At 55.4% G+C, this 237,349-nt stretch overlaps 9 protein-coding genes and 3 non-coding genes across 40 annotated transcripts; 4 read left to right on the top strand and 8 right to left on the bottom strand.

The window, feature by feature from the left end:
• On the bottom strand, window positions 5,848–27,664 carry ZNF775 (zinc finger protein 775). Of its 4 annotated transcripts, none has more exons than XM_021078787.1 (3): window positions 26,142–27,664; window positions 16,429–16,505; window positions 5,848–7,951 (listed from the first exon to the last, which is right to left on the bottom strand). In XM_021078787.1, the coding sequence occupies exons 2-3, from the start codon at window positions 16,457–16,459 to the stop codon at window positions 6,390–6,392; spliced, it is 1,593 nt and encodes a 530-aa protein (XP_020934446.1). In that variant the 5' UTR covers window positions 16,460–16,505; window positions 26,142–27,664; the 3' UTR covers window positions 5,848–6,389. The 4 variants fall into 4 exon arrangements, with proteins under 4 accessions (XP_020934446.1, XP_020934442.1, XP_020934445.1 ...); XM_021078783.1 differs by lacking the exon at window positions 26,142–27,664 and adding an exon at window positions 25,317–25,406; XM_021078786.1 differs by lacking the exon at window positions 26,142–27,664 and adding an exon at window positions 25,025–25,268.
• On the bottom strand, window positions 29,303–34,472 carry REPIN1 (replication initiator 1). 7 transcript variants are annotated; one of them, XM_021078720.1, is made up of 3 exons: window positions 33,752–34,306; window positions 33,442–33,627; window positions 29,303–32,091 (listed from the first exon to the last, which is right to left on the bottom strand). In XM_021078720.1, the coding sequence occupies exons 2-3, from the start codon at window positions 33,584–33,586 to the stop codon at window positions 30,365–30,367; spliced, it is 1,872 nt and encodes a 623-aa protein (XP_020934379.1). In that variant the 5' UTR covers window positions 33,587–33,627; window positions 33,752–34,306; the 3' UTR covers window positions 29,303–30,364. The 7 variants fall into 7 exon arrangements, with proteins under 7 accessions (XP_020934379.1, XP_020934383.1, XP_020934381.1 ...); XM_021078719.1 differs by lacking the exon at window positions 33,752–34,306 and adding an exon at window positions 34,313–34,466 and having other exon boundaries at window positions 29,304–32,091; XM_021078724.1 differs by lacking the exon at window positions 33,442–33,627 and having other exon boundaries at window positions 29,303–32,088; window positions 33,628–33,752.
• On the top strand, window positions 53,025–56,308 carry RARRES2 (retinoic acid receptor responder 2). Of its 4 annotated transcripts, none has more exons than XM_021078437.1 (6): window positions 53,025–53,200; window positions 54,135–54,332; window positions 54,562–54,666; window positions 55,550–55,645; window positions 55,874–56,000; window positions 56,165–56,308. In XM_021078437.1, exons 2-5 carry the CDS (start codon window positions 54,159–54,161, stop codon window positions 55,988–55,990), a joined length of 492 nt encoding a protein of 163 aa, XP_020934096.1. In that variant the 5' UTR covers window positions 53,025–53,200; window positions 54,135–54,158; the 3' UTR covers window positions 55,991–56,000; window positions 56,165–56,308. The 4 variants fall into 4 exon arrangements, with proteins under 4 accessions (XP_020934096.1, XP_020934095.1, XP_020934097.1 ...); XM_021078436.1 differs by having other exon boundaries at window positions 53,035–53,200; window positions 56,183–56,308; XM_021078438.1 differs by lacking the exon at window positions 53,025–53,200 and adding an exon at window positions 53,315–53,428 and having other exon boundaries at window positions 56,183–56,308.
• On the bottom strand, window positions 56,580–70,343 carry LRRC61 (leucine rich repeat containing 61). The gene is made up of 4 exons (XM_021079112.1): window positions 70,163–70,343; window positions 67,885–68,054; window positions 67,337–67,471; window positions 56,580–58,110 (listed from the first exon to the last, which is right to left on the bottom strand). The coding sequence occupies exons 3-4, from the start codon at window positions 67,382–67,384 to the stop codon at window positions 57,175–57,177; spliced, it is 984 nt and encodes a 327-aa protein (XP_020934771.1). The 5' UTR covers window positions 67,385–67,471; window positions 67,885–68,054; window positions 70,163–70,343; the 3' UTR covers window positions 56,580–57,174.
• ZBED6CL (ZBED6 C-terminal like) lies at window positions 61,122–70,341 on the bottom strand. 3 transcript variants are annotated; one of them, XM_021079108.1, is made up of 4 exons: window positions 70,163–70,341; window positions 67,885–68,054; window positions 67,337–67,471; window positions 61,122–65,584 (listed from the first exon to the last, which is right to left on the bottom strand). In XM_021079108.1, exon 4 carries the CDS (start codon window positions 65,545–65,547, stop codon window positions 62,329–62,331), a length of 3,219 nt encoding a protein of 1,072 aa, XP_020934767.1. In that variant the 5' UTR covers window positions 65,548–65,584; window positions 67,337–67,471; window positions 67,885–68,054; window positions 70,163–70,341; the 3' UTR covers window positions 61,122–62,328. The 3 variants fall into 3 exon arrangements, with proteins under 3 accessions (XP_020934767.1, XP_020934770.1, XP_020934769.1); XM_021079111.1 differs by lacking the exon at window positions 70,163–70,341 and adding an exon at window positions 70,049–70,123; XM_021079110.1 differs by lacking the exon at window positions 70,163–70,341 and adding an exon at window positions 68,155–68,333.
• On the bottom strand, window positions 76,525–117,031 carry ZNF862 (zinc finger protein 862). Of its 9 annotated transcripts, XM_021079106.1 has the most exons (12): window positions 116,752–117,030; window positions 110,522–110,633; window positions 109,675–109,805; window positions 108,681–108,785; window positions 106,349–107,046; window positions 104,208–104,364; window positions 90,522–90,626; window positions 87,425–89,539; window positions 82,102–85,995; window positions 80,624–80,671; window positions 79,515–79,632; window positions 76,525–78,428 (listed from the first exon to the last, which is right to left on the bottom strand). In XM_021079106.1, the coding sequence occupies exons 5-9, from the start codon at window positions 107,033–107,035 to the stop codon at window positions 85,844–85,846; spliced, it is 3,216 nt and encodes a 1,071-aa protein (XP_020934765.1). In that variant the 5' UTR covers window positions 107,036–107,046; window positions 108,681–108,785; window positions 109,675–109,805; window positions 110,522–110,633; window positions 116,752–117,030; the 3' UTR covers window positions 76,525–78,428; window positions 79,515–79,632; window positions 80,624–80,671; window positions 82,102–85,843. The 9 variants fall into 9 exon arrangements, with proteins under 9 accessions (XP_020934765.1, XP_020934761.1, XP_020934763.1 ...); XM_021079102.1 differs by having other exon boundaries at window positions 108,681–109,805; window positions 116,752–117,031; XM_021079104.1 differs by having other exon boundaries at window positions 82,102–89,539; window positions 116,752–117,031.
• Window positions 120,834–176,342, bottom strand: SSPO (SCO-spondin). Its single transcript, XM_021078747.1, has 101 exons — window positions 175,439–176,342; window positions 173,860–174,018; window positions 173,396–173,478; window positions 173,105–173,284; window positions 172,590–172,834; window positions 172,398–172,497; window positions 171,641–171,799; window positions 171,472–171,551; window positions 170,879–171,031; window positions 170,408–170,579; window positions 169,981–170,221; window positions 169,511–169,655; window positions 168,571–168,688; window positions 167,749–167,924; window positions 167,435–167,665; window positions 167,082–167,247; window positions 166,613–166,847; window positions 165,463–165,652; window positions 165,183–165,277; window positions 164,738–164,994; window positions 164,275–164,409; window positions 163,215–163,411; window positions 162,977–163,104; window positions 162,304–162,893; window positions 162,094–162,187; window positions 161,838–162,007; window positions 161,422–161,655; window positions 160,984–161,205; window positions 160,303–160,539; window positions 159,429–159,520; window positions 159,111–159,342; window positions 158,812–158,964; window positions 158,559–158,699; window positions 158,289–158,471; window positions 158,049–158,199; window positions 157,309–157,462; window positions 157,134–157,188; window positions 155,697–155,801; window positions 155,196–155,387; window positions 154,987–155,096; window positions 153,952–154,117; window positions 153,718–153,856; window positions 153,134–153,206; window positions 152,357–152,414; window positions 150,695–150,862; window positions 150,247–150,390; window positions 148,883–149,125; window positions 148,637–148,801; window positions 147,844–148,023; window positions 147,630–147,752; window positions 147,351–147,480; window positions 147,128–147,253; window positions 146,847–146,941; window positions 145,882–146,055; window positions 145,385–145,549; window positions 144,842–145,094; window positions 143,790–143,836; window positions 143,437–143,607; window positions 143,008–143,139; window positions 142,621–142,766; window positions 141,305–141,399; window positions 140,606–140,658; window positions 140,219–140,410; window positions 139,742–140,115; window positions 139,151–139,320; window positions 138,542–138,588; window positions 138,232–138,423; window positions 137,968–138,138; window positions 137,506–137,706; window positions 137,105–137,201; window positions 136,801–137,000; window positions 136,277–136,443; window positions 135,593–135,753; window positions 135,154–135,377; window positions 134,511–134,552; window positions 134,200–134,355; window positions 133,490–133,699; window positions 133,194–133,361; window positions 132,264–132,395; window positions 131,906–132,152; window positions 131,488–131,640; window positions 131,355–131,401; window positions 130,811–131,155; window positions 130,024–130,191; window positions 129,293–129,423; window positions 128,953–129,077; window positions 128,658–128,704; window positions 127,313–127,591; window positions 126,991–127,149; window positions 126,719–126,835; window positions 126,195–126,333; window positions 125,839–126,041; window positions 125,600–125,727; window positions 125,365–125,507; window positions 125,210–125,256; window positions 124,138–124,355; window positions 123,739–123,834; window positions 123,537–123,597; window positions 123,129–123,259; window positions 121,584–121,734; window positions 120,834–120,994 (listed from the first exon to the last, which is right to left on the bottom strand). Exons 1-101 carry the CDS (start codon window positions 175,480–175,482, stop codon window positions 120,972–120,974), a joined length of 15,912 nt encoding a protein of 5,303 aa, XP_020934406.1. The 5' UTR covers window positions 175,483–176,342; the 3' UTR covers window positions 120,834–120,971.
• ZNF467 (zinc finger protein 467) lies at window positions 176,439–185,126 on the top strand. Its single transcript, XM_021078766.1, is given in 6 exon segments — window positions 176,439–176,946; window positions 178,841–178,915; window positions 179,301–179,417; window positions 180,237–180,350; window positions 183,249–183,974; window positions 183,977–185,126. Coding segments are annotated over 5 exon segments (1,752 nt in total). The 5' UTR covers window positions 176,439–176,946; window positions 178,841–178,881; the 3' UTR covers window positions 184,738–185,126.
• Window positions 197,014–221,862, bottom strand: KRBA1 (KRAB-A domain containing 1). 7 transcript variants are annotated; one of them, XM_021078711.1, is made up of 18 exons: window positions 221,604–221,862; window positions 214,734–214,860; window positions 214,269–214,376; window positions 213,448–213,582; window positions 212,667–212,813; window positions 211,911–211,961; window positions 211,522–211,701; window positions 210,611–210,766; window positions 209,277–209,495; window positions 208,675–208,848; window positions 208,163–208,333; window positions 206,347–206,499; window positions 205,705–205,887; window positions 204,300–204,488; window positions 204,088–204,219; window positions 202,757–202,861; window positions 201,876–202,037; window positions 197,014–200,458 (listed from the first exon to the last, which is right to left on the bottom strand). In XM_021078711.1, the coding sequence occupies exons 1-18, from the start codon at window positions 221,613–221,615 to the stop codon at window positions 199,671–199,673; spliced, it is 3,192 nt and encodes a 1,063-aa protein (XP_020934370.1). In that variant the 5' UTR covers window positions 221,616–221,862; the 3' UTR covers window positions 197,014–199,670. The 7 variants fall into 7 exon arrangements, with proteins under 7 accessions (XP_020934370.1, XP_020934371.1, XP_020934372.1 ...); XM_021078712.1 differs by having other exon boundaries at window positions 197,014–200,455; XM_021078713.1 differs by having other exon boundaries at window positions 202,757–202,858.
• TRNAC-GCA lies at window positions 228,351–228,422 on the bottom strand. Its single transcript has one exon. It is a non-coding gene; the product is annotated as a tRNA-Cys (tRNA).
• On the top strand, window positions 231,735–231,806 carry TRNAC-GCA. Its single transcript has one exon. It is a non-coding gene; the product is annotated as a tRNA-Cys (tRNA).
• TRNAC-GCA lies at window positions 235,858–235,929 on the top strand. Its single transcript has one exon. It is a non-coding gene; the product is annotated as a tRNA-Cys (tRNA).

Raw genomic sequence — 237,349 nt, 5'->3', positions numbered from 1 at the left:
TCCCTCTCGGCTTCTTAAGGACCCCCCCCACCCCTACCCCCATCTGTGCTGCTCCCGTAGCACCTCATCCAGGTACATGGAGCTTTGTGAGTGAGACATCCCAAGCAGACTGGTATTTCAAATAGAGGGGGGCATTCTGGGAAGCCCGAAGAAATGAATCCACCTGGACAGATGTTTACCCCAAGGGCCGAGTGTAGAGCTCCTGTGGCTTTGACAGACCACACCCACACTCCACCCAGGCCCCTGGAGATCTGTTCATGGAGCAGCCACACCTCTTAGCTCTCCAGCTTCTGTTGCCAAAATTCTCCCCTGCCAGAGCCACCAGCTTTCATCTCTCCTGCAGGCCACACAGGAGAAATGGGGACACTTAATTAATGAGCAAATTTTTCAAAAGGGAAATCAACATCATACCTGAGGATGTCACCCATATTTTTAGCAGCATTTTCTAGGTAAACTGTGCCAAGGCAGAAAGGAGAGGAACACAGCTGGAGGTGGGGGGGGGAGGCAGACAGCACCCACTACCTAGTGGGAATGCCAAGGGCTCTGGGAGGCCTCCCTTCTCTGTTCTGCCTCTGTGTGTGATTTCTGCTGAGTCACTTGTTTCTCTGGTTTCATAAGCACCCCCCCATCTCCCCCTGCCGTTTTCATGTGCTTTGGTAAGCACAACAGAATGGCAGTGGGGAAATATTCTGCAAGCGCAGCTGTGCTTCTTCCTACAGGCAGGGCCAAAGGCTGGCATGGCATCCCCAGCACTCTGCAAGGCTCATGTGACAGCCTGACTCTGGACCCTGCTCACAGCCAAGACTCCCAGAGAACAGCTGGCCTGTGGCTTCCCTCTGGGTAGAGGATGGTCTGGCTCAGCCAGAGTCCTGCTCAGAGCCCCGGGTTTCTTCCCATCGTGGGCGCACTAGCTGGACAAACATACTCCCCTGGACCCAGGTGCTCCTTCACGGGGACCAGCCTGGTCATCCTCCAGCTCCTCCTGTCTGCCCAGATTGGATGGTGGTCTTAACATCCCTCCCCAAAGCACCTGTGCTGCCTTCAAACCAGGATTTACTTACCCTTTGTTTTCCCACCAGCTTGTGAGTTTCAAAGTGTTTTCAGCATCTCTGTATCCACAGGGCCCAGCCTAGGGTGTCAGTCAACACCCGCTGGGTGAATGAATATGCATCTGTATATTACACCTGAGAGTGGTGGATGGAAAAGGTGGCCCCATGGCCAGCCTCTGTGCTGACATTATGTAAGGGACCAGGGGCTGCAGGCAAGTTAGAGTCCCAATCCCAGCTTAGGGCTGGGAGGCACTGCAGAGACCCGGATGGAGATGAGTTCTCATTGGCTCCAAAGTTCTTTCTCCTTGAATTTAAAACCCAGCAGGTGACCCAGGACATCCATTCAGCTCCTAAACTTGCAGCATGCCTGACACCAGTTAATTTCTTATGGTGATTGAGTTCTGGGGAAAACCCTTTCTTTCTCTTTCCATAGTACAGCTATTCCTTTTTTTTTTTTTTTTTTTTTTTTTTTTTTTTTGTGCCATTTCTAGGGCTGCTCCTGTGGCATATGGAGGTTCCCAGGCTAGGGGTCCAATCAGAACTGTAGCCACTAGCCTACGCCAGAGCCACAGCAACGCGGGATCCGAGCCTCAGCTCACCACAGCTCACGGCAATGCCAGATCCTTAACCCACTGAGCAAAGCCAGGGACCAAACCCGCAACCTCATGGTTCCTAGTCCGATTTGTTAACCACTGCGCCACAACGGAAACTCCCAGTACAGCTATTTCTACAAATGGCATGCAAGTAGCCACGCATGGGGTTTATTAAAATAACGACCGTAGCTATCATTTATTAAGTGCTTGCTGTTTGCCAGGGACTATACTACATGCTTTACACAGATTACTTGCCCGGGGTCCCACAGCTTACATGGCAAAGCCAGAGTCGAGCCGTAGAGCTGGCTCTGTCCATTAATTCCCAACAACAACAACAACAAAAGCTTTTTCTAGATTGGGGTGATGGGCAGGGGTGAGAGATAACTTTACTGCTTCTTCTCAATAGGGGCCTTATCCGTAGGGCTATGCTGTCCAATAGCCACATTCGGCTCTTTACATCTAATGAATTAAAATCAAACACCATTTAAAATTCAGGTCCTCAGCCTTACAAGCCACAGTCAAGTGCTCCATAGCAACACATGGCTGGTGGCCATGGTATTGAACAGCATAGATGTAGAACATATCATCATCACAAAAAGTTCTCCCGACACTGCTGGTCTAGGGCACCTCCCTCTCTTGATCTGAGTAACCTGGGAGACACGGAGCTCTTTTTATCCTGAAGAACAATCTCCAGGGTACCATTTATTTCCGTCTCTCCTGGGATCCAGTAAGAGCAGTGATATGTAAGAACATACTATTTTCAGCCCCAACACTCCTCTTGCCAAAGGTTGAGGATACCTCTTTACCAAACCCAAATTTCTTTAACAAGGAAAAGAAAATGAAAAGCCTCAGCTTCAGCCCCCACCCCCACCAGGCACTCTCCCTGCTGCTCAGGGCATCGTTCCCTGGGGCTGGGCGGTGGGGAACCACATACTCCCAAGGAAGCTGCCATTGCGCCAACTCACGTTGCTTGCCAAAGGATGCGCACTTTCCTAGTACCTAAGTCATTTGTCTTAGTTCCCGGGCTGCAGCTAACAAAGGACACAAGAATGATGCAGGCAGTTCCAGGACCTGCAGCTCTGCCAAGGTCATCTGGCCTCCAGGACCTGCAACTCCACCAAGCTCATCTGGCCTGGGGGCAGCTTGGCCCTGCGTCCCTACTGCAGACCTGCACTTACCTGGCTGTGGACAGGATATAAATGAAGTCTTTTAAGACTCTGATTTATTTATTCATAGTTGTTTTCTGTTCCCCTATGCAACCCTTTAATCTCAGCACACTCCAGAACATTTTGAACTGTAAACCACCAGGAGAAGTCTGACCTCCTCGTCTTTGATTTCATGACGTGCCTCTTCCTAAATTTTCTCTGGCCTAGTTTTATTATTTTTAAATGAAAGGGAATTAACATTGACGTTGACAATGCCGGGCCTCGCACAGAAGCCTATGATTGTGATGGCGGAAGAGGTTTAGGCTAACAGGAGGCCTGGGACCTGCTCTCCACTTGCAACATGACCTGGCATGGACTAGTGCCACCGTCCCCATCCCCTTCTCCTAGATCACTGCCCTGCCCAGGTCACCCACTCATGGAAATGAAATGAGATGGCAAATAAGAAAGCCTTGCTGGGAACAATCTGTTGAAGAGTTGACCTGACCGTACAGATTGTTCCAGGCTGTGAATCAAGATGAGTCTCCGTAAAGGACTGCAAGCTCCTCAAGGGAAGGGTCTGTGATCGCTGCGGACGGAGCTGTGTCCCCCACATTCAGACATTGAAGCCCTGCCCCCAGTGTGGTGGTATCTGGTGATAGAGCCTCTGGGGAGCAGTTAGAAATTAGGTTTGGATGAAGTTGGAAGAGTGAAGTCCTGAGGAGTTCCCATTGTGGCTCAGTGGTAACAAACCCGACTAGGATCCATGAGGATGTGGGTTCGATACCTGGCCTCACTCAGTGGGTTAAGGACCTGGCGTTGCCGGTGAGCTGTGGTGTAGGTCACAGACATGGCTCGGACCTGGCACTGCTGTGGCTGTGGCGCAGGCAGGCAGCTACAGCTCCGATTCGACCCCTAGCCTGGGAACTTCCATATGCCGCAGGTGTAGCTCTAAGAAGAATTAAAAAAAAAAAAGTGAGGTCCTGGTGAGATTGGTGTTTTTCTAAGAAACAGACCAGGTTTTCTCTCCCCCCCTCCCCCTTTCTCCGCCCCCCACTCCAACCCCCGTGAGGATATGGAGGTGCTCATCTGCAAGCCAGGAAGCTGGCTTCATCGGGAAAAGAATCTGCCAGCACTCTGATCTTGGACTTGCCAGCCTCTGGACTGTGGTCTAAGCGCCCAGCCTGCGGTGGTGTGATGTCAGCCCGAGCCCACTGAGACGGTGGCTTACTCAGCCCTGAAGTCTGACACAGTGCCTGGCACACAGCACGCTTGTTTAGTCCATCAGTGCTGAGCCATCCCCTGACCTGGTCAAAGGGGCGTACACCTCAGTAATTCTTCACCCTGATGGACTTGGCCCTGATCCCCTTGTGACCCAGAGCACCCATTTGTGAGAGGGTCTGTTGCCCGGGGTCAGCGAACAGGCTTTTTATGACTTGGGGGGATGTCCTACCAACACAGCTGTTTGATTGATCTGATCCTTAAACAGGCCATTTGTGAACAATAGCACGTTCTAGTGGACAGAAACTCCCGCCAGCTCATCTCTTCAGCATCTGCCCACACTGCCCTCAGGAACCTGATTGGACAGGGCTCTCTGTGCAGGCATGGTACCTCTGGGATGCTTCCCAGAGGAAGAGGGCTTGCTCAGGGTCTGAGGAAGCAAATAACCCTTGAGCCTCCCCCATCATTAAAGTGTTTTTTGATAAGACCCAAGACACCTGGCTTCCCAGAGTGTACCCTGAAGGGCACAGCTCACCCACTTGGGAGGTTTCACACAGCATGGTTGGTGATCAAAGGCCTGGACCTCAAGTCAGCAGCCCTGGCTGAACATTAACCATTACCAGCACTTGATACCCAAGTTAGCTGGATCACCGCCATGTTATTTTACTTATTTTTTTTGTGATGCTACAATGAAAACTCCTGCCAGATGAAAGGGATTAAACAAAACCTGAAAAGCGGGGTCACCAGAAGCCAGGGTGACTGCACAGCTCCTCTGAGTTCAAGGGAAAACTCGGCAGGCCTCTGGGAAGCAGGCAGGCACGGTTCCTCCTCCTACAGAGTCACCCTAGCTTCCCCCCTTCCCCCCTTTCCTTCCCACCCCCTCAGCTATCCAACCTTGGTACCCCAACACCCACCCACCCCCCATAACCCCCTCCCCTCCTGTGGGAAGACACCATCCAAGGCTCCAGCCAGGCTGGAGCTCTAGGTCCTTCTGTCAGCACAGGGCCCCAGCTTTCCAAAGAGCATGAGGGCTGACCTCTGAGGGGCTAGAGGTCAAGAGGGGTATGTGGGAAGTGACAAAGCTGTCTTGGAGAGGGAAAAGGGGAGAGGAGACAGCCTTCCACCACCAGCAAGAACTGGCCATGGGGAGTGGCTATGCTCATGGCCAAAGCTCCCTGCCCTGGTCCTGGGGCAAATGGATCCCTCTGCACACACACGCACCCGGGATTCAGGAAAGGTGGCTTAGAAAGGACTGCAAGGGAGTTGCCGCTGTGGTCCAGCAAGTTAAGAATCTGACTAGTATCCATGAGGATGGAGGTTCCATCCTCAGCCTCACTCAGTGTGTTAAGGACCCGGCAGTGCCATGAGCTGTGGTGTAGGTCACAGACGCAGCTCAGATCTGGCATTGCTGTGGCTGTGGTGCAGGCCAGCAGCTGCAGCTCTGATTTGACCCTTAGCCTGGGAAGCTCCATATGCCACGGGTATGTCCTTTAAAAAAAAAAAAAAACTAAAAGATGGAAAGACCATGTGAGACAGTCAATCCTTCATTTCTCTCTGCAACACCAACATCTACAAGAACCCCAGGCAGTGCCCTCGGGGTCCCAGGGACACAGTCAGCACTCTCCTGCAGCAGGTCCCTCCCCACCCTAGTTCCAGCCTTACCTTCTCTCTCTCTCTCTCTCTCTCTCTCTCTCTCTCTCTCTCTCTCTCTCTCTCTCTCACACACACACACACACACACACACACACACACACACACACACACACCAGTCCTAGGGTCAGTCAGGCCATAACAGCACCCTGGACAGTGGGGCACTCGGTGTTGAGAAGGACCATGGAACCATTCACTCCTTCCAAAAACATGTATTGAGGGGCCATCAAGTGCTGGACGCTGGCCTTGGCGCTGGGGATGTGCTTGCCCTTCCTAGCCACAGCTTCCAGTTCCCATCTTGCCATCAGGCTGTTGAGACTCCCCCACCAGGACAGTCCCTGGGCCATTCCGCAGCTGAGCGCGACAGGCCGGTGCCACAGCTGCACAGTCCAGATCAGGGCCATTTCAGGGAGCCTCTCCCAGGGCGCCCCGTCCCTCGGTGTCTGAGGGTTGGGGTCCCACCTCTGAGGAAGGACGAGCCTCAACCATCACGGACACATCCAGGCTCCAGAGTGAAGATGTCCAGTCTTATTTCTTCCCTCTGCCTTTCCTGGGACTTTGCCTGGTCCCTCTTTGGGGAGGCTTCTGGAATTCTGTTCTCAGGTCTCAGAGCCTTGAAGAAACCTCACCCTTGGGGTTCTAAAAGCCACCCTTCCTGGCCATTACCCACACGCACCCGGCAAGCGTTCCTTTCCCCGCCCCCCCCCCCACAGGTCGGCTTGGGTCCAGGCGCCCTAAAGCGCCTCGCCCTTGGCGCTGGGGGTAGGCACCAGGGACCCCCGGTGAACGCGCTGGTGCTTGAGCAGGTGTTGCTTCTGGCTGAAGCCGCGACCGCAGGCGGCGCACAAGTAGGGCCTTTCTCCCGTGTGGTTGCGCCGATGGCGTGTCAGGTTGGGCTTCTGGCTGAAGCAGCGCCCGCACTCGGGGCACGGGTAGGGCCGCTCGCCCGTGTGAATGCGCTGGTGGATGGTGAGCGCCGACCACCACGAGAAGCTCTTGCCGCACTCGTTGCAGATGAACTGGCGCGGCTCGCCAGGCCCACCCGCCCGCGCTCGGCCCCACAGCATGTCCCCGGGCGCCCCGGCCGGCGCGGGGGCGCGTGGCGGCGGCGACAGGCCGGGGGCGCCCAGGGCGGGAGGTGCGGGGGGCGGTGGCGGCGCGGGGGCGGCGGGGGCGAGGTGCGCGCGCGGGTGGGCCCACAGAGCGGCGCGGCCGGGGCAGCTCTGGGCGCAGCCGGGGCGGCGCGCGGCCGGGGCGCCGGGCAGGTGCGTGCGCTGGTGCTTGAGCAGGTGCTGCTTCTGGCGGAAGCTGCGGCCGCAGTGCGAGCAGGGGTGCGGGCGCTCGCCGGTGTGGTTGCGTAGGTGGCGCGTCAGGTTGGGCTTCTGGCTGAAGCGGCGCCCGCACTCGGGGCACGGGTAGGGCCGCTCGCCCGTGTGGATGCGCTGGTGGATGTTCAGCGACGACCACCACGTGAAGCTCTTGCCGCACTCGTTGCAGATGAACTGGCGCGGCTCCGAGGGGGCGGAGGTCCGGGGCCCCGGCTGGCGCCACCAGCCCTGGCAGAGCCCCAGCCAGGCCCACTCGGGGCGCCCCCGCTGGGGCCCCGGTCGCAGGCGACAGCCCCGGCGGGACGCGGCGTCCCGGAGCAGCGCCTGCAGCCCGGAGCGGGCGCCCTGGCGGTCCCGGGCGTGCGCTCGCTGGTGGATGCGGAGGCCCACCTGGTGGCGGAAGCAGCGCTCGCACTCGGGGCACGGGTGGGCGGTGGGCCGAGAATGGATCTTCTGGTGCTTGAGCAGGTGCTGCTTCTGGCTGAAGCGTCTGGCGCACTCGGGGCAGCAGAAGGGCCGCTCGCCTGTGTGGTGCCGCTGGTGGCGCGCCAGGTTGGGCTTCTGGCTGAAGCTCTTGCCGCACTTGCCGCACAGGTATGGCTTCTCGCCTGTGTGCGTGCGCTGGTGGATCTTCAGGGACGACCACCAGCTGAACCTCTTCCCGCAGTCCAGGCACACGAAGTGACCCTCGCCGGCAGAAAGGGCGGGGCTCAGGGGGCCGGGGGCCGCCCCAGGAGCCCGACCTGCGGGGCCCTCATCCTGCTCCGCGGGAGGGGCCCACCTTGGACCCCCAGTCTCCTCCTGTCCCCCCAGGGCTCGAGGCTTCCCCGTGGTCTGGCAGGGCGGGAGGCCCCGATGCTGCTGGAAAATGTTCTCCTTATCCTTCTGGGAAAGCGCAGCCTGTGGCACTAGCGCCTGCGGGAGCCACTCGGACTTCTCTTGCTTGATCTTCATCACCAGCCCATCCCCTGCGGGAAGCAGAGGGAAAGAGGATGAAGAGAGTCAAGGCGGGTTGGAGAGAAAGGGCGGGAGAGAAGGAAGTGTCAGGAGAGCAGAGCTTAGCAGAAAATAGGGCGAGAGAAAAGAATGCAGAGGGAAATGCTTACAGAGGAGGAAATGGACAAAGGAGAAAGAGGCAGAGTAGGAAGGACAAAGGCAGGTTGGAGCGTGCAGGAGGGCAAGAAGACATACAGGAAGGAAACAATAAGTGACTGCTGCTGTGCCAAGGCCACACCACTGCCCGCCTTCTCTTCCCCAAGGTCCAGGAGATGCAGAGACGGTTAAAGACGGCAAAATCCAGGTCAGCCTTCCCATCCAAAGAGTAAGCACAAAGTGGCCAAATTTCAAAACATCTCGTTCTCTTCCTAAGAGCTCTGGCTGGGCCAGTGCATGCCCAGGCCCATGTCACCGCCAGGCCTGCTCCAGGGCAGCAGCTGTGGTGGGGTGCCTCACCTGCTTGGCAACCTGGTGGTTCTTCAACAAAACCCAGAACAAGGGGAGTTCCCATCATGGCTCAGCGGAAATGAATCTGACTAACATCCATGAGGACACAGGTTTGATCACTTGCCTCGCTCAGTGGGTTAAGGATCCAGTGTTGCTGTGAGCTGTGATGTAGGTCAAAGACACAGCTCGGATTCAGTGTTGCTGTAGCTGTGGTGTAGGCTGGCAGCTGTAGCTCCAATTTGACCCCTAGCCTAGGGACCTCCATATGCTGTGGGTGTGGCCCTAAAAAGACAAAAAAAAAAAGAACAAGAAAATAGGCCAGAAAGGTCTTGGCACCCAGAACAGGTGTTGCCTTGTCCTTATACTAAACTGAGTCCACACACCAACAGCTGCTAAGCTGCAGCGCCCTGCTTCTGGCTCATGGACATAAGCCATGATGGAAAGGTCTGCTCCAGACACTAAATACAGCCTGTCTGATTCCACTTCTACACTGGCAACCGAATTGATGAGTTAGAAGTCAGGATAATGACCAAGGGCACTGTGGTTGGAAGGGGGCCTGGCCCACTCCTGGGGCTCTGACAGTGTTCTCCTGGATCTGGGCACTGGCTACAGAGGTGCATTCACTTTACGATCAGGTACAGAGCTTGCGACCTAGGTACTTCTCTGGCTGTTACACTTCAATATAAAGTTTATGTTCAATAAAAAATGTATGAAACATTTGTGAACAAAGGAAAAGAACCTCTAAACAACAGGTGCCAACATTCAAAAGACAACAATGTTAACCCAAGGGAAATAAGAGGAAGTAATTAATAAAGACAAAAGCAGAGACTATAGGATACAAGGAACATAAAGATATAAAAAGGATTCTGGTAAACCCCCAAATACTATGTTGAGATGTTATGTCAATTTGAAAAATCTGTGTAAAAGGGATGATTTTGTGAGAAAATAAATTAACCAAACTGACTCAAGAGTAGGTAGAAACCATGTCTATAATATAAATAATTAGAAGAGACTGAAAAGAAAGCTAAAGTTCTTCCTCGAGAATGGGTAACAAGCCACTTACAAATAGGTTCTACTAAAACTTCAAGGGCAGGACTATTCCCAACTGACATAAACTATGACCTTGACTAGGGCAGGGGCAGGGGCAGGGGGTGGGTGGGTGTGGTGCCCACATGTTAACATGATCCAGTGGCAAAACAAGACAGGTATGGGGTGGGCAGGAAATTACAGGTTTATCATTCTTTGAAAGTAGCTGCAAAAAGCAAACAAGCAAAAACATTGCAAAGCAAATTCAGTGGTGTTCAAAGAACAGTCCATGGCTTTGCTGGATCTTTCCCAGGAAAGCAAAGATGGTGTAATACTGTCCATGACATTAACTTTGCAAACATGCAAAACCTTATACCATCTCGATAGGCATGGAAAAGTCCTATGATAAGTCCATCACTTCTGGAGGGAGAGAAGGAAGTGGGAAAGGAGAAGGGGAGGGGAGGGGGCTGAAGAAAAAAGGGAGCTCTTAGCAAACTAGGAACATAAAGAACTTTCTTAGGTCGACAAAGGAGCTCGACTAGAAAATATGCAGCAAATGTTATAACTGAGGGCGAAAGTTTAGAAGCCTATTCAAGTTAGGAACAAAGGGAGAAAAGATATATATATATACAGATAGAAATGAAAATTGTAATTTGCTGATAATTATTAACCTAGAATGTGCATGAGAATCCACTGACCTATTATTAGAAATAAAATTTCAGGGAGTTCCCGTCGTGGTGCAGTGGTTAACGAATTCGACTAGGAACCATGAGGTTGTGGGTTTGACCCCTGGCCTTGCTCAGTGGGTTAAGGATTCAGCGTTGCCATGAGCTGTGGTGTGGGTTGCAGACACGGCTCGGATCCCGAGTTGCTGTGGCTCTGGTGTAGGCCGGAAGCTACAGCTCCGATCGGACCCCCAGACTGGGAACCTCAATATGCCGGGGGAAGCAGCCCTAAAAAGACACATACAAAAAAAAAAAAGAAAAGAAAAAAGAAATAAAATTTCAGCAAAATTGCCAGATTAAAAAAACATTAAAACTCATAACTTTTTAAAAATGGCAGTACAAGCTATAAAATAACTGGAAGCATTACCTAATATACGTGCAAAACATATAAAGCAAACTATTAGACTTTATTGAAGGGCTAAAGAAAATGTAAATAAAAGAACAAGTACATTACATGCCTAGACAAGAAGCTCTTCACTCCCAAACAATGTTTAAATTCAGTGTAATGCTAATTAAGTAAATTATACAATTTGCAAGGTGTATATATCACCCAGAAATTCTAAAAACGAGCAAGGAAGAATTTGGCTTATGCAACATTAAAAGCTAAAATACTATCACCACACACCTCTTAGAATGGCTAAAATCCAAAACACTGACACCACCAAATGCTGACAAGGATGTGGGGCAACAGGAACTCTCATTCGTTGCTGGTGGGGATGTAACGTGGTACAGCCACTTTAGGAGACAGTTTCTCAGTTTCTTATGAAACTAAATATTCTTGTACCATATGAGCCAGCAAATCATTCTCCTATGTATTTACCCAAAGGAGCTGAAAACTTGGGTGCACACAAAGCCCTGTAGAGATGTTTACAGCAGCTTTATTCATAATAGGCAAAACCTAGACACAAACAAGAGATGTCCTTCAATGGGGGGATGGATAAACTACGGTATGCCAGACAATGGAGTATTATGCAGCAATAAAAAGAAATGAGCTACCGAGCCTTGAAGAGCCATGAAGAGCCACGGAGGAAATGTAAGTGCATACGACTAAGCGAACAAAGACAGTCTGAAAAGGCTACATACTGTATGATTCCCACTATATGAGATTCTAGGAAAGGCAAAGCCATGGGGACAGTAAAAAGATCTGTGGCTGCCAGGGGCTGAAGGGTTGGGGGAAAGAAATGAATAGGCAGAGCACAGAGGACTTTAGGGCAGTGAAACTGCTCTGTATGTAATGGTGGACAGGACATTGAGCATTTGTGCTCAGAACATACAACACAAAGAGGGAACCCTGATGTAAACTATAGGCTTTATTTAATAAAAATGTATTAATAAGGTTCATCAATTGTAATAAATATACCACCCTAATATGAAATGTTAATAACAGGAAAAACAGGAGAGTGGGACTATAAGGCATTCTGTATTTTCTACACTTTTTTCTGTAAATCTAAGACTGCGTTAAAAAATAAAATCCATTTTTAAAAAAGTCTAGATTGCTGCTGCTGTTTTTTTTTTATTTTATTTTTTTTATTTTTTAGGGCTGTAGCTATCAGCCTACACCACAGCCATAGCATTACCAGATCAGAGCCACATCTGCGACCTACACCACAGCTTTTGGCAAGGCCAGGTCTTTAAACCACTGAAGGCGGTCGGGGATCCAACTCGAATCCTCATGGATACTAATCAGGTTCTTAACCCACTGAGCCACAACCGGAACTCCGTGCTTCAGCTGTTATTGATGTAAGCCAGGTGAGGTGAGGCTGCAAGTGAGTTCCCTCCCACACACACACACAAAAAGGCTAAAAACAATCATTAAAAGTGTAGAATACACACAAAAGTCAGATACATCAATAGAAAAGAATCATTTGCTATGTAATACAAGGTAGAATTCCAAGTCAACAGTGAAAGGCTGGCCTCGTCATCAATTTAGGACCAACTAACTCTCTATTTAGGAAAAATATTTAAGTTAGATTTCCAGTTCATACCATTTATAAAAATCAGTTCCAGGTGGATTTAAGTGCTGGTTTAGAAGAAGAAAATACAAGTATTAGAAGAACCAGGAGAATGTATTTAGAGTCTAGAGGTAATTGGAAGTCTTCTTAAACAAGATACAAAACCTAAAAACTAAATTTAAAATGCCACATATGGAGTTCCCACCGTGACGCAGTGGTTAACGAATCTGACTGGGAACCTTGAGGTTGCGGGTTCCATCCCTGGCCTTGCTGGGTGGGTTAAGGATCCGGGGTTGCCGTGAGCTGTGGTGTAGGTCGCAGATGTGGCTCGGATCCCACATTGCTGTGGCTGTGGTGTAGACTGGCGGCTACAGCTCTGATTAGACCCTTAGCCTGGGAATCTCCATATGCCGCAGGTGCAGCCCTAAAAAGAAGGAAAAAAAAAAAAAAAACCACCACATACGAGTAAAATAGAAACAATATCTCAGGGCAGCATTTCCCAACAGAACTGTCAATGAGAGTGAAAGATGTTTTATATCCGAACTGTCCCATAACCATGGCCTCTAGCCACGTGTGGTTACAGAGCATTTGAGATGTGGCCAGTACATTGGAAACTGAATTTCCTTCTTTCTCCCTTTCTCTCTTTCTTTCTTTTTTTTTTTTCTTCCTTCCTTCCCTCCTTCCTTTCTTTCTTTTTTTTTTTTTTAATTTTAGGGCTGAACTGCAGCACATGGAAGTTCCCAGGCTAGGATCTAATCGGAGCTACAGCTGCCGGCCTACGCCACAGCCACAGCAATGCCAGATCCAAGCTGCATCTGTGACGTACACTGTAGCTCATGGCAATGCTGGATCCTTAACCCACTGAGCAAGGACAGCGATCCAACCTGTATCCTCATGGTTATTAGTCAGGTTTGTTACCACTGAGCCATAATGGGAACTCTTATTTTCTTTTAAGTTAATTAAATCCATATAACCATTGGAGCTATTGGCCGCACTTGAAATGTGTCCAGTCCATGAGGAAACTGATTTTATTTTCTTTCATTTAAATTAATTTAAATCCAAATAACCATTGGGGCCGCATACTGGACAGCGCATGTCTAGGAGAATATATGTGCAGATATATAATGGACCAAGGATTAAGCACAGAGTATAAAGGACTCCTGTAGCTATGATGAGAAGAGATTCAACCTCACTGGTAATCAGCAAAGTGCAAAATAAGAGTGTAACATCTTTCACCCATCTCACCAGCAAGTACTGTAGCAACTGAGATCATCCCTACTTTGCAATACACATGGAAAGTACAAAGTCAGATTCTTTGAGGACAACTTGAGAGTGCTTATTTAATTGGAAATGTGTAGACTCTTCCAGCCCTTATAACCAGCAATTTCACTCTAGGTGTTTATCCTAAGACACATTTTTTTTTTTCTTTTTACAGCCACATCTGCGGCACATGGAGGTCCCCAAGCTAGGGGTCAAATCAGAGCTACAGCCGCCAGCCTATACCACAGCAACTCGGGATCCAAGCAGCGTCTGCAACCTACACCACGGTTCAAGGCAATGGCGAATCCTTAACCCACTGAGTGAGGTCAGGGATCAAACCCACATCCTCATGGCACTATTTCAGGTTCTTAACCCACTATGCCAAAACTGGAACTCCCTTAAGATATACTTACATATGAGTCCAAATAGGTACGTCCAAGTATATTCACTGAAGTGCTATTTGTAATTATTAAAAAAGGAGAAAACAATCTAATTACCCATTAATAGTAGTCTAACAAAATGTTTACCTTCCTTATAATATGGAATATTATGCAGCAACTGAAAAGAGGCTACATATGTCAATGTGAAAAGAGTTCCAAAACAATTTAAGAGGGAAAAAAAAAAGGCTGGAAAAAAGTATCAGTTGTCTGATCCAATCCACACACAAAACACCATACCTCTCTGTGTATACAGACATCCCACTCTGGGACCAATCACACTAAACTGAAATTGGTGGTCACCCTGCAGGTGACATGGACCACGGGAGGACTAGATGGAGAGGTCAAAGTGGGCCTTCACTTAATACATGTTATTTGAATAGTCTTATAAAAATTCAAAAATCATAATTTTTAAATCTTTAAAATAGCTTACAAAGTAAACAGAAACCCCCTCTACTCTGGCGGCCTTTACTTCTGGGGCCAAAGAGCTCTACTCTACTCTACAGCCTCACTGGCCACCATGAGGGCACGGAAACTGATGTGGTGACCCTGGGGACAGGGCTCGGAGGGTAGGGATTGTCACAGAAAGCGCCTGTCGGGGGCCAGTTCTCCTTCTGGCAAAACAACGCTGTGAGGCCTCCCCAGCCGCTTGGTTGTGGGAAATCATTTTATCAGGAGTAATAACTTGAAAATGAAAGGAGTGGTTTAAATTGTGTACTGGCAGGAATTGAAAATGCCAAGTGGAATGAGTTTACTGACTATGTTTCCTTAGCTGCACTGAAATGCTGTCCGGTGGAAGTATTTAACAGGGCTGGGTGTCTAACGGATGGTCAGGCAGTGAATCCAAATATACTTGAGTCAGAGGGGTGCCACTGTCCTCAGGCGACAGGGCCCCATTCATGCCCCAGAGCCCCATGAAGCTGCTGCCTTGCCTTGATGAACTTGGCCGAGACATCTACCATGCTGCGCCAGGGCCCAGGTGGGAATATGTGGCCAGACATGTGAGGAGGCCCTGAGGCCTAGGGGTGGCATGTGGGGACATGTGACAGGCTTGTGCTGGGACTTCAATCACCATAGGCACCTTCCTGTAGGGATCGTGCGCCGATCCAGAGGAAACCAGGCCTCTGCCTGCCTGGTCCAGAGGTATGAACAGCTCCTTAGGATCACTTTTTAAAATTCTTAACGGTCCAGATGAAATAAAAGGGCACTAAATAGAGAGCTCTTCCTCCTTAACGGGTAGTTTCTGAGGTTACGGAAAAACTTGGGAAACAGCTGATGGTGATGGCAGTATAATGACATGAATATACATCATGCCACCAACGCAGACACATAAAAATGGTAAAAAAAAACGGTTGTTTCATGTTATTTACATTTCACCACAATTAAAAAAAAAAACCCTCACATAAAAAAAATTTAAAAAAATTAAAAGGTACTTAAAAGAGGTAAGCTCTGAATTATCTGAAAACTTTGGTCATGTAGAAGAGTTATGTCCTGAGCCTGGCCGGTAGGCATGGAAAGCTGTGGGGCTGCAGACCACCGTGGCGCCCAGTCCCCCAGTGTCTCCAGGGTCCAGGCCGGTGTTTTGCCATCTCTTCCTGAAGCTGCTACAGGGGGAGCAAAGGCCCTGGTGGAGTCTGTCTCTCACGTCTGAATCCGGACCTCACCTAGGAGTTTACGTGGGCAAAAGGGTCCTTCTGCTAAAACGGTTGGAACCCAAGGTTTTCCTGCAAAGACTAATGTCACATCACACACACGCACACACACCCCTCAGGTGCTCTCAGTGTTCAAAGTGTCAGGAGCCTGGGAAGTGGGGTGGCCATGCTCACTGCCATCTGTCAGGACCCAGCCCCAGGACAGCCTGGTGTCCAGACCTCCTCCTGCCCCGCTCTGAGCTGCTGCTTCTTTTGTCTGATTTTTGTCTCCTGTTAGGTCCACTGCGGTGATCATCCAGGAGGGCAGGGGCTGTGGGGGCAGCTGCCCTGGAGGGATGGGAGGGGAAGAGCCAAGTCAGTGTGTGCAGCAGCGAGGGGCAGGGCTCCCGGGGCTGGGCCATCACCTCTGCGCAGCCTGGCGACACCCACACCCGGGCCGCCGCAGATGCTGCAAGAGCGGGTCTCAACCCTGGGACTGCTCCGTCTGGAAGTGGGTGCTGGGGCTAAGGGCTGTGTTTCTCCCCACTGGCTCTAAGCTCGGCCGACACAGACCATGAATTGAGTGACCTCAGGAAGCGGTAATGGGCAGAACTGGAGACGCTCGCTCTCCTGCCCGACAAACAGCAGGGCTTGTCCCGTCGAACGTGGCTTTCAGGGCGTGATGGGCATGATCACCACGCACTCCCTGACCCAGCACTTGACAAACACCTGACTTCCCCTGGCAGATTTCTGTGCAGTGTGTGTGTGTGTGTGTGTGTCCCCGCCTGGCAAGCAAGGGCTGGGCTTGGTCAGTTCTCCGTCCCCTGGTCTGTGCTGGCGCCATTCTTTGATGTGGCCTCAGTGTCCCAGTCCCAGACTGTGGTTCTACAGGCCACAGGTAATTCCTGCTCAGCTACGCAGGGAGGGGAGGGGGCTGGGGAGGAGGAAGCCGTGGGCATCTTCTCTCTTACCTGGGCTGCCGCCAGCCAGGCCACTCTCCATGCCCGGGGCCCCTCAGCATCAGCACGGCGGCTCCCTGCCCAGCCGTCTGTGGGTGAGAGGGGAGCAAAGGAAAAGAGTTGGCCTTGGGATGAGGATGAAAGCCGTTCATAGGAGGCAGTCCCTCTTTTTCAAGAGCTCTTCTACCTGCAGGATTTTTTTTTCTTTCAAAGCACATATACCTGCTGGGCAGGTAAAATGCATATAAGTTCCATTTTATGAAGAAGAAACTGAGGCCAGAGAGGGCCATCGACAAGCCCCAAGTCAGAGGGGGGCTGAAGGGCATGGCTGGGCAAGATCCCGCAACTTCTAAAGCCCAGACCCGAGCCCCACACCCACGCACCCAACAACTACGCAGCAGCGGTGGGGGGTGGGGGGGTGAAGGATGTGAACCAGGAAACTCAGGTTAGTTTATAGACACTGCTCCCTGCCACCCCTCCCCCGCCCTCCCACCTTGTCACCAAGATACCCAGATGGGCAGAACTGTCCCTCCAAAATCATCAGCCCCTCTTTCAAAGTCCCCATTCATGTTCCAGTGCCAACATTTCCTGGGCCTCCCTGCCATCCTTTGGGACAGAACACATGGCCAGCCTGGGTCCTCGTTAACTCATGCCTGTTCACCAATCTGGGGCTCAACTTCTTGTTAAATCTCTTGAATACTTTTTTCTTTTTAGGGCCACAGCCATGGCACATGGAGGTTCCCAAGCTAGGGGTCTAATCAGAACTACAGCTGTGGTCTACACCACAACCACAGCAACTCGAGTTCCAAGCCGCATCTGTGACCTGCACCTCAGCTCACCACAACACCAGATCCTCAACTCACTGAGCAAGGCCAGGGCTTGAACCCGCATCCTCATGGATGCTAGTCGGGCTCATAACCCCTGAGCCACAACAGGAACTCCAAGTCTCAGTCCTTTGAACACTGCCTGACTGGTTCACTTGGTGCCTGGGGTGTGACCGGGGACGGTCCTGGTGCTCTGACACCTCTGCGTGGCCCCTGCCCCTTCCAGGTCTCAGCCTAAATGTCACATCCTCAGAATAGCCTTCTCAGGCCACCCTGTGAAAAGCCACCTCCCACTCTTCCCCGACACCTTTTCCCACATGACAGGATATTTACTTGTCTGTTTATTCCCCGACACCCTGAAGACATGCTCACCGCCGAGTGCCAGGGTCTGGGATAGGGCTGCCACACAGAGGGCACCAAACAGCCGTGTGTGGCACCGACCTGCTGCCCACCACTCATGCTCAGAGGTGTGGCTGCTGCACCTGGTGCCACGGGCAGCCCCTCCTGGGGACGGGGATCTCGCCACTCCCCCTTGGCCCCCAAACTCCCCACAGGTCCCAGCCTCTGCCCCAAAAGGTCGGGCTTACGCTGCAGGACCGGGTACCTCGGCTCAGCCCCGTGTAGGCACAGGGGACCTAGCCTCCCCCTCGTCTGCAATTCAGACCCCAGCAAGCCTCCCAGGGATGCCAGCCTACGCTTCCTCCCCCAGGTCCCCTTTCAGCAGGGACCTGGGGGGAGTCTAGACTCCCCCAGAGAGGTGGGGGCAGTGAATCTGAGAAATAGAAAAGCCACCATCTCCAGTGCCAAAAGGGAAGGATTCCCCTCCCTTTTCTGGTAGAGCGTTGTCTTTGGAAAGCTTCTGGTCAGAGTGCTCTGGCTGCCGTGGGAGATGGAAGGAAATCTTCGAAAGCTCAGTAAGCCTCTTGCCAGCTTTCCAGCCCAGGACTGTCTTTCTCAAGGACCTCAGAGTCATCAGGTGCCAAAGTTGAGGGAAAAGCAGCCCTGTCGCAGTCCCGTTGGAGGTGGCACCTGGCTCGTGGGACAAATGGGCTCCTGAGGACGGGGCAAGCTTTCCCACATGCGCAGTGGGATCGCATCTGCTGGGCATGTAACAGGTGAGGTTTCCGTCTGTCTTAGCACACCGCCTGTGAGGCGCACTGCATTCCACTCTCGTGCTTATTCAACTCAAAAACTTTTGTGGGGAGATTTTCTGAGTCGGCAGGAGATTTTATTTTTAATTCTATTTCCCAGGCAGGGGTCTGTCACGCACTCCCACTATGGGTTCTTATGGACACTGAAACCTGCCTGTGGCACAGAGAAAAGGGGGATGCAAAGGAGGGCGGGAGAAGGCCCCTCCTCAGGGCCCCCGATGGATGCCAGTGCTCCTGCCTCAGCACCACCTCTTCCCTCCGACTTACTCTGAGCCCCCGCCGTGGGGCAGCCTCTCACCAGCTAGAGAGAGATTCAATGTCTCAGGAGACTTTGAGGACTGGCAAACAGAAGGGGGCTCCCTCAAGGTGGGGAATCTCAGACGGGGAGCCAAGACCCAGGCCACAATTCAGGGTGAGGACAGTGGGCGGGACTCAGCCTCATTCGCAAACCCCTGCACAACTTAACTGAGGCCTCTTAAGCCAAATCAAATCAGTTCCACTTGATCCATTCTGTCTTCCAGGAGGTATTAGGAACTCAAAGTCACCTCAGGTGGCAAAAGGGCTTCACTTGGTGACCAACTCACAGGGAGTCACGGAGCTACATCATGGCTCAGGAAAGCAGGGCTCATGGTCCAAGCAAGCACAGGAGAGGAAGGACTCCCCTGGTGACCTAGCAGTTAAGCATTCGGTGTTGTTACTGCTACGGCTTGAGTTCAGTCCCTGGTCTGGGAACTTCTGCATGCTGTGAGTGCAGCCAAAAAAAAAAAAAAAAAAAAAGAAGAGGAAATGGAAGGGACCCTCATGGGTCCAAAGGGAAGAAGTAAGAAAGGGGAGGGCAGGGGACAGGAGGAGAGGCAACAGGGGACAGGAACAGGGGCAGGGGTCATGTCTCAGGGGCCTCCACCTGTGTGCTCAGGTGGGATGTACCTGAAAAACAGCAGGTGTCCAGCAGACAGACCCTGAGACAGCAGCGTCTTTCCAGGTCGGCCAGGCCACCACACACCCTGCCCTGCTCCGCCACACTGCATGCCCCTTCTCGCCCCACCACCCACCCGCCTGCCCGCCTGCCCCACTAGACACACCACTCGGCTGACCGGAGAGAGAGAGGCCCAAGAACTCGGCGAGCAGGCCACCCAGCAGAACCCCAGCCAGAAAGCAGGAGGCAGCCGGGGCTGATCCCACCCCAGCAGGGACACTGGGTCCCTAATGGCTGCTTGGTCCACCACGTGGCGCTCTGGCCCCCATCTCCCTCAGGACCCTGTCCCCTTCCCCTCCCCAGCCCCTGGCTCTGGGTCAGGCCACAGCTGGGATGAGTCCCTCCATGGGAAGGCCTCTCGGGGCAGCTGCCATGACAACTGCCAGGTCACACAAAGCGGGCCTGCGGCCTGTGGCAGGTGCTGAGGGCTGGGGCAGGAAAGGTAACAAAGGAGCTTCAGTCTTAGCAGGAACCTGAGGGTGGGGAGGGGCTGGGCAGCAGCTGGGCTGGGGAGAAAAGCCACCACCAGCAGGGGCAGTGCAGGGACAAGTCCAGGTCACCCCACATCCTCCTGATCTCAGGGTCCTAGACCTTTGCCGCCAGCCGAGCACATCTCTCCTCACAGACCAGGCCCCAGATCGGGAAGAAGTAGATGGTGCCTCTGTCACCAGTGGAGTGGGGACAGGCCGCCTGCCCTCCACCAGGCTTCGAAGGGTGGCATCTCCCAAACTCTGGCCAAAGACCCAGATGCCAGGTCCTGCTCAGCTAGGAGCCCCCACAAAAGGCCACACCATCTGCCACTGCTCCCCTATGCCCACCACCTGCTCCCACCAGAAACCACAGACGGGGGGCAGCCTTCCCAAGGTCCCCCTCTCCATCCAGCTGACCCCCCACCCCAACCCCTCACACCATCAGGTCAGACCCCCAAGGGAGCAACTCAGGCCATGGTTTGGAAGGGAACAGGGGATGGGCGAGGGCTTGCAGGCCCCGCCGGCCTCCAACCTGAGGAGTGCTCCCGAGGAGCGGGAACTCTGTGCATCCTTCCCTCATTCACTGCCAGGTTCTCAGAGGCAGAAAGTGCCCAGCTTATGCTGAATGAATGAATGAATGAAATAAACAAACGGGGGACAGAAGTGGGGGCTCCTCTGGCCTCTGGCCTTCATCACCATCAACAAACACTTCAGGACCAGGTAACAATGTCCTCTGCCTGGAAAACAGATTTCACTTAATATCAGCAGGTGTTTAAAAGACACAGTCATGGGAGTTCCTGTCATGGCACAGCAGGAACGAATCTGACTAGTATCCATGAGGATGCGGGTTCAATCCCTGGCCTTGCTCGGTGGGTCGGGGATCTGGCGTTGCCATGAGCTGTGGTGTAGGTCGCAGCAACAGCTCTGACTCAACCCCTAGCATGGAAACCTCCATATGCCATGGCCCTAAAAAAAAAAAAAAAAAAAAAAAAAACCCACAGTCATAGGCTTATGAGAAAAAAACTGATCTAAACACTAAACATATCCACAGACAATCGTCTCTAACATCTGATGTACACAAAAGTTCAAAGATGCAAAATTATAAAGATGCTCGTATATACCTGCAAAACTGCATGTGCAAAGTACAGGGACACTGAGACACTAAAAACCCCACAAAAATGCCAGCTGATCCAGAGATACAAGTGTCCAGGGAGAACTGCGCAAGCACAGATCACTACCGATCACTGGTAGAAAAACAGAAACACTGACACGAGTGTGCTCACCACTTCACGATCGTCCCCCTGGGCCACTGCTCCAGGAAACAGAACTCCTTTCTGGAACAACGCAGCCACAGGGTGCCAGGAAGCCATGGCAGGGGTGGGAGGGAGTGTGATGGGGAACTGTCACCTGTTGGGTCACCTGTGGCGTTAGCTGAGGGGAGGGGCAGCATGAGGCAGCAAGGGCTGGCCGGGAAAAGGGTGGAGGGGCACAGAGAGCCCAGAAAGAGAATGAGGCTCTGCCCAGCAGGCCAGTGCAGCCTGGGACCCACAGCCAGGCCTGCAGGCATCCCCCCAGGGGGCGGCGACAGGCCCTTCCCCTCTCCCCTGGGAACCAGAGCCTCCCAGGGCTGGCTCCTCAGCCAAGTCAGCCCCTTGAAGTCCACTCCTGAAGGCTGCACCAGGAATCAGGCGCCCTGAGTTCAAGCCCAGCTGCCCGTGGCAAGTGACCTCACCCCTAGGCCTGGGTCCCCAGTGCTGAAGGTGACGGAGAAACCTGCTTCAAGGTTTGCTGGGAGCAACAGCTGAGGACACACTAGACTTTTTGAAGCCTATAAACCATCTTTCCCCCTCATCATGCAGCCTGAGAACAGTCCACACCTGCATGTTCTGCACCCTCTCTGCAAACACCCCTGCTGCTGGCTCACTCTTCCTAAACCGCCACTCTTCAAGCTGCTTCAGAAGCTCTGGAGCGCCACCCCACCCCGTGCCATACAGAAACCCCAAACTCCGCTCAGCAACGGGCCCGGGCTTTGCAGGGGAAGAGGGCATGGACAGCTTTCACGGTCAAGGCCACCTGCAGAGCCCTGCTGGGCAGAGCCGCTCCAGGTACTGCATCTCCCCAGAGAGGAGGCTGGGCAGGGAGCAGGGCCTCCTCTGGGCAAGGCTGGGTGGCAGTGGCAAAAAGCAGGTCCGGGGGCCCCAAGCACCAGGCAGGGGGCTAGACTGAAGGGCCTTGGATTCTCCTGCCAGCTCAGCTCAGGGGAGCCCCACAGCCTCACACCCTGTCCTTGCTTGGGGGAGGCAGCCAGTGTAGCCTCTCTCCCAGGACTGGTTCCACAGCCACCAGGCCCTCTCCCAAAGCTGGTCCTGCACAGGCCACCCCTGCAAGAGGCCTCAACTGGCCTCTGTTTGGGCCCCACCTCTGAGCATCAGTCCCCCATCCTCAGATCCATCAGATCTCACACCCTATTCTCCAGAGTATATGGCCAAGGAGGACCTGCAAACCAATCGCCAAGAAATAGCTTTCAAACATTATCAGAGTCAAGACAACTTTGGCTTCCCACCTTCTTAAGCCTGTGCCACCAGACAAGCAGGCCAAGGTCCTAGCCCAGACCAGGAAGGCCCCCTCCACCCAGCTCCCAGAGGCCCGCCTCCAGCCCACACCCCGGCACAAGCACACCCAGCATCCTTCCGAAACCCCCACAACAGCTGAGCCCCTCTAGGTCCCCACCCATCTCACCCTCCCACCCCCACCTGCTCCTCCTGCCTCTCCATCAAGGGGCAGGGGCACCCCCACTGTTACCTTCTCCCAAGCCCAGCCCCTTCCCCCTCTCCTACTCCAGCATCTCCAGACCTCAGCCTCCCAAACACTGAGGCCCTCAGTCCCAGGAGAGGGGACAGAGGTGGGGCCACTGTCCTGCAGAAAGAAGACTATGCCGTAGCTGAAAGAGCCCAGGAATGGAGGCCTGAGACCTGGGGACCAGGTTTCCTTCTAGTTAGACCATGACCCCTCATCTAGGCCTCAGTTTCCCCATCTGCAAATGGACACAGCACTCGGTGCTGGGTATAGAAATGGTGTATCAAGGAGCAGGAAAAACACTGGCAAAGGACTCTGGGAAGGGTCCGTAAGGTGCAAAATGAATCCTTTTTAGTTCACTGCATTGCCATCACCCCTCCCACCTCCCCTTGTCAGAACTGGATCTTGGGGTTGCCCTGAGAGGAACAGCCCAGTTCAGGGACCCCTGTGGCTTTTGCCAGCACTCCCTGGGAACCAGGTCCATGGCCAGCCAGGACAGCCGCCTTATCCTGTCATGTCCGCCCCTCTCCCAGAGGCCCTGGTTCAAGTCCATGCCAGTCCCTGAGATGTGTCCTTCCAGGACTCCTGCCTCCACCTGCCCAGCATGCACACCTTTGCCAGGCCTGTCCCACCCCACCTCCCTGCCCCCAGGCCTGTCCCATATCTATGGCGTCCCCGTCCCCAGTCTTTGCTCAGCCACCTCCCTTTAGAGGACAGAGCAGCACCCACATTCCTCAAATCCAAGACTCAGGAGCCTGCCAGGGCCTGGGGACCCTGTTACCTGATGGAAGGCAGGGGATGAAACCCACTGCTAACAACACTTTGACCAGTTATCGCATCTTAACTTATAAACACTTTTCCACCTCTCACTGCATTCAAAAGACCTTGGCAAGGATAGGGAGTGTCTTCCCCTTTTTGAAAGAGGAAAGCAATGCCCAGAGGTGACATTCCCTGCCTCAAAGATTCTGGTCTCACACCCTGCAGGCCACTCCCACCCTAGGAAACCTTGGATTCCTCAGCTTAATCCTCACCAGGGACCAGGTGCATGGACCAGACCCCTCTACACAGCTCTGCACTCTGCCCTGGGTATCCTCACCATGTACCACCTTGCACAGCCACAGAGCGCAGCCCTCACCATCCACGGGTCCCTGCATAATCCCAGTGCTGTTCTAACAGCTGCACGACCTCTCACTGGCACTGCCTTCGTTCAGGCCTCAGCACTGCTCACCTGAAGACCGCAAGGGGGTCAGGGCTCATCTCTCTCCTCCAGGTCTTCCATCGCCCAGACTCAAAGCCATTTTCCTAAAATTACCATTTAAACAGGCGACTACTTTGCCTAAAATACTTTGGTGGCTTCCCCAGTACTTTCAGGTTCAGCTAAACATTTCTGGGCAGGGCCATTTCAAATCTAGCCTCCGCTCACCTCTCCTCACTGCACCATCAACCTACCCACCCGCCTTATCCCAAAATGTGGCTCCCTGACCTTGCCGCATCTTGGGACACCTATGAAAGATCTCGGAATACCCTTGCCCAACTCTTCTCTTTCCAGGTCAGATTGGGCATCACTTTCACCAGGAAGCCTTTGTGAACACACCAGGCTCAGTGGGGGGCCCTTCTCTGTTGAACCTGTGCACCCACCCAACCCAATATCACCTATGAGGTATCATGTCTCCACAACAAGACTGTAAACATCTTAACACAGGGAGTGTTTCTCACTCCCCAACACCTAGCACAAGTTCCAGCTTGCTGTAAACCATTAACACAAATTTTAACAAGGGAACATTTAAATAAAAGAAAGTTAAGCACAGAATCATGGAACCTTAGAGTTGAAAGAAGACTAGTACCCTCTAGTCTCTTCGTTTTCCAAATGAACACCGGGACCCAAAAGGGACATCTAACAGGGGAGCCTGGACAGCACCAGACTGGCTTAGGGCTTAGACCACACCCAACTCCAGGTCTGGTTGACCAAGACACACTCCAGGCTCCATCCTGCCCAAAGGGCTGGAGGAGGCAGTGTGTCTATATCCTTCACCTTCACCAGGGAAGAAAGCCCCAGCGCTACCCGTATCCCCACTGAGATCTTGGCTCCTGTGCCCGTTTTCCTGGAATGGAGGTTTGGGGGACACCCCCCCACACACACACACACACACATATCCATACACCTCCAGTTCGTGTAGTCTTAGCTCTCATTGTTCTCACCCTCAATCATTACGCCCGCCCATTTAATCATTTATTAAGCACCTACTATGTGTCACTGCGGCAAGCACTGGGTTCCCGCCCTCCAGGAATTCGGTCTTTCGGGGAGACTGACACCGCTCCCGAACATCGGGTCAGGCTCTGGTAGAGCGCGCCCCCGGAGGGGAAGGGGAAGGGGGCAGTCTCCGCGCTCACCTCCCGGTCTCCCCAGCTCTCACGCCCCCTTCCTTCTCGGCCCCGACCTGCAGCCCCTCCCCACGCACGATCCGGGCCCCTTTCCCCGTGAGCTGTGTGGGGGTGGGAAAGTTCGGGGCTGAGAGCGCGGGGCCCTCGGGGGACCCCGAGGCCGCCTCCAGCCGGAGGCTGGGTGGAGACGGCTCAGGAGGAGCCAGGACGGGGACTGGCCCCGGAGCACGGTCCGTCCCTGCGCACGCCCCTCCCCGCCCGCATTCAGAGGGACTCGGAGGGAGGGGACGAGAATAAATACCTTTGACTTTGTGGCTAAGGTTAACGGGAACAGCCACCCCGGGGCGACTTGGGCACTCGCTCCCCGCCCCGCCAGTCCCGGGGCAGGCGGGGCGGGCACGCGCCTCTGATTGGCTGGCAGGCCTGGCCATCCCCCGGGCCCCCCCGCCATCTGATTGGCTGTACCTCTCAGATGACCAGCTCAGCCCTATCCGAGAAGCCTGCGGGGCGGCCCCTTTGTTCTCTGGAGCCAATGGCCGGGGTGGGCGGGCTGACCTCGCCTCCAGCGGGGCCAGTCCCGCGCCCGAGAGACGTTGAAACGTTGGCAGAGGGTCGCTGGGCAGGGTCTCCCAGGAGGGAAAGAGAGGCGGGGGCGAGGCCGGGTTACTGGTGACAACCACGGAGCTCTCCCTCCCCGTCCCGGCCCCGCAGACGCGCCCTCCGAAATCAATCCAGTCACTGGACACCTCTCCGTCCGACGCCTGCGACGCGCCAGCTACCGCCCTTGTTGCCAAGATCCGGGGGAAAGAGAACCCCGCTACGACGCTCACATTGTGCATGTGACACGGTGGTGGCACTTGGCACTACAGCACACCAGGTGTTAGAGTGAGATGTGCAGGTCTCGTGCGGCTGGAGAGAAATCGCCCTCTGCACCCGTGCGGTCCTAGGCACGTTGCGTGATAAATGATGCCCGGGTCTCTAGGAGAGACTCAGCATCATTAAATCCAACCTCTCGCGCTCTCTCGTTCCTAGGCCCAGGGCTACTACTGACTTAGAGACAGGGTCCAGATGGCCGCGGAGGGTCTTCGGTTCCCAGAAACCTGCAGGAAAGAATTTTCTCATTTACCCACACTGATCAGAAGGAAATGGTCCTTTATGCCGATAGAATTCCTCACGCCGCTGCCTCCGAGGGGGCTGGCCACCTCCCACTGGCAGATTCTCTCTGCTGCTGCTTAGAAACCGCCTTTGGGACATGAGGTTGGTACAAAGAGAAGCTGGCCTCGCTCTGAGACTTCCTACAAACCTCACTGCTAAGCTGAAGGACCTTATTCTAATTCATCAGTCAGTAGCACCTTCCTAAGCATTTGCCAGGGGCTGTTTAGCTTCATAACACAATAGAAACAGGGGGACTAAGAGTCTATCAGTTTTGCTGCAATCTTCATGTACAGTTTATACAAAAGATTCTTTCTGTCCCTGGACTTTGACTTATTCGTCTGTAGAAGAGTTAATGATTTTCTAGTTACAGTCAGCCTTCCTTATCCACAGGTTCCACATCTGTGAATTCGACTAAAATATTCAGGGGAAAAATACTCCGGAAAGTTCCAAAAAGCAAAATTTGATTTTCCCTGGCACAGGCAACTATTTATATAGCATTTACATTGTACTGAGTGTAAGTAATCTAGAAATGATTTAAAGTATATAGGGCATGTGTGTAGGTTGTAAAATATGATGCCATTTTATACAAGGGACTTCACATCTGAGGATTTTGTTGTCCCTGGGGGTTCTGGAACCAATCCCCAGAACAACTGGATTTTTGCAGGACACTAATTAGTTCCATCTACCGCAGAAGTAAAGCATAAAACCCTACCCACAGGCCAGACACCACGAGGCCATCGACTTTCTTAAATCGTTTCATTCATCGTATTTTCTAGAGTACCTAGCCAAAGCTCAGCCAAGGCTTGAAGAATTCCAGTATTGTAATTCCACATCTGCCACCGGCTATGGGTGGGAAAGCCATCTGCACTCTGGGCCTGTTTTCTCCTACAGAGTGAAAGACTTCCTCCTGGTTGACATTTCATGACCAAGGGTACTTCAAGGGCAGAAACAATGAAGCACATCTGGGATCCTATTTCCATTAAGCGGAAAAAGGGGAGAAGCTGCCTGTGTGCAAATGCACAGGAAAATGTGTGGAAGGCCACCCTCAAACTCTTTATGGTGCAAAGAGAAAAGCCATGGGGGGCGGGGAATAAAGGAGAATTTTCACATTTAAAATAAATCTAAATACATCTACATTGTTTAATTTTGACAAGATAATTGAATATGTTTGTAATTGTGGGGGCGGTGGAACCCCGGACTCTTAAACAGAAGGGCCGCTCCTATCAGCAGAGGGCTGACCCTTCCAATGGGACAGGCCCACCTTCAAGGACAAGGGACCCTCTAGGGCCCCTGAGGGACTCCGGAAGGAACCATGGGCAGGTTTGAGCTACCCCTGCTTTCCCAGCCCCTCAAGGCCACTTCCATTTGGTTCTCCCTCACCATCTTGGCCCCAAAGCATCGGGCAGTACAGCAATAGATGAGCCAATGCCCGCCATCCCCACATGCCAGGCCATTTCCTTTCCAAGCGATTTTTCAGAAAGTCAGGACCCTTGATCAGATTCCCTCTCCTTCATCCTTTTCCCCACCCCACCCCCAATCTTAATAACCTGCCCCCATCCCCTGCCCATCCTCCCCAGCCATCTAGCTACTTTCCTGGTCACCTGGCAAAAAGCACTGCTCCCTTCCCAAGCCCTTCAAGCCCTGAGCTCTTCTAAAAAAAAGACATATTTATTTGCTGTTTTTTTTGCTTTTTAGGGCCGCACCTGCAGCATATGGAAGTTCCCAGGTTAGGGGTTGAATCGGAGCTGCAGCTGCCAACCTACACCACAGCCACAGCAACGCAGGATCCAAGCCTCATCTGCGACCTACATCACAGCTCATGGCAACACAGGATCCTTAACCCACTGAGCGAGGCCAGGGATCGAACCCACAACCTCATGGTTCCTAGTTGGGTTCCTTTCCACTCTGCCATGACAGGAACTCCTAAAGAGACATGTTTGAATTGTCTTTCTTGAGACAATGTTCCCAGGTTCTGAGAGATAATTTGCCATCAACTACACAGGTTTGGAAGTGGCCCCCTAACCCAGTATAACGCTTTGATGCTGTCTGCACGCATCATCCTACACACCTGGAACCCCACCACCCCTCAGCCACCTCTCAACTCTACTCATGATTTGTATATGGTGTAACTCCTCCCAGACTTAGGCCTCTCAAGGCTAAGATTGGGCCTAATTTTTGTAAATCCCCAGTGTCTATCACATCAAGCACACACAGCCATTTAACACTGACCTTCACCCAAAGCAGCAGCACTGCATTCCCCCAATAAACACACAGCAGTGGTCAAGAGCACAGGTTCTAGTCAAAGAGACCCGAGTTTGAATCACCTCTGGTGATTACCAGTTATATGGCTTTGTGCGAATGTTTTCCTCTGAAAAGAATAAGACTACCTAATGAACTCCAATTGTGAGATAATTTAGGTAAACTTCTTTGCATGGCTTCACTCACATGGTTGCGCTAGACTCTGTTAGATGCTAGAGATCTATGCAGAAATTACTGAGACAGGAAAAGGGCCCATTGATACCTGTCAAATATAGGTACTCAAGGAGTTCCCACTGTAGCACAGGGGGTTAGGTATCTGGTGTTGTGTCTGTGGTGGCTCAGGTTGCTGCTGAGGTGCAGGTTCAATCCGATCCCTGGCCTGGCACAGTGGGTCAAAGACCCAGCATTGCTGCAGCTATGGCACAGGTCAAAGCTGCAGCAGATTCAATCCCTGGCCCAGGAACTTCCATACGACGTGGGCACAGACAAAAAAAAAAAAAAAAAAAGAAAAGAAAAAAGAAACTCTCAAATGTGTATAAAAAAAAACAGCAGAGGGAAGCGCATGCAGTAACAGATGTGGGAACCGCAGGCCAGCCAGAGAGGCACTGCAGGACAGAGTCTAACAGCCCTTTTCCCTGGACACCTGGCACCCAGCAAAGCTCACCTGATCCCACAGAAGGCTGGACCCCTGGAGAGGTTACCCCACTTGCCGAGTGTCCGGCCCCACCCTGGGGAAGAAGTGCAGGAAGGTGCAGGGACGCCTGACAAGTTGCACCACTCAGCCTGTCACCCAACCCCACCCTGTCGGGGCAGAGCTACTTCTGCTCCCTCTGACCCCACAGCTCCCCAGGACAAAGGAACAGTTTTTAGCCACTGGTTCTAAAACCAGATCTTTATTCTCTAGTTCGAAAAGGAGGGTAAGTGGTTGTGTTTAGTTCCAGAGAACAAACAAGGCCCAACAGTAGAAATTACAAGGAAGCAGACTTCATTCATTATAAGGAAGAATTTCTAACAATTAGAATTACCCTACAGTAGAACCAGGGCCTCAGGAGGTAGGGGGGCTCCCTGTCACCTAAGTGTTCAAGCAGAGGCTGGGCATCCGCACACTAGAAAGGGCAAAGGGGAAACTCACCCTGGGTTCCTATCAGCTGACCCTCCCTTATCAGTGGGGCAGTTCTGCCCACGTGGTGAGTTCTGAAAGGAGGGAAGGAGGGTTGGGGGTGTTCGAACAAAAGCCCTGACACAGGGCAGCTGACGGCCAGGGGATGTTCTAAGCGCTGGGAGGGTGCTGGATAAAGCAAGTCAGACCAGTAGGGAGAGGCCCCGGGGATTGATGTCGAGGGAGGAAGGGGACAAAGCACTAACAGTAGATGGGTCTCTCCAAATCCAGGTGCCTGTGCAGGGGCAGGAGGGAGGGGATGGGGCGAGACAGGCTGGAGCAGCTCTGCTTTGCCGCCCAGTACTTGAAAAGGCCCAGGTGCTGCCTAACAAGGCCGGCAGGTTCTCCCAGGTGTATCCAGCTGGTCCTCTTTTCCTCCTGGGTGCTCATTCACTAACGACTGTACCACACCTACTTCCAAAAAACAAGCTGAAGGAACTCATAGTTAAAGACAGGGACATTAAGGCGTTAACATCAGAAAAGGGTCCTCCTGTCCACTGGTGGCCCCTCCGGCGGGGAGGGCTCTAAGGGGTGGGTGGAGCTGCTATTGCTACTTTTCCAGGGCACAGGACAGTCAGGACTGAAATTGAGCAAACCTGCTGGAGGCCGGGGTCCCTGCTCTGCAAGTGGGCTCCCTGATTGTGGAGTGGGGTAGGGGGAAGAACATCCCTCTCTGGTGGGGGGGGCAGCCCACCCACCCCCACAGCAGCAGCACAGGGCACAGTGTGAATGCCGCCCAGGGCCCCCCTCCCTCGGCCTCCGCAGGTCCTGCCCTCTCAGACATCATGCTTCTTCTGATGGGCCAGGAGCTTCTCCTCGTCGTCAAAGGTCTGGCCGCAGATGGCACAGCAGAAGGCGCCGTCCCGGATGTGGCTCTTGCGGTGGGTGATGAGGTTGGACTTCTGGCTGAAGCTGCGGTCGCAGTCGGGGCAGGCATAGGGGCGCTCTCCGGTGTGGATGCGCCGGTGGGACACCAGGTTAGACTTCTGGCTGAAGGCTTTGCCGCAGTCGGGACAGACGTAGGGCTTCTCGCCTGTGTGGATGCGCCGGTGGGCCGCCAGGTAGGGTTTGTGGCGGAAGGCCTTCCCGCAGTCCGGGCAGACGAAGGGCCGCTCCGGGGCGTGGTCGCGCCGGTGCGCCGCCAGGTGGCTGCCCTGGGAGAAGCGGCGCCCGCACTCCTCGCAGGCAAAGGGCCGCTCGCCCGAGTGGACCCGGGAGTGGGCCACCAGGTGGGTCTTCTTGCCGAAGTTCTTGCCACACTCGGCGCAGGTGAAGGGCCGCTCGCCCGTGTGCTGCCGCTGGTGGGCCCGCAGGAAGCGCTCCAGCCGGAAGCTCCGGCCACAGTCCTCGCAGCCATAGAGAGAGGCGGCGGCCTCGGCCTGGTCCCGGGGCGGCTCCTCCGCGGGCCCCAGAGGCTTCTGAGCGGGCTCCCGGGCGGGCTTCCGCGGGGCTTCCGCGGAGGGCTCGGCCAAGGGCTCCGGGGGGCCGGCGGGAGGCTGTGGGCTCCCGGAGCCGGGGGCAGCCTGCGCGGCCCCTTCGGAGCGCTTGTGGATCTTGCTGTGCGACAGCAGGTTGGGTTTGTGGCGGAAGCGGCGGCCGCACTCGGTGCACGGGTAGGGCTTCTCGCCCGTGTGGATGCGCCGGTGCGAGGTCAGGTAGGGCTTATTGGTGAAGCGCTTCCCGCACTCGGGGCACTGGTGGGGCCGCTCGCCCGTGTGCACGCGGCGGTGCGCAATCAGGTTGGGCTTGTGGCGGAAGCGCTTGCCGCAGCAGGCACACTGGAAGGGGCGGTCGACGGCGTCTCCACCCGGCCGGGGCGCGGTCACGGCCGGGCGGCCCCGGGGCCGAGGCCCGAGGGCCTTGGCCGCTGCCTCCTCCAGGGCCTCGGCCACATGAACCCGCTTGTGAGCAACCAGCTGGTCCCACTGAGCGAAGCTGCGGCCGCAGTTGCCGCAGATGAAGGGCCGGGCCTCGGGGGCCGGCGGGTGGCAGCGCCGCCGATGGGCCCGCAGCTGCTTTCTTCGCCAGAAGCGTCTCTCGCAGTCGGGACAGGCGATGGGCCGCTTCGCAACCGAGTGGGCCCGCAGGTGCAGAATCAGGGCCACCCAGCCTCGGAAGCTCTGCCCGCAGAGGTGGCAGGCAAAGCCCAGGTCTGGGGTGGCGGCGGCATGGACCTGGCAGTGCAGCGCCAAGAAGGGGGCGTGGCGGAAGCGCCGGCCACATTCGGGACAGGGTAGGGGCAGCCGGGCCTGGCAGTGCCGGGCATGAAGCCAGAGGGCCACCCAGCCCGGGAAGTGCCTTCGGCAGTGGGCACAACGATGGGCCCGCTGGAGGGCCTTGCTGCCCGACTGGGTCATGGCCATGCCTTGTGACCTCAGCCCTTGGGGCTCCTGCTCCAGGGTCTGGGGTGACTCCTGGGAGGGTCCAGAAAGGAGTTGGGGCTGGGCAGGGCCCATGGCCACGGGGCCCTTGCAGCGACGTTCCAGCATCGGTTCTTCCTCTGCTGAGGGGGAAAGGCACAGTCACTCTCCGGAGCCACACATCCTGCCCCAGCTGCTCCCCTGGAGACCCCAGGCCCCAGAGGCCCTCTGAACTCCAGCCTTGGAATCCAGACTACTCTTCCCTATGCTTGCATATTCTATATTATTTCAACCCTGGGCTTCTAGATTGAGCTATATGTGTCGCTAAGTCTCTACTGACCCTGGAAACTACCAGAAGGAAGAACTCTGACACCTCTTGGAATCTCCCTCAGCCCGTGTCTGGCATGGAGTAAACACTCCAGGGTTGGCTGTGCGAACATTTCTGCCTCGGGACTCACCAGAAAGCGAGGTCACCTCTCCCCACAGCGTGCCACGCTCTCCCAGGTGTTCTGCTCCCCTCCCCTGATTTCCACTATTTCCTGTTGTCATATCTGAGCTCCACAGCAACTCTGGAAGGCTGGGCGAGAGACATCAAGCTCCCTGCCCTGACAGATGAAGCAACGGTGATGGGACTTGCCCGAGGGCACAGAGTAATCCGATGGCAGAAGCAGGACTGGGAACAAGTCTAAACTCCCAGGCCAGTGTCCTTCCTCTACAGTAGCTGGGTGTGTAAAGATCTCCCACAAGGAAATTCCTGTCGGCCCTCATTCTGATCATCCGCTCTGAGCTCTTATTTACTCCAGTCTCGGGGGAGGCACTGCGACCTTAACCGCAGCCTCTCACCGAGGCTGGAGAGCCAGTGAGAACGGCCCTCCTCAGCAATGGGAGGGGAGCACTGGATGCCAATTCCCGCCCAGCACGATGCCAGGCCACTGCCTGTCCAAACTGTGCCCACGTTCTGCCCGCTTGCCCTCGTCCACCCCCACGCTCGATTAGGACATGGCAGGAAGGCAAGCTCTCCAGAATCCAAAGAACACCCACGGCCTGCTGCCCTCGGGGGTGATCCTGCCTCTGCCTCCCTTGGGTGCTAGGGGTTACTGCGGCAGGAAAAGGGGAGGAAGGAAGAGATGGTAATCTCTGTCCCCTGGCCCCCAACGCCGCCGCCGCCTGCCCCACATTCAGTGCCTCCAAAGCTGGGGAGCTGGGATTCCTGCAGGAGAACCTCCTCCACCCGCTGCAGGGTGAGGTGGCCCTTTAGACTCGGAAGGGACCTTCAGTGCCTGCCCACAAGTTCCAGACACATCTTCCTAAATTCCCCAGAGCCTATCCTCCTCCCCAGGAGCACAGACATGACTCATTCCAACGGCCAGACTGAGCCCAGGGGAGACTCCCAGGACAGGAGAACCGGCCCCTCCCCCCCAGCAGGATGGAGCAGCCTGAGCACCCGGGCCATGGAATGGTTTGAGAACCCCCAAAAGAAGCCCACACTCTACCCTGGCGGCTGTGGAGCTGGAGATGAGGCTTTTTCCAGCTCCTCCTGGGGATACTTCTGCGGCTGGAGCGCCTGCTTCGGCCCACACAGTGGTAGCCCCCAGATGTCAGAGAAAACTGCAGCAGTAAAGACACCCCTACCCCCATGGCAGAGCTCAGACCTCCGAAGGCAGAGAGGCCAGCCTTACCTGTGGGGAGGGGAGAGAAAACGTGCGTGAGGCTCTGAGCTCCCCTGGGGTAGGCATCTTTGTGTCCTCGCCGGCCACAACCTCCTCCCCCACCCCTGCCCCACACCCGGCCTGGCAGAGTGACCTTAATGGATACTGGATTAATAAATAAACGTGCCCCCTTCGCCAAGGAAGCACAGGGCTGCGTTTGGGGGTCACTTCCTCCACAAGTAAGGTCACAGCGTGAATTCTCCATGCTGATGGCCAAAGGCCGGCCAATGGCAGGAACTCTGGAAGCTCTGCTGGCTCCCCTTCCCCCACCCTCCTCCCCACAGGAATTCCAGGCCGGTTTCCCAGGGGGCTGCGCAGGCGGACTCGAGCGACCAGGACTTGGTCAGAATCCCCTGGCGCGTCCCAAATGGGCAAGGGCCGTTTAGACCCCACACCCCCCCTTTTGTATTCGCGCGTGTTCCCCCCCCCCCCGTGCACGTTCGCGGACACACGGCTCGCGCTCCCGGAGGGGGCCCTTTCGGGTCCCCACGCACAGCGCAGCTCGCCGAGCCTGTGCGCAGGTGCGCGGGGCTCGCCCCCCCCATTCGGTCCAGCGGGATCCCCCCCCACAGCGCGCACACGGTCACGCGCCCGGCAGGTTAGGGCCGCCCCGCCACGAGCCCGCGTGGAACCCCGCGCCCTGCCCGGGACGAACCTCTCCGGCGGGGAGCGCGGAGGCGCGTGGCGCGTCCATGAGGCCGGAAAGCCGGCGCCGGCTGCCGCGCTCCCCACCTCGCCGCGGCGACAGCAGCAGGTTCGAGTTCACCACTGCCAGGCCCGTGCCCAGCCCCCCCGCCGGTTCCCAGCGCCACGTGACTACAGGAGCTGCCGAGGGTCAGTTGCGGGCTCGGGCCGGCGGCCGGCGGCCGCGGCCGGAGGGCGGGGCGGGCAGCCGGGCCGGCCGCGCGGGGCTTCTCCCGCGTCCCCAGCGCCCCCTCGCGGGCCCGGCCTCGGCCGGGGGCGGCCGCCGCGGGCCCGACTCCGTTGCCATGGCGACGCAGCCCGGATTTTCCCGGCCCGGCTCAAGTTTCCCGACCCTTTGTCCCTTCGGAGGGCGTGCGTCCCTGGGCGACCGCGTGGCCAGACTGCGGTCACTCGACTAGACCCGGCCTCAATGGCTTAAACTCTCCTAACTGGCCCGAACCTTCGAGAGGGCGCTCCCTGCCCCGGGTCGTCCCCTGCTCTACTCCCGCCACCTCGACCTCTGGTGGCGCTAGGGAATCTGAAAGCCGCGGGGCCTGAGCGGCGCCGGACTCCACCTGGCCCGGGGCGCGGTTGACCCCAAAGTCGGCCTTCTGGGTTGTAAAAAGGTGGAGAAAGGAGAAGCTCGATCGGGTCAACTTTGAAAAAGGAATGCCCTCGCTTCCAGAAATTAGCGGAGTGCAGGCATTCCCGGCTCCGGCGGCCGCGGGGCGGTCTTCGCACCCGGGGGCGTTTCGCTTGGAAACGGACTGCAGCGGGTAGGCGTGTGCAGAGGCAGGTGTAAGCCTGCGTTCGTTCGTGACTCACCGGCTAGCAGGTGGCCTTGGCGTTTTCCAGGCTTGTACAATTTCATGTAGTGTTATGCTTTTCAACACAGGCAACTTTCTAATTGTCTAATTATTTGTAAAGCATAATAAAATCTGTTGCATAAGCAGGAAATAAAATACAAAAAGTTTCTAATACTTTTGCCTCCTAGAATTAGTTACATTCAGCGTTTTGGCATGTATCATCGGGTATTCTTTTCTACGCTTATCTATGCATGTTTGACATCATTGGGATAATGCCTTGCAAAGATATGTTCTGCCTTTTTCACCTAACAATATTATGAATTTTCTGCCGTTTTATTGGACATTCTTTAATAACATGATTTTTTTTCTTTTTTTTTTTTTTTCTGCTTTTTAGGGCCACCACACCCGTGGCATAGGGGTCCAATCGGAGCCACAGCTGCTGGCCTAGGCCACAGCAACAGCAGATCTGTGCCCCATCTGCGACTTATTCCTGAGCAGGGCCAGGGATGGAACCCACATCCTCATGGATATTAGTCAGGTTGTTACCACTGAGACACAACAGGAGCTCCCATTAACATGAATTTTCATCTCAGCATAAATGCACATAAATTTTTCTACTTTTCTCTATCATTATGGACTCATATTTTATTGCATATGCCTGACTTAAAAATTCTAGAAATGAGGACTGATGGATTAAAGGCAAAGTATATTTTTCAAATGTTTTCTAAACTGTCTTTGAGGAAACTTTATTAGTTTTCTTTTGAGAAATGCCCCCTTTTCCATATCCCTGACAACCCAGACTATATTTTCAAATTTAAAGTTGTTCTTTCTCACTGTTTTGAATTTCACTTCTTAAATCACTACTTAGCTGGTTTGTTTTTCCACATAGTTATTGATTGTTTGTAATTTTTTGGTGAATTTGCTTGTGTCCCTTTGCCCACTTTCCTATATGTCCATTTAAGAAAGTTGGGAAATTGACTCCTGGGTATATATCCAAAGAAAACAAAAACACTAATTCAGAAAGTCACATGCACCCCAATGTTCATAGCAGCACTATTTACAGTAGCCAAGATAGGGACGCATCCTGAGTGTCCATCAGCAGGTGAATGGGTAAAGAAGCAGTACAAACCTGTGCAATAGAATACTACTCAGCCATAAAAGAATGAAATTCTGGAGTTCCCGTCGTGGCTCAATGGTTAATGAACCCAACTAGCATCCATGAGGATGGGGGTGGCCTTGCTCAGTGGGTTAAGGGTCCAGTGTAGCCATGAACTGCGGTGTAGGTAGCAGATGTGGCTCGAGTCCACATTGCTGTGGCTGTGGCATAGGCTGGTAGCTACAGTTCTGACTGGACCCCTAGCCTGTGAACCTCCATATGCTGTGGGTGCGGCCTTAGAAAGACAAGAAAAAAAAAATGAAATTCTGCCATTTTGGACACCATGGACAGACCTGGAGGATATTGTGCGTAGTGAAATAAGTCAAACAGAGACAAATGCAAAGAACAAACTAGTGGTTACTGGTGGGGCGGCAAAAGAGGGGCAGGGGGTTAAGAGGTACAAATGACCTTGTATAAAATAAATAAGCTACCAGGGTTTATTGTATAGCACAGGGAATAGAGCCAATGTTTTATTATAACAACGTCAATTTTGAATCACTGTGCTGTGCATCTGGAACTAATGCAACATTGTAAATCAACTATACCTCAATTTTTTAAACATTGGGAAATTGGTTTTATTTGGCCAGAGCAGGGGAGGCAGGAGTGGGGGAGGCACACCTTAGAAACTAAAAGCCTTTTATGGTTTCTGCCTTTGATACTATGTTGAGAGGCCACCACACCCCATGCCAAATGAAATTTCATGTGTGTCTGTATACACACACACACACACACACACACACACACATATATTTGCTTTTTAGGGCACACCTATGGCATATGGAAGTTCCCAGGCTAGGGGTCCAATCAGAGCTGTAGCCATCAGCCTACACCACAGCCACAGCAACACCAGATCCAAGCCACATCTTCCACCTACACCACAGCTCACAGCAACGCTGGATCCTTAACCCACTGAATGAGGCCAGGGATCGAACCCGATCTTCATGGATACTAGTAGGGTTCGTTTTTGCTGCACCACAATGGGAACTCCCGATGTTTATATTTTTACTGCAGAAAATAAGGTTTAATATCTAGGAGTGGAAGTTCTCCCCTTTCTACATAGATTCCTTTTGTTTCCCCAAAAAATGTCCTTGACTAGAATCACTCATTTATTCTTCTAAATAAATTTTGGAATTTCTTGGCAATATTTTTCAATTTTTCTTGTCACTGTTTAAAAAATCCACTTGACAAGATTTAAGATTCATGTCCCTCTATTTGTTCAGGTTTTATTTTACCTCTCACAGTCATGATTTTTTGTTTGTAGGTTAAATATATAACTTTTATACTTTCCCTATGATAAAACTTACCAACATGAAAAAAACACTTTTGTGAGATCATATAGTTTTGAGGCTCAGAAAATATGATAGATAGTATATTGTAGCATGTAGGTCAAGTTTGGTGATTACAGAAGAATGAATTTTTCAGAGTGCAATCAGAAGATACTCTAGTTTTCACCTAAATACTTAGTAATAGTTAACATTTAGGAAGTCCTTATGTCAGTTAAGGATAAACTCTTCACCTATGTATTGCATTTAATCCTCTTAACAACCTTAGGAAACATACTCTCCCAGTCCTCATTTTACAAATGAAACAACTGAGGTCAGAGATGTTAAGGAATTTACCCAATGCCACACAGCTGGGTGGTGGCTGATGGGAACCTGGCTCCACTCTTCACCGCTAACACCGTGTGCCTGGGAAAAAGTGCTGAAGTTGAGTAACTGCAATACCTGTTAATTCATAAGTAAACAAGGCACATCTAAAGCTGTTTCAATACCACATTCCCGCAAGAAACCTCCAGGGAGAATTCCTTCCCAGACTCACAAACTGTCACTAGTCTCTTAAAAGAAAGGCTCTCAGAGTCAACCAGGCCCCAGATACTCTCTCAGTCCCCAGCCCCATCTAGAAATGTCCTCTGGCCCAGTCAGGAGCTGACCAGCCACCGCAGAGGAAGATGCAAAGGAGTGGTGGGGGTTCCCGGGCCTCAATGCCCCTGAAATCCTGGGCCTCACAGAAGGAACTAGGGAGGGATGGTGCCGCCACCAACAAAGGGCCAAATGGCCTAGTGTCTCAGCTTTGCCACACTTGTGAGAAAATGATAGGCCCTGCAGGGTCAGGGGCCCACTGGACCCCCAGACTTGAGTGGGGCCTGGGAGGATCCCTCTTCCCCTCCAGCAGAGCAGCCTGCACCCTGCCACTGGAGTCGATGGCAAAGCTGGTGGGCTTGCCAGGGGATGAGGCAAGCGCTGTATCCAGAAACATTCTGTGAAGGCTCTTACTGAACCAAACTGGGGTCCCCTCACCCGAGTGCGCAGAAAGCCCATATACCAGTGCCAGGTGGGTGTGGGGGGCAGGAAAGTGCGGCGAGTACTGTAGGCATCAGACAAGGAGCCTGGGGCAGCTACTGGTTAAACCTCATGGGTTTCAGAGAGGCATTTTAGAGGCAGGTGAGAGAGGCGGTCGCAGGGTGTGCGATCAGCTCAGTTCTCCGATTGGCTGATGGTGGTGCAACAGGCAGTGTCACAGAGGTTGACGCGGTCAATCCTCAGCCCCATTGTGCTTGTGGTCGGTCATCAGATAGTTAACTTCTTCCATTTGGTGGGGGTTTTAGCATCTGTAATAGCAGCATTTTTAGAAACATGGATGGACCTAGAAATTATCATGCTAAGTGAAGTCAGCCATACAATGAGACACCAACATCAACTGCTTTCATTGACATGTGGAATCTGAAAAGAGGACAGAATGAACTTCTTTGCAGAACAGATGCGGACTCACAGACATTGAAAAACTTACGGTCTCCAGAGGAGACAGTTGGGGGGGTGGGGGGATGTGCTTGGGTTATGGGATAGAAATCCTGTGAAATTGGATTGTTATGATCATTATACAACTACAGATGTGATAAATTCATTTGAGTAATAAAAAAAAAACTTTGAAAAATATGCATCAGACACTGTTATCTAGGTGCTTCAGGAAGGAACTAAAGCAGAGCACTGGGGGTTGGGGGATTCCATCCCAGGAAGGCCCCATGGGGTTCTGCTCCCTTACAAAGATACCCAAGTATCATTCAGCAGCAGCCCTGTATCTACAAGAGGGAAAACTGCATCCATCCAGGCCTCCCCGCAGGACTCGCTCACACACTCAACAAACATTTAATTGGTGCCTGCCATCTGCCACTGGGCCTGACCTCCAGCCCAACAGAAATGGTCCCTGGGAGTTCCCGTCGTGGCGCAGTGGTTAACGAATCCGACTAGGAACCATGAGGTCGCGGGTTCGATCCCTGGCCTTGCTCAGTGGGTTAACGATCCGGCGTTGCCGTGAGCTGTGCTGTAGGTTGCAGACATGGCTTGGATCCCACGTTGCTGTGGCTCTGGCGTAGGCTGGTGGCTACAGCTCCGATTCAGCCCCTAGCCTGGGAACCTCCATATGCCGTGGGAGAGGCCCAAGAAATAGCAAAAAGACCAAAAGAAAAAAGAAAAAGAAAAAGAAATGGTCCCTGCTGTTTCCCCTCAGCGTGAAATGATGTTGAGAGGATGTCAGTTTAGCGATGGTGGTAGCTCTTGGCTTAGGGATTCCTATGAAATAAAACCCAGTGCTTGTTGGAAATTTCTGAACGGATGGCTGCTGAAAAGCTGGAGGAGGTCGTCTCTGCAGTGGGACCCACTGTGCACGGTGGCTTCAGAGGACATCCAGGAGGGGGGGGTTGCAAACTCACAGAGCTCATTCGGAGTATGGACAGTGTGGGCAGGAGCAGGACACGCATTGACGCTGACCTTGGTGGAGGCCACACCTGCTGGGAGGGCCTTGCAGGGGCACAGTCGCTACTCACACAGCCCTCTGCCCCCTCTCCCCGGGGGTCCTCCCAGCCTCCCACCTGCAGGGGAAGCCACCCAAACTGGGAGGGCCCGACTGTCCAAGGCTGGCATCTTGAGTGAAAGGAGTTTTGTAAGATCCTGCAGAAAGTCTTCTGCAAAAGATCAAAGTGCTCCTTCTGTTGCAGTTCCCCAAATATCCTTAAATGCAGGAACATGGCCTGCAGGGCACACGGCCAGGGCAGTAAAGGAGCCCAGATCAGGATCAAATGTCATCCCCACAACTCTGCTGCACAAGGCACCTCTGCAGTGTATCTAGCTACAGGAATCAGTTTTTCTAAAAGAAAAAGAATGTAATTGGGCAAAAGGAAGCCAGGTTTCCTGCAGCAGGAGCACCAGTGCCAGGCACTCACCTCTCCTCCCACTGCTCCGCCTGGCCCTGCTCTCCCTGCCTCCCCAACTATTTGATCCTTTGAAAGAGATCAGGTTGCTCCCTCCGCATTTTGACCACATTGCAAAGGGCTGTCAGGGCCTCTGAGGTTCCGCCTGGTCTGACTGTGGCAGCTCCATGCAGCCACAAAAGCCCAGTCCCACTGTGGGGCCCCTGGAGATGCCTTTCTTCTGCCTGGGATGCTCTTTCTTCAGATCTTCAAAGGCTCCCCGCCTCCACTTTATTCCCACTGGGGCTCAAGTGCCCAGAACGCGCTCCCCAGTGACCCTCTCTTCCCCCAAAACTTCCCACCTGTGTGAGGCCCCTGTGGCCACTGTGACAAATTCCCACAAGCCTGGTGGCTTAAAATAGTGCAGTTCTGAACGTCAGAGGTCCAAAATCAGGTTCGCTGGCTGGAAATCAAAGTGTCAGCAAGGCCTTGTTCCCAGCAGAGACTCTAAAGGAGAAGCTGCTGGCTTTTGCCCTTTCCAGCTTCCAGAGCTGCGTTCTGCGTGTTCTGTGGTTCAAGGCCACTCTTCCCCTGCAAAGCCAGCAGTGTGGCATCTGGCTTCAGTTCCCACAGCTGTCTCTGCTGTGGTCGGATCACCCTCTGCCTCTCTCTCATGAGGACCCTTGTGATGACATTAGGGCACCCAGCTAATCCAGGGTCATTGTCAGGGAAGATACACATGAAAACTATGAAAAACCTGGTGCAAAAAGGGAAACCCTCCCACCTTCGCCCCCTTCCAAAAGAGCTTTTTTTTTTTTGTCTTTGTGTTTTTAGGGCCACACCAGCGGCCTATGGAGGTTCCCATGGCTAGGGCTTGAATCAGAGCTGTGCCAGCCTACGCCACAGCCACAGCAACACCAGATCTTTAACCCACTGAATGAGGCCAGGGATCGAACCCAAACCCTCATGGATCCTAGTTGGGTTCATTAACCACTGAGCCATGAAGGAACTCCCATAAATCTTTTAAAAATCTCATCAAGCTTCTTGCCAGGTTTCCCATCCAGGACTGTTTTTCTCAAGGACCTGGGAGCCATCCCTTCGAAATCAAATGTCAAGGGCACAGCAGCCAGTGTCTCCGTCCCCTTGGGAAGTGGGGGGGCGCCTGGCTCAGCTGCGCAGGTCTCTGCGTAGCAAAATCCACCCGAAATATATTTTCCCTTCACATAAAGGCAAGTAGCAACCATGTGCGGCCACCCAATTGCAGGAGAATTTAGGATGAACCCTTTGCCATCAGCCCTCCCACCCGAGGACTGGGTTATGTTTTCCCTTGAGAACACGTGTGTACTGGGGTGGCCTCTGCTACAAAATAGGGTGAAATTCCTTTCTGCCTTTGCCGTCTCTTAGTACATTGCCTGTGCATCTCTTCCTGGCTTAATGGCTTATTCAATAATAAAACTGTTTTTTTTCCTCTCCCGCCTTTGTGCAGAGCTTTTCTGGGTAGGCAGGAGATTTGTTTTTAATTTTATTTCCCCAACATAATCTCCCCATCTCAAAATGCTTAGCTTAATCACATCTGTAGTCCCTTTTGCCATATAAAGTATCATTCACAGGTTCTAGGGATTAGGGCCTGGACAGGGATTAAAGCCATTATTCAGCCCACTACCGACCCCTACCCCATCACCTTCTAACCCCCCTACTCAGCTTCATTGCTCTTCATAGCTCTTATTACCTCCCTGAAATTGTTTGGATGTGTATTCCCTATGGTGGCTTTTGTCTAGCTGCCCATCATAATATAAGCCACATGAAGGCAAGGGTTTGCCTGCCTCCTTTTTTTTTTTCGTCCCACAGCATGTGGAGTTCCCGAGCCAGTGATCAGTTACAAGCTGCAATTTCAACCTGGGGTGCAGCTGCAGCAATGCTGGATCCTTAACCCACTGTTCTGGAGCCAGGGATCGAACCTGCATCCCAGCACCCCAGAGACACTGCCAATCTTGTTGTGCTACAGCAGGAACTCCTGGCCTGTCTTTTTTAACCACCATGTAGCCACACCATAGAAAGGTGCCAGCCCCCGGCAGGAACACCACAAGTGTTTGTGGACCAACAAAAGACGAGATGTGAGCTCTTGATGCCCTGAAGAAGCGAGTTTGATTAGACCCCGAGGGGAACCTGAAACAGCAGCCTGAGCCGGATGTCCACCCATGACCTTCCAACCTCCTCCCTTGGCTGCTGCTTAGGATGGAGTTAGACAGAACTTTGCAGGGTTTTTGTGTGTGTACGTGTGTCATTTTAGGGCCACTCCCAAGGCACATGGAGGTTCCCAGGCTCGGGGTCGAATCGGAGCTACAGCTTCCAGCCTACACCACAGCCACAGCAACATGGGATCCCCGCCATGTCTGCGACCTACACCACAGCTCATGGTAATGCCTGATCCTTAACCCACCGAGCAAGGCCAGCGATTGAACTTGCATCCTCATGGATGCTAGTCAGATTGGTTTCCACTGAGCCACAATGTGAACTCCCCGGACAGAGCTTTTAGTGAGAGAAAAAAACACTTTTTCATGCAGAAAAATTCTGATCAGGCAGAACCTCCTCGCCTGCCTGCTTGCATCTTTCGCAAGTGTCCTATCTTAATAAATCTATTTCTTGCCTTAAAAAGAAAAAGAAAAATTCTGATCAGTACGTGAGGCAAAGCCCAAGGCAGCCGGGAGGAAACTTTAGTCAGCAGCTCTCCTGCTGCAAGGGCTCTGATGTGGGAAGCAGTGCCTGAAGCCTCTTCTTTAACCTGGAGCACCAGTCGAGAATAACTGGAGGACAGGACTCCTTAGGGAACCTCTGGTTCTGAAGGGACTGACGTGGCCAGAATCACATATGGGGGGGAGGTGCTCCATGTCCTGGCACCACATTAACCACCCCTTAGTGCTTTGGCCTTGGGACCAGACATTGCTAGGAGAAGCTGCAACAACTCATCTTGGTGTCTCAGCCAAGAGAGAAAGTACTTGACTTTCCTTAGAAATCTACAATTTTTTTTAACCCTTTCGAGGTCAAATCTCATCTGTGTCTGTTTCTACTCCTAACTGGCATCTGGCTATATTTTCTTCAACTAAATTCAAAAGATGGACATCAAGGCCAGCGTGTATCCATTCTTGGTTTAAAAACTACTAAAAGCGGGAGTTCCCATCATGGCTCAGTGGTTAACGAATCCGACTAGGAACCATGAGGTTGCAGGTTCGATCCCTGGCCTTGCTCAGTGGGTTAAGGATCCGGCGTTGCCATGAGCTGTGGTGTAGGTCGCAGACGCGGCTTGGATCCTGCATTGCTGTGGCTGTGGTATAGGCCGGTGGTTACAGCTCCAATTCAACCCCTAGCCTGGGAACCTCCATATGCCACAGAAGCGGCCCAAGAAATGGCAAAAAGACAAAAAGACAAAAAAAAAAAAAAAAAAAAAAAAAAAAAAAAAAAAAAAAAAAAAAACCAACAACAAAAACTACTAAAAGCCAAGTTTGATTTGGAAACACAGGACACTTCTAAACAGAATCTCTGTGAAGCCTGTGATTTAGCAGAAGCAGGTGTATTTTTGAGTGTTTTGTTTCCTGGGAGTGGTATGTACCATGGCTTGTGAACGCCATCTGTATTTGTTTACCAAACAACAAGAATGCTGTCTCTAACCTTAGCTCATTCCTCCTCAGGCTCCTCTTGAATACAACCACTTGGGGAGGTGGAAGAATCAGAGTGTAAACCTAACCTCAACTTGGGGCCTTCTGATCAGCTTCAAGACCAAATCTGAGTCACAGTTAAATGTGGTGCCTTGGGAGTTGGCCAGTGAAGTCCCCGAGGTTCTCAGAACTGTTTGCCTTTACTGTCTTAAAACAGGAGAAGAAAGTTTCCTCTTAATAGGATTTAAGGAGGTTTGTTTGGGGAGGGTGTTACTAGAAATTAAAACAATGTAACGTTAAACTACTACATAGTAACATCTATTAAAGTGGTACATTTAACAAATAATATATCAGATAAAATTAATTCTAAAAAAGAACACTTGAAAAGTACCTGATTACTATAGCGGCCAAACTACCCTAAGCGACTTCCGCTGGCAGAGATGCTGCTCAGTCTCTCTGCTCTGGGCCGGTGCACAGTTGTAGCAAACGGACATGCATATGATATACAAAACCACTGCAACGCATTGGCATGACTTAAGGGTCAGATTGAGCTAAGAGAAGGTCTTAAGTTTAAACCAGGAATCCCAAAGTGATGATAGGCTATGGCACGTATGTAAGAAACATAGTTCCACAGCGTTATTTGAACAGGGAACTCAAGGGCAAAGACAGATCTAGTGCTCACCATCGCCATCTAGCGGTAGATCTCGGAATGGGGTTTAAGGAGCTCACTGGGATCTGTTGGACATTCAGCTTGGTATTTGCCTTCTGAACGCTTTGATTTACGAAGATATTTTGCACTCATGAAATGCTGATATTTTGCACTGACCTTTTTTTCTTTTTACGGCCATTCCCGCGGCATATGGCAGTTCCCAGACTAGGGGTCGAATCGGAGCTGTAGCTGCCGGCCTACGCCACAGCCACAGCAGCACAGGATCTGAGCCGCATCTGTGACCGACACCACAGCTCACCGCAACGTGGGATCCTTAACCCACTGAGCAAGGCCAGGGATCGAATTCGGTTTCGTTACCCCTGAGCCACAACAGAAACTCCCAAAACTGACTTTTAGTTAATTCATTAATTGATTGATTTTGTGAAACTGAGTTTTTAAGTATACCTAATGAAGCTGCATGTTCCTTTTATCAGCCTTCTGAATTTCTTTGAGTCATCATGACGGTATGTTATGTTACATTAATGGTAAGGTTCGTCCACTGATTGAAATCCAAGTTTCATTTCCTGCCACGTTAAAACATTAAAAAATGGCATTCTGATTTTTTGGAGATAAAGTATAAGACTCATACATTTATTCTCAAAAAGGCAATTTTTTTTTCAGCTTAGCATTAGGCATTCTAGCCTTGACCTTTGCTCACAAAGTACCTGATTATTGTGTCACAAAAACTTGACTTTTCAAATAATCAGGTTAAGTGCATAACACCAAGTCTTAGGAAAAGCTTACCTGTGTGTGTGTGTGTGTGTGTGTGTGTGTGTGTAAGTTTGCTAGGGCTGCCAGAGTACAAAGCACCACACGCTGGGTGGCTTCACAACAGAGATTTCTTTTTCTCTCCCAGTTCTGGAGGCCAGAAGTCCAAGATGAAGGGGTTGGCAGAGGTGGCGCCTCTGAGGCCTTCATCCTTGGTTTGTCAATGGCCAACTTCTTCCCGCGACTTTGCATGCTCTTTTCCTATGTCCTCATTACTTCTTATAAGGATACTAGTCTTACTGGACTAAGGCCCACTCACACGACTTCATTTTACCATAATTACTTTTTCAATGCCATATCTCCAAGTACAGTCACATTCTAAGATATTGAGATATTAGGATTTCATCATAAGAACACACACACACACCCATATAGTGATTTTTTTCTCCTCAATAACTCATAGACTGATTAAACATGGTGGATTACACACGTGTGTTTGCCCATACTCCCTCCTAAAACTTCCTTCAAATAACAGTAAAGGAATAAAAAGGTGTGAATTCACAAGTACTGAGAAGATGGGAGAGGAGAGAACAATGGATAGGATACATGACATGTTTTACAAGCTGCAGGGGAGGGAATAGTGGTAGCTGACTGAGTTCCTGTGGGGAGGGAGGGTGTGATCTACAGGGAGCAAGTGACTCCATCCATGGAGAAGGCTCCAGATGGGAAGGCACCAGCTGCAAGGGAGATAGCGATGAGGCTAGGGACAGCAGAGAAACATCCCCAGGCTCTGCTCTGTGACGATGGTATCCGGTGAGGGCAACAGCCCAAATGAAGGACGGAGGGCAAAGTCAAAGTCCCCACACTAATGATGGCTCCTATCCTCCCGACCCCACTTGGTATCCAGAATACAGCTAGTCCCGCAATACTCACAAGCAAGAACTCAGAGAACTCTTCTTTGAAAAACTAGGATGGATACGAAGAAAAGACCAAAGGATAATACCAAATTGGGGATCATTCAAACAACAGTAGAAAATCAGCCTTGCTACCTGATCACCTCCAGTGCAGCCCACCCATTGACAAGGCCCCAAACTGCCCACAAAGCTTTCAGTCAAGCATTTGAGGAGCCTTTCCAACAGGAAAGGCCAAAGCTACAAACCACAATAAGGAGAAAATGGAACTTTGAAAACGGAAATCCTACGGGAGTTCCCATTTTGGCTCACTGGCAACCAACCCGCCCAGCAACCATGAGGATGCGGGATTTGATCCCTGGCCTTGCTCACTGCATTAAGGATCTGGCGTTGCTGTGAGCTGTGGTGTAGGTCACAGATGCAGCTCAGATCTAGCGTTGATGTGGCTGTGATGTAGGCTGGTGGCTACAGCTCCAGTTCGACCCCAGCCCGGACACTTCCATACACCACAGGTGCGGCCCTGTAAAGACCAAGCTAGGGGTCGAATCAGACCTACAGCTGCTGGCCTACACCACAGCCACACAATGCCAGATCTGAGCTGAGTATGCAACCTACACCACAGCGCACGGCAACGCAGGATCCTTTACCCACTGAGTGAGGCCAGGGATCGTTTCCACTGCGCCACAACGGAAACGAACTCCCAGGGTGGCGTTTTCAAATAGGAAAGAGTTTTTGATGCTAAAAAATTGAAATTTTAAAAGTTTAATAAAAAGTATGAAAGATGAGGTCAAGAATAACTCACATTACTGAAGTCAAAAATGAAAGTGGAGATTTTACTACTGATTCTATAGAAAAAAAATTATTACGAGCATATTATGAAAAATTGTATGCCAACAAATTGAATAGACTAGATAAAATGGACAAATTTCTAGAAACACAAAACCTACTAAGACTAAATCACAAAAAGACAGGAAATCTGTAGACCTACAACAAGCAAAAAGATTGAATCGGTCATCAAAAACATCCCAACAAAGAAAAGCCCAGGAGGAGATGATTTCACTGGTGAATTTTATCAAAAATTTAAAGAAGAACTAAAATAAATCCTTCTCACCACAGGTGCGTCCCTAGAAAAGAAAAAATAAATAAAGAATAAAAATTAATTAATTAATTAAAATAAAATGAATCCTTCTCAAACTTTTCCAAAATACTGAAGAGGTGGGAAACTTCCTAACTCACTATATGAGGCCAGTATTTCCCTGATACCAAAGCCAAAAAAAGAAACTACAAGAAAACTACAGACCAATATCCCTTATGAAGATTGATGCAAAAGAAAAAAAACCTCAACAAAATATTACCAAACAAATTCAGCAGCATATTAAAAAATTACACACTATAACCAAGTGAGACTTATTCTTGAAATTCAAAAGAAGCTCAGCAAATAAAAATCCATCGGTGTAATAAATGACATTAATAGAATGAAGGGGAAAAAAAATCACATGATTATCTCAACTGAAGCAGAAAAGGCATCTGACAAAATTCAAGACCCTTTCATGATAAAACTGCTCAACAAACTAGGAATAGAAGGGAACTATCTCCAGTTAATAAAAACCATATGTGAGGAACCCCGAGTAAACATCGTACTCAAGGGCAAATAACAGAAAGTATCTCCTCTAAGATCAGCAACAAGCCAAGGATGTCTGCCTCTACTACTTCCATTCAACAAAGTACTGGAAGTTCTCTCCAGGGCAATTGGGCAAGAAAAATAAATTACAGGCATCCAAATTGGAAAGGTAGACGTGAACTCATCTCTGCAGATAATGATCTAACACATAGAAAACCCTCACGATGCCACACACACAAAAAAAACCTATCAAAACTAAATGATTCAGCAAAGTAGCAGGATACAAAGTCAACACATAAAACTCAGTTGCATTTCTATACACCAACAAGGAATAATCTCCAAAGAAATTATTGTGAGGAAAAGAAAATTCCATTATTCTAAATGGAATTTACAATATCATCAAGAATAAAATACATAGAAATTAACTTAACCAAGACCATGAGAGACCTGTACAATGAAAACCATAAAACACTGCTGAAGGAAATTATGGAAGACGCAAGTAAATGGAAACATATCCCATGTTCACGGATTGGAATACTTGATGTTGTTAAGATATCAATACCACCCAAAGTGATCTACAGATTTAATGCGATCCCTATCAAAATCCCAATGACATTTTTTTGCAGAAATAGAAATTAATAGAAATCCCTAGAGACTCCAAATAGCCAAAACAATCCTGAAATAAAAGAACAAAGCTGGAGGACTCACACTTCCTAATTTCAAAACTCACTACAAACTCAGCAAGCAAAACAGCGTGGTACTGGAGTTCCCCTGTGATGCAGTGGGTTAAGGAGCTAGTGTTGTCACTGCAGGGGCTCAGGTCACGGCCATGGTGGGGGTTCAATCCCTGGCTCAGGAACCTCCACATGCTGTACACATGGCTAAGACTTTTTTTTTTAGCCACCCCTGCGGTATATGGAGTTCCAGGGCCAGGAATCAGATCAGCTGCAACCCAGGGCAACGTGGGATCCTTTAACCCACTGTGCAGGGCCAGGAATCGAACCTGCTCCTGCCCTGCAGAGACTCTGCCGATCCCACTGCTCCACAGTGAGGACTCCTATCACCAACCCTTTTTGGGGCTAGGCATTCCTGTCTTCTCTCTGCTTTAATCTGCTTCTCTCCATCTTCCCTGACCCTGCTTCTATCACATTCACCAATAGCCACAACTGTCTCCTACTGAGGGCGCCCCACACCTAGACACGTCCCCTCTCATCCACTCTCCATACACTTGCCAACAGTAAGCTTTCAAAAATGCTACTTGTTTAGTGATTTTTAAAGTTTAGAAAATTATTTTTAGAAGTTCCCTGGTAGTACAGCAGTTTAAGGATCTGACTTTATCACTGCTGTCGCTGCTGTGGCTCAGGTTGGATCAATCCTTGGCCCAGGGATTTTTGTAAGCCCTGAGCACAGCCTTGCAAAATTTATCTTTATATTCCTTTTTTTTTAAATTTATTTTTTGCTTTTTAGGGCTGCACCCACAGCATATAGAGGTTCCCAGGCTAGGGGTCCAATTGGAGCTACAGCTGTCGGCCTATAGCACAGCCACAGCAACACAGGATCTGAGCCGCATCTGTGATCTACACCACAATTCATGGCAACACCGGATCCTTGGCCCTCTGAGCAAGGCCAGGGATGGAACCTTCGACTTCATGGTTCCTAGCTGGATTCGTTTCTGCCGTGCCATGACGGGAACCCCCTATTTTACACTCTAATGTACAAGTCACCCAGAGGGTAAGAGATTGTAAAAGTACAACGTGAACGTGCAGTTTTTCTCCCTCCTTTTTGCCTTTCCAGACAGTTCCTCTCCTCAGAAGCAATCAATGCTACAAGCTTCTTGTTTTCCCTTCTAGAAATGTTCCATGCGTTCATGAACATAGACAGACACACGTCGTTCATAATGAGAACTTGACACGTGGCCAGCCTGACTGAGGTCTTGGAATCTTAAAGCAAGAGACCAACGTTTCCCACATTGCTTCATTCCACTGAATGATGCCTATTGAAAATACCTGTGGGAGTTTCTGCTTTGGCGCAGTAGGTTAAGAATCAGACTGCAGCCACTCGGGTTGCAGCTGCAGCTCGGATTCAATCCCTCCGGAACTTCCATATGCTGCCAAGGCAGCCATTAAAAAAAAAAAAAAAGATAAAAGAAAAAAGAAGAAAAAAAAGTACTTGTGCTCCCTTTTCTGAATGGACTCTATGCAAGCGTCACGGGCAGAGCTGTTAAAATCGTTTAGTATTTAAGTGCAAATTCTTTGAAACATGGCCAGTTTGGGAGACTAGTGAAAGAAACCGATGACGATGAATTTAATAGTCTTTTCTTTGCCAGCACTCATTGGTTGAGTCACCGAAGGGTTTTGCTAAGACTTACTGTATTGTTAACACCAAGAATTTCTTGAAACCAAAGAATGTTAACCAAATATTCAATAAAGATAAAAAATATAGGAGTTTCCGCTGTGGCGCAGCAGAAACAAATCCAACTAGGAACCATGAGGTTGCAGGTTCGATCCCTGGCCTTGCTCAGTGGGTTAAGGATCCGGCGTTGCTGTGGCTGTGGTGTAGGCCTGTGGCTACAGTTCCGATTAGACCCCTAGCCTGGGAACCTCCATATGCCACGGGTTCGGCCCTCAAAAGACGAAAGACAAAAAAAATATATATATATGAAATAGAAAGTTCTCACACCAATATAACACTACCTATGACCAAAGGAAATTTAAAGCTCTAAAGAAAGGAAAAGCTCATTTGTGACCTAACCAAACAAATATGAGAATTTTAAATTAAATCTTTTACTAATAGTGAACAATTATGACTTTGCATACTTTTCTCACATAAATCAATATGTAAAGACTTTTAACTGTAGAGGACACCGTTATGTAAATTGGCTGCAAAAATTACAAGAAAACTTTGAAGACTACTTTGCTGATATTAATATTTATAGTTGCTTTTGAACTTATGCGATATTATTTTAATGTGTGTGAGTTATACTGAGTTGATACAAGAGTTAGTGAATTTACTGAACTTGGACAGGTGTATTTTGAAATTGATATACTTTTGCTTCAAATTCAAAATGGTTCTTTTATTTAAAATTTTTTTTAAATTTTGTCTTTTTAGGGATGCACCCATGGCATATGGAGGTTCCCAGGCTAGGGGTCAGACTGGAGCTACAGCTGCCAGCCTACACCACAGCCACAGCACAGCAACACCAGATCTGAACCACATCTTCGACCTACACTGCAGCTCATGGCAACACCAGACCCTTAACCCACTGAGTGAGGCCAGGTATCAAACCCTCGTCCTCCTGGATATTAGTCAGGTTTGTTACCACTGAACCACAATGGGAACTCCCACATCGGTTCTTTTCAGAAAACATGTGCTGGAGTTCCCTGGTGGCTCAGCTGGTTAAGGATCCAGTGTTGTCACTGCTGTAGCTCGAGTTACTGATGTGGCATGGGTTCCATCCCTGGCCCCAGAACTTCCCCATGCCATGAGCGCAGCCAAAAAGCAAAAACTAAAACCATACAGTAGTTTGTCCCTGTGGTTGCAAGTATGACAGGAGAATGTTTGGGTTCTCAGTTCACTTATTGGAATCTTTGCCCAGAGTGTCTTGGATGCATGAATCTCCGCTTTCATCTGTGAGGCCAGGGATGATCCCGAACCACTAAATAGCTAAGTGCTGTTACCTGCCCTTGGGTTGAGACATGCCACTGCCACTGAGCTCCTGAATATGCCCTAAGTATCCTCTCCCTGTCCCCACCTGTGACATTCTGCAGGGCGGTGGCCCAACTGTCACGTTCCTTTCACCCAAAAGGAATTCTGTCTGGTCACGTGACCTACACTGTACATGCATCCAGCGCCCAGTCTCCTTCCTTGTCTGCCGCCACCGCCCTGCTCCCAGCCTCCCTGGCTCACCCAGGCCTGATGCGGCCCTCACTGAAGCCAGGACACCTTCCAGGCTTTCCTCAGCCCCAGTCCGCACCTTGTCTGGGAGGTTTTCTCTGATCCTCCAGCTTGCAGCCCTGGGCTGGGAAATGCCTTCTGCCTGTTTTCCCTCTAGACTCACCGGAAGCTCCTGGAGAACAGAGATCCCAGCTCCCGTCTCTGCTTAAAGATCGTGGACAACTCACAGTAGGTTCAAAGTGTCACTGGTGGAATTTTAGCCACCAGAAAGGGCTAATTGAAGCCAAGCATCTTTATGGCACCCCCAGGGCACACTGCAAAGGCAACTCTTGGCTCCACGAGGAGAGTCCTGGCAGGGGCGCATGGGGAATGGGAGAAAACCTTGTGCCAAACACGGGGTCATCTGCCACTTTCCGTGTATCTCCTCATTTAATTCTCAAACCAGCGCCTAGGGTGGGGCGTCTACCCCCGCCTGGCAGGGAAGGGCTCTGGGCCTTAAATGAGGTCCTTTCTGGGGGAGATGAGCAGCCCTGGTCACCCGGTCCCGGTGACTGACACTCTATGAAATCCCAGAGCTTGCTCCTATTTGCACAAGCCAGCAGCAGGAGTCAAACCCCCACTTTCCCTGACTCCCAGCAGCCTGAGGAATCCCACCACGCCTTCGCCCACACGAGACCCCGGAATCTGTCACCGTCACAGATGGGACATGCAGGATCAGGACGTGTTGGCTGTGTTAGAGGTTGTCAGCCTCCTCTCTAAAGGAGACCGCTCCCTTCCCAGCGCGGCTTTAGGCCAAGGGAGGCAGCCAGGCAGATCAAAGGACCTCGAGGAGGTCCCATATGATTTGAGGTAGTCTGTGTTTCTGGAAGACTCTCCCGAAACGCGGGTCTGGGGGACGCTGGGGACTGGCCGCCCAGGAAGGGCCTGGGGGCAGGGCAGTCCGCAGCCCTCCAAGGAGAGGCTGGGCCGAGGGCCTGGCCTGGGGAGCGCAGTCCCAGGAGGGCCGGCCCAGCGCGGGGCGGGGGTGGGGTGGGGGGAGGAGCCTCCGCTGCGCTGGGAGCTGGAGGGGGCCCAGGAGGTGGGAGGGGGAGGAGATGGGGGCCGAGCCGTGGGAGGGAGCAGGGGGTACCGGGAAGAGGCTGACAGCCCGGCCAAGAGTCGGCCTGGGGAGGTCGGGAAGCGGCAGTGTAGGAGCGACCCCGAGGCCCGGGAACGGAGGTGAGCGGGGAGCGGCAGTGGCTGGACGGCAGGACGGGCGGGCAAAGGGCGCTGCTCCAAAGGGCGATATCTGTCAACTTGTCTGGAGCCCTGTCTTTCAGGCAACGCCCCGGGGAGCTTTTCACTGCGGGGGCCTCAGTTTCCACCCCTTTGGCTTTCTGGTCCTAAGACCACTCTCCCCCGCAGCGTCGTCGGGACCGTCCAGTCCTGAGGCGACCCCAGTCACAGGTTGGGGGGGCTGGGAGCGGGATGGGGGGAAGGCCCCAGAAAAAAAGGACTGGGGAGGGAGGGTCTGCCCGAAGAAGAAGAAGAAAGCCAAGGGTGGGACCAAGGCGAGCCCCCCATTTCCGGGGGTGGGGGCAGGTAGGGCTGATGGCAAGGGGCACTTTTAGCCCAGGAAGGGTTAAGTGTCCTCCTGTTCCCACCCGCTCTAGACCCCTCCCACGTGTTTACGTCCTCCCAAAAATATTCAGCCTCCTCCCAAAAATATTCAGCCTCCCTGGCCTCTCTTTGGTGCTTGCCCCTGCCCCCCCTCCACCCCCAGTTGGGGTGCGAGAGGGTGAGGGTCAGGGCCCCGGGCCCCTTGGAGCCAGTAGTTTGGGGACAGCCAGCAGGAGAGGGGCATCAGAGAGGATGGGAGAGAAAATGGGCCCCCAAAGCGGGGCAAGCTGGAGTGGGCAGCAGCGCAGCTTCTCAAGCTCTTGCCTGAGGCCGAAGGCCAACTCAGCCCCGACCCAGGACTGCGCCAGACCCGGGCTGAGCTGGACCTGGAGAGTGGGGGAGGGTGGGAGGAGCAGGGGAATCCCAGGGGAATGGGAGAGGGACACTCCCTGCCCTCCGCCTCTGCCAGACGTGGCCCCTGAGCCGCAGGGCCAGGGAGCTGCCCCACCCCGACCCCCCAAGCTGGCTGAACCCTAACCCTAACCCTTTGCAGGATCAGGGTGATCAAGGTGAAGCCATGTGGCAGCTGCTGCTCCCGCTGGCCCTGTGGCTGGGCACCATGGGCTTGGGCAGGGCTGAGCTCACAGCGGCCCAGCTCCGTGGCCTGCAGGTGGCCCTGGAGGAGTTCCACAAGCACCCACCCGTGCAGTGGGCCTTCCGGGAGACTGGTGTGAACAGTGCCATGGACACGGTGAGCGGCACCCCAGGGAGGGGAGGGGGACGGGACCACTGCACGGGAGTCCAGCATGTTCCCCAGGAGCAAATGCAAAAGTGCTTGGGCCCTGTGAGCACCCAGCTCTCCGGAGAAAGGCCACGGCCTCAGCCACCCCCTGGGATGTGCTGTTTCAAGGTGGGACAGGTCACATCCAGGAAGTGCTCTGCTGGCTCAGCTGGCTGCTGGCCTTCCTGTCTGTCGGCAGCCCTTCCCGGCCGGGACCTTTGTGAGGCTGGAATTTAAGCTCCAGCAGACCAGCTGCCGGAAGAGGGACTGGAAGAAAGCTGAGTGCAAGGTCAAGCCCAACGGGGTGAGTGAGGGCCAGCGTGTGTGACAGGGTGTGCGCTCCGTGAGAGTATGCAATTGGGGGTGGGTAGGAGATGCATCGAGAATGAGGTTGAAGACCTCAGAGGGGGTGGCCTGGGTCTGAGCCCAGGGTCGTGATGGTTTCGGGTGGGCTGCGGGCCTGGACAGACCAGAGGAGGACGGTTGGGCTTCTCTCTGAGGACGCACGTTCTTCAGACTGATCCTCCCTCCATCCAAGTTCCTCTCTCAGGCTTCAGGTCACGGGTGGAAGAAGCCCTGGTGAATTCCTCCCTTCCTGTGAGTTTTCAAGTAGAGATGGTCCAGCCTGGGCTGCTTCATACCAGGGCTTGATTCATCAGCCACGTTGGGAGCAAAATCACTGCCACAGGCCGACCCCTGGGCTGGGAGCACAGCCATCTGGGTCCTTGTCCCAGCTCTGCCGCACCCGCCCTGGGGCTCTGCAGGTTCTTTGGAGGCCTCAGTCCCCTCTATCTGTTAAGGGGGGTCTGGGTTACACTAGTGGTTTCCAGACCTTTATACCAGGACCCTTGTGTTCAAATCAAATCTTACAAGAAAATGCAAACAGATGACAGCAGAGTGGCTCGGGTGGAAGTCCAGTGTGGAGAACCCACCTGGGACGGACACACACACACACACACACACACACACCCCCACACACTCGTGCACTCTCCCAATCTCGATAGTTAGAAAACCGCAAGATGGTTTGACTTCGGCAGTTTCCCAGTGGGAGGGTGGTTGGTGCCTGGAACCAGCAGAACTGCCAATGGACTGTGACCCCACTGTAGGCTGCCCCCAGCTTCCACCCTCATGGGGCCATAGGCCTCCCTTCATCACCTTCCTCCCTGGCCCCATGCCCCCCTCCCCAGAGAAAGCGGAAGTGCCTAGCCTGCATCAAGCTGAACTCTGAGGATAAAGTCCTGGGCCGGATGGTTCACTGCCCCATAGAGACTCAGGTCCAACGGGTAAGAGTTGGCAGAGGCGCGAGGGGGAGGCTTGGGGGGGGGCTGCAGGGGAGGTCCGGGTGCAGGGGTGTGGAGGTGTGAAAGGCAGCAGGAGAGAAGAGGATGAGGGTGGGAGGGGCGAGGAGGAGCTCTGGGCAGGGCCCAGACGTTCCCTAGAGAATGCGGATGAGCAGTGGACGCTGCCAGGCCTCCCCCTGGGCCGGCCTGAGCGGGCGCTGGTGCCCACAGGAGCCCGAGGAGCGCCAGGAAGCTCAGTGCAGCCGGGTGGAGCGGGCCGGCGAGGACCCCCACAGCTACTACTTCCCAGGACAATTTGCCTTCTTCAAAGCCTTGCCCCCCAGCTGAGGCCCTGCTGGTAGGTGGCCAGGGAGATCAGAGCAGGGATGGCAGGCCGGAGTGGGGTGTGGGGCCGGGATGGAGAGGAGTTGGAGCCAGGCTGCGGGAGGCAGGGAGGAGAGAGCCTGGGATGGAAGGAAGGCTGGGATGGGGCCCAAACAGCCCCCTCACACTCAATCTTAGTTTCTCTTCCCTCTCTAGAACTTCACCCGGCTTCCTGGAAGCTGCGGGAGGACACCAGTGAAGGCCGCCTGGCCCTCCCCTCTCTGCGCCCAGGGAGGGCCACCCCCATTATCACTGAGCTAATAAAACTGCTCTGCTGAGAAAGCCTTCTCTCCTCCCACCCCCACAGTCCCTCCCTCCCCAGCTCAGCTGGAGGAGACCTGTGTGTGAGGAGAGGCCTGGAGGCTCCAGCCTCATTGGGAGAAAGCAAAGCCCCAGGGGGGGGCAGGATACTTCCCTTGGAGCACCCCCGCAAAGCCGCGTGCCCCTCCTCCTTCCCCAGGAAAGGCCAGCAGGAGCAAGGACCCGGGGCCTCCTTTCAGGGACTCACGCCTGGGAAGACCAAGCAGGGCCACGTGAAATGACAGGCAGCGAGGCAATTAACATCAGGAGTTTACTAGGGATCAGCGGCGCAGGGGGGATGGATGGTGAAGGCCCCGCCGGGCTGTGGGGCAGAGCAATCACTTGGACGGGCGACTCTGGAAGGCAGGAAACCATGGCCTTCTCGCTGAGCTCTGCCGGAAGGCTGGCCATCCCCGTCTTAGGAAGAAGCAACTTCCTTCCACCAGGTCTCAGACTCACAGGGGCAGGAATGGCAGCAGCTGTGGACACAGGAGGCAAGGGGCCTCTTCCCGGGCACTCTGAGTAGGTGGCAGGACAGCCTCGGATGGCGCCAGCTGCTTGAGGAGGGCCTGAGGCCCTGATACCTGCTCCAGGCCTCCCAGGAGGTGTGTCCCTGATGCCTGTGGACGGAGGTGGGCACTTTTCCTTGCGGTGGAGTAGCGGAGGGGGCTGCTCTTAGGGACGGGGACGTAAGAGCACAGTCCCCTGCTTTGCCAGAGGCCAGCGTGATGAAACCATAACAACAAGCACAGAGGCAGGAAGGGACCCATGGGCGGGAGGGGGGGGTCACAATGTGCCAACCCCACAGCCACATGCCAGGCTGCCCCGGGCCACGGCAGGGGGCGCAGTCAAAAGACAAAGGACGCAGTGGTGCCTGCGGGGCTGAGCGCCTGCTCGGCCCGAGCTAGGCTGTCGCTAGCCTGGCGGTCCAGGTCTTGGCATTCCTGCAGTGTGTCCTGGAACTGCCGGCAGGCCTCCTCCAGGATGGAGCTGCTGCGTGGTGGCCAGGACTCCCAGTAGCCTGGCTCCACCCAGGGCTGGGCCTCCAGGGCTCGGGACCCAGGGCTGGAGCTGGGACGCAAGGAGCTGTCCAGGTCCCGGCACAGCTGGTAGAAGTCACTGCCTCGGCCGCTCACACGCTCGCCGTCGATGACCTTGAGGCCCGGCAGCAGCTCCCGGACAGAGGCCCAGTAGGAGGGGCTGGCGCAGATTGGGTTGCTGAGCCGGGCCAAGGGGTCCCGCAGCCGCAGGCACTCGAGGCCCCGCAGGCCGGCCAGACACTGCAGCTGCCCGGGGCCAGCCAGCAGGTTGCCCGCGGCGTTGAGGCGCTGCAGGTTCTCGCAGGCAGCCAGGGGCTCCAGAGCCGTTAGCCGGTTGTTGGCGACGTTGAGCACGGTCAGCTGGCGCAGGGAGGCCAGTGGGCCCAGCTGGGTGAGTGCGTTGCCCGACAGGTCCAGCCACTCGAGGCCCAGGCACTCGCCCAGGCAGCCCAGGTCCACCAGCCCCAGGCCCCGCAGCTTCAGCAGCAGGATGGACTCCAGGGCGAACTCGCCCGAGCGTGACTTGAGCAGTTGGGGCGTGACGCGCACCCCGTCGGCCTCTCCAGGCTTCTCGCCCCGAGGCTCCATGAGACGTGGGGGCCAGGTGGCTGGCAGTTCCGTCACAGGGTTGTGGGTGCTGGTGGCGGTCAGCGGGCTGCTCGCCTCAAGGGGTTGGCCCTCAACTCTGCCTGGGCCCGTGCCCAACGCCTGTTTCCAACACCCCCCTCGAAGGCTGGTGGGTCCCTAAGGAGAGACAATCGAACAGTAAGCAGGCCTCCGAACACCTCTGGGAGCCCCCAGCCTCTACCGCCATGGCCAGAAACCTAGATGCCCGGCAGGACCTGAGGACTCAAGTCCAAGAGCCCGCTGAGGGGGTGGGCCGAGGGGGCCCGACTTGGGGTCACACGGGATGGCACTCAGGCCCTGTGTCGCCAGTTCCCCATTTTCCTTCTCTGCACCAGGGACACCTCTTTACTTTCCTTTCTCAGTAGCTGCTGGTGATTATCCATTGTCATTCTGAAGTGTTTTCTTTTCTTTTCTTTTTTTTTTTTTTTTTTTTTGTCTTTTGTCTTTCTAGGGCCTTATCCATGGCACATGGAAGTTCCCAGGCTAGGGGTCTAATGGGGGCTGCAGCTGCTGGCATACACCACAGCCACAGCAACGCAGGATCTGAGCCACATCTCTGTGGCCTACACCACAGTTCAGGACAACGCTGGATCCTTAACCCGCTGAGCAAGGCCGGGGATCGAACCCGCAGCCTCATGGTTCCTAGTCGGATTCATTTCCGCTGCGCCATGACAGGAACTCCTGAGGTGTTTCTTTTAACCCCTTAAAGTTATCTCTGAGTAGACAACAGGTGGCCATCACTGCCAGTCCTTCTGTTCCTCCCTGGGAGAGCCATGCATTTGCTGGTGTAAATGAGAGCACCTGGCCTTGCTTTATGCATCAGATACGTCCCTGACTCAGTCTCTTTTAATACCAGCAATGAATTCAAAATGGTTTCTGGGTTCCATGGGCCAACCCGTAACCTCTGGTGGTAGCTCAGCCTTCAGTCCCAGATGAGGAAACTGAGGTTGAGGGAGGGGAGAGTGGAGGCCCAGGGAGTAAGTGGCAGCACTGCCAGGCCCGACCCCAAGCCCTGGCCACCCAAACCCTCTTCACTTTGGCATCCACAGAACCGCATCCGTGGCTTTGGCATCCACAGAACCGCATCCGTGGCTCCAATCACAAACATGACGTCATTTCCCAAGCAGGCAAAGGGAGGCTGGGGAAGGTAGGCCGAGTGGTCAAGGGAGGCATCCTGGGGGAGGAGCAGGGTGGCACTTATCGTGGCTCCAGAAAGGCAGGGGAGGGAGGGGACTTTCAAGTCACTAGTAGCTGTGGGACGGCAGAAACCCGGGTGCTAGTGCAAGACAGGAGCACAAGAGAGGAGGCCGGGGGGCAGGTAGGGGGTGTGGCGATGCCGAGCACTGAGGGGTCAGCGTTTAGGCAGAGAGGAAAACAAGCAGGGATCTCTGCTCCAAGTGGCAGCTCCCCAAACCCACAGACTCTGGCCAGGCGCAAGCCAGGCGGAGTGACGCCTGCAGAGAATCAAGGGGCCATTCACTCCCGCTGTTTACAAAACCTGGGGCCCCAGCAATCGGCCTGTTTCCGTAGCAACACTTCTCATTCCCCCTCCAAGGAAACCAGACCCAGAACTCCCCCCCCAACCAACCCTCACCCCCCACTAGGGAGTTGGGGAGGCTGCTAACACATCTGACCCTCAGCTACCATCTGAGAAGAGGGTCCCAGGTCATTACCCGGCCCCCCTGGTCAGCAGCAGTCCAGCTCCTTCATTTCTACCAGTTTCCTTCCAAGAGGCGTGGAACGTGCTAGGAAGCCTGCCCTACTCCCTGCAAAACCAGCTGCTGGGGTCTGTAAGCAGCAGAGGAAGGGATGCGGTCACCTCTGCATCTAGCTGACCTCTCTGGCCCACAGGGCGGGGGGCATATGGGCACTGGGCACGAGAAACTGGCCATAAAAGCACCAGCAAGAAACAATGACCCTGCTGAGGGCAAGAAGTGACGGAGACGGGGGAGGGCAGACCAGAACAACTGCTGGGAACCTGGCCACACGGCCGGAGGCAGAGCTCCTGCCTCAAACACATGGGTGCACGTGGACAGGTGACCTCTGCTCTGCTCCCGGCCACAGCTCACCTCCAATCTCCTCACCTCGACTTGGGAGGTGCCCACACACCTGTGCAAACCCAGCTCGTGTGGAGGCCGGCAGCAGACAGCAGGCCCCGTGTGACGAAAATGGCTTATCCACATTCTACCACGTCAAGGTCACTCTAAACCCTGGAGCCATCCAGGTCTGTTACAGAAATGAGCAAACAGAGGCTGTTGGCCTAAATGTCTTGAAAAGGACTTGGCTACACGGGTGAGCATGGGACTGAGATAACAAGCGGCATTCCAATCTCAGGAGGGTGGCCCATCTTCCTCCCTTGCTCAGAGCCAGCCTTTCCGCGTCTCAGTTTACCTAAGTAGGAAACGGGCCAGAAAATGCTCAGACAGGCCCTGAGTCAGCCAGAGCAGGTGGCACCAAGGCCAGGGGAGCAGCCTCAGGCAGACAGTCTCCTGGGGCTGGGCTGCGTCTCTGCCATGAGGGCCGCTCTGTGCATCTGCTTCCTCCACCAGGAGAGGATGGTAGCAACCCCCCCACCCCACAAGCTGTGACAACCAAAACAAAGTGCCTGGATTGAGAGCCACTGCTCCAGAGCCCAAGCACCCAAGTTTGGGACCGTCCAGTGTCTTAGTGTCCTGCTTTCGCAGCCCCACCGCCCTCACATGCTACCCCACCCCAGTCCAGTGATGCCAAACAGTAAGGGCACGGTGCCTCTCCTGAGAGAACAGCTCGAAGGATGGCGGTGCCAAGGAATACAGAGCCCCAGGACCACCCTAGGGCACGTCTCATCCCTGCCCCCACCTGACCTACTTACTGCTCCCCAGGTAGGAGGGCGGACAGGCCACCCCGGTTCAGAGATGCTCTCAGGTGGTTTTCCCTAAAATTGGAGCCGCACTCACAACCTAAGGAAGGGAGGCGGAGAGAGGGCAGGGCCCCGATGCACTTGACACAGTGGGGACCTCAAGGAGTGGCCCCAGTCCAGCCCCTCCCCAGAGCCGTGCGCACACCCCTCCCACGGCTCGGGGAGAAGGTGCCCCCAGAGCCGTCTGGAGGCTACAGACCTCACTTCAAATCATGCTGCTCCAACCACGGAAGGCAATCTGTACAGTTTTATTCACGCCACTGTTACACTGCTAAACTGAAAACACAGGCTGCCAGGTAGGGCAGGGGTGCAAACTCACCCTGAGTAAAAGAAGACGGAGAATTTTTTCCTGCTCCCTTACAGTCTCAGTAACTTCCCAATGTCCTACCATGAGTTAGTCACAGTGGCCCAGGCAAAGCGAGGGGACAGGCCTCCAGGCTCACCCCCAGGGCCAGGGTGCAAGCTGGGCGGCGCTGCTCCCTGCCTCTGCCCACCTTCCCTCCCCGAGCCCGTGACCCAGTGACCCAGCACCTCAGGAGGGCTCGCCCCTCCTTCTCCCAGCCCAGGACCCTCCGGCCCTGCACACGGCCCTAGGGAACTCAGGGCAGCCGCCCACCAGGGTACCCTCCCTGCCTGCTTCCTGAGGCCGTCTGCAAGCCCCAGGTCTCCAGGGGTCTAGAGAACCCTGCAGGTGGGAAGGACAGTGTGAGGAGGGGAAGGCCCCTCCACCTCAACCCCAGGCCGAGGAGCAGCAGCCCAGCCGTGAGGACCCTCGGGCACTCTGGGGTCCCCGGGGAGGAATGGTCCTGAAGCCACTGTCCGCACAGCACCTCCATCTTACAACAGCTACCTGCCTCGGGGTCTCCTCCTTTTCCCAGGAGGAGCATCCTCGGCTCAGCCAGGCTCTAGGTGGCTGAAGATGTTCCCTGTGGCACCCCCGCCCCCCCGCCCCCGGGGCCCCTGGTCGCTCTCTGAGGAAGCAGACCCTGAGGGCAGGGCCTGCACCCTGACGCACACAGTTATGCTGCAAGTGAGGTGTGCAGGGCCCCTTACATCCCCCAAGACACGTATTTTTTTGGCAATGCCCGCAGCACGCCGAAGCCCCCAGGCCAGGGACCAAACCCTCCCATAGCAGAATCCTTACTACTTGGCCACTGGGGGCTCCCACCGCCCACCAGCGCTGTAAAGGAGCACTGTGGTCCGGAAACTGAGTGGCACAACTCAGAGCCACCTACTGACAAAGCCAACATTTCCACACACACACCGCTGGCCACAAATCAAGGGGTGAGCAGATGCAAAGTGACAGCTCCCTGGAAACAAAACAGCCACCTGTCCGAAACCAAGAAACATTCTTTTCAAACAGGTTTAAGGTTCTGGCCAACCCTCTGCCCTCTCCTTCCAGCTGCTGCGGGCTCCCACGGGCAGCCCCTTGGGCGTCACCCGCTGGTCGGCTCCCCCTCAGCCAGGTCTCCACTGGGGAAGACCAGGGGTGGTGGGGTGTAGCTGGGGAAGTGCTCCAGGTTGGTCTTCAAGAAGAGAAGGTGCTCGACCGTCTCCACTGGGAGCGAGGCGCCGTGCTCCACGATGGCGGGGCTGTCCAGGGAGGCAAAGACGCTAGCAGAGAAGGCGCCCGTGGCGGGGCAGGACAGATAGATGGTGGCCAGTCTCGCCAGGGCTGGCCAGACTGCCCGCCTCTTTGCCCAGTAAGCCAGGGGGTCCTCCTGGGCGCCCACCGTCTCGTTCTCACGCAGGTACTTCTTAACGATGATGCTGGCCAGGTGGTTCTCTGTGGACAGGGAGGCACCACTGCTCTCAGAGGCCAGCAGCCCGGCACTCTCCAGCTGCTCCAGCAAGCTCCTCTCCCTCTGGGCCAGCAGCAAGGACCCAGAGGGACTGCTCCTCCGCACCGGCTCCTCCTGGCCCTTGCCGCCAGTCCCAGGGCTCCTGCTCCTTCTGCCACTCAAGGTGGCGCCCGCGCGCCCAGCCCTGGGGCCCTGCAGGGAAGGGGAGGGCGGCGTGGCGTCCTCGGACACCATGATCTCCTTGACCTTGCACACGAGAACCTGCTTCCAGTGGTCAATGTCAGCCCCCGCGGGCAGGATGGCCTCAATCCTCCCCTTGAAGCGGGGGTCCAGGAGCGTGGCCAGCACCAGCTCCTCGCGGTGGAAGAGCTCGGTGAGCTGGAGGTCTGTGGCGAGCTGCAGGGCCAGGCCCTCAGCCAGCCGCACAGCCGCGCCCACCTCCCCGGCGCTCTGCCCCTCGAAGTGCCCGCGAAGCTGCTCCAGGAAGATGTGCAGGTAGCGCAGCTGGGGCAGCACCAGGCTCAGAGTGGCCTGCGCAGCACTCGCCTCGCGGACCACCATCTGGAAGGGCTGCAGGAGCTTGACTAGGCTGTCTGCCAGGCTCCAGAAGGTGGCCGACAGGGCTGTTCCCGCCTTCCCCGGCTGGTGCTTCTCCTCATACTCCCGCAGCGGCCGCTGCTGCTCCACCAGCCACTCCATCAAGCGGTAGGCAGACACCCAGTGGTCCGAGAGCTCCCCGAAGGGCTGGCGGGCCGGGACACCGCACTGCTGCTGCAGCTGGGAGAGGAGCCGCCGGGCCTCTGCGGAGCCTTGGAAGTGGCCGCAGATGGCCCTGGCAGTGCCCAGGATGATCTGGATGCTATGATGGTGACACAGGAAGTTTCTCACCAGGGAGTTGAGGCAGTGGGCAAAGCAAGGGATGTGGGCGTAGCCCTCCATCCGGACCGCCTGCTCCAGACTGGGGCAGCCCCCCGACACCAGGAAGCCTGGTTGCAGGGAGCCACGGCCAAGCCACAGGCTGAGCTGCTCCCGCAGCTCCCGCTGCCTGTCCTCTGCAGTGCTGTCCAGCGGCAGGCCTTGGACCCAGAGCACGGCCTGCTTCCTCGGGCTCCCTGGCTGCGTCGCCCTCCAGTGGGCAGTGACAGCCACATAGTCCACCACCGTGTCCCGGGCTGCCATGGAAACAGTGAGGTGGACCCGGCGGCCCTCGGCCCACTGCATCTCCTGCCACACCTGCTCGCCCATCGCCTCATGGAGCAGAGGCAAGGCCTCGTCGGAGAAGAAGGCTGGAGACGGCAGGCGGTAGCAAGGGTCCATCCGGGCCACGAACCTTCTAAAAGGTGGGGACGAAACAAAGGAGAGCGGCAGGGCCAGGCTGCAGAGTAACTCGGCAATGCTGCGGTTCCAGGCCTGTGCGCGGGGTTGGTTGGGGGCATATATGCCATCTCGGTCCTCCCCGCCCGCTGTGGGGGGGGACACAGGGTTCCCTCTGGTGGGAGCAGGCAGGGGAGGCCAAGCCTGTACCAGCGGCTCAGGCCCGCCCAGGGCCACCCACCTGTCACCATCTTCCAGGGGTGAGGCATTCGGGTGGCACTGTGGCGAGAGGAGCCCCCCGGGGGCAAGGCTGGCGGCCCCCGCGGGCAGGCCTTTCAGCTTCTTCGTGGGCAACCCTCCCTGCTCCTCCCCAGGGCCAGCCTCCGTGGTCTCCCTCCCCACCTCCAGCCCGTGCTTCTTTGCCAAGTGACAGACCAGACCTGAGGGTTGGGGCTGCCCCTTGACTTTGCCCTGTTTGATGCTCGAGTGACACAGGGTGCAGGGGACAGGGCAGACGTTCCTGCAGTTGGTGGTAGACAAGTGCCTCGTGTCGGGCGTGGGCCTCTGATCCAGGGCGTCCAGGGTGCCAGGGGATGGCCTGGGAGCCCAGCCCTCAGCCTCTGCCTGCATGGCTCTCATACACAGTGGCTTCTGGAGGCTTGGCTGGGGCAACTCCTCACCCCCGCCAGGAAGCAAGTGCCTCTTCTTCCACTTCTTGAGGTGATGCACCTCTCTGGCCAGATGGGCTATGAGGATGTCGGCCGGCCTGGCCACCTCATTCTCACCAAGCTGGCCCATCTCTGGTCCGTCTGGCCTGGCTGCCTCGCCCGGCCTGGCTGCCCCGCCCGGCACCTGCTTAGAGGAGGCCTGGCCAGAGCTGAGCACGGGGTGCCTTGACTTCCTTCCCGCCGGCTCCCCCACCTCTCGCCGTCCACGGGCCTTCTGCTTGGACCCCTTCTTCTCGGGCTGCACAGGAGGCTCCTGCCCAGGCACAGATTGAAGGCCACGGCGTCCAGAGTGTCTCTTTGCCTTTTTCTGCCCACGGCGGGCGTGGCAATGTGCGCAGGCAGCAGCTGGGCCAAGACCAGGCCTCTCCAGGGAGCAGGCTCCTCTCTTCTCACCATGGACATGCAGGCCCAGGGACCCTTCCTCCCCCAGGAAAGCCTGGTCAGGCGCGGGGCACAAGGAGCTGCCAGGGAGGGGGCGGGGCCTCTTCCTCTGCAGGGACAGGTCCCTCCCCCTCCGCTTTTGGGAGATGGAGGGTCCAGCCTTCCTGAAGCCACTGCTAGTCTGTTCCCCTACGTCTGCAAACTCAAGTTTGACCTCGGTCTCTGGCAGGTGCCCCGCAGCACCCCAGCCAAGTCCACAGGGGGTGTTGGTAGCTCTGGTGTTGAACTTGGAGCTGGGAGAAGGCAGGGGAGCAGCCGGGCTCCTGGCTCTGGTCACGGAGGGGTCAGCACACACAGGGGCCTCTCGCCCTGTAGATCCTGAGGGTGTCTGTTTCTTGGGGGTCTTTCTGACTTTTTCTACTTCTGACATGCTTGGGAGCTTGGGACAATGAGAAGTCGGGCCCGGGCTGTAAGGCAAGATGAAAAGAACGGCTCTCAGCCAGCTGCCTGCCCGACATGGGGATCTCGGAGGGGAAAGGGAGGCCAGAAAGGAAAGAGGAGAGCAGAGGACGTGAGGCGCAGTGACTGTGGGAAATCAATCCCAGGACAAAACTCTCCAGGGCCCAAGCTCCGTGCCGAAGCCTGGCGTTCACTCCTCCAGACCCAGTGGGGTAGCCCTGGACCGGAAGCCCCGGCCCTCTGCACACGAGTGGTTTCTGTGCCCATCTTTGCTCCACACTAACTGATGTTTCTCTTTTCTCTTGATGTTTATCCAGAACCTAGCAGGCCCTCGGCAATTTTCCTGTGTGACGATACAGCATGAATCAGGCGAGGCCCCTGCATGCACACAGCCCCCAGGCTAGCAGCAGACACAGACAGGAATAAAAACATACACTCAGGACAAGGAAAACGAGAGCACGCCCTGCACCCGGGGGCAGGGACACGACTGACGCACCAAAAGGTCTCCCCTGGAAGAGCCGCGGGGCCAGGCGCTGTCAGCCTGGCCAGCAGGGAGTGGGGGTGGCTGGCATCTGCCCCGTGCTCCTTGGCTTGGCACCTGCAGGGCCCCCTAAAGAGGTCATGTCACTCAGTACTGGGGAGCGATGCAGTCTGAGGCTTCCTAAGCCTCTGTCAGAGCCACCAGATGGAGCAGCGCCTGATGCCAGGGACTCAAGCCCCCAGCATTCCCCTCCCTTCGAAGCCTACTCCTCTCTGGCCCGGCCCCTACTGCCCTGCTCTGCCCTTGTCAAGGCCCATGGAGACCCTGGGGCATGCCTCGGCACACTGGCAGCACCTGCCCCCATCCTCCGTCTGCAACACTGTTGCTGGCGGCTCTGGGCATGTTTCTCAGCTTTCCTGTGACCTGTGACTCCTCTTCAGTCTCTGTTCTGGTCCCTCATCCTCTGCCTGCCCCTTCTTGGTGTCCCCTGGGTACCTGGTTTCTAGGCCTCATCTCACCCTCTCCATCCCCTCCACGGTCAGGGCCTCATTTACCTGCTGACCACTGCCAGCCCCTCTCAGCTGCCAACTCCCTCTCAAGCCTCTCCTCACCTGCTCTGCCTACAGTCGCCTCGTTCTAGGTAAGTGGGATGCCTCTTCACCCAGACGCTCAGACCCAAACCCAGGGACAACCCTCAACTCCTTCCCCTTGTTCACTTTCCTGGAGACGAAGTCAAATTCAGGGCCCTCAAAAGATAAGAGACATGAAGAAATCAAGAGAAATCCAGAAGAGAAACATGCGGAAAGAAGGAAATGAGAGGGAAGGAAAAGCCCAGCGAGCGAGGACGTCTCCCGAGGCAAGAGAGACTGGAAGAGGATCAGGCAGCTCCCAAGGAGCTGGGGAAGGAGCGCGTGTCCCCTCAGGCCAGAGCAAGACATGGCTTAAATGAGGAGATTTAAACCAGAGCGTTCTGACCCTGAGTGACATTACACATCGGAAGGGTCACCAGGGATGCAGGACAGCCTCCACTGGTGGCAGGCCCAGCTGGAGGCTCAAGGGAGACTTAGGAAGGCGGGCGGACACTGCGGAGCCCCTTCCAGCCAGAGCGGCCTCAGCAGAACCAAGAGGTAATCACCCAGGCCCATCCCTCGGTGGCCCAGTCAGCCACCACCAAACCGGGTGTCTGAGGCCCACAGGAGGAGGGGCTGGACCAAACAAAGTGCAAGACACTGTCCTGGCCTGAGGAAGGGCTCTAGGCTTCAAACCACAAAGGACTCACCTCTGCTCTGACTCTGACTGAAGAAACAGAAACCCAGGGTGGCCACATGCAGGTCAGCAGCACAGCGGAGCACCAGCGCTGGTGCAAGGCTTCATGGCTCCCAAGAACTGAAACCAGGCCCGTCCAATCTGCTCACTGGCGGGGCAGAGGAACAGAAAGCACATGGGAGTTAGGCTGCAACCTGGGTCGCACCAAAAGCCTTTGTCCGAGGACCGCTAGTTCATCCCAGGGCACTAGTCCTGTTCTGCTCCCCAACTAGCCTTGTGCCACCGGCCTGTCCACATCCTACAGGGACACTTGATCCAACTGACCATATAACAAAAATTCATCAAATACCTACCACGAGCCATCACTGTGCCCTAAAGGTACAAACACAGGACAGTAACTGCCTGGCTGGCACACAGGGCTTAGGGTAAGACAACTTGGAAATGGCTGCTGGCACCAGGGCAAGGCCAGCAGGGCAAGTGCCATGGAGCCAGGCCTCAGGCAGACCTGGAGGCAAATCTTGTCTATGGCACAGAGTTTAGACTGTCATAAGGGCCCCTTACCTCAGGCTGCTGCTTCAGGAACCTTAGCTCCTGAAAGGTCCCCAGGCATGCCTGGAATCTCGGGCAATTCCTGGCTCCCACAGTAAGGTCCCCCCTTCCTCTTCACTGATGCACATCAGGATGACAGCGAGGTGGACACGGTGCAGAGTCAGCCCTGGATGTACTGGAATCTAAAATGTAAAATTTAACAAGAAAATCAGCCACAAACTCCAGGACTTTGGTTATTAGTAAGAAACTGTTTGTGACATCTCTTTAACAGATGACACACACCTTTGAGGACAATGACAAGGCAGAGACACTGGGGCTGCACCCCTGGAGCCACAGTGGAGCCACACGAGGCAGACACAGCCTGGGCAGTAGATGGTGAGGAGGGACAGCCAGCCAGGCCGTGGGACCGGGCAGTCTGGAGAGCTGTGCAGGAGGCAGATGGTGCTGGGGCTGCGCCGTGGAGAAGGGCTCCAGACGGGCTCCCACCTAGCATGTTCGTTTCAGAGACAGCGATTTTGAGGTTATTCTGGAACAAATCTTCAGGAGTAGGTGTGACAGGTACAGACAGAGGCAGGGGACAGAAGTCTGAGCTAAAGATATAGATCCCTGTGAACGTTTCCAGAGAAACTGAGGGCACCCGCCTGAGGGAGAAGAGAGTGGAGCGTGGTGTCCAGACAGCACGGCTGCTGTGGGGAGGACAGAGGACAGGCAGACTCCACGGATGGCTGACAGGCAGAGGACAGGGACCCAGAAAGACTCAGGCCATGTTGGGGAAGCCAAGGGAAGGCTCATCAGGAAGGACAGACAACCCTACTTCAGCGGATGATGCAGATGGAAGCAGGAGCTACGCGACAAGAAGCAGGGGGTTTGGACACCTGTGATGGCAAAGGGTCACACTGTGGGACAGGAGGGAACAGGCTTGGCTCGGTCTCAACACGGAGAAAAGGTGCAGTGGGCCGAGAGGGAGGACTGATGGCAGGAGCTTCCTAGAGAGAGGACCCAGGGCACGAGGCGGGGGGGGGGGCTCATCCTTGGAAAAGAAGAAGAATCTTTTTTTTCTTTCTTTCTGATAAAGCAAAGGAGGACAACAGCCACAGTGGCAAGCAAGTCCTTGAGTGTGGGCAGGGGGTGGGCCCAAGGCAGTTACGTCCAGGAGCCTACAGATTCCCAAGGCGGAGCAAGGAGAGGCAGCAACTTGCTGGCTGAGCCTGATACGGGGGGGGGGGGCCCTCAGCACTGCTGTGGCTCCACAGATTAGATTTCCTTCAAACTACTTCTGCCAGGCCTTTTCCCAAGCACATGTCCAGAAGCGAAGGGGTCACTTTTCTAGTTCTCTTGGGCCTGCCTCACCCCCAGGGCCCCATGCGGAGCTCAGCCCACCCTGGGCATTCCAGAACTATGCCAGACCTTTCTCTGGAGTTTTCACTCTGCCCAGGTCTACCAGCCCCCTTGTCTCTCAGCCCTGGGAAGGCGGGGGAAGTGTCTGTCTACCTCTCAGATCCCAGGGGACTTCAAAGTCCTTAATGGGCCCTCAAGACCTGGGCTTCTCAAGTCCCCTGTCCCTGCCCCCATGGAGAGAAGGAAGGTGCTGAGGAAAAGGATGCAAGGACAGCAGTGAGTGGAAGGAAGGGAGTAGAGAGAATCACTACACATGCAAATTTGGATATTTGCAAATCCTAAGGGAGATGTTTTTGAATAATCAGGTAACATTAGATTTCACATTATGCAAAAGTGACATGAGACATTTTAAACTACACCCCAGCGGAACCCTTCGCTCTTTTCTGCGAGGTGCTCCCCATAATGGACTGAGAGCCTGAAATCCGGAGCCAGTCTATGTGAGTTTAAATCCGGCTGCTACCCACCAGCTGTGATCGTGCCCTAGTGTCTCGGTTTTCCCGTTTATACAACAGAGATAACGGCACCCACCTCACCGGCTTGAGGAGGATTAGGGGAGTTAATGCACGCATATTAACAGTGTCTGAGGGTAGTTCTTGCCACAGAGTGATGGGTATGAATCGCTGTCCAGCAGGTTCTGGCCTCACCTGTGGTTTCAGGCGCGGGGCTCTAGGCTAGGAGGGGGAACACCTGGACAGCTCAGGGCAAGCCGCCTCCGCCGCCCGCCACCCTCCCGGGCCAGGTCTGTGAAGTGAAACCACAACGCCCCACCCCGGCTTACTTCGAGCCGGGGAGACCTCAAGGCTCCCACCGCAGCCGACCGCGCCTCGGTGGCGGGTAGGAAGGAGCCGCCTCCTGCCGCCCGCTCCCACCCCCGCACCTCAGCGGGACCTACCAGGAGGCACCAAGGGCCCCACAGAGCCTGGGCGGAGAGCAGTCCAAGTTCCGGGGCGCAAGGGGTCCTTCCGGGAGCGACAGCCCGACGAGGCGCCGCGTCCCCCTCCGTCCAGCGGTTGGTATGTTTCTCTAGCCGGCGGGCAGCACCCAGTGCGCAGGCGTCCGCGGCCGGAAGAGGCGGTGTCACGTGGCCTCCTCCCCCGGAAGCTGCGCGCCTCTCTCAGTTCGCGCGAGATGCTTTCGCACTAGTTTTAATAGTGTCGGCTTAGCGGTTTGGCTTGGGGAGAATCGTAGGGGCTGTGGGCCTACGGTGAGCTAGTTTAACCTTCCTCCTCCGCTGGTCGCTCCCCAACGCCTCTTCCACCCTGGGCTCTCTGTGCCGCGGGACTTGGCCCGAGTGCACCTGGGACTAGTGCGCGCATGCGGATGGAAGGGACCACAGTAACGATAATGATCCATGTGTCGGAGTCTTTTTTTTTTTTGTCTTTTTGTCTTTTTTGTTGTTGTTGTTGTTGTTGCCATTTCTTGGGCCGCTCCCGCGGCATATGGAGGTTCCCAGGCTAGGAGTTGAATCGGAGCTGTAGCCACCGGCCTACGCCAGAGCCACAGCAACGCGGGATCCGAGCCGCGTCTGCAACCTACATCACAGCTCACGGCAACTCCGGATCGTTAACCCACTGAGCAAGTGCAGGGGTCGAACCCGCAACCTCATGGTTCCTAGTCGGATTCGTTAACCGCTGCGCCACGTGTCGGAGTCTTTAACCGCCTTGAAGGTTCACCCAGCATTTCATGACAACCATCCGGGGTGTCTCCTAGGGAAAATGCTGGGATATTGACTATGGCTACTAACAGACGTGGCTACTCTCGTCTATTATCAGTTTTGATCTGTGCTCAAAAGTCATTTTCTTTTTTTTCTTTTTTTTTAATCTGGCCGCGCTCATGGCATGTGGAAAGTTCCTGGACCAGGGATTAAACCCCGGTCACAGCAGCAAACCGACCCACACCAGCGACAATGCTGGATCCTTAACCCACTGTGCCGCCAGGGAACTCCTGCAAGTCATTTCTAGCGCTTCTTTTTTGAATTACCTGCTTGTCTCCTTTGTCATTTTCCTGTCTGTGTCATGAGTTGCAAATTGTTTATCCTGTTTGTCACTTAATCTTCTTTCTTTTTGCCTTTTATCAAACTTTGTTTTCATCACTGCTGGATTTATTTTTATCACCCTCTTAGTTAGACCTCCCCCATTACAAGATAATTTTTACAAATCCCCCTGTTTTCTGGTACATGTATAGTTTGCATTTGTTAAATCTCTGACCCATCTGGCATTTACTTTGTTGCTGCTGGGAGAGGTCCCAGCACTGTTCATTGCCTTTATTTATCTCTTCCTCATGGATTTGGGGTGCCATATTTGTCAACTTGGTTTTCTTTCCGGACTCTTCTTCCATTGATTTGTGTTTATTCATGTGTTGGCACCATCGCTTTCATTTCTGTAGCCTTTCATATTATGATTCCATAATATTTTAAAAAACCTGGGTGGGCTAGTGTCCCTGTCAATACTCTTTTTCAGAAATTTCCTGGTTATTTCTTACATGTTGATTTTCCCTGAGAACTTCAGATTCAGCAGATCTAATCTAGCACCCATCCCATCGTCTCCCCCCACTTCCCAAAAGCATGGCTGTTTTTATTGAGAAGACATGGCATTTATAGATTATTTTAAGGACATTTGACACAAAACATAGAAATACAGATACATACATAGGCCCCAGGTATTTTTCATGGCACTTATTTCCCAGGTCCTATCTCACAGGTCAAAACACTCAGGGTGCCTGGTGCATCCTTCTCCACAGGTGGGTTGGTGCAGTGTCTGTGATGGGAACACGGAAGGGTGAACGAACCCGAGATACTGGCAGACTGGAGGGCAGCATGGAAGTAGAGTTACCGTGTAAAAGTAATGGTGGCTTTTATTTATTTATTTATTTATACCATGTGAAAGTAACGATAGCATTTATTTGGCTGCACCATGGTATATGGAAGTTCCAGGGCCAGGGATCAAACATGCACCACAGCAGTGACCCGAGCCACCGCAATGACAACGGTGGATCCCTAACCTGCTGCGCCACCACCAGGGAACTCACTGATGACAATTATTGACGAGGCAGGCACTTGAATCCATTCTCACAGCTCCCATGAGGCAGGCACTAGTACAATTATACCAACAGGGCAGTAAAACTGAAGCTTAGCAAGATTAAATAACTTTCACCCAATTAATAATTGGAGGAGCTGGAATTTGAACCCAGGCAGCCCAGCCTGGGCTGAGCTACTCAGCCAAGGTGAACAGCTTCTGGGAAGCAGGACAGAAAGAAAAAAAGAGAAAAATATGTCTGCCCAATCACTTGTCTTGCACCTGCTACCATGAGGGATTAAGGCTCTGGGCCGAGCTGCTCAGCCAAGGTGAACAGCTTCTGGGAAGCAGGACAGAAAGAAAAAAAGAGAAAAATATGTCTGCCCAATCACTTGTCTTGCACCTGCTACCATGAGGGATTAAGGCTCTGGGCTGAGCTGCTCAGCCAAGGTGAACAGCTTCTGGGAAGCAGGACAGAAAGAAAAAAAGAGAAAAATATGTCCGCCCAATCAATTGTCTTGCACCTGCTACCATGAGGGATCAAGCCTCTGGGCCCCGAGCTCCTGCTATATGAGACAGTAGGTGGACAGAGAATCACCTGCCCAGTGGCCCTGGTCTTTGTCGAGGAACGAAAGACTGACCTTTGCAGTGAGGGGTGGGGGAGGCCTTGCTGCCATCATGGCCCTTAATCCTGAGGTTAGGGAACTGAGGTGCAGGTTATGTGGGTTTCTAAGCATATCCATCCCACCCTTTTCAGGGAAGATGCTGGCAGGTGAGCCCAGGTTGCTGGGCCCCCTCCCTCATCTGGCCTCTGCTGGGATTAGAGTCCATTTAGCCACCCAATAATCCCCCGGAGCTTGGGTGCCTCCTCCTCCCTGGGGCCTGGTCTCCAGGTCAGAAGCCCCAGGTCCTGCTGGGAAGGACACACAAAGAACCCTGGTGCTCAGGATACCAGCTTCCTTCAAGATTTCCCAAGCCACCATTTGGGTTGATAAGCTGATTAAGTTGATCAGTCACTCAAGGGGCTGAGATTCTATAGTAGTGATTCCCAACACTGGGATCGGGGGGAAGCACTCACCGCCTCCCCACCCCACCCCCGCCCTGCCCCGATCCAGAGCATTTCAAAATCGCTGGAGACAAGTATGATAGTCACAACTGGGAGCAGGGAGAAGGGTGCAACTGGCATCCACTGGGTTGAGGCCAGGGGTACAATGCAGGGGACAGTGCTTCCCACCAAGAAGTATCCAGCGCAAACCGTCAGTGATACCAAGGTAGGGAACTCCTGTCCTAGAGAGTTCTGGTGAGCACAAGAACCCTTGAGACACTTGTTTTAAAAGCAGTCTTAAAAATAATTACAAAATTTAAAAAATGATTATTAAAAAAAATAAAATGCCAAGTCTTGTGTCCTATCTGACATTCTAATCCAGCAGGGTTTGGAGCAGGACCCAGGCATCTGCATTTTCAAGCGTTCCAGGCAATCTGAGGATAGGTGGGCCACGCTGAGAAATACCACTGCAGGATTCCAAAACTCTGGTCCCTAGACCTGTGTGGGCCTGCCTAAGAGCAACCCAGAGTGCTTATTACAAGTCTGGGATCCTTGCTCCATCCCTGGAGCTTCTGTTCTCATAGATCTGGCTTTGGTCGCAGCATTCTCTGGGTTTGTTTGTTCTGGGTGATTCTCATGCAAGTTCATGATACGGAGTGTGGGCTGAGTTAGCATAGACTTTGGTCACCTACCCTCACTCTCCTGGTTCCGAGTCAAGCAAAACTCTGGTGGCTGCCAACGGACTTCGTTCCTGGAAACCGCAAGGTTTATAAACAAAGGTCACGTCCAGCACAGGGACTTGGAAATTCTGAAAAGCAATCACAACTGTCCCCACTCAATTTCTCCCCTGTTCCTCACATCCCCAATGTTGTCAAGGAACCAATTTTTGGTCAGAGCAACCCAATCTCATCAACGGCCTGGCTTCAGCAGGGAAGGGTGCCCCTGCGGTCTGCAGTAATAGCAGCCTCCTCTAATGTACCTCTTCCTCTCTGTTGAGAATCTGGGCTGATGGGCCCCCTTACTATAGAATGGAATGTGCCAGATGTCGAGGGGGAAACCATCCAGGAGAGATACCCGTCACCTTGCTGTTGTTGTTACAGATCCTTCAGGGACACTTCATCCAGGCTCTGGTCCCACTTGGAAAGTCATCCCAGCTCCCCCTAAAGGCCACGATCTGTCTAAAGGCCTCGGTCTGTCACGTCTGCGCGTTGCCCCCCCACCCCCACCCCACGCCGCCGGCGGTCTCCAACCCTGGTGCGGCACTGTCCCCTGTCGGCCACCCTGTGTGTGTGCAGCTCCGCTAACCTCACCTGCCCGGTTCCCTGCTAGTTCGTCAGGGCCCAGGACGGTCTCCCAGGCCACTTCCCACTGTCACTAGGGGTGGTGCAGGGTAGACGGCCCTCGGCCACTGCCCTTCTTTAGGGATCTTTTGCTTCAATGTAGCATCTGTGTCAGAGGCTGAGCTACTGATGTGCCCACCACTTGGCAGGGGAAGATGAGTGAGGGGGGTGATCCTTGCTGGAGAGAAAGTACAAAGAACCCTTGGCACAGGGAGTCCATCCACACCCTACACTTAGAGATTCAACCTACCTGGCCTGGCCTCTGGCCACCTAAATCCTCGTCTCTGGGACAACCGGGCCAGGGAGGTCCTGTCTGACAGCTCTAGATTGTTAGTCCAGCCAATACCAGACTATAGGTCTCTGACCCCCTGTGTGGCTGCCCTTTCTTAGAGCACTTACGATCACGAATCCTCCCTCTGTCCCTCTGGGACACAGATGAATGTATCTCCTGAAACCTGGCAGGGTCTCTTCTCCATGAAATCAGGACATCTCGGAGCCCTGTCCCCAGGCTCTGTGGCCTAGCTGCCCTTAGGCCCTACCAATCCCTGTGACTTTTCACTTTCCTGTCTCTACCCCACAGGGCTCACATTTCCCTACTGTCTGCAGTTACAGAATGAAGCCCGATGTCACTGCTTTAACTAATGTCTGGCAGTGGGTGCTCCTCTCTGCAGAGCCGCTCCCCCGTGCCTGGTCTAGGTTGGGTGAGAGCCGGGAGGGGAGCACCGCCGCGCAGGGCGGCCAGTGTGGACGCGGGGAAGGAGTCCCACGCTCTCGCTCTCTGCATGGCTGCACAGGCACAAAGGGAGGAAGCGGTGGGCAGGCGGCCTGCTCGGAAGGGTCTGCCAGCCTGGAGCTACAGGGGCTGCCGGGGAACAGGGGGCGCTCCCAGGACCCAGGGAACAGAGGCTGCCCCGGGTGGGGCACGAGAACTCGGGGACAGACACACATCACAACTCTTCAAGCCACGCCGTCCTCCTGACCTCAAAACCCACCCGCCGCTCGAGCATCTCCATGGAGACGCTCCGGACACCCCCAGCTCACCAGGACGCAGAGGAAACCCCAGGTCACTGCTTGCCCTCAGGCCTGCTCCTCCTCTGTGGCCTGTCCAGCCGCCAGGTAGCCAGCACAGCCTTCGCCTACTTCTTCTTTTTTTTTTTTTTTTGTCTTTTTGCTATTTCTTGGGCCGCTCCCGCGGCATATGGAGTTTCCCAGGCTAGGGGTCGAATCGGAGCTGTAGCTGCCAGCCTGTGCCAGAGCCACAGCAACGCGGGATCCGAGCCGCGTCTGCAACCTACACCACAGCTCACGGCAACGCCGGATCGTTAACCCACTGAGCAAGGGCAGGGATCGAACCCGCAACCTCATGGTTCCTAGTCAGATTTGTTAACCACTGCGCCACGACGGGAACTCCGCCTTCACCTACTTCTCACCGCAGGGCCCACCTGCCTCCTCCCCGCAACCTTCAGCTCGCTGGTCACTTCAGCTCCTGACTAGATCTGCAATTCCCGCACTCGCCACCACTCTCATCCAGGGCCCCTTAGGCACCCTGCAGCCATCACCCTGGAAACTAAGCTGGGTCCTCTCACTCCCCTGCTTCATACCCTTTTGTCACTTCACAGTCCCTCTGGGTCAACCCGGGCTCCTTGGTGCTCAGGCCTCAGGGGTCTGGTCCCACCTCATTTCTCCTAGTTGCTTCTCCATGCACCTCCCACCCCCTCAAGCTTCGTGCTGCCCCTCCCACAGGCCATCCTCTCTGGCCTCTGCTCACTCTGTCCCCTGCCCCAAGCAGGAAGGCACGGAGCTGGCAGACTCTGTCCCACAGGTACTGCGGAATGAGGCAGGCCACACTCAGAAATGTTGGGGACCTGCTTTATTGCAGACCCCCAGAGGCCATGCACTCTGTCACCCGGGGCACAGATAAATGATGGGCAAATTTCCTCTGTCCTCCTCCTGCCAGGCCTGGTTCTGGGCAGAATCCGGGAAGCCGCTGTCTCCTCCAGGCTCAGAAAAATGGAGTTCTCCGTGTCCACGTCCCAGAGCTGCAGCTCCAAGCAGCTGTCAGTCCCTGTTCCTGTCCCCACATCCACCCTCCAAGGAAAGGGGGATTGGGTGGGCCGGGGGCGGCAGCCAGCAAATCTAGCCTCAGCCAGGATGCAGCCACCAAACAGTAATTTCCCCACCAGCCACAAGTCACTAGACACAGGTCAGGTTTCCAGCACAATCTAGACCCCACAACCCCCACTCCAGGAGGGCCACAGAGGTCAGCACAGGAAGGGAGTTTGAAAGGGGGCAGGTGGGCTGTCAAAAGGAGGGCCCAGTCTGAGCAACAAGCCAAGCCCAGAGCCAAGAAACACAGATGAGACATATGCACGTTCTCCACCACTCCAGAAACACTGCCCACTGAACAGAGCGCCAATCCAATAAACAGCCAATAAATACGAGAGACTGGCTTCTTTCCCCAGGGAGGCAACGTGGCATAGCCAAGTCAGGGGACTCCAACTAGCTCTGGGACTACGGCCAAGTATCTGAGGTCTCAGCCCCAGCTCCCCTGAGAAGTGAGGGCACCACCTGGGGGCCCCAGCCCTCGACAGGCCAGGTGCCCCCCACCCCCCACAGCACCCCCGGCATAGGTCTGGCACTGGCCTCACCTTGCCTACACCTCACCACAGCGCCACCCACACCTGGCCTACACCTGTCCCTCTTCACCCTCCTATGCCCCAGGTGACCTCCGTCCTGAGGGGCCCTCAAATCTGCCCCCGAGGCAGCTGAATGTAGGAGAATCTAGGCTGGGGCAGGAGCTGCTGTTTCTTCTGCTCCCCTGGTGCTCAGACTGAGCCTTGGGAAGGGACGGGATTTACCCACAGAGGGAGGCCCTGGTTGGGGGGACAGGGTATTCTACGGAGACAGCACTTGCTGAGCAAGTCAGTTTGAGTGACTTTGAGACTCTAAGGAAGGCTAAACATATAGGTTTCCACCTTTTTTTTTTTTTTCGACTGCCCCCCAGTTCCTGGGCCAGGGATTAGATCTCAGCCACAATTGAGACCCAAGACGCAGCTGCGGCAACACCAGATCCTTAACCCTCTGTGCCGAGCCAGGGATCGAACCTGTGTCCCAGTGCTCCCAAGATGCTGTCGAGCCCCTTGCGCCATAGCGGGAACTCCAGGGTTTCAATCTTGATCCAAATTATTACGTCGCTTTTGTGTGTGAATGGTTTTCCATTACTTCAACATTTTCAGAAATTTCACATCTAAATGTGTCAGAAAATTAAAGGAGAACTCCAAGAAAGGCCTTTGCCCATCCACCTCACAGGGGAGAAGGCCCACACAGGCTGATGCTCGGGGGTCACGCAGCAGGACGGGGGCAGGGCTGACGATAACTGGTCCCCTGACTCCTCAGCCAGGGCTTCCGCCTGGCCCTGGCCCACCCCAGGCTCGGAGCACCCCGGGCTGGACGCCCCTACCCCACAGGATGCAGGCCTTCCTAGGGCTGCCCCATTTGTAAAAGGCTGACCACGCCCTCGTCAGCTCTTGGCCAGGACCTACTTGGGAGGGGGCAGTGGGGACTTGAGGGCTGGACAGCTGCTCCAGCCTGGCTCTGAGCTCGGGGCTTCCCGAGGCCCAGACTGGCCAGGGAAGGTGGTACTTTCCAGAAACAGATGGGCCTTGGGGGAGAGAGCACAGAGGGACCAGACACAGCCATGGGGGTGATAAAGGGTCATGGAGAACAGTGGAGCCAAGGTCATCCAGAGAGCCAGGGCACCTGCAAAGCAGAGACATGGAAGGGTCACAGCAAGCCCCTCTCCCCAGGCCCTCCCTAGAGAGCCCGGGCCAGTCACCCGGGCCCCTCAAAGATCCCGCTGCCGGTGAGCGTCTCACGGCCCCTGGGCCCCAGCCCTCCCCTCACTCCCCTGCCGCCTCCTCTGTGGCCTTCAAACCCCAAACCCACAGGTGAGGCTGGACTGACAGGCTCCCCCCAGCACCCTGGTCTTCCCTCCACCTCTGCTGCCAGCACAGTGCCCGACGGGGAGAGAGCAAGTGCTCAGCATTGTTTTGTCTTTTTTGCCATTTCTTGGGCTGCTCCCGCAGCATATGGAGGTTCCCAGGCTAGGGGTCGAATCAGAGCTGTAGCCAATGGCCTATGCCAGAGCCACAGCAACGCGGGATCCGAGCCGCATCTGCAACCTACACCACAGCTCACAGCAACGCCAGATCCTTAACCCACTGAGCAAGGCCAGGGATCGAACCCAGCAACCTCCTGATTCCTAGTCAGATTCGTTAATCACTGAGCCACGATGGGAACTCCTGTTTTTTCTTTTGGCTGTGCCCGCAGCCCATGGAAGTTCCCAGGCCAGGGATCGAACCCAAGCCACAGCAGTGACCATGCTAGATCCTTAACCACTAGGCCACCAGGGAACACCAATAAATTTCTGTTTGTTGTTTTCATTTTAATTTTTTTGGCTGCGCCAACAGCATGCAAAAGTTCCTGAGCCACAGCAGTGCTAACACCAGATCCTTAATCTCTAGGCCACCAGGAAACTCCTTAGCAATTTTTTTTTGTTTAAGGGCTGCACCTGTGGCAATGGGTGGCAACGCCAGATCTGAGCAACATCTGTGACCTACACTGCCATTCACGGCAACGCCGGACCCTTAACCCACTGCTCGAGGCCAGGGATCAAACCTGTGTCCTCATGGATACTAGCTGGGATAGTAACCCGCTAAGCCACAATGGGAAATCCCAGCATTTTTTTCTTAATAATTGAATGCCTGAACCCAAATGCAAACTCTCACGGCCCTGCCTGACCTCTCCCTCCCCGCCCCAGACCCTTCCTCAGCCCACCTGTTGTACCTGGGGCCGAGGAGGTGGCAGCAGTCACTCCCACAGGAAGCGCACGTACCAGATGGTCTCATTCCTCAGCTGGGGCCCGAACAGGGGGTTCAGCTGAGCCAGGATGGTGATGAGCCAGCTGCCAGGGACAGCACAGTGAAGGTGAGCACAAGGCACTCTGCCATGCACACATCACACAGGGCCTTAGGTCACATGACCGACCCAGCAGGTGCAGGGTCCGGGTTTCGGAAGGAAGGGTCCCACCGAGCCATCCACACTGCAGCTGGCACAGGGTTCTGTCCAGGGCATGCTTGGGCTTAGGTTTGTTTTGATTTGCTGTATAGTAGATTTACAAGATTCCTGAGTTAGGGCTGGATGCTGGGATCCCGGAAAAAAGCCATCCAGGCTCAATGTGGCTTCACTGCTCACAAGAGAGGCCTCCCTCAAAACCAGAACTTGGCCTTATTCCTGACTTTGGCAGCCAGGTTTACACACAGAGCAACCTAACGTGGAAGGATTGGGGATGGGTGGAAGAGTGTCTTCTTTTGTCAAAAGGAGGGACCATCATGAATGGCAGTTTCAGAGAGAGAACATCCAGACACTGAGGACCTGGAAATTGATTCCCTCACACTGTCCAGGTCCTCGCATCTCTTGGAATGTTTTTCTATATCCCAGGGACCTGTTCTAGGTCTGAAAACTATTGCTCATCCGGTGGTTCTAAACTGGCTGCATCACAATCACCCAGGGGCGTGCATTAAAAACACGGATCCCCAAGTGCAGATATTAAGAACTGCGCCCTAGTGGGTCTAGGATGGAGCCCTGCAAGCTGTGTTTTACAATCTCTGCAGGTGATTCTGATGCCCACGGGGGCACGGAACTGGCCTAACCCAATCATTTCACAGATGAGAAAACCACAGCCTATGAACACTGCAGAGCTTGTCCAGGTGACATGCTCAGAGCCAGGACCCGGACTGCAGGACTTCCAGCCCGTCACCCCCTGTGCCAATCCAGAGTGCCTCCTCTTCTGTGTTTCACAGGCTCAGCCTTTCAAGACCTGAACGTGTCAGTGCTAGGACAGAGGTGAGAGCGGGGCTGCAAGGCTGATTTTGAGCTGGGAGAGTGGTACTTACAAGAGGTAGCAGCAGACAGCAGTGGCCACCAGCATGGTGATGATCACTCTGCAAGGGAACAGGACGTGGGGTCAGGAAGGAGGGGTGCAACCAGTGCCCTCAGGAGGCCTGGCTGCGACCAGAGAAAGAGCTCCGGGTGCCAGCCCCTTTCTCACGGGCCTTCCCAATGCCACCTGAACACAATGAGGCTGAGTTCTACCCAGGGGAAGAACTTCAAGATGGAAAATAAAAACTCCAAGTATCACTTCATGGGGAGACTGAGCCTGATCACATCCAAGTTACATTGTGAATCCTTTCCTTTACCTGTCTCCCTTCTCCATCACCCGCTATTTCTCCGTCTTAATGCAGGCATGTTGGGAAAAGACATCGTACAGAGCTGAGCTGCTGCCACCCACCATGGAGTGGGCTCTGGGATTCAAACTTCACTGGGCAAAGGGAAGAGAGACAGAGACCAGACAGGGTAAGAAGCAAGGAGATGTGGGCCATCTCTGAGGCCGAGCGAGCAGTTATAGGGAAAACAGGGACTGGCTACCTAGAGTCCACTCAGTGACTGGAGACAGAGGCTTTGAATGCAGCAGGAAAGATTTCAATTAGACAGAAGAAAGAACCACCAGGATTTGCAGGAGAGATAAGGCACTAAAATGGTTTACAAAGTGAAGCCCTGGGGCCTCAGCCCAGCAGACCCTGAAGAACAGAGGCCACACCCATATGTCCAAGCCCATTCCAGCCACAGCTGCACCTAACCCAAACCAGGGCCTATGACCCTTGATCTAAAGCACTTGAAGCTGGTGCCAGAGAAATTAGCATGTGAGCCATGCTTTCAATATAACTAAGCACTACAGGCTGGTCCTGTGCTGGGCACAGGGTCTACAGCCGTGAAGAAGACAATCCTGCACCTTGAGGAACTTGTCATCGAGAGGAGGTGGCACTTTAACGCGCAAAATAATATAAAGCTGGAAATGGTAAATGGTGTAACAGGTGCAGAAATCTGGGAGAGGACCCTCAAAAAACAACTGATATCAGCCAAAAATTATCCAATATAATATGTGCCATGCACGAATAGTTTTATATACGAAGTTTGTGTGATCTTCCCAGCAGCCTCAAAGGGCGAGTATCATCACCCGCGATTAGCTAAGAATAAAGACAGGCTTGCAGGGATGACAGACGCTCAAGGTCACGGCTAGGCAGGAGTGGACGAACTGCATCAGAGGCTAGCACTGCCTTTACCTTTACAGGCTGGAGGGGGAGACCTGTCTCTGCCTCTACCTTTCTAAAGCCCACCTTTCTCTGCCCCTTGCCCCCGATCGCCTGCCTGTTCCTGGCTGAAAGCAGCCCAACGCAGACCTGAGAGGAGGAGTGAGGCGCGGCGCGAGCCTCGGCCAGTGCTCGCTGCACCGCGGGCTCCTGCCGCCGCGGGGAGAGAGTGCACCTGGCCAGGGAGAGGTCTGCGGGGAGGCTGGGCCGAGAGCGATCCTTACCCGCGGTTGGGTCCTTTCGGCACGAACCAGGGCCCCGCGATGCCGATAAGACCCCAGAACGTGGTGAAGATGATGACCGGGAGGGCGAAGGAGTGCGCCGTCATGGCCGGCCGCGGGATGTCCAAGCGGGGACGCGGGTCAGAGATGCAGATGCTCCGGTGCGTTCCGGCAGGGGCCCAGCTGTGGGTGCCGCGCATGCGCAGCAGGACGCCAGCCCGGCCCGCGCATGCGCACTACCCGCGGCGCTCAGGTGCCTGGGTGAGCTTTCCTAAGCGCTGGGTATGTAATTAGCTTTGATCGCCTCCTCCAGTTTCCTGGTTCTGGCTTAGAGGATTTACAGCACTGAGGCATGTGTCGAAATCAACTCTGCTTTATTCATATAGCAAAAGGCTGAGAATCAAACATTATGTTTTAAACCTTATTTTTTAAAGCAGAGGGGACATTCTTAGGCCAATCACCTGGGGTGACCTTGGCTGACAGACACCTGGAGGAGGGAACGGTCCTGCTAAATATTTAGCGCCCTAGGAACTCAACCTGGGCTTCGGAGGATGCGAACGTTCTGGAGTAGATCACACTGCAGCATGTCTGGCCAGGACAGGGCCTGGCCTCTATGGCTGTTGAACTCAACTGTCAGTTCTGATGCTGGTCATTCAGAATGTCGAGCCCGGTGGCCATCCACCTCTGGAAATCAAGGTAGAGGAGTGTGGAGGCAGGGCTAGGGCTCTGGCCAAAGACCCAGTGCTTGCTTCTTCCCTTCCCAATGCCCTTCGGCTTGATTTACGGTGAGGCAAAAAACCAGAAGGCTCTCCAACAAGGGGGTCTCCAGGCCCTGGGGTTCGAATGCAGCAAGTCTCTTAAAACAAAGAGGCCAGCTGGGCAAGGGAGCTCCCCACGCTTCAGCCCTGGGGTCCTGCCCCAAATCAACAGTTGTCCTCTGTGTCATTAGCTGACAGTGGGGAGCCAGAGCACGCCTGTGCCCCTCGAGAAGCTGGGCAGTGCACATCCCCATGATAAATAGCATTTTCAGTCGCCCCCAAGGAGACCAAGTTCTTTGGAGGCTTCCAAGCTGGCACTGGAGGCTTCCTGAACAGGGGTGTAGAGGGCCAGGGAGGGACCCTACCTGGTTTCCACCTCCGGGCCTAGACCTGCACAGCGAATTGTATAGGTGACACCACACACAGTGCTGACTACGGGACACATCTCCTGCTCTGAGGCTTTTAAAGGATGGAAGATGCAAGGGAATGACGCTTGCCGCTTGCCGTAAAGTCGCCTCAATTTGAATCCCTATGGATAAGGTGGAGGCTATAGCCCCCACCTTAAAGGGTCCTTCTCTCTTCCATCCGGCCAATTCACACTGAGGCACCTGGCCTCAGGCACATCCCTGAATTCCCCACAGAAGCCTATGTGAATGGGGGAGGGAGGCCTGGGCTCCATCTTGGCCAAATGGATAGAAACACCACCAGAGCTCAAGGGCTGTGGTATACCTCAGCCCCCAGGACACAGGGCTAAAAGGAGACAGTGCCACAGTTTAAACACAGAAGGCAAAAACGGAATTCTGACTCGAAGGACGAGGAAAGCAGGAAAGTGATAGTGCTAAGGCTAAGTGCTAAGGGTGGGGTTATGGGAATGGAGAGTCAGAAACCCTGGAAACCAAGGGTTCTGCTAGACAGCGAGACCCTTGGTGCCAGCATCTTGGCACCTTCTAGGAGTGGAAAGTGGACCAACCGCTGGGCTTGGGCCAGACTGCTTGGACTAGCAGCGCAGAGCAGGACCCACCTGGAGCTGGGCAGCAAGGCCAGGACGGAGTGCTACTTCCAGCCTGGCTGAAACAAGAGAAAGGCAATGGCAAAGAAGCCCTTCCCTCTAACCTCCCCTGGTTTCCCACCTGCAGTTAGGAAGTCAGGACCCACACACTGCATCACCTTTAGCCAGATGAGCAGCCTAGGAGCCTACCCCAAAGCAGCTGCCCTGGGGAAAAAAGTGCTTTACTTCCGGGTAGAAGGGGAGATGGGGGATGGGGAGAGGGCAATGGGAACCAAATAGTGTAGACCACCCTGCTATGCCCTTGGGGGGTTCTTAGGCTTGAGGGAACCCCTCCTGGGGCCTTGCTGAAAACAGTCCCGGGGATCTGACAGGCCGGTTAGGAGTGGAACATAAACAAACAGACACCCCTAATGATTCCCAGGCTGGTCCCCAGAGCATCCCTGAGAAAGAATGGACTGGGCCGTTATGCTGATGGTGTGTTGAGAGCACCTCTTCCCATAATAAGGACTTTGGTGGCAAGGGACAAGGCCAGGGGCCAAAGACAGGCACATCCATCCTGCAACCCGCTGTCTCTGAGAGAGCTAGCGGCACTGTCATCAGTCCTGCGGCAGCCTGGGCACCATCAGGCACTTGGATTCTCTGCTGCTGCCTCATGGGGGAGAAGCAAGGCACAGAAAGGAGGAAGGAAGTGGTCGTAGTTGAACCACTGCCTGCAGCAGAGTTGGGAGCAGATCCCAAGTCCTCCAAGTGCAAGCTTGTCCTGTCCACTCTGCTCCACAGAAAACCTGGGCTCAGGAGTTCCTGCTGTGCCGCAGCGGAAATGAATCCTACTAGCATCCATGAGGACAGGGGCTCAATCCCTGACCTTGCTCAGTGGGTTAAGGATCTGGCGTTGCTGTGGCTGTGCTGTAGGCCTGCTGCTGCAGCTCCAATTCAACTCCTAGCCTGGGAACCTCCATATAGCATACGTGTGGCCCTAAAAAAAAAAACAAAACAAAAAAACCCCAAAACTGAAAACCCGGGTTTAGCACGTTACAGGGGAGTAAGCGCCAGGCACCCTCCAGGGAACCCCCCCACCCCCAGTCAGAGAGGCAGGAGCACCCCTCTGGCGTGCTCCTGTGAAGGGGTTTGGCTTGCTCATCTTCAAGGAGGCCCTGGGAGGAGGCCGAGGATTTCTGATCCATGTCTCCCATGGGAAGCTGTGGATCCCCTGCCATGGAGCCTAGGTGACAGATCCCAGAGCTGGGCTAGCTGTCCCTAGCCCTGGTCATCCCCTGCCCCTCCCAACATGTCTTCTGTGGGTAGTCTCTGGAATGTTCTCCAACTATCCAGGGGCTGGGGTGCTCCTTAAAGACTCCCACCCCCAACCCACTTCAGAAAAGTCCTCTTACCACCAGAACAGGGAGCAAAGTCTTTCATGATGGGACTATTTCCTGAAGCACCTTAGAAATGAGCTTGAGGGAGTTCCCGTTGTGGCTCAGTGGCTAATAAACCTGACTAGTATCCCTGAGGACTTGGGTTAGATCCCTGGCCTTGCTCTGTGCGTTAAGGATCCAGCATTGCTGTGGCTGTGGTGTAGGCCATGGCTCCGATTCTCCCCCTCGCCTGGGAACTTCCATATGCCACAGGTGCAGTCCTAAAAAGACCGGAAAAAAAAAGAAAAAAAAAAAATGAGCTTGAAGTGAGACCCTTCCGCAGGTGGAAATGCTATGAAGTTGCCGCCTCCTCAGAGAAGGGCTTGGCGGACAAGCTGGGAACCTCCTGGTTCCCCAGCCTCTGGGACATGGGCCTAACTACCTGGTCCCGGCCCACTTCCCGGCACCAAGAGGCCCCACCACACCAAGATTCTAGGGCAGCCTAGAATCCCAGAGCCTGTCACCATGAGCACCAGGGCCAGGGCAGCACAGGGGTCTCTGAGGCCACATCCCCAGGAGCTCTGCTCCTACGGGAGCTCTGCGGCAGGCCAGCGCGGGGCCTCCTAGCTGGGCCAGGGACGCCGCAGTCTGTCGGGTTCCGTGATGCAGCCCCTCGGGACCTCCGGCGGTTCCCCAGAGGACGGGGTGGGCGGCTTCTGGGTCCCAGGCTCCTCCACAGAGAGCACTCCCATCTTCTCCTTGCAGGGCCCCGGCTCTCCAGCAAGCAGGAGGAAAGGGAAGGCCAAGTCAGACAGAGAAAAAGGATTGGAAGAGCCCCTTCCCACAGCGGGTTGCACCACGGCAAGGGGCGAGAAAATCCTGCCGGGACAGCCGGGAGATGGGACCAGGGCTGCCCGTTCTAGGCCTGACCATCCCACTCTGACCTGTCACCCTAGATCAGGGGATCGCATGCGGCTGATTTTGCTCCCAGGGAACAGGTGGCAGAGTCCCGAGCTTACAGGGACAGCTTTACGTGACAGATGAAAAACCACAGCACACAGCCACACGTGGTAGGCAGTGGTGGGGAAGGCCAGGCCAGGACGGGCCCGACAACCCAGAGTTATCTGGCCCCAGTGTCCTGAGTGCTGAAGGTGAGAAGCCACGGTGAAGGCGGGCTTTACCCCATAAACCCTGGCCACGCGCTCCGTTTGCTTCAGGGGTAAACTAGTCCCACTGTCCTACGACAAAAACCTGCAAGAGGACACACCTGCTGCATCCTCTTCTCCTTCACCCCCACCGGCTGGGCATGGACTCGGCCTTGCTCGAGGACTTCCCTCCTCCCCACTTCCGCTGCCCCTCCACCCACCGCCCGGCTGCAGGGCCAGGGCCACCCTGCTTCCACGGAGCCTCTGGCGACCCTGAGGCCAGTGTCCGGCTGACACCCACAGATCCCAGGGTGAAGTGAGAGCAGAAGCAATAGGACGGACGTCAAGGGAGAAAAACCAGGGCTCTGCCACTGCTCAGAAAGACCGAGGAGCTGGGCGGAGCTCTGGTTTCTGTGTGGTCGGGGACTACTTGAAGAGAGGAGACTTTCTTGCAGGACCTTCAGTAACTGCCCTCCTCGCCGACTCCTCCCCTGCCTGAACCCCACCTTCTGCATGCAGCGCCCCCCTCACAGCCCCTGACTGCACTGACCTATTCCCTCGCGAGGCTGCACAGACCCCGAGAATGTGGTGTGTCTGCTGTCACTTGTCCAATCTTCTAGTTATTTCCGGTAGTAGCCTTAACCTTTAAAGGGTGCCACGGACGCTCCCTGTTAGACACTGTTCTAAGCACTTTATGTGACAGGTGAAAAACCACAGCACAGAGACGAAGTTGCCCAAGGTCACACGCTGGTTAGCGAGTGGCAGGACTAGACTTGGAACCTGGGCAGACTTGCTTAGGAAATTCCTGCTCTTAGCTCTCTGCCCTGCGGCCTGCTGTGTGGGCGTCTGGCCCTCTAGCTGATCTTACTCTCCCGGAGGGTCCGTGGCTTGTCTCGAGAAGCCACTGGTCTAGCAAAGGGTTGGGTGGGCGCCACTGAGGGCGAGCCTCCTGCGAGGGCTGACTTCTCAGACTCCGCTGGGCTTGGAGCCCGGCAGCGGACTGGGAAGTGTCTCTTCCTTTGCCTCCCCGTGCCCGGGAACTCTGCCGCGTGTACGTACTTGTGTGGGAGCCGGGTGGCACTCCGGCACAGGTGTAGACGTGGCTGAAACGCCGGCCTGAGGAGGTCAGGTACCAGTGCTGGATAGCAGGGTGGGGGTCATAGTCTGCGACGGCCACACCGTTCACCGCTGTCATCATGAGCATGTTGATCACCTCGTTGGAGAGCTTGGTCCTCTCATCGGTCCTGATCCGGTTCAAGGCACTGAACCCGCGCTCACAGCAGGAGGTGGAGATGGGCACACAGACCACCACCGCCACGAGCCTGCTCAGCAAGGGGAAGCGGCAGCGCTGGGCCAGGGTGTTCTTGCACAGCATGGAGAATGGCAGGTTCTGGGCCAGGGCTTTCAGGCCCAGCCACTCCTCCAGGAGTGCTTCCTCGCTGTACCCTGGGGGCAGCGAGAGCTCAAAATACCGGGCCAGGGCAAGAATATCGTCATTCCCAAAAGCGGCAAGTTCTGTCCCACGGGGCCAGGCCAGGGTGTCAAACACCTCCATGCTCTTGAGGGGTGCGGGACGGGGGGCGTCAAACCTCCGCTGGAGGTACCCCACCCCCGTCAGGATCACCCTCTCCCTGTCTGCCTGGAACCGCTCTTCTGCTGTCTCCGTCCTGTCCAAGACGATGCCGTGGAGCCGCCCATCTCTGAAGCCTGCGTTGAATTCTTCCTCTTTGGGCCCTGCCTGGAGACGGAGGGTCTCCAGGGCCACATAGGCCCGTCCCAGCGTGGCGTTCACCTCCGTGACCAGCACCATATCCTTCTGGCACACCTCCGACAAGGGCCTGTAGATGCTCAGGAAGTCCAAAAGGAAGTGGCAGAACTTGACGAAATGGAAGTTCTTCATCAGCTTCAGCAGGCCTTTGGCCCTGTGCCCGACCTGGCCACCCGCTTCTGCCACCCTCTGGAGGTGCCTGGCCAGGGCGGGCCAGCTCACGAGGAGTGCATCCAGTGTGCGCCTCCTGCTGGCCACCCACCTGACAGCATTCAGGTCCTTCAGGCGGAGGATCTCCTGCTCCAGCGGCGCCGCGCCTTCCTGCAGCTCTCTCAGACTCTTGTTCGAGGACTGATAAAACTTGAAGACAGTCCGGATGTGCCGGTCACACTTCTTGACCAGGTCGATGCCCCCACAGGCGTCGACCACAGCCAGGTGGAGCCGGTGGGCCACACAGTGGACGGGCAGCAGCTGGGGAATGACTTCCTGGAACTTCTCCACCAGGCCGCCTCTGCAGCTCAGCAGGGCCGAGCCATCCGTTCCCAGGCCCACCACCCAGCCCGGCTTCCGGAAGGGGACATCCAGTTCGTCCAGGGCAGACACGATGGTTTCAAAGTACCCATCCGCCGTCTCGCTGTAGACCGGGGCCAGAGTGAGGTACGACTCTTTCACCTCCAGCCCCTTGAAGTAGCGGAGGTAAATGCCCACACAGGACTGCTCGGAGGCGTCCGTGGTGCTGTCCAGCAGCACGCTGACACACGGGGAGCTCCGGACGTCCTCCAGGATCTCCTTCTTCAGGGTCTCGGAGATGTATTTGATGAACTGGGTGCAGGCGGTGCGGTTTCGGTACTTGCCCAGAATCATGGTCCCAGTGCTTTGGAGGAGCTGCAGGATCTTCTCAAAGTCGTTCAGGGGCCGAGAGTGGTAGGCGATGGAGTAGGCGGCGTTGAAGAAGTGCTCCATGTTGGCCATCAGGTCACTGGAGATCTCGGGCACCGGGGCGGCCAGCGGGGCGTCTTCCTTGACTTCCACAGTGTTGACACAGAGCTTGTGTGCTTTGCTGACTCCGTGGTACTTTAAAGTCTCCACTTTAAAAGGACCCGTGTAGCCTCGGACTAACCGGGATGATCTGTCGTGGAGGCTAGGTCTTGCTCTGCAAGCCGAGCAGAAGAGCCTGGTCTCTTTGGGGTCAATTACTAACCACGGGAACTGCCCGAACCACGACCTCTGAATGGAGCGGGGCCTGTAAGTCCTCTTGACTTTCCTCCGTCCACCCACTTCTGCTTCACAAAGGCTGGGACGGCAGTAGGAGGTACGCGTCTCCCTAGAAGAGGCTGGAAGCGTTGCAGAGTCTACCGCCGAGGCCAGTGTGTGCGCCTCTCTGACGGCCACCATCTTCTTTTTCCCTTTGGAGCAAATCACACTGTGCTTGGGTTTTTTTTTTTTTTTTTAATGATTTTTATCTTTTCCATTACAGCTGGTTTACCGTGTTCTGTCATGTGCTTGGTTTTGCTGCCCAGAACTCTGCAACCTCCTATCAGCTAAGTCACCCCAGTGCAACAAGTACCCCTTACGTGGGGGAGCAGAGATGAGGAAAGCGATCCCCCTTTCTATAAATCAGCAGTGGCGTCTATGTAAACCCTTTTCCATCATTTTCTCTGAAAGCCAGTCTGCCCACCTCAAGAGTTGTTTAGCCAGCCTCCCGCTCTCCATCCTCTCATCTGGTCATGTGACATCAGATGCTAATAAGCTTAGTTACCACCTTGGCCACAGATGCTTTTGGGTGGTTTTAATCCTCTTTGGAGGAACCACCAAAAAATGACGTTAAATGTCTAGTAATCTCTTTTTTGGAGGGGATCCGTCCATTTTATTAGGGGTTTGGGGGAGGGTTGAGGGGCTGCGAGAACAAAGAGCTCCGACATCCTCCTGGCCAGGATCTCCCGGCTTCGCAGCTGCTGAAAGCTGTCGGTCTCACGAGCCTCAGAAACAAGGAGGCCCCAGAGGTATGCAGAGTAGCTACCGACTGGGATTTGCCAAACTGCTCGCCCTTGCAGACCGACCAGAGAAGCAGGGGAGCAGGAAAGAGCGGGGGTCCCGTGGCTCCATGACCAGGTCTACATGTGCCCTCCCCCCATCAGTCTACCACAGCCCAGGTTTCATTTCTGCTCATCGACTGTCCATGTTCCCCAAACTCTCCCAGTTTCCCAGCCTACTCTACACCAAGAGGGCAGGATGAGTTCCCATTCATGTTTTTCTACCCAAGGCCTAATACAGGGAGGGCCTGGTGTGTGACAGGTTTGGAGAATGGCTGCACTAACGCTGTGTGACTTGCCTTAGCTGCCTGGGCCCCTGGACACACCCTTCAGAACTCAGCAGGTCAAGACCCACCTGGAGGACGGCCTTTCCCCCACGTTGGCCCGTGTGGGTCCTTGATCCACGGTGCAGCTCTCTGCTCCAGTTTGGAGATCAAGTCTGGTTTGGCAGCGGCAGGCCCTGTTCAGGGATGAAGAGTCACAGCGACATCATGGCTCTGGACTGTCAGTCAAGCAGCCCACCTGAAATATCCAGGAAGGCCTCTGGGTCTGTTTCTTAATAAAGCCTCTTCAGCCAGAGGCCCAATGAAAAGAAGCATGCCCATCCAGGGAGCTCATTTATTCTTCAAACTCAAAGGTGCAGCCTGATCGGGGGTAGCCCTTGGCTGGGATGAAGAATGTCCTTAACTCCGTGGCTGAGCCACCTGCAGCCAGGAGTCAGCTAAAGGCATCTAGAGGGGAAGGTGAAGAGGGGAAAAGCACAGAGGACAAATGAGAAGGAGAGATGATAGCCACACGAGTGGGAGACGGCCCCCAATGCCTGTCCCATGCACGGGCCCCTCAGTGACACCCACAGCTGGCCCTGGTGCAAGTGGCTAACTGAATGGGACCCCTGCAAGGCCCCTTAGCACTGTCCGCCACTTGCAGTGGAACCTGAAATCCAACTAGAAGAGATTCATGCCTTTGGGTTAAGCACTGCCCTTTACTGAAAATATGAGTATTTTTCAAGGGTTTGCGAAGAAATCACTTTCTTGATTTAAGTGATTGAATCCGTTGCTCTCTCTACCGACACGCTTTTGTATGTATCCGAGTGAAAGTGTGCACGCTCTTGCTTTGGAAAAACATATCCAAGCATCTGATAACTGGGTGCTTCTGTGGAGGGACCAAAGGGCATGGTAAGAGGGGGATTCTTCCCACTACTTGTCTTCGATCACTTGAACATATTTATGTTTTCATGTGTATATAGGTGTCCACATATTTACTACTCATAAAAATATGACAAATTGTTAAACTGTGGTAGACGAACACATATCCTTCTTCAAACGTCCCTAAAATGAGGGCAAAGGAACATAATAAAAAGAAGCATAAGCCCAAGAGAAACATGGGACTAGAAATGTTAGTACATTTTTAGAAGAAGGAAAGGAGAGAAAAGAGAAGAACTAACGGGGCTGAACACCAAATGCTAGCAGAGCGAGTAACAAGGAGAAGAAAGTGACCTTGACACCAGAGTCCCCAAAAGAGCCAGGGCTGGAAGCACCAGGTGCAGCAGAAGGTGGTAGAAGGAGAGGGTGGACAGGCCTCAAGGTCTGCAGAGACCAGGTTGACCGCAGGTCCTCTCACCTATTCCAGGAAGCCAGAAAACACCAGCCCACCCCACCCCACCCCCGCCCCGAGGGGAAGAAGAAAGGTTAGCCTACAGGAAAAGTGTAACCAGAAGGGCTCTGGGCCCTGGGATGGGGGCAGTGGTGAAAGACGAAGGAGAAGGGCAGTAGATGAAGACAGTCTAGACCTGACGCTGCGTCACTGGGCTCCAAGAGCAGCAGCTCGGCGAGCAGCCAAGCAGGAGACTGCACGTTTTCTTTGGAGAAATGTATTGCTCCTCCCCGGCCCGCCTCCCACAAAGACCTACAGGTGCAGACTTTGGCGGGCTCTTCAAGGAGACAGCCGGGTTCACAGCTGGTCACCCTACAGTGCCATCTACACCCCGCATGAGTCCCAGCCAGGCACGCAGAGCTTGCAGTTTTTAAGGCTTTACTGCTTTACTCTTAAATATGAATGAACCTGAAGATATTTATGTAAGATAAACTACTATCAGGAAACAAGTAGGAAAAAGGATGGAAGGAACTAGAGATACTGCAGGAAGCAAAACAAAACTTCACCCCGTCACCAGTCCAACTAGAATTTTCCCAGAGAGAAAGTAATGATAGTCATCCCTGAAAAGAGCAATAAAGGCTCTTAGGTTAAAAATAAGAGAGAAGAATTTTTTTTGTCTGTGCCCACAGCACACAGAAGTTCCTGGGCCAGAGATCAAACTCATACCACAGCAGCGACCCAAGTCACTGTGGTGACAACACTGAATCCTTAACCTGCTGAGTCACCAGGGAACTCCAAGAATAAATTTTTTACTTATATAGAATTGTTAGAAAATAAAATTGAGGAGATCTCCAGGAAAGTAGAATAACAACAACAAAAAGACAGAAGCAGAAAATAGGAGGAAAAAAAAATAAAGCAAAGTCAGAGTCTCAATTTAGGAAGTCTAATATCTAACAAATAGGACTCTTTGCAAGAAAGAAAAGAGAAAATAGAAAGGAAGAAATAATACAAGAGTGTTTTCCCAAATTGGAAAATGCAAGTTTCCACATGGAAGGGAAAACATCAGATATCCAGAACAGAAGATGAAAAAACATCCATATCATTAAGCACTAAACACCAGAAAACACTAGAATAGATCACAGAACCTTTCAGAGTGGAAAAATAGGCTGTGTTTATAGACTAAGGAATAAAAAGGCACTTAGGCTTCCTTTTTTTTTTTTTGGTCTTTTTAGGGCAGCACCTGCGGCATATGGAAGTTCCCAGGCTAGGGGTTAAATCTGAGCTACAGCTGCCAGCCTTCGTCACAGCCACAGCAACACTGATCTGAGCCATGTCTTTGACCTACGCCACAGCTCACAGCAAGCCATATCCTTAACCCGCTGAGCAAGACCAGGGATCAAACCGGTGTCCTCATGGATACTAGTCAGGTTTGTTACCACTGAGCCACGACAAGAAATCAAAAAGACACTTAGATTTCGGAACAGCACCTGTAAAACCTAAAAGCAATGCTTCCAAAATATTAAGGAAAATTATTTCCAACCTGAAATTCTATACCCAACCAAGTTATCAACTGTGAGAACAGAATAAGGGCACTTTCAGATACGTAGAATCTAAAAAGTTTCCTCCCATGTACCCCTTCTTAGGAAGTTACTGAAGGATGTGCCCCAACAAAATGAAGACATATTCCTGAAAGATATAGATCGACCCAGAACATACGAGAGAGACAAAGGAAAGTCTAAGGCCATGGCTATGCAGAAGGCTTAAAGAATAACTAGTTTTGAGAGAGTAGAGGAATGGAAGACCCCATGACAGAAATTTCCAGAAAAAAAAAAAAGTGAAACTGAGAGGTCACAGGATGTTTAATCACGGGGAAAAGACCCTTCAGAGGAGTTGTATAACTTAACTGTAGAGTTTGAGAGGAATTGATGATGGTACAGAAAACTAGCAAAATAAAAAAACAAGAAAAAAATACAATTCCTAGGGGAGGGGGAATCCTACACCAAATGAGACATCATCACAATACGCCACTCTGATCAGAAGTCAATAACACATAATCTTAATTAGGGAAGTAATTTACATTGAGTTAACCAAAAAAGTATGATACACCTGTTCTGAGAGGATGGAGGAAGAGAAGTGGGGCCTGCGTGATGTAAGAGGGCCATATCTTCACCCTCCACAGTAGGATGAAATAGATAATATCTAAAATCAGCAAATCAGGAATAGCAATAAACGCATGCAACAGGATATTAAAGTGTGATTCTGCCTGCCTGTTTTGGCTGAAGGCCCCCCAAAACAGGAGCCAAGTCTCCCCCATTCCAAAGCTGACTTGGAAAGAGTGACTGAAACACCAGGCTGTAACCCAAGCCCTAACCACTCTGAAGGCGTCAACATGCTGGGAGTGAAGAGATCAGGAGTTGGATAGCACAGATGTTTCCGGAAAGAGTCGTCAAGTGTGTTGTCAGCTCCCCATCCACCATGGGGAGGAGTGGGGTGAGCTACTTCCCTCTGACCTGAGGCCTAATGGGAATGACATCCTCACCTGTATTCCCTGGAGCTGTGGGGCTGCTCATGAACACAGGGCTGGAAGACTAAAGGCATAAACTGACCAATGGGGCTCCTTCACGGTGTCCATTTGAGAAGAGCCTACATTCACAGGGCTTAGAGAGCAAAGGATGGATACATAAGTGTGTTTTCCATCTTCCAGATGTGGGCCCCACAGGGAAAGGGAAGGAGCCTGAAGCCACTTAAAGGGACTTTCCATGACTATCTATTGGTGACGCTCCCCCCAGGAGCCCATCCAGGGCAGACTGCTAAAGCAGACGTTACCCACTGCCATGAGAGGTCTCCAGTGATGAGGCTTCAGGGGACTGTGGAACCCACAGACACACCTGGAGAACCAGCTTTCAATTATCCCAGCTACAAGTAACTGGGAAGCCAGGAAAAACTTCTGGTACCTCTCCTCCCCGCCTACCTACCCCTGTTCCCAGCCAGGATGCAGCAGAAGTCCTGGAATAGGATTCAGGGTAGGAGAACTTCCTTCTTCTTAGCGCAGGATTCCAGATTCCAGACCTGAAGCAGGTCTAGAGGCAAGAAACTTTAGCTTTAAATGAGGTCCAGACTTTTAACTACTACAAAAAGATGGGATTTTTGTTTCTTAATTTTTGGGGTCAACTTTTGATATCATTTAAAACTTACAGAAAATTTAATTTTTCTATTTATTTATTTGTTTATCTGTTTATTTATTTATTTATTTATTTATTTATTTATTTATTTATTTATTTTTGTCTTTTCTAGGGCCGCACCCACAGCATATGGAGGTTCCCAGGCTAGGGGTCCAACTGGAGCTGTAGCCGCTGGCCTACACCACAGCCACAGCAATGTGGGATCCGAGCCTCGACTTCGACCTACACCACAGCTCATGGCAACGCTGGATCCTTAACCTACTGAGCAAGGCCAGGGATCGAACCCGCAACCTTATGGTTCTTAGTTGGATTTGTTTCTGCTGCACCACAATGGGAACTCCAAAAATTATATCTTGATACATGTGTGGCCCCAAACATAAACTAATAATTCTTTAAAATGTATTAGTCTCTAAAATGATGTAGAAAACAAGATTTGGAGCTAAAAACAAAAATTTGAAAAATACTAGCTTTTAGACTAATAATTGGGGTTTTTTTTTTCCCCTTTAAGCATACTTGTCTCTTAAATCATGTAGGAAACAAAAGGTGCAGTTACAAACCACTGTTACAGGAGTACCCGTTGTGGCTCAGTGGAAACAAATCTGACTAGTAACCATGAGGAGGCAGGTTTGATCCCTGGCCATGCTCAGTGGGTTAAGGATCCGGCATTGCCATAAGCTGTGGTATAGGTCACAGATGCAGCTCAGATCTGGTATTGCTGTGGCTGGGGCGTAGACCCCTAGCCTAGGAACCTCCATATACCACAGGTGGGGCCCTAAAAAGACAAAAACAAAAACAAAAACCAAAAAACCCACATAAACACAACAACAACAAAAACCCAGTGTTACAATAACACCAGCTGTTATAACTGCCCATGTATTTACTTCTATTGAGATTTTTTTTTCTCCATACGTCTTCAAGTTACTGTCTAGTGTTCTTTTGTTTTACCTTTAGCCCTCCCTTGAGCATTTCCTAGAGAACATCTAGTGATAATGGAACCCCCAATTTTTACTTATCTTGGAATGTCGTCCTTTCTCCCTCACTCTTGAAGGACAGTTTTGCCAGATATCAGCTCTAGGTTGACATTTTTTCTTTCCGTACTTTGAGTATAAGGCCCACTGCCCTCAGGCCTCCAGAAGTGGAATCTGTTTACGACCTTATTGAGGATCCCTTGTATGTGATGGTTTGCTTCTCTCTTGCTGCTTTTAAGATTCTCTCTTTCTTTATTTTTGAAAGTTTGATTATAGTGTGTCTCAGTGTGGGTCTCTGAGTTCATCTTACCTGGAGTTTGTTGAGCTTCTTGGATGTTTATATTCATGTCTTTGATAAAATTTGGGGAGATTTTAGTCACTATTGCTTCCTTTCTCTCTGTTTGCCTTTTAAGACTCCCACAATGTGTGTGTTGGTCGGTTTGATGGTTTCCCACATGTCCCTTGGGCTCTGCTCACATTTCTTTGACCTTTTTTCTTTCTGTTTCACAGACTCCATAATTTCCATTGTCCTATCTTCAAGCTTGCTGATTCTTTCTTCTGCCTACTCAAATTTGTTTTTTAATTCCTCTAGTTAATTTTCATTTTAGTTATTGGAGTTTTCAGCTCTCAATCTTCTTTGTCTCCTTACATTTTCTCTTTATTGAAATTTCTATTTTATTCATACATCACTTTCTTGACTTTCTCCACATCTTTTTAAAGTTGTCTGAGTATCTTTAAGATGGTTGTTTTAAAACATTTGTCTAGTGTATCTGCCATCAGGTCTTTTCTAGGGACAGATTTATTTATTTATTTATTTAGTCTTTTGGTTTTTTAGGGCTGCACCTGTGGCATGTGGAGGTTCCCAGGATGGGGGCTGAATCACAGCTGTAGCTGCTGGCCTACATCACAGCCACAGCAACTTGGAATCCGAGCTGCATCTGCGACCTACACCACAGCTCATGGCAACGCCAGATCCTTAACCCACTCAGCAAGGCCAGGGATCAAACCTGCATCTTCATGGATGGTGGTCAGATTTGTTTCTGCTGAGCCACAAGGGGAACTCCAGGACAGTTATTTATTTATTTACCTTTTATTTTTTTCTTACCTTTCATTTTTTTTTCTACTGAATAGCAAGGTGGCCCAGTTACACATACATGTATACACTCTTTTTTGTCACATTATCATGTTCCATCATATGTTACTAGACTTAGTTCTCAGTGCTACACAGCAGGATCTCATTGCTAATCCATTCCAACGGAAATAGCCTGCATCTATTAACCCCAAACTCCCAGTCCATCCCACTCCCTCCCCCTCCCCTTGGCAACCACAAGTCTATTCTCCAAGCAGGAGTTTTATCAATTTTTTTTTCTTTTAATGGGCCATATTTTCCTATTTCTTTGTATGCCTTGTGATTTTTTTGTTGAACATCGGACATTTGAATCTAATAATGTGTTAACTCTGGAAACCAGTTTCCCTCCCATCGTCAAGGTTTTTGCTGTTTTTATTGTTTTTGATTATTTTTATAGTTATTATTATTTTCAAATCATTATAGGCTATCTCTGTGCCAAAGATCAGCCTGAGGTATAAACTTGAAGTCTCCTCATGTTTTTTTGAGTCTTTCCCTGGGCATACAAAATCACTTTCTAATTTTCCTGCTATATGTTTTTGTTTCATGGTTTTTTTGTCTTTGTTTTTTGGCTGTACCCATGGCACATGGAAGTTCCTGGGTCAGGGACTGAATGCATGCCACAGCAGTGACCTCAGCTGCTACAGTGACAATGCAGGATCCCTAACCCACTGTGCCATAAGTAAACTCCCCTGCTATATGTTTTTGAATATCCTAGTCTTTAATGTATGAAAGAGGGAAAAGAGAAAAATTAAGAGGAGGGGGAGGAACTAGCTCCAGTGGGGGAGGTGCGACAGCACTGGCTGCGTACTTCTGTGTCTGCACCTCTGTGATCAGACACAGTCATCGGTGATCAAAACACATACCCTTGATATTTAGAGGACAGAGTCCTTTTTGCCCACCCTAAGGCCTGCAAGCTGTGTGTAAGCTGCTCCAAGAACATGGCACAGCTACCTGCAAGGTGGTAGGAGTGGGGAATGGTAAATATGCTCAGAGCTGAAACTGACCAAACTAAACCACAATTTACCATCTGACTCTCCTCCTGTAAGGTGCCAGATTTCCAAGTTCCAGAATAGTTACATCAGACAGATTCTGCCAGTGCAACTGTTGTCTAGGTGGGGAGACAGATTCCTGGTGCTTCCCACTCCATGATCTTCCCAGAGTCCTCCCAGTCAGGACACTTTTGAAGAGTACTATCCTGGACATTTTATCAATCGAAACTAGATCATTAACGTGACTAAAATGTTACTGGAGGACTTTCTGTTACTTGAGTGTGATGAGAAAGTCATGGGCCCAGGTTTCATTCTGCCAAAGACAAACCAAAACGGAGGCCACAGTTTGAACAGACCCCTGGACCAAACACTCACAATCGCACGACCAGATCTCAAACTATCCTGACTTCCCCAAAATGCTGGCTTAAGTTTCCTTTGTGTCAGAGTGATCTTACAGTTTCCCACAAGAAAGTGTACACCATGCTATTATTGCCCTAAAGAGAACGTAAATTCCAGTAACCAATATCAGTCCAAAAAACAATGTGCTTCCTCGCTCATGCTTTATAAAAGCTGAGCTTTAACCACTGAGAGCCAAGCTTTTAACCACTTTGGGTTTGAAGTCTCCCTCTTCAGGAACAGTCTGTTTCTTGCTCAGTAAAATATTTGTATCAAGTAAAGCTCTCAGAATTTTATTTTGAAGCCCAAAAGGGTGAGAAAGAAAATCCCCAAAGTGTTGACCCAAACAAGTGGTGATGGAAGTGTTTATGAGTGTATCCTCCCGAAGTTCACATCTTTAAAAACAATGTCTACATGTATTTCTTGGAAATGATGGAGCAAATTACTGGATGAAACAGCTAAAAAGCCTTAAGGAGGAGGACTCAGCAACAGAGAATAGTAGGACAGGGAATTTCATTTTTGTTATATGTCTAATTAGAACGACTTCAATTAAAAATACTTAATTATGAAGAAATAGTTTAAAAGACCAACTGAAAACATACAGGAGGCTGAATACCCCTGAGTCTGCCTGCCTAAGTTGCATTCCCCTGGGGGCTGGCCAGCTCTGACTGCCACACCACCACCACATGGGCCCCAGAAGAGCCTTACTGCTCACACTGCTTTGAAGCTATGGTGGAAATGCTGCCAGAAGCCTTTTCTTTTTGTTCTCTTCAGAGCAAGTGGAACAGAAGAGAAGTTCAAACAGATTTTTCTATGTCTCAGTAATGGGAACGTGACTGAGGAGACATAAACGTAGCACGTGCACACGCACACACGCCACTGAAGTCCGCGAAAGTGACTGGGCTTACAAGGACAGATGCCGAGCCTTCCAGACTAACGCCACCCCAGGTCTGGCAGGCCTGCCCATGAGTCAGCATGGAGACGGCCCCTCTGGCACCTTGCCTTGGTTCCTCTCTCTCTAGCTCAGCATGGCCCCTACCTGGAGGCCGTATATGGCCCTGCCACACAGCAGTGGAGGCCGTAGATGGTCCGCCACACAGCAGCGGGCCTCCTGGACATCCTGTGAGCCTCATGCTCATCGCATGGAGCTGTCCTACTCAGTTTTGCTTTCCGCTTGGTGACACGACTTCTCCCCTCAGCTCTGTGAGGTCTACCTATACCTGATAATCTTCCCTGTAGGAAAGGCACTGAAGTGGGTGACCTGCCACTCAGCATATGATGACACTTTTACCAGGATAAACAGGGGTTATCAGATCATCCCTATGTTGGTTTGTCTGCCTCTGCTACTGACAAACATTAGTTTCTTGCAGTGAAATGTAACTGAGTTTTCTTTTTTGGGGAGAAGCAAGAGATGTCACCAAATATGGCCAAAGTCTGAAACCAGAATTTAAAGGAAATAGGGAGTTCTCATTGTGGCGCAGTGGTTAACGAACCCGACTAGGAACCATGAGGTTGCGGGTTCAATCCCTGGCCTCGCTCAGTGGGTTAACGATCCGGCGTTGCCGTGAGCTGTGGTGTAGGTCGCAGGCGCGGCTCGGATCCCGCGTTGCTGTGGCCCTGGCATAGGCTGGTGGTTACAGCTCCGATTTGACCCCTAGCCTGGGAACCTCCCATATGCTGCAGGAGCGGCCCAAGAAATGGCAAAAAGACAAAAAAACAAAAAAATAAAAAATAAAGTAAGGAAATAAAAGAACAGTTGGAACTCTACAGAATGATAAATTAAATAGTTCTAAATGAGCAAGTCCACAAAAGTGAGAGTTTAAAAACACAACATAATCACAATGACCGTCCCCTACAAGTTCAGTCCTGCTGATAAGACAGTTGGTGAGACCAAGGAGGCTGGGACAGGTGAGTGGACCTAACCTGGAAATCACCAGCAGCTGAAAAGCTTTAGTCGATGCAACTTGACTGCCAAACAATTGACAGAAATTAATAGTAAAAAAAAAAAAAAAAAAAAAAAATTAATGGTACGTTGGCCTGCATTAAATTGAGACCGTCTTTTTAAAAACAGGTGCAATAATTGTGAAATCTGTAAGAACGAACCTGCTAGTTGTAAGTCATAAGCGCAATGGAAGAACCAGCCAGCTTTCCTCGAACGCTAAGAGCAAAAGGAAATCAACAGCACGAACGCTCTGCGACGTAGCATGGCGATCACCGGACCACGAAGACCCATGACCTGAGTGGAGCTGAGGCAACCATGACCTTTCACCCCAGGGCATCAGCCCCTTTCCGCACCTCAGTTCTCACAGATGGGGTGGCAAGGGCACGAACCGTGACCCACAGAGAAAGTCTGAGAGCCAAGCCAAACTACCACCCCCCCGCAGATGGATTTGGGGTAGGAGTGGAGACTTCTAAAACATTCTAATACCCTTTAAATGTTTAAATAACCTTATATTAAACTTGATTGGCACCAATCTTGAAACGAAAAGGAATGCAGTCCAGGTGGTAATAAACCTACGCAAAGCAGGGATTTTATCCGAGTCTAACCCACATGCAAGGAGCAAAACAGTAAGAATTTCAGTTTAGCCCTTTCCCAGCTAAATGAGTTAGATTCTCAAAGCGGCTAGGCTGTTGTCTCATCTGAAAATACCATTGCTGCCTGCCTTACAGGTTTGGTTTGGGAGAGAAAGGAAATATGCAAACACAACATAGTCTCTGTAGGTGCTCCGTCAACAGAAAAGCCTCTATTACTATCTCCAGGCATAAGAATAAAAGATAAGGAGTTCCCGTCGTGGCGCAGTGGTTAACGAATCCGACTAGGAACCATGAGGTTGCGGGTTCGGTCCCTGCCCTTGCTCAGTGAGTTAACGATCCGGCGTTGCCCTGAGCTGTGGTGTAGGTTGCAGACGCGACTCGGATCCCACGTTGCTATGGCTCTGGCGTAGGCCAGGGGCTACAGCTCCGATTAGACCCCTAGCCTGGGAACCTCCATATGCCGCGGGAGCGGCCCAAGAAATAGCAAAAAGACAAATAAATAAATAAATAAATAAAGATAACATAGAGGTTCCCTGTAAAACCCAATATCAACAGATCACTGTATTCTAAGATAAAAGATAAACACTAAAAATAGATGATGGGAGGTTTTTTGTTTTTTTTTTTAAAGGCTAATAGAACTTTTCTTGGCTGCAAAAATGATGAGGTTTTCTTTTTCAAAAGTTGAGTTCACTCCAAAGAGAAGTTCTATTTGTGTTCTCTTTATAAAAAATAATTCTAAGATAATGCCAAATAATATTTGGTTTTCAATTCTTTAAATACTTGTCACAGGAGGATAAAATATGGGAGGAAAAATAACCCTCATCAAAGCTAAAATAACAATTAGAGAGGTGCACTATGTCTCAACACTGTTTTCTGTCCCAGTTATCAGCTTGAGGTCCTTCAAAAGGTCTTTTTTTTTTTCATTTTACGGCCGCACCTGCAGCATATGGAAGTTCCCAGGCTAGAAGTCGAATTGGAGCTGTAGCTGCCAGCCTACACCACAGCCATAGCAATACCAGATCCCAGCCGCATCTGCGACCTGCACCGCAGCTAGATCGTAACCCACTGAGCAAGACCAGGGATTGAACCCACGGCCTCACAGAGACTATGTTGGGTTCCTAACCTGCTGAGCCACAGTGGAAACTCCCAAAAGGTCATTTTTAAACATACAAATCATTTACGTTTGGTCCCAATTATATTCACCAGGCTCCTTAAAATGCTTTTATGTTGGGTTTCCCTGGTGGCCTAGAGGATAAGGACAGGGCATTGTCACTGCTGTGGCTTGGGCTCCATCCCTGGCCTGGGAACTTCCACATGCTTTAGGCACAACCAAAATATATGTTTTTATATCTCAAACATGAAAAATCATCTCAATAAGAAGACAAGGGATAATAGCTAGAGCTCTAATTAAAGTCACAAAAAGGAATCACACACGCAATTCATTTCTAGACCCCTGTACTTATTTTAATTTCATAGACAACTGAAGAAGACAGCCTGTCCTCTACAAAGCCTTCTCTGATTCCTGCCCTCAACCTTCATCCAAAATTAATTACCCTTCTTCTGAGTATACTTATCATTCATCTAAACAAAACTTAACTGAGACTGGACTGTCCCTTAATTTCCCCCAGTTACTTAAGATTCCCCCACTTCCTTACGCTTATAAATTAAGAAAAAGATAAGCTGTTAGATGACGCTGTCAGGCTGAGCAATCCAGGCCAGGCCCATGCTCAGGACACGCACTGCTGTCCTACTGGTCCCCAGCACTTTCCCCACGACTTTCACAGGGGTCCCAAGGGCAAAGTGCGTCACTGCTGCCCATGCCTTCAGAGCAAAAATCAACCTCCTGACGGCAGGTGCGTATCTCTTACAATGAATCTCCCCCCTCGTTCCCTCTGCTTGTCAACACTGTCAGTGGTAGTGATGCTCTTTGAAGGTGCGCTTCGTACAAGCACCCTGAGCCCAGGACACGATGACAACAACTCAGCCTCCTAAAAGAAACACCTTCTTACATCATTTCTGAATGTCTGAGCCACTTGAAAATTGTGACCGTTGAGAAAAAAATAAGAAGTATGCTGGAGTTCCTGCAGTGGTGCAGTGGGTTAGGAATCTGACTGTAGTAGCTCAGGTTCCTGTGGAGCTGTGGGTTCCATCCCCGGCTCAGCACAGTGGGTCAAAGGATCCAGCATTGCTACAGCTGCGGCACAGGTAGCAGCTGCAGCTGGGATTCAATCCCTGGCCCGAGGACTTCCATATGCCATGAAGGTGGCCATAAAAAAAAAGAAAGTAGTATACAGGTCATGAGTATTCTGAAAATAATCCATATGTAGGTACAAACCAGGGATATAAGATCATTTAAGCCATAAACACTCTGATCTCTGATTCTGTAGAAGTCATGATAAAGGTCGTTGCTGGAATTCCTAAGTTACGTACCGCAGCCTGTTCTGCAAAGTTTCTGTTAAAATATATGCTAGTACAAAGAAATTAAATGACAGCTTTATAAGATGAAAAGTTGCCTGTTTTGGTGCCCCATGAGATTCCTCGGTGCTTGACAGGAAAGGGAAGCAAAGAGAAGAACAAGAAGCAGAGGAGGAGACGAAGGCACGTGCTCCAGAGTCTAACCTGCAACACCCAGCGAGACAGCCCACCCTGCTGGCCCCTTGATGAAGCAGCCCTGGCACAAGTAGAGGGCAGAGCTCAGGAACCCCCCAGGGCCCTTTCTTGCCTCCCTGCCTTTGCTCATCTGTCCCCGGCTCTGTCATGTCTAGCTGCCCGTCCTCCTCTCTGTGCACCTGGTTTTCAACTCACTTAAAACATTTCATCATCTGTAAAGACGGCCTGAATCCCTCCCTTGGATGAAACTCCAGCCAAATGGAACCACTGTCTTCAGCAGCCCCCGGGGAGCTTGCCTGAACCTCCTGCGTGGAGCTCGTGTGATGTTATATTTCTTGTTAAAGCATCTGTCCCTCCCATATCCTACTGGCCCCCTGAAAGCAGAGAACTTGACTGGTTCACATTCATCCAGCACATAGTAGGTGCTCAAGAGATGTGTAGTGGAAGATGAACGGGTGGATGAAGAGGAGATAAAGCACAGTGTCCCAAAGCTGGGGGGTTCTGAGATGCGGCAGATACCTTGGCTCTCTGCCTCTGCACAGGGAGGGGCAGGGATGGGAGGGTGACTAGAGGCCACAGCCGGCCCTTGTGGGTCTCCCAGGTCAAGTGACGGCAGACAGAGGCCTACAGGATCCTTACCCAGGGATGCCAGCAGCTCATAATTCATCTGCATCACGTCTCTGTACAGCTCCTTCTGCCGCTTGTCGAGCGTGCCCCACTCATCCCGGGTGAAATACACCGCCACGTCCTCAAACACCACGGGAACCTCCTCGAACGGCCCCTCTTCAGAAGGATCCTGCAACAAAGAGCAGCATCCCTCAGTGCTCCTCCCGCGTCGAACACCCAGCGTGACACCTCTGGGGCCCTGCTCCAGGCCTGCTTCTCCTGGGAAGCCTGCCAAGGGGCCCGGGAACACCCTGGGGAATTCACCTATCCACCAAAAGTACAAGAAGCAAACGTGTGTGGCCATGTGTGTGTTAGCAGGTAAAAATCAAATGACCTCAATGGGATCCTAGAAGGAAGGAAAAAGCACTGCGGAACAGGGGTCTTGTGGCGCATCCTGACTGCACCTGGTCCTTTACAGCCCCAGGGGGCACCTTCTACTCACCCACGACTGCCGCTCGGCACCCCAGCTACAGTTCCCCAAGATGGGCAAAGAAGCAGGAGAAAAGGACAAAAAATGCTCCTATTCAGTGACTAGGTTAACACAGGCTTTACTGCTAAAGGAATTCAGATTATGAAAGGTGAGACCTGTTATTAGCTTCCAACATGAAAAACTAGAAGGAACATGAACATGAAGGGAAATGGGCTTTGTCACTTTTCTGGATTCCGTACAATTGCCAGCTTACTAACTTTACCTACGACATTAGGGGTGAGGAACGTGTGAGCTCCTCTCCTCAGAATATGAAAGGGTGGTTCAAAACGATCTGTAGCAAAACCCCACTTACGTGGAATAGTTAAGAACTGCGGATGGCTCTGGTTACTCAAAGATTCCAATTAGTACAGTGTCCTTATAGGGCAATTTTCCAGAGAATTAGAAAATTACAAAATAAACCGGAAATGAGAACTAGTCTTTTAGGGGCCCCAGAGCTGTAGGGGGCAGAAGGAAAGCCCTGGGCTGGAGGTCAAGGGCTCTGGGGGGGTCACCGCCACAGGAGCCTTGTTCTCCAGCTGTATCACCCCTGCCTGGTCCTGTTGCCCAACAAGATGAGTTTAACTAGGCTTTTGTCCCACCAGCCCCGGAACAGCATTAAAAATATTACGCAAGAGAGTTCCCTGGTGGCTCAGTGCAGTAGGGATCTGGCATTGATACTGCTGTGGCTCAGGCTGTTGCCGTGGCAGGGTTCAATCCCTGGCCCAGGAACTTCTATAGGCCTCGGGTGCAGCCAAAAAAAAAAGAACAAGTAGGAAGAAAATTTGCAATGTTTAAATGTCCTACATGATTCCAAAGTTAAAGTAGGAAAAAATTTTAAATTGATAAATTTAAGAGCTCTGTAGTTGTTTTGTGGTTGTGGATTACTTCTTGAGTTCTGTGGTCATTTTGGATTCTGGATAAAGATCACTGCCCTGAAAGGTGTTCCCTTTATGTCAGAAGTTAGAATATTTGGCCCCAATAATTATGTTTTTTTTACCTGCCCAAAGGAGGTGATGATAATAGGGCCATGGTCGTAAATAAAGGAGATAATACATGTAAAGCATTTAAAACAATGCCCAGCACATTACAGGCATGTCAGCTTACAGTGACACTATGATGTTAGCAGCAGGTATGGCCAATGTAACTTTCCCATCATCATCACACAATATATCCTGTTTTCAGTACAGAATCCTTCCCTTGAAATACAGCAATCATTATAAACACACTGAAAGAGAAATACCATATGATATCACTTAGATGTGGAAAATCTGGCATAAATGGACCTATCTGCAAAACAGAAGCAGACTCACTGACACAAGGAACAGACCTGTGGTTGCCCAGGGGGAGGGGGAGGGAGTGGGATGGAAGGAGGGGAAGTTTGGGATTAGTAGATGCAAACTATTACGTTTAGAATGGAGAAGCCACGAGGTTCTGCTGTGCCGCACAGGGAACTATATCCAGCCTCCCAGGATAAAACATGACGGAAGATACTACAGAAGAAAGGGAATGTATGTGTGTGTATATATGTATGTATGACTAGGTCACTTTGCTGTACAGCAGAAATTGGCACAACATGGTAAATCAAATATACTTTAATTAAAAAGATAAATTAAAAAAGAGAAAAACAAATAAATAAACATATTACCTGGTCACAGGGTTCAGCAGAGTCATTACATAAAATGTCAATGACTGAGGAGCTGCGGGTGTCATGAGCAATTTCTTTTTGCCTGAAATCGGAAATGCAGTCTAGGTACAAGGCAGGAATTGCTCCATTCCCTCCAGGGTCCTTGAGTGCAGTTCTGGAGCTGGGCAGGAGCTGGCTCAGGTCATCACGGGCCCCGAGCAGCCCTGGGGGGTAAAATGTGGGATAATCTGCCGTGAAAAGGTGCCCTGGGTCGGCCAGTTCATCTCCAGACACATCCCGGATGCTCGGGAAACGGGCTGCCCAGACGGGGTCCCGGGCTGCCAGGGCCTTGACACAGAACACGTGGGCCTTGCTCTTGGCGTGGTATTTGAGAGTCTCCACCTTGAATGGGCCTGTATAACCTTCTATCAGTCTTGACCGTCTGTCCCTGACAGCTGGGTATTCTCGGCAGGCAGAGCAAAAGAGAGCCGTCTGCTCCTTGTTCATGACCAACCATGGGAACTGCACAAACCACGACTTCTGGATGGAGCGGGGTTTCAAGGGTTTTCTGCTTTTTCCTGTACAGTCTACCTCGATGCTGCCACTCTCAGAGCTGAAGTGGGAAAGACAAGCCTTCTTCTCGGGTGGCAGGTACGGTCCAGTTTCTCGGGCTGGCTTTTGCAAGTCCGTCTCCTCCACGAAGCCCATCTTGTTTTTTCCTTTAGAGAAAAGAATCAGATGGAATGTGCTCTGAAACCTAAGGTGGGCTGCTACTCATAGACGTGGTCAGATACACGGACAATGACAGCTGGAACCATACCCGCCCCTTGTTTTCTCCTCAAGGTCCCCCAGACCCAGGCCCATCTTGCCTAACCTAGGAGAAGCCAAATGGCCTTTAAGCAAACTGCTGTGTGTGTGTGTATGTATTTTTTTTTTTTTTTAATTTAAAAGACAGATACCTCTGGCCAAAAGGAGGTCTTTGTGATTTGATTTTGCCCCCTAAGACGGGGACACGGTCTTCAGGAGAGCAGACTTATTTATGGATAAGAAAACTGAACCAAGGGAATGTGGGGTTCAAAAAAGTAATTAAACACCCCCTGCAACTCCACACTCAGCAGGCATCCCCGTCTACAGTGCTTCTGCCAGACGGGCATCTGCACTTTGCTCGTGTACCTTTAGGGCAAGAGAGAGACCTACCTCCTGGGCAAACAATTTTGGTCCCCAGAGAGTCTTCCTTAAGCTGCAATCCATCTCTGAGTAACTCCCACCCAGGCGCACTACTTCAGCCTCAGAGAAACCCAGGTCTAATCCCTCTCTCACCCCACAACCCTTCAAAGAGGTGAAAAGCCCCATGACCTCACTGAGATTTTTCTCTCTTTTTTTGACCATGCCTGTGGCATGTGGAAATTTCCAGACCAGGGATCAAACCATAGCAGTGACTTGAGCTGCTGCAGTGACCAGGCCAGATCCTTAACCTGCTGCACCACAAGTGAACTTCAAGAGTTTTCTTCTTGAAGCTAAACCTGAAGTTTCCTCATTTGCTCCTTAGTTGAAACACAGCCTGGGCAACCTGAGCTCCTCTGGAGCCATTTCTTAAGTATCAGCAAGCTCAGGTGACCAGTGGCCAAGGACCCAACCCTATCTGCTCCAGGCCAAGAGACCAGTATACAAAACTGTAGCCAACTCCAGAAGCACAAAGCTGCTAGTAAAGAGACAAAAGGCTCAAAATCAAAAGCCAAGCACAAGAAAAACAAACCATAACAAATTAGCACCTGTGAAGTCTGGGCTCCTTGTGGTCCATAGATCACAAGGGAGAGCAAACTTCCAATTCAATGCATGTAGGAACTTGTTCTACCACCATTTTCTCCTGGAGGAGGGGCTGTTTTAACATGGTGACCCTGCACAACGACAAGATGCCACCGGCCTCCAATCCCTGAACGGGACAGGCTTATCAGAGGAGGAACGCAAACATCAACTCGCAGGACTTGGCAGACGTCTGAGCATGACTGTCTACTGTGCAACGACACGCCAGGCACTGTTCTTGGCACTGGGAGGATGGTAGTAAGACTAAGCCATGCCTTCATGGAACTTGGGTATATAATTACATATATCTACTCTCGGGTAGAAAGAAAGGGAGGAATACACCAAATAAATTGAGTCTGAAGAATGATGTAGGGGAAGGTGTGTGCATCGTAGACAAGGTAACAGCTCGGGGAAGAAACGCATTCGAGTGTAATTGGTGGAGAACAGGGAGAGGCAGAGGATGAGGCCTGAGTCCTGGGGCCCAGCTTCCTGCTCCCTCCCTCTAGCTAAGCACCCTTCTCCCCCTCATCTGGGGTGGGTCCACACTCACCAGGGTGGCAGTTCAGGAGGTTCCTCTGGTCCTGGACATTGGCCAGCCAGGGCTCTGGTCCTTGCTCAAATTTATAGAACAGCTCGGAACTGGCAAGAGTTGGTTCTGAGTCAGGAACAGAGAGAAGTACCATGAGATCCTGGATTCAGGTCACGCAGGCTAAAAAGGCATGAGAACTATTGGTTCAGAGCAGAGGCCCAAACTCAGATGCTGAGCAGGACCAGATTATCTGAGGAAACTAGGTGGGTGTGGGGTGGGGGTGGGGAAGGGGAGGCTGTGGATTTGAACCCATGTGTAGGGCAGTTGCTCAAATCCAGGAGGGGAATGGCTGCACCTGCAGCATATGGAAGTTCCCAGGGGTTGAACTGGAGCTGCAGCTGCCAGCCTACACCACAGCCACAGCAAGGCCAGATCCAAGCAGCATCTGAGACCTAGCCTCAGCTCAGGCAATGCTGGATACTTAACCCACTGAGTGAGGCCAGGGATTGAACCTGCATCCTCATGGGTAATAGTCGGGTTCTTAACCCACTAAGCCACAACGGGAACTCCCTGACTCTCTTTTATACTTCCTTTCCTACATTTTTTGCTGCGTATTCTTTAGTAAACTGCTTTATGTCATAGACTTCTTATTTTTTGAGGAATCTTCATGAATTTTGAGGGACCTTAATAAATTCATCCATTCTGAACATTAAAAAAAAAAAAATTCCAGGAGGGGCTACCAGCCCAATGCAGGGTCAGCATGGCCAGACCATCCCAGTTTTCAAGAGAAGCCAGAAATTATATTTCTATGTGAAAAACTCTCAATGGTTAAATATTGACAACTTATTTAAATATGTTAAAGAAGCCAAACGAAAACGATGAGCTGAGACTGTTGCTCCCATAACCCCGTCACAGGGCCAAGACAAGAAGAAGCAAAGAAAGGCATGGCGGACAGTCATCAAACTGAAATCAGCAAAGAGTCCATGTGCGTGCACACACAGTGAAACACACTCACCTCTGTCCGTGGCACAGGAAGTTTACCCATAGAGGCAGAGAGAGGACACTCAGAAAACTAAAAGGATGAAAAATACCTACACGGGCCCCAAGTTGTACGTTGTTTTATCTCATTAAACCTCTATAACAATCCTGTGAAGAAAAAAACCAAGGCTTAAAAAGGCTGATGGGCTTGGCCAAATGCACACCAGTACCGCGTGGCAGAGCTGGGCCTAAGGCCAGATTTCCACACTGCAGATCTGAGGCTCATTCTAGCATCCCCCAGGCCCTCTGGTGTCCTGTGGGCACCTGAAACAAAATCCACTTCACAGCTCCACAGTCTGCAGGTGGGGCTCCCCGGGCATCCCGTGATACCCTGCAACAGCCACCCTGCTCAATCACCCCACTGCTCTTGGACAACTTAAGTGGAAAAGAGAAAGGGTGATGTGTGAATCCATGTGCAGTTCGGTCAGATACGGGGCTGAGTACACGGTGCAAAGATGCCTGGGAGGAGTTCCCGTTGTGGCGCAGCGGAAATGGGTCCAACTGGGAACCATGAGGTTGAAGGTTCAATCCCTGGCCTCGCTCGGTGGGTTAAGGATCCGGTGTTGCTGTGAGCTGTGGTGTAGGTCAAAGACGAGGCTCAGGTCCTGTGTTGCTGTGGCTGTGGTGTAGGCTGGCAGCCACAGTTCTGATTCGACTCCTAGCCTGGGAACCTCCCTATGCCATGGGTGTGGCCCTAAAAAGCAAAAAAAAAAAAAAGATGCCTGGGAGAGATGGTCAGATTCCAGACACTCCTCAAGGATGTCACAGGCAGATGCAGCTGCGGATCTAGAGTCAGGCAGTGGGAGAGTGAAAGGGGCCCGTACCCAGTGGTGCCACCAGCTTGTCAGAACCACAGATCTCCTTCTGCTGCTGACTCAGCAGCATCCACTCCTCCTGAAGCAAATACACTGTGATGTCATCAAACGTCACAGGAGCCTGGAAGGAAAAATGACACCAGCTAAGCACCAACTTCTCCCTTAGCCTTCCACACCTGTGTTCATGTCCACCTGAGGGCACCCCACTCTGGGGACAGATCGGGTTGGGGGAGGGGCACGGTCAAGCTGCACACAAGACCTACACCTCATTGCTCTCGCCACCTCGGTGCGAGCCACAGTGGGAACGAGACCTGTTCTTCTAGAAAGGGCCACACACTGAAACAAAAGGGTCCGAACGAAGGCTGACTCAGGAATCTCACAGTCCTTTCCCTGCGCCCCCTGCATCTGCCTTCCAACAGGACCCACTACTTCTCAGTCAGTCCGTCAACAGCAACCAAGATCACTTCTTTTGCAAAATCTTGAACATGGTAAATCTTCACTTAGGAATATGTATCTTATTTCTAGAAAAAGCCACTCAGAACTGTGTCTGTGAATGTGGTCTATGATCGAGATAGGCAAAGCTTTATACTTTTTAAAACTTTTTATATTTTTTTGTTTTAAAAATGTATTTTGCCGTGCCCACAGCATATGGAAGTTCCCAGGCCAGGGATCAAACCTGCACCACAGCAGTGACCTGAGCCACAGAAGTGAAAAGGCTGGATCCTTATCCCGCTGAGGCACAGGGAGCTCTGAGATAGGCAAAGCTTTAGAGCTGAGAACCATATTCCATAGGGCTTGTAAAAGAGCTCTGTTCCCATAAAAAGGAGTAAGAAAATTCAGGAAATGTTTTGGGGAGTCCTGGATTAAGATGGCAGATTGAACAAGTACTCTGAATTTTGCATCCTCCGTGAATTTAAAAGACTTCCTCCCCCTCTCCCTGAAAAAAATCTCTAAACAAACCCACTAGGATGGAGAACACAATAAGGGAACAGAGCAATACAATTTTGTTAACTGAAAAGCAGGTGAAAAAGTAATAACTAAGCAGATCCAAGAAAATCGAATCCTCACCCGGCGGTGGGCAAACTGAGAAACAACCCAATTTACACCAATAAATCCTCAAAAGACTCAGGTTCCAGCAGCCCTGGGAACCTCTGGCCTGGGAGTGAAGGCGCTAAGGCTGAAATACTAAGAACTGGGGAAAGCTGTCAGCCAGCAACTGCTTGCCCAGATCCTCAACACCAGCTCCAAGCTGACAAGCCCCACTCTTCCATGTGCTCACACCGAGCAGAGAGGATTCTGGTTTTCCACTGTTAAGGGTCAGCAAACAACTGGACTATCAGCTATCGGAGGAAAGACTCTAACAGGTCTGATAGAGACCAAAACAGATGGGGGGGAGGCGGGCAAGAGGGAGGAGGAATTGAGGAAATGGATGTGAGGCATGGAGGGGAAAAAAACAAAACTATCAGCAGCAGCCTCGGAGAGGTAAGATATTGCAGCCAGGAAACAAGTGGTTATAAAAGAAATAATCAGAAAACAGTCAGAAGACATTACTGTTTATCCCTTTAAATTCTGTACTACCATTTATCATCTACTCAAAGAAATAAAAAATAAATAAAATTATCAGCAATAAATAAACCTCCCAATATCGAAGAAGAACATTTTGGGAAACAGCATCATTGAGGTAAGTAGAAGTCCTTCCAAAGTGACAGTTCTGAAGGGGACACATTCATTTCCACTTATAACAAGTTCTAGTACATTTGTTTAAAATTGCCTGTAACTTTATACTCATATTTCAAGCACATGACATATCTATTTTACTTCAACATAGACGTTTCTGGGGAAAAAAAAAATACAGATAATTCTTATCAGTCACTATCGGTTTGTAATTTGAGTATTTTTCTTATGAGTCAATACATGTTCACTGCAGAAAATTTACACAATAAGCAGAAACAAACATTTTAAGATCACCCACAATATGCTTGCTGAAAAGAATCACTATTGACATTTTGTATGTAACTTTCCAATCTTTTGTCTATGAATATGAATGAATGAACCATTTTTTGAAACAAAAATGTAATTGTACTGCCAAATGTATGTTTTAAATAACTATTTGCTTCCAGAGTGTCTTCCAAAGCAAAATGTGATTATAATTGCAAAAGGCTGCCGGAAGATCAAAAGCAGGCAGTCAGACAGCAAAGGGGTACACCCAGGACAGGCTAAGGAAAGCCAGCGACCGGAGGGGGGAAAAAACCCTCGCTATTATACTGAAGGCAAATCCCAGGAGGCCTACCATACTCCAGGACTAGTGGGCAAGCTGTTCCCGTCGGGGCAGGTTAAAGGGTTTGTGACCAAGGGCAAGCAGAGCTCTCTATTCATCCCCGCCCGCCCTGGCTTCCTGGGGGAACAGGTGCACGTAATGTAAAGCCAGTGGCCCCATCACTTTAGTTAAAGATCGCCACAATGATGAAGAGTATGGCCAGGACTGAATGTTTAGATAATAGCGAAATGCTTTCCCAATAAAAGAGATGGGCGCCTAACCCTGGTACCTCTCTTTTAATCAGTATTACGGTAACAGCCTTCTGATTCCAGTTGACTGCAATGTAAAGAAAACACAAAACTGCTGGAGTAAGAGGAATTATTTACCCACATGCTGAGCAAAGAATATCTATCTCTATTCTATCAGAGAACAGAACATCTCTGTTCTATTTGGTTTTTTGTTTGTTTTTTGTTTGTTTGTTTGGTTGGTTGGTTTTTGGGTTTTTTTGTCTTTTTGCCATTTCTTGGGCTGCTCCCACAGCACATGGAGGTTCCCAGGCTAGGGGTCGAATCAGAGCTGTAGCCACCAGCCTATGCCAAAGCCACAGCAACGCGGGATCCAAACCACGTCTGCAAACTACACCACAGCTCACGGCATGCCAGATCCTTAACCCACTGAGCAAGGCCAGGGATCGAACCCACAACCTCATGGTTCCTAGTCAGACTCGTTAACCACTGAGCCACGTCGGGAACTCCTCTGTTCTATTTGACTGATTCCCATGGTCCATAAGGTAGAGCTCTGACTGCTCAGCCGAGCACCAAGTCCCCTAGATGGAACCTAACCTGCCTTCCTAACCCTAGCTCTAGATATTCTCCACCTGGAATCTGGACTCCAGCCAGATTAGTGTAACCAATCAATCAAAGGTGTCTTGTGCCTTTTCTTCCTCTACACACCTCATCTTTAGATCCCCTGACTCTGCTCCCTTTCTCCCACCCACTTAGCACCTACTCACTCATTAAGTTTCCCAGTCACACTTCAGCTCTTTTGCCAGGGATTCCCTGCTCACCTATCCACTCTTCTCCTTCCCTGAGCAAGGAATGCTTTAGATCCCTCACGGTGCCTAGTCCTCTGTTGTTTTCACCGTCACACTCCTCTCCCCACCACCACATTATACAGGAAATATTTCAGACACTTGACTGTTTCACTCAACATATATTTTGTTTGTTTCTATGGGCTTGGGGATCCTAAAATATAAAAGGCACTACCTCTATTTGTCAAGGAGATTAAAACCTATCAGGAGGTGACAGGCAATTATGAAGTAAGTGCAATAAAACTGGGTCTGGAGGAAAATGAGAAGGGAATGATCAGTTCAATCAGTTCCACGGGAAGAGGGGATAGAAAGCAGAGATGCTGAGGCAATAAAAATATACATAATAAATGCTCCTATATGGCAGCGCCAAAAATATCTGCCAGGGGGCTCGTGAGGTGTCAAGACTGCAGTGTTATTCAGAGCACCTCAGCCTTACAGCAGAAGGGCTCATGCAGAGATGCTATTTTGAGTCATTTATTTTGAAAAACACTTTCTGAGAACCTATTAAGTGCCAGATACTGCTCCATTATTCTACCTGGGGATGCAGCCCGGGAGTGAAATCAGCAAACATGTAAACAAATAAATAAATGTGAGAATTTTATATAGTGGTAAGGACTGTAAGAAAATAAAACAGAATAATGGGATTGAGCGATGGGGAAAAGTCTTTGACCTCCATCCATTACTCTGCCAATGACAGGCAAGATACCTCACACTCAATCCAACAGGTTAACAGATACCACAAAATAGCATCAAAGGAAGATCCTAATAATAGATCAGGCTACTACCTCAAGTGGACTCCTAGTGTCCCAGCTTTGAGTCAGAAAAAGTGATATTCAGAATGGAACTTTAAAATAGCACAGTATTCCCCTCAGGGTTTAGTTAATGTCACTCTTTTGCAATACATCTTACACTGCTAGTTTGTTTTGCAATCACTTTATTTCATCTGTAGATAACATTCTCATTCCCTCCATTAGAAAACTGATGCACCTGCAATTAAGATTAGAATCACAAGTGAAATTTCCAGTCTCCAGGGTTTGCAATTAGTGGCTACACTTAAAAAGGACATCAAATTTCTCCTCTACCTCCCAAAATATTTGTATTTCTCTCTTCTCCCATTAAAGGCTAAGAAAGCCTCCAAATGAACAGAATAGCTTGAGATCAACCTCCAATCACAAATTCCTTTTTTGGGGGGCGGGGGGAGCTGCCCCGTAGCACATGGAGTTCCTAAGCCAGGGATCAGATCTGAGCTGCAGTTTCTACCTATAGCAGCTACAGCAACAAAGGATCCTTTAACCCACTGTGGTGGGCTGGGCATCCAACCTGCATCCTGGTTCTGCAGAGACACCACCACATCCCATGCCACAGTGGAAACTACATTAATTCCTTCTCCCCCCCACTCACAGCGTGAGGTGGCTTGATGTGGGACCTCAGTTCTCAAACGGGGGATCGAACCCCGGCCACAGCAATGCAAGAGCTGAAATCCTAACCACTAGACCACCAGGGAATTCCCACTAATTCCAATTTTTGATGCCAACTGCTTAGAACCCTTCTTCCCCACTACATCTTGCTCTCACTCTGTCCAAAATCAGGTAGTCTAAAGTAATCTGAGGACATTACCTGAGGGTAAGGGCCATTTCCTTTACTCTTTTAGTATCCCCTAAAGGGCTTAACATGAGGCTGGCACACAGTCACCTTCAATCTTTAGTTAGCTTCTGCTGAGCTTTATTGTCTTGGACTCTTTACTCTGTAGGTTGTTTCATCTGGAAAACGCATCACTGTGGCTTGTGGGAAGGAGGGAATACGGAAAAGAGATTCTTAAGCAAGAACTTCTTTTGTAATTCAGAATCCTCCTGGTCCTTTCAGGAAAAACTATAGCATCACATTAACCTCATTACCCTTTCTTTCTTTTGTCTGTGGGACAATTCCAGGCTTATCCAAGTTATTGAAGGGAAAATTGCAGGAGGGCTCCTGGAGGAAACTGGTCATTTCATATTTATCCTTGTATTTCCAGCATCACCATCAACTGAAATCACTGATCGCAAATGTTTATTAAGATAATTTTTTTTTTTTTTTTAAGGAGAGACTCAATACACACTCAAAGATGTTTGTTCAGGACATTCCCTTTGTGCCAAAGAAACAATCCTCAAGAACTGGCAGTAAAAAACATCCAGAAAGATCTTAGTCCCAAAAGGCTGCCACTGTCACCAAGTCAAGTGACTGCAACCACACTGGTCTTTGCCGACACTGACTCCAAGCTCTGACAATCCTGCCAAACCCACTAACTCTACCTTCAAGCACTTTTCCACTCCGTTTCTTCCAACTCGCAGCTTCCTGCCCAAAGGCTGAAGCGAGTTTATGGAATGCTTCTAAACGATAATCAGATACTCCACGAAACAGATAAGCTAGAAACAATCCGCAAGAAATACGGCAGGCGCCTTGCCGTTTTCTTCTCAGCCCTTTCTTGGGAAGGGGGTCTAGGCAAGGCCACGCCCTCACTCTGCCTCTCGCTGATCCCTACCCCTGGCTCCCAGTGGGGTCTTATCCAGCCTCAAAGCCTTAAAACACACTGGCCCTCTGCAAAAGCGACGGTGGCATGGGAATACAGAAAGCGCACTTTCGTATCACTATACTGAGCAGGTCACCCACCCAGCATCAAAAGAGCGGCCACTCGGCAGAGAGCAGCCGCGGAGGGAGCGGGTGGAAGGCCCCGGGGACTCGCCCCGAGGCGGCCTCCAGACTGCAGAGGAAGCGGCGGGCGAGCGAGCGGGCGAGTCCTTCCCTGCAAGGCTGGCTCATCTGCGAAGACGCCGCCCGTACCGCCCGCTTCACCGGAGGCCAGATCAGGGATCTACGGGGGGGAGGCGGGCGGTCCCAGGGCCCTTCCAGGCCTACCTTCCCCGACTCTCTGGGCTCCATGGCCCCGCTTTCCGTGGCCGGTGCTGACCCCGCCACTGTCTCCAGGCCGCCCCTCCCCCCGCGGCCCGGTCTGAGGATGCCACCGCCGGGTCCACCTTGGGGACTGGGGCCCCCGGAGGGGAGGATGCCCTGGCGGGAGAGGAGCGCAGCCCGGAACCCTGTCCCGCGTCCGGGGGGTGCCGTGGCGCTGGCTTAGCCCAGAGAGGCGCGCAGCGGGCACTTGCGTCGCGCTGAGCGAGCGGCTTTACGGCAGCCACCTAGCGGAGGCGGCAGGGCATCATGGGAAGAGCAGTCCAGGCTTGGTAAGGGGCTCTCAAAGCTGCTATTGGCTCCGGACCTACGGGGACCTGATTGGACGCGGAACCGCTCACTGTCTTTCTGAGACGGTTACTAGGAAACGCTCTCCCAGGCCCTGCAGTCAGGGCAAAGTACCCTGATTGGGTTTGTCCTTTGCACTTTTGGGGCCAATCTCAACCTTGAAGATCCAGACTTTATATAATCAAGGAGGGAAATGCCTTGCCTTACATTCATTCAAAAAGCATCGCTGGTTGCCTACCATGTGCCAGAGGCTGTGCAAGATTTGGGAATATGCAGTTGAATGAAACGCAACCTTTGCCTTCAAGGATTTCATAGTCTATGGGGAAAACAGATCAGAAACATAACTTCAAAATAAAGAGGGAGTTCCCGTCGTGGCGCAGTGGTTAACGAATCCGACTAGGAACCATGAGGTTGCAGGTTCGGTCCCTGCCCTGCTCAGTGGGTTAAGGATCCGGCGTTGCCGTGAGCTGTGGTGTAGGTTGCAGACGCGGCTCGGCTCCCGCGTTGCTGTGGCTCTGGCGTAGGCCGGAGACTACAGCTCCGATTGGACCCCTAGCCTGGGAACCTCCATATGCCGCGGGAGCGGCCCAAGAAATAGCAAAAAAAAAAAAAAAAAAAAAGACAAAAAAATAAAAAAATAAAAAATAAATAAAGAGAAATTTACTTTCTCACAGTTCCGGAGACTAGAAGTCAGGTCATCATGCCAACATGGTTGGTTTCTAGTGAGACCCCTCTTCCTGGCTTGTAGTTGGCCACTGGCTCCCTGTGTGTTGGCATGGCCTCTTTGTGTGTACTGATAGGTGTGGCATGATAGGGGTCCCACCTAGGGCCTCACCCAGAACAATTCAAGTTCTCATTGCTCCTGCCAGAACATCCCTTCCTGTGTCCCACTTTATCAACTAAAGAGCCTCTTTTCATCTCTCCCATGGGCCCTCTCCTCTTTGCTAGTAATTGTAGCTGGATGGGACTCTCACTTGTGGGGCGGTCTGAGGAATATGAAGGAGCAAAAAGTAATACACAAGGTCACTGGGCATTGGGGTGGAAGCATCCAGCCGTGCTTCTTCCCTCTCCACTCCATCCTGGAAGCAGAGCTGGAGACAAGGACTCAGTCCTGAAAAGTGACCCCGGAGAGCAGACCTTGGGACTTGAGAGAGTGAAGCAGGGAGAAGGAAAACCTGATGGAAGGGTGTGTTTTAGAGGTCACTGCTGTGGGCATTTGGGGCGGGCTTCTTTCCGCGTCTGAGAATCATACAGAATGCCCCGCGTAATAGTCTGTCTGAACAGTGGGGAACCAAGCATTCATCTGCCACTCCCATCCCCAGGAGTTGAGGGTCACCCCAAGAGGCATTAACCACATTCCATCCTCACACTTATACTTCAAGCTGTATTAGTGCAAAGGTCAAGTGGACAGTGTCTGTGGTCAGAAAAGCCCTGGGGCAGAAAGAAGAAGCAGCTTGAAAAGAAGATCTACAACAGCAAATCAGCACAGCACATGAAAAAAAAAATGCTCAGCATCATTAGTCATTAAGGAAATACAAAGCAAAACTGCAGTGAGACACCACTCCATACCCACTGAATGGCTGTTAAAAAAATAACAAGTGAGGGACAGGGTGCGGAGAAAAGAACCCTGGTTCTTTGTGGGTGGGGGTGAGGTGAGGGAGCTATAAAATGGTGCAGCCACTTTGGGGAACAGTTTGAAAGCTTCTTAAAAAATTAAACATAAACTTACCATAGGACCCAGCTGTTTCCATTCCTAGGCATGTTCCCAAGAGAAATGAAAACATGACCACTCAAGGACTTGTATAGAAATGTTCGTAGCAGCTTTATTCATAATAGACAGAAAAACAAGTACTCAAATGTTCATCAGTTGGTGAATGGGTAGACAAAATGTGAATCACTCTTCAGCAATAAAAAGGAACAAGCTGCTGATATATGGATAATATGGATGGGTGAAAGGAAAATCAAAATGGAGTCAGTATTGCTAAGAGAGCTCTCTACAGCCAGGAGGCCATTAAGGAAGTGTGACTTATGCAGGTCTCAGCCCAGATAGAATCTGACCTTATGACCTGATGAAGTTGTCCGGAACACCTGCCAGAAACCTAAGATACTTATCAGACCCTTAGCCTAAAAAAACTTATGATAATTTATTTACTTCTTGGACCTGTGGACAAAACAACATTGCCTGCCATTTCTGTAAACAAGGAATGTTGGCTGCCATCATGTCATCAGCCCCTGTAGCCACACCCTGATGATGCACCAAGAGGGGACTTCAGGATGGAGAAAAACAGGATACTGGCCCTAGATGGTTAAGATACTATCTAAGGAATAATTTCAGTGAGCACAGACTCTGGCATAGAAAAGCCTTAAAATCATCAACTTGAAGTGTCTGTCTGTTTTTTGTGATTATCTGTAATCTTTTTTTTTTTTTTTTTTTTTTTTTGCCACACCTGCAGGAGGTGGAAGTTCCAGGACCAGGGATCAAAACTTTGCCGCAGGAGTGACAACACTGGACCCTTCACCCACTGTGCCACCAGGGAACTCCCCTCTGTAATCTTTGGATGTTGACCCTCATGTGCTTCCCCCCCCCCAAAAACGCCTATCCATCCTTGCTTCTCCACTACTTCTCCACTACCCCTTTGGAACAGTTCCTCAGAGCTGTCTTAGAGGCTGTCTCCTGGGCAATAGTCCTTAGTAAGGCCCTCAAATACAATGTAACTCATAGCTTTTAGGTTGTATGGTTTTCTTCATTCAACAGAACTCTTCTCTAAAACAACTGATTCTTTACAAATATTTTCTAACTCACATCAGAGTCACTCTCAAGTCTCTCCAACCAACTTTTAGGACCCCATGGCTCTTTGTCTTCATAAGCCCTCATCTCTTTCTCTTCCTCGGCACACTCCTTCAGGGTTACCTGTGTCTCCTGCGTTGCCATTCTTAAGACCCCAAAGGCAGCCTCGCGCATTATTTTTGTTGACAGATGAATCTCAAAATTATCATGCTGACCCAAATAAGCCAGACATTTATATGACATGTCCAGAAAAGATAAATCTATTGAGGTAGAAAGCAGTTTAGTGGCTGCCTGGGTCTGGAGGTGGGAGGGACTGATTGTAAATGGGCTTGAAATGATGGAAATGTTGTAAAACTTGATCCTGGCGATATCTGTGCAACGTTGTAAAGCACACCACTATAAAAGTCACTGAAGTGTAAACTCAAGATGGGTGAATTTCCAAGGATATAAATTATACCTCAAAAAAACCGTTTACTCTTTGGTCTGTTTGTTTTTATTTTCATTTCTGGCTGCACCCTTGGCATATGGAAGTTCCCGGGCCAGGGATCGAACCCTTGCCACGGCAGTGACCCAAGCCACTACAGTGACAACGCAGGATTCTTAACCCACTCTGCCACAAGAGAACTCCAGTAAAGCCCTTTAAAAGGAGGAGGAGAAGCAGCCATCCGCGTGAGATGAGTGTGTCTTGCGTGGAAATGCCCACCATGGCTGCACTGAAATCAGCTGGGCCCTGGAGATGTCTCACACCAGAGCTCTTCAGACTTCACATTCAACACGCTCCAGATGAGGAATCCGAGGCCCAGATATGTGAAGTGACTTGCCGGCGGTCACTGGTCTGACGGGTTCACAGCGGTTCCCCAGGAGACATCCCTTGTGCAGGTCCAGGCCAGAGCTCGCAGTCCCCCCTTCCCCTCTTCCCCTCTGGGCCCAAGGATCCGACTGCACGCAGGCCTGCTGCCAAGGTCGCTTTATTTGGGATACACCACAGCCAGGACGGGGAGGGGATGGGTGGGCATGAGAGGAGGAGGGGTTCGTGCTGCTGAGCCCAGGGACCCCAAGAGAGGCGGCGGGGCTTCTCCCAGCGGAGCCGTCAGCGCTTTGAGAAATCACCTCCTGGAGGACAAATGAGAGGGAGGTGGGCGCGTGAAAAAGGCGAGCAGTCAGGCCTGGAAGCAGAGCGAGGTGGCCGAAGGGGGAGGAAGAGCTTCCAGGAAGAAGCCCAGAGCCGAGGAGGAACGCTTGCCCCGCTCCCGCAGTATCGGCGCCGCGGTTTCTCTCTGTCCTGCCACTCGGGTGGCCTCGGGTTATCACAGCCCACGTGTTTAACAAGAACCAGGCACTTCACACGCAGGCTCTCGGCAGGCCCTCCCAACCAGCCTGCTCAGCCTGTCAGGCCTGCTGTAAAGCTGAGGGGACGGGGGCGCAGCAAAGAAGGAAATAGATGAGCTGGGATTTGATCCCGGGAAGCCTGACTCCAACACCCAAGCTTACGCGTGACTGGAGAAAAAAATTAACGAAAAGGCTGGGGAGGGGAGTGGGGCGGAGGGAAACGACTCCGAATGAGGAGTCTGGCGGGGGGCTGCTGGCTGACGCCCTGCCAGGCTCCGGTCCGGTGAGGCCTGCCCACTCCAGGCCCCACGGCCCCGCCCTCCTCTCCCCGCCGAGGCCCGGCCCCGCCCCCCGGAGCCCCGCCCAGACGCACCCTGGCACGCGCTGCACTGGCAGCTGTGGATGACCGGCAGCACCGCCAGCTCTGTGTGGCCGCCGGGGCAGCGCAGGTTCAGGATCCGCACCGGGTTCTCGGGGTCCAGGCGGTAGCTACAGCAGTCGCACTGGCTCTGCAGGTACGGCTCCTGGGCGAGAGGGGTGGCCGAGCTGGGGAGGGGCCAGGCGCAGTTGCCCAAACCACCCTCCTTCCCTATCCAAGGAGATCCCGAGATCTCAGATACCAGATCTCCCCACTCTGGAGCCAGACGGGAGGGGGGTGTGTCCCCACCAAGCCCGCGTTCTCCGAGAAGCCCACCTCCTTCACTCCAGCCCCCGCCTCCCGCCCCGTCTGAGCGTCCAGTAACCTGCAGGTTAAACCAAGGCTTTTAACTGGCTCATCACTGGCATCCTGGCAGCAGCCGGGGAAGACACAGCCTTAACTGCATGTCTAGCTGCAGAGACAGACTAACAATTTCTGAAACTACGAAGAATGGAGTCCTAAGCTAGAGTCTGACCCCAAGTGCAAAGTGAGGTCTCGTTCCTAAGCAGACATCCTCGCTGTAAGATCGTATAGTAACTCTGTAAGTCCCACTGAACATTTCATTTATTTATTTATTTATTTGTCTCTTGTCTTTTTAGGGCTGCACCTGAGGCACGTGGAGGTTCCCAAGCTCGGGGTCGAATCGGAGCTACAGCTGCCAGCCTACACCACAGCCACAGCAACATGGGATCTGAGCTGCATCTGCGACCTACACCACAGCTCACGGTGACGCCGGATCCTTAACCCCCTGAGCCAGGCCAGGGATAGAACCCTCATCTTCAAGGAGACTACGTTGTGTACTTAACCCACTGAGCCACAATGGGAACTCCAGAAAAAAACTGAACTACTCCTCTTTCCTCACTCTATGTTTTAAAAAATTCAAAAGTGGTTTGGGAGGCATTCCCAGATGGTGCCAGGAGTGCCCAGGGGAGCAAGAGAGTGGCCCAGTGCTGAGGACCAGGTGGGAAAGCATCTTTGTCTTCCAAGAATAGATAACCTTGGCCAGGTGGCCGAGGCAGGAGGGCAGGGCGGGGCCACGGGTGACCTGATCCAAGGAGAGACAACACAGAGCGGACCTCCGTCAATCTTCTGGGAAAGATCTGGGACAAGGCTACGTTGTACGGTGTCTGTCCCTCGAGCTTTCACTTGCGATATCACCGGTTAACTTAGCTCTCCTGTGCCTCTCTTGGTTTTCTGACTTGCTCGCCTTGAGGGGCAGAGTGGGCCAAGGGGCAGGCGCTGGGAGCAGTGCAGGGCCACAGCAGGGTGGTGCAGGACAAGACCCCCCATCCCGGGAGAGACGGAGGCAGGCAGCAGGCTCCAGAGCTCACGCCCCAGCAGGTGAGTCTGGATGAAAACCTCCCCTGCATGAAAACACGCCCCTGTCTCTGATCAGCCATACGCTGGTGAGATGGATCTCGTCCCTTGTGTCCCCTGGGCTTTGCCTGGGTTTTAGGCCCACAGCTGCAGGCCCTCAGGGGTGGCAGGCTCTTTGCTCACCTCTGGCAGGACGTTGGTGCTGGATGGGCACTGCCCACTGCAGTAGCTCACTTCCACCTGGTCCAGGTAACAGGGGCCCTTGGTGATGTTGCGAAGCTCAGTGAGGTGCCGGCAGGAGGCAGGCCGCTCCTCTGGGGGGAGGGGCAGGTGGGTGGCAGGAGGCGAGGGCAGGGCAGAGAGAGGCCATGATGAGAGGACTCCGAGGGCCACAGATCGTGGACCTGAGCAGAGCACGGGGCAGGGGCGGCCTGGCATTGCGATGCAGCACTGGGGGTCTTCATGCTGCGGATCCCCACGGTGGGAGGGACTGGGGAAAGTGGACCTGGAGGACAGCGGTGGGGGCGGTTTGGGAGAAGGGCCCAGAGCAGGTAGAGGAGTGGCTGGAGGTAGCCCAGGTCCCCTGCATACCTGGAGTCTCCTGGCGGCAAGTGGGACAGCAGCTGCCTGGCTCCTGCACGGCCTCCTCACCCTGCAGAGGGGGTGGTCCCCAGTCCACTCAGGAGGGTGGCCCAACGCCCCAGCCTGCCTGCTAGAGGCCCCGAGACCAGCCTCTGGTGAGGGACCCAGGAAGGAGCACAGGGAGCCCTCTAGGAGGGCAGCGGGTGGGTACCTGGGCACAGGAGAGGATGGGGCAGGGCTGGGTGCAGACACTCCTCCCACCAACGCAGCGGCAGCTCTCACAGGCCTCCTGCCACTTGGATCCGGGCTGAGGAAAGTAGGAAGAGCCTTCTCTCCATCCTTCCCCTTCTCGACTTTTCTGTTATACACCCAACCTGAACCCAGCCTGGGGGCCCAGCCAGGGCAGTGGCCGGACCCTGGTGTTGGTGGCAAGAGTTTGGGGAGGGAGGTGGGCCTGGGGGGGTTCAGGGTCTGTCCCAGGCTGATGGCTGATGGCCAAGCTGCCTACTGAGTTTAGGAGGAGGAGCCAGTGGGGGGGGCAAGGGACAATCAGTGGACCAGAGGCTGGGTCAAGAAGGGCAAGGTGGCACCAAGGGCTGCAGTGTCTCACCGGGTGGGGACGCCCGTGGCGCCAGCACTCGCACTGGCCTGCGGGCACGCAGAGGCCCTGCTGGCTGCGGAAGCGCCCAGGCGGGCACACACAGCCTGCAGCCTGCCCCGCACTGCAGTTGCCCCAAGCCTCCACGGCGTTGAGCTCCCGACACGTCTGCTCACAGGGCCCCAGTTCCCCAGGGGCCGCCTGCTGCCACATTTCTCCAGGGGGGCACTCTGCCAGGAAAGACCATCACATCAGCCCTGGGTCCGGCCTCAATCCTCCCCCTCCCACCCTGGGCACTCCTGGGCCCCTCTCCCCCCTCCCCTGACACTCCCCACTCCGTTCTCATGGTCTCCAGACGCCTAGGTCTCCAAACACACATACCGCTCTGCTCTCATCCACCCTCCCCATTCTGGTGGGGCCAGCTTTCTTCTTGCCTCCTCCAGGAAGGCCCCCCTGACCAGTCCTATCCACCCTGATCTCCCCATTCTCAGCACCAGTGTCACATGTTGTGGATGCAGCTTGTGTCTAGGAGCCTTCCTGTCCCCACATGTTGCAGGGGGAGAGTCTGCCATCAGCAGCCAGGATGGGGCTGCCGGGGGCTTGAATGCTGGTGCGTCTCAGAATCCACGCAGAGCCCAGTGTGGCACATGGGGCTCTTAGCAAAGGCCGGTTGGCCTCGGTCAGATGGGGGTGACCCAGCACAGGGCAGACACCACTGGCCTGCAGCCTAGCCAGGCAACGGTAGCATTTCAGCTCAGCCTCTAGACCTCGGTTTCCTCATCTGCAGGGAAAGAACCCTGCCTCCACTTCTTTCCGCATCACTCACCGCCTGGCTGTGTGTAAGCACTGCACTTGCCAAATGCCCCCAGCCACCTCGGGGGCCAGGCTGGGTGGCCAGGGAGCACTGGGCAAGGAGTGCTGGCTCTCAGCCTGGGGGAGGGGTCAGTGTAGACAGATGAGGGAGGGGGCTTCCCGAAAGAGGTAACATTGCATAGGATAGGCCGGACCCCTCTCCCCATGACAGGACCAGCCTGGCCTTGGCTTTGGAGGGAGCAGCAGGGACCTGGGCAGCCCATATTCTCACCATGACAGTCACCGCGGGAGCAGTTGAAGGCTCCACCCTGGCAGACACTGGGAAGACAGAGGCTCTTGTTCAGATGCCCTCCAGGCCCTCCTCCCCACTCCCATCCTCAGCAAACCCTCCCCCCACGCCCTCCCAAGCCCAGCTCTGGCCCTCACCAGTGGGTGCAGTTCTGGGTGAGCAGAGTTCCTGGGGGCAGCTCCTGGGCCTGCTCTTCGAGAGTCAAAGTGTGGCCCCAGGGCAGAGAGAGCTGGGCGCAGGGGCACGCGGCAGGGGGCACACACGTGCCATTGTGCAGCAGCTGGGCAGGCGGGGCAGGCTCCAGTTACACCTGGACCACCACCTCTTCCCCACCTGCCTGCTCCCCCACGCAGAGCTAGGGCATGTACCCACCTTCCCTCCTGGGCAGCCGCAGCCAAGCTGGCAGGGTTCCTGCACGCAGAGGGTGCCCGGCTGCAGATGCGAGCAGAGGCGCGGGCACAAGGTAGCACAGGCACTGAGCACCTGGCCGGGAGGGCACTCTGGGGGCAGCGCAGATGAGGTGGAGTCTCAGGGAGGGGACTCCTTCAGGACCCACCGCCCACCTTGGTGACCGCCAGCTGGGATGGGCCCCCACTGCCCTGCGTGCTCACCGGGGCAGGACTGCAGGTTACACTCCTGCCATTGCTCTGTGTCCTGGGCCTCGCACGGTGCCCCCCCAGGGCCCTCCTTGCAGCTCCGCTGTCGCTTGGCAGTGCCCCCACCGCAGGGAGCAGAGCAGCGGCTCCAGGCGGACCAAGGCCCAAGGGCTGGACATTCATGGGGGTGACACACCAGGGACCCGTTGACACAGGTGCTGTGGGAAGGGGCATGCAGATAGGGCGCAGGTCCTCACGAGCCTGGCTGAGCAGAATCTTTGCTCCTAGAAACACCCGCAACCCTGACCGGCCCTAAGCCTCCCACCCAAAGCGCCCAGACTCCCTGCCTGGTTAGCGGCGGGCAGCCATACCAGTTTTTGCAGTCCAGCTGTACCACCTCAGCCGGGGCCAGCACCCAGGAAGCATTGTGGCTGGGAAGACCACAGCGGCAAGAGGTCACTGGCACACAGTGCCCATCCTGCACCAACTGGCCAGGGGGACAGCGGCAGCCTGGGGGTGGGGGTGGGGGGACAAGCAGGGTTCAGTGCTGGGGCAGGCGCACAGCCAGCTATGGAGTCCAGTGCCTCAGGCAGCCCTGGAGCGCCCCCCGCCCCCACATCTCCACAGTATCCCCCAGGGCCTAGCACAGGAAGGGGCCTCTCTAGCCTGCCCTCTGTGGAACCTTCGAGGCTGCCTCAGAGCATCCTCAGGACACAGCCTGGCTGACTAAAGTTCACGCTAGGCAGGACCCCCAGCCAGTTGCTGCAGGTAACCCAAGGGTCCACCTGGCTGCCCTATAACTCATGAGCCAGCAGTCTGCCGGCCCTGGGTCACACGCCCTCTGGGAGCAGGAAGCAGCAAAGCGGGCACAGGCTTCACCAGAGCTCCCAGGCACCTGGGCGGCACGGTCCCTGCAGACACTGCACACGGTCCCAGAGATCGGCACAGCTTCTTGGGCACTGGTTGGCACAGTCAGGGGTGGGCATGGTGTCCCGAGCCTCGCAGCTCTCTCCTGGGGACCAGAAGGTAGGAATCCGGGTCGGGACGTTCTTGAGTCTCCCACCTTCCTGCCCCTGTGTACCTCCAGAAACTGAGGCAGGGTCCCCTCTGGTGCCATATGGGCGGCTACAGTCCAGGCCCCTCCTCTGGATGCCCAGACCCAGTTACCTGGGCAAGGCCCCATGTTGCAGCTCTCGGTCTGCGCCCATGGGCCCTGGCAGCCTCCTCCGGGGGGGCCCCCGGCCTCTCTCCAGCGCAGCCGGAACCCCCCACTGCAGGGCACCTGGCAGCGGCTCCAGGGCCCCCAAGGACTCCACTGGCATGAGTCTGGGGAGATCAAACTGAAGTCAGTTCCCAGGCCCACCTGCCTTCCCCCAGCTTCCTGCAGCAGCATGGCAGAGGTTCCCTGCCCCGGGCCAGCTAACAGCCAGGACAATGATGCAAACAAGGTGGCCCCGCCCCCACCCCACTCCAGGCCCCTCCCCATTGCCTTGGCAGGCTCCAGGGTCTGGACAGAGGCGTTGCTGGCTGAGTGGCACAGTGCAGAGGTCTGGGTCCCCGGCCCACGGCCTCCCTGTCTCAGGGTCCAAACAGAGGCGGTGGCGGTGCTGCTCCGAAGCCAGCATGGAGGCCGGGGTTGGGGAGAGGCCAGCTGGATCCCAGGGCCAGTGCTCCTCCAGGGCAGTCCTGGAGGCAGCGGCCAGCAGGCTGGGGGGCAGGCAGGGCCCACAGGGTGACCACTCAGACCAGCCGCTCAGAGGCAGAAGACCTAGGGAGGGTGACAGGGGAGCGTCCTTCCCAGGGACCCTCCCCCAGACCCAGAGACCACAGTGGACAGGGAGGGAGGGCTTTGGATTGTGATCCGGAAGGTCAGAAAGCAGGACGGGCTGAGGTGGGGGTGTAGGGGACCAGGGTAAGGTGACCAACCATCCTGGTTTGTCTGGGACTGTACCTGTCTTGGAAATGAAAGTTCTGAGTATGAGAAACACACCCCCACCCCTAGACCTGGGCAAATGAGGACAGCTGGTCTTCTTGGTACACCAGTCAGAACGGCCATCATTAAGAAGTCACAAATAACAAATGCTGGAGGGGGTGTGGAGAAAGGGAAGCCTCCTGCACTGTTGGTGGGAATGGAAACTGGTAGAGCCACTATGGAGAACAGTACGGAGGTTCCTCAGAAAACTAAATATAGAACTACCATATGACCCAGAAATCCCACTCCTGGGCATATATAGGAACAAAATTGTCATTGAAAAAGACATGCAGCACTATTCACAATAGCCAAGACATGGAAACAACCTAAATGTCCATCAACAGATGAATGGATTAGGAAGATGCGGTACATATACACAATGGAATGCTACTCAGCCATACAAAGGAAAAAATAATGCCATTTGTGGCAACATGAATGGAACTAGAGACTCTCATACTTAAGTGAAGTAAGTCAGAAAGAGAAAGACAAATACCATATGATATCACTTATATCTGGAACCTAATATACAGCACAAGTGAACCTTTCCACAGAAAAGAAACAAACACATGGACATGGAGAACAGACCTGTGGTTGCCAAGCGGGAGGAGAGGGAGTGGGATGGACTGGGAGGTCGGGGTTACTAGGTGCAAACTATTGTGTTTGGAGTGGATAAGTCATGAGGTCCTGCTCTGTAGCACAGGGGACTAGATCTAGTTACTTGTGAAGGAACATGATGGAAGATAATATGAAAAAAAGAACGTATCTCTATGTATAACTGGGTCTCTTTGGTGTACAGCAGAAATTGACAGGACATTATAAATAAACTATAAAAAAAACCCCACCCACCCACCCCCAGAATTACCTTGACAGCCCCGGCTGGTGCACTGCAGCTCCCCACGCCGGCATTCACTGTGGGAAGGGGTAGTTGGCGTGGTCTGTGGGAGGCAGGACCCAGCCCAGGGGCAGGCAGAGGGCTCAGGTAGGGGTAACCTGGGCTCTGGGTTCACGTGGAACAGGATGAGGCTGGGACTGGGCCCGTGGGGTTCAGCTAGGCCATCTCTGTGGGGGATCAGGCTGCCCCGGGGAACCCCTCCCCCTCCCCGTTCTGACCCCTGGCCCCAGCGCTCTGGCACTGCCTCCCCGCCCCCAACACTCACCACTCTTTGCAGCCCAGCTGCAGGCGGTCCCCGGGGGCCAGAGTCACTCCAGCTCCTTCTCCTGAGCCATGCTGGCAATTACACTGTTCTGGGGTAATGCAGCCTCCAGCCTGCTCCAGCAGTCCCTGTGCAGAAGGGAGACACAGGGACAGGGCTGTGTGGCAATCATATCACCCTAAGGCCCACAGCAGGTGTACAGGTGGGTGAATGGTCACGAGGCAGAATGTGAAGAACGATGCAGAAGAGAGGAGTCACCATGGGCATCATGGTGGGGAGGAGGTGCGGAGAGTGACCAGAAGACCCCTCCTCCTGGGGTGTCCCCCCTGGCTCCACGCCTCACCTGGGGGCAGTAGCAACCAGGCTGGCAGGGTGGCAGGTCCTGGCAGAGCCGACGGCTCAGGTGTGTGGCACAGAGGCTGGCACAGGGGGAGCCGCAGGCCTGGAACTCGAAGGGTGGTGTGCAGCCGTCCTCTGTGGGGGGACGCAGGTGGGCTGGTGGGGGTGGGGCAGCCCAAGACACCCTTGGCTCCCCAAGCCCAGAGCACACTGCGCATGGTCCCATCATATCTTCTTGGGGTCACCGGGTAAAAGCGTAAGGTGCCCCCTGCTGCATCTAAGGATGGATTGGTGTCGCGCACCTAGTGCCCCCTCGGCCCCTGTGGGTCCTCCGGGGAAGGGTTAGGACATTTGGGGCCTTAGAGGACCAGGAAGCTGCATGGAGTCCAGGGACCGGCACTGGCAGGTGCTCCAGGGACTGGCAGATGGAAGACAGAGGGGCAGAGACGGAGGATAGCTAGAGCAGGAAGTGGGGAAGACGCACTGTGCCTGGTGAAGGTCACAGGCAAACAAAGCCATGGGGGGCTGGGGCTGCAAAGTGGGGAAACATGGGGAAGGCTTGGGGATGGGGGGAGGAGCAGCTGTAGGGAGAGGGTAGCTGAGGGTGGGCCAGGGTCACTGCAGGAGCGGGCAACTGCTCTGAGGTCCTGGGGACCCTGAGGCTCACTGCAAGAGGAGCTGGGGGGCTCCCGGGGGACCTGCCGGCTCCCTGGCTTCTTGGTCCCGGGGCCTCACCAGAGCAGTTGACGATGAGGCAGGGCCGGAAGTGGCCATCCAGCTGTGTGCAGGGGGGACCCTCCCCGGCTCCTCTGCGTGCTGGCCTCTGGTGTCGGTAGCGCTGCTGGACCAGCACCTGGCATGAGCATCGCGTCCAGCTGCTCCAGCTGCTCCACACACACTCCTCTAGGGACCAAGCAGGAGGCAGGTGTCCGTGCGGGGCCTCTCTGGGCTCCCCAGCCTCTCTCCTCCCATCCCTGCCCTAACCAGCAACCTGAACAGGAAAAAGGCAAAAGGGAGCTAAGAATTCCCATGGGTCCTGGCTGGCTGGCGTCCCTGTAACCCAGCAGCAAGGGTCACACCTCAAAGGGCTTTAACAGAATTGATGGTGGGAGAAAGAGAAAAACTAAAGAAAAAAGAAAAAATACTGGGGGGAGGGAGGTCCTGTTGTGGCCCAGTGGAAAGATCATGACTAGTAGCCATGAGGAGGCGGGTTCCATCCCTGGCCTTGCTCAGTGGGTTAAGGATCTGGCGTTGCCATGAGCTGTGGTGTAGGTCGTGGACATGGCTCCGATCCCACATTGCCGTGGCTGTGGTGTAGGCCGGCAGCTGCAGCTCTGATTCAACCCCTAGCCCAGAAACTTCCATATGCTGCAGGTTCAGCCATGAAAAGCAAAACCTGGGAGGGGTTAGATAGAGGTATGTTTTGGGGGGGGGGTGATCTACAGGACGGGAGAACATATTACTCTCCAAACTCCCCAAGGTGGGAAACAGGGAGCGGACTTCCCTTCCAGAGCACACTCACCCAGGCAGGGCCCTGGGTAGCAGGCCTGGGTGTCCAGGTGGAGGAAGGTACCATTGCAGGTGGCAGCAGCCTCAGCCGGGGGGCAGGGACAGGACCCAGAGCGGGAGGCCAGGCCTGGGCCACAGCTGCGGGAGCAGGACCCCCAGGGGCCCCAGGAGCAGGCGTCCAGCAGCCCCCAGCAAGGCTGCTGCCCACAGCGCTGGGTCTGGGTGTCCGGGCCCAGGCACCGGGGTCCCTCTTGGTGGGCAGCCAAAGCCATGCAGACCCGGGTGCGGACCTGGTTTCCGCCTCCACAGGAGACAGGGCAGCCAGACCAGGGGGACCATGGCGTCCAGGCCCCGGGCCCTGCGGGAGGGCGCAGGAGAGGTTAGAGGCGTCAGGGGTAGCAAAGGGCAGAGGGTCGGTGGGGAGCTTCATGGCACCGTGGGCGGGGGGGAGGAGGTGCTGGCACTGAGAAATACAAGCGGGAGAGAAATACAGACACAGAGCAGGCGGAAGACAAGGCGGGAGGCTGGCGGGGAGGGGAGGGAGTGAAACCCCAGACCTGCACACTCGACGTCTTCACATACGATGCCCTCCGGGGTGCAGGAGCTGAGGGAAGGGCCCAGACTCAAGGACGCTGCTGTCCAACAGGATGGTACCAGCCACCCTGCCCCTGCCCCTGCCCCTGGGCTTACCACTGCTGGCACTCGCCCTGTCGCCAGCTGTCCCCCAGGGGGCGCAGGCGGGCCCCGTGCAGGCACAGGGGTGGGCACGGGGGCTGAGGGCAGGGCTGGCTCTGGGACTGCTCCTCCCGACACTCTGGGGCCCAGGAGCCCGATGTGGAAGACCTGCGTGGGGTCAGGGGCCGAGCAGATGAGAGATGCCTGGAGCCCTTCACCACTCCTCCCGCTCCTGGTGAGACCCTCGACGGGAAAAGCCAGGGTGGGTGCGGAGGTGGCTAAGAAAAGGCACAAATGACCAGGGACAAAAGCTGAGGCTGGAGCACGGGGTGGATACAGAATCACCGGTGGGGGCAGATCCTGGAACTCAGTGACAGGGAGGGGGACCCAGGTGGGGAGAGGTGACACATGCTTGGCCCAACCCCAGACCTACCGGAAGCGGCTCTGCTGCCCTGAGGGCCCGCATGAGTGGCTGCAGGGACTCCAGGCTGACCAGCGGCTCCAGGCACAATGGGCGGGTGGCGGGCAGGGCTGAGCCGTGCAGGAGAGCCTCCCGGCCCGGCACGTGCAGTTGTTGCAGGCCTCCTGGTGCTGGCTCCCAGGAGCCCAGCTCTGGCCCTGTGCATCAGTGCACTCGCAGTGCCCAATGGGCACGCAGCCGCCGTCCTGCTCCAGGGAGCCTGTGGGGAGGCAGCCCTCCAGTGCTGCGCCGGCACCCGGGGCCCCCCCACCTTCCCATGCAGCCGTCCTGCCAGGCCTCAAGGGCCCAGGCAGCACCTACCCTCACCTACCCTGGAGACAGCGGCAGCCCCGCTGGCAGGCCTGGTCATCCTGACATACAATCCCCTCCTGGAGGTCTGAGCAGCGGCGCGGGCAGCGGTTGGCACAGCTGACCACCTCCATGCCTGCTGGGCAGCCCTCCCCTGAGCAGACAGGGAAGACCAGAGTTAGGACCACCCTGAACCCCAGGGCTCAGAAAGCCTCCCCCTGCCTGATCGGGGGCCACCCTCACCTCTGTGAAGCTGTATGACCCCTCCTTCCCCCAGGCTGTTGCCCATGGAAACATGGAGCCCTGGGGAGACCCTGGCATTGGGACATTCTGAGTGACAGTTCCTCTTCCCTGTGAGCTCCAGGCACCCAGCCTGCAGCCAATAAATGCTTGTAGAGCTGCACTGAATCTGAGCATCTAACAGCCGACATTCTCACCTATGCGGCTCCTTTGTATGTTCGTCCAGAGAAGGATGGAAGGGAATGTCATTGGGCTGTGTCTTAACAGAGGTGGTGGCCCTAAGGTCACCAGGTCCATGGGGTCTGGTGAGCTTGGAAGGACCAACTAAAGAAGGAGCTGAAGCTTGGGGGCTGGAGAGAAGGCATTACAACCCTCCTGGCTCAATCCATAATCCAGGTGCCAGGGACCCTCAAGACAGTCCTCCTCAGCCCCCCTGGAAAATCTTGATGGGAGCAAAGCTGAGAGGATGAGTTCTAGTCCCGGATGGGGGTGGACAGTGGGTGGGTTCCTGGTCACTGGGGGTCCTAGCCCAGTGCCCAGATCCCACCAACCACTCGTGTGGGGCTTGGTTTCCTTAACTGACCGATGAGGTAACAGCCTGTCCCCCACCTACGTCAGAGGGTGATGTGGGTATGGAATTAGGGCTGGGGGTGGGGAGAGCTTGCAGAGGACAAGGGCCGGGGGGCGGGGGTGGCTGTCACCACTGCCGTACCACAGGGCATGGGATTGCAGAGCCGAGCATGGTGCCTCTCCCCCACACAGGGGGCACCCCCGTTCTTGGGTGGGGGGCTCGAGCAGCTGCGGCTCCTCAAGGATTGGCCCCCTCCGCAGCTCCGGTCACACCAGGACCAGGGGCTCCAGCGTGACCAGCCTCCAGGCACTGTGTAGGAAGAAGGGCCACACGAGGGGTCTGAGCCTCGGGCAGGGTCCTGCACTAGAGCCAGAAGTGCCACAAGGGGCCCTGATGCCAGGGCAGGGCACACCCTGGTCCTCCCCAGCCCGCCTCACCTGGGCAAGCACGCAGGTTGCAGAAGCGGCGCTCCTGGTAAGCTGTGAGGATGTCCGGGCACCAGCGGCCACCGGGCCCAGGGGGGTGGTACGCCCGCAGGCGACGCTGCTGGCCCACTCCACAGCTGCGGGAGCACGGCTCCCATGGGGCCCAAGTGGTCCAGGAACAGTTCCCGGCCACGCAGGCAGGGCCAGGGCACAGGGGCAGCTCTGCCAAATGGGACGAAGCTGAGCCGGAGCCAGCCCCTCCTCCCCCTGCCCCCGCTCAGGTGCCGACCCCCTCCGCCAGGGCCAGCTATGACCCCATCCTGACCTCTGGGTTCCCCTTTCAGACCCGATGCTGACTGCTGTGTGGCTCTTGTAGGGGAGAGTAGCCCCAGACTCCCAGGGCAGCGGAGGGGTTTGGATGGGACCGTGGGAGAGTGTTTGGGGCACACAAGAGTGAGGATTTGCTGGGAGCTGGCAGGGCTCCCCATTGACTGTTGGAGTTGACAAAGAAAGGTGAGGGTTCAGGGTCAGCCACGGATCCGTAGTCAGACGTCAAGGTGAGAATCTGATATTCCCTTGAGGGGTATGAGATGCAGGGAGCTTGGGGCTGGGACCCTGGCCAGGGGTCAGAATGAGTTGTCTGAGGGCAGACGTCGGGGTTAGAGGGGATGGTCAGGGTCCAGACCCAGGTTAGAGTCAGAGGTCAAGACCAGAAGGCACACCTGTGCAGAAGGGCAGGTTGCAGGGGCGCCACTGGGAAGTGACTCCCCCAGTGCAGTTTGCCAGGCAGAGGCGGCTGCGGCTGCGCCAAGCAGGATGGGCGGGGTCAGTGCAGGTGCTGGAGCAGGGGGACCACGGGGACCACAGGCCCCAGTCGCCTGGTGGGGAGAGGGTCTCCTGATGAGTCAGCCCTGAGCTCCTGGCCTCTCCACCCCCAGAAGCAGGGATGGGGGGGGAAGAGGCCTGAGGCTTGCTCTTCCCAAAAGGAAGGGTGAAAGGAATCGGAGGCCACAGCCTGAGGAGCCTGGGATACCTGGAAGGTCTGTCATCGGCTCCGCCGTGGACCCTGTAGCCCCTGTGCCAAAGGAAAACCCTGCTCAGAAGTGTCTCCTAGCCTGTGGTGTGCCAGGATCAAGCCTGAGGCGGACAGCCAAGTTCCAGACCTGTCGCTATCCAATTCAGCCCAGACACTCCAAGCCCCAAGCATAGCACTTGCTCATGGCACCAAAGCCTTTGCTCAGTCTGAGCCTGCTACCTGGCCTCTTTCCCGTCCAATGCTTGTGAGAATCCTCTCCATCCTTCAGAGACTGCCTCCTCCAGGAAGCCCTCCTAGACTATCCCTCTAGGAGAATTTTCAGCCTCTGTGACATTCCCTAGCACATGCACCCTCCTACAGGGCTCGCCACATGCTGAAATGCGTTATCTGGGTCCCTGGGTTCCAAGGTCAGGGTCCTCACTCCCCCACCCCCCAACACACGGACATTTTGGTGCATTTGGCAAGAGCACCAGAAATTTGGGTGAATGTGCCTGAGCAGAAAAGAAACACAGAACCAGACGGTGAGAGGAAGAGAGACCCAGAGCTGGCCTTAGTGACGGCCAGAGACAGGAAGGGACAAAGGGCCAGCTGAAGTGGCTGGGGCCAGCCGGACTCTGCCCCTCTTTTGCCCTCCCCTCACCTGGGCAGTCAGGACTGGGGCAGTACTCCAGGTCCTGGCGAGGCCCGTGGCAGCTCTGGCCGCCAGGAGCAGGTGCAGGACGCACACACTGTCGGCTGCGAGTGCGGGTGCCCAGCCCGCCACAGGAGCGAGAGCACAGGCCCCAGGGGCCCCAGGGACCAAAGCCACCACCAGCTTTGTCGCAGTCCCCCATGGAACAGGACAGCTTTCCATGCGTGCAGGAGCTGCGGAGAAGGTGCAGGGATAAGGGTCCAGCAAGGGGCCTCCAGGAGAAAGGAGTGCGAGTGAATATCTTGGCCCCAAAGAGCAAGGGGACGGAGCCAGGGTCAGCCCAGGTCCAGAGGGGGCAAGGCAGCCCAGGGCTCCCCCAACCCAGCCTCTCATACTCTAATCCCCTCCCTCGACCCCAAGTCTCTCCCACTCCCATTGTCCCCCTCACCAGTTGCTGCAGCCTATACGGAGGGTCTGACCGGAGCCCAGCTCATCTCCAGGCCCGAGGGGCTCACCTCCCTCTCCCAGAATCGGGGGGGGAGCCCCAGGGTCTGCACTGGCAGCTCCCAGCTCCCACGGCAGCGAGGCAGGCAGCACGCAGGGGCACTCCTGGTGGGAGCAGAGGGGAAAGTGTGGTGGCCACCACCCTCCCGTGCCAGCCCAGGGAGGGTGGGGAGAAGGTGGGGGGAGGACAGCAGGGGTTGGGGTGAGGCTCTGGGTGAGGGCTCTGGGCCCCAGGAGAGCATTTCCATGAGCAAGTGAGTCTGTGCATCTGAGCCAGAGGTGCGAATGCGAGAGGTGCCAGGCTCTGGGCTTGAATGGGCCGCCAGGCAGCTCCCTGCATAGGGCACTTAGCCAGGACACAGCAGGGTCAACAGGGGGCCTTGGAGATGGGATGGGCTGGAAGCAAGGGGGGAGGAAGTGGCCTCAGCTAGGAACCGGTCACTGGATTTGAGGCTAGCTCTACCAGTGACTGTCTCCTGATCTGGTGTCCCTTCCCCTTCCTGGGGCTCAGTGTCACCGGCTCTAAGTCAGGAGCCTTGGAGGCCACAGGGTCTGCAGAGGTGAGGGCTGAGGGCTGACAGGGGAAGGGAGGGCAGGGCCCTGGGCTTCTGGCAAGGCGAGTTCTAACCTGGACACAGGCCCAGCGGTGCAGGAAGGTGCCCTCGGGGCAGTGACAGCCCTCCTCGCAGCCAGCGGAGAAGCAGCCCACCTGCTGAGTGACGTGGGCACAGGAGAAGGGGCACCCCTCGCCAGCCTGGCACTCCCGGTACAGACGCCCGGCCGGGCAGCCTGCCTCTGAGGCAACACCAACGTCAGCACTCGGCTGTGGCCCGCACGGCCTCCTTCTGCGCCCACCCCACGGCCGCCTCTAGTCACCCCCATGTCCCCCAGTTGTGCCCACAACACCCTCCCTGGGCCGTGTCCCTCAAGGCCTGTGTCACGCCCACTGCATCAGCCTCCCTCACCCCTCGGCACAGCCCAACCTGCCTGCTTCCTCCTCCCCAGCCCAGGCCCATCACCAGCCTGGGTAAGAGATGGCACGTGGGGATGGGGAGGGCGAGGTCAAAGGGCACCTGTGAATCAGGGTCAAAGGCCAAGATGGGACTTAAACCTCAGTCAGAGTGTCCAGGGCAGAGCCCGGCTGGGACCCACCTCTGCAGACCTGGGTGTGGCAGGAGCGGCTCTGGCGGGCAGGCCCCGGGCAGGGCGGCCGCCCACAGTGGCGGGAGCGCAGCTGCTCCCCTCCCCCACACGAAACACTGCAGTCCTCCCAGGAACCCCAGGAGCCCCAGACCCCAGGGCCGGGGCAGTCAGGCACCTCCTGGCACTGCAGGATGCCAGCCACACAGGTGCTGGGGACAAGGAAGGAGGCTTTAGAAGACAAGGCCCTGCCCGCTGTCCCAAGGGCCCCACTGCCCAGCAGGCAGCCCACCCTTTCCCTGGCTCTGTGGCTCACCAGTTGTCACACGGCCCAGTCACCACCTCCCCAGGTTCCAGGCTCTCCCAGGAGCTGAGCCCAGACCCTGCAGACCGGCTGTGGTTCTCAGGGATCCCTGAGGGCACAGGAGTAGGGGCAGGCCCTTCAGACAGCTCTGCCCACCACACCAATGCCTCCTCTCGCTCAGCCACCTCCCTGCTTGCTCTGTATCGGATTCCACCCCACGGTGACCCAGATCCTGGACCAGCGGAGGGATGCAGGAGGATGCGGGGGAGACGAAGGCCTGGAATGCTGGAGAGGCCAGGAGCTGCCCATCCCTGTCCTGCAGCCCAGGTTGGCCCCTGTGGGCAGAGTGGCAGGGACGAGACCAGTAGGTGCTGCTCAGGGGGCGGGTGGGGGAGGGGATGGGAGACACTGACCCACGGCTCTGGGCTGGTACTGGCAGCGGCACTGGGCTGGGGACACACAATGACCATCCTGGAACAGCTGGCCGGGGGGGCACCCACAGCTGGGCTGGCAGCCCGTCAGGCCTGGCTGACACATGACCCCAGAGGACAGGTCCTGGCAGGAGCGGGGGCAGGGCTGCCCACAGGGAAGAAGAGCCTGGCCACCGGCACAGTCTACAACAGGAAGGAAGCAGAGAGGGCAGGTGCTGCGTGGGGGTCCAGCCTGAGGACCCCAGCTGTTGGGTGACGAGCTCTCCTGCCACCCCCACTGCCTGCTTGGACCTTCCACCTTGCCCCAGTTCCACAGGGTGAGCCATCTAAGGGTTGTCCCCCAAAGAAAGTGACACACACGTGTGTATGCGGGAGGTCAAAGTTAGAGGCAGCCTCTCACCAGCCATAAAAGGGACCCTTCCAGACCTCTGCCCAAGTCCTCACCAGTGCATTGGGTAGAATTGTCCCAGCAGAGGCGACTCTGCCTGTAGCTCCCAGGGCAGGGCCGGCCTCCCTCTGGGGTGGGAGGCCAGTTACAAGCTCGGCTCCGATGGGACTGCCCCAGGCACACGTCACAGGGAGACCACGGCCCCCACGGGCTCCAGGCTCCGTCCACTGTGGCAGGAAGACAAAACCAGCTGTCTGCCTCCAGAGGCGCAAGAGGTCCCAGCCCACTGGGATTGGAGCCAACTAGTGGGGGTGCCTCACCTGGGCACGCAGGGGTGCTGGCACAGGGCTCCCTCTGATGCTGGACCCCTGCCTTCCCCGCCTCGCCAGGGCACGGAGACCCCCCATGCTGAGGAGCCGGGCAGGTGCAGGCCCTGGAGCGTGTCCTCATCTGGCCCCGGCAGGGCTGGGTGCACATGGTCCACTCCGACCATGGGCACCAGCTGCCGGGCACTGTGGGGTCAAAGGGCAGACACTGAGGTGCAGCCCTCCCTCCCCCGGCCCCGGCCCCGGCCCCATTCCCCGCTGCACCCCGGGCTGCTTCTTCACCTCCCTCCGAGCTGGTACATACCTGGGCATGGCAGATCTGTGCAGGTGAGCCTGCCCTCCGAGCAAGTGCTGGGCACAGGGCGGGAAGGCACAGGAGAGAGGGGCAGCTCAGTCCCACCCGTGCACTCCACACACACCCCTGCTAACCCACCCCCACTTCCCTCTGAGGTCTCAGCTCCCCTCTCTGGCCTCCAGCCCCTGCTACCTGTCCCACTCAGAGCCCTCTCCATGGTCCTGTGGACTCTGTCCTGGGGGGAATGATCACAGGTCCTCTGCTGCTGATGGGGGCCAGACGGGGGAAGGGGAACACCACCCCGAGGTCCCTCTTCCCCCGCACAACACAGCCCGGCCCCCCAGAGTCTCCCAGACCCACGGAGCTGGCTGCCTCCCTTTCCCCACCTCTCAGACAGGTGTTAGGGTGCCTGCCTGCCGCATCTTCTTAAAGCCCGTGGGAGTCCAAGGTGCATCAGCCGAGACCAGGAAAGCTCAGTGCAAAGTGGGCTAGTCCTATCCCCACCCCTGCATCTGCCCCCACACCCTGTCCACCCAGTGCCCTCACCCCTGCACCCTGTCCACATGGTACCCTCACCCCCACACCTGCCCCTGCACCCTGCCCACACACCCGCCTCACCAGTAGTTACAGCCATCGGGCCTCGCCAGCTGGGTGCCCGGATGGTGCCGTGCACCTGTCAGCAGGTCCAGGCAGCCGCAGTGGCTGGGCTGCACGCAGACAGCGCCATCAGCACTCAGCACCTGGCCCCGGGGACAGTAACAGCCGGGCTGGCAGTGCCAAACACAGTGCTGGGGACAGCAAGGGTTAGTGGTTAGCGGACAGCAAGGCCAAGGGGTGCCCAGGAGGGACGGGGACACGAAGGAGAAGGCTGAGGGGCAGAGGGAACACAATGCGATGCTCCAGGTCCTGGCCGCTACGTTCTAAACGCAGTTTATGCCCAGTCCCCACCGGAGCTTCTCCTCCAGGGGAGCATCAGGGGAGAGGAGAGCCCACCAGGGCTTCCCCAGGTGGCATGTCCTCCAGACGGGAAGCCCGTGGAGGGTGAGTGGGACAGAGGCAACCCCCAACAAGGGGCAGCCAGCCTGGTGGGCGCTGACCCTGCCCCTCCCCTCTAGTGCAGGGGCGGCCCCAGGTCAGAGGGGCCACAGGCCACACCGCAAAGCCATGCCCTGCCATCCAGCAGAGTAACCCCTAGGAGCCCAGACTGACCACGAGGTCGTCACAGGAGCGAGGACAGGGAGGGCCACAGGGGCTGTATTCGGCGCCCTCAATGGCGCTGCAGTTGGTCACTGTGGGGAGGGGACAGGATGGGCTGAGAGCTGAGTGGGTCACCCATCCTGGCCTGCTCCCCCCTAAGGCTCCCTGCAGTTGTCCCACCTCTGCTCCTTGACCCCCCTGTCCCTGGCAGGCACCTGGGCAGGGCAGAACCTGGCAGGCGGCGCCCTGGGCCCGAGGCCCCTCGCAGTAATCCCCCAGGCCCTGGGGCGGGGGCTGGTCACAGGCTCGGGTCCGGCTCCAAAGGCCGCCCCCACAGCTCCGGCTACAGCTGGACCAGGGCCCCCAAGGGCCCCAGGCTCCAGCTCCTGGGGAGGTGGCAGAGGAAGGAGCGGTGAGGGGAGCTTAGCTGGGGCTGGGGGCAACCGGTGCACAGGGCGAGGAGGAACACCTGGGCTCCATGGGACTCACGGTCACACGCTGGCAGGAGGCAGGGCTCCTCGTCTGCCTCAAGGCCAGGGCAAGGAAGTGGAGGTGAGGCCGATGGGGGCGGCTGTGCCACGCTGGGGGGCCTGGGGCAGAAGCGGTGCCGGTGGCGGTGGGCAGGGCCACAGGAGGCAGAACACTCGCTCCATGGGGTCCAGGGTGACCACGTGGGCCGAGCTAGGGTGCACGGGAGAAGGGGCAGAGATGACAGAGCATGTGGAGGCTGAGGGTCCTGGGGGCTGGGGCCAGCTGAGAGGCCCAGGGCGGGGTGCCCTCCTCCCTGCCCCCACCTCTCCCCAGTCCCAGCACAGGCCCCCCCGGGAGGGGCAAAGGGAGCCGCAGGGGCGAAGTCAGGAGAGGGCCCCTTCTTACCCTCCTCACAGGGCCAGGCCGTGCAGTTGGTGACAAGCCCAGAGACACAGGAGCTGGAGGAGGAGCAGCAGTGGGGCGGGGCTGTTACAGGCCTAATGCATCCCTCAAATTCCTAGGCTGAAGCCCTAACAGGCGGACGTGACGGCAGAAGGCGACCTTCTTTGGAGAGGGGTCTTTGCAGACGCGATCGAGTTAAAACAGGGTCATGAAGGTGACCCTGATCCAACGTGACCGGTGTCAGACTTGGGCGCAGACGCCCACAGAGGAAGACCATGTGAAGACACAGGGTGGGAAAGGCCATGCGGGGACAGCCAGGCGGCATTGTGCCCAGAGCCCAAAGAGGGGAGTGGCCTGGACAGCCCCTCCCTCCCAGCCCTGAGCAGGACCAGCCCTGCCGCCCCCCGGGATCTTAGATTTTCTAGGCTCCAGAACCCTGAGAGGATAAACTCCGTGTTCAAGCCACACGGTGGGCGGCGTGGCGGTGTGGTCGCGCGGCCCCAGCAGCAGAGATGGGCAGGAGGCAGGAGATTGATGGGGATGACGTGGGTGGGGCACGAGGGGGCTTGGCCCTGGGAAGCCGGTCGCTGTTCTGTGGGGAGGGGTGTCTCTGTGGCCCATGGGAGGTCAAGACTCCCAGCCACTGAGGAGAGACAGAGGGGTCCTTGGGGTCGTGGGGCCATAGCAGGGGGAGGGGCTCACCAATTCTCACATGGACGAAGCACAGCACTGCCCGGGGGGTGGAGGCGACCCCCGTGGGTGCAGGGGCAGTCCTGGGTGGGCACACACACGTTGTTCTGGAACCAAAGCCCCTCCATCACCTTCCAGTTTCCGGCCTGGCCTGCTCCGCCCCCAGTCAGAGCTCAGCACCCACTCCAGTGCCACCCGCAAGCGCCACAGATGCCCCTTCCCAGTGTCAGTCTCTTCCTGCCCCCCAACATCCGGAAGCACACACCATCAGGTTCAGGGCCAGTGGGCAAGGGCAGGGACCCCCGATTTCTGGGAGAAAAAACACATCTCAAGTGCAGGACACAACCCGGCTCTGTCAAATCCATGAAATTCACTAACAAAACGTGAGACATGTGATTCATACAGGATGGAGTAAAAATAAACAAAACAAAATCAGATGGGACTATGTGTACAGGGGGTTTGGATAGAAGTGACTAGTGTCTCAAATTTAAAAACACTCACATCCAGCAGCACGCGATTCGAAGTCAGACTGGTGGTGGCCCTGGGGAGCACTTTACTGTCTCACAGACTCCGACGCCCAGGGCCACTATCACCCCAGTTTTACAAGTGGAGACACTGAGCCATGAGCATCCTCAGCCCAAGGTCACAGAGCTGCCAGTGGAACAGGCTGACGCCTCACTGGAGTCTGGTCAACCAGGCCGCAGGGCTCAGCAGTGCCTCTGTGGGCCTCCCCGCCGGCCCGCGCGCTCCTGTCCAAACTCCACCACCCTCACCGTCAGCCTGGGTTCCCACCACCCTCCAGCCGGAGTGGCGCCTCCCTGCTCTCCAGAGCCTTGGCTCTCTAATGGTCAAGTGAGGACCGCCTCCTCCGGGAAGCCCACCGTCATGAGCCCCACCCCCACCAGTCTGCCAGAGCCAGAGCTCACTTCCTGTGTATCATGTGGGTCTGTGTTCCTTAGAGCGGCTCTGGGTCTGCTTCCCCCAGACTGGAGGCTCCTTGGGGACAGAGCCTGCTCTTCCCCATGGTGTAGCCCAGCCCAGGACTGAGCTCGGTAAACAACTGGTGATAACAAAAGAGGACAGCATGCTCAAGCCGGCACAAACCCTGAAGACCTTCTAGACCAATCACCGTTTTACCAACAGGAAGACAGAGGCCCAGACCTGAATGCCTCTGGCCCAGGATCACCCGCTAGTTGCTGGCAGAGCAGAGCCACGCCCCAAGTTCAAGGCTCCATCCCAGCTCTGCTGGGTCTCCCTGTCTCCAGCCCCCCGCCCTTGGCTCTGCCCCTGCCCAGGCCCCTCAGAGGTGGGGCGGGGAGGATATTCACCAACAAGAGCATCCCGGGCAGGCAGTAGCAGCCGGCGTGGCAGGGCTGGTCAGTCCCTCTCGGGGTGCTGAGCTCTGCACAGGAGGCAGGGCCCTGGGCACAGTCCAGCCATCGCTTGCCCGGAGGACACACACCGGGTACTGGTCCTGCGGACACAGAGATTGACAGCTCGGCCCAGGTGCACTCACCTCTCCCCCAGGCTCCCACCAGGGAGAGGCATCAGCTCTGGGTATGGCTGGGGAGGTCATGGGGCTGCCCGGAGCGGGAGTGGGGTGGGAGGAGGGCTCAGCGGGGACCCCGGGGTGACAGGGAGGGGTTGACAGGGCCCTTGGTGGTGTGGGGATGAGAAGGGATGGAGGGCCGAGGAGGAGGGGTGGGTGCCCTCACCTGCACAGGGCTGCAGGCTGCAGGTGGAGAAGTCCACGGGGCTGTGCCCGCTGCCCCCTCGGGTGCGATTCCGGTAGCCACCGCCACAGGGCACGGAGCACGGAGACCAGGGGCCCCACTCCTCGCCAGGACCTGGGGTGGCATCCAGGTCACTGCACCCCTGCCTCCCACCCCCAGACACCCAGTTACTCCACCCCCTGGATCCCAGGCTCCTGCAGCATCAACCCACCTCCAGGGACCTCACCCCTCCTGGGAGCATTCTGGATTCCACCTGGAACAGGGCTGGCCTCCAGGGGGCACCCTCCTTAGGGCTCTCCAGGGACCACACTCTGTGGCATCTCCCAGGGAGGGTCCTTGCACCTCTCCCAGGACTAGGAGTGTTCCTGGCTCCCCTCTGGAGGTTTTGAGGCCCCCAGCCCCAGCTCTTACCCTGGCATGGCTGCAGGCTGCAGAATTCAGCCTCCACGTTGGGACCCTGGCATGAAGGCCCCCCAAAGGCAGCTGGGGGTGCAGTGCCCGCCCGGAAGCGCCGCCGAATGCCCACATCACAGCTGCGGCTGCAGAGACTCCACGGGGTCCAGGGGCTCCAGCCACAGGCCACTGCCAGGTCGGGTGCCAGGAAGAGACACAGAATGTGTGAAACTTGGTCAAGTCATCCCTGGACCCCAGCTTCTCCGGGGCACCCCCGACGCCAGCAGGGGCTGAGTACTAAGGGGTCACCATCGCCTAGGGCCTCTAAGAACCCACTGCTGCCCATTCCGGGGCCCCGAGCATGGGGTTACCTGGGCAGGGCTCCGAGGTGCACACCATCTCAGCAGAGATGCAGGTGCTGCAGAGAGAGGACCCTGTGAGGCCACGGTCAGCCCTGCCCTTGGATCCCTGTGTACCCGCCCCCAGGGAGAAGTGGCTGGGACCACAGTGTCCACTGCACAGAAGAGAAACCCAGGCCTGGGAAGTAGAACAAGCTCCCCGTGTCCACGTGAAGTTCAGGAGTGACCCAGTCCCCCCCGCCTCCGCCTGCCCCGTACTGCCGCTCCGTACTGCCGCTCCCTGATGACCTGGGCTCTTCGCTACACTGTGTCCCTCATTTTACCCTTTTAACCCTTTCATTCCATTTGTATTTATTAAACACCGTGGAGAAATGACTTCGAGAGACTCTTCAGGGCCAGTCAGGAGCTGTTCAGCAGGAACAGACACCAGCTTGAGTCTCCTGGGTGTTTCTCATGAGTCTTCCTTCCCTTTCACTTTTCGTCAGTACATGTCTTAAAGTCCCTTCGCCAAATACGTGGACTTTTGAGAAAAAGACTCAAAGAGAGAAAAAGAAAAAGAGAAAGGGGCAGTGGGAGAGGAAGAATGAAGGAGGGAATTGGCAGTTGATATGGGTGGTAGAGAAAGAAGAAAATGAACGGAAAGAAAATTTTAAAAAGAAAATTTTAAAAATAAAGTGAGGGACCCGGTTAGCATGCCCTCTAGCGGCAAGGCCTGGTATGAGCTTAGAGTGTCGGATGCTTCAAGGTTTCTGAGCAAAAATCAGGTGGATCCCAGGCAAGTTATACTGAGGAAAGAGAAAGAGCGGTAACTGGAAGAACAGAGAACACCCCTCCATCATGAACTGCCTCACTCAGCTGAGCCTCCGTCTCCCCAAAAGCCAAACGAGTGGGACAGTCCTTACAGGCACCCACCCTCAGGCCAGAGAGCTCTCACCCACTCCATCCCCAGGGCCAGGGCAGGGCAGCAGGGAGGCTTGCTGAACCCCCAAGTGTGTGTGGGAGTCACGCACGCCCACCCCAAGAACCCCTACACTCCCTGCCCTCACCCCGATGCTGGTGCCTACCAATTGTTGCAGGAGTCCAGCCGGGCCACTGCTCCTGGTGCATAGAGCTGCCCACGCAGCTGGCAGGGGCACTGACTGAGGGGCAGGCAACTGGCGTTGTGCAGGAAGAGACCAGGGGGGCAGGTACAGCCAGGGCTGCAGAGGCCGGAGCACTCCACCCCAGGACCCTGCGCCAGGCACAGCCGAGGGCACGGCCCCCCCTCCTGGCGGCACTGCTCCGCCGAGCGGAACACCATGTCCTCTGGGCACTGGGCTGGATGGGGAGACGGAGCCAGTCTCAGCAGCGCAGGAAGGGCAGGGAGATGGAGGGGTGGAAGGGCAGGAGATGCAGGTGACCGAGTGGCAGCCAGTGGGTGCGACTGAGAAGCTAGAGGAAGCCCCTCCCTCAGGGCACAGCTGGTGCCTGGTCCCCAGTGGGTGGGGGCTGGAGGAGACACAGGAAATCTGGCAGAGGTCAGTGCCACGTGAAGAGGGGTGGGAAAAGGTCAAAGCTCCAGGGGCTGGCTGGATGTGGCCCCAGGAGAATGGGAGGGGACCCAGCACCTGTGCAGGGCTGCATATTGCAGTCCCTCGTCTGGCTGTGGGGTCCATGGCACCCAGGGTTCCCAGGAGCCAAGGCAGGGCAGCTGCGTCCACGTGTCTGGATGCCTCCATCACAAGGGGCCGAGCAGGTGGACCAAGCGGCCCACAGACCCCAGATGCTGGCCACTGTCAGGAAGAATGAGTCGACGGCCAGGGACACAGCAAAGACAGGGGCCACAGGGTCAGCGCTGTGTGGTGCTGGCGCCATGTGGTGTCTTAACTGTAGCTTCAGTGCCACCGACATCCACCCAGCCAGGGCTGCCCCCAACACTCCTTTAGGCCAGGCCCTCCCTGTTAAGCCCCTATTGAGCTTCCTGGGGCTATGGTTGGGGACGGGGAGAAACTTCTGGACAATAGCTGGGTTCACCCCTGCCCTCCCCCAGGGGCCATTCTCCTCATCGGCTCCTCACCCTGCCCCAGTGTCCAGGCCACCACGCCAGGGACAGAGGGGGCCATACCTGGGCACACCAGGGGGCTGCAGGGCTCCTCCTGGATGGCCTCTCCTGGGCAGGACATGTTGCTGGGGCTGGGACAGAGCCGGGAACGGCTGCGCCAGCCTGGGCCCCCTCCAGGGACAAGGCAGCTCTGGGAGCAGGTGGACCAGGGTGTCCAGGGCGTCCAGCCCAGCGGCTCTGCCGGAAAAAGGGCAGGATACTGCACAGGGGCCTGCAGGGCGGGGAGGCGGGGGGACCCGGGGCAGGTCTGAGAAGCCATGTGACTTGGGAGAATGGTCATGGCTCTGCCCCTCGGGGGCCCCTACGTTCGGCCCAGGTCTCACTCTCAGAGCCCAGCATCCTGCTGAGCCTGTGGGCCTGGGTGGCACCTCAACACGTCCAGTAACCACCCTCACATTTTCTCCCAGATCAGAACTTCCAGAGCCCTCTAAACTGTCCTTTCAGCTTCCATGCGGAAACCCAAGAGTCCCCTGACTCCCAGCAGCTGCTCTCCATCGGCCACTCCTTTCTTCTCCTGCCTCAAGAGCCTGGCCCGGACCCCCAGGGCCCACACCTGCACCCCGACTCCCCTGCTCTCCCCTCTGCTCCATCATCCTGGCACCAGTGAGATGAAGAGACCTCTGCTAGGACAGCTCTGCCCGAGGGCCCCCAGCAGTGGAAACAGGACGACAATCCTGGCCCCTAAGCTCCTGACCGCCCCTCCCCCACGGCGAGCATGAGGGGCCGGCCCACACCCTGCTCTCCAGACACCCTAAGCCCCCCAGGCCAGTCTGCACCTGGGCCTGGGCCCAGGCCTTTGTCTCCTTCCCACCAAAGGTGCACATATCAAGGCAGTTCCAGGGCTGCTCTTGGATGGGGAGGCCTTGCTCACCACTCACGCAGAGTGACCAACAGCCCGGATTCTGCCATGTTCTCTGGCAGGAATCTGCAGGAGGGAGGGGGACGGCGGAGGGCTTCTGCTTATGTACCTGCCCCACACGTCGACAAGTGACAGGCCTGCAGCTCCTGCCTTTCGCCTTCACATGGGGCACCCCCCGAAGCGGCCGGAGGGTTGGAGGGGGACCTGAGGAGAGAGGCAGGCTTGGCACCGGCTCTCCTCTCCTTGACCCTCACCCCTGCCTCCTTCATCCTCCAACCACCCCCTCACAGGCCACCCCCACCCGCCAACCCCCACCCTCCGCAGGCCCCTCAGCTCTCCCCCCTCCACACTGAGTCCCCTCCTCTCCCTTGCTGGATCGGTCCTGCACACCTGAACCTGGCCCTCAAGCCAGAGCCACAGGAGCGGTCGCAGGGACCCCAGGAGGACCAGGCTGACCAGCCGCAGGGCATAGGGCAGCCCCCTGGTTCACACAGCAGAGCCCCCTTCTGGCACATGCTGTGGGGGAGGGGAGAAGCCAAGGAGATCAGGACGCTGCGGGGTGGGGGGGGGGCATCCCCTGACCGAGGCCCTCCCCACGGAGCTGCCTGCTCACCATCGGCTGCAGTTGTCCAGGAGGAAGGGCTGCCCTGGCTGCTGCAGCTCTTCACCCACAAGGCAAGGGCACTCGGAGAGGGGCAGGCAGCGGGTGTCCTGGAGGAGGAGCCCAGGCGGGCAGCGGCATCCTGGGTGGGGGAGGAGTGCACTCAGCCCCCAGGGTGGAGGGCAGCAGGGAGGGGACGTGGAGACTGAGGGCTGGTGGACCTGCGTGGACGCCCCACGCGCCCCCTCAGGGCTCTGTCCACAGCGCCCCTGCCGGCTGGGTCCGCCTCACCCTCCAGACAGTGTCCGCTGCAGCTTCTGTTGGCCTCCGGGTCCAGGCAGGAGGGGGGGCACGGGGGCACCAGCCCCTTCTGGCACATTTCCTCACTAACATGCACACGGCCCAGCCCGCAGTCTGGGGGGAGATGGGCACCAGGTAGGGTGGGCACCGGGAGGCCCGGCTACCTGCCGAGGGCCCCGCCCCCACTCTTGTCCCCGCCCCTTACCTGTGCCACCTGTGCAGGACTGCAAGCCGCAGGGCGCCCCCTCTTGGGAGGCCCCAGGGCAGGGGGCGCCGCCATTCTTGGGTGGGGGGTCCACACAGCTCCGCCGGCGACTCCGATGGCCACCCCCGCAAGAGACGCTGCAGGGCCCCCAGGCCTCCCACTCAGCCCACGCCCCAGCCACTGCGGGAAGGAAGAACGGAGGAGGCCCGGGTGAGCCGGAGGAGGTGCAGCCATGCTCCCCTACTCGAGAGATCAGGGCCGAGAAGGAGAGAGAACCGGGCCAGGGGCCAGCGGGGTGGCTTAGGGCCAGCCTAGGAAGGGATGACCTGTGGCAAGATCTCTAGGGGCAAAGGATCGGGTCTTGGAAAGGGTCTGAAATGGCGGGAATCCTGGGGCAGGGCGCCCCCTGGTGGCAGAAGATAGAAGGCCAGATGCGGGGTTGAAGCCGCCCCGAGCCGGAAGCCCCTTGGAAGGCAGAGGTGGGGAGGTGGGGGCACTCCCTTGGGTCCACAGAACAAAAGCCCTGCAGCGCCTTGGGCTCAGAGCCCGGGGCCAAAGGCACAGCCTGTTTACACCCTCGCTCTGAGGCGGACCGGCCGCTGCTCGGGGCAGGAAGAGGGCTGGGCTTGGAGCAGGCTTCCGACAAGCCCTCTAGTGGTGCGCGGCTGGGACAGCAGGAAGGAACTGTCCTAGAGTCCTGGAGCCCCGACCCGGGTCCCAAAGCGGAGCTGGGGCATCTCCCCGGCGGTGTCCCACCTGGACGGCAGGGCAGGTTGGGAGGGACGCCCGTTACCTGGGCAGGCCCGCACAAAGCAGGACCGGCTGCGGAGCCGATCTGGCGGGCAGCTGCCGCCAGGCAGTGGAGGCCGCTGCAGCTCCCGGCGCTGGAAGGCGAGGCCCAGGCCACAGCTGTGGCTGCAGCTGCTCCAGCCTGACCAGGGCGCCAGGCCACAGTCCACTGCAGGGACGGGAGGGCTGGGTTCAGGGGGCACCCACGTGGAAGCAGGGCCCGCAAGGTGCACCACGGCCGGGCACCTACCACAGCCGTCTTCATCTGAGCCGTCCTGGCAGTCGGGCTGCAGGTCACAGCGCCGCTCGGCGGGCAGGCACTCCCCACTGCCGCAGCTCAGCTGGCTCGGGGAGCAGAGGGCTCTGGAGGCCGGCAGCCCAGGTAGGGCCGTGGTGGGCACTGTAAAGGGCACAGTGCCCCCTGCCCATGCTGCAGGCGGAGGTGGGGGAACAGGGTCACACACGTGATTCCAGCTGAATGATAAACTGAGCCCTTCAACCTCAGGTCGTGCCAAGAACAGAACCTGCTGACCAAGCCTCTGGCCTCCCTGTCTTCCTGGTGCCTTCCGCGCCCAGTGCCGGCTTCCCTTGCCTCTGTGTGGGTGTGATCATGGGGGCTTTGGTCTACACACATCTCACACAGTCTCTCTGTTTGTCGACAGCTCTTGGAGGGTCCAGAGACAGTCCAGAGCGTCTAGAAAAACAGTTTAGGTCCCCAGGTACCCCTTCCTGATGAGGACCCCCTGGGGTGGCCCCTTCCTGCAACTGGTTAACACTTGAGTCCTTTTCTCTCAACTGGAAGACGAGGCTTTGAGCATAATGATGTTCAAAAGGATGGATGGAGGGAGGGAGGGACAGATGAAAGGATGGAAGGATTGCTGAATGGATGGATGGATGGAAGGATTGCTGAATGGATGGATGGATGGAAGGATTGCTGAATGGATGGATGGATGGATGGATTGCTGAATGGATGGATGGATGGATGGATTGCTGAATGGATGGATGGATGGATGGATTGCTGAATGGATGGATGAATGGATGGAAGGATTGCTGAATGGATGGATGGATGGAAGGATTGCTGAATGGATGGATGGATGGAGGGATGGAGGGACAGATGAATGGATGGATGGATTGCTGAATGGATGGATGGATGGAAGGATTGCTGAATGGATGGATGGATGGAAGGATTGCTGAATGGATGGATGGATGGAAGGATTGCTGAATGGATGGATGGGGGGATGGATTGCTGGATGGATGGATGGATGGAAGGATTGCTGAATGGATGGATGGAAGGATTGCTGAATGGATACATGGATGGGTGGGTGGATGGATGCATGGATGCATGGATGAATGGGTGGGTAAATGAGTATCCTCAAAGGCCAGACAGGTTTTATAAAACAGGCTGAGGCCCAAGAACTCCCCCATTCCCCTCTTCACCATCCCCAAAGTCACGCACATTCCTGGTTGCTTTCACCCACTCAGTTTCTTTCCATTCCCTGCTGCCTCAAGCTCAGGACCTTCCAATACTGCTAGAAATGGGGGGCAGGGACGCCCTAAACCCAAAGCCCTCTTTCCACTGCACCCATGTGACCCCAGACCCTCCAGGGCGCTCACCGCAGGACCTCTCGTCAGAGCCATCCAGACAGTCCTCCTTCCCGTCACACAGCTGCTCTTGCTCCATGCAGCCCAGCACCTTGCAGGGCACCTGGCCCAGGCGGCACCGCATGGGTGGGAAGGGCGCTGGGGCGATGCTGTGTCCTGCAGGCACCACCACAGCCAGCTGACCAGGCACCGTCCCCGCCCTTCGTCTTCCTCCTTCAGTCACCTCCCAGCCCCCAAGCCCCCTCCTGGCATCAGGTGCGCCCTCACTTCCTGCCTCTCTTGGGAACAGAAAAGCAGGGAACTGTGCCAGGAGGCTTGGGCCCTAGGCCTCGTCCCACCAGATCTGTGACCTCAAGCTGTGTGACCTGGAACAGGGCAGCCGACCTCCCAGGGCCTCCATCCCCCAAAGGGAAGTTGTAGGGACGCACAGGCTGACAGGCAGAAGGCCGTGGAATCTTACCATCACGGGCCACAGACATCGTTGGGTGTGGGGGAAGCACCGTCACGGCTGCCATTTCGGGTCTCGGGGTTGTCACCTCAGGCCGGGACGTGGGGGTGGCAGGTGCGGTCTGCACAAAGTCCTCAGGACTTGGGGGAGACGCGGACACAAGACTTGCTGGCCACTTTCCTGTGGGTGCAGGGGTTGGGGGGGAGGCCTGTCAGATCCCCTTCCCCGAGGTGAGGCCCACATGGGCTCCACAGGGTTTCTCAGGCTCTGGGGGGTGCAGGTGAGGACAGCCTACACCCCACCTTGGAGGGGCTTTAGGTCAAAAAGGAAATGGGGAGTTCCCACCGTGATTTAGCGAGTTAAGAACCAACACAGTGTCCATGAGACTGTGGGTTCAATCCCTGACTTCACTCAATGGATTAAGGATCTGGCATTGCTGTGAGCTGCAGTGTAGGTGCAGGCCAGCAGCTGCAGCTCCGATTCGACCCCTAGCCCAGGATCCATTTGCCACAGGTGCGGTTGTAAAAAGAAAAAAAAAAAGGAAATGGGATTCAGTCGTCCCAGGGGCTCAAGAGTGGTTTTCACTGAAAGGAGAAGAAAAGCTTCGTTTTGCCTGAGATTCATACTCTGCCCTCAGGAAGATACACATGGCCACTTCCAAGTCAAATTCACTATAAACTAAGACGTTTAGGGAGAAAAAGTACAGAAAACACACAGCATTGGAAGGAGCAAGTGCCAGGACAGACCCGGATGGGCCTGTGGCTGCAGCTGTACAGCGAGTCAGCTGCGAGCCTCCTGGCCACCACAGTGAAAGAGGGGCTGAGCTTCTCATTTTTCGGACAAGAGGTTCGCGTTGAAAAAGGCAACCTTTTTTCTAGAACCAGACTTCGAATGAGACTAGATGTCGCTGTGTGACCACGTGAGTCTGCGTGTCACAGACCAGAGCGAGGGTACAAATGGCTTCATGTGCATTTTACAAAAGACAGAGCAGCGTGTTAGCCTGGCCCCAGCAGCTTCCTCAGAACGTGCGGGAAGGGACCACACAGGTGGTCTCCAAGCTCCGGGTCTCACAGAGGGGACCTGAGACGGGCCACCACATCCCAAGGGAGAAGTTCGGCGCCAGGACACACCCTTCACTTGCCGGCCGCCTCTGTGGAGATGGCTGTCCTGGGGCTCAGGGGCAGATGAAGGACCGGGCAGCCTGGGGGCTGGCACACAGCCACAGGGAGCCCCCTCCTTGTCCTATTTAGGGACGTGCTCACTTAGTGACCCTGGCTTCCTGCACCCACTTAGAAACATTTGCTGCTGGTGACTGGTGAACACCACAGCAAGGGGTGCCTGCTGTGGGAAGAGGTGAGCAGAGGGCATGGGGGGCCAGGCGCCACCCCACAGCCCGGGGAGGCGAGCCAGGGCTCTGGGGAGGCAGCCACACTGCAGGGCGCAGGCTCAGCCCTGGGGACCGGCCAGGAGCCTCGAACCCTGGAATCCAGGGTGGTGGGCAGGGGCAGGATCTGGCCAAGGTGTCCACGGCACCCGTGTCTCCCTCCCCGAGCTGACCCCACTCGGGTGAGGGACGAGAGAGGGTCAGAAGACTAATTCTGACTAACAGCCCCTTGCTTGGGAAGAACAGGCAGGGTGGGGGCTGGGAAGGGGGCCTGGAGTTGGGGCACATACCTGTGGGGGGCGGGGGTGACCCCTGCCTGGGATGCCAGCGCTCAGTCTCTGCCAGACCCTGTGGAGGGAGGGGGCTCAGCTGCCCACGCAGCTGGGAGGCCACCTGGTGTCTGGGCGTGGGTCTCTTGGTCCCACGGGGATGCACTGGGGTCCCACAACCCTGCCCCCGCCCCCTGGTGCAGGGCAGAGCTGGGGTGTGGAGCCTGCTGCCTCAGCGACAGCTCAGGGCTCAGGACCCCCTGGCACCAGGAGCTTGGGGGCTGTTCTCCTTGTGGTCCACTTTGGCTTTTGTCCCAACCCCCCGTCACCCCCCAGGACACACAACTGTGCCTGAATGCTGTGGTCACTCTCCCCTCCGTTCTCCAGTGCTCACTACATTGCAGATGCCCCCCATTCTCCAAACCTCTTCCAGGAAGCCTCTGGGGATTTTCCTATCCCTGAGCACCCGATGTCCTGGTGCCTGCCCTGTGGGGCCTAGGCCTCTCCCATCGTCCAAACTCCTTCAGGCCAGGCACCTGCCTTGTGCTCCCCGCACTTCTGGCTGTCCCCATGGCCCCAGGCCAGCACCAGGCTGGACACTCCACCCCCCCACCCCCCCACCCCCCGCAAGGCTCAAGGCTGAAGGCCTGACTGAGAGAGCTCCACCAGGGACACACAGGGAGGCGATGCAGGCTGACCGCGTGCAGAAAGGGGGCCGGCCTGGCCTGCAGAGACTCCGAGATGCTGGGGCTCCCTGGGCCCTGCACCCCACCTGCCAGCCCATGTCTCCCCACTCACCTCCATGGGCTGGGGGTGCAGCCATCCAGGCTGGGTGTGGTAAAGGGCCGGGGTCCGGGCTGTGGACTGGACTCTGAGAACAAAGATAACCAAGGTGGATCCAGGGCCTCCTGGCTTCACAGCCCCATCCAGGCAGGGGGCCATCTTTGGGTGGGTGGGTGGGTGGGGGCAGGACCAGGGCGGGGGGACTTGAGGGGCTCTGCCTGCAAAGACTAGACAAGGGGATACCCTCCACGGCAGCTCTGAGAGTTAGAATCTGCTAAAAGGTTTGTTAACCAGATGGCTGGGCCCCACCCCCACAGCCTCTGCCTCAGCCTGTCTGGGCCAGGGCCAGAGAATCTGCATTGCTAGCAACTTCCAGGGGATACTGATGCTGCTGGTCCAGGGACCACGCTTCGAGAACCACTGACCTCCAGGAAGATGGCATAGAGTCCTGGGTCTGCGTGGTGAGAAGGGGCTGCCGAAGGCGCCCGGCTGCAGCAACTCAGCTCATGGCCCCACGGGTACTCAGGGTGAAGGTGGTACAGGGCGCCTCCCACCAGGCTGACCCTCCAAGGCCAAGCTGGGCAGCAGGCACCCCATACCTGGCAGTGCCCGTGGGCGGGGGCACACAGCCCTCCTCATCGGAGCCATCCTCGCAATCTTCCACACCATCACACAGGGTCCCTCTCAGGACACACGAGCCACTGGCACAGCGGTGCCCAGCCCCTGGGCAGGCAGGTGCTGGTGGTGGGGGACACAGGTGGAGGGGAGGGCTGAGGGCTCCTGCCTGTCCCTCCTTTCCACTCTGCCCCTTCCTCCCCCAGCCCAGCCTGTACCTGGCTCACAACCGAGCAGCTCCACCTGCAGGGGGATGCTGTGGTTGACATCACTTTCGGGGCCGCGAGTGACGTCGAGGGACCACACACGGACGTGCCGAGCCTGCACCATCCGGCCAAATAGCCACACGGTGGGGGCCACGTCATCCCGGGTCCCAGGGAAAAGCTGTGGGAACAGCGGTGCCTGCTCGCGGAGGCTGGAGCCTGCCTTCGGCTCAGGCTTCCCCGCGACGCTGCCTTTTGGGGGGAGCCCCTGCCCATCTCCCAACCTTCATGGCATGGACCTGGCCTTCCCAGAGCCTGTGCTTTTCCAGCATAAAGCTCAGGGGATCTGGTCCTGATCCCCCAGGGTCAGGGTGCCCAAGGCTGTGTCCCCAGGGCCAGGCCAGTATCTAAGAGCAAACACGGAGTTCCCATTGTGGCTCAGTGGGTTAAGAACCTGACTAGTATCCATGAGGACACAGGTTCAATCCCTGGCCTCGCTCAGTGGGATAACAATCTAGCGTTGCTGTGAGCTGTGGCGGCTGGGATGCCACGTTGTCTGTGGCTGTGGTATAGGCAGGCAGCTGCAGCTCTGATTGGAACCCTAGCCTGGGAACTTCCACAGGCATGTGTGCGGCACTGAAAAGCAAAAAGTAAAATAAAACAAGAGTAACCATGTGTAGACTGACCTATTTCAGGAGGCTTGTCTCCCCGGGGGCAATGCAAATCCCACAAGGGCAGGGCCATGCCCCACCGCTCTCCATACCCCCAAGCCCACAAAGACCTTGCTGTAGCCCTGCCCCTCCCTCCACCCTTTCGCGTCCCCCACTGCCCTGCATCCGAGCCGCTTCAATTGTTTCTGACGCCCCTTTGACTGTGGTCCCCAAGCCCTCTGCTCCACAGAACACTGTCCCTGCTACCAACAGGTGCCAGACAAGCCTCCAAAGCAGGAAAGGTCCCTCGGGAGACTAGAAGCCCCTAAGGGACAAAGATCATGGGCCCCACAAAGGGGTCTGGTGGGACTCTAGCCCATGGGGCCCGGGCGGGTGGTACCTTGAGGGGCGGCTGAATGGCAGGCAGGAGGTCACGATAGCTGTGCCAGTGTAGACCATCACTGCTGAACTGGAGCAAGTCTGAGGATCCCGCCCCCTGCACCATGATGCCTGGAGTGGGGGGGTCAGAGCTAAATGAGCCAGCGCCACCCCAGCCCTCCTTTCTCCACCACTACCTCCTTCTCAGGCCCCCGCCCCCTCCCCACTGACCAGTGAGGTTCCGGGGCCGAAGCAGGTCCAGCTGCAAATAGGGGGCCTGCATGTGGCGCAGAAGGTCACCAGCCTCTGCAGGGCTCCAGGTCTGCTGGCCAGGCTCCCCTGTGGGCTGGTCCAGCAGCTGGGGTGAAGCCTGTAGGCTCCCCTTGGGGAGCCGGGTCAGGTCCAGGCGAGAATAGCAGGAGTCTGGGTGCACAAGAGAGGGGCCTGAAGTCAGACAGGGCGTGGCAGGAGCCTGCCCTGTAAGGAAGCCACAGGAGGGGCTGGGGGATTTGAAAGGGCCCATGCAGGTGACTTTGTGGGACCCACAGGGACGGAAGGCTGGTCCCAGGGGCAGACGTGGAGAGGCAGCTTAGGCTGGGATGACTTCCAGACCCTTAGGAAGGCCGCCTCCCCATGGGAGGCAAGAGGACAGCCCGGCGAGCCTCCCCTCCCAGGTTGGACCACCCCTGGGCTATATTCCCCCTCTGACCTACAAGAGCACATGGCCCTTACCGCCAGGGGGAGGCAGAACATAGGTGATCAGAGAGGGTCCGATCTGGGGGCTGGGGGCTGGAGTGGGGCCGGGAGTGGCCATGGGCTGGACCGTCCAGTTCACTCCTGTGTGGGGAGACTCAGGCTCATGCCCACTCTGGCCCAGCTCCCAGACCTCTCTCCACCTCTTGGAGCACTTTCTCTCCTAGGACTTCCCAGGAGCTTTGGGAACAGCCCCACCTCACCCCCTGCTGGGAAAGGCCAACCTCCTCCCCTTGGAGTGAAGTGGGAGTTTTCACTTCCAGTGACTATTCAGAGAGCAGAGAGTAACGCTGCCAATCCCAAGCCACTTCAGGGTCAGGACCGAGTGGCCGAAGTTCCTAATCCAGGGCTGCTGTCGCTAATAAGGCACCTTTGCAGGCACCAGAAAAGAGCATCTCTGGTTGGAAGCAGCCCTCCAAGCTAAAGTCCAAGCCCCCTCTAGCCATACAATTTGTGCAGTGAACCACCTGTACAACTGTGTATGGAGGCTCTCCTAACCTCGGAAGCCTATGGGTACACTCCTAAGACACAGAATCTGGAGCCAAAGTGCGTTGATTATTTTTGGCCATGCTCCTGGTGTGCAGAAGTTCCCAGGAAGAACCTGAGCCACAGCTGTGACCCAAGCCACCCAAGCAGACAGTGCAAATCTTTGTCGCTGAGCCACCAAAGGAACTTCAAGAAGTACATCAATTTTTGAAACTTTCCTTTTTTCTTTCTTTCTCCTTTTCTTTCTTCTTTCCTTTTCTCCCTCCCTCCCTCCCTCCTTCCTTCCTTCCTTTCTTTCCTTCTTTTCTTTTCTTTTTAGGGCTGCATCTGCAGCATAGGGAAGTTCCCAGGCTAGGGGTCAAATGGGAGCTGCAGATACAGGCCTACGCCATAGCCACAGCAAACCAGATCCAAGCCTCATCTGCAACCTACACTGCAGCTCACGGCAATCTGGATCCTTAACTCACTGACCAAGGCCAGGGATCAAACTCATGGACACTAGTGGGGTTCTTAACCAGCTGAGCCACAGTGGGAACTTTGTATTTTTCTGTTTTATTTATAACTCAGTTTCCAAGTAAAGATGCTCTTAAAAGTCCAACTTTGTTCTGGTTGCTCTTAGGGGAACAGGGAAGGTACCAGATCTGACCCAGCAGAACCAGAGAAAAGAAAGTGCCTTCGAGGGGGACCTCACTGGGAGGTAAACCCTCAGAAAGGTCAGAGGAGGTGGGCAGAGACTGAGCCCTGGCCGAGGGAGAGCACAGACAAGCTCTGACTCCTGCCCCCACCCCGAGGGCCCCTTCCTTCCCCAGAAGCCAGGATGAGGCTCACTCCACCCCAAGGCTGGGGTAGCCAGTGTCCCACTTGACTCTCTGCGGCCTCCTCTGACTCCCTCTGAGTCCTCGCCATCCTCCAGCCCCCAGACCCACTCACCAGGAGGGGCGCAGTGGCAACACGACTCTCCCACTCCTTCCACCAGAACCCAGTCCTGGGGACACAAGACTTAGGCTAGGCGCACAGAACTGGCCATGTGCCCTGCCCGCAAACCACTCCATCAGCCTCCTGCAGCCCTAGCCTCTACCCACCACGCCACGCCCCTGCCGCTCACCTGGGGGCAGCTGCCCAGCGGGCAGTAGGGGGAGCAGTGGGCCGTGCCATTGTGCAGACACTGGCAGACCTTGCAGGGGCCCCCTCGCCAGCGCTCCCCAACACGGTGGACCTGGCCGTGCTGCTCACAGCCCCCACAGGGCCTCGTCTGGCACCTGGGAAGGTAGGGCCACCCCTCACCTGGTGAGTGTGCTCACCTGGGCCACCAACCCCTCCAGGTGTGCCCAGAGGGGGTGGTTTCCTGGGACTTGGAATTTTTAGCGATCAAACCCAGGAAGTCTGGCGCCAATGGGGACACCATGCCACCCTATTATTCCAACCCCACCCCTTCACCTGAAAAACTGCGACTGGCCCAAGAGGACATCTGTGCCAAGACCCCTGGCCATTGAACTGGTCCTGGGGTGGGGGGCTGGGAGGGCAGATACGGCTGCTCCCCCTACAGGCCTCTCCCTAGGTACATCCAGAGGCATGGGGTGCAAACCACAGACCATCCCCACTCCTGGGCTGCGCACTTGCCACAGCCCCCTTTTGGACCTCCAGGACATCAACTGACGCACAAGAAGGCCAGGGGTCCCCAAAGCTGTGCTGGGAGTCCTGGTGTTTAGACTAAGAGGGGCACCGAGTGGGGCCCAGGGTGCCCATGGAGGCACCGGGAGTGAGAAAGGGCACAGAGGCAGCTTCTCAACCGGGAGTTAGAGGTGAGGTCAAGATCCTGCAGGCCCCCAGGCTGGGTACAAGTACCTGCGGGCCTTGCGGTGGATGCCCCGGCACTGGTGGCCTCGGCCAGAGAGGCGGGGGTTGTTGGGGCTTCGGAAGGACCACTGAATGCTCAGGCTCCCGCAGGGACCCAGGCACTCAGCCCAGGGGGACCAGAGTGACCAGCCACAGTTCACTGCAGAAGGGCCAAGAGTCAGGGCCAGAGGCGGGTGGTGGGGAGGAGACCAGACACCCCCTGGGGAAGGGCCAAGGACAGAGCCTCACCGGCACAGTCCAGGTTGGGCCGGCAGCGCCGGGGCCGCCCATCTTGGCAGATGCAGAGCTGGCAGTCGGCCTTGATGCGCTGCCCTGGTGGGTAGTGGATGCCGTCCACCAGGCAGGGGCACTGCCCAGGCCACACGCACCGCCCTTTGTCATCCAGCACCTGCCCTGTAGGGCACCAGCAGCCTAGGGAAGGCCCTGGATGAGGCTTCTCTCCAGAGGACTTGGCCTCAGGAGACATGCCCACCCCCACCCCACACTGCGCCCCTTTACCTGGGCTGCTGCAGGGTGGGTCAGGGGGGCACACGGCCTGACCAGAGATGTCATCACAAGTCAAAGGGCAAGGGGCACAGGGATGGAACACCAGCTCCCTGGAGCAGGTGACATTGGGGCAGCCATCCTGAGGGCAGGGCCCTGAGAGAAAGCCGAAAGGCAGGCCATCAAGGGCGGATCCCCTGAGGGGACAAGCCACCCACCAGCAGCCCCTCCGCACTCCCTCTTTTGTGTCCTCCTTCCCTCCACTCACCAGTCTGGTGGGTGCCGTGAGGGTCCCCGGGCAGCATGGCACAGGTCCGGCCCCCGTTCTGGGGTGGGTGGCACTGTCGCTGCCGGGTCCTGGTGCCCCTGCATGGCTCAGAGCACGGGGACCAGGGGGACCAGGAAGTCCATTCTGCATCCACTGTGAGGAGGAAGGGCAGGGTATGAGGTGCAGAGGGACCTGAGACGGTTGGGGGGCGGGGCGGGGAGGGCAGTGCCTTCCTCTGCCCAGCTCCCTCCAGCCTCTGCCCATCCCGCCAGCCCTCCCGGGTGCCCCAGGCCCCTGACCTGGGCAGGCGGCAGTGAAGCAGGCCTGAGTCTGATGCTCGGGACCCAGGCAGTGCTGCAGCACTGGGAGGCTGGGAGGGGAGCAGCGGCGGCTCCGGGCCTGTACCCCAGGCCCACAGGTCTGGCTGCATGGCCCCCATGGGCTCCAGGGGCCCCAGGCTCCACAGCCCTGCTCTTCCGGTGAGGACCCCACCTCCCCTGCCAATTCACAGTCAGGCTGCCCGTTGCACACCTGGGCGGGGGGACTTGGGGTCAGGGCTCCTTCTGCTTTGGGGTCACAATGGCCCCGCCTCCTGTACCACCCGCTGTCCACCTCACCTGCTGGAAACCGATGCAGAGGCCATCCGGGCAGGAGTATTCTGAGCAGGGAACTCCAGTCCCATTGGGGCCTCCTGGGGCTGGCAGCCCCTCTGAGGGTAAAAGGAGAGGAAAAAGGTGGGCACCTCCCAGGCTCCCATCCAGCCCTGCCTCCATCGGGGGACAGGGTGCCTACCACAGCCTAGCTCATCTTCACCCTGGGGACAGTCGCGGACCCCATCGCAGAGCTGCTCAGGGTTCAGGCACAGCTGGGGAGCAGAACCACAGGAGAAGAGGCTGCCACAGGGGGGCAGCTGGGTGGAGCCTGCAGTGGGGAGATAGGTCCCCTTGTGCTCCCCTCCCACCCACCCTCCCCCTACGGAAAGGTCAGGGGAGTCAAAGGCATGGAGGGAGGGGGTGTGAGGCAGAGCCCACAGGGGACCCATTCTGGTTCAGAGACACCTTTGGGAGAGGTCCAGGAGGAGCAGGCCATAGGGGAGGTGATGGGGCCTGTAGGCAGGCCCCCCCTCCACCAAGCAGCCAGGATGGGAGGTCTAACTTGCAGGGACACAGAGGGAACCCCAGGTCTGGTGGGGAGAAGCTTCGGGGGAGCCCTCCAAACGGGCTCACCCCGGGGCAGAGCCATGCTGCCCACCTCCTCCGCAAAGTGGGCAGAGACAAAAGCCCTTTCTTCTCTCCCCAGGGCTGGGGGCGGGGGGGGGGGGGCGGGCACAAGTTTCCAAAGAGCTCAGTGGAAAAGATCCGAGGAGCACAAAACTCGCTCAGGCTTGAATGTCCCCAGACATCAAGGCACTCTCTAGCGGCCGTGCCACCCCGAGCCGCAGGGGCCGAAAGTCCCCCAGGTATGGGTGGGAAGCGCCGGCTGGGCTCTCACCGCAGGCGCCAGGGCTCTCGTCCCAGCCGTCGGGGCAGTGCGGGACGCCGTCGCACAGCTGCGCAGGTGCCACGCAGAGCGGGCCGCGGGCGCAGGGCGCGTGGGGCGGCGCGCAGGGCCAGCCGCAGCCGTGCTCGTCGCTGCCGTCGGCGCAGTCCTCCTCGCCGTCGCAGCGCCAGCCCCGGGGCGCGCACTCGCCGCTGCCGCACGCGATGTCCAAGGGGCCGCAGGGCGGCGCTGCAGGGGCATCCGCGGTAGACCCCCGGGCTGGCCTTCCACCAGCGCCGGCTCGGCTCCTGCTCCGAGCCCCTCCCGCCCCCCACCTAAGACTGGCCCGCCCCCTGCCCCTCCCCCCAAGTCCAGTTGCTCCCGCTTGTTGCTGCCCTGCTAGTTTTCCCAAAGCTCTCCCCTCATCCAAGAAATCCCATTAGACTCCGCTCAGTTTAGAGGGGGCCTTGAACTTCTGAGAATAAGATTCGAATTCTTTCAGCTCCCCGCAAATGCTCCTCTCTTAGTTCTTTCTGGTGACTCCAGAAGGTTGGGTCTGTGCCCTGCCTCTTCCCACCCCAACATCTGCCCCAAGGCTTCCCCCTGGGCCGCTGACCACCGCACCCCCCCCCCCCCCCCGGCCAGGCCTCCAGACTCCAATATTCTCATCCTCTTTTCCTCCGGGAGACTCACCAGGGCTGACCCTGGCAGGGGGAGTTGGTGGAGTCCCCTGGGAGGCAGTGGAAAGGCCAGGCAAGGTGCCAGCAGGCGGCATGGGCAGAGAGGGGAGGGGGCAGTGCCCAGGCCCCTCGTCGGCTCCGTTTGGGCAGTCCCAGATTCCGTCACACAGCCGGAGGGCCCCCACGCAGGCGCCATCGACGCAGGACACCTCCCCAGGGGTGCAGCTGACTTGCCCTATAGCCAGAGGAAGGCACCGGTCCCAATGCACCACCCCTTCTCCTCCCCGTCTGGGGCGCCCTCACTCACACACAGGCACAGGTGCCCACTCCTCAGCTGGGGATGGGTGAAGGATGGGTGCAGAAGGGGAGGTGGGCAGGTGGGGGCTCATGAGATGGGGCTTGAGGGAAGGGATTTCCTGGTGGACTGGAGCCTGGGGTAGGGAAGACCAACCCAGACAAGACTCCTCGTCAGCAGCATCTGGACAGTCCGGATGCCCATCGCAGAGCAGGGCCAGGGGCAGGCAGCGCCCATCAGCACAGGGCAGTGAGTCTGGGGGGCATGGGCAGCCCTGCTCATCCATCCCATCCTCACAGTCATCCCGTCCATCACAGAGCAGGGCCAGGGGCAGGCAGTGGCCAGAGCTGCAAGACATCTGCCCCTCCCCACAGCCTGGGGTGGCACAGCCTGGCATGGGGAAGATAGGCAGGCTCAGGATGCTGGCAAAAGGTCCCCAAGAAGCCCCCAACCCCAGGAACCAGAAACACGCCTGACCACAGGTCATAGATGCTGGCGATGGGAGCAGCTGCTTGGGAAGCTGCCCTGGGATGCACACTCCGCCACTGCCGTATGTCGGCTAGGACACTCACCCGCCTCGTCTGAGCCGTCACCGCAGTCATCCTGGTTGTCACAAAGCCAGCTGTGTGGCACACAGTGCCCGCTCTCCTGGCATGGCACCTCTCCCTCTGCACAGCCAGGCACCAGCTCCTCACAGTGGCTACCATCCTCCCCACAAAGCCATTGACTTTCCTGGCACGTGCTGTGGACACAGTGTCCTGGGATCAGCCGCAGTGCTGGGCTCCGCCAGCCCAGAGCACAGGGCTCCTCCTGAGGCCCCCCACGCACCAGTTGCCACAGTCCTTCTGCAGCACAGTGCCCGGTGGGAAGAAGCTGCCGCCCCACTCGCAGGGGCAGGACGCTGGCTCCAGACAGACTCCTCCTGAGATCACAGAGGGCAGGGCCCTTAACGACAGACCTGTCACCATGGCCTTGTGAACCTTTCCCATCCCAGGTGCCTCCCCCCTCCGCCCAGACACCCTGACCCTACCCACCCACCATGCAATAGAGTCCCCTCTGGGCAGAAACAGCCCTCCACACAGGCCACAGCTTGGCAGTGCCACCCAGGCTCCAGACCGCGGTCGTGACAGGTGGGGGGACACGTGGGGCCACAAGCCTCATACACCTGACCCCCTTCACACTGCAGAGCTGGGTGGAGAGGGGAGAGGCTTGGGTCACTGCCAGGGCACCAGGATGCAACAGCAGCAGGCGAGCCAACCGAAGGTGACACCTGAGGAGGGCACGGGGGTGCATGTGGCCTCTTGCTGGGCCCCTCCCAAGGCTGTGTGCAACAAGCAAGTTCCACAGAGCAGGGATTTGGGCAAGTCTGGTCCATAGGAAGGTGTCTAGCGCATGGGACATTCCACGTGTATCTGCCCTTGAGCGAGTGAATGGCTCTCAGGCCGGGAGAGGTGTCCTTGAGGGAGCTGAGCGAGTGGAGGGATTGGATTCCAGGGACCAAGGGCCGGGCACACTCACGGCAGAGTTCCTGGCTGCGCCAGCGCACATGGAGCCCATGCCGGGCACACTCGTCGGCATAGGTGGCAATGGCGGAGCAGAGACACTCACAGTCGCCGCCTGCATCACAGCTGCAGAAGGGATCTTCAGCCCCCACACCCCCTCCCACCCCCCACTCCCACGTCCACCCCATCCCCAGGCCTGCTCCTCTCACCCGCAGGTGTCATACACACACCACTCATAGTGTCGCTGTGGGGGCACCTCCGCATGGCACTGGGCAAAGAGGGGCTGCAGCAACACCCCACAGCGGGCACGGGCCCAGCCGGCCCGGTGGGCATTCACCTGTGGGCACAGCACCGTGGATCAGCCAGACTTGTCACAGCACCCAGCCTCTGGAACCCCCATCCCAGGTTTCTGCCACTGTCCCCTCCCTACTTCCTGCCCATCCTCACAGTGCAGGGGTACGGCAGGTCCCCTGGCTCAGGGCAGAGAGGATTGAGGCGCCATGAGTGGGCAGCCAGTTCGGCCGTGGGCTCCAGGACTCCCTGGCGGCTCCGAAGGTCATTGCTGGCGTCTCCATCAAAGTCTCCACACAGCCCAGCCACCCGGCCATGGAACTGGGGGGACAGCTGTACCAGGACCCGGGTGCCTGGACAGAGGGAGGAGGCGGGGGCAGGCGAGCATTGTGGAGACATGATCCAGCCCTTCTTTAGGGCCGGGGGCTGGGAGAAGTCTGAGGCTATGACTGGGTGGGCCAGTGTGACCACCCCTGGAAGGTGCCACCACCCAAAAGGGGCCATTGGCTCCCTCTTTTGGGGGGTGGATGATTGCTGTTGACCGAAGAGACCTACTTTTGGGGGGCAGAGAGCAAGAAGTGGGAGCCTACTTTCCTGACTAAAGCCAGGTTGGGGGTACAGGTTCCAGGCTCCAATCACAGCCCCCCCCCCCCCACAAGACCCAGAGGCCTCAGTGGCTGGAGGCTCACACTGGAGTTATTTTGATTTCTCAGTAATGGTTATTTCTAAATCGCCAGCTGCTTGGGTTTGGGTGGTGGAATGTTAAATTTCTTTTTATTTCTTCTCTCTAAAACTTGGCATTTTTTAAATGTTTCTTTGATAAGGAGGTATTGCATTCTTTTCTCTCTCTCTCTCTCTTTTTCTTTTTTCTTTTTTTTTTTTTTTTTGGCCACCCTGTGGCATATGGGCCAGCACCCATATGCATATCCAGCCAGGGATCAGATCTGAGCCACAGTCTCAACCTAAGCTGCAGCTGCAGCAGCTCTGGATCCTTAAATCACTCTGTCAGGCCAGGGATCAAACCTGTGTCCCAGCAAGCCCAAGATGCCACTGAACTCCAGTGGGAACCCCAGGAGGTACTGCTTTCATAACGAAGCAAAACATAATTACAGAAACAAAATGTAGAGACTCCGGCCACGTGTATGGAGAGGGAAGAGCTTGGGGGAAGCCTCAGGGCACAGGTTAGATGGCCAAGGGAGGGGGGTGGGGAGCTGACCTCCATCCCAGAGAAGGGTGAGGCCCAGGCGGGTGGTGAGCAGCAGAAAGAGGCCGGCTCGGTGCAGGCTCAGCCCAGGGCCAGTGTAGACCTTGGGAGGCGTCACACTCACCCCATTCACTGTCACCGCCTGGCCTGTGGAGGCAGAGAGATATTTGGGCTTGGCCTTGGGGTAAAAAGGATCCAAGATCCCATGAGGGCCCCCTGCAGCCACCCCTCCAATCTTTCCTTTGCTTCTCTAGCTCTGTGATGTGGGGCAAGTCATTAGACCTCTCTGGGCCTTCATTCCCTGGAGCCTTCCAGAACTATGATTCCCAATCAAGAGAGCGGCCTCAGCTGCAGTGCACTGATGGCTAGCTTTGGGGTGACATGGGGAACCCCAGGCCTCGGCTACCCATGTGGAGTTGTGGGGTCACCTGGGACGCCCCTCCCTGGCAATGTCCCCCTTCGTTGTAACAGTCACCTCTGAGCATGTGCACAACAGCGCTCTGCAGCCGCACGGTCAGCGCCTTGGTGCAGGTGAGGCCACTGGCCCCGCAGGGCAGGTTCTGGGCAGAGACTGTAAACTGGCCGTCGGCCTCTCGCAGCAGCAGGTACTCGCAGGCCCCAGGGAAGGTGAAGGCCAGGCCATCAAATGTCACATAGTGGGGGGCACCTGATGCCTGGCACCGTCCATCACACCGCTGGCCTGTGCAGTGCCACTGACGGCCCTGGCACACACTGTGGGCAAGGGGAGAGGAGAATCACGAAGAGAGGGACCCGGGGCTGCATCCGGAGAGGCAGCCAGGTGGAGAAATCCTGAGGCCCTCCTAGTCCAGGCCAGCCTGGACATCCCACCCCTCCCAGCCCCCCAGCCCAAAGCCAGGAGTCACAGGTTGCAGGGTTACAAGTCATGGGGCTGGGCATACCACATGTTGCAGTCCTCCTGGATTGTGGCATTGGGAGGGTACCACTGGCCACCGTGACGGCAGGGACAGAGCTCGGGATGGACGCAGCGCTCATCCTGGGCAAAAGCCAGAGACAAAAAGGCTCTTTGGAGGACTGCCTGATGCGCCCCCACCCCAGGTCCAGAGAGCCCGAGGGCAGGGCAGTGCACCCCCAGGTCCAGAGAGCCTGGGGGCAGGGCAGGGCAGGGCACCAGTCAGGGAAGGCCTCACGGTGCCTCATGCAGGCTCCTCCCAGACTCACCAGCAGCACGTTGCCCGGGGGACAGACACAGCCCCCCATGCTGCCTGGTGGGCAGGAGCCGTTGGCATGGGGGTTGTCACAGGTAAGGAGGCAGGCACCAGGGACATAGACAAGCTCGCCAGGGCAGAAGGCCCGCTCAGGGGCACAGTGGTGAGCAGTGCAATTCCAGAGTCCCCTCTCCCGGCAGACACTGCAGGAGGTTGGGAAGGAGCTAAGGGCCAGGCTCAAACCCGGACCCCCTTCCAGCCCCTGATCAGACCTGGGAAAGCCTCAGGATCCCAGAGAAATTCCAGATCTGACACTGGAGACCTGAGCATCGCACTCCCAATGCCAGCTGTGACAACCACGGGAAGTGGGACTGTACCTGGCCATATCTAGGATGGATACTGTCACCTCTCCTGCCCCAGCTCCAGTAGGAGCCTTTCTCTGGGCTCTGGGGAGGGGCAGAGACATGGAACAACCCTATTCCCAGCACAGGTCGGAGAAGGATTTCACTGAAGTCTCCCCCTCACCCACCAGGCCCCGGACTCCGACGTGGCCTCCGTATGTCTGTAACTCACTACTACTTCCTAACCCTCGGAAGAGCCTCCGGACCGCACTCAGCTGGAACTCAGAGATCTGGGTTCGGGCCCTTGATCATCAATAAGCTACGTGACTCTGCAAGCCCTTTAGCCTCTCTGAGGCTCAGTTTCCTCAACTGCAAAATGGGAACAATTCTTCCACTTTCTACTTTACCAGCTTTTTGTAAGAATTAAGATTAAATAAGGTCATGTGGCATTCATTCCCACTGTGGCCCAGTGGATTGGGAGTCTGACTGCAGTGGCTCAGAGTACCAGTTCAATCCCTGCCTGGCACAGTGGGTTAAGGATCTGGCATTGCAGCTTGGCCCGGGAACCTCCATATGCTGCAGGTATGGCCAAAAATCAGCTACCCAACCAACTAACTAACTAACTAAGGGTAATGTGCATAAAAGTGCTTTATGGGCCTAAAGTGCTCCACAACTGTGTGGACGTTATCAGCGTTCTATCACCTCATTGTGCCTATGCCACATGCCCGGAGCCCACAGGGCTTCATGCCCTGCCCCTCTTCCCTAAGCTCCACCTCTTCAACCCCAAGCTCTTTGCCTCCCTGCAAAGGCCTCTGCTCTCACCAGTGGTTGCAGTCCTTCCTGACGGCACTGCCAGGGGCATAGCGATGGTCCCCAAGCTGGCAGGGACACAAGCTAGGGGGCACACACTGGCCCTCGGGGTCCCACAGCAGCCCCAGGGGGCAATTACAACCAGCCACACAGGTGCCCAGCTCCCCACAGTCTTCTGGCTCCCCACAGTTCTGGCCGCAGGCTGGGGCACACTCCTGGTACTCCTGGCCACCAGGACACAGGACAGCTGGGCACAGAGATGCATGCAGGTCAGATGCACAGCCACTGCTGCTCTGCCCACCCCTCCAGACCCCACGCCTCCTATGTCTCCAAAAGAAGGAAGCAAACCCAGTAATCTGCCAAGATCAGAGGTCCTTCTGGGAACCCTCCCCTGCTGCAAAGCTTTGGGATTCCTCTGAGCCACTCTTAGATGTTGGAAGAAGGAGCCTAAAGGTGGGGCTGGCCAGCTGAGCAGACTCACGGCAGAGGCTCTGGTTTCTCCAGGAAGGCAGGGCACCCTCCTGGGCACAGCGCCGAGCATAGGCAGCGAGCACAGGGCACAGGCAGTCTCTGCCGGGGGCACAGCTGCACACAGCTGCCAAGCAGCGCAGGTGGAATGGCTCCCTGTCCACTAGCCCATGGCACTCCTTGGAGGGGTGATGAGGGAATGGGTTAGCTCCTCCCCCAAGGATTCCCCATCTTCTCTGGGCCCCACTGTCACATCCCAGTGCTCAGTAGCCCTGCCACAGCGCAGAGCAGGGCCCTCCCCATAGCCCAGGAGGAAGGCAGGGCTGATACTGACACATCCTATGGGTGCACCCCCAACCTGGTTACCTGGAAGGCTGGGCCATGCAGGATGGCGCAGGCTGCTTCCGCGAAAACACGGCTCTGAGCATGGGTGCTGCAGGGGGAAAGTGAGGTGCTGTCTTCCTCCGAAGGACACCTTCCCTCACCTGCCACTTGGAACTTGCTAGCAAAGGCTGCAACACTGGTCTCCACATCTCCAGTGGGTGTCAGGAAGTCATCCTGCTGGTTCCAGGTGAAGGTGCCACACAGACCCTGCACCTGGGCCACAGGAGTGGGAGCAGGACAGTCAAATCCAGGCCTGCTGCGGCCTTGCCCTGCCATTCACCCACCCCCTGGCACACCTGGTGGGCATGGCGGGGATCCAGGGTGATGTAGGCTGCAGGGTCCGATGTGCCCCAGAGGACGTGGGCCCCAGGCCAGCGCAGCAGCAGGAAGGTGGACGAGGCACGGGTGATGCTGAGGCCCCCAGCACCACTCCAGGGCAGGCCCACATCCTGCCCATCGACCAGTACTGCTCCTGCAATAGGGGGCCTGTGATGGGGCCACCCCCAAGGGGCTAGGCTGGCCTGATGAGGCTGGCACATTGCAGGATGGGACCATGAGAAGGAGGTAGGAGGGCTTGTATCATGGTGGGCTGCCCACCCTGAGCAAGGGGAACTAGAGTGACCCCTGGGAGGTCACCCACCCCACCTGAGCATCCCCCACGTGACCCTTGGTACCCACTTTGCCTTTGCCTTTGGAGGCAATGTGCAGGAGGAGCTGCGCAGAGAGAGCCAGGAGCAGATGCAGGGGAAGAGAGATGGAGGGACTGGGCCCTGACTGTCCAGGCCTCAAGGGGCCCACCTGGCCTGGTTATGCCTTCGGAGCCTTCAGATCCCTCAAAACTATACGAATTGTATTTCCCCCCAAGGCTGGGGCAGAAGATGCCTTGGAAACTCTCCACAGGATTTTGTCAGCTTCAGAGGCAGCAGAGTGAGGGGGAAGCTGAGTCTGGGGGGAGATTTTGGGCTCAGGATCCTCAGGGCAGTGAGGACTGAAGGTGTTGGTCAGAGCCCAGGTCTGCCAGGTGGGGTGACAGGAAGCCCCTGGGGCCTGAGCCACACTCCAGAGGGCTGCCGGGAGCAGAAGGCCTGGTAGGTAGGTACTCTGAGAGCTGAGGCTACCTGAGTCCCTGAGCTGGACGTGGGTGTCCCCCAGGGTGACAGAGATGGCACGGAGGCAGTTCCCAGAGTCGCAGTCCCCATGCTCCAGAACAATCAGCAGCTCCCTCTTCACAAAGTCCTGGGACAGACGGTGAGGAGTGGGATGGGGGTGGGGCAGACCCCAGGCACAGAGTCTGTTCACTGCCTCCTCTGCCTCCTCCTGTTCTACTGGACACCTACAGCCCACACCTGGGGGCAGCTGTCGCCTAGCATATGTGCTGACCGCCTGCCAGCCCGGCAGACTCTAGCAGGGACTTAACCCTTGCCAAGTGCTGGCATGTGTGTGTGCAGTGGGTTTTTGTATGTGCATGTTTCGTGTGTGTGCATGTTGGGGCAACATACCTCGGCTCTCTGCTTCCAGTGGGGATGTAAGCGCATCTCCATGTGTGCCTGTGCGCACGCACGTGTGCTAAATTTACGTGCACACGTATGAGTGTGTCATGTGCGAGTGCCTATTTGTTGTCCATGCGTGAAAGAAGGTGGCCTGGGCCTGAACTTGAGAAGTCACCTAACTTTCCCGGGGCGGGGGGGGGGGGGGAAGGCCTGGGGAGGAAGGTGGACCCTCGTTTCCCCTGGGGTTGTTTTGCAGGAAATGGCATGTGACAAGCCCAGCTGCCTCATCTGTGAGAAAGGACTGTGAGGACGGACGGGTTTTGCTTTGTGCCCCTGGGCTGGGGTGGCAACAACAATGTGGGCACTTTCAGGGGAACCTAAGGAGGAGATAACCCAAAGGGCAAGCATGGGGCCGCGGCTGCCATCTTCCCTCCAGCAGCGGTTCCCTCGCAGCGTTTCCCCGAACGACTGTGCCTTTTGTTTATTTACTTAGTGGTTTCCTCACAGTCACTTCTCCCCCAGAGCACCCTCACGAGGCGCCTGCTCCCGGAGTGGGCGCTCTGCACACCTGCACCAGCCTGGAGCCGCAACCCGGGCCGCCGCGGAAGAAGAAGCTCCGCCCATCGAAGGTGAGGTAATGCCCGTCCCCGCCCACCGCGCACTCGGCGGGGCACGGCGCCTGCGCGCAGAGCCAGCGGCCGTCTTGGCACACACTGCGGGCACAGGGCACAGGGGGGCGCGCTCCAGATCGGCCCCAGGGGGTGGGGGGGCGGGGGGACCAAGCCTCGCCCTCCCGTCCTTCAACACTCTGGTCCCTCCCTCCGCCAGCCCTCCCCTCTGCCCTCTCGGCTGGCGGTCAGCTGGGGGAGGTCACCGGGTAGGTTTTTAAGCGGGGCCATCAGTTGTGCCTTGAGGGATCTCAGGTCACTTGTGAAGGAGGCCCCAGGAAGTAGGCAGGTGGAGGAGACAGCATTAGGGAGGGGTCGGAGGGGACCAGGCGGTCTCTAACCCCAGCGAAAGCAAGGCCCGCGGACCCACCACGGGTTGCACAGCTGGCGCACGGTGTCACCGGGGTTGTAACGCCGGCGTCGGTGGTAGCAGGGGCAGCGGGCGGCGGGCACGCAGACGGCGCCGTCCCAGAAGAGGCCGGGCGGGCACTCGCAGCCGCTCACGCACTCCTCCCCGCAGGACCCCTCGCCTCCGTCGTCCACTGCCGAGCAGCTGGGCGGGCAGGCCGAGGCGCAGTCCGAGTACAGCTGGCCCCCCGGGCACTGGCGCTCTGCGGGCACAGGGGCAGGCCGTGAGGAACGAGGAGCTCCCCTACCCACTCCGGACACTGCTGTCCCCGGAGGGCCAGGAGGCCCTGGTAGCCCCCAGAGAGGGCGCTGGGCGGGGGGGGGGGGGGGGGGTAGGAGCCACATGAAGGCCCTGAGTCTGTTCCCTGTGTCACAGGCAGGAGCCCTACCGCAGAAGCCGGGCTTCCTCCAGCGCAGGAGGACGCGCCGCGCCGCGCAGTCCTGGGCATAGTTGGCCAAGGTGGCACAGATGGCCTCCAGCCGCTCCTCCCGCCCGCTGCCCGCGGGGGCCGCAGCACAGTAGGCAAAGAGGCAGGCCTCGTGGTACTCAGCAGGGGGCACCTGCCAGACAGGACAGCCCTCAGCTAACCAGCCTTCTCCTACTCACCAGCGCCTCCCTCCTCTCACTTCCAGGATGCCCTGCTCTATGACCAAACTCCTGAGTGCTCGGAGGGAACTTGAAGATCATATATAGGAGCCAACTCATTTCCCAGGGATAAAATTGAGGGCAGAGAGGAGGTGCCCTGACCGACAGCCCAAAGCAATTTAGTGCCAGGACCAGGTGCCCCCCTTGGCACCTCCCTAGCCCTGTCCCTTCCCACCCCTCCAGTGCCTGATGCCACCTTCACCCCCACCCATACCTGGACATGGCAGTCCCTGAATGGACTGTCCAGCAGCTGGTGGCACACATCCTGGGCTTCAGCCTGAAGCTGGCCAGGCTCCATGCCCGCCTCTGTGCCTCTCAGGGGGTCCTCGCAGCCTTGGGCTGCCTCCACTGCATCCAGACACCCAGGCTGGGGACAATTGGAGTCAGGCCAAGGGGCCGGGATGAGATACATCAACCAGGACCCAGGAAAATGGCCACCACAGCTGCTTCAAGGCCCTGCCATCATGGCCCCCGGCCCAGACATCCTGGGGCTGGGATGGGGGTGCAGCAAAGTGGCAAGCCCAGGTGGGTGTGGGTAGCCAGGGTCACTGTCAACCCACAGGTGGGAGGAGGTTAGAGAACGAGCTAGTTAACCAAAGCTCATTAGTGGCCAGGTCAGTGAGTGCCTTCCCTGGAGGGCCGCTGCATGTAGGCAGCAGGGTCTGCAGGCAGTGCCTCACATGCCTCAGCCTAGCCTGCCCCTCCCTGTCGCTTGATGAAAGAGACAGGACAGAGGTTTAGCGATGTCAGAAAGGTCTGGTGTTGTGGGCAGGCAGGGATCAAGGGAACCCAGTACCGCAGCCTCACCTCTGAGTCTGGGAGCCTCCAGGAATTCCCAAAGGTGGCAGCTAACCCAGCCAGTCTCCTGCCAGGCTCCAAGAAGTCATCTGGGGAAAGATGAGGCAGAGGTGTTGCATCCAGGGTCCCCTGTCTCCCCACCCCTCCTGCAGCAGCAGCCAAGCTTCACCCCACTCACCCTCAGGCTGGCCATTGTAGACCCCACAGAGGCCTTGAGTCTGTCCCTGGAGCTCATGGTCCACGGAAATGGAGACGGAACTGGACCCGTCCAGCCGCACAACGACCCCCAGTCCCCCTGACAGCACCAGCCAGTCCCCTTGCCACTGCAGGCTCAGCCCTGGGCGGGAGAAGCGGGCGGTCACAATCCCTTCCCCTTCCACGCCCGGGAAAGGACATCCCGCTATTCCAGAGAGCTCTGCATCTACATCCTGTAAAGCAGAAGCCGTTGTTCTCCCATCAGAGACCTCTGAGAAGTTCATGAACGCCATGGATGCTCTCTTGAGAGTAAACTGGAAGGAAACTACAAGACACAGCATGCCCACACATGCATGCATGCCCACACGGATGGAAACCCCACCCTACCTCACTCTGTGGACCCCAAGCAAGACAAAACTCTGGTAGGAGCACGTCCCACGTCCCATCGATTAGCACACGAGGCCTTGCTCTGAGCACTCAGGGGGGGCAGGTGGGGAAACTGAGGCTCAGGAGACTTGGGTAGAGGGACTTGCCCCAGGAGACAAGTGTGGCAAGGGGGTTAGCGGGGGTGGGTTGCAGGGGTGGGGGACAAGGTCCATGACCTCCTGGCACCTCACGGGCTCTCTCATTTCCAGATGCTGCCTCCCAACAGCAGTGGGAGGAGGGGAGGCTGCAGGCACCCACCCAACTGTCCCCTGGGGATAGGCAGGCTGTCTCAGAGGAGCGAATGGAGCTCTTACCTGGGAGCAGCTGAGACTCCCCATCAGGTAACAGCTGCCCATTTACAGAGACGTTTCTGCCCCGGACCAGCACCTCCTCTGGTCCCATCATCACCCGGGCCTGCTCCAGATGCGGAGTAGAAGAGGTTGTCAGTGGCTCTCCTCCTCCTGCATCAGCTCCCTCCCTGCGTCCGTCCCCATCTCCCTCCTCACCAGCTGGCAGTGCCCAGGCTGGGGGCAGTGCCCCCTGGGCTCGAGGTGGACAGCCCAAGTGGAATCTGCAGCGCCCGCCAACAGGTAGGTGCAGCGGCCCAGGAAGTGGTAGTGGCGTCTGTCAAAGGTGCGATAGTGGAAGCCTGACCAGGTGGCGCAGGTGGCTGAGGGACGCTGGCGCTGGCTCCAGAGTTGGGCCACGGCCCCTGCCAGGGGCTGCAGGAGGGCTGGAGAGGGCACAGTGCCTGGGGGAGACACACCGACCCAGTCTCTGAGCAGGAAGGAGGGGGATGGCGGGGGAGGGGGGATGCTGGGCTCCTCGAAGTCAGAGGCAGGCGGACAGTGCAGGTCCCTCTGGTGGGCAGGGGTGGGAGGTGCCTCATCTGAGAGGAGAGGGCATGGCATGAGCTCCAGAGAGGCCCAGAGCTCAAGAACTCTAAGCGAGAGTGTCTGTGGGGGCAGCAGGGGATGGCCAGGGCCATGCCTGTCCCGCAGGCTGAGGTCTGAGGACCCACCTGGGAGTTGGTGGCTGGAGCAGCTGAGGCACGCCTGGGAGCGGCCATCCTGCCAGCTTTGTCCCCAGGGCTGGGCACAGCACTCCTCCAGGCTTCCTGCAGAGGCATTCGCTGAGCCTGCCCGCAGCTGGCACAGCCCTGTGGCAAAGCAGTGGCCCTCAGGGCTGGTTTCTGCAAGGGCTGTGGTGGGCAGAAAGAGAAGGGGGCAGACACAGTCAGCCCAGACCCAGCTTCCTTCCCCAGCCTGCTCCCTCCAGGAGGCCATGGGTCTGGGCTAATCTGGGTGCTTACCCAGGGTGCAGTGGGGGCCCCCCCAGCCGGGGCAGCAAACCCTCACTGTCCGGTTCCATGCCGCAGGCCGGGTTTCTGGGGGCCTGGGTCCAGAGAGCAGGGGAAGGGAGAGGATGTTAGTGTGTGCAGCCCCGTCCCGGGAATGGCCTGGACCTTCGATCTGGTCACCTACCCTCTGAGTGGCTTCACCATGTCATTTCCCTTCTGGTTTTCATTCCCCACGTGCAAAGCGAGAATGGTCTCAGGAAGATGCATGAAGGGTAGGGCATCATGACTGGCCCTGCACTGCCCATGGAAGTGCCCACTCGTCCACGCCCCCACCCTCTGTCCTTCTGGAGCCCGCCCAGGACCTACTTCCCAAATGCACTCTTCTGCAGGTCACTGCTTAGTCCTTCCCAACTCCCAGGATGTCCCCCCACCGCTCTCTCAGGCTCTGCTGCCGGCCCAGGCTCCATGTCACTCACTTGTAGATGGGGCAGAGCCCCTCGTGGCCACTCCAGGTCAGGTCCAGCCGCCAGCCCCGGCGCTGGTAATGGGAGAGGCTGGTGCAGGGCACCAGGTCCTCCTGACGGGGGGTTACTTCCTCCTCCACCCAGATGGTCTCTGTCCGCTTGCACCATCGCCTGCCCATGGATGTGGACAGACTGCTGAAGTCACCAGCTCCTCTGTCCCAGAGGCTCTACCCTGTCACCCCAGTCCCAGCAGAGTGCTAGTTGACAGGTGGAAGCTGAGCTTGGGAGAGAGAAGGTGGGGAGGGGAGGCCCGCTGCCCCAGAGGGCCCTGATCCTGGGGCAGGAGAAGGATCTTGGTCGGAGGGCCCCAGGGTGGGCTGCTTACCCGTTAGCTAGTGCCCATGCCATCCCAAAGAGGAGGGCAGGGAGCAGCATGGCGCCCCCCCCAGGTCACCTCGGGGGACTGTGAGCCTTTGGTGGGGGCAACGCTGGGGCAGGTGAGCAGAGAGGCCACACTGCTGTCACTGCATCCTGGTCTCAGCGCATCCCAGGCAGCCTGAGACAGGCAGCGAAGCCCCGGGCTGGGGAGGCTTTACCTCAGCCCCGTGCCCTGGAGCACCAGCTGCCAGGAACTGGATTGGATCTGGCTTTACATCATACGATCCCCTCAGAGGCCAGCTCTCCCTGGAAACAGCCTCCTTCCTGCAGTGTGTGTGTGTGTGTGTGTGTATGTGTGCGCGCGTGTGTGTGTGAGAGAGATGGGGAGGATGGGGTGCGTGGCACACGTGTCCCAGGCCACCGCCAGACACTCTGGACCGCTGATATTGCACACTCTCAGGCCCTACCACCAATTTATGTGGATTCTGGGCAACCGGGCCTCAATTTCTTTACCAGTAAAACCCCCAGGGGCCTCCCAGGACTTCCAGGTGGGATAGGGGCTTTGAAAGTCTGTGTGTGCATGTTTTTCTGAGAACAGTTCCACAACTTCTATTAGATTCTCGGGGGGGGGCGTGTCATGACCCCACAAGATGGTTCAGAGTCACACGGCCAAGTGACTGATATGGCCTTTCAGCCCTAAAATCTCCTTTTCTACTTTCCTGCGCCCCTCCTACCAGGCACTCCAGAAACAGTCGGTGAGCAGAAGGACCAGGGTGTCCAGGGTGGTTGGACTGTGGGGGGACAAGGGGACGACATGACATGGGCCCTCTCTCGATGCCGTCCAACTCCTTACTGAGGGTGATTGTGTGTGCCTGGCTGGGTCCACCCTAGTCTCCTGAGTCTCCCAGGGTCGCTGGGGTCCAGAAGCAGGAAGCCCAGGCAGGGGAATGAGAGCCAGCCTCAGGCAGGAGGGCCTGGGGTAGGAAGTGTGGGGGCAGGAAGCCCAGGGACCTTGGAGCCAGCTCCCAGCCCTGGGGGCGAAGCAACAGGATGGGCTAATCCCAGCATCCGGTTGGAAGAGGGCTCACTCCCCAGGGAATCCTGGCTACATCCCTGGTTACTTCCAGGTTACAGCTCCAAGGACACTCAGCCAGGAATGTGGCCTGAGCCTCAGATCCCAGGTCCCTCCAAGCATTCCACATGCTGACCCCACCTGTGGGGTGGGGGGCTGCCAGGAACCACAGCCACGCCAGCCATACTTCTGGTCCCACCGTTGGTTCTGAGCCAAGAGAAGGTGCAGTGGGTCCCTTGGGAAGGATGGTGCCCTCAGAAGGGTCCCGAGTCAGACACTCTGCTCTTGCCAGTCTCTCACACACGCACGCCTGGACACTCTCCCCAGGCACCTCACAATTTACACTCGCACTGCAGGTCTTAAAAGGACAGACACAGGTGCACACAGTGCCGTGTTCTTCTTCCTGGACCCTCCCGAGGGCTACTGAGCAGGCCAGGCAGAAGGTGGAAGAACCGTTCACAGTGGGTTTCGAGGAACCCTCCCTTGCCGAGCCTCTCACCCTCAACATCAACAAATACAGATGTGCCCCCGCTGCGTTTTGAAGAGGGGCATCAGAGCCCTGGGGCAGGGACACCTGAGGGCAGAGGTTCCCGGGCGGCAGAGGGACCCGCCCCTCCCCCAGCACCTCCAGGGAACTCTCTCCTCCCGCCGGCGGGCTCCCCGGGACCCCGCAGTTGGAGTCGTCACCGTGCTCCACTCCTGCCTCACTCCCCACCGCCTCCCGTCCAGCCCTGCCTTCTCCCAGGGGACCTGGTTCAAAGCCCCCATCCCAATTTCTACTTGGAAGAGCCCGTTCTTGGAGCGCACTGGGGCCCCGACTGGTCTCCTTTGAGCTCTCCGATCAGGATGCGGGGGGGTGCGGGTCTGGGGGGATCCAGGTGGAGAGTAGGGGCTGGCCCGGAGTTTCCCAGACCGACCCCACCAACCGACAGTCGGGAGACTAGATCCCGTCGCGGGAGCGCGGCGCAGACACACTCCCGGCGGGCGCCCGCGATTCTGAGCCCGCAGCGCAGGCACGGCCTCCCGCCCCTGAACACGCCCCCTCCTCTCCCCTCCACTCCCCGCCGCCCCCCACCCCGCCCCGCGCTCCACCTTTCCCCTGGCTCCTCCCTCGGCGCCCGAGTGCCCTTCCTCCCTGCCTCCTCTCCCTCCTCCACCCCTTCCCCCCACTCTCCTCCCCCCTCTTTCCTTCCCCCGTCCCTTAACGCCCACTTTGCATCACCTCCTGCGGGCCGTCGTCCCCCCCAGCGCGTCGCCTGACCGCCTAACCCCGCTGGGCATCGTCCCCACTCCGGGGCACCCAGCCCCCGACCTCCCCCACCGGGTGCCCCTGTCCCCTCCCGCTTCCTCGTTCCCCTCCCCCTCCCGGGCGCCGCTTCCCCGCTCCCGCTCCCTCCGCGTCTTTTCCTCTCCTCTCCCCTCCCCGCGAAGTTTCGGGGCTGTCAGTCTGTCAGTCTGCGGGCAGTCCGCACCCGAGCTGCAGGCAGCGGGCGCCATCGCGAGCGGAGCCCGCCGGCCGAGGAGGCGGGGCGCCCGGGTCCGGGCAGCAGCTGCGGGGAGACCCGGCCGCCCGCCCGTCCCCCGGATACGGGCCGTGGAGGTGCTTCCCGGCCACACCCGCACTCGCAACCACCGCCCGCGCAGTGCAGGTGACAGCCCCGGGGTGCAGGCGCCTGGAGCGCCGGAGGGTGTGGGGTGGGGTCGGAGGGGGGCAAGGGCAGGGAGGGGCAAGGGCTGGAAGAGGGAGGAGATGGGACTAGGGGAGGGGACCCGGCTGGGGGGGGGGTCAGGGCTTCAGGAGGAGCGGCGAGACGGGATCGGGAGGGATGGGCGGGGGCCGGGGTGAGAGTCCGGTGGGAGGCTCCGGAGGGGAGGGAGTCGGGGGTCTCAGGAGAGGGGAGAGGGAGCGGGAGGGGGTCAAAGGGAAGGGGAGGAAACCGAGGCGCGGGGATCGGGTGTTTGGGAGAGGCGGGGAGAAGGGCGCTGACAGGTGAGCCCCGGAGCCCCGAGCGGCCGGGACGTGGAATGAGGTCCCGGTGAGGGGCCCTGGGGGACAGAAGGAGTGGAGGGAGGGGTCGGAGCGGGAGGAAAACTTGGGAGGGGGCGAGAAGTCAGTGGCGAGCAGAAATGGGGATAGGAGCCCCTGAGAGAGAGGGGAGGGGACGCGGAGGTGTGCGGGGACGCGGAGGTGTGCGGGGACGCGGGGTTGGGAGGGGCAGGGCCGGTGGGATCCGTCCAGAGTGTGCGGTACGGCTGGCTCAGGGGGCCAGGGGACTAGGGGAGCTCGGGGAGCGGGCCGGAAGGGGGAGGGGAAGAGCAGTCCGGGGGAGTGGGGACGGGGAGGGAAGGGAAGCGAGAGCCTGCTGGGGAGGCAGAGGGGGAAGGGAGCCGGGGCCTCGGAGGGGAAGGAGAGCTGCGGGAGGGAAGGAGGGGAAGGGAGAGGGTGGCGTGGGGGGAGGGGAGGAGGGCTGGGGAGGGGGAGGGAACTGAGGTGAAGAGAGGAAAGAAGAAGGAAGGGAAACCAGAGTGGGGGAGGAGAGGGAGAGGGGAGGGGAGCGGCGGGAGGAGGAGGGCGGTGTTGGGGAGGAAGGAAAAGAGGAGGGGGAAGGAAGGGAGAGGGTGTGCGGCCGGGGAGGGGAAGGGGGGAGAACCGGGAGGGAAGGGAAAGGCGGCCCAGAGCCTGGGGAGGGGGAGGGGAACACGGCCGCGGAGGCTGCCCCAGCGGAGGGTCAGAGGGGCGGTGGCCGCGGAGGGCAGACCCGAGGGGGCCGCGAGGGGTGGGCCGGCGGGCGGCGGGCAGGGGCGGGGCCGGCGGGGCGGGGCCGGGGCGGGGCCGGGGAGCCGGCCAGCGGCGGCGGAGGGAGGGCGGAAGGCGAAGGGAGCGGGAGGAGGGCGGGCTGGAGGGAAGGCTGCTGGAGGGAGAGCAGGGATGGGGCTTGAGGGCCGGGTGTCCCAGCCTGGGAAAGCCCCGCGGGGAGGGGCGATGGATTTGAGGTGGGGTTTGGGGGAGAGGAAGCCGGACAATTTCCTGCCTTCAGTGAGGACTCTGCTCTGAGGGCCTCCCCACCAGTGGCCCAATAGTGATACTCACTTCCAGCCCTAGATTGGCTCATGTTTCATCAGCTCAGGCTGTGACAACTGGAGGGCCTAGGGAACAAAAGTCCCCTCTCCCCACCCTGTCCTCCCACCCTTCACCGTCTCCCCAGAGAGGCGGCGGGTGATTCCCGACATCCCCAGGCGCGGGCACTAGGGGGTGCAGAGCGCTGATGGGCTGGGGCTGGCTCCCAGACACCTGCCAGGTGAAGGTGGGGGCGAGACTGATTTCCAGAGCTGACCTGGATTCAGTGTGCACAAATGACTTCAAGGCCTTCTCCTCAGGCCACCTTCAAAGGTCCCTGCTCTCTGAAATCCACCTTCCCTCACCTGTGTGCAAGGACATCACTTTGGGAGCTCCTGGGGACAGCTGATGGGGAGAGGTTGGGCAGAGCCAGGGTTCAGGTGGAAGCTGAGAAGAATCTGAACAAGGATGTGCTTTCTCCTTAGGGTCTGGAGCCTGAGCCCAGGAGGAGTTCCCCTGGGTTGCCATGAGAGAGAGCTTGGAGGGCCTCAGCTCCCTGGGTGAGCCAGCAGAACCGAAGGAACCTGGGTTGGGGGCAGGGGAGTGGGCAGCATCCTTTTCGGTTTCCTTAGAAAGAATGCCTGGCCCATGTTGGAGGCTGTGCTACACCACACGGTTCATGCTCATGTGTGTTCACAGAACACCAGGATATTTAAACCTGTTGTCTTTTGTCACCTGTCCATGACTCAGTGCAAAGGGACTGAGGTTGATACTTGGCCAGGCCTCTAGGGAGCCTGGCTGTCCCTTGTCTGTGCCAGTTAAGAGACACTTCCTTCCCAGGCAGTGGGGAAACCCCCTGGGCAGGCTAGGAAGGGAAGAGGCCCCACCTCGGATCACTTGCGTACCTCACGCTTTCTTTGGACCCATCCTTTTTGCCTGTAACAGGATTCTCTGTGGGACAGCCAGAAATGGCCCCTCAAACTGAGCCTGGAGAAGGGTCTCATAACAGCCAGGAGCACATGGCCCCTCCCCAGGAAGAGAAAGCGCTGGGCACATGCTCAGGTAAGTAAGTGGGGACCACGGAACGTGGCTCAGGGTCGAGTCTTCCTTCGTTTGTTCATCAAGTATTTATGGAGCACCCGCTAAACGCCATGTGCTCTTCTAGATATTTGGGATACTGCAGTGACCAAGTAGACAAAGATCCCTGCCTTCCTGGAGCTGAATCCTAGTGAGGCCAGAGAGTCAACAAACAATGAATGTAGAAATAAGAACACTTAGGACCTGCATTAGACGAGGGTATTGCTTTGGGGGCGTGAACAGGGCGAAGGGGCCGGAGACCACTGTAGGCAGAGGCAGGGCAGCCTGGAGGATTAAGCAGGGTCGAGAGAGGAAGTTTAATGGGCAAGTTGAGATTCGACAGCGATGGGGCGCTAAGCCCGCGCGGGGAGAAGATGCCTGCGGCAGGTGTATCACCCACTTTCCGCCATGGCCATCTTCTCCAGTGTTTGGCCTTGGAACTGGGGTCCATCTGGTGCTGGGAGGTACCTGTCCTCTTCCCAGGAGCCTCATGTCCACCTCAGTGAGGGACCTTTCCTTGCTTCCGCTGTCGCACACACACATATTCCAGAAACTCCTCGCAGTTGTGGCTCTTGCAACCTGCACGGCTTTAGAGACCTTAGCGGCTGCCCTGCTTAAAGAGGCCTGAGGTTGCCCTGGGGCAGCCGGGAATTCAGCCCCTGCAGGTGCGATGTGGGAGGTGCAGCCCTGCCTGGGGGCGGGGCTGGAACTGGGGTCTCAAAAGCCCCTACTTCTGAGCACTGGGGGGGCCTCTGTCCATCTCTGATGTCTGCCATGTCCTTGAGGCAGCCTGTTTTTTGCCAGGGTGTGAGGCCCCCAGGCCAGAGGAAGGTGCCCCCACTGAACAAGCTGAAGCTCCCAGCAGAGGCAGCAGGGCATATGCGCCACGGAAGGCTGAGCCCATGGGCTCCTGCCCAGGTGAGTCTTCCCACTGCTCCATCCCAGCAGGGGGTCAGCTGGGGGAAGCAGAGCCCTGCCGGCTCCCTAGCAGCTATCTGATGAGGCAGCCCCTCCAGGCACTTCCAACCCAAGATGAATCAGGTCCTGGCACCTTTCTGCTATAAAGCTTCAGCACCCAGAGGGAATTCTACATCCCCAGACCCGGGAACCAGAGAGGCTGCTCACCACAGAGAAACACACTCTCATCTCAACATTCTCCGGAAGTCTCCACGTCCCATCCTGGCTCCTCCAGCTGATGACTTGAATTATGATTCCCGTGAAGACAAGTGACACTGATCAACCTCTTCCTTGTCTCTCCCCAGACGTGCTCCCAAATGCCGCAGATCTGTTGTATTTGACTCCCTACAGCTGCCCAAGGCAATCAAACAGTTGGTTTGTCCCTCCACAGTCCCACCCATCATTTCCTTCCACGGCCACCCACCTTGCCACTGTCTGCCTGAATCATGTCACTTAGCCCGCAAGGGTTTAGTTAGTGCCCACTAGGCCTAGGCTGGTTGGTAGAACGGAAGGAGATGGGCTCCAGAGGGACATAGGCCTGATTTGAGTCCTTGCTCCACCTTGTTTTTGGCTGAGTGATCTTGGATTGGCCACCTCACCTCCAGAGGCCTCAGTTTGTTCACTAGGAATCATACCTTCTTCGCAGCGTTTTTGTGAGTTTGTGAGTTTATATACAGTGCTTCACTTCCAGCTGATACTTACTACATGATAGCTGGCCTCATTTTTATCAGACACATACAGAAACAGAAGGCAAGATGACTGCCCTCCAGAAACTAAAATCTGATTCCAATATGAGTTAGAATCAAGGATTAAAAGAATGAATAACAGGAGTTCCCGCTGTGGCACAGTGGGTTAAGAATCTGACTGTAGTGGCTCAGGTCACTGCAGAGGCGAGGGTTTGATCCTAGCCTGGCACAGTGGGTTAAAGGATCTGGCAGCTGTGGCTCAGATTCAGTCCCTGGCCTGGGAACTTCCAGATGCCGTGGGTGCATCCATTAAAAAAGAAGAAGAATGAATGAATGAATAACATTAAAGTCATGTCACAAGGAAGCGTATAAATGTCAACAGTAAGTGTTTATATAAGATCCTCATGCATTGGACTTGCCAAAGATTTCGTTGGCTTTTGCTCCATATTAAGAGAGGTGTAGACGTGTGTGAGCTCTGATGGGTGTGTGTGTGTTGGGGGGAATATTCTAGGCTGAGAAAAAGACTTCAGAGTAGGAGAGTTGATATGTAATTGGGGTAGGAGGAGACCAGCTTGCCTGAAGTGAAAGGTTTATGCCTGGGAGTATTGAGAGAGTTGGACCAGGTTGGGGTGAGCCTCAGATGCAGCTAGAACTTATTTTATACTTATTTTATCCTATAAATCATAGGGGGTGTTGATGGTTCTTTGGCAGAAGAGTGGCACAATGAAAACAAAAGCAATACCACAGTATGATATATAGCTGTTTGGAACTGATGGACCAGTAAAAAGAAACCGGGAGTAAATTTCATTGTCCTAGTCCATGTGTGGTAACCAAGACTCAGGCTATTACAGACTTTTAGAGCCAGACCAGAACTCCCATCATGGTTCCAAGGTTCTCAAATAAGAATCACTTGGGGAGCTTGAAAGAAAGAGAACAGGTTCAGGGGCCTTGCTCGCATGGATGCATTTTGTGAAAGCTTCCCAGAAGATTATGATCTGGCACCAGATTTAGGAACCATGAACTAGACCAACCCTGACACCTAAGCAAGCTAACAACCTTAGTTCAAAGAGCTTAAGTGACTCAATCATGATCACACTGCTGCTGAGTCCCAGAGGAGAGGCCAAGTGGACAGTCCCATCTGGCCCCTGAGCCCCTTCCCCTTGGCTGGGCTACTGCAAAGCCCCTCTGGAGGAATTCATCTCAAAACTCTTCCTCAAGACGGACCACCTTGCTTCTCCAGAGGTTGGCACCATCCATCGGTTCCCCAAGGCCAGTAAATTCAATCCTCTTTTTTTTCTTTTTTTTTTTTTAAGGGCCGCACCTGTGGCATATGGCAGGCAGTTCCTAAGCTAGGGGTTGAATTGGAGCTGCAGCTGCCAGCCTAGGCCTCAGCCACGCAGGATCCGAGCCGCATCCGAGACCTATGCCGAAGCTTTGTAGCAATACTGGATCCTTAACCTACTTCAAGACCAGGGATCAAACCCACATCCTCATGGATACTAGTTGGGTTCTTAACCTGCTAAGCCACAAAGGGAACTCCCTCAGTCCTCCTCTTGAACTGGGATTTCCCACCTGGCTGTAGAGGCAGGAAAGAAGGAGCAGGGGGAGACTTTGAGGAACAACAGGAAGGAATACAAAGGTACTCTGTGGCCACTGGAGCGGGGTTAGCAAGCCAGGGAGGCGCTAAAGGTGAGTCAAGTTTCCAAGGCCAGCCCATTGGGAGGAGGAGGAGGTTTGTGGCCTAATGTTGGGGCGGGGGGCTAGATCTGGGAAGGTGGGGTGTTTGGTGATAAACCTTCTGGGATGTAGACTATTTGCAGGACACGAAGGGAGTTGCTCTACTGGAGATGAGAGACTGCGGTTCCAGAAAGGAGGGGGCTGGAGGAAGATCTGGGGTAGCTACGTGGGCATATGAGCCCAGAGTGAAACCTGAGGACTGAACCTTGTGCATGCTGCCTACTGCAGAGCCAGGGATGTGCTACGGAGGCACGCAAGCCAAGGAGGGGACACTTACAGTGATCTTCGGATCTAGTCATTCCCAGGAACTTTCCAGCAGAGTGGAAGGAGCAGAGGCTAGGCTTCCAGGCTCTCGGAAGTAGTGGTCCTGTTGGCAAACAAACGTGGCATGAATAAAGGTGGCACTTAACGGACGCATCTTGTTTTGACCTTGCAGGGGATGAGTGGATGATTCGGAAGGTGAAGGTGGAGGAGGAGGATCAGGAGGCAGAAGAGGAGGCGGAATGGCCTCAGCATTTGTCACTAATCTCCAGCCCCTTTCCAGCGCCTGACCTGGGGCCTCTGGCCGCCACGTATAAGCTGGAGCCTGGGGTCCCAGGGACATTGGGTGGGCTAGCGCTGGCCGGGTGGGTCCCCACCTCGGAGAAGCCCTATGGCTGCGGGGAGTGCGAGCGGCGGTTCCGAGACCAGCTGACCTTGCGGCTGCACCAGAGGCTGCACCGCGGTGAGGGCCCCTGCGCCTGCCCGGACTGCGGCCGCAGCTTCACGCAGCGCGCGCACATGCTGCTGCACCAGCGCAGCCACCGCGGCGAGCGGCCCTTCCCCTGCTCCGAGTGCGACAAGCGCTTCAGCAAGAAGGCTCACCTGACCCGCCACCTGCGCACGCACACGGGCGAGCGGCCCTACCCGTGCGCGGAGTGCGGCAAGCGCTTCAGCCAGAAGATACACCTGGGCTCGCACCAGAAGACGCACACGGGCGAGCGGCCCTTCCCCTGTCCCGAATGCGAGAAGCGCTTCCGCAAAAAGACGCACCTGATCCGCCACCAGCGCATCCACACCGGCGAGAGGCCCTACCAGTGCGCGCAGTGCGCCCGCAGCTTCACGCACAAGCAGCACTTGGTGCGGCACCAGAGGGTGCACGAGGCGGCCGGCCGCGCCCCGCCCTCCCCGACGCTCCCGCCTCGCCCCCTTCCCCTGCCCAGTCCCCTCCCGGGCCCAAGCCTTTCTCCTGCTCCGACTGCGGCCTGAGCTTCAGCTGGAAGAAGAATCCCGCCACGCACCAGGGTCTGCACGGCAGCCGGGGGCGCCCTTTCGGATGCGACGAGTGCGCACTGGGCGCCACCGTGGACCCCGCCGCCACTGAGCCCTTGGCCTGCGCGCCCCGGAGCGCAGCGGCGCCCGAGGGCGCTCCCACGAGCGAGCGGTCCTTCTTCTGCCCGGACTGCGGGCGCGGCTTCGCCCACGGGCAGCACCTGGCGCGGCACCGGCGGGTGCACACGGGCGAACGGCCCTTTGCCTGCGCGCAGTGTGGCCGCCGCTTCGGCTCGCGGCCCAACCTGGTGGCCCACTCCAGGGCCCACAGCGGCGCCAGGCCTTTCGCTTGTGCCCAGTGCGGCCGCCGCTTCAGCCGCAAGTCGCACCTGGGCCGCCACCAGGCGGTGCACACGGGCAGTCGGCCCCACGCCTGCGCCGTATGCGCCCGTCGCTTCAGCTCCAAAACCAACCTGGTCCGCCACCAGGCCATCCACACCGGCTCCCGCCCCTTCTCCTGCCCGCAGTGCGGCAAGAGCTTCAGCCGCAAGACTCACCTGGTGCGACACGAGCGCATCCACGGCGGAGCCGCCCACCCGGCCTCCGAATCCGATCTCTCGGCCCCAGCCTGGCCCACTCCCACCGAGGTGGCGGCACCCACACTCCTCTTCTGACCCTGCCTTTGCCTTTGGCTCACTGGATCCAGGGACCCGTGCCTGACACACCTCCTGGGCAAGTAAGGGTGACGACCTGGATTCCTGCTGGCCATTTTCCTTCCCACTCCATCTTGCTGGGGAGAAGACTGGAAAAGATAAACGGCTTTGACGGTGACAAAGCCAGGCTAAGAGTGAACGCTTGCTGGGAACAGTTCAGGCCTGAGCCCCTGGAAAGCCCCACCAAGAGACCTCATCAGAAAGCAGTCATTTCCTGGACCACTCTTGGCCAAGGACTAAGTCAGGAACCTCTTCAGGGCGAGGGAAAGAACGGTTATCCATACAGTTAGAGTTTCATTAAAATGAAAATCTGAAGGTTCTGGGGCTGTTAAATGAGTTGGAAGATGGAACCCTTATTTTATCCAGTCTCCCGCCTTAATCCACACAGACACTCCCTTCCTACACCGGGTAACTTAACTTTAGCCAGCTGCTGGTAATGGGCTCTACCAAACAAAAATACCATACAGCTAATTGCTAAGTCGATAGGACAAGAAAGAAACATAAGTATATATTTCTCATGCCAGGTAGCCAAGGCCAGAACCATAGGGGATGCAAAGAGAGGGGCAAGCTTCTCCTTGGCCATTCCCATAGAGATGCCACTGTGCCACTGCCACCCTGGGCTCTGGAGCGCTGGTGCTCTGCCACTGTTTGCGGCTCTCCCAAGGGGATCTCAGAACAGCAGCCCCACCTGCCATTCTCTGTGAGAAAGGACATTAGTGACAGAGGAAGGCTGCTTCCCCTCACGCTTTCCATTAAGTTCTCTCTTTGATATTTTATTTATTTATTTATTTATTCATTCATTCATTTAGCCTTGCTTGCGGCATGTGGAAGTTTGAGGGCCAGGGATAGATTTTGTACCATGGCAACCACCTGAGCTGCTGCAGTGACAATGCCAGATCCTTAACCCATTGTGCCACAAGGGAACTCCCCAGTAAGTTCTGTCTTTATGATGGATGCGTGATCCAGACATCTCTGTAGCTGTGCTTCCCCAGCCTAGGCACACAGGAGAGCTGAGCTGGCTGGTGATGGGAGAAGGTGTTGGTGTTGGAGTGAGAAGACTTACCTTTGACTTTTCCTCAGCCTCTTTTTTTTTTTTTTTTTTTTTGCCATGCCTGTGGTACATGGAGGTTCCCGGGTCAGGGATCAAAGCCATCACAGCAGCAGCCCAAGCCACTGCCATGACAACACCAGATCTTTAATCCACTGTGCCCCCAAAGAACTCCTCTTCAGCCTCTCGTAGGACTTGGAGCAGAGCCCTCATTTTCCTGGGCCTCTGCTTTCTCATTAAGGTAAGATTATTGACGTTGATGAGAACTGAGGCCCTTTAAAATTCTAATGTCACTACCACCAAAAATAACCCTAGCAAATATATACTGGATGCCTGCTATGTGCCAAGCATGGCACTAGGCATTGGGAAGCAATAGTAAGCAAGACAGACAGGACCCCACCCTCTCAGAGCTTTCAGGAGGAAGGGGTGTGGGTGTAGAGCTGGCACAGAGGGCTTGTGGAGCTGCATCCAAAACCTAGGGAAAATCCAGGGAGGTTCACAGGATGAGAACCCTCTAAAGTTAGCCCCAGAGGATGGGTGCACAGGGCAAGGGCGTCGCCCCTCCCCCTGGTCCTTTTTCCAGGCTCCCACCGCCTTCCTATCCCAGTCTTCTAAATATGCAAGACCTGGGCAATCTTAGATGGAACCCAGCCCCGCAGCCGTTCTGGTGCTGACCACTGTGCTGGGGGAGGGAGAAAGAACCCGGCTGCCCTCCTGAGTCAGAGCACAGCAGAGGACAGAGGACAGTGCCTCTCGCCCGCTTGGGGCTTTGAGACCATCCCCAGGGCTCAGCTGGCTCCTTCAAGCACCACCCCCGTGAACTGGCTCATAAATCTCACACTGCTCCATTCCTAAGCTGCTGTTGCCTTTCCACTCTGAGGAGGAGGGGAGATGGTCAATGAAGAAGCCAGCCAGGTGTGCCTTCAATGCAGGCTTCCTCCGCTGTCTGAAAGGAGAGCGTTCCTGTGCAAACTTTCAGAAGCCAGAATGGTGTAAAGTGAAGAAGCAATCACCCTAGGACATTTGCGGAGGCATGCGCAGAATAAATGGAGACGAAACACAGATGCTCTCAGACGCGGGTCAAGACTCTGGTGGCTTGCCTCTAAGATGCTGAGCGTGGTTCCCAGGAAGGAGTTCTGCAGGGTCACCCTCGCTGCTTAGGGATGCGCTGCCTCGTAAGGGCAAAACCAATGCTGGACGCTATTCAAGCTTTTCGTAAAGGCAAAAACCCCTCTTCTGGTGCCTTTTGGTCCTAAAAGCAGGTACTAACAGAGGTCTTTTGTCAAAGTGAAGTGGTGTAAAGCAAACTTTCAAAAAGCAGGGGATCCCTGTAAGCCCTTAGCTGGTGTGCTTTGTGTCAGAAAATGCTCAGATCCTCTGAATGCACCTATTTTCCATCCAGGTAACACTGCGCTTTGGAAGCTAAACTAGTGATAAAGAGGGTGTTTGGCAGCAGTGGAATCGGAGCAAAATGAAGCAGGGGATTTAAGTCCTTGATCCAGGCTTTAGTGGAGTCTGCCTCTTACAAAATTAGGAGGACAGAGAATTTTCTGTGTGGGCTCCTCCAGTCTCTCCTTCCTCTCCCTCTGTAGGGTTGAAAGAGAAATGATGGTCAGAGTGGCCTGCTGGACATCCCTGCATTTTTTTTTTTTTTGGTCTTTTTAGGGCCACACTCATGGCATTTGGAAGTCCAATCGGAGCTGCAGTGGCCAGCCAGCCTACACCACAGCCACAGTAAAGCCGGATCTGAGCCTCGTCTGCAACCTACACCACAGCTCATGGCAACACTGGATCCTTAACTCACTGAACAAGGCCAGGGATCAAACCTGCGTCCTCATACATGCTAGTTGGTCTCATTACTGCTAAGCCACAACGGGAACTCGATCCCTGCAAATCTTGAGTTAAAGATTCCAGGTGTTCCCCAGGCTCGGCTGAATCAGTGGCATTACCGTCCACTCTACCCAGAAAGGCCGGCGAGCTTCACAGTCTTCCCAGCCTTGTGCAAACGCTGTGGGGAACTGAACAGAAGATCCTGACTTCGGGGTATTTATAGTCCAGATATAAGATGGGCAGTGGGTGGCTTTGAGGCCCAGAATGCTGGCTGCTCTGGGACGCTCCAAAGAAGAAAAAGCCAAGATACAAACCACGACATGAGATGGAGAGATGCTTGAGTTTCACAAAACACGCAGATGGTCATGAGCAGCGTTGTGGGCCGGGGTTACACTCTGTTCTACAGGATACAGGTGTTGGAGGAGTTTGGAGCAGGGAAGGGTGTGGGCTGGAGCAGTGAGGGTGGCTTTGCTAGGAGGAGGGTCCTGGCGAGTCTTGAAGGAGGTGAGGGCTGCAAGAGACAGGGAGGAGGTGGGAGGAACCCAGAACAGTGCAAAGAAATTAAGCACCAGACTGTATTTGCATCCTGTTTGCAATGAGAACAGGTTGTCTAGCTCAGGGCCAGTGCCAAGCCACCCGCACATCACTACTGCACCCCGTTGCAGGTCCTCTGCCAGCGAGGCATCAATCAATCAGGACACGCTTCCTCGCAGCCCTTTACGGAGCGGGCCCCTGCACCACACCTCCCTGAAGAAACTGCAAGGGAAGGGGCAGGCAGTGCAAGAGGGCTGGTTGTTATGACCTGAATAATAGCAGTAGCTAATATACATCTCATGCTGGCTATGTGCCTGGCCCTGACCTAAGTTCTTTACATACATATTAACACAGCCCCATCCACAGTAACTGTCATTATTGTTCCCATTTTATAGATGTGGAAACTGAGCATAGAGCAATTAGGCCATTTGAACAAGGTCATTCCTTCCTTCCTTCAGTCCACGAACGTGCATCGCTGTGAGTCTGTGAGATGTTGGGGATAATAACAGCAGTCATAAATTTAAATGTCTCCAAGACTTGCTCGGTGCTAAGGACTCTACAAATTCCAGGCTCGACAAGCGCTGCCCTGTCCTCTCCACCACCCTCTGAGAGGGCATCGTTGTTCTCGGTAGAGTTTTTCTGATGAGGTAAAAGCAGCTCAAAGAGTCTCAATTACTTGGGCGAGTCACACAGAATATGTGACGGAAAGCAACCTGGTGGTTTGATTTTAGAGCCGTGCTTTAAAAAGGCACGTTTTCTGCACCCACCAACAGCGCTCAAGGGTTCCCGGTTTTCCTCACCAACACTTGTCATCTTGGGTTTTTTGGAAGGTAGCCATTTTAACAGGTGCGCAGTGATCTCTCACTGCAGGCTTTTTGTTTTGGTTTGGGTTTTGGTTTTTTGGTTTGTTTGTTTTTCTCCAGCAGCATGTGGAATTTCCTGGGTCAGGAATTGAAGCTGTGCCACAGCAGTGACAACGCTGGATCCTTAATCGCTAGGCCACTGGGGAACTCCTCTCACTGTGATTTTGATGTACATTTCCCTAGAGCCGTAGCTTTACTTTTTTTTAGGGCCGCATCTGCGGCATACGGAGATTCACAGGCTAGGGGTCGAATCTGAGCTGTAGCTGCTGGCCTACACCACAGTCACAGCCACAGCAATGCAGGATCCCAGTCACGTCTTCAACCTACACCACAGCTCATGGCAACGCTGGATCCTTAACCCACTGAGCAAGGCCAGGGATCAAACCTGTGTCCTTATGGATGCTAGTCAGATTTGTTAACCACTGAGCCACGACAGGAACTCCTAGAGCCGTACTTTTAAACAACAAATGCTGTCTCCTTGTAGAGAGGCTTCCTCCTGTTCGTGGTTTTTGGGGCACTCAGTGGGTGCGTCTAGTGGTCTGGGTGGAAGGGAAGTAAGCCAAGGGCCATGGGTGAAGGGTGAGGAGCAGGGAAGTGCACCTGGGGTGGGGGGGTTGCACAGACCTCCCCTCCTCGGACTAGGCTCTCAGCCAGGTGGGCACGTGGTCACATTCACCTGCCGCGTCGTTGACAGACGTCTGTCTCCCTGGAAAGGAAAAGCCGAGCCACGTTTCCTGGTGGCAGACCCCTGAGAAGAGGCAGGAAACAACTGAAAGTGAGCTTGTGTATCAGCTGGAAAATGTGCCCTTTCCAGAACTGACTGCGGACCATGGCGTCCCTCAGGCGGGATGTGCAAGGGTGGTTGTCCGCTATAACCGGCTTGTAACTGGGACAAGAGCCTATGTCACAGGCTTTGGTGACACCGTCCAGCCCAGCCCACCTCTGGGTCCCACTATGGCCTGACACTTGTCCGCCTGCCTCCCCGGCCCTGCTGGCCTCCCCGATGCCCACAGAGCAGAGGCTGAAAAGCTGGGTCTGTGCTCCCGGACTCCTTCGCCAAAGGCACAGTGTTTGTTTCAGGGCCTGGAGCAAAGCACCCAAACTGGGGAAGAGAAACAGCAGACATTTATCCTCTCAGTTCTGGAGGCCAAAAGCCCAAAATCGATCAGAGCGGGGCCACGTTCCCTCCGAAGTTTCTGGCATGGATCTGTTCCTGGCCTCACTCCCAGCTTCCGATGTAGCTGGCAACCCCTGCTGTTCATTGACTTGTGGCCTCACCAGTCCAACCACCGCCTCTGTGCTCACGTGGCCTCCTCTCTCCGTGTCTGTCTGTCTCTGTGTCTCTTCTCCTCCTAAGAACCCAGTCATGTTGGATCAGGGCCACCCCAATGACCTCATCTTACCTTGACTACATCTGCAAAGACCCCATTGCCAGATAGGGTCACATTCACAGGTACGAGGGGTGGGGACTCCAGCATATCCTTTAGGGGACACATTTCAGCCCATCACAGGGACAGCTACCAAGATGCTGTGCCAGCTGGAGGAGGAGAGACTGAAATGCAGGCTCCTGGCGTTGGAGGGTGGGGGTGGGGCTGGCTCCACGGAGAAGGGAGGGGGGCGTGGACAGCCCAGCTCAGATCCAACTCGACTTCCACCTTCCCCCGGACAGGCTGGGAAACACTTTGGAGATGAGGCACCAGAGCGTTCCAGAAATGGCAATGACCGAAATGTCACTCCTTGTTCCTTTATTCTACGAGCAATTTTTAAAATTTATATTCCCTCGTTTCTATAACAGGAAAGTAGCTTCGACACGACTGTAAACAAAGAAAAAGCACAGTTGACTTAGGAGACGGTAGGAGCAGCTGGGAACCGTGGTCTCTTCTATCAAACGTGACTATTTTGTTAGTGTTTCTGTAACTGTGTGTGCGCGCGCGCCAGCCGGATCCAGGGTTTGTCTGTGGGGAAACATTAGACGGAGGAGCCGTGTGGAGGTGGCTCAGAGATGTGCTGAGCTGGGGGCTTCTGGACCGCACACGGAGGGACAGCGGCCGGCAGACTGAAGCAGGATGGACTGGCCTCCAATAGCGAAGGTTTTTTCCTGGCCCCTGAGACTCGAGAGCTCCCCTTTGGCATTGTGGTGGGACCTGGTGTGTGGTCGCAGCATGGGGGACGGAAAGCGACTCCAAAAGCCCATGGAGACCCCCACCCTGCCTCCGGGTGGGGAGCAAGCTCTCTAGCGTCTTGGTGTTTTGGTGACCAGAGACAAGCCTGTACTTCACCCCAATCAGAGGTGACTGCTCTGTCGTGAATGGGGACCTCTGTCCTTTCCTGGGAGCAGTCATTTGGGGAAAGGCTGGCAAGGGCCGCGCCATGGCCTCATGTCATGAAGAAGCAGGGCTTTCAAAGGCAGGGACTCTGGGGGCCCTCACGACAAGGCACTGTCCTCAGATGGCTTTTAGGAACCACCTTCCCAACCACCTGACGGAGAACCGAACTTCAAGGCAGGACTAGGTCAGCCTCAGGGCTGGGACGTAGCTGGTCCTCCCAGGACGTGGATTTCCGTCCAAGGCTTGCGTAGCATCATCACATGATGTCATGACGTAACAGCACGAGGGCGCCACGAGCTGCTTCAGGCTTTCCGGACGCTGGACTCGGCTCCCCCCAAGCCTGCCAGGCAGCTCCTACAGGGTAGCACCCCTTTCTTTCGCTGGGCTTTCTTGGCTCAAGGTTTCCCTGCAGGGCTTCCAGGGCCCCCAGGACTTTGCCTTGTGCCCCAGCTTCCTCCCAGAGGGGCCGTATCTTGGGGGTGAGGCTAGTTCTCTCCAAGCAGCTGGTCCTCAGATCCTTTCCTGCTGGTCCCCATGCTGTCCGGTCCTCCCCGCACAAGCTGAGCCCAGGCTTGCTGACCACCCTCCATCCATACCTCCTGTCCAGTCTGGCCTCCAGCTTCTCCCACATTCCAATTGATTCTCCAACTGTTAGGTCGGTCTTTCTTTTAACTTGTTATTCCCCAGCCTAGAAACCTTCGGTCACTTCCTACAATTTAGACGCGTCTTCTGTCGGCATATCCAAGTTCTGCAGTTGGCACAGTTGGCACATTGTCTTCTGTCCCAGGGGATGCGTCCTGCTCCCTCTGTGGGTCGCAAGCTTCCCCAGCATCCAGCCTGGCATCTGTTGCCCAGCCAGCACTCAGTAAATGTTTGGGGTTTTAACTTAAAGCCTTCTGCCACTGCCCCCACCCCCAGAAACCTTTTAAACCTATTTCCCCAACCTCCTGGGTCCAAACCCTCCCCAGCCCTAAATGATCTTGCTCTTGTCCCCGAGTCGGCCGGGTCTTTCCCCTCCCTGCCTCCCCTTGGTTTCTCCTTCACGAAGTGTCCACTCACCCTGACTCCCCTTTCAAATCCCACCTCTTCTTCCAGCCCGGATGGGGCCTCCTCCGGGTGGTCTCTCCCGAGGGCCCAGCCTCAGGGATCTCCTCTTGTAGGTACCCAAGGCCACGTCAGTCAGGTGGGCTTCCTAACACCTGAAATTAAAATAATAATAATAATAATAATATAAATAAAACTTGCCGAGTGCTTATCGTGACCTCGGCTCTTTTAATCCTCTGAGGTCCCCTTGATTATCCTCGTTTCACAGGGAAGGAAACTAAGGTTTAGACGGTGGAGCTGTTCTGTGGGTGAGGTCTGGTCCCTCAGGCCGAGTGGGGGCGAGTCCGGCCCCCTCGTAGGCTCACTGGATGCTTGCTGGACTGTGTAGCTGGAAGAGGCGGAGCCTTTGCAAGGCCCGCCCATCTCTCCCCTCCTTAGATCCTAGAATCCGCCTTTTCAGAGTCTTAGCTTCAGGCTAAGTCATGGTCACAGCCAGAGCCTAAATCTGGAGAGAGAATAAATATTCAGCAATCCATTTTGCCCCTGGCTTCTAGAATGCTGAAGCTAAATTGACTGCTCAGGTGCAACCCTCCGAGGTAGGGGTCTGGTGTTATCTCACATACTCTGCTTCTTCCCCGTTTTATCAGGTGCCTTGAAACATGTGGCCTTTGTGTGTGATTCCTCCAGATGCTCCGTATGCCCGGTACCCGGTGAGAAGACAGCACACAGACTGAGAGGAGGAGGGTGTCTCCCTTGGGAGAGGATGCAGGACGGAAAACCAAAAATATTAGTTTGGGAGGGCCTGAGAACTTTGTAGACCTCCTGTGGACCACCGAGTACGTTGCTAAGACGTTTGAAACTCTCCCCAGAAAAATGTGCACAGAGACAACCGTTTGCAGGAGTTCTCATGTGGCTCAGCAGGTTACGAACCCAACCGGTATCCATGAGGACATAGGTTCAATCCCTGAGCTCACTCAGTGGGTTAAGGATCTGGTGTTGCCACAGCCTGTGGTGTGGGTCATAGACGTGGTTCGGGTCTGGCGTGGCTGTGGCTGTAGCTCTGGCATTCGACCCCTAGCCTGGGAACTTACATATGTTGCAGGTTCGGCCCTAAAATTAAAAAAGAAAAAAGAAACAACAGTTAGCATGTGATTTCACGTGCACCCCCATCCCCACCCCAGGCACACCCACAGCCTTCATGGCCCCTGAAGCTGGCTTGAAGATCCCTGTTCTCTGAAATTTTAACCCCTCATCCTGCACCTGTAAGAACAGAGGCCTGGAAAAAGATGGAGGCTCCCAAGGGACTGGGTGGGGGTGGGGGGAAGGAGGGAAAGATGGAATGCATGGTTTTGCAGGGCAGACCTTGCTGGCAGGTGTCTGGTTCTCCACCAGGGGAGGAGCCTAAGGGCAACTGGGGACCCACCATGAGGATAGGATAATCACCCCCTGGGCCCTTCGACCCCCAATCTGTTCAGCCGGCTCGGGAGAGGGGGGTATTTGAACCCCCCGTAAGTGGGCTGAAGGGCTGGGACCAGATCAGGAGGTATAATTAACCAAAGGGCCCCTCTACCCCCCACCATCACCTCTGAGTCTAGAGGCTGGGGAGGGGCACCAGAGTACACCCCTGGGGGAGCCAACCTGGGTTTTAACCAGAGCCCAGGGCCTCTATGTGTTCAGCCAGGAGTTAGAGTGATGGAGGCTCTTCATTTCCAGCTGCAGCTGGGCCCACATGCCACTGTGTCTCATCTGCCTTTGTTATGCTTTGTTTCAGGGCAGAAACACAGCAGGGACAGCTCACCCATCATCCCTGCTTCTATTCTCAGTCAAGGTGGCAGGCTTCTCCTCTCCTCCTGGGGCCAGTGCTAGTCACCACCCATCAGGGGTTAGAGAACGGTCTTTGGCATTTTCGATAGCTCCATAAGAGGGATGACTGGAGGAACAGTTGCTGAGTGGGAAGGAGAGGTGCCCAGAAACTCGAATTGTCTATTTTTCTTTTTAGGGCTGCATGAGTGGCATATGGAGGTTCCCAGGCTAGGGGTTGAACTGGAGCTACTGCTGTCAGCCTACACCAGAGCCACAGCAACACCAGATCTGAGCCATGTCTGCAACCTACACCACAGCTCACGGCAACGCCGGATCCTTAACCTGCTGAGTGAGGCCAGGGATTGAACCCACATCTTCATGGATACCAGTCAGGTTCTTAACCTGCTGAGCCACAATGGGAACTCCCTTGAATTGTCTGTTTGAAGTCAAGTGGGTACTGAGGCATTCGAGAACGGGAAATATTGAGGACCTTGCCAGCGACCCCAGGGTACCTGCCTTTTGCAAAGGTGACCAGTTCATTAAATGAGCTGGGCTGGGTCAGTGGCAAGCGAGAAGCAACTTTCCTTTTTCTTCCACCATCGCATTCAAGCCCATTCTGTCAGATGCCCGTCTCCACTGTATTGCATTTCCACTGCTGCGTGACTCTCATTCCAACACTGAGTGACCCAAAGTGCCCACCGCTCCCTGCTCACAGTTCTGTGGGGTAGCAGTGCAGTCTGGGCCCTGAGGACGTTTTTGGCCCCAGCTGGGGTCTTTCATCCTGCTGCTATCATCTTGCGGCTTTGGGGCTCCATGGGGCCTAGATGTCCAGGTTGGCCTCATTTCTGTGTCTGGTGGTCGGTGCCCGCTGGGGCCCCTCTCCCGCTGCAGGGGCCTGTCCTGAACTTCCTGACATGGCAACTCTTATCCCCAGCGGCGGGAGCAGAATCTGTAAGGGGCTCTGGAGCTAAGGGCTCCAGAATATGCAAATATCACTTCTAGTATGTTCCCTTGATCAAGTCAAGACCCAAGGCCAACCCAGGTTCAAGAGGTGGGCAACCACTGGAGGGAGCAGCTGCAAAGTTGCATACAAAGCAGTGAGCAGACTGGGTGGGAAGGGTCACAGCCGTCTTAGTTGACCACTACCACACCTGCTCCTGGACCATCACACAGGTGGAACCCTCATGTCTTAGGTGTTTGAAGAGCCTTGTGTTCAATTATGAAGGCGTCAGGCCTGGTCTGGAATTCCCACTGTGGCTCAGTGGGTTAAGAGCACGATGTTTCTCCATGAGGATGCGGATTTGATCCCTGGCCTCACTCAGGATCTGGAGTTGCCACAAGCTGTTGCAGATGCAGCTCAGATTCCTCATTGCTGTGGCTGTGGCGTAGGCCAGCAGCTTCAGCTCTGATTCGACTCCCAGGGCCCTGGCAACTTCCATATGCCACAGATGTGGCCATACGAAGAAGAAAAAAAGAAAAATTCTGGCCTGCACTAACCAAAACTTTAATACCTCACCCACTTTGAAGCTCTCCCCTCCCATTTAGTGCCGGCCCATAGTCTGGTAGATGGATGAGAAGAGGGACCCAGGTCTCCGTGTTCCTCCACCTTGACCTTCCCCTCTGCATTCAGATTGTTCACCTAAGTCAAGGCCAGCTCACGGAAGGCTCTGGATGTCAGGGTAAGAACTGAGACTTGATTCCATTGTCAGTGGGGAGTCTCTGAAGGATGCTGGTGCCACTTGCCCACCCCCCCCCCCACCCCGCCACTGGCAGCAAGCTGTGCTTTAGGCAGAGGAACATGACAACAGTAAGACAGGTGCTCGCCCCACATCCAGGAACCACACACAGGACGTCCTCCTACACGGAGTGGAAACTTTGAGGGGTTCCTTTAAATTATTTAGGAATAGGAGGTGCTGATGTCCTGGCTTCTCAGCCTTCCTTGGACCCACCAGCAGAGGCTTTGGTCTGTAAATTGCTCGACCTTCCCTGCAGATGGCGCCAAGGCCCTGGAACTGAAGCTCCTACCAGATCCCAGCAACTGCCTCCTAAATCGGAATTGCCTAAATGCAGCCGCTCTGCCTTGGTTTGACAGAGGAATTGGTCCCCAGGCAACCTGATGGGTGGTGAGAGGCACCCCAGACTAAGAAGAGTCTCCTTTTCTGCTTGCTACCACCTGAAAGTCAACAGATACGTGATAGAGTGACAGACGGACAGACAGACACCAATGCCAGGTCCCACTCCAGACTGAATCTGTGTAAGTGGCTCCGACCACCAAGCCAGAAACATTTACCTTTAAAGTGGAGAAGATGGGCGTTCCCACTGTGGCACAGCGGGTTAAGGATCCAGTCAGTGATGTCTCTGCGGGGTGCGGGCTGGATCCCCAGCCCAGTGCAGTGGGTATTGCCACTGTGGGGGCATAGGCTGCAGTTATGGCTTGGATTTGACCCCTGGTCCAAGAACTTCCATAGGCCACAGGTGTGGCCTAAATAAATAAATAGGAGTTCCTGTTGTGGCGCAGTAGAAACGAATCTGACTAGGAACCATGAGGTTGAGGGTTTGATCCCTGGCCTCGCTCAGTGGGTTAAGGATCCGGCATTGCCGTGAGCTGTGGTGTAGGTCGCAGACACTGCTCGGATCCCGTGTTGCTGTGGCTGTGGTGTAGGCCGGCAGCTACAGCTCCGATTAGACCCCTAGCCTGGGAACCTCCATGTGCCGCAGGTGCAGCCCCAGAAAAGACAGGGAAAAAAAAAAAGAGCAGGAAAGCAGGGACTACCCCCGCCCCCCAAAAAACACAAGTGAGACAAACATAGGCAGAAAATAAGATGGTATATTCACATCTAAATATATCAGCAATTATAGTACACAGAGCTGCATTAAGGGCACTGAGTAAAGAACAAACTTTGTCAAGCTGGGTTAAAAAATAAAACCCCAAAGCAGGCTGTTTTACAGAAGCCGCATCCAAATCACAAGGTCACTGGAAGGTCAAGAGCAGGTCTGCTCCACCTGTGCGTCCAGCTCCCTCAGGAGAGAGCAGCGACATCGTGGCCCCCACACCCCTCCACCTCAGATCCCCTTCTACCAGACCCCTTGGGGTGCCCGGAGACTTTGGGGTGCCCCACTGACTGACAGGCTGAGTTGCCAAGGTGGGACCTTCCCGCTTTCCTTACAGTGGCCCCAGGCTGGCAGGTGGCAGGTAGGACACAGAGGACGCTGATGTGCATGAGCTCCGCGGGGACAGTGAGGACCCTGACAGGAGTGAGCCCCGCAGGAAGGCAGGCTTTCTGCCCTCACCTCAGCCCCGGGAATTCCTGAGTACAAAAATGTCCCTTTTCTCCCACCAAAGGGGCATTTCCTCATGAAGTAGGTGGAGATGGACACGGTACCAAACTCTGACACCGCATGCGGATGTTTCACCAAGTCAGTGATTCTAGGAAGCTTTTCCGTGAATCATTTAAAGGCGTCTGGACTGTGTGGCAGTGGCCCTGGGGGACGGGCGGGGCTGCAGAGGGTGGAGCGTCTCACTATTCCTTTTACTGATTTGCCACATTCCTAAAGATGCCAACGTCCTGCAGGGTCGGTTGGACCAGGAGCCCCTGGCCTGGCTGTGGCAAGGCGGACAGGCTGTGCTGGGGGGAGGGGGCAGAGTAGCCGGGCACCCAGGCTCTGCCCCGGGGGCGGGGGCCTGTGCCCACGAGCAGTCCCCCGCCCTGAGCCCATCCGTTCCTTCACCTCCGCCACACAGCACTGGTGTGAAGGCTGATATTTGTCCCAAAGCCCACAAAACCAAACCTTCCAATGCCAGAGAGAGGTGGATGGTGGTGTACCCTGCTCACCCCTGCTGAGAGGGCGAGATGGGGGGGCGGGCAGGCCAGTGGGGGAGGGCTGAGCACGGCCGGCGGGCACCTGCCCCCTTTCCCACACATCCCACCCTCTGTGCTGGCTCTGAAAGATGCCCCGCGTGGCTCCCTCTGCCTGGAAAGGCGCTGGGCCGGCCTTCCTGGGTGGAAAACCTGGAACTTTCCTGTTCCCATTCTCTACTGAGAATGGCTGACTGTGAACTGTATCTTAAACATCTTACTTCAGTAGTCTTACAAACGTCAGCTTCCAAAATAGTTATCTTGGGATTTACTCCATTCATTCCAACAGCCCCTCTTAATGTCTGTCTGTCTGCCTGGCCCAGGGCCCCCACCATCGGCATCACTGGCCTGCTCCTTCCACAGGGGCAGCGAGGAGCAGGGCCCAAGCCCCATGCGTGTCCCTAAAGCCCCGATGTTAGGGACACACAGCAGCCACAAGGTCCCCCTTGTGTGGCTGTCATGGCTATAGTCCTTCTGGGTGCCGAGTTGCTCAGCGCCGCACCCAGGTGCCCTGACAGCACAGCCTTCCTAGGCAACACATGTGCACAGCTTCCGAACATTCAAGGCAAAGGCCTTGGGTGGGAAAAGACTGGGAGCAGATCCGACCCTGGAGGGGGAACTGGGGAGGCTGGCAGGCAGGCTGTTCCTGCTGCACTGCCTGGTAGGGCCTGGGGCAGGCCAGTCTGGCCACCAGGAAGGCAAGCCTGGTGGCCTTGGTCATGCTTTCTTCTCCAACGAGGGACCCAAGATTAGCTCAGCCCCTTCCGGTGTTAGGAGGTAACGCTGCACCATCACCTCCCCAGATTCAAGCATCTAGAGTCCTGACCCCAGAACCAGAATGTGGTCTTGCTCGGCGGCAAGGTCTTTACGGAAGGGATCATGTCACGGTGGGGACATGCGGATGGAGTCCTTAGGGGAGAGGGAAGTCTGGAGACATGAGCACGGGGAGAGCCTGTTCCCTGTGAACAGGAGGACAAGCCACGGACAGGGGCCTGGAGCGGCCTCGGAAGGAACCCACTCTGCCGAGCCTCTGACCTTGGACTTCTGGCCTCCAGAACCATGAGACTGAACACACCTGCTGCTTAAGACCCCGGCCTGCGGTGCTGTTACTGCGCCCCCAGGAAGCCAACACAGGTGCTGCGGCCTTCGGGAGATTGCTGAACTTTCCCGAGGGTGCAGGAGGGCAGGCAGCTGGTCCCCACTGCCGGCAACAGCAACGGCAACGGCCACTCAGCCACACCCCTTTCGGTAGGAGCCTGGGGGCCTTCCCCGTAGCAACCAACTCCTTTAAGCACCTGCCCTGCAGGTACATCCAGCTTAGACCAGGGGGCCGAGGTCTTCCCCACACTTTACCAGGAAGAAGGGAGCCACGCCCCTCTCGGCACCCGCTGGGAAGAGGTTCTCTCACAGCCCCTTTGCTGGGAGTGCCTGAGCACTCGGAGCCTGTGCACCCCCTGCCAGCTTCGGCTGATCTGGGGGACGGGAAATGACATTTCAATGAACCTGAGTGGAGAGGGCCAGAGGCGTGGCTGAGGAAGCGGCATCCTGGAGTCCAGGCAGTCAGGTCAAGGGCGGACTCCCGGCCCCTTCACGGCCCAGACCCAGGGAAGGTTCTGCTGGAGGGGGGCGAGGGGAGAGGCTGGCCCCCAGGAGAAGCAGCATCCTGGGCAGGCCTGGGCCCCCAGCTTGGGTCCCTGTGTTCCCCACCCCACAGTTCCCCCTCAAGGGCTCTCTGGAGCTCTGCCAACAGGCTGCTTGGATCCTTCGGCCAGTTTAGGGGTCTGGCTGGTGCAGCTACTGTGGCCAGGGGCTCCCCATCTGCACTGGCCCCAGGCGGGGCCACCTGGGAGGGTAAGGCAGCGGGCAGTGAAGGGGGAAGGGGACTCTGGCGGCCCCCAGTGTGTCCGAGGGGTTGACACACAGTCAGCATAGCGCGCCTGCTGCATGCTGAGGAGAGGGGCTGCTGGGAAGGGCTAGAGCTGGGCCCAGAAGGTTCTGCAGCCTGACCCCGCAGGATCTTTGGTCTCGGCCTGGTGGGTCCCTTGTGCCTCCAGTAGGGCCGGGGTCTGTGAGCAGGGCCACTGGCCCAGCGGGGGCCCCGGGGGAGGCCCTTTGGCCCCAGGCCCCTTGGGCGCCGCCCCAGCTGATGCACCTGGGTCCTCACGGTGACCACTTCCTGAGACAGGCCCGCTAGGGCCACGGCGAGCCGATCCAGCTTCTCCGAGAGGGCGGCACCCAGGCTGCGAAGTTCCTGCTGCAGGGAACTCCCACAGGAGCACGGCGGCCGCGGAGCGGCGAGCGGCAAAGCCGGAGGGACAGTGGCTGTGGGGGACGGCTCGGGCTGACTCTGGGGAAGGGGCCTCCTGTGGCTTCCTGCTGAAACCAGAGTGGGAGGTGGGTGAGAGTCTTAGAGCTGTCAGGACCTTCTCTCCCCGCAGGGTCCCCACCTAAGGCCTGGCTTCAGATGGACAGAAGCGACTCAGGCTGGGGACCATCAGGGCTGAGCTCCGAATTCATGGGCAGATACATCACAGACCGGGTCTCCATGGTAACCAAGCCTGCTTAGGACAGTGGCCTTCCCACCTTCTAAGAAAAGGCCTGGCCCTACTGATGTGCCCAGGAAGTCAGCGGCAGGGCCTGGAGAAACTGCAGACGATGTGAGTCCAAGGCCATGGGCAGCATCTGCAGAGGACCCGAGAGGGGCCTGGGCGTTCCCCGTGGGGTGACCAGGGGACTGCAGCAGCACCCAGAGCTCTTGGTTGTGAGCAAACCACAGGGTCCCCATCAGCTCCTGACCTTCACCCTCCATATTCAGATGTTACAGTCACAGGACTTTAAGTCTTAAGTTACTTAAAAAAAAGAAAAAAAAAATCACCTGCTCCTGTACCCCAGGTTCCCCTGGAACCGGCCTCCACCCAAGGCAAGCCTCACAAGGAAGCCTTGTTACCACCTGGCCTGCAGGACAGCCCTGCTCTCGCCACGTCTGAGTCCCCAGCCCGGCTCCAGCCTGCACTTCCCAGGACCCCCACGGTCAGAGAGAAAGTGAAGACTGGGGCCCAGGGACCCAAACGCCTCCCAGCCAAGCTCCTCAGGAAGGTGGTCCTGGGTGTCCTTCTCCTGAGGTGGGGCAGTGGGTCTAGCAGCCTCTGGACGGCCCATCGCTCCTAATAAAGCAGCTGTACCTCCAGGGGAGCCAGGACCAAGACACAAGGGAGCCCCCACTGCAGGCTTTGGGTGTGAAGATCTGGGTACACGTCCCAGAGTGGCCCTGGAGAGAACCCTGCCCTCCTGTGTGTCTCGGATGCGGTTTAGGGCTGTCCTCGGACCCAGGGGATGCAGAACCACAGCTCTGGGGACACACGTGGCCAGGCCACTCATTACCGAGCGAGTTTGCTCATTTGTTCTCTAAAGTCTTCTCAGACCGCAAACTTGGATTCCGGATATATCTATTCTGGGAAAAGTCTCAGTTTCTGTTTTGCCTCTAAAGAGTGTCTGTGTGCTTTTATGAAAAAGCCCGCTATCTCTGTAGGAAAACACTGAAAAGAAAGAAGCAACCTGAAGTGAGCTGGAGTTGAGAGACTCCTACCTATGACCCCAAAGAGCCTGAAAGGGTGTTAAGAAGAAGTGTCCCCAAGCTGAGACTGGGGAGTCCGGCCGGCTGGCCCTGCCAGGAGCTGAGCAGCAGAAGTACAGTGGGTGGGAGCAGGGGTGCCCGTGCAGACACTGAGCCCCAGCGGCCCCCAGGCCTGCAGGGCTCCCAAGGATCTGAGAGGGTGGGGAGCCACCAGTTCACCTGTAACACCTGGTCTTCTGTCTCCAGGCCCCATGTCCCTGGACTCTTCACTAGGCTTCGGCTTCCAGGCCAGGGGCCCATGGGCTGACCCCAGAGACTGGCAGGACCCCAGCCCCGGCCTTTTCTCCAGCTGAGAAGCAGGGCAGGGATCCACAGCAGCCCCTGCAGAAGGAGCAGAGAGTGTCTGGGGTGTGGACACACATCGCTTTGCCAGAGCCGTTCTCACGGCAGGTATTTCGACATGGCCAAAAAATAAAAATCAAAATTCAAACTTTCAGAGTTCCCGCTGTGGCGCGATGGGACTGGCATCGGCATCTTGGGAGCACTGGGACACAGGTTTAATCCTGGCCCTGGCACAGCGAGTTAAGGATTCAGCATTGATGCAGCTGCGGCTTAGGGCACAACTTTGGCTCGGGTCTGATCCTTGGCCAGGGAGCTCCATGTGCTGCCCGGGGCCAAAAAAACAAAAAAAATCAAAAATAACTAATTAATTAATTAAAAAAAATCAAACTTTCAACTTTTGAATACTTTTCAATGAGATGCAAGAGGGATCTACCCGGCTTGTCAGGGAGCCCATCTCTGGCTGAACAGCCGGCCAGGGCACACGTGGTGAGCGGGAACTGGCTTATTTCCGGGTCCTCTGCAGCTCCGGCCTGATGCCTCGGCTCTAGTGGGAGGTGGAGGCTGCAGAGAGCAGGTGGAGGGGCCACAGCCCGCAGGCGCCACTTCAGTGAGGCTCCTCCAGGGACGTGCTAGGGGCCCCCTGGGCAGTGAGGAACACGGGTATGGCTCGGGCCGGCGCAGAGGTCAAGGACTAGTGGAGTCACCAGCCTGAGGGCGGGGAGCCCCCTTCTCTGACCCTATACCCCAGCCACCCCTACCTCTGCTGATGTCGCCCAGGGCACCGGGCTGGCCGGGGGTCTCCGAGCACACGTCTCTCCAGGGCAACTGGGATCCACCTCCCGCCTTTTCTTCTGCTTTTCCTGCTGGGAGCAAACACGGGGTCAGGTCTGGACCGCGAGCCAGGCAGCCGTTCCTGGCGTTCTTGGCAGGACAACCTCTAAGGCCTCCCAGGCGGAGGAACCTCACTTTTGACACTTTTTGTCTATTACCCCCCAATTTTAAATGGGAATCATTACCATCCATATGAACAGACATGAAGTGTAAGCGCCTGCCACGAGGCTTGACTGTCGAGGCATCTACTTCAAAGACGTCCATCTGGGACAAACATACTGCTGGCTGGATGACGCAGCTACTGGCGATACAACCGGGTCAGGAACCCGGTGGCCCCCCAAATCTGGGTGACCTAGACTACTGACCACTTTTTCTTTTTCTCATTTTATAGCTGCACCCACGGTGTGGCACATGGGAGCTACCGGGCCAGGGACTGAATCCGAGTCACGGCTGTGAGGATCTTTAACCCACTGCCCCGGGCCAGGGATTGAACCTGCACCCCCAGTGCAACCCGAGCTGCTGCATTTGGACGCTTAACCCACTGTACCACGGCAGGAACTCCCAGACCACTGACCACTTGAGTGACTCTCCCTTCCTGGGCCCGCGTTCCACGCCCACGCTTTAAGCAAAGCAGTGAAGAGCGAACTGTTAAACCCTAAACACCCTACCATCGGCCTAATAAAGACCGAGCCAGGACCTCGCACTCTCTCCCCACCCCTCACCGAGTACCGTGCCCTCCAGGACCTGTGAGTGATAAGCCCTGTGCCTCCAAGTCCCCGGTGGTTTCTGCCCTGGCACATCCCACCGTCACACTAAGACTGCCAGGGCCGGCCCAGCCAGAACGATGGCCCAGAGCGGGGGGTGTGGGGAGCCTATGGGACCGACTCTGCCCACGAATGAGGATGCTCCAGGCGTTCCTGGCTAAGAGCCTTAGCATCCAGAGGCTGGACCAACGCAACGGTACATTTACCGAAGTGTGTGTCACATGCACATGTTGTGTCTATAACACATACACATGAAGATCACTGCCAGGCTGTCCAAATAAACACACTCAGATAACACTCCTGGGGTCTCATGTGCCTCAACAGCTTCAGGTCCTCTCCTGGCCGCTCATCCTATGGGGAACTCGAGTACGACAAAAGCAGAGAGCTTTCTGGCAAGAGTAAGGCCAAGTGACCAGTGGGCTCTGACGACTCAGTCTCTGGACGTGTGGCCCTTCCAGGGGACGCGCCCCCTTCTCAGGAGACCCTGGGCTCACCTGCACTGAGGCCGTGGCGGTCCCCGGGCTTGCCTCCCCTCGGGCCGTCACCAGGGCGGCTGGCAGTGCGCAGACCCCCAGGGGGTGGGGATGGAAGGCCCAGGCCCTTGTGGCTGGGAAGGCGGTCCCTGTCTGTGACAAACAGGGCTGGGGTCAGGGGGTGCCAGCCCCCCAGGGCACTGCTCCAGCCTTCCTCTCCCCAAGGAGCTCACCCTGCAGGAGGGGCTGCCAGAGCTCGGGCTCCAGCCTCGAGTCTTCTCCTTCTGAGCTGCTGACACTGGAGCAGGAGCTGGAGCCAGGGCTGGGGCCAACCAGGCAGGCGAAGCCCAAGGGCCCCCCAGGCAGGATCCCCTTCAGAGAGTTCTCCAGGCAGTGCAGTGGGGAGGGCTTGTTGGGTGGCCCTGGGCAAACAACAGCAGAAGAGCCCTCTGTCCATCGGCCCTATGGCAGAGCCAGTCCCCTTTCCGCCCAGCAGACCGCTCCTCGCAAGTTCTGGTGGACCCTGAACAGCTTCCGCACTGGCCCTCGGAGGTGGAGAGAAGCAAAGCCAGAGCCTGGCCTGGCCCGCCGCCCCCCCCGGGAACCTTCCAGAAGTCTCAAGACCCTGGAAATCACTGGCAGTCCAGTTCCCACCAGGCCCTGGGTCGCCTACCTGCACTCACTTGGGACCAGGAGCCCAAGGGGTGTCCAGAGTAGGTCACCAAAGGCAGCTCTTGCCCGTGGCAATATTAGAAATACTGTATTTATTCAAGTAAGTCAGACCCTATGGCCCGCTTCAGCCAACCTAAGAGGGATTCTGCTGGAAGTTCAACCAAGCGGCAGCTGCGGCAGCGGAAGACCCCCCTCCACCCAGAGGCAACTGGTACAAAGGAAATAAGCCTCCTGCCTGTAGAGAGACCTGACCGCTGGATAAAGGCAGCGCTCCCCCCGCTTCTCTCCAGCGCTTCTTTTTTTCCAAGTTGCAAGTTCAGTTTTATCGGGAGATCTTACTGAGGACTAAGCCCAGGGGGACAGCTCTGAAGAGGTAAAGAAGGAGCCAAGAGAAACGGGAATTTTTGCTGAAATAAACAAGTAGTGGAACATCAAAAGATCACCGCTAATCACAAAAGCAGACACCTCAAGGTAATGATTCTGGGGGGCAGGGGGAATTCCCCGGCCAGGAATCAGACCTAAGCCACAGCTTCAGCAATGACAGCTCCTGAAGCCACTGTGTGGGGCTGGGATTGAACCTGCATCCCAGGGCTCCCAAGGTGCCACTGACCCCATTGCGCCACAGTGGGAACTCATCAAATGAATGATTTCAGTGCTTTTCTGTGTATGTGAAGATGTTAGAGTCTGGGCTCACCGAACTTCTTAGACATGCATCTTACCTACCTAGGGCCAGTATCCAGAGCACAAAATGTTCCTATTTTTCTCCACCCTGAACTCTCCAGCACTTTGGGTGGCTTTGTCTCCAGCACACCTGGCAGTGCCAGCAGCACACGTGCTCCAGCCGGCAGCCCGGGATGGTGTGAGGTAGGGAGGGAACAGAGGCCCAGAAGGGGAAATTGATTCTTTCTTCAAAGATCTTATCTGGAGGGAAACTGGCCAGTAGGTTCGGGGCAGACCCCAGCTCACCGTCTTGAAGCCACCTCCACCGTCCTGGCCTGGTGGTCCCGGGGTCCTTGAGGCCTTGCTGGTAGCAGGCAGGGACGGTGCCAGAGGCAGGCACCTGCGGGCTAGCCAGCCGGAGGCTCCTGGTAGGCACGTCCCCCACGCGCTGCCCATGATGGGCTGGTTCACAGGCCTCGCCCCTCAGTCCTGTTTTAATGAGAAACCGAGAGGCCGGTCAGCCCCAGGGCCCTGTGTTGGCACTGAGGCCAGGAAGTCACTGGACAGAGAACAACTCTTCTGCTAGATGCTGGGGCGCACGAGCTCCTAGTGTGGGACACACACCAGCCCCGCAGTTCCCGGGAGCCACCCCGATCCTCCGGGACCTCTGTTTTCCGGGACCAGCTACTGGACTCCTGGGGACCCAGAGCCCAGGGGCTGTGGCAGACACCAAGGCACGTGGGGCCAACATGCCCAGGACATGGACATGCCGCTGCCAAGGGCCCTGCTTGGGGTGTCCCATCCCGCCTCCCCTTCACACGCAGGTGCTGGCAAGCCTCTAGCCCCACCGTTTCCACGGCATCGTTGCATCTCAGGCTGGGATGTGGGCCTGCCAGTGACTGGGGAGGCAGCTCCCAGGACAGCCCCAGACACTGGGCAGTGCTTTACCTTCCGTGTCTGCTGTCCAGTTCCTGGGCTCCCCTCTCCGTGGCCCCCTGTCCCCTGCTGGGGACCAGGACCAGGCCGGCTGCAGCCTGGGCGTGGGTATCTCTCTGAGACAGTTCTCTAGGCCCTGGAGCGGGGAGCTCCCCACGGGGCTTCCTGTGAAAACCCAACATTTACGGTCTTGACCGGTCAGAGCTCTGTCCCATGAACCCCAGGAGCCTGGCCTGTGCTCCGTGTCCAGTGCAGCTGGGGCTGCTGGGGTGGGGGGCGGACCCAGACCACAGGCCCCGTCATGCCAGCTCAGGGAACCCAGATGGAGACCTGGCCCCAAACTGTGTCAGTCCTGCCTCTGGTCAGCACTGGGAGAGGTCTCCCCATCAGCTGTCTACAGAGAAACTGGTCAGCGGGCTGTGAGGAGGGAGACAGGCCCTGAGGCTCGAATGCCAGGCTGCTTTCGGTACCCGAAAAAGAAAATGCTAATGATGATGCAGGTCTAGAAGGGCACCACTGGTGCATTTCAGCTCGGGAAAAAACAAAGGGCACAAGTTGTATCTCTGTGGAAGCAACAGGAACTAGATGGAATGAAATTCGAGAAAAGGAAAGGCCCTTCTTAGGTGAGCTGACAGCCCAGCCATGCCCTTGCCTGAAGGTGTCTGCTGATGCTCAACCAGGCAGAGGACAAGATAAGAGAAGCTGCCAGAGCTTCATGTTCGTGGGGCTAGACCTATAGTGTCACAAAAGGAACCCTGCACATGGCTTTCCCCATGGATGCTGCTGAGTTCTGGGGCAACAGAGGGAGCTGGGCTGGAAGCTTCTACAAGGCAGAGGGAAATCGCCTGCTGTACAGGTGACTCAGACGATCAGGTACACGGAGAGAGGACACACATGACGAGTGTGTGTCCCTACCGCGGAGCTGCTGCTGCGCTGCTGTGGGAAGGGGGCGGGGGCGGCGCAGCACCGGAAGCCAAGACCAAGCGGAGGGAGACCTCAGGAGTGTGAAGACAGAGCAGGGAGAAGCTGGGCGCAGGGAGCTCGGCCACACACGGCATTCCTGCAAGCGCAGGCACCCGCAGTAGGGGGGCTTGGGGAGGCAGGGGTCTGGAGGGCGGGCGGGAGGCAGACCAGCTTTCCAACCAAGACGAAATGATAATGTTACCTATTAAACACTAAAAATGGAAAAGAAAAGCCAGCTGCATGTTGGGAGGGAAAAGCCCTCACCCCCAAGGGGCTGCACCATGGCAGGTGCAGGAACCCAGGCTCACGGACACCAGAGGCCCCTGTCCTGCCCAGTGGCCGGGGCTGGCCCAGCAAAGTGCCTTTCCTCTGACAGCAGCAAGGCCAGGACACAGAGGTGAACCCAGGGACTGGGGTACCCTCGGATGAGGCAGAGGAAAGCACCAGGATTGTCGAGAGGGACCCTGGGGAACCCTGCAAGGCCCCGAGGAGGTGGCAGATCACAGAGAAGCCTCCACGTGGAGGGGCCAAGCAAGCCCGTAAAGGTGGTTTTACACAAACCCCTCGGGGTTTTTTCATGGAAGCCAGTCTGATGTTACTGTGACTTCTGTTTGGCTGGGAGAAGGAAGAATCCGATGCTAGAGGAGATTTTTTATGTTCTAACAGATCTTAGGTGTTGTCCTGCCTCTTCTGAGCCAAGTCACTACTACAGACCCCTGCCGCAAATGGGTCCTTCGCCTGCTCTGCCAGGCCACGCCCGTCCTGCTGCCAGCACTGGGCCCGCGGCCTGACTTGGCTGGTGGGACAGGAGCGGCCCCCCAACCTCTCCCAGGATCCGCCCTCGGCCTCAGGCTGCTCGGCTCACCTTTTCCGGGCCGATGCCCCTGGCTGCCCACCGGGCTCTGGAAGTCCAGGTCCTCGTCAGCGCTGCTGGATGAGGAGAGGCTGGAGGGGGGCCCTTGCGAGCCCTGGGTGGGGGCAGGGCCGTCTCCCCTGCAGCGCTGCAGGCCCAGTGCCAGCGGCCCCACGATCCCCTCTGCGGGAAGCAGCACGGTGGGCATTATGGGAAAAGCACAGGAGAGGAAGTCCCCTGGGCCGTGAACGGTGCCCAGACCTGCCCCAACCCCTCTCCCCGGGGACCTCCTTTAGGGTAGGTTAGTGAGCCCACAGTGCAGCACGTTAACCCACGTCAACCCAGCCGCGGGTCTCAGGGGCACAGAGGGTAAGTGAGAGCATTCAGAGGAGGCGGTCGGCAGAGGGCTTAACTGGCTCCCCCCAGGCAGGGGCAGGCCTGAGAGGGGGCTGGGGGAGTGGGGCCTGCGGCATCCCCCGTTCTGTGCCCAGGGGCAAATGCCACCCCCAGGCCACGCGGTCTACCTTTGCTGTGTGATCCCAGGGGTGGCGGCTGGGGCCTCTGAGACCCGGGGTCTCCTGGCTGGTAGCTCCGGGACCAAGAGGTGGCCGGCGGCTGGGGAGGTAACGACCCACTCAGGGGAATGCCCTTCAGACAGGCCTCCAGGGCTGCCAGGGGTGAGCTCGAGGCACTGCCGGCTGGGACGGGGGAGATGGCCCTGTCACCACCTCGGCACGTCCCCCCGGCCCAGCCCCAGCCGGCTGCCCGGCCTGCCTTCCTCAGGAGTGGCAAGTCCTACGCCCGGCGTGTGAGCCTGCTGGGCAGGACAGCCTTCGGTGGGGGCTCTGGTCTGCTCTCTGCTTCCTGGGTCTGGGGGAGACACTAGCTGTCCCCAGGCCAGGGGCAGGGTGGGAGATCCGCATGCGGCAGCCAGCTTCCTGACAGTCAGGGATTCTCCGTAAGATGAAGGTCCTCGCGACAGAAGGCTGTCCCAGCAAGGGCCTGGGTTAAGGAGGGTGGGGGCTAGGGGTGACAGTCTGGGTTCCCCTCCCCAGAGTGCTGGCAGAACCCTGGGGTCCTGAGAGGCCCACCCGGGACGACTTGAGCAGACGACTCCAGGTCTCACCTTGAGCTGCAGGGCCCCAGCCCGGCACTTGGACGCGGGCAGTGCCTCTGTTGTCCCCGGGACTGCAGGAAGCAGGCGGGCTGTGGGTCTGCTTGCTGAGCTGACAGGACACAGGCGCAGGGGGGCTCTGGGCCCAGCCTTCCTCCGTCTTCACCGCAGACAGCGCACTGCCAGCTCCCGGCCCAGGCCCAGGAGGAGGGGTCTGTAGGGGTCGGGGCCCTGTGGGAAGCCCCCCATGAGGCCTGTATTTTTTATTTTCTTCCTAAGGCTGCAGGGCATATGGAGGTTCCCAGCCTAGGGGTGGAATCAGAGCTGCATCCGCTGGCCTACACCACAGCCACAGCAACGGGGGAGCTGAGCCGAGTCTGCGACCTACACCACAGCTCACAGCATCGCCAGATCCCTAACCCACCGAATGAGCCCAAGGATCGAACCCATGTTCTCGTGGATACTAGCGGGGTTCTTTTTTTTTTTTTTTTTTTTTTTTTTTGTCTTTTTGCCATTTCTTGGGCTGCTCTCACAGCATATGGAGGTTCCCAGGCTAGGGGTCGAATCGGAGCTGTAGCAACCGGCCTACACCAGAGCCACAGCAACGCGGGATCCGAGCCGCGTCTGCGACCTACACCACAGCTCACGGCAACGCCGGATCGTTAACCCACTGAGCAAGGGCAAGGATCGAACCCGCAACCTCATGGTTCCTAGTTGGATTCGTTAACCACTGAGCCACGACGGGAACCCCACTAGTGGGGTTCTTAACCTGCTGAGCCACAACAGGAACTCCCCCTCATGAGGCCTTTGTAGGATTAGGATGGGGCTCCAAGGCCCCTGGCCTCCACCGCAGTCTCAGCTCCAACGTGTCCGCTGCCTGATCACCAGGAGGTGAACCAAATCACCCCCACCCCCCCCCGATTTCTACTGAGGGATGCCAGCCAGCAGCACCGAGTCAGGGTCCTTGCTCCAAGGCCAGCAGGCCTGTCTCTTAAGGTTCTGGGACACTACCAACCACCAGTGAGCTCACATGGATGTGACAAGAGCCCCCATGTCAAAGTGGTCCCCAAATGTCCACTGCAGGAGTGATGTCTTATTTTCTGCCTCTCTCCCTCCCAACCCTCCCCCTTCCCTCAGGAACCCTGAGCTCCAACTCAAAGAGCCAACCTGGAGCGTGACCACGCGGAGGTGCCTCCTACATGCCCAGCTCCTCCTACAGTGACCGTCCCAACGTCTGGCTACTCCGGCCAACACAGGGACGTGTGGGCCTGAGTGTCTCCCTGGGGAGGGTCACCTCCAGCGCTGTCTGGAGCAGGGGAGAAGGATGCCCAGCCAGCAGCCCTTACCTCCAGAGCTTCTTCTCCAGGCCCCTGGGTCCTCTGGTGGCCGGGGGTCCCCCACTCCCGAGGGGCTGGGACGCCTGCCCCGGGCTTCTGGGATCTCCTTCAGACAGCCAAGCAGACCCTGGAGGGGGCAATGCCCTGAGGCTGCCTCTGTCTTCACTGCAGGACAAGGAACACACAGTTACCCGGCGACTTGTAACTCACTCAGCTGTGCACAGGTCGCTGTCTTCTCAGGGCATGATTTCAAAAAGCCTGTCTACACAGCCTCCAAAGTGGACGGACGATAGGAAGACGGCAAAGTGCGTCCTGCAGGCAGAGCACGTGGTATTCCTCTGAGTACCAACAGAGGAAGCGGGTGGACTAGGTCCCTACGGGTAGACGGCTCTCTGGGCCCGAAGAGAACTTAATTCGAGGAGGACCAAGCTTTCTACACCCGCCCCCCTCCAGCATCATTAGTGGACCTGAGCCTCACAGCACCCCTCCAAGGCAGGGACAATTACCCCCTTTGACAGACGGGAGATGAGGCTCAAAGGCTTCACAGCCTTTCACAGTCGCCCAGGGCCGGCGTTCCTGCCTCCACTGTGTCGCCACGATCCCCAAGTCCCCCGCCAGCACCCCACTTCGCGGCACTCAACAGCTCCTTCTCAGACGTCCCACGTCAGGACAAGCAAAGAACCCAGAGGATCCGGGGCAAAGTCCAGGCCTGAGTTTTCTTCTACTTGCTGACCAGCGCTGCTCTCCTAAGACAGCCTCCTGGCTCCAGAAATACCACACGGATGGTCCTGGAGCAGCCAAGCAGGCCACGGTCCTCGGGGAAGGCATTATATTTACAGAGAACTGTCTACAGAATTGCAGCCTGAGCTTTCACGGGCGCAGAGACCTTGGCCTGGGGAGACAGGCCACAGGGAACTCACCTGCCCAGGGCGGGCTCCCGCGCCCCGGCTCTGCTCTCAGCCGCAACACACCCAGGCTGGGGACTCGGGGCGGCAAGCTCAGGGGTGCCTCGGGGTGCTGGGGGACAGGCTCGAGGATTTCCTTCAGGCAGTTGATGAGGCCTTGCAAAGGGCTGTTCCCGGGAGAGGCCCCTGTGGCTCCTGCAAGGCCAGCCCAGTCAGTGGAGCCTCGACGGTGGCAGCTGAGGGACCCATAGGGCGCAATTTCCCACCCATGAGAACAGTCCTCAGAGGGCTGGCAGGAGGCCCGGGTGGGAGAGCCCTCGCCTGCCCCGGCGGGCCCTCCCTCCTGACTCCCAAGGCCCTTTCTCCAGCCAGGGCTACAGGTCTGGGGGCTATAGGCTCCTCACCTGGGGCTCCTGGGCCTTCCTCCTCCACAGGCCTCGGCGTGTCAGCAGTTCCTGTTGCAGGAGAGACAGGAAGGCTATCCTGACCCTGAGAAATCGCCCAGATCTGGTGTCCTTCAGGACAGGCCTCTCTGGCCTCTAAATCCCCCAAGGGCAGCCGAGTCCTAGGAACTTGGATTTGTGGCAGAGCTAGCTTGTTCCCGCCTCCTTCTGGGGAAGTTGCCTTCCGGTGAGAAGGTGACACCAAGGTTGTTCACTCCCAGACCCGCCCCCAACCCCGGCCTGCGACTGGGGCTCAGCAAGGGATGCCCACAGCTTCAAGGCACGGGCCCCAGGCTTGTACTTGCTTCTCAAAGGTGCAAAGGTGCCTGACCTGAAACCACAGGCTAAATGGGGTCTGTTTTTCAGGAGTGCCATATTCATGCCATATTAATTTTAAACATTTTCGTTAAAAACAGCTCTTTAGACAAATGTAAAATTTGCAACAATTTTTAAAATAAAATGAGACAGAGAAATTGCACTGGCCACCCGTGTCCTCTCCTGCTCTTACGGCGGCCCTGGGGAGAAGTCAGGTCCAGTGGCACAGGCACACTGCACACAGCGCTTGGCGTGGGGCCAAGCATCCTGCTTGCTCGCTGGTCCCCAGAGGCCGGGCACGGGGCCTGTGCCCTGGGGAGCCTGACCCCAGTTCGCAAGGCAGGAAACGAAGTCCTGGAGAAAAAGAAGAGGGTGCAAGGCCCCTTGCTGGGTCCCACTCACTGATGGGGAGGGGGCTCCCCTGCCCCCTGGCTCCGGGCGGGTCAGAGCTGCTGCTCGGGGAGGGAGCCACGCTGGGCTGGCCCACAGGTGTGTCCGGAAGGTGGGTGAGCAGGCCTTGAAGGGGGCATGCGTCCTCTGTCCCGGCTGCTGTCAGGGAGGAGGGAGAGGACACTGGAACTAGACTGTAAGCCCAGAAGGAGGTAGCATGTCCCCAGCGTTGTCCCATCCTGGCCCCTCCCTGCTGTATCCCCCTAACAACCAGGACCTCAGCAACCTCTGCCTTGTCGTCCCTGGGCTCTGGGGCAGATTCCCAGCAGTGAGTGGTCGTGTTCTGATGAGACCCCGGCCACCCTCCCATCAACTGAGCAGACTTGAGGAACCCTCGGGACTGGGACTGGTGGGCACAGACCCCCAAGGAGGTGAGTGTGGCAGGCAAACAGGGCCCGGAGAAGAAGGGGAGTCTGATGAGGCAGGAAGGGCGAAGGCTGGGGGGCCTGGCTAGGGGCCACTCGGATAAGGCTCTGCTTCCTCTTCCTCATCTACAGGACAGGGATGGCCTTGCCTGCCACATGGGCACAAGGCGATGGGGCCACGAGGGCAGGAAGCAGCCAGGTAGGACCACCGCGAGGAAGTCAGAAGCCGCTGTCTCCCCAGGACCCACGCACTCTCAGAGGCCAGCATGCCACCTGGGCCTCTGTGTAATGGGGCGACTCCACCAGGGCCCGGCAGGTGCATGGCACATCTCTTGTGGAGGCAGAGGGGCCGCCCGCTGTGCACTCACCCCCGGGGCCGGTGCCCTCCCCATCCAGGCCGGCACCCCCGTTCTCCGGGCTGGCTTCCCGGAACAGGAAGTCGGGGATCTCCTTCACCAGCTGCACCAGGGCGGTCAGGTGCAGGCTGTGCTGAGGGGCTCCTCCTGCGGAAAGGCCACAGGGAACCCCGCCCGCATCAGCACAGCACCCACGCTTCTGCTGTCTTCACGCTGAATTCATGTCATTCTCCTGCCGCTCGAGGGGCCGCAAAGGAGAGGCCAGTGTCCACAGGTAAGGAGGACCTGGGCTCAGAGCAGGCGACCCGCCCGTGGGAAGAGCCAGGACCAGGATGCTGGGGGCTGTGTGTAACTGAGTTCTGTGCTCTGTCACGTGTTCCCTTTACTCCCCAAGGGAAGTGCTAGGGAGGGCTCCCCAACCCGCCAGCACCCGGGCCCTCTGCCTTTCCTGGCACCCCACAGACCACATCCAACATCCGAGGTCTCTGGACCCCCAGGGGCTCCAAGCTGGCTCTGCCGGGGTAGTGGCAGGAGGGGGCCCAAAGAGAGGATGCTCGCCAAGGGTGACCCCAAGTTTCGTCTGAGCACTTCGTGCAACAGGCAACAGTGTACCGGGCTCCTGGCCCAGAGGGGTGAGGGTGAGAGATCAGGGAGGGGTCAGTGTGGGAAGCCTGGTGAGGTGGGGAGGGCTGAGGTCGCAGCGTCCCCTCAGGAGTGGAGGGGCTGACAACCACACCATGGGAGGGACAAGAGTGAGTCCAACCAGGCCCAGGCTACCCGGGGAACCAGGACCCCCAAAGGGGTCCAGTCCTCATCTGCCAAAGGTTACTCACCCAGGGGGCCTGCTCCTCTAGGAGGCTCCTGGCCATCCCCAGCCCCTCTGGCTCCTCCAGGCTCCATGGGAGTCAGGAAGGCAGAGAGTGGAAGCAGCTCCGCTGTCCCTGGGGAAGAAAAGAGACAGTCCCAGGAGGGGGCGCTGGCCTCCGCCCCCACACACCGTCACTTGAGCGGCCCAGCCACCTCCACATCCCCACACCCGTGTACATGGGTCCCTGTGACACCCAAACCCCAGGGACTGCTGGAACCTCGGAGCCCAGTGCTGTTCTGCAGATGTTCAGCGCCCCCCAGCATCACCCCCAGAACTCTACTTTAGTCCACAGACAGGACGGCACGCTGACCAGCCAGGCGGCCCCTAGCTCAGTGCCAGGCTCTCAGGTGCCACCACCAGCAGTGCTCACTGTGTAGATGAAGACCCAGGCCCCGGGTGGTGCCCGCCCGCGTGCCTTCCCCATCCTTACCCAGGGAGACCAGCGCCTCGTAGTTCTCCTGCATCACGTCCAGGTAGAGGGCCCGCTGCCCCTCCCCGAGCAGCCGCCACTCGTCCTCGGAGAACCGCACGGCCAGGTCCCGGAAGGCAATGGACACCTGTGGGCACAACCTCAGGGGAGTTGGCTGGTTCCCTCCCGGTGAGGCTGGCCTAGCTGTCCCCAGCTTGGGGACCCAGCCTGTGTGTCCAGGTGGACACCAGGGAGGGGGGAGTGGTGAGAGCACGGAGTGGGTGCTCGGCACGTGGGTACCGGCCAAGGGGCAATAGGCATCTGCTCAAGAGACAGTGATGGGGGTCAACTGTGTCCCCCAAAAGACGCAGCGAAGTCTTCTCCCCAGTACCTGTGACTGTGGCCTTATTGGGAAACAGGGTCCTGTAGATGTAATTAGTTAAGATGAGGTCATGATGGATGAGGTTTGTCCTGAACCCAACACCGCTGCAGTTCTTAGAACAAGAGGAGCAGAGGCAGACCCCAGGGACGCCAAGGCCATGTGACAATGGAGGCAGAGATGGCAGTGATGCGGCCACAAGCCCAGGAACCTCCCGGGGCCGCCACGAGCTGGAAGAGGTGAGGCAGGACCCCCTCTGCGACCCCGCAGAGGGGACGTGGCCCCACCGACGTCTTAGTTTTGGACGTCTCCCCTCCCGCCTGTGAGGGAATAAATGTACTGTTTAAGTCCCCCAGGTTTGTGGTCCTTTTTACGGCAACCCTGAGAAGCTAATACAGACAGTCTCGTGCCCTGTGGCCTGGGCCCAGGAAAAGGTCACCCCCAGGACGGGAACTGCCGGCACCCCCAAGTTCACCGTGTTACAGACTCACTGAGCAACAGGCAAACTTCACTTTGAATGAGCAAGGACTTGGGATACTAACACCACAGCATTTGAAAAGTTTACAAGCAAAGTGGAGACATACGACAAAGAACAAACAGCCCATATTTTCAGCGGGGATGATCCAACAGCCAAGAATCAAGCGTGTAAAACGTCCATATGGCTCCTCCCAGCCCCGCCCCAAGGAAGAGCGAGAAGGAAAACCCCACGCAGGCCTCAAGTCTGCAGCGGCAGAGCCTGCCCACCAGCCCCGCCGGCCACACCCGCCTCCCATGACAGACAGAAGAGCCGCAGACTCCCCGCTTCCTCCACGGACCCTCGGGCTCAGCCAGCTGGGCTCTGGTTCCAGCTGCTCTCCTAGACCCGGGTCTGTGCCCGCCCTCGCTTTCCAGTCTCCCTAGACCTCCAAGGCCCTGGCCCGCTGTGGGGACCTCCACCTCTCCACGGGGACCCTGCAGCACGCAGGCACTAAACTGCCGGAGATGACGCCGCCAAAGCCCACGCAGGCCGCAGTCCCATCCCTCCCAGATGACCAAGCTCCCCCGCCCTGACCTAGCCTCACTCCTCTGGCCTGGGAGCCCATGACTCTGAGGTCTGTTTCAGGGTGCAGAGAGGACCCAGGCTCACCCCTGGAGAACACCAGCTCCTACCTTACAGCTTTGCAAGATAAGAAACATTTCGTGCTAATTTTTTAAAAACAGGAGTTCCCAGAGTTCCTGTTGTGGTGCAACAGAAACGAATCTGACTAGTAACCCTGAGGATGCAGGTTCGATCCCTGGCCTTGCTCAGTGGGTTAAGGATCCGGCGTTGCCATGAGCTGTGGTGTAGGTCGCAGACACAGCTTGAATCTTGCATTGATATGGCTCTGGCGTAGGCTGGAGGCTGTAGCTCTGATTTGACCCCTAGCTTGGGAATCTCTATAGGCCGCGGGTACGGCCCTAAAAAGAAAAAAAAAAAAAAAAAAAAAAGCCGAAAAACCCAGCAGTTCCCTGGTGGCCTAGTGGTTAAGGATTTGGTGTTGTCACTGCTGTGGCTTGGGTTGCTGCTGTGGCACCGGCTTGATCCCTGGCCCAGGACTTTCCACATGCCATGGATATAGCCAAAAAAGAGAAGGTTACAGAGTCAGAGAGGCTGGGGACCCCTTATCAACAGTCCCATCCTCTCACTGCCATACCCAAGGAAAAGTGGGAGGGGGCAGGAGAAGGTCGGGAAGTTACAACTGCTTCATTGATGTATTAAACTCCCACCGTGACCAATACACTAGAGCAAAGTAAGTGTCCCCCAAACCAAGCCCTGGGGGAAGATCAGCCACCTGGAGGGGCCAAGCGATGGGGGGAGTTTGGAATGCCCAGGACCTGGACTGGGGACCTGTCTGGGAGGCTAGAGGGCAGGCTGAGGGGCTGGTGCGGTTCCTGCAGCCTGGAGGGTCTAGAGAAGGGCGCTGGAAGCGAAGAATTTGGGTGTCCCCAGCCTTGCCCAGGTGACACAAGTGTCTGTCCTGCACTGCAGGGCTCTTCCTAATGGCAGTGGATGCTTCAGGCCACTCTGGCTCCAAGCCACTGGCTCTTGCAGCAAACCTCTGTGCTTGCCTCCAAGAACACTGGCTGGCCAGTTCAGATTCCATGGCAGATGGTCAAAGACTTAACCAGCCACCATACAGTTCCAGTTTGACCGACAGCTCTATTTTTTCACTGTAAATTAAGGAAGTGGCATATTCTGATTTATCTATCTGTCCTTTGTGAGCCTGGTTAGTGTAAGCCGATTCTTCTAAGAACTATAAGCTAGGGGTGCATCTGACTGACATCCGACTCTGCACCTGCAGAACAACAGTTCCACGCATGCCCCTTTACAGGAGGCTGGTAAGCAGAGACAAGTCAGATGGCCTTGGAGGCTCATGGCTTCTCCATCTCTGGCAGCTCCACACAGAGCTGGCTCAGCAGGTCTGAGTTTGCTCAAGGGAAGATCATGCTGGTACCATCTACTGAGCTATGGGGGGGGGGGTCCAGTTTTCTAACAAGGCCCCTCCTTAGGGAACACGAGCCTCCCTGTGAAGTGATGTCAGCCTGAACCCCTCCCTCCCTAGCTGGTGATGAGAGCTGGGGGTCGTGGCTGAGTCTGCTTCCCCAGCATGCCGTGTTCTGTACATGGACCAGGTGCCGAGACCCCGGCCAGCCTCCCAGTTCCATGGCGCTCCCGCTCCCTCTCTGACTTGACCCTCTCACGCATGCTAAGTGGGGTGTCGCACACGGGCAGCTTTCAAGGGGCCTAAACATCAGCAGAGGAGTGATGGCACCACACTCCCAAGCACCTCGGATCTCTCATTTGATCGACAGAACGGCCCCACAAAGGCAGCTGCTTCGCCCCGTGAGTAGGGTGAACGTCCCAAAGCAAGAAGCTGCACGAGCTGGCAGACAGCCAGGGGCCACGGCGAGGACCTGGGCCTTTGCACTGAGATCTCGGTGCCCCTTCAGACATGCCTGACTGTGACCATAACAAATCATGAGAGTGGTAAACCTTAACAAACCCAGCATCAAAGCTCCTCTTTTTAGAAAATTATTACTACCCAATAAAGTTCATTGTGTGGCACAGCGGAAATGAATCCGACTAGTATCCATGAGGATGCGGGTTCAATCCCTGGCCTTGTTCGGTGGGTTAAGGATTCCGCATTGCTGTGGCTGTGGCATAGGCCGGCAGCTGCAGCTCGGATTTGACCCCCTAGCCTGGGAACTTACACGTGCTGCCAGTGCGACCCTAAAAAGCAAAAAAAAAAAAAAAGAGTTCATAGGGATAGATCATGAGAGTATCGGTAACAAACACTCTCATTCCTAGTAACCTGTTAACAAAAGCTGAACATTTAATATGATTTTTTTTCTCTTTCTTTTTTGGCCACACTCACAGCATAAGGAAGTTTCTGAGCCAGGGATTGAATCCGAGTGGCAACGCCAGATCTAACAAGTTTTTTAAGGTGGGGGGGGAGGGGAAGGGTCTTAAGTACAAATGTAAAAGGTCCTGTGGCCACCGCTAAATGGCAGAGTCCAAACGCACGGCCCTGCTGGAGCAGAGAGTGGGGTGAGGAAGCGCCCAGCAGAGCCGAGCACGCTCCTCCGGCTGGAGAGCTAGTTCAAGTCTGCAGACAGCTTCTCTGTTTAGCGAACTGGGTGCAAAATGCTGTGTGTTGTCTTCCCTCATCGGAAGCTACTTACAACCTAACGGCGGAAAAAAACAAAAGGGTTTTTAGGGTTTTTGACTTCACAGTTTCCTTTTAATTAGGACTGGTTTTCTCACCTCATCTTAGATCTACCAAATCACGACATGTTTCGTGCTTTTCAGAGCCCAGAAATCGACATTTTCAAGCTTCCCAGGTGACTCTGCCACACGCTAGGTTTAAGATCACAGGGCCAGGGCAGAGCTGCAGTCCAGTCGGGCTAGGACTGGGCAGCACCTGCCCGGCCTGCTGGAAATGAAAACCACCGGAGTGAACAGGACCCTCTCCTCCCCCCCAGGGGTGAGCGGGCCATCGCAGCATGTCTGTGAACTAGAAATCACCCACAACCGCTGGACACCGTTAGGGGCTGTGAACATTTAGCGCCAACTTCTACTCAAAACAGGAGGGCTCTGCAGTTTCTACTTAATTACCTGTAGCAACGGGGCGCTCACTACACTATTGCCGGCCTCATCTAGGAGTTCAGAAGTTCTGGACACACAAACGGGCAGAGTATGGGGGTTTGGGCTTGACTTCAGGAGCCAGGCTGCTGGAATTCCAATTCCTGCTTTGCTTCCTATTAGCTATGGGCTCAGCAAACTCAACTGGGATTCAAGTTCCCGCTGTGGTGCAGCAGTCGACTGCCATGGCTCAGGTCACTGCAGAGGTGCATTTTCTTTTCTTTTCTTTTTTTTTTGCTTTTTAGAGCTGAACCCATGGCATATATAAGTTCCCAGGCTAGGGGTCAAATCCGAGCTACAGCTGCTGGCCTGCACCACAGCCACAGCAATGCCAGATCTGAGCCACATCTGTGACCTACACCACAGCTCACGGCAAGGCAGGATCCTTAACCCACTGAGCAAGAACAGGGATCAAACCCTCATCCTCATGGATTCTAGTTGGATTTGTTAGCCACTGAACCACAACGGGAACTCTGAGAGGCACATTTTCAATCCTGGCCTGGCACAATGGGTTAAAGGATCTGGCATTGACACTGCTGCAGTGTATGTCACAGCTGCGGCTTGGATTCAGTCCCAGGCTGGGGAACTTCCATGTGCCGCAGGTGTGACCATTAAAAAACAAAACAAAACAAACTGGGATCATAACACCCTCTCTCATAGGGACTTTGTGAAGACTAAAGGAATTAACACAGGAAAAGTGTCCAGAACAAATGCCGGGACGTAGTAAGTGCTAGGGTTCCTATTCTTGCAGCCAAATCCGTCTGCCTAACATCTCCCTGCGAGTCAGAGGCTGCCACCTCCAGCTACACAGTGGGGCTTGTACCCACACTACTCCTGACCCTGGGTGCCTCTTTATCTCCTGGCTAAATATACCAGCTCTTTTAGACATCCGGAAGAGATGGTTTCCAGGCCATTCACCCTGTCAGCCTCAAGATAAATTCTTCTATGACAAAGTTCTCATAAAACGGGAACGGGAACTGACTGTGGCCGGGGCTGGGGCGGGGGGTGGGGTGGGGGCTCTCCATCGCTGGTCTCCCCCTACCCAGAAAAAGCAGACGAAGAGGAGTGAGTGTGTGTGCGTTCATGAATGCACATGCAAAGAAGGGAGTGAGCAAGATGTGCAAACACTCAGGCCACAGATTGGCCCTTAGGTCCTTCCTGGTGCAGACCAGCTCTCCCAGTGCTTCAGGCTCCCACTGGGGCTTCCAGATCAGACCCTGAACTCTGCTGCCACCACCTGTGGGCTGTGTTCCCGTAGGCTTAGGCACTTGAGAGTTGTGCTGGACAGAAAGACAGAAGGCTCTCCCTGTCTCTCTCATCTGACAGACTGACCTCTCCCCCAGGCCACTCCTGGGCCCCTTCTCCAGGAAGCTACACGTGTGAGTTACAACACCTCCTGGAACATCAGATCTGAAAGATCAGGGGTCCAAGCCCTCATTTTATAGAGGAGGAAACTGTGGCAGAAGGAGGCCAGTGGGCATATCTGAGCCAGGGTGTCCTGAGGCTCCCTAACTACATATCACCACATCTGCGGAGGAGACAGCCCCTGATTCCACAGCACCCAATCTGCCTGGCATTGCCCTTTCTCCCAGGAACTTGTGGGGCACCGATGATACCAAGGTCCTGGCACAGTGTTGCTCTGCCTGGCCACGGACTGCCCCAGCCACTCTCCCAACACCCGCCTCTGCTCCGGTCCTCAAACCCTGGGGTCTACAGTTGCCTGAGTTTGGTCCAAGCTCAGGAGCCACTACTATTACCAAACTAGCTCCAGGGCCCAGAACCTGCAGCCAGTCCCCCCTGGTATTGCCATGTTTTCCCAGCACCCTGTCAGCCCCGCACACAACTGGCCCGAACTGGTCCCGGGCTATGACAGATGGGTTCTCCCTTCGGCTCTCAGACCTACATATCTTACCTAATGGATAAAACCTGGGACTTTGTTTCCCCCCTCCCCCGATCCCAACCGGGGTCAAGGATCCCACCAAGAATAAAAGTAAACAGATACACTCATTCCTCCTAGGCCTTTGTGCCCGCCGCTCCCAGAGAGAGGGTGATGCTTAATTCAAAGGAAAGTGTTTCCAAAGGTGGAGACAGGCTCCGAGCACATGTCCACGGCCGAGCGGGGAAAAGGGAGGGGGACGTCGGGGAACCTGGACTTCTCCCCACCAAATCCTGCGCACCAGCCTCTCCCGCCCCCAGCCATGCACAGCCGGATCCCAAAGTTGCCGGGTCCCGGGCCCTCCCCCTCCCCCGCCTGCGAGGTCCGCACATCGCCACGCGCAGGAGATCCGCGGAGGCGCCCTTCGGTCCATCTGTCCTCCGCGGCTCGCGGCGGGATCCCGGTTCGCCTTACCTGGCGCGCCATCCCGGGCTCAGCCTCGGCTCCTGGCTTCCGGCGCGGCCCGGGTCACCGGCTCCCCGCCCGCAGGCTGCCCGGCGACCCTCAGCGGCGGCGGCGGCGACTTAGGTTAGCGCAGAAGGAAACCCAGCCAGGGGCAAGGAGCGCGGAGCAGGGGCGGCGGTGGGCGTCTGGACCAGCTCAGCGGCTCGCTTCCCAAGACAGGGAGTCCAGCCTCCGCGGCGCTTCGGGCGCAGGCGCGAACTACACTTCCCGGAAGGCACCGCGGCGCTGGCCGGGTGAGGGGCGAGGTGAGGACGGGGCGGGTCCAGGGTGGCCTGGTGGACGCCCCTCCCCGCTGGCTCAGCCGGAAACCCCGCGGAGGGGCCAGGATCCACCAGGCGGCTGGCTTGCGGTGTGCTTGCACGCCTGAACCCACCCATCCATCCACCCATCCACCCACCCATCCATCCATCCATCCATCCATCCATCCATCCATCCATCCTTGCATCCAACATTTACTCAGCGCATCCTCTGTGCCAGGTGGGGATGCTCGTATTAAACTGCCAGAGGACGCATCCCCTAAACCAAGGAGACCAGGGCCCCCTGAGAAGCCTTGGGGGGATCCGGTCCCAAGAGGTGGGGAGGGGGCTCCCGCCAGGACCTCTCGGGAGGGGGTGGTGGGTGGGTCCGAGGGGCTGCCAGCCAGCGCATGCTCAGATCTGTCACCCCTTCCCGCGCTCACCAGAGCGCCTACCTGTGTGCCCATTCGCTGGTCTCTTTTGTTGCCTGTGGTAACCCCACAGTTCCTGGCACGTAGTAGACCCTCAAATAAGTGTGATGAATGAATGAAGCGTGAGCCTACCATATTCTCCAGGTTAGAAAGGACGCAGCGGGGCTGGGGAGGAGTGGCGGCCTCCCCTCCTGGAGAGAGGACACCGGCTGAGCCCAGCAAGAGGACCCCTTGTTAGGACAGCTCGGAGAAGCTGGCCTCGTGGGACCAAACCTGCTCTTCGAGACGGAAGCTTGCAGGGGTCTAGCGAGGAGGAGGCGCCCGCCACGCAGAGAGCGCTTCCCGGGCGAGCAGGCCCCTGCAGTTCTCTTCCTCCCCAATATTTGGGGAATGGGAGTTTCACGCCCAGAAAACCCGGTGCTGGTCCCTGTAGCCACTCTAGCCTGCCGTGGGTCCCCGCTGGCCTTGTTGCTGGTCACCTCCCAGAACTTTGGGGTATAGTGTTGACAACATTGGCCCGGCTTCCAAGGAGAGGCCGCGGGAAGACCACTCTCTGTCACTGCCCAGCCCCACGCCTGGGCAAAGCCCCTCCTCCACACACAAGCACCGGTGTCTGTGTAGCGCATCGTCCTGAGGATCTGAGATGTCACCAGGTTTCACGTGCGGACAACGACAGTGTGAAGGTCAACATCTGATCTCAGGATTCCTAAAGGCCACAGCGCCGCTTGGTGAGTGCCTACCTCTGCTTTGAGCCTGTGTCCCATCTTCCTGATAAGGTCAGCTTTCTCCTTGTTGGTGTCCCTTCTCCCACCTCGTCCCCAAATGCCACCCGCAGTCTCAGAATCCCTAAACTCTAAAATCCCTTAACTAAAAAAAAAAAAAAGTAATGCCTCTACCCTAGAAAGACACACCTTCCCTTTAGCACAGTACAGAGTCTTAGTACCTCATTGACTCAGTCCCCCTTCCTGGCCATACCTGGGCCCCCTCGCAGACTGAGTCAGCAGTTGCTTAGAGCAATTCAGCAGCATCCTACTGAACGACCAGTTTGCCAGAAATCCATGTGCAAATGGCCAATTCTCCCAGTGACTGAGAAACCTCCTTTCTAGTGCACAGTTTTAGTTTTACCTCCTGCCCGGTGCCTGCACCCAACCTTACCTCTGTGTCTGCATCACAAAAATGATTGTGAACTGTCCTAAATTCAGGTCAAAGTGTTTATTTGCCAGTTCTGGCCAGAGACAAAGGGAGGAGTGCAGCTGGAACAAAATTTTTAAGATTCTCAATCAAATAGTTTTTCATCACACTGATATTCAGTGGTTTACTTTCATCCTATTTGGCTTTTGGCTTTCTGGTCATTTTATGCATTGGCTTCGGGTGAACTTGCCAGCTACAGTTTTTCCAGACAGTTTATCTAGGTTCCCCTAAAGGTGTTGGCTGTAATCAACTTGAATATTTTCTGATTTTTAAAATTTCTTTTTTCTATCTATGAGGTTATTTGAAAGTACCTTTCATTTTCCAAATGTAGGGGTCTTTTCAAATTTTATCTTTTTGCAGTTGAGTTTTGCCTTGTAGTAAAAGACTAGTATGTGATGTTGAAATTTTTTTTTTTTTTTTTTTTAGGATTTTCTGATAAGTGCTTTGTGGCCAAGTTATGCCATAAATGTTTCAAAACGTTCTATGTTTGCTTCAAGAGAGTATATATATTCTTATGTTGGTTGTAGGGATCTAGTTAGGTCTAAAATCAAGCTTGTTTTGTGTTGTGTATGTCTTCTATATCTTATCATTTTTTTGACCTTTTGATTTATTAGTTACTGAGAAAGATAAGTTAAAATCTCCTATCAATATTGTGTATTTGTCAATTTCTTCTTGTATTTCTGACAATTTTTGCTTTACATATTTTGGGACTGTGCATACAAGTTTAGAAATGTATTTCCCTTTGAAAGTGTTTATTATATTATTATGAATTAACTCTTTTTAATCCTGAACAGTACTTTAAACCTATAATCCATTTTGCCTGATTTGATATTGCTACACTAACTTATTTTGGATAGTATTTGCTTAATATATCTTCTCCTCTCCTACTACTTTCAAAGTCCTAGATATTTATGTTTCAGTGGGTGGTTTATAAGAGCATGAAGCTAGATTTTATTGTTGTTGTATAATCCAATATGACAACCTCCGTCTTAATTGGCAAATCATCTATTTGCATTTATTGTGATTGGTAATATTTTTTAATTCATTTCTACCATCTTATTTTGTGCTTTATATTGATTCTGATTTTTCAATGCATTTCTCTATATTCTTTCCTTCTATTGGATCGACTAATTTTTCTTCACGCATCTTTTTACTCCATGGATTTGAAATATATGCCTTCCTTTTCTATGATTACTCTTTAAAACCTTACACACGTATTTGTTTTAATATAGTCCAACTGTATTATACAGCCCACCCTCCTTCAAAACAATAGAAGGACTTGAGTATAAGTTTACATAATCTATGCTGTTTAGATTTATCAGCATGCTCACTAGTATCTTTGTTCACTATTTTTTCTTTTTCTTTTTCCTGTCTTCTGGATTCCATGTTTTCCTTTCTGAAGTACAACTTTTTAAAGTTTTTACAGCAAGGATATGTTAGAAGTAAATGCTTTAAGTTAAATATCTTATTTTTCTCTCCATCCTTAGCAATAGTTGAGCTGAATAATAGAGAATTCTTTTGCAGTCTTACTACCTTATTCTGTTGTCTTCCAGCTTTCATTGCTTCTGTTGACAATCTCTTGCTGGTCTAATTATTATTCCTTTGCACAAGATTTGTCTTTTCTGTCTGGCTGCTTTTAAGAGTGTCTCTTCGTCTATGGCGTCACGAAGTTTTTCTGCAGTGTACCTAGATGCAGATGATGATGGTTTGCTTTTAGGGCCACACCCGCGGCATGTGGAGGTTCCCAGGCTAGGGGTTAAATGGGAGCTGTAGCTGCTGGCCTACACCACAGCCACGGCAATGCCGGATTCTTAACCCACTGAGCAAGGCCAGGGATCCAACCAGCGTCCTCATGGATGTTAGTCAGATTCCTTAACCATTGAGCCATGATGGGAATGCCTGGATTTATTTTTATTTATCTTTTTTTTTTTTTTAACTCGTGATTCCTAAATCCATGTTTTTGTATAAGACTGGAAAATTCTCAGCTATTATGTCTTTTAGTATTGCCTCTCCTCCCTTATATTTTCTCTTTGTAGAATTCATATGGGATATTTCTTGGAACTTTTAATTCTATTCTGCAACCTTCTTAGCCACTCTTTTATGTTTTGCATTTTTTTTTAGACCTCTATGCTTCATTCTTGATTATCTCTTAAGATTTATACTCTATTTCACTCCCAGATCTCTCTCTCTTCTCTCTCTCTGTCTAATCTGCTGTTAAACTATTAATTTTAGGAGTTTCCTTTGTGGCTGAGTGGGATAAGGACCTGATACAGTCTCTGGGAGGATGCAGGTTGGATCCCTGACCTTGCTTAGTGGGTTAAGGATCCAGCATTTGCTGCAAGCCGTGGGCATAGGTCGCAGATGCGGCTCAGATCTGGTATTGCCATGGCTGTAGCATAGGCCTCAGCTGCAGCTCTGATTTGACCTCTGGCCTGGGAAGTCCCATATGCCATGGATGTGGCTCTAAAAAGAAAAACTATTTATTTCAGTGATTGTTTTTTTCATTCTAAATGAATCTGCTTGATCTTATTAAAAATCATATATTCTCATATACTCAATTCTTCATATACTTAGTAATTTTAACCATACTTAATTTATATTATCTATTTTATAATTCAGCTATCTGACATTTTTCATTTTGTGCGATGGTTTTCACTCACGGTAGACTGATTCCTCATGTATTTTATTATTTTGAACTGTGAGTGCATCTTAAGCCAGATTTCTTCAGTGGCATTCTGTGTGGCCTCTTGCTTTCATGCTCTTAAGAGTTTGCATTTGCTTCTTTTCTTCAGGGCACTCCAGAATCATTGTTAGTGAGCACAGGCTGTTTTGTTTTGTTTTGTTTTGTCTTTTTATGGCTGCACCCACGGCATATGGAAGTTCCTGGACCAGGGATTCAATCCCAGCCACAGCTGCCACCTACCCCACATCCGGGGAAAGGCCAGATCCTTTTACCCACTGCACTAGGCCATGGATCAAACCCACACCTCTGAAGCATCCCGAGGCACTGCAGTCAGATTCTTAACCTACTGTGCCACAGCAGAAATTCCCTGAACACAGTTTTTAATGGTAACTTTCAGCTTGGTAGTTTCTGAGCCATGCAGGTTACTATAAATCCAAAGCCCTAACAAGTGTGAGAATCAATCTGTGGTTATAAATTCTATTGGGAGATGTCACCTCCCTCTTGAGAAGAGAAAGACTTCTTGTCCTTTTTTTTAAAATGATTTTTATTTTTTCTGTTATAGTTGGTTGTCAATTTTCTACTGTACAGCAAGGACCCAGTCACACATACAGGTATGCCCTCTTTTTCTCACACGATCCTCCGTCATGCTCCATCACAAGTGACCAGATACAGTTCCCAGTGCTATACAGCAGGATCGCATTGCTTATCCAAAGGCAATAGTTTACGTCTATTAACCCGGGATTCCCAGTCCATCCTGCTCTCTCTCCCTTCCTCTTGGCAACCACAAGTCTGTTCTCCAAGTCCATGGATTTCTTTTCTGTGGAAAGATTTATTTGTGCTGTATATTAGATTCCAGATATAAGTGATATCATATGATATTTGCCTTTCTCTTTCTGACTTCACTTAGTGTGAGAGTCTCTAGTTCCATCCACATTGCTGCAAATGGCATTATTTTCTCATCTTTTTGTGCTGGTGTCTTTAGCCCACTCTTTTACTAGTGGCGTGGCTCTCTAAGACTCTGAGTTTATATGAGGAAAAGGAATCCCACGGCCAAGACCTAATCTCCTGGACTCACGTGGCTAGGACTCAAGCATGTAGGTTATCTCACCACAGCTACCACAGGCATTCCTGAGGTCAGTTCAGATTCAGCTCTCAGGGTTTTAGCTCACCCTCCACGCGTGAAACCCAAGGTATATTTGCTGCCAAGAGAGCTCAGCTATACCTGTAAATGGATATTTGTCGTTTGTAGTTTGCCTTGCATTTCTAGGTATTTTGAGTAGGAGGAGTTTCAGAAGATCAAGTCTAACATGTTGCTAGTTACAGAAATCCTTCCATTTTCAAATAGCACCCTTCTTTTGTCTGGCTATCCTTATCATTCGCTCCACCATGTCTTCATTTGACTCTTTTGCTCACCAGACAGTTCTTGCTCAGCTCTGTCGTTCCTGTGACTGGTATTGAGTAGGACTCAAAGATGTCTTGAGGGAATGCGCGAGTTTATGTCAGCCACAGCTCTGATGTCTGTAAGCATCAGGCGTCAGATGAGGATAACGTGAGGGTCAAAGAGCCCCTGCCACTGCAGGAAGATGGATTAGGGAACAGTGTGAGCACAGTGGTGTGCTCAAGCTGGCTTGCACCAAAGAGTCACCTGTTAGCATGTCTTCCCACTTCCATGATCGGTGATCTTATGTTTGTGGCTTAAAATTGGACATAGTGAGATTATGGACAGCACAAAATCGGAAAACACTACAAATCAGTGTTGGGGTCCCCCCCCCGCCCCCAAGAACTGGTTGTTAGATGCTTACCAGCACACTTCTGATTTGGGGCAATGAAAGCATGTAGAAACAAGCCTATGAAGAACAAGACCTGTGGTAATGAAGTCAGAGTTGGGGACTTCCCCAGTGGCCTAGCAGTTAAGGATTCAGCATTGTCACTGCTGTGGCTTGAGTTTGATCCCTGGCTTGGGAACTTCCACATGCTGCAGGCGCAGCCAAAAAAACAAAATGAAAAGTCAGAGTTGGAAGAACTTGTTTTCAGAATTTTTAGTTACCCTGGACTTTTCCCCAGATTTTAAGTGGCTCAGTATCCCAAGATTTGGAATGACAGAAAGGAACTGGATCTTTAATTCCAGCTATGGCTAGCAAAAGTATGGACAGGTAGGGGGCACCTGGATTTGAACCAGGGACCTCTTGACCTGCAGTCAAATGCTCTCCCCCTGAGTTATACCCCCATCTGTAAAGGTAAGCCTTAGCCCTACCATTTGCCTTTGCAGCCATGCCTGCCATTCCTATAAATTTTTGCTCTGAAGAAGCTCTTTATCTAGCATGGGGTGGGGTGGGGATTTACACATATATAATGTATATCTTTACTTATTTTATTAGTTATTTAAACCTCCTTCAGCTTTTACTAATCTTTTCACCTATTTGATCTGTCAGTTTCTTTCTTTCTTTTTTTTTTTGTCTTTTTGCCATTTCTTGGGCTGCTCTCACAGCATATGGAGGTTCCCAGGCTAGGGGTCCAATCGGAGCGTAGCCACCAGCCTATGCCAGAGCCACAGCAACGCAGGATCCGAGCTGCGTCTTCGACCTACACCACAGCTCACGGCAACGCCAGATCATTAACCCACTGAGCAAGGGTAGGGACCGAACCCGCAACCTCATGGTTCCTAGTCGGATTCGTTAACCACTGCACCATGACGGGAACTCTTTTTTTTTTTTTTTTTTTTTTTTTTTTTTTTTTTTTGATCTGTCAGTTTCTGACAGAGGTACAAAAAAATCCCTGAAGAATTTGGATTTCTCATTTCCTTCAATAATTTGTCAATTTTTGCTTTAGATAGTTTAAGGCTTAGTATGATTGTGTTATCTTGAGGGATTGTTCCTTTTATTATTTTATTATAATGCAAAATCCTTCTATTCCTATTCATGTTTTTTTTCTTTTTGCTTTAAATGAATTTTTTCTGTAAAAATTTCTCCTAGTTAAGATATTTTCTTGGTATACCCTTTCGATCACTTTATTTTCAGATTTTGTTTTTATGTTGAAAATGTCTCTCATGAACCACAAGCTGTAGATAGATTTGAGTTTAATTTGTTAACATTTACTGTGATTACTGATAGATTTGAACTCGTTCCTATCACCTTTCCATTTCCTTTTTTCCATTTTCTTCTTTGCTTCTCCTATGCTTCATCCTTTTTACTATTTTCTGGATTGATTCATTTTCCTTATCCACTCTCCCCCTACTTTTCCTCCTGACTTGGAAGTTACATGTTATTTTTTTGGTGGTACCCAGATTTTTGAACATGGATACTTAATTTTTCTAATATATTTTCTCTCTTCTGAATAAGATAGGGAGTGTGGAGTATTTTAACTTCTCTCAAACTCTCCTCTTTCATTTCATTTTCTTGTGTTATTACCTAGTATTTTACAGCCCTTCACCACTACACATTTGTAAACCCAAAGAAATTATTGTCATCATCACATTTATTAGCTGTTTGAATATATTTGTCTGCATGTTGATCTCTTTCTTTGTTTAATGTTTATTCATCCATTTATTCAACACATATTTCTGAGAGCTCACGAAGCGCCAGGCAGGCACATAGAAGAAAACAGATGCAGGTGCTCCCTTGGTGGAGCTTCCATCGCAGTGGGAATAACTGATAATTAATGAAAATTTATATTGCTGTCATGCAGGTCATTAGAGGGACTGTGAGAAAAATGAAAACCGAGCAAAGGGCTGAAAAGGGATGGGGTGCATTTAGGCAGAGTGGCCAGAGGAGAGACCTTGCTGATGAACAGACTCTGGGCGGAGCCCTGAGTGACCAGAAGGGGCGGGTTTGACGCTTTCAAGGAATAGCAAAGACTGGTCTGGCTGGAGGCAGGTGTGGGGACAAGAAAGGCAAAGGGGGTTGTGGGGAGAAGCAGACAGAGCCAGCTCCTGTGGGTTCCAAGGAGTATGGACTTGGATTTCATTTTGAGCAGAGTAGGGAGCTACTGAACCGAGCCGGACACAGAATCCAACTGCTGTTTGGAAAGATCGTTTTGGTACCTAGTGGACGTAAATAGACTGGTAGAATGGAGACCTGTCAGAGGAGTGTGACAACAGGCTCGGGCCTAGACAGCAGGTCCTGGTGGTGTGCAGCCAGATGTCCTCAGATGCATGTGTCCTTTAGCAGAACCAACAGGGCTTGCCCTTGGCTTTGGATGCAAAAGGATGAATTGACGGTGGCTGGCAGGTGGCTGGGTGAATCGTGCCTTTACTTAGTTGGGCAACACAGTTGGGTTCGGAGTGAGAACTAATAATTTGTCTCGCTCGTATTTGGTTTGAGAAGCCTGTTGCATCTCTAAATGAAGATGTCAAGTAGCAGGCCCTAGCTCAGGAGGGAGGGCAGCTCCAGGTTCAGCTCGGGAGTCCTGCACCATCTTTGCATTTCTTTGTTTCTCCCTGGCTTCATCCACCTTCTTTCTCCTTCAGTTGTTAATTCAGGGAGGTTCTGCTCCAACAAATGCGCTTAAGGTTTTGCACATCTGAAATGTCTCCCTTTTGTTCTCATGCTTGGGTATTAGTTTACTGGGTTCAGAATTCTAGATTGGAAGATACTTTTATTCATACCAAAAAAATATTTACTTGATAATTGTATAAAATATCAGTAAAGACAACTTTATTATTCAATTGTTCTTCTCACCAAAGCATCAATTTTTTTTTTAATTTTGAAATGTCATAGTTCACAGCTAAAAGGAAATGCTTATCAATGCTTAATACTGTGGATTATAATTCTTAGCTACAACTTATTTTAAGTAATACACAAATAGTAAAGAAAGGAATTGTGTAATCTAGAGACAATGAGAAAACATACATTTTGAACAATCCTTAGTAATTATGACTATCCTGGGTTTAATCTGAGAATATTTGTACTTTTAAGAGCCTACACATTTAACAGTGCAAACAGTATATTTGAAGCTGCAGAGATTGGAGATACGGTTTGAATTTTTTACTTCTACTAAAATACAGATCATCTGTTAGAGCTGTGTAATTTTATTTATGTCTATATTTTCACGTAAATATACAATTTTTAAAAATGAAGTTTTCCTAATTATATAAATGTAATTTAAAAAACCCTATATAAACCCACAGGACAAAAAGTAGATGGACAAGGGAGTTCCCTGGTGGCCCAGCGGTTAAGGATCCAATTTTGTCACTGCTGTGGCTCAGGTCACTGCTGTGGCATGGGTTTGTTCCTTGGTGGGGAACTTCTGCAGGTGTTGCAAAAAAAGGGAAAAAAGGCAGATTGATGAATGATAACTCGTTTCACATAGAAGAAAAACAAAAAAACAGCTGACCTGTAATCTGTAGAGGAATCATCTGACAAGAAGTAAGCATTTCTGTGGGGAATGAAGGGGAGGGTCATGATCAGAGGGCCTCACTGAGAGATGCGGTTCTGCAGGTTGTCGCCGGCTTCCAGAGGCTGGATGGCAATTACACGGTAATGGAGGATGCCTGGGTGTTGCAACAGTGAAATGATGCTAGTTAAGACTGTTGGCCAGCAGTGGGGGTATAGCTCAGGGGTAGAGCATTTGACTGCAGATCAAGAGGTCCCCGGTTCAAATCCGGGTGCCCCCTGCTGGTTTTCTTCCCATCCTGAATCCACACAGGTAATAGCTGTGTGGACCTCCGGTCTCTAACCCCACCCCTGAAATTTGGGTACTTTCTTTAGAAGAGCTTAGTTGACAGGACTGGAAGGGAAAAAGAAATGGTAGGAAAGGTCACCCTCTGACCCGGAACATGGTCTGGTGGAGGCATTCTTCATCCACAATTAAATGTATGGTCTTGACCTTAGAGAGTTCGGTCAGCTCTCCTATTGACTGTTTTCACTTTATTTATTTATTTATTTTTGTCTTTTTGGATTTCTTGGGCTGCTCCCGAGGCAGATGGAGGTTCCCAGGCTAGGGGCTGAATCGGGAGCTGTAGCCACCAGCCTATGCCAGAGCCACAGCAACTCGGGATCCAAGCTGCGTCTGCAACCTACACCACAGCTCACGGCAACGCCGGATCGTTAACCCACTGAGCAAGGGCAGGGACCGAACCCGCAACCTCATGGTTCCTAGTCGGATTCGTTAACCACTGCGCCACGACGGGAACTCCTTTTTTTTTTTTTTTCTTTTTTTTTTTTTTTTTTTTTTTGGTCTTTTTTTGCTGACTGTTCCTTTTCAAAGGGGTAGGTCAAGGGATCTGACTGAATTAGTGGCCGTGAAACATCACCAGCAAGAAGAGAATTGCCTGAGCGGTTTCCTGGGCCTGTGCCCCAGAGTCTATGAGGAGGGATCTGGATACTTTTATTTTCTTTCTTTTTTTTTTTCTTTTTGGCCGCCCGGTGGCATACGGAATTGCTGGGCCAGGTATCAGATACAAGCCACAGTTGTGACCTGCAGTGTAGCCATGGCAATGCTGGATCCTTGAACCCACTGTACCAGTCCAGGATAGAACCTGTGCCCTGGTGCTGCAGAGACGCCACTGAGCCCATTGTGCCACAGCGGAAACTGCTATTTTATTTTATTTTATTTTATTTTTATTTTCATTTTTGGCTGCACCCAAGGTATGTGGAAGTTCTCAGGCCAGGGATCAAACCTGTGCCACAGCAGTGAACTGAGCCATTGCAGGGACCATGTTGGGTCCTTAACCTACTGTGCTACAAGGAAACTCCACTGCCAATCATCTTGCTTTGTCTGGCCCTGAGGCCACATTTGGCCTGACTCAGGGCCCTCCCCTGTGTGCACGCAGCATCTTTTAGCCAAAATGGATTCTAGAGCGGGAGTCTCTGGGACGCTCACAGGCGGTACTTTGGTCTGGCACCCCCTCCCGTCTCTGACCCTGCTGAAACTTTCTGCGCATGTGTAGTTGGGGAGGTCTCCTTGACCTCAAGAATGAGATGTGGTCTCATTATCTTTTATCCATGAAGGGCACAGCTCCTTCCTGCTCCTCCAGTCATCTTATCTTGAAGTATCTGTCCACAGGGGAGATTCAGGTGCTCAGCCTGGGGCCTGTCTACCTCCTATCTCAAAACCGGATAATTCTAAAGTGCATTTTGCCTAAAAGTGATTATCAAAGCCATGCCCTCTGCAGGGACCTAAGAAACTTGGGAGGAGGGGGAGGGGAGGGCGACCTGCTGAGAAAGGTGGAGCAGACGCCGGCCGGCTTTATGGAGGCTGTGGACACCTGGTGACCCAGATCCCACTGTGGGTGGGAAGGTGACTTAGATAATAACGGCTCCTAGGTAGAGCATTTAAACACGGGTCTCCGATTCATCATCCAGGTGGCCCTACCTGTTGTCACGTTAAACAAATGAATGGACTTTATTTTTTAGAGCAGTTTTAGGTTGAGAAATAAAACTTTCCTGCCATGTCAGTAAACAAAGGATGTCGCAGTCATCAGTGACTTCAGCCACTCCCTAGGGTAAGCTCTGATCAAACTCACATGGTGAAAATATGTGACCTGGCCCAGACAGCCGAGAAGCATATCACAGGGCTGATGTCAGCAAGCATCTTCCTATGCCCAGAAAAGCGCGAAATCCCTTAACCTGAGATATCTAGCTTCCTGTTATTAACAGGAATCTTTTGTTCCCACCTTCTTTCCTATGTTGCTAAACTCCTACATATCCTGGCTCCCCTCTCACCTCCTCAGAGCAATTTCCCAGGCGCTAATCCTCATTTGGCCCCAAATAACACTTAACCCACAACTCTCACGTTGTGGTTTTTTTTTTTTTTGACATTTTATCCAGTTTTTTATTTTTTATTTTTTTATTTTTTAATGGGTTCCTTTTTTAAATTACTCAATGAATTTATTACATTTGTAGTTGTACAATGATCATTACAATCCAATTTTATAGGATTTCCATCCCACAACCCCAGCACATCCCCCCACCCCCCAAACTCTCTCCTTTGGAGGCCATAAGTTTTTCAAAGTCTGTGAGTCAGCATCTATTCTGCAAAGTTCATTCTGTCCTCTTTTCAGATTCCACATGTCAGTGAAAGCATTTGATGTTGGTGTCTCATTGTATGGCTGACTTCACTTAGCATGATAATTTCTAGGTCCGTCCATGTTGCTAAAAATGCCGGTATTTCATTCCTTTTAATGGCTGAGTAATATTCCGTTGTGTATATGTACCACCTCTTCTTTATCCACTCCTCTGTTGATGGGCATTTAGGTTGTTTCCATGACATTGTGCTTTTTTTTTTTTTTTAAGTAGACAGATTTACAGAAGAACTGAGCAGAAGGCACAAAGAGCTCCCCTCTGTTCCCTCACCTCTGCTGCCCCCTCCCAATTGTCCTGATCATTAACATCTTGCATTCCTGTGACCTTTAGTAAAAATGGTGAATGAGTATTGATACATTATTATTAACCAAAGTGCATGGTTTACATTAAGGTTCATGCTTTGCAGTTGTACAGCTTTGGGGGTTTTGACAAATGCATCATATCATAAACTGTTGACTAATAAAGGCCCAACCCAGAAGTTGAGAGCCGTGTTTCATGTGGTGGACAAAACTGAGGACTTAAACTGGGGACGCAGCCTCCAAGATGGCTCTGGGGACAGGTCCATAGAGGTAAGGGAGAAACTGGATATAGGAGTTTTGCAACAAAAGTCAGAATCAGAAGTCCAGGTAATCAGAACATCCAGAGATGACTGTTAATTAAAGAGAACCAGGCATCTCAAGGGAGTGAATTTGTCACTTTTCTACACAGAGGAAGGTGCTCCCTGAAATCCTCCCTTTGTGTGCACCTTTCTTATCAGAGTCAGTGTCCTGCTCTTCTCCATCCTCAGTCCCTCAAGGTGCACAGTGGGGGTGGCTTCTGTTAGTGGTATTTTTCACCCACAGTGCCCACCCTTACAATACGGGATGGGAGAGTCTCCCTGCCCTAAACATTCCCCCGGGGTACTTATTCATCTGCTCTCCCTCCCTAGCAAGCCCCTGCTAACCCCTGACCTGTCTGCTGTCCTCACACTTTGGCCTTTTCCAGAAAGTCACCTAACTTCTCGGCCGGGCCTCTTGCACTTAGCAGCATGCACGTCGTGTGCCTCCCTGCCTTTTCGAGGCTCCAGAGCTCATTTCCTCTTACCACCGAAGAGCCTTCCCCCGAGCGGACCAGACAGCCGGTGGCAGGACCTCGGGGGAGGGAGCCTCGCCTTAGCGCCCTGCGTGGTGCTGCCCACAGGGTTCAGGGGCGGGTTCCCCGCACCTGGAGCCCCGCTTCCAGGGGGACCGGCCGCGGGGAGGGAGGAGGGCAGAGAGTGAGGTGGAGCGTGGGGGAAGGGCGGGGGCTGGGGGGGCTCGGGGAGCTTTGGGGGAGGGAAGGGCGGCAGGCGGCGCGGAGGGCGAGGAGCGCTGGGGCTCCAGCCGTAAAAGCCCTCGTTCTCCAGCCTGGTGCCTCCTTGCCCGCCCGGTGCGGTGCCGGCGGCTCTGGCTGTGCCAGGAGGGAAACATGCCTCTCAGAGGAGGGAGAGGCCTCCGGGGGCTGGAGAGGTGAACTCCTGACAAAGCGAGGGTCTCCCGTCAGGTTGTGGTGGGTTCGCCAGTTTCAGAGGCAGGCAGGGATGAGCACAGTTTACGACGGTGTGGAGAGCTTGGGTGTGGCAACACACCTGAATTAAGGGAAAGAGGAGCTTCCTCCGTGCCTGGGGGTACAGCTCAGGGGTAGAGCATTTGACTGCAGATCAAGAGGTCCCCGGTTCAAGTCCGGGTGCCCCCTGCTGGCAGACGATTTTGTTGCCGAACAAAAACAGGTGGCCTCCCTGGTAGACAATTACTTTAGTAACACTGTCTTCTTGCCACCAGCTTTTCCCCAGACTCTGTTGGTTTTCAAGGTGTCTTCTCTCCGCAGTCACAGCGACTTGTAGTGGACTGACCTCTTGGCTGTAAGGAAGCTCTCTCTACTTCTAGGCCTTTGGGACTTTCCTGTTTCTCCCTCAGCGGCCGATGTGCTCTGCAATGCTTGGCTCTGGTCTCCGCCGCGTGTGCCAGTCTAGGCCAGTCAGGAGACATACACGTCATAGTAATTTAAACAGAGGAAATTTAATATAAAGAATGATTGCACTGTGAAAGGAGAGTAACTATAAAGGTATGAAGAAAACTCTAAAGGTACCACTGGGCTGAGGGGCCTAAGCACGGGCCAGTTGAGAAGGGGAAACCCCCTCCCCAAAGCTAGGACTCAGACCCCACCAAGGAAGTGGGGTGGCCGCCCAATCACCAGACTGCCCCAGCCAGACCTGTTCACAGGGGCCAGGCAAGGAAGAAGCAACCTTTGGGGACACAGGTAAGCCACGTGGAAGTGTGAGGCCTGCCTGGAGTGTGCAGGGTCTGCACCGGGAGGATGTGGGAACCAGACCTCTGGACAGAGGCAAGTGGAGGCTGGCAGGCAGGTGTATAGAGTTGAGGCGGAGCAGGTACAGGAGTGGTTATCGGCCCAGCTGGGGCTAAGAGGTCACCAAGGAATGTCCTTCTTGGGCGTGTGCCTGGGGCAGAGCACCTCAGGTGTCCTCACGCACCTGCACCACTGCGCATCCTGCAGCGGGAGCCAAAGCGGGGGAGGGGAAGAAGCAAACGCTATGGGAACTGGGGAGAGATCTTTCTCCTGCAGCATCCCAACGGCGCCCTCTAGCGACAACTGTAACACTGTGCTCTCTTAAAGAAGAAAGGCTCCGAGGATCCAGTCCGATATCCCTCAGCAAGCAGGTATGAAAGGGTGAATTTGGAGCCTTGAGTCAATAAACTGACAACTGGCACACCATGTGACTTGTTTGGGTCAACAGGCTGTTGGCAGACACGACGCAAGCAGGGCCTTGGGGTCCACTTGCAAGTTTGGATTTGCCCTCTGGCATTTGCGCCTTTATGGTGAGATCTGCTTACCCTGCAAGCATCTCTCCTTCAGCCTGAACACACAAGACCCAACCCTGAGCTCAACGAGGTGAGAAGAGCCTAGGCTAGCTAGACCCACAGCTTGAAGCCCGCCCACCCGGATAAGCCCAGCCCAGACCAGCTGATTCACATTCAACCTGCAAACCTATACGCTCACAATAAATGCTTATTGTTGTGTGTAGTGGTTTGGGGGAGTGACTCGCTATGCAGTCTTATTGTGAATAAAACTGGCAAATTACCAAAATGAGTATCTA

Source organism: Sus scrofa, chromosome 18, assembly GCF_000003025.6.
Source record: "Sus scrofa isolate TJ Tabasco breed Duroc chromosome 18, Sscrofa11.1, whole genome shotgun sequence".
Classification (NCBI taxonomy): Eukaryota; Metazoa; Chordata; class Mammalia; order Artiodactyla; family Suidae; genus Sus; species Sus scrofa.
Note: the sequence above shows the minus strand (reverse complement) of the source record. Positions and strands in the feature narration are given on the sequence as shown.

What these genes read in the sequence shown, in the direction of transcription:
- ZNF775 (XM_021078787.1), bottom strand. Translation starts at nt 16,459, where the DNA reads ATGGAGAGTGGCCTGGCTGGCGGCAGCCCAG. An exon ending in CCTGGCTGGCGGCAGCCCAG is followed by an intron (nt 7,952 to 16,428) that starts GTAAGAGAGAAG and finishes TGCTTCCCGCAG; the next exon opens with GGGATGGGCTGGTGATGAAG.
- REPIN1 (XM_021078718.1), bottom strand. Translation starts at nt 33,862, where the DNA reads ATGGAGAATTCACGCTGTGACCTTACTTGTGGAGGAAGTGACCCCCAA. An exon ending in CCAGCTCCACAGCCGCCAGG is followed by an intron (nt 32,092 to 33,441) that starts GTAGAGTGTGGG and finishes TTTCCCCCTCAG; the next exon opens with CAGAGGAAGAACCGATGCTG.
- RARRES2 (XM_021078437.1), top strand. Translation starts at nt 54,159, where the DNA reads ATGTGGCAGCTGCTGCTCCCGCTGGCCCTGTGGCTGGGCACCATGGGC. An exon ending in TGAACAGTGCCATGGACACG is followed by an intron (nt 54,333 to 54,561) that starts GTGAGCGGCACC and finishes GTCTGTCGGCAG; the next exon opens with CCCTTCCCGGCCGGGACCTT. An exon ending in TAGAGACTCAGGTCCAACGG is followed by an intron (nt 55,646 to 55,873) that starts GTAAGAGTTGGC and finishes TGGTGCCCACAG; the next exon opens with GAGCCCGAGGAGCGCCAGGA.
- ZBED6CL (XM_021079108.1), bottom strand. Translation starts at nt 65,547, where the DNA reads ATGTCAGAAGTAGAAAAAGTCAGAAAGACCCCCAAGAAACAGACACCC.
- LRRC61 (XM_021079112.1), bottom strand. Translation starts at nt 67,384, where the DNA reads ATGTGGCCACCCTGGGTTTCTGTTTCTTCAGTCAGAGTCAGAGCAGAG. An exon ending in CAGTCAGAGTCAGAGCAGAG is followed by an intron (nt 58,111 to 67,336) that starts GTGAGTCCTTTG and finishes GTCTCTCCTTAG; the next exon opens with GGACCCACCAGCCTTCGAGG.
- ZNF862 (XM_021079099.1), bottom strand. Translation starts at nt 116,775, where the DNA reads ATGGAGCCCAGAGAGTCGGGGAAG. An exon ending in AGCCCAGAGAGTCGGGGAAG is followed by an intron (nt 110,634 to 116,751) that starts GTAGGCCTGGAA and finishes TTTTCCTTCCAG; the next exon opens with GCTCCTGTGACGTTTGATGA. An exon ending in CAAGCTGGTGGCACCACTGG is followed by an intron (nt 108,786 to 110,521) that starts GTACGGGCCCCT and finishes TTCCTGACTCAG; the next exon opens with AACCAACTCTTGCCAGTTCC.
- SSPO (XM_021078747.1), bottom strand. Translation starts at nt 175,482, where the DNA reads ATGGCTGGCGTGGCTGTGGTTCCTGGCAGCCCCCCACCCCACAG. An exon ending in ATCCCCGCCATGCCCACCAG is followed by an intron (nt 167,666 to 167,748) that starts GTGTGCCAGGGG and finishes CCTGTGGCCCAG; the next exon opens with GTGCAGGGTCTGTGTGGCAC. An exon ending in GCTCCTGTGACGACCTCGTG is followed by an intron (nt 139,321 to 139,741) that starts GTCAGTCTGGGC and finishes TGCTGTCCCCAG; the next exon opens with CACTGTGTTTGGCACTGCCA.
- KRBA1 (XM_021078711.1), bottom strand. An exon ending in CCTGGGCGACATCAGCAGAG is followed by an intron (nt 202,038 to 202,756) that starts GTAGGGGTGGCT and finishes CTCCTTCTGCAG; the next exon opens with GGGCTGCTGTGGATCCCTGC. An exon ending in CAGAAGACCAGGTGTTACAG is followed by an intron (nt 200,459 to 201,875) that starts GTGAACTGGTGG and finishes CTCTGGTTTCAG; the next exon opens with CAGGAAGCCACAGGAGGCCC.